The sequence below is a fragment of the Panthera leo genome, chromosome D3 (genome assembly GCF_018350215.1).
Source record: "Panthera leo isolate Ple1 chromosome D3, P.leo_Ple1_pat1.1, whole genome shotgun sequence".
Taxonomy (NCBI): Eukaryota; Metazoa; Chordata; class Mammalia; order Carnivora; family Felidae; genus Panthera; species Panthera leo.
In genome coordinates, this window is record NC_056690.1 from 34,813,786 (window position 1) to 35,090,114 (window position 276,329).

Below are 276,329 nucleotides of genomic sequence, written 5' to 3' on the forward strand. Positions count from 1 at the left end.
CTGGGCCTAACATACTTCATTGTACCACATCAAGTCCCAAAGTCCAATTGCCCTTTCAGAAAGAAGTGCATCTTTTACAAAACTAACACATATTTTCAAGAATCAAGACTCACTTGTGACAGACTGCACTCAGTAGAAAACCCGAATATACTGTCTCTGGTTCCAAAGTTTTCTATGCTAGCACAAGTGAAATTAATGAATACGTAAGACTAAGTGCATGAAAGTATCATACCTTAAAATGCATATTTACACTGAAAATGTGTTTCACATTGACAGGTAGATTTGCAAAGGATAAAGTCATTTTCCACAAAGAAAATTCCCAAGGCTTGCTTCGTAATTCCAAATTTCCGTAACAAAAATTTCCTCTTGATGTCAGATTGGACAGGAAAAACAGCTACTTTTAACTATTATTATGAAATGTCCTAAAATAAAAGTAATTATTAGGCTGGTTAAAAAGCACTTGACGAGAACCACGAAGAATTAGTCTTCCTTGAGAAGACACTAGAAGAAACTGTTAAGAATGGGATAAATCAAATGCAACAGAGCCACAAGGCACATACATATAAACTGACTAAAATTACAGTATTTTTATTCTCATGGGTTTCCTTATTTTATATTATCTTGAAGACAAACTGTAATCTTCCAAAATACCAAAAGTAGCTTGAAATGTTATCAATTCCTTTCCTTAACAGAATGAGGACTTTTAACTACAAATACTGTAATATATGAAAGGGTTTCAATACAAGATAAAATTATGCATCATAAACTTCAAATTACCACACAGTGGACTCCCTGGTATCCCCACCTAATGACACGACACACAAACAAGCTATCGAGCAAGAATCTGTTAACAGTTTTATTTTTTTTTATGTTAAATACCATGGGACAGGATTGTAAGGATGAAAAACTCAGTCAACAACTGCCTCACAAGGGATAAGAAAAATTCTGCCATGATATTAGCAAAGGTAAAGGAGAAAATTTACACTGTAAGAGGCACCATTTCCCCACAGAATACCTCTTGGCATTTCCTGAATGAGTGGGATTAGCAATCTAAATAAATCATATTTCAAGAGGTAACAGCAACAGATAAAATTTAAAGGGATTATTAAAATAACATTTACAAGACTCTGAACAATTCTTGAACTCTTATTAAAACCACAAAGAAAGAACAATTCTTTATTTATGAATTTCATAAAGGACTGAATGTGCAACTGACATCTGCTAGTGATGATCTGGTAATATACAATTTGTCCAGGAGCCGAACAGTTTGTTTTATTGTGTTGTCTAACCGTAAGAGATCATTAAAGGCAAAGCCTATATGACGCTGTATACACAAAAAAAAAAAAAAAAAAAAAAAAAAAAAAAATGGTCACCGTGGGCCATACTACCAGTGAAATGGTAGGTAAACAAATCTTTTTCTGGTCAAGAGAAAAAAAAAGAAATAGCACTCTGCATGCTTCACTCTACAAGATGAACTTCCCTAGAAAGAACCCGATGAAAATGGCTGCAATTACGACAAGAAGGGAAGGAAGAGGACTGGCGACATTATCTCTGAAGGATGCAGCTGAGGTGGATCCAGGTTTATCCGAATGTGCTACCTTTCTGAGCCTTAAGCCTTCATCCTAGAAAAAAACATACGCACAAAAAGAGGTTTTAAAAACAAGTATGCACACGGTAAAACTGCCAAACTAAAAATCTATGGGCAGAAAGCAGATCAGTGTGCACGTGGCTGGGATGGGAACAGGGATTAACCACACTAACCAGCATTAAGAAGACTTTCTAGGGTGATTTTAAAAACTAGAGCTGAAAATTGTACTCCTAACAAACTGAAAAATCAGGTACAGCTATATTTATACAGAAGGAAAACACCCTGCTAAAATGTACTAATACAAGTAAGGAAGAGTTCTGTGCATGCACTGATTTCCGTGGTGGCCCACAGTATTTTTACACTGGATACCAAAGACCACCAGGAACAAAGCTGTGGTGTGACAGGTTTATGGACACACTGCAACCAGGGCATCCACACAGCAGAGGCACAGGGACTATCTGGCCAAAAGAAAAGGCAGGATTTTACAAGATTTGGAGGAAGAGGGAATTTCAGGATAAAACTTAAGTAACAAGTGTTTTTGATAAACTCAAAGCAGGAGGCCCCTGTGTCAGCACTGGGTCTTGACTACAAAGGAGACACCAAATCCTGCTTCCTCGGAAACAACAAACTACAACAGCTACGGAATGTTGTATACAGAACCCACCCCCTCTTTTGACACCGTGCCCCTAGATCTGGAGAGAAAGGCTGCTTCCCTGTGTCAAAGTGACTCAGATCCTCTAGGCAAGAGTGGGTCGCTTGGTTCTTACTGATATGATTTCACACAGCAATGTTTTCTGACAGTATGATTTTAGGGGACAAGGTTTCTCAGTAAGAAAGCAGAAGTCACTCAAAGTAGGAAGTTGTTAGGACCCTTTACCGGCCAGCCACAGTGTGACCTTGGGAAAAATACTGGTATCTGTTACCTAGGCAACTGACTTTATCTGTGTCCATCATCCCAGCCAGATGAATGACAGGGCAGATTTTTACTTCCTTAGTGCAAGCTAATTTTTCTTTTCTCACATTGATTTCTCTAGTATGCTTACTAATACCAAGTAAAAGAGTCCACCTCAGCTCATACTGTTTTACGGGCAATTAGCAGATTCTCTGAGGGTTTGTGGGATTTTTTTTTTTGTCTTATGTTCATTAGTCCTGTGTGAAGAGAACAATGATTCTCAAACCTGGCACGAACTTTAGAGAATCCTCCTAGTGATTCTGATTTCCTAGGTCTGGGGAGGGCCTAGACATACGTATTTTTAAAAAGCGCTAAGAGAGTCAGATGCACAGCCTGGTTAAGAACCATAGGCCTAGAGAGATAAAAAGGAAAAGTGATCAGACATGTTCAAGAAAGTTAATCTGCCAACAAATTATCATGGGCCTTATGTATGAAATGTTAAAGGGCCTGTAACTGATTCTATAAGCCAATGGTCTTCAAGTTCTTTGGTTTCACCTTTTAAACAGCAGAATGCTTTTTCAAATAACATCTCCTACAGAACATCAGCCTATAAAGAGAGACCAGCACCCAAATCTCACTCACCTCTCTCCCCGTCCACTCTTCCTATTTTCCAGCCCTGCCCTACTTATGCTATTCTTACTATTTCCACTTCTCCCCTCCCGCAAAGAGAGGAACAAATGTACTGAGTATGCTAAGGAGCACATCTTTCATCAAAGAAGAGAACTGTGCCACGGAAGTCATGGCAGATAAAATAAAGGTAACGAAAACAGGATCCTTAAAAATCTATGGTGTGTAGATATAGGTGTGAAATGAAGATAATCTTTCCACTATCCAGAGAGGTGCTGGGGGCCCCTGAGGGGTACTGTGAAACAGGAAGATAGACAATTATTTCAGCAAAGATCAATTCAAGATACAGTGCCTCTGATCCAGAGTACATATAGTTCTATATACATCCAACAGATGGAATAATCAAATGTAGATTAAGTCCCTTCGTTTAGCTTATTTATTACTTCTATACATTTTTGTATCATCTACTTTTGATACAAAAAGCTTCAAAGCCTAAAAAGGTAATTTAAAAGTATTCAGGTCTTGAAATAAGTAATTATTTTTCAAAGGTATATTATTAATACACTCCACACATATTCAAATTAGTCCTCATCCACCAGTTCATCCATTTATTCATATATATGAATGACTACTGTATGCATGTTCTATGAATGCAAAGATGAATGAGTACAGTCCTTGCCCCCAAAAGCACTACCACCCACTAGAGGGAGAAAGACCTCCGACAAACAGGAACAGTAACTTGACAGAGTCTTCACGGAAACAAAGGAGACAGCATTCCAAAACCGTGTTTCTTGTCTTCTAAGGGGAAGAAAGTCCTAGAAAAGGTTATACTGAAAAGATGACAAGAACCGAGTACCAAAAGACAAGAGCACGTGTATGAAAATGCTGGTCAGGGCAGAACAGGATTTCAGGGCATTCCAGTCAGAAGGAAAAATTTGAGAAAGCGAAAAAGAGATCATAATCAGAGAGGCTTCTTCAGGATACTCTAGTCCAACGCTGTCCAATACAAACATAACATGAGCTTCAAATGTGAGCCACTTACATACTTTTACATTTTCTAACACCACGTTGAAAAGGTAAAAAGAAAATGGTTAAATGAATTTTAATAATAAAATGCAATCCAACAGAACCAAAATTCAATCCAATATATTCCATTTTACTCAATCCCATATAACCAAAATACTATTTCAATAAATAACAATATAAAAAAGATCTATTTTACTTTTCTGTACTAAGTCGAATAAATCAAGGAGTATTTTACACTCCCAACGTGTGTCAATTCAAACCCCATTTCAAGTGCTGAACAGCCTCCTATGTCCCTACTTTGTGGGGCAGCACCATTTCAGGCGCTTCACATGACTAGGGCATATGTGAAGGAAGTTACTAACAAGAGAGGAAGCTTAATGCCACAGGCCAGATCACAAATAACTAGGACATCTAGTAGGGAAGGAACCTGCAGGCAAAGAGAAGCCATGGTAAAACTGTAAAAGAGGCCAGAGTAGGAAGCAAAGACATAATCAAATTAGAAAAAAGAACTGACCAAGGATAAATTTAAAAACGGACAGATAAAATGGCCTAATAATATTCACATATCCTATGCCTTCATTTAACCCAACTTATTTTCAAAAAGCAACTTACTCTCAGGTGTCGATTTTCTTCTGATAGTTTCATCATTTCTCCCTGAAGTCTTTTACATTCTTCCATGAGTTTCCTTGTTTCAGTATCATTGAGTGAAACACTATGCGGTTTTGGCATGGGTCCATCTTGTTTAGAGGCGTTCAGTGGAACAGTTTTGCTGGGTTCCAGATCATTCTGTATTACAAAGACAGTGGGACTTTTTTAACTAACCAAATCTCCTTAGAGATTTTAAACAAATAAATACAAGTTGAAACTCCACACTTTTCTTTTCCAAAAAAATTATTTAAATGCAAATTTTTGAGGTTGTGATTCCATTAATACAAATTTTTTTTTAATTCCAAACATTACAGTCATCTGTGAACAATTTTTAGAAGGACTAAATCAATAAAGGTCGGCAGTTAGAGAAGTCAAAATAAGCAGCCCACTCCCTCCTCTAGTCCCCAAACCCTCTGCACTTACCTCTACCATAGCACTTATCATATATCATAATAATGTATTTTTGATGTTCTTTCCTACAACACTTCAAAGGCTAGGAGAGCAAGAGTCATTTCTCTTTGCATTTACCCCTAAACCCAGCACTTTGGCCAAGAGTGGTTATTCAATGAAAAGTATGCTGACTGACGCCAACCAAAATCCAAATATGAAGGTCATTTTTAGTGCTCTGATTCTGCAATTCAAATGAGATTGGAGGGGGGGGGGACATTATCGTAATAATTCCAATGAAATTAGGAGACTACCTAAGAAAAACATTTAAAAGAAAACCTAACTTCTATTAATGGGAAAAATAACTGAAGGATATAAACACCAGAGGGGAGATAATGAACACAAACATATCATGGGGAAAAAAAGAGAAGGGGAGTTAAACGTAAATGATTCTTTCAAATCATTTTGAACACTGTTTGCTTTAATTCATGAAACTTAATATGGAATCACCATAGCGCTTAGACAGTTTTAAAACTGTGAGCCCCAAAATTGTCATTCTTACCAGCTTACCCAATATAGGTAAACATCTAGGGCAGTGCCTAATTGAGTAAGCGTTCCTGAGCCTGTGGTCTAACGTGCCTCAATATCCTTTGCCCTTATGTCATTTATACTATCACACACACATCTTAACAGTTATTAGTGCAATGAATCATCTCTTTAACTAAAATTTTACTTGCTAGAAATTTAACATGTTAGATTTTAAAAATTGTTTTATTCAGATAGAAGCTCTAAAAAAACACTTCAACTTTATGGCATTCCACAGTCCTCAGTAAGATTTAATTATAGGTTACACACCTATCACACCATCCCAGGTTCCAAATTTATATTAAATGTAAATAGTTGTTTGTTCAAGGAGTAAAACTAGTATTTCTTATGAAAGGAATGTGATTTGATCACTATCCCTAAATCCATTAAAAATTAATAATGTTATAATGAGGTTCCAATGTGCAACACCACATATCTGACCTGTCAACACTCAAGAGTTTTATATTTTCCTTCAGAAGCTTCTCAGGCTGTGATGGGTTTCTAAGAAGCCTACTTCCAATTTCCTCCTCTGAGTTTTTCTCTTGCTAGCTTTCTTGTTCTTCACCCTATCCTCCCTTGTCCCTCTCTATTATTAAAAATCTGTATCAGATCTATCTTCTCTCCACCAATCTTCTCTTTCCCTTAATAGTAATTAGAATTCATTTCAAAATGACTTTTCAAGTATGCTCCAATTCCAACCTAGAACAAGTCCAAATTCTGAAAATAAGGGCAGTTCACTGCCTTCCTCTATAAAGATGAAACCAACAGTCAATACTACGGCAACTAAAGAATCCTCAGGTTCTAAGAATTTGGAAAAAAATTGACTCATACCAGAATGTTGACTAAAAATTAAGAGGAGATACATGAGGCCAATAAGAGAAAAAAATTAAAATGTAGAATCCTCAAAATCTTCACAACTGGCTTTTTTATTTTTAAATAAATTCTTTAAATTCCAGAAAATTTAGAATTATGAGAGGGAAGGAGAGCAAACTACCAATCTCATCAACTCAGCCCAACTATTATTTAAATAGTATCTTCCAGGGGCGTCTGGGTGGCTCAGTCAGTTGAGGATCCGACTTCGGCTCAGGTCATGACCTCACAGTTCGTGGGTTTGAGCCCCACATCAGGTTCTGTGCTGACAGCTTGCTCAGAGCCTGCAGCCTGCTTCGGATTGTGTCTCCCTCTCTCTCTCTCTCTCTCTCTCTGCCCCTCCCCTGCTTGTGCTCTGTCTCTGTCTCTCAAAAATAAATAAATGTTAAAAAAAAAAAATTCAAATAGTATCTTCCAATATTTTCTCATATGCACATTTTATAAAACCAGCATGCACTGTAACATTTTTATCGTTATCCATTTATATGTATATGTTTTATCATTTTAAATGACATGGTGAAATTAATTATTCTGTGCCTAACTAAAATTACTTAAGATGCCTGGGTGGTTCAGTCAGTTAAGCCTCCAACTCTTGAATTCAGCTCAGGTCACTATCTCAAGGTCGTGAAATGGAGCCCATGGAGCTCCATGCTCAGTGTGGGGCTGGCTTGATATTCTCTCTTTCCCTCTGCCCCTCCCGGGCTTGTGTGTACAGGTGTGCACACTCTCTCAAAAAATAATAAATAAACATCTCACTCTTGTTACACATTTGATGGGTAGCTTCCCTCTCTCCAGCACTTTAAATAACATGTCAACAAATATCTCTCATTGGTAGAATTTGATTTTTCTTTTCACTGAAATTTTTCTTAATGTTATATTGCTTTTATAACAAAAGGAAAATGTCATAACCAATTTGTGGAGCATAAACATATAGAACACAAAGGATACAGTGAAGCTTAAACACATTTTCAACAGTGAATCAAGTAAGACATAAAACAAGTTACTTGGAGTACACTTCCACCAGATACTATTATTTAGGCCCCCTACAAACCAGTCAACATACGTAGCAGATGCAATGAAATCTAATTTATTTGTGTATATTTAAAGTATAAGCATATATAACCTAACTTAATTGGGAGTTTAAAAAAAAAAAAAAAAAGACAGGGAGTTGGGCAGGGGGCTGAGTCATTCATGTAGCAACCATCTGAAGAGCCTGATGGGAACACTAAGGCTGCTGGGACTTTAAGTATATACTTCCGTTCAGGAGCTCCATTAGTGAGGTTTGGCTCCAGGAAAACAGCTCATTCCTTGAGAGTTGCTTCAGAAACTGGTCCAGAAAGAAGAGACTGGTTGCTCTGAGAACCATGAAACAAGCACACTAGAAGGATTCAACATGCTGTGACTCTTAGGAAACTTGATGAATAGTAACAGTATATGAACATTATATTTAACACTGCAAACTAGAATAAATGGGAAGGTCAAGGCCATGGTATCCAGTAAGACAAGAAACTATGCCACATCTTGTACATTTTCCACTATTTTAGATTATTGAGCCTCTCTGCAGTAATCCCTTTCCATCCATGTATTATAGAATTCACTTCCGTATTCCTTTTTAACAACCTTCAGAATTTCAATTCTAATATTTTAAATTATTCCTGTTAGAGGTAATCAGAAAAAGAGAGCAAGGGATTGGAAACAGAAGGGGAAAAGTAAAATAGAAGGCAAAACAGGTGTTTGCAAGTGAAGCCCTGAGGACAAAGGAGCTAAAGAATTTAACTACACGGCTACGTTCTTGCGAGTATTAGCAGTTAAGGGGTATAAATGTACGCAAAGGGAATTAAAAGACTAACACTAACAGCTAACTGTTAGTTAGCTGTTCAAACTATGGGGTTCCTGAAGTTTCTAGCAAGCAAACAACGGTAAAGAGAATCATATAGCAATCATTACACCACCCAAAGTCACCATTTATCTTATTGATGTGCTGTCATCTTACTTGAGTGAATGTTAACTGCACACACACACATACAAACACACACGTTCAACTATGACCTAAGATATTTAGGGTTTAACCACAAATTCTCCTACCATGGGTACTGTAAATAACTAACTATAACAGTTAAAGAGGGGTTACCATTATTTGTGTTTGATAACAAAATATAAAATAGTAATTTTATTTATCTTTTTAAAAAATATATATGACAAAATACTTGCCTGGATAGCAACATTTGCCAGCTCCTGCCTTTACTGCTCATCTATTCAAACAAACTCCTAACTCCTTTTTTAGAGAATGCTCCCCAAATCTCAATGAAAGAAAAAATTATACCAACTTCATAATAATGTTCAACTTCCATTTGTCCTGCTCACTACTGAGATTTTATTAAGTATTCAATTTGCTTTTTTAGAACAGAGAATAGTTTCGGTGCATGATTTTCAAGCAATTTGTGGTTCTATTGTATTTTTAAACATGGCTAAAATGTCAATTCTATCTGCTTCACATAATACACTCAATACCATATACGTGCTAGGTAACTACATTAACGTAACCAGTAACACTAGCAGACTCCTATAGCTGTTAGCTCCCTAAAACAAACCTTCTGCTTCTCCTGTTTGAACACACTGAGTCCCCTGGGGTCATTCTTCGTATTATAACTGGCAGGTGTTGGAACTGTGTTGTTGATGCTGCTCATTGAAGCGACAGCCGGAGCAGTCCCTGGTGGAGTTATACCCTGAGGTAGCATGGGAAACATATTCTCAGATTCACAAACTGACTTCTCCTGCATGGTACTGGGAATGACTAACAGAGAAATCATTAGGCTCTAAAACATTCACATTTTATTCTATAAAAATATATTATGCATTAAGATAAAACGCTAATAATAACTATGTTAAAGCAAAAAGTACAAAAATTTCTGAACTAGCTTTTTATATTATTTCCCAAACAAAATTACCTAAGATCAATTTGCATTATACTAATTAAATGTATAATCCTTATTCAATTTATGCTCGCCTCATGTTGTCCTAAAATGAATACCTTCTAATTTTGCACTCTTAATTTTCATTGCTAATCAATCCTTGTCAATATTTGAAAAACAAGCACTTGATGTTTTCTTACCTTTGGTGACACTCAGCCTGAACAATTTTAAATTAAATGAATTTTTCCCCTTGAGGTTCAAAAAATTTATTTTATAAACCTGTCCTGTACTCAACACCCACACCCACACCCACACACACACCCTTCCCAGGACCAATAAACAAACTTAAGGATGCACATAACATTCCAGTTTACCAGTATCTCCATAGTTTTATTCCTATTTTCTCAAATTCCTTTAATATAGATGAAAATAATATGATACCAAAAGTTGAAACACACTCATAAATAATACTTATTGACATCTAGAGATCACTGTATATGACTATGAGAACTCCATCTCACTTAATAATGCAGTCCCCAATCTGTTCTTTGTCTCAATACAAAACAATGTATATTTAATCATAAAATATCTTTATACAGAAGACCACAGAAAATCCTTGTTCTTGACAATCCATTAGTCTTCATTAAGATAAACTGATATTTTTTCCTAGAAAATATGTCATTAACATATATTAAATGGAGGGCATAAATGAAATGCAATACATTTAGGAAATCTGACAAACATCAAGAATAATTGGAGGCCTCAAAATAAACCAAAAAAATTTTTAATTGAACACAAAGAATTAGGTGATAAAACATCACAAATAACAAGCTAATTAAAACCACATTCAATCATGAAAAAAAACACTTCCACTAAACACTAGATTTCATAATACACAGTTGATAATAACTAAAAAGAGCTAATAATTCCAAGAACCCAACTTTGTAAAATATAAAGTAGTCAACACTTTAGTATCCTCTGCCTCCTCCAGCTGTCAACAACTCAGGGAACATGCTGAATGGCTCCTGTGCTGAACACAACTCAACTCAAAGACTTTCTGCCATTAATTTACTGAAATATATCCAAAGACCTGCATTCCCTAAAACTAGGATGACCACAAATTTTAGCACACTTAAGGACAGTATTAGTTAATGCTTGCTGTCCTGGAATAATTATTAGTAGCACCTTCATTTACGACAAAAAGGTTCCTGAAATCCTAGGTCACTCCATCTATGATGCAGATCAAAGAACTATGTCCCAAAAAGAAGCCCACTCTAATGATGGCTCAAATAAATTAGAACTGTTTTGTCAAGAAATGATTTCTTTAAATTACAAAAATTATAAAACAAGAACCCAAGCACTATACACTTCTAAAGCTGGTACCTTTCTTACCACAGAACTTCAGTCTTTTTTTTTATATATATTCAGTATCAAGGTCCTACAAACCTAAAGAAATCAACAAAATAGTAACACTTCCTTTTCCACTATTCTTAGAACATGTAAATGCCTTAAAACCAACAGCAAACCTAAAAGATCCAGATCCTCAAACAGGTAAGGTTCACTTACATAATGTAATTAAATGCCCATCTACTCCTTTTGGGAGCAAAATGGGTAAGGTGCTGGGAGCACAATGAGAAAGTGGGATGGGGTGGTTAATGTAAGATACACTGACTCAACATCAGAGTTTGAAACCTGCTATCTACAGGATAGCAACTTGGAGAAGACAGCATCAGCAACTCTGACAGCTACTGTGTTATCTGCTTTGTGGATACTAACCAAATTCTTCTGAGTTGACTACTAAAGATCAAAAATGCCAATGATCAACGCTTTAAACGTGTAAGGGACCACTAAGTGGATATACATCTCAACTGCTCTGACCAGTAAATAAGGCTAAATACAAAGTACATATGTCACCCTTAAAGAAAGTATATTAAACCTGAAGTTGTCACCAACAACTTAGTTAACTTAGTTAAAAACTAAACTGAAATTCTGCTTAAATTAACATACTTTTTATAACGTATTAATAAATTAAAAAAAGAACAAAGGGCCAAATGAATTTACAGTGATCTTAACTATAAACTAAAAAATGTATTTGTACTCTACTTTTAAAAATATACATTACCTTTTAATGTTTATTTATTTTTGAGAGACAAAGAAACAGAGTGCAAGCAGGGGAGGGGCAGAGAGAGAGGGAGACACAGAATCTGAAGCAGGCTCCAGGCTCCGAGCTGCCAGCACAGAGCCCGACGTGGGACTCGAACACATGAACTGTGAGATCAAGACATGAGCTGAAGCCAGACGCTCAACTGACTGAGACACCCAGCCGCCCCTCATAACATTTTTTAAATGTATTTTCCTTGAATAAGGGACTGTCATCTTTAATCAATTTGTCAAAGTGAGGATTCAGCTTCATATAGCATTTTATCAATTTATTTGTAGTAAACTAACAAACTTTGTCTAAGTATAACACCACTGAATAATGCCCTAATTTCCAGGGCTCAGACAGTTAAGCATCTGACTCTTGATTTAGCTCAGGTCATGATCTCATGGTCTGGAGGACTGAGCCCCACTGCTTGGGATTCTCTCTTTCTGCCTCTCCTTTGCTCGCACGCACAGGCATATATTCTCTCTCTCTCAAAATAAATAAACATTTAAAATAAGAAGAAGAATGCCCTAATTTCCTAACAGCAAGCTTCATGCTAAACTGAAGGTAAATATACAGAAAAAGGATGTTAAGTAATTTTGTAACTTTATCTATAATGCTAGAAAGAAGCTAGTATGTCAAACATACTAAGGTATTTAAACAGGTTTATAAACTTCATCTGTATACAATACTGACCTGGAAATGACAAGACACAGTTATCAACATGAATAAAGTACTATAAAACAGGGTGTTTTATATGTATTTATATATTATTTATATATATTTATAAATATATATTTACATATATAAGATTTTCTCAATTGTTAAATATTACATATTATAGTTGTTATAATAAACAAAAACTTTATACATAAAGTTATAAATAAACAAAAACTATACACCAGATTTGGTTACTTTGAGGCTTCTTATTTTCTACAAAAGATGAGAAGCAGTATTAAACAGGTGAGTTGACAGAAAGTCACCTAACAACTCTGAAAGAACTTGGGGGTGTGCTTCTCAGGTTGTCCTTCTCAATAATGAAGATTTCTTGTAGCATCTGCAGACTAGTAGCACTACAAGAATGCATTTAAGCAGTAATAATCAGTGCTTCTCCAAAGCGTATTTTGCAGAACATCGATATTTATGAGAATTACGTTACATTAAAAAACAAATTTTGGATTAACATATTTCCTTTATTCAGGACCATTAATATGCATATGTGCAATGTGTTTATTGGGAGACATAGTACTTGTAGTATTTTTCCAAATTCACTGGACCACATAACCCTTTCGACCCAATACACTTTGGGAAATACTGCTTTATAAAACTGTGTTTCAGTCCATCTTTTTAAAACAAGCACATTACTCAATTAAGGCCACCTCTAGATAGTATAGATGCAATTTTTTTATACATTTGAAGTGTATAAATTTGAAATACTGATATATTGAAATATTAAAAGTCTCATTTTATGTGCAAAACTGGAAAGGTGAATTCCGAACACTTAAAAATCCCCATCAGGGGCTCCTGGGTGGCTCAGTCGGTTAAGCATCGACTTTGGCTCAGGTCATGATCTCAGTCTGTGAGTTCAAGCTCCGTGTCGGGCTCTGCACTGACAGCTCAGAGCCTGGAGCCTGCTTCAGATTCTGTGTCTCCCTCTCTCTCTGTCCCTTACTCTACTTGTGCTCAGTCTCTCTCTCTCTCTCTCTCTCAAAAAAGTAAATAAATGTGAAGAAAAAAAAAAAAAAAAAAAAAATACCCATCAAGGAATCATGACAGCAAGGCTAGCAAGCCAACAGAGTCCATACATAACAACTGCAACTTACGTGATTCACTGGATACCTGCTGGGTACCCAGGGTCAGGGTTGGATTTTACACATTTTAAGTTATCCTACATCTCCAAAAACATATCCCAATCATAAGATCCAATCACTACCATAAGAAATAAAAGGAGACACACATCATCCTATGTGCTGCTAACATGATTTTAACATTAAACTTTTACCATCTAAAGAAGTGTCTTCAAATGACAATCAGGTTCCCATTCTAATCTTGGCCAAAAGAATGGTCTTACACAAAGTCTGACAAAACTAAAAATCATTGTTTTACCCCAGTGCCCAGACTGTGGTCTTCATATACCATCTCCCACTGAAAAATTTCAGAGCTTGTGAAAGAAGGGAATGATTCCAGGTCTGGGCCTGGAAATATCTTGCCATACTAGACATCAAGAAAATTCTCTGGGTGATGGGTATTAAGGAGGCACTTTTGTGATGAGCACTGGGTTCTATATGTAAGTAATGAATCACTAAATTCTACACCTAAAACCAGTTTTACCATATATGTTAACTTAGTAAATTTAAATAAAAACTTCCAATTAAAAGAAAAAAAATTCCCAAAGACAACTATAGTAAAAGGACTCAGGAACAAACAAGAGGAGGCTCCTGTATATGAGATCAATACTGATAGTAACTGCAAGGAGTTGAAACACAAACATGTTCAAGTCCATGAGTTTATAATAATGTGGGAAAGAGGGAGGGAAAAAGGGAGGGAAAGAAGGAGGAAGGGAGGCTGACTGATTGTAGTCACATCAGAGGGACGCCTGTGACCAACTCATTTTTTGAAAACCCAGAACTCAAGAGAAAGACAGGAAATTTCCCTTGCCTTTGCAAACTCTATACCACTGAATAAATAACCAAATACTAGATGAGCCAAATTTCTGTCTACAAATGTAACTAATAAAATGAAGAATGACAAAATATCATTATGCAATCTTAAATAAATTAATATACTAAACTATAGTTTCTCAATTTTGATTTTATTGTTGTTTGGGGCCAGATAATTCCTTGTGAGTGCAGTCTTAGGCACCACAGGAGCTAAGCAGCATCCCTGGCCTCTACCAACTAGATGCCTAGTTGAGAAAACCAAAAATGTCTCCAGACTGACAAATGTCCCCTCAAGGGCAATTATCCCTGGCTGAGAACCACTCACCCACACATTGCACACCAGTGGTTAGCGAACTTAACAAAAAACAACCCAACATTATATGCCTCCTTGAGAGAATGTATCACCACCCACAAAGCAGTCTTGCCTCTCCCCAGCCAGCAACAACAAATCAAAATCTGATCAAACCTCTAGATCTGATTTTAGGATATACGAAACAAGAAAAGTTAAACAACACCACAAAAAGATGCAATCAGCAAAATCTAGTCTATGGGTTAAAGTCTGTAAGAAAAAGCCAGCTTCTTCAACAAACAATTTGCAAGAGAAAAACAGAGAGGGAACCTACAGATTAAAGAGATTCAGGACCCATATCATCCAATAGCAGTATGTAGGCTTTATTTGAATCTCAACTGAAACAAACTGCAAAACAAATGGCATCTGAGACAAATTTGAATGCTGCCTGAATAGTTTGATATTAAATGATACCTTAAGCTAATTTTAAAGGCTTGATGAATAGTACAGTCATTAAATTATTTTTCCTTTTTTTAAAGTTACCTTTGAATGATATATACCAAAATAGTTACAGACAAAATTATATTACGTATGGGTTTGTCTTAATACGCGAAATGAAAAGTGGTGAGGGTTAGATAAAAGAAGGTTAACAATAAACTGGTAACTTAAAGCTGGTCAGGGGTTAACAGGCTCACTGTACCTTTGTAACTGGTTGAAGTTTTTTCAAATAAAATGTTTTTAAAAAATCATTATCTTTAACACTTATTCCTTACCATTTAAATAGGTAATAACTACACCACAAGCCCAAGTAGTTCTATTAGCAGAAATACATTCTGCAGCTAGTTCATCCAGGCTCAGAGGCAGATCGTGTCTGGAAGTACTTTGAAATTACTGAACAGACCTTAGGTTACTAATAATACCTGCTCTGAAAAGGTTCCAGGGCCAAACTATTTCTGTTCATGCTCCACGGTATGGGACTCCAGAAATTCCACTCAGTACTTACTCAAGCCCTTTAGCAGATCCAAAACCACTTTCTTGGATTACTAGTCTCCTCTATGGGGTACTTGAAACAGCTAGGCACTACTATCATAGCCATATCACTTCCATCAACTTCTGGTCTGGCTTTTTCCTCTTCATCAACAATATCAAGTACTTGCGTTCCAGCCTTTTTCACAGTTAGCCTCTCAAACTGTCTGCTACACAGAGTATAACAGAAGTCCAGGTAAAAAGCCAGTTCGTACTACGTTTATTAAGGAATTATAAAAGCTGACGTAAAACTCCAAGTGAGGAAATATGCAAGTGTGCTTTTCAAGTAAGTCAATCCTTATTCCATTCAGTTTTACTTTGGGGAACAGATCCAAAGGAAACAAAAACAGTACATCAAAGAGATACTGGCATCCCCATGTTCACTGCAATATTATTTACAACAGTCAAAACATGAAAACAACCTAAATGGCTACTGACTGATGAGTGGAATAGAGCAGTTGTGATATATATGGGGGGAGAGGGAGGGAGAGGAATAAAATGGAATATCATTCAGTCACAAAAAAGGAAATCCTGCCATCTGTGACAGTACGGATGGACCCTGAGGGCACTGTACTAAGTGAAGTCAGTCAGAGAAAGACAAATATTGTCTGATCTCACTTATATGTGGTATCTAAAAAACAAAAACAAAACAAACCTATGGACAAAGAGATCACATTTGTGGTTACCAGAGGCAGGGGGTAGGGAGATGGGGGATCTTGTTGAAGGTGGTCAAAAAGTATGATACTTCCAATTAAGAGACAAATTAAGTCCTGGGGATGTAATGCACAACATGATGACTATACCTAACACAGGTGTATGGTATATTTGAAAGTTAAGACAGTAAATCCTAAGAGATCTCATCACAAGGAAAAAAACATTTTTTTTTCCTTTTTTGTATCTAAATGGCATAATGGATGTTAACTAAACTTATTATGGTAACCATTTCACAATATATGTATGTTAAGTCATTATGTTGTACACGTTGAACTTGTACAATACTATATGTCAACTATATCAATAAAACTGGGAAAAAAATAAAATATTAGTCAACCCAGACAATGTGCTATTTATGTTTTCTCAGTTCCAATACTAAGAGCTATGCAAGCTATGAGCTTTCTAGCAGCATTGGCAAAAGACAGAGTAGACTACAAATGGGAAGCATAAACATGCCACTGAACCCCCACTTTCCAGTAAGAATATATGCATTTACATTTTTTATTTTTGGCAAATACCTCAACATGCCTTTAAAAGGGCATTAAAAAACACAAATAATTTGACTGACACCTAGTTACCATTCAGGGACTCTTTCATTTCAGCTTATCCTAAAAGAGGAACACAATAATTGAGCCCATGTATAAATCTAATCTGGGAATTTACTTTTCAATGGGGCAAATGGCTTCCAGATCAAGGCAACAGTCAGGTCACACTGTAACCTAACTGTACTCAACATTTCTATTTACCCACATTATTTTATATATTAAGTCACCAAAAGAAAAAACTCACTCAACTCAACTTTGTCTAGTCCCTCCTACAAATCACTGAAAAAGACTAAAATCTGAATTTAAGAAGGGGAATAGGGAAACTGACCACAACTCATCCTATACAATCACAGACGACTTTCCAAACTACACACATATATCTCTCAGTCCTCCAAACTGTATCTGCCTCACATCAACCCAAAAGCAACACAGAAATTACTTACTAAGAAATAAAATCATATGGATTTTGACCAAAATCAATAGTAAGTAAAATACCTGGCAATAGCCAAACTTGGGAATAAACTGCTTGTTCATGTAAATTACATCTTTTATCCCCAGATTGCTGGTATACAGTTGTCAAAAAGGAGTTTATGTCTATTATTTAATTATATTTACGCATATATATGTCTCACTCTAACGAACTTGAAGTGGTTTAAAAAGTGGCAAAAATTGGGGAGAATTAACTGATTCTTCTCCATCATGCAGATTGTATCTAAAAGCATTTTTCTTCTTGAATGGACAAAATGTTCTAAAATGAAAAAAGCGTCTCAAGTTTTTTAAAAACTTAAATAAAGCACTGAATCTTATAAAGTAGAAGAGCATCATTACACAACCCAAAAAGGCCAAAAAGAGAAGCAAAATTCATCTCAAAGTAAACGAGAACTTAACAGCCTCCAATCTTCTTACATTTTCCTACTTACCAATTTATCATTTTCATTGGGCATTTCAAATACACATCTCAATTTAGAATCCATTAATTCATCAGGTTTTGCCTCTTTCCACTACAAACAAACAAAACCAAACATGAGACAGAGAAAGCACGACCATGACAAATAGGTTTCCCCTCAGGGACAACCGTAGCTGTCTGAAGCAGGGGTAGTCAGGAGGCACGGCTGCACCCTGATATTGATCACTCTGCCACTGTTATCAAGCAACGCCACAGAACTGTTTACAAAATCCTAAAGAAACCTACTATCGCCAGCATTCTTAGTAGTAGCATTTCTGAAGTGTTTCTAAGAAATAGTATTTCTACTATTTCAAAATTCTTTCATTTTTGAAATTATCTGTATTAAACAGATTTACAAGTTTTTTTTTATTTTAAAAATTAGCTTTCTCAACTGAGAACTATACAAATCCATGGTTTAAAAAACATTCCCCAAAATAAATTCGGTTTCACATCTATACTTACCACAGCTTCCATATCTGAAGTGTTTGGTGGAGCAAAAATTGTTTGTACCATAAACTTGTGTTTACTCTTCTCATTGGGATCATAGTCAAAAGGCTGTAGCATTACTAAATAAGAAAAAAGGACACATTACTTTGTGTATTCTGAATGTGTTTGCTTCTTATCACTCCTATTACCTCATTCACTAATATGCCAATTTAAAGAAAACCAGAAAGAGTTCAAGAAACCTAATACTGGATTATTTACAGTAAGGATCCAGAATCACCTTTATAGCTCCAACTATTTTAACAACCCACAAAATAAATAGCTATTTAAAAAATAAATATAAACCTATGATTGTCCCCTCTAAATTCGGGTTTGGGTAAATTTTCTAAATATTGCCGACATTAACTAGGATAATACCTGTAAACTCAGATTAAAATCTAGTAAATTGTTTATTAAAACTAGGCATAAATATAAGGCTTCATTTTGGTATTTAGTGATAGTATCTTTTAGAATTAGCTAGGATATGCAAAGGAGAAATTAAAAGCTAACTTCAAAACTCCCAACCATTTGTTAGCATTCTCATAAAACTAATTTCTGAGGGGTGCCTGGGTGGCTCAGCTGGTTAAGCGGCTGATTTCAGCTGAGGTCATGATCTCATGATTCACGAGTTCGAGTTCAAGTCCCACATCGGGCTCTGTACTGACAGCTCAGAGCCTGGAACCTGCTTCTCAGATTCTGTGTCACCCTTTCTCTCTGACTCCCCCGATCGCTCAGTCTCTCTCTCAAAAATAAATAAAAACATTAAAAAAAATTTTTAACTAATTTTTGAAAAATAGATTTTAAATAAACACCTACTCAGGAAGTCTAGCAATCTGTTTATATCTGATTCTAAAAAACAAGGTATACGAGGAAAAGGTATATACTCTCATGATTTCAAGAATTTTTCTTGAGTCCTAATTACAAATTCAAATATTTCTAAGCACTTAAGCTTTTCAGTAGCCTTTTAAAGGATTTTTAGAGGTTCCATATGATTATAACTGATGCCAAATTATGTAATATAAACTTAATAAATGGCTATAAGAATGGATCTACAGTTACACAAAATATGTATATGGTATTGTATAAAGTACTCCCCTGTTAACAGGTAAATTACTTCTAAGATATACCTTCTATATATGTGTGTCAACACTTCCAAAAAAAAAAACAAATGCAATTAAACAATGGTGAGAAATACCAATCATATAAGAAAATTTACTCTAAGAAAATTATTTCTAAGGTGTATCTGAGAAGTCCATTAACTCCCATCATGGTTAAAAAAAAATCTTTAAAGGGCCAAATACATAGCAGAAAAAAACCACACAGGATGTCTCAGAATCCAGATAAAGCACAATAAATGTCCATTAATACCCTTCACTGAGCAATCACTGAAGGCTCATCACTAGGAATTGAAAAAACATGGTTGTGACTTAACGACAGTTATAGTCTAAGTTATTGCAGACCATATAGTAAGAGTTACATCATCCTAAAAATATAAATATATACACATATACACACATACATACATGAATACATCAATTGAAAGAAAAAAAAGAAATGAGTGTGTAGCACAGTCAGTCAATCAAGGAACAGTTGCTAGTGGAAGAACAGTTTGAGTGACTCCTTAAGGGAAGGCAACACACTAAAAATTCAAGAGCTAAATTCTCAGTGGACAAGATCTAAAGGCACACCATGGAAACAGTAACTAGTATGTCTAGAGTTTTTAATACAACAAGTGCCCAACACAAGGGGCTACGTGAGAGAAAGTGTTTTGAAAAGTACAGGCTGTTCCCTGAACGACACAGGGACTCAGAATGCCAACCCCCCATATGGCTGAAAATCCACATCCAACTTTTGGCTCCCCAAAAACTTAACTACTAATAGTCTACTGTTGACCAGAAGCCTTGCCAAGAACATAAACCGTGGATTAACGTTTATTTTGTATGCCGTATGTATTATGTATGTATTCTTACAATAAAGTAAGCTAGAGAAAAGAAAATATTATCAAGAAAATCAAAAAGAAGAGAAAATGTATTTATAGTACTATACTGTCTTTACAGGGAAAAACCCACATGTAATTGGGCCTGCGCAACTCAAACTTCTCTTTAGAAACATTAATACAATGAACTGTAGCAATCTAGAACCCTCAAAGAAAAAGTCATTCTGAATAGTTTTATGGATTCCTAAGGATAAAACTGGTAGCACCAAAAAACTATTTTAAACTACATGGAGAGAAATAATTCTGTCTTCCAATTTAGCTAAAAGGCTTAAAGATTTAGAGAGCAACTTCCAGAATGAGTGTAGTCATTGTTTTAGCTTTTTTTCCATCTATCTTTCCCATCAGCTGACAACTTGGACAAACACCAACACATTCCTCCTCGGCTACCACATCATAAGATTCACTAAAAACATCTTTTCTAGAAGGACTTCTAGCTCTGAGTCTTTGAGTCTACATACTGAAAGAGGATTCAGTGTCACAAAGAACTCGGCAGTGTGTCCTTCACTGCCTTTGCAGTCAAGTTCTACTTCTAAGCACTCTCCATGGGCTTGCTATAGGCTGTCACTCTTTGCATAATTTGGTGTTTTTAATCTGCTGTGGACGTAAAAACCAGGCAACTGAGACACAATTATCTTAGGAATACTTATCAAGATCACACAAGCATGTTTTGTTTTTGTTTTTGTTTTTCTTCAAAAAAAACATATACGTGGCTGGGTCATGCCCCCAGAGATTTTGAGGTGAGAGATGGGAGGTCCATGTGTATTCATGTTCCATGTGTTATCGTGACATATAATGGGAAGCGAAATCTACTGCTAGTAAGGAAGAGTAAATGGTCTCCATGTGAAGCCTAAGAAGGTCCCCCATAATTAAGGTCCCCCATTCTCATACTTGTTTCCTATTTCTCAGCTATGTCAGGTAATACTGTTAAGGACAACTATATTGGGAAGTCTGATGGAAGAAAGGAAGTTTATGGAGGGCATTAAGGATGACGCCAGCACAGACTCCACAGCAGAAGTAAGCAATCCATACAGAGAAGGAACCAAGCATACTCCCTGGATTACAAGTAAACACAAAAGGGAGTCATGAAACTAAACTGTTTGGCATTTACAATAAAAGGCAGAAACACTCATCTAATTTGATACAACCAGCAAAAAAGAGCCACTGTACATTTCTAAGATTCTGAATAATACTTGTACAGCTGCATGCAATATGTGACAATAGCTAGAGATCTGAAGAGAAGGATCGATCACAAAAATGATACACTATTTCAAAGATAAAATAGTAAGACCAGAGAATGTGGTAGTAAACTGTAGAAATAAAAGATATAAAATTTTAAACTGAAAATAATTGCTTATAAATTGACCACAGACACCCCCAACCACAAGGTAAGGGTGAGAAATGTTAAATAGCTGGCATATAGTAAGGTAACAGAAGAACATAATTAAAGGCAAGCTAGAATAACTTAAAAACAATTTCTCTCCCTCCAGATGAAACTCTATTAATTAAGACCAAATTAAACATAACCATAAAAATGTCAGAATTTAATACTGTTCAAAATCAGAACATGATTTGCTACCTGAAACAGTCACCGTCAACCCTGGGTCAATAATTCCACTGTTGGGCCTCACACAGTACCGACGAGGTGCTGTAGTCTTCACTTTGAAACACACTTTTCTATCGGATGGATTTCGCAACTTAAGATTTGTAGTGACTACATCTGTGAAGGGGCCTGTAAGGTTTAAAAAACAAAAACAGAAAAAAAATTTAACTGGACTCACACTTATACGAAGCAGAATTCAAAATTCAATGTATACAATCTTAGTTTTATTTAAAGTATATAATGAAATCTGTGTGCCTAACTATATCAAAACACTAAAAGTACTTCTTTCCAGGTACTACACTTACAAGAGTTTTATTTTCTTCTTCTTTCCTTATTATATTTTACAAAATTTCTACACGAACATGTATTATTTCTATCAAATAAAAAGTATTCCAAACATTGTAATTTATGAAGTAAGCCCACAATTTTATTATACGTAGTGTGCTCTTACCACATTACTAAAAAGATCAGGTTTTTCCAGTGGTCTGCAAACCAGTGCCAGTCTTTAAATCCATTTACCAAGAAAACTGCAAAAATGTGTACATCTGAAGATACTACATCCAATGACAATAGTGCTCTTGCTTCACATCTCAATTAGGTTCAATTCATTCACTCATTCATCCATTCACTCACATATTTGTTAAGTATTTATTATGAGCACTGTGTCAAATGCTCTAAATACAAAGTTTTAAGTTTTGGTGATGTACCCAAACGTGAAATTATAAAACAAAGAATCCAGAAAGGTAATCCAGTCCTGCCTAAACTGAGTAAGTCCTAAACTACTAGAACCTCATTTTGTTAAAGGGGGAGGTAAAAGAAAGGTTGTGGCCATTTTTTACCTTGGCAAAAAAAAAAAAAAAAAAAAAAAAAAAAAAACTGTAGGGCATTATGTACATCAATTCAGACAATAAAATGAATACTTTTTCCATTGGGCATAGAAGATAAATTTAAAAAGTATGTCCCAAGAGGAAGCAATAACCACATAACTTATAACTAACACAAAAGCAATTTTAAATCATTTTCAAAGCAATCAGTTTTAAGTTATATTTTTTAATGTTTTTATTTATTTACTTACTTATTTAGAGAAATAGAGACCGAGCAGGGGAGGGGCAGAGAGAGAAGACAGAGAATCCCAAGCAGGCTCTAAGCTGTCAGTGCAGAGCCCAACACAGGACCAGAACTGACGAAACTGTGAGACCATGACCTGAGCCAAAATCAAGAGTGGATGCTCAACCAACTGAGCCATCCAGGCGCCCCATTAAGTTACATATTTTGAAAAGCAAAAAGGCTGAAATCAAAGACTACTATTACAAAGGCTATCTTTATTTAAGGAAACAAGAGTAAGCATGTCTTTTAAAACCTTATCATTCGGAGCCCAGAATGAGAAATTTTCAGCTCTACCAGGTAGTTTCCCATTTAGTTGAATACTGGAAAACCATCTAAGACAAAGGTTTGATGGGGAACGACAAATACAGTCAAATGAAAGGAAGAGTGCAGGAGCAACTAGAGGAAAAGAAACAGACTTCAAAGTCAAGGCCATTAAAAGGTACTTATTTCAAGTACTAAGGAGTGAAATAATCTTATCCTATGCTTGAAGTTTTAAGTTATAAAATATTTTCTAACAAAGACTTAGAATCGGGAAGAGACAGAAATGAGAAAAGGTTAGCAGAAAACATAAAGACAGAGAAACAGTTACAAAAAAAATTAAAGAAAAAGTCATTTAAATCAACAGTTACATGTCTTTTTTAAAAATATATATATATATATGAAGTATGATCTTTTAAACGGCTACCTTTAATTACATGATCAAATAAATCATTTAATTTGTATATTATCTTACTCCCTTTGATTCTTTAATTCTAAATGCTTGCATTTTTCAACAAGCAGCTAGTTAACAACCCCACCATACACTAGCAAAAGAGAGGTACAGGGGAATATTGCAATCTGTCCATTTTGCACTTGAACCCACAATACCATTGGCTAGCAACACAGTTTAAACTACTGATGAAACTAGGGGTCTTAAAGATATAGATTCCATTTCTTAATATTCTCAAAATTCATAAGTTACTACAGATATTTGAGAATACATAAATTTTTAAAGGACTATTTCAAGTAGGACTTTAACATTAGTAGTAAGCATGGCCAAAAAAACAATTTATCAGTAACATGACAAAAGAAACCTTTCACAAAACTTTAACTTTGAACAATCCTATACTTTTATAACATACGTAAGATTTTTTAAATGATCCCAATTTTAGAGGAAAACAACAATTTTCCAAAATAAGGTAAAATAACTTTTTTAATTTTTGAGAGTGTGTGCGCGTGTGCGCGCGCACACACACACACACACACACACACGAGGGGGCGGGGAGAGAGGGAGGGAGAGAGAGGGGGAGAGACAGAAAGAGAGAAAGAATATGAATGAATGAATGAATGAATGAATGAATGACTATGAATCCCAAGCAGGCTCCACACCTCAGCGAGAAGCCTGAGGTGGGCTCAATCCCAGGACTGTGAGATAATGATCTGAGCCAAAATCAAGAGTCAGACGCTTAACCAATGGAGCTACCCAGGTGCCCAAAATAACTGACTTTTAAAACTGATTTAGAAAATGACCATGTATCAATTTTCATCAACATATGAACTCTGAAATAATACTGAAAATTTATATGCAAACTATCTAAAGATGAAGATAACAGCCCACCAAAAAGAAAAAAGCCCACCAATTTAAAACAAAGTTCTTAACTGGATATGTTAACCGTATGAGTAAAATGTGAAATTACGTACTTACAAACGAATAAGCCCACCTACCATATGAATTTGAAATTTTCTGCTCCACTGTGTCCCTATAACCAAGCATCTTAACAGTGCTCTCCCAGTAGAAATAACTCCCTGCAGATAGTTCAGAGTCTGAGCCCATTTTCCCCAGTTAAAATGGAAAATCAGCAGTTACTGATGAATGTTAGCATAAGAATGACCACATTTAACTGTTATAAGAGGTCTTGGAAAGAAACATCAGGTCCACTTTTGTGGGTCACAGAACCCTTTAAGAATGTGATAAAACCTATATACTACCCCAGAAAATAATACCAGAATATACCCCAGAAATACCAGAATAATACCCCAGAAAATAACATGAGTGAAATGTTCACAAAAATTTTACATGGAATTTTTTGGGGGAATATGGGTGAGACAGGAAGATTGGGGGGGGGGGGGGGTGCTGGGGTGTATCATAGATCCCTGAGCCTACTGGTTAGAAAGACCTGATGAAATCCACCTTTACAGACCCTGAAAAATAGAGGAAAAGTTACATAATTTATTGTAAGCACTACAACCAAATCCTAAATCCAAGGGTGATTCTCCTCACGGGTATTTTTGTCTAACATCAGGACTGGGTGGGTGGTGCTACTGGTCGGGGGAGAAGAGGAATGAAGATCTTAGACATTCTGCAATGCCTGGGCAGTCCCATACAATGAAGTATATCATGCCCTCATCCGACCAAATTATCATATATTTCTTCAAATTATCAAATACGCCTTCAAATTCATATTGGAAAAAAAATCTCTTTTCCAGAAATAGATCTATTGTGTAAAAAAGGAAAAATTTGTTCTCCTTCCTCTTGAAAAGGTTACATTTACCATCACAGAAAATTATTCTACCAACAGTAATGCCACTCATGATACTTGAATCACCACAACACACTTGTTATCAGTCAGGAGACATTTGTAGGTGACATACCCGATTCTATCCTTATCCACAAATTTTCTTATTTTGCCCTTATTTCAAAATGTTAAAGAAAACCAGTCAGTCCAATTCAGGTAACTGTTGTATTCTCTTAAATCCAAACTTACTTGTTATTAGGAAGGTTACAAGTACCTGGCTAGTTCACTACGTCTTTTGTTATAGTCATGCCCAAACATTTACACTAAAAGGCATATTTCATTATAAATTTATTTTTTTAACTCTCTTTTAGGGTATAGTTAGGGTATTATATTAAAATTTTAATTTGGGGGCAACTGAATGGCTCAGATGGCTAAGCATCGACTTAAGGTCGGGTCATGACCTCACCGCTTACAGGTTCCAGCCCTCCTCAAGCTTGCTGCTGTCAGCATGGAGCCTGCTTCAGATCCTCTGTCCCCACCTGTCTCTATCCCTCTCCCACTCACACTCACACTCTCTCAAAAAAATAAACATTAAAAAAAAAAAAAAAACTTTAAAACTTTAATTTTTATGCTGGTAGGAAATGTTATATACGAATTTCATTTTGAGATAGTAAAGCAAGTATTAAAGAATATAAAATATACAAATGGGGTACTATGTCCAACAGGGTTAAAAACCACAGCATCACATCAGTAATCTGCTTGACTGACTGAAAACTTATCCTCTGCAATGCTTAAGTGGTTAAACCGGTAAGAAAAATAAGTAGGGGCACCTAGGTGGCTCAGTGGTTGAGCGTCGGACACCAGTTCAGATCATGATCTCAGTTTGTGAGTTCAAGCCCCACTCCAGGCTTGCTGCTGTCAGTGCAGAACCCGCTTCAGATCTTCTGTTCCCCGCCCCTCTGTCCCTCCCCCACCTGTGTTCTCACTCTCAATAGATAAAACATCAAAAGAAAAGAGAAAGAAAAAGGAAAGAAAAGAAAAACAAGTAGAAGCACCTGGGTGGCTCAGTCAATTAAGTGTCCAACTCTTGATTCGGCTCAGGTCATGATCTCACAGCGGTGAGATGGAGCCCTACCTCCGGGCTCCAAGCTAGGCGTGGAGCCTGCTTAAGATTCTTTCTCTCCCTCTCCCTCTCTCTCTCTCCCACCTCCCCTTCCCCCTGCACCTCCCCCGCTTGCATGCACAGTTTGTGTGCTTACTCTCTGAAAGAAAGAAAGAAAGAAAGAAAGAAAGAAAGAAAGAAAGAAAGAAAGAAAGAAAGAGAAAGAAAAAAAGAAAAAGAATTACCTTAAAGTCAGGATAGGGATCAACTTTGCAGGGAAAGAGATAGTAACTGGGATTGGGTACAAGGAAGGTTTTTAGAATAATAGCCAAGTTCTAGTTCTTGTCTTAGGCAGTGATTACATGGGTATTCACTTTTTGACAATTCTACAAACCATACATATTTTTCATTTATGCAAAACAATTTTTTTTAGAAAAGCCGATCCTTGATGTAACCTATAAAAAAAAAAACCTGAAAACAACAGTGAAAAGCAGTTTGGATGAGAAAGTGAACATCTGAAGCAATTTATGTAAAAACCAATATTCATGTTTTGAGGACTACTAAAAATCCCTGTATTGAGGAAAATCCTGTTAGGTGTCTAACGTAAATGCTTAGTTTAACATTTACAAACAATTACTAAAAGCATCCATTTTTTTTATTTTTTATTTTTTAAAATTGACATCCAAATTAGTTAGCGTATGGTACAACAGTGATTTCAGGAGTAGATTCCTTAATGCCCCTTACCCATTTAGCCCATCCCCCCTCCCACAACCCCTCTAGCAATCCTCCATATTTATGAGTCTCTTCTGTTTTGTCCCCCTCCCTATTTTTATATTATTTTTGTGTCCCTTTCCTTATGTTCATCTGTTTTGTCTCTTAAAGTCCTCATATGAATGAAGTCATATGATTTTTGTCTTTCTCTAATTTCACTTAGCATAATACCCTCCAGGTAGATTTCATTCTTTTTGATTGCTGAGTAATACTCCATTGTATATATACCACATTTTCTTTATCCATTCATCCATCGATGGACATTTGGGCTCTTTCCGTACTTTGGCTACTGTTTGTTGCTAGTGCTGCTATAAACATGGGGGTGCATGTGTCCCTTTGAAACAGCACACCTGTATCCCGTGGATAAATGCCTAGTAGTGCAATTGCTGGGTCGTAGGGTAGTTCTATTTTCAGTTTTTTGAGGAACCTCCATACTGTTTTCCAGAGTGCCTGCACCAGCTTCCACTGCCACCAACAATGCAAAAGAGATCCTCTTTCTCCGCATCCTCGCCAACATCTGTTGTTGCCTGAGTTGTTAATGTTAGCCATTCTGACAGGTGTAAGGTGGTATCTCATTGTGGTTTTGATTTTTATTTCCCTGATGATGAGTGATATTGATGAAAGCGTCCATTTTAAGATGACCTCATAGTATACTAGTCACGAATCACAGCTACCATACATACATCCTATGTTAGAGATGAAATTTTACTGTTTATATGTAAATTTCACTATTTATATTCCATATAAAACAAGAAAATTACACAAAATAGTTTACATTTATGTGTACTCATCAACTGGAAAAAAAAAAGCTACAGTCAAAATAACCCTACCTTTTACAATTACATGGGTTGTTTCCTCCTTTAGTCTCACTTTTAAGCAGCCACCACATTTTCTGTCACTAAGTATTCTAATTCCAACTACAATTGTTATTACTTACAATTGTTATTCCAACTACAATTGTTATTTTGTTATAGCCAAAATCCTATACCCAGAAACAAATTCTAAAAATCAGAAATGTAACACACACAAATATTGTCTCTATGTAAAAAAAACTCTGAACATAAATCTGTAAAAACCTGGAAGCTAAAATCTCAAAAATGTAGCGCAAGTTGAAGTCACCTCATCCAGAAGGAGGTCCCAAGTGGGAATGGCCTGCCTCCTTTACCTAAAAATAATTTTCCAGCATGAAATACCCTTTATACTCAGTATACCTAAAATGCTAGCATTCAGAGCAATGATTTCCTTCTAAATAGTGGGACCCTTATTCTCCAAACCCACAATCTTAAAAGGAACCCCAATAAGCTTAAAAAAGTACAACCACTCTGACCAAACAATTTTTTAAAATGTTGTCACCCATCCACATTTTGATACGAACTGCCATTGAAGTTTTCTTGATGAGTTTAGGTGCAAAGAAAAATGAGTTGTGGAAGAGAACAGTTGGCTTTTTCCCCAACACTGTATTGAAAATTTTCATACAAAGAAACTGAAATCATTGTAAACAATCATATACCCATTACCTAGATTCTACAATTAACATTTTGTTGTATTTACTTTTAAGACTTATCTATTTCATCTCTCTGCCCATCCATCTTATTTTTAATGCATTTCAAAATAAGCTGAAGACATCAGTACACTCACTTCTAAACACCTCAATATGCGTATCAATTTGAGTTCACTATTTGCTTACTCTGAAAAGAATCAAATTTTAATTCATGATAAGCAGTAGTACAGAGCATAGAGCATTTTAGAAATAGAAAAGGCCTCTGAGGGGCACCTGGGTGGCTCAGCTGGTTAAGCATCCAACTCAGCTCAGGCCATGATCTTGCAGTTCACGAGTTCAAGCCCCGCATCAGGCTCTGTGCTGACAGCTCAGAGCCTGAAGCCTGCTTCAGATTCTGTTGTCTCCTTCTCTCTATCCCTCCCTGCTCATGCCCTCTCCCTCCCTCCCTCCCTGCCTCTCTCAAAAATAAATAAAAGCATTAAAAGAGAGAGAGAGAGAGAAGAAAAAGGAAAGACATGCCTCTGAGATGAAGCTTAAAATAAGCAGGCAACATACATGAACATTAATTCATGAACTCTGTGACTTCCATTTATTTATTTTTTTTTTCCAATATATGAAATTTATTGTGTGACTTCCACTTAGATGACCTACTCAGAGGCCTATTAGGAGAGGAGTCTCTACTGGCCTCTAGCATTTCTACATGTTTTGCCAATAGGAGGCCTTGGGGCTTTCATCCAGACTATCTTCTCAAGGATGTCTTTAAATAGTGAACAGTCTTGGAAAACAATGTCTCCTTCCTAAGGAGAGAACAGGTTTGCTTACTGGCTAGTAAAATAGGTCTTCCTCTAAGAAAAAAGGTCAGGTAAGTTTCCATGTAGCCCATTAGGAAAGATTCAGGCTCCCTACGCTCAAGGGACAGTCTCACCTATGACACAGAACCACTATGGGAGCAGCATCTGCCTAAACTGAACCCGTGTGTTGCCCTTTGAGGAGGCAAAGGAAATTAACACAAATAAAAAGCTTGTGCTGTATGTAGTGTCATGAAGAATAAAGTCCTTTGTCTCTAAACCCGGGGATCACATATATCTTTTCTACCAATATTCATAAAATTGTAGTACACTCAATTTTTAGACCCTTTAGTTCTTGACAAGATCTTTCTGCATTCTTGGCTATAAGGAACAGACTCAGTTAGCAGCCCCTGTATGATTAAAAACAGACAGTACAATGAACCAAAGCATGAATCTTGGAGGAGAAATATGACTGACCACACAATTCACACAATACATAGTCTATACCTCTCAATGGCACTTCTCACTTACTTTTTTATATACATGTCTTATCCAACAAAACTACAAGCTCCCCTAAAAAGAAACATTCACTTCCTCCTTGAATGAACTGAAGTAATTAACACAGACCTTAAGTCATAGTAGCTGTTCAATATTATTTGTTAAGTAAATACACACTGGAAGTATCGTTGGGACAGTCACATGAATTCTTTTTCATCAACATACAACAATGACAAAAATGTCAGAAATATGTATGTTCTGTTTCAAATGCTACGACTCTAGGTCTTCATAAGTCATTTATGTTGACCATTACATTTTTACTCCTTCATCCTTCCTTTATTGAAACAGAATAGGTAAAAATTCTAATAAGGAAAGCTGGATGCTCAGCTCAAACACATAAATAATTCTGCTGCAGCAAAGCAGGTGATGACTACACTTCATTCAATGTTTCCACAGGTTTTAGCAAATTAATAGCTATATCACTGATTAAACAGTTTTCCAGTTACATGAAGATGACACTGAGTACCTGTCATACTAAATTATGTATGTGAAGTAGATACAGTATAGTATACAGAATATCAATTAAGAATTTGCACAGTAATAGTAGCATGGCAGTAGTAACAGTAAAAATAGTGTTAACAACAAAAAAATTTTTATAACAGCTAGCCTTTATTGAGCCTTCACCCTGTATCAAGAACTCTGCATGAATTATGTCCCTCATAGGCTTTAGCAAGACACTTTATTATCCCCATTTTACAGATAACTTGCCTGCAACAAGTTAAAACACCTGTCATAAACTACAAAGCAGTGGAAGTTGATAGTCAAACCTGGTCTGATTCCAGAGCCTGAACTCTCATAAATTCTATATGTATTTTATGCAAACTACCTACCTACAATTGCTTCCTAATTCATAAGCATTCCAGGCAGATTTCTGCAGCAATAAAGCATGAAACTGCAGTCAAATCATTAATATATGATAATGATTTTTAAATGGATATATTTCCCTTGGTCCCACATACAGGTCAACAACTGAGTATTTCCTGAAATAAGTATCATAAATACTGAGAAAATATCCTATGTTTTTACATCCAAGAAAGCCCTATAACATTTTCTTTAGAATTTTTAAAAATGAAGTCACCTTAATTTATTTCATTTTCTATATTTTTTTTCAAACACATTGAAATCTCAGACTTGAATGTCAGGTCCACAAAGACTGGGTCTTTGTTCTGTTCTCTACCATATTCCAGCAGCTGTAAAAATCCCTGGCATAGAGGGTAGTGAATAAATACTATATTGTACAAATATTTTTGTCCAAATAAACAGAGTACTACTTTCTGGAAAACAAAATGACTCAATGCTATTCAAGAAGGTTTTAAAAACACTAAACATATTTTGTTATAAAGTTTCACTAACATTAATTATAAAAATATGGATCCTGACATTAATAATGTATCATGAATACATGATGAGAGTGCATCACAAAAAAATCTCCAAAATACACTGAATACAGAAGTGTGTAGCCATTCAAAAAAAAAAAAAAATCAATTTTCCCATTCTAGGGTCTTAAAATCATAGTTAAAAGAATTCATCAATAAGCAGGAACCATGTCTTATTTCTCCTCTACCACTTTCAAATAATGTAGTAGTTCTGATCACACAGTTAAATACTCACTCATTACCTTCACATGGAAAAGCACCTAAGTAAAAAGTCAAAACATCTATTTTCTTTGTTCCTTTGGAAGCCTTTTGGAGAGGGAGGGGCTAGTTCCTGTCATCAATGGTGTACTATGACTTTCATAAAAACTGTAACACAGTACACTGGTTTTGAGGCTTAAGAGCTAAAACTATTAACCAGGTGATTGACCCCGACCAAATCACTTAACTTCTCCAGGACAGTCTAACCCCTGCAGTAGACAGGGGTCATTAGTAAACAGAATGACCTTCCAAGGCTCCTCTGGGCTTTAAAATTATGTAACATTACGGGGGCGCCTGGGTGGCTCAGTCGGTTAAGTGTCTGACTTCCGCTCAGAGCATGATCTCATGGTTCATGAGTTCAAGCCCTACATCAGGCTCTGACAGCTCAGAGCCTGGAGCCCGCTTCAGATTCTGTGTCTCCAACTCTCTCTGCCCCTCCCCTGCTCATGCACTCTCTCTCTCTCAAAATTAAAAGTTAAAAAAAAAAAAAAGTGACATTATGATCAACTTCACCTACTGCCTATCTTCTACTCCATGGTAAAATGGCAGATAATTCAATCCTAAATTCTCACAGCCTTATTAACATTTTGCATAAAGTTATTGTAAACATTTTAGAAGTGTTTTTTCAGATCTTTTGATGCATAGGCTCTTCACTCTGACTTTAACAATCCCAGTGTCTTGAAAACAGGAAGGAGAGCATAAACAATAAATTATCTTTTCACAGAAATGAAGTATCCTTCTGATTTGTAACTTTATACAAATTATGTCCTTCCACTGTCCATCTACTAAAGAAAAGATGCACACACACCTAAAAAATTATTTGAAAGAGAACATTTCTGTTCACGGCCAAACATGAAGGATGCACGCTACTTAATTTAACATCTTTATTAAAATAGAAGTGCTCCCTATCTGAAGAGTTTAGAAAAGTTTTTAAAGTCTAGATAAGTAAGATGGTAGGAAATAAAAGGAAAATGCATATTTGGAGAGAAATTAAAATAAATGTTTTTAGCACCATTTACAGATCTAAAATTCTTGAAAATATTTGTACTATGAGAATATAAGTATGCAGAATTATACACACAAAATATATAAAAAGAAATATATCAAATGTTAACAGAGGTTATTTCTAGGTGGTAAGATTGAGTAATTTTTATTTGCTTTACACTTTTCCATCCTTTTTCAATTCTCTACATTAAGCACTTATTTTATAATCAGATGGGACTTTTAAACATGTACACATATTAGTTTCATTTGTTCATAAAATCTTTTATTTGTAACGTGCTGGAGGAAAACTGAAAAGATTCAGAAAAACACATCTGAGGATTTCACTGTTATTGAAGTTTTTGGCAGTGGGAAAAGTACTCAGCAAACAAGACCAAGTGATTCATCTTCCCTGATAAGTTATAAAGGTAATTTTTTTAATAGAGAAAACAACTAAACAGGAAACAAAGATACCCTATACCTTTAAAAGTATGGTAGTCACTCCAATTCATGTCAGATTATCCAAGTACTAAAGTAAATATATATATATATACACATATATATATAAACGGATATATGTATGTACATGGATATATATGGAAGCACAGAGCTACAAAATAAAAGCTGTAAAAATGCAGGCCCATAAGAAACCTAACAAATTGTACTGCAAGCTAAGTATTTTAAAGTCCTCTCATGTTAATTCTTTCTTAGTTAATATCTATTTGTAAAAATGGTAACTGAATTTAATCACACCCTTAAAAAGCTAAAATACACATTAACTACACTAGTTCATTTAAACCTGAATTTTAAAAACAGTACAAAATGTTCACGATTACTCTAGTTATAAGAACATTCCAAATGCCAGTGAAAAGCAGCCAGGCAAACTATATCATATCAATGACAAGTCTTCAAAAACATCTATGTGAATGTTTTTCCCATAAAAATTTAAGACACTGGTTTTAGATTATTTTCATAAAGTGAAGTATGTGGACAATCATGAAGTTGAACATATTTTCACAAATTATGAAGTCCAATCTTGTTTAAGCAATGAATTTATTATGAAGAACAAAAATCACACTTAAGAGTTTATTATAAAGATATAAAGAGTCTCTAGGACACAGGAAATGAAGTATAGCTGGCCTCAAAAGAAGAGGCTGCATTCAAGAGAAACTGGTTCCTGGGACCTCAAGATCTCTGGCCTGCTTTTCTCTCCCTCTTCTCTCTCAACGGAGTTGCTTCTGCTTAAACCTGGCACAAATCAGCCTGCTTTAAAGACCTAAAGCCTATCATCTAAACTAAGTGTGTTTAAAGGGGCGGCATCAAAATTTTGACTAATTGGTCATCAGCATATGTATTGGTTGGCCCTGGGTTAGGTGCTCACCATGAAACAATCAACACTGGCGCAAGAGGGATCCTAAAAATCTATCTGCTGCTTAGAGCCACCTGGCTCTTTAACAGAATCTATAAACAGGAGCCATTCTCAGAGAAGTAAATACCCCCAAACAAACTTATCATACTTCTTACAAGAGACCATCAATTGATGCCAATAGCACGAGCTCAAAGAAACGACACATTTATATACAGTTATGATTTACAAATTAGATTTAGATATATAAATAAGATCTACTTTGAGATAATAATGGTTTTCTATTTGTCTTTATATACCTTGATTTGTGATCTGTTACTCGAAGGTTGCAAACATTAGACTTGTTTTCTATTTACCTTTCTATAACTTGTCTTATTATTAAAAAAAATTAAGACCTCAGACTGTTAACACTTAAAATATTAATTAAAAATTAAACAAAATAATACAGGAAGGACAAATGAAAACCTTCTGATCTCATCTTCCGAAGCTATCTAGTAACAAAACAATTTTAAGTTTTTCTCTCTTATTAAAAAAAGAGTTCACTGTATAAAAAAAGAGTTCACTGTAGAAGTCCTGGAAAACAGAAAAGTAAAAATACAAAAGACACTCACATCCTGAAGTAGAGCCAATGACTTGTTAACATTTTCTTTCCAATCTTTTTTCTTGCACATATTAACATAAACAGGCTCATATTTATGCAACTTTTTAATGCGGAAGTAAGGCTGTTACCACCAATCAACATCACTAAAACTGGGAAAACCAGACACTGTCTATCCCTGATGTGACACAATTCCATCCATGAATTATTTTTACCACCAAATACTGACCTAAATCTAATCAAGCCCTCAAATCTAAATCCAAATTTACAGGAAAGACATCCCACACATACCTAGACTATTTGACAATTCAACCACCTGATCTTCTCAACAAGAGTATGATTTAAAAAAAAAAAAAAAGTGGGGGAAGCAGTGTTTAAAATTAAGACTCGGATACACGACAAACAAATGCAATGCGTAAGCTGAACAAACCAGCTAAAAAACAGACATACAGGGGAGACCGGGTGGCTCAGACACTTAAGCATCAGCTGAGGTCATGATCTCACCATTCCTGAGTTTGAGCCTACCTCAGACTATACATTGACAGTGCAGAGCCTACTTAGGATTCTCTCTCTCTCCCTCTTTCTGTCTGTATCCTGCTTGCTTTCTCTCTCTCAAAATAAATAAACTTTAAAAACTAAAAAATAGAAGTACATACAACTGGGGAAATCTTCAACAGGTTAAATATTAGATGATGTTAAATAATTATTTTTGGTTTTAAGATAATGACATCACAACTATGTAAAGAAAATGTCTCTGTTTATTAGAAAAGCAAACTCAAGTATTTAGGTTTGAAATGTCGTTATCCAGAATCTATACAGCAGCTGGGGCGCCTGGGTGGCTCAGTAGGTTAAGCGTCCAACTTCGGCTCAGGTAATGATCTCACAGTTCGTGAGTTCGAGCCCCACCTAGGGCTCTGTGCTGACACCTCAGAGCCTGGAGCCTGCTTTGGATCCTATGTCTCCCTCTCTCTGTCCCTCTGCCACTCACGATTTGTCTCTCTCCCTCACTCTCGAAAATAAACATTAAAAAAAAAAAAAAACAACAGCAAACAAAAACTAAACAAATATAAAATGCTAATAATCATTAAACTTAAGTATATGAAATTTAAGTATATAAAAGTTCATTATGCTTTTATGAATGTTTGAAAGCTTTCATAAGAAGTTTTAAACTTTTTATCTAGTAATCTGTGTCCCATTTCAGTTATAATAAACAAGGATTTGCATACAATAGCTCCCTTCTTACATTTAATTTTCTTCTAAAACAACTTTTTAAGGTTGAGGATCCATCCTGTATTAACCACTTTCTCCTCTGAAAGGCAGAGAAGACTTCAATGAATCTATCAAGGTTAAGATACAAAAGCACAAGAAAAAGATCAGGAAGTGCCTCTAAAAAAATAAAAGGGTGCTTGCTAACTCTCTTCACAGAACATCTCTGCATGGTAAAGGAAGGACTTACTTAAAGGAAATTAAAAGGTAACTAATACAGGGGCACCTGGGTGGCTCAGTCCATTATGCATGTGACTAGATTTCAGCTCAGGTCATGATCTGAATGTAGTGAGATCAAGCCCCACAGGTTCCACACTGGGCCTCTGTACTGGATGTGGAGCCTGCTTGAAGATTCTCTCTCTCTCTCTCTCTCTCTCCCTTTACCCCTCCCCTGCTCGCTTTCAGTCTAAAATATAAAATTAATAAAAGGTAACTAATGCAGTAAACCAATAAGAAAATTACCAATACTGACAATCAGAAAATATTAAACTCTGAAGTATAAATCAAGTTTTCCCAATTCCTTACACTATAAAACCCTGGAGTGTGGGTAACTTGGTCTGCAAGTGTTCCGCAAGACAAGCAAGCATTTTCAATAAATTTTAACTTGATAAATGAGTGATATATTGCAATACGAGTAGTACATGATGCCAAACATCACATGATCACAACTGAGCCAATGGTTAAATTCGCTTTGATATACAAGAGCTTTGAATTACAGCAGGTTTCCGGAACAAATTATGCTCACAAACCAATGTTTTACTGTATATTATTTTGTCTACGTTACTGAAAAATCGTGTTTTCTTTTTGTTCTCAGATGTCACACATATTCAAAATCCTTAGGGCCAGAACACCCAGGAAATCACCTAATCCTGCCTCTCACTCCACAAATGAAAAAGGTGAAGCACAAAAAAGAAAAAAAAGAAATCTATGGTTAGTCAGCTTTTAACAAAATGCCCTATTATCCCTTTCCCGAAACTAAAAAATTTTAAAACCACAACTACCTGCAAAGGCAGATGAAAAACCTTACAGAAAAAAGATCCAAGACGAAAAACATGGGAATTATAGGAGAAACCACTGGAGTCCTACCAATACATCAATTTTTATTGGGCAATCACCCATGCCAGATCCTGTTACCATGGATGTAAAAATAAAAGAAATGAATATATCCTCAAGTAGTTAACCTAAAGTTTGGGAGAGAAAAAATACGTAAATATAAATACTATGTTATGTGGTATGTAAGTGCTGATTATCACAGATAAGCACAAGCTTCAATAGTGGCCTGAAGAAAGCAGTGACCAACTTGGACTGCAAGAATCCAAGGCTTCACAAAAGGAAGAGATTCTTGGAGACTCCTTGACAGATATGAGGGAGAATAATATTCTGGACAGAGCATGTGCAAAGTCTTGCAACAGCTTAAAGTGTTTGGGAAAATGGTTTCATATAACCTAAAGCTATGTGTAGAAGAGAAATGGGGTGGCAGGCAGTGGATTCTGGACTTTTTCATCTACATAATGGGAAAATATGCCAGGTTCTTTATTAACCAAGGGAGCAAGAATATGAGGTTTGCATTTTACAAAGGGTAGTTCTAGCAGCAGTGTGGCTAGAGAGACACTAGAGAAAAGCAGGCCTGTTTACAGACTAGTAGAGAAAAGACAAGAGATAATCACCTGAAATAAACAATTCCCCAAAGCCCAGACTTCTCCCTGAAAAACACATCCATATAACCAAAACCTACTAGTTACCTTTTCATTAATATCTTGAAGGGTCCTAAACACATCTAACATACCTAATGAGATGAGGATCCTCATCCTACCACTCTCCCACAACCCCAAGTAAAATGCATGTGGTCCTCATTCAAATATCCAGTGTTTCTTTTTGTAAAATTTTTTTTAAATATTTATTTTTGAGAGACAGAGACAGGTCGTGAGCAGGGGAGGGGCAGAGGGAGAGAGAGGGAGACACAGAATCTGAAGCAGGCTCCAGGCTCTGACCTGTTGGCACAGAGCCCAACGTGGGGTTCGAACTCATGGACTGTGAGATCATGACCTGAGCCAAAGTCAGACCCTTAACCGACTGAGCCACCCAGGCGCCCCTCCAGTGTTTCCTTTTTTAGCTCAGCACACAGCACCACCATTCCTCCAGTTACATAAGAGAGGAATCTCAGAGACGGCCAAGATACCTGTACTCTCAGTGAGCGTATCTAATAGACCACCAAGTTTCACTGGCTTGATCCTCCTGAACTTTTCACCATCTCTAATACCAGTCCCTCAAATCAAGTAGTCACCTCTTGCCTGGACTGAGGAAACTAATTCATCTCTATCTCCCTTCTAATACTACTTTATGTTACCAGAATTATGTTTTTTTTAAGTTTATTTATTTATTTATTCAGAGAGAAGCAGAGACCGTGTGAATGGGGGAGGAAAAGAGAGAGAAGACAGAGAATCCCAGCAGGCTCAGCACTGTCAGCATGGAACCCATGAAACTGTGAGATCATGACCTGAGCCTAAACCAAGAGGTGGACATTTAACCAACTGAGCCACCCAGGTGCCCCCAGAATTATGGCTTTTTTTAAATACAAATGTGATTATCACTCCATTCCCTCTATTTCTACCATTCCACCCACTTAAATCTCTCAGTGGGCTAGGATGAAAACAAAACTCTTTAGTCAACCTACAAACCAGCACCACACTCACCTTGGCTGTCTCCACTACTGTTACACTGACTCAGGCTTGTAAATAACATGAGATATTACTTTAACAGGTTAAGTAACAGTAAACGCTTCATGTTCCCTCCTGCCACAGGATCTTTGTAAACACATGCTGCTTCTACTGTATTTTTCTTTCTTTTTCACCTAGGTTAATAGCTTCTACTCATATTAGAAAATCTTAATCCAATTGTGTCTTCCCTGACCAGGAAGATATTTTACTTTTTTTTTAATTTTTTTTTAATGTTTATTCACTTTTGAGAGAGAGACAGCATGCAAGCAGGGGAGAGGCAGAGAGAGATGGAGACACAGAATCCAAAGCAGGCTCCAAGCTCTGAGATGTCAGCATAGAGCCCAATGCAGGGCTCGAACCCATGAATTGAGAGATCATGACCTGAGCCGAAGGCAGACGCTTAACTGGCTGAGCCACCCACGTGCCCCTATTTTTTACATTTTTATAGCACTACACTCCTCTTCATAGTTACATTTCCTTCTTCTAATTAGGCAATTAGTGTCTATCTCTCCCATTAGAACTGCCTCACGAAAACAAAGATTGTATTTTACTCAAACTGTAATTCTAACACTTATTCAACACTTACTACATAGAGCAGAAAGTCAAATCTTTATTGTATAAACAAATTAAAATAAGTGAATTTAAAAGTAAAGTTTCATTAAAGGGTACAGATTCAAGAATTATCTCTGGGATGTAGAAATACAGATTTTAATTAGTAGACATACAGAGTATTTCTGTATGAGTAATCACGATGCCACCGAAATATTAAAAAGAAGGAAAGACGCACAGGCTTGGGTTGTAAAAAACAAAAACAAAAACAAAAAAAAAACACCTGTTTGGGATATGTTGAGTTTGAAGTGTCTGAGTTACAACTCAAATCCAGATAGTCACCAAGTAATTCTAAAACTGACAGCAAAGTCCCAATTAAAATACAAATTTGAGGGACACCTGGGTGGCTCAGTCGGTTAAGCGCCCAACTTCAGGTCAGGTCATGATCTCAGTGTTCATGAGTTCAAGCCCCCTGTCCGGCTTCTGTGCTGACAGCTCAGAGCCTAGAGCCTGGTTTGGATTCTCTGCCTCCTTCTCTCTCTCTGCCATTTTCCTGGCTTGTGCGCTCTCTCTCTCAAAATTAAACAAATAAACATTAAAAAAAAAAAATACAAATTTGAGTGTGTACCAACATGTGCAAAGAGAGCAAGGAAAAGAAAGAGAAGCCATCAAAACAATGAGACTGAACAAGGAAAGTTTACAGAGATAAAACAAAAAACAAATCAGAACCTCAGAAACATTAGCATTTAAAAAGCCCACAAATGAGACAATAAAGGGAGCAAATTAGAAAATTAGAAGTATATGGAAGTGAAAACAATTGTTTAAAAAGTGGAACTGCCAATAATGTCAAGTGCCAAAGAGAGATAAAAATTGGAAATGATCAATGTGGTTGGCAATCAATAAGCAGTAAGGAGAGAATAGTACTACAGTGAACAGGAGGTGAGATACAAGACAGATAGTGAATGAACATGGACTATTTTTCCAAGAAGTTTGACTGCAAAGGAAATGAGGGACAGGGAGGGACATGTACCAGAAGGAGTTGGGAGTCAAAGAAGTATTTTGTTTGCTTCTTTTTAAAATGAAAAAACTAAGTGTATTTATATGTTTAAAAGAAGAACCCAGTGGTTGAAAACATGAGAGGGAAAATATCTGAGGGAACATGGTCTAAGCATGAGTCATGAGGGATTTTACCTTAATCAACAAAAACAGCAGAGCAAACAAGCTTGGATATGAGGAGGGTTTTTCTTTCTCAGGCAAGAAAGTATGGATGTGTGCAGATGAGCAGGTGTTACAAGAGAAGACAGCACAAAATGGAAGGGCTTAAATGCCATACTAAAAAAAAAAAAAAAAAAAAAAAAAAAATCAGACTTTTATCCAGTGGGCAATCAAGAGCTACTTGAAAGCTTTTAAGGAATGGAGTAGTAAGATGTCATCCGTGGCCCAGGAAAGGGGGGAAATCACCTCAGGGATCTGATGCAGCCACTGTGAAATAGGAGCTGATGCAAAACACCTAAAAATGTGCCAAGTATCTGCCAAGAGCAAAAGGACTCTCTATCCTCATTTGTACTTCTTAGTAACGTGCTATTCAAAGATGCTCTGGCTGACACACCACAGGTTCCTGGGGTCCTCAGAAAGCTTAATTTTCTTTATTGGCATGATATTGTGACGGGCCACCTTCAACACAATGGTTTTGCTCTATTTTCCTTTCTCGGATTATTAGTAGGAAGAATATGTTCACAATTTATTTTAGCATTTTCTAAATTTCCTTCTTCCAACTTTTCTCCAAAACTACTAGTAACTAGGAAAAACAAAATGTATACTACAAAGGAAGAAATTTCATAATAATAAAAAATTTAAGGACAAAAAAAATAGCCTCTCATATGTTAACATCAAATTTCAAATCTGAATTCTGTGTCAAATTACTGCCAGGGTTTCAACATAATTTGAAAATACCTACCTCTTTTTCATTAAGCCAATGCAACAGAAGAGCTACTGTAGAATTCGTTACACCATTATAAAAGCACTTTCATATATTGACAATCATATCAAACAAAAAAATTTTTTAATATTGACTTATTTTTGGGAGAATGCAAGCAGAGGAGGGGCAGAGAGAGGGGGACGGAGGATCGGAAGCGGGCTCGCGCTGACAGGCTAACAGCAATCAAGTCTGGATGTGGGGCTTGAACTCACGAACCTCGAGATCATGACCTGAGCCGAAGGCTGGACGCTCAACCGACTGAACCACCCAGGTGCCCCTAAAACAAAATTTTTAAGTAAGATACAAAGGTATTTAAAAAATGCATTAAACTGGTATCTGTTTCTCCATAACTGTGCAAAAATGCTGATAATTCGTACCAAGATGATTGTTAGGCATGTGACAGAAAAATTCACCACCTATTCTCAGAATGATTAAATGAGTCACTTAAGAGAATCCATCCTAGTCACACGTAGAGTTCAAACTAATTCGAATAAACCTACTGAATGATAAAGAATTTTGCAAACTATCTTTAAATAGACTTAAACTAAAATTTACAGGTGATTTAGGGCAAGTCAGAATGAAATGACTTTATAGCCTTATCAAACTAAGCATACATTGTTGATTCTAAATGAGTCTCCTAGTGTTGAACTGTGCAACCGAATACATCAAAGCAAATGATTTACCTCTGACTAGAAGAATAAGATTAAGAAAGAAAGAATCAAATGACACCCAAGGTCACCTCCCAGTTCATCCTATCCCTCCTCCTTCCCAATCCTCTCCTTTATCCCACCCTAGAACAGAAGCACACAGCAAACTGACAGGGTACTTAAGTATAAGCCACATGTTCTCTCCCGTCAGGGGTTGAGTAAACAACCACTCCCTAGCCCAATCCTTCCCCCCAAAATGAAAATAAGCCTCTTCTAAGAAAGCTTCCTAACGGGCCGGGCTTCTTCATTCAAGTTTTGCCTCTTGTTACAGCACCTATCTGCCTTTTACGTCTCCCTCACTAGTCTCAGAGTTCTTCAAGGGCAAAGATAAAACCTAACACAGTTTACTGTTTAACCGTATACTTTTCCCATTAAACTACAAACTGTAAATCCTTTCCCCACCTTGTTTAGCACTCAAGGCCTAAACAGAAACTAGTAACTTGAATTAGTCTTAATCAAATATAGGGATGGCACAAAGCTTTCAGTAAGTGTTCGCTAAGTGGCCCAGCTGAATGTGTTTCTATAAACATTTCAGTGAAACACTTTTTTTAAAGTCAATTTTAAAAAGTGGTTATAGATGTCCAAACTTTTAAAAATGGTCCTCGTGAATTACTTTCATCCTAACACAAGAAGAACCTGTTCTCTAATCATAAGTAATAACTCTTCAATACCTGAAGTAAGTGAACTATATGAATATTACTGTGTAGGGTTTTAGGTGGTTTTTTTTGTTTTTAGCTTGTTCTCCACTATTATTAGTCTCTTACTATGGCAACATTACAACTTCTCTAGGGAGAAAGCTTCAAACTCTGTAGACATTTCCTGGCCTAAAATTGGCTTTTTAAAGATTCTAAGTCCCTGGGGCGCCTGGGTGGCTCAGTCGGTTGAGCATCCGACTTCGGCTCAGGTCATGATCTCGCGGTCCGTGAGTTCGAGCCCCGCGTCGGGTTCTGTGCTGACAGCTCAGAGCCTGGAGCCTGTTTCAGATTCTGTGTCTCCTTCTCTCTGACCCTCCCCCGTTCATGCTCTGTCTCTCTCTGTCTCAAAAATAAATAAACGTTAAGAAAAATTTAAAAAAAAAAAATCAGTTTAAAAGATTCTAAGTCCCTAATGGTAATACATACATGCTCATCTAGTAAAAGAAATTTACTCTGTAAACTCAGCCTGTCAAAAAGTAAAAGCAAAAATTCTTTTAACTTCTCAAAAATATGTTATATACAATTATAGAGATTTACGTTAAATTCCTCCAACCAAAGATAATGTCTACCTAAAATAATTTAATTTCATGATTCCCCAAAGGTGGTTTTTTTTTCTTTCAGCTAAAGCTATGTGACAGCATGCCACACACATGAACTTGTTACAATAAGACGCACTTAGTGCCCCTCAAAATATTTAAGAGTGGTCTTGAAACCCTTACTAGAAAAGGAGCTCACATTTCCACTCAAAGATATTTGGAAATGTACTACAAAGCTTACAAAATAAAGAAGTTACACAATATTACTCTCATAATACCAGAAGACAGTATTTTAAAATCCCTGAAACTATTCAAAACGTTTCCTATGGAAAACAATTGTTTTTCCTTTGGACTCAATCTTGTACAACAGCGAAGGATTTCATTTGTTTTAAGCACTGGAATAGCTGCACATGTCACAAAAATTTTCTCATGGTAACTGCTGAAATTGAAATACAAGATAAGGAATCATCCAAAAGGCGATTCGCAATACACTTAAACGAAGACAGCAAGGAATCTGCTTTTGGATCTCCACACACTTTCAGTATTCCTAAAAAGAAACTAGTTTAACTCTCTTCCCTAAAGTACCCAAATGGGCCTAGGGGCCCCTTAGATTGTTCCTCGGGAATCACCAAAATCGGACTAACAATTTATCACAGGCGTTGCTACAAAATATACAAGGACGCTCCAGAGCTGAGTAACACCTCATCAGCCCCCACATAAACCGCAACGTAAAGGCAAAAGTCACCAATACGGAAGATTCCGCAGCACATAAGCTAAGTTAAGGGGCTAAACAAGAGCAGACAAACACCAGGTCCGCCCCGCACGGAAGGTGAGCTGGAATGTCACACGGGAGGACCAGGAAGACGTCTACTATTAACCTACTACTATCAATTCCCGGGCTGACGCATAGCCTTCCTGCCCGCACGCGCTTGGGTCTCTGCCAACACAACCGGGTAAGTCATAACCAGAGAACTTCACGGGCTTCTCCGCCTCCCTAGCGCTCCAGGTACCTGACAGCGAGTTCTAAACAAGGTAAAAAGGGAGGCAGCAACTCCCTCTGCGAGGGCCGAGGGCCGGCTCCACCCAGGCCCTGCTCGAGGCCGAAGGGTGGTTCTCTCTCGGAACCGAGTCCAGGGCCGCCGCACCGCTGCCTCGCCTCTCGCCTCCCACCGCCGCTGACAGCCGGCGCCGGCGACCGACGCACTTGCGCCACCCCCAGAGCCCCCCTTCCCGCCGCAGACCAGAGCGCACGCTCTAAGGTCACCGCCCACCCACACCCTCCCAGACAACGCCCGACGGCCCTCGGGGGCCAAGGACAAGTGCCAGGCGCGGGCAGCGGCGCGGACAGCACCCGGGAGGCGCCCCCGCGGGACCGCAAGATGGCGGCGGCGGCGGCGGCGCCAGGGCCGGGCCCCTCCGCCTCGCCCCGGCCGGCGCGCGCACCGAGGCGCGAGCGGGCGAGGGAGGGAGCGGGCCGGGCGCGGAGCAGGCGGGCCGAGGGCAGAAGCGGGGCGCAGCCGGAGAATGGAAAGTGCCGGGCCGTGGGGGAGGGGACGCTCACTCGCGGCCAGCCGCCGACCTTCCCTCGACCCCCCCCCACCCACCCTAAATCTCGCCGTCCGCCCGCCCCACCCCGGTCAGCTGCCCTCTCCCTGCCTACCTTTGAATTTGAGGTCTGTGGGCGGGTCGAGGACCAGGATCTGCTCGTGCTTCGCCATGGCCCCGGAGGCGGACGCCATCGGAGAGACAGCGCAGAGCGGGGGCGCGCCCGCGGCGGCGGTTTGCTAGCTGGGGGCGGGGGACGACGGCGGCGCCGGCTCGGCCGAGCTCTATGATGCGGCCAGCTCACCGCTCCCGCACCCCCGACGCCTGCCGCTCTGTGGCCGGGCCACTAGGCCGCCGGCTGGGTCAGCAGCTCCGGGTCTCACAACTGACTCAACCCCACACCAGCCGCCGCGGCCACGCGCACTGCGATCCTCGGCGCCCCACGTGACGGCCCCTGCGTGCCTACGTGCGCGCCCCGGCGGCCGGGAGCCCCTAGCTCTCGTCCCGCCCTCAAGTCCTGCCCAGCGCGGCGCCGGCTGGTGCGCCTGCGCAATCTGGGCCTCTCGGCCGCCGGGAGCTCGAGCTGTCAGGGGAACGGGTGTGGGCAGGGGGCGGAGCTAAGCTCCGTGGCACCGACGCGATGCGCAAGGCAGGGCAGAAGGGCGCAATCTTTGGTCACGTTTAGCTCCGATTACGAAACTGGAGTAACTGCTATAGCAGCACATCACCATCTTCCAAGTGAGAATGCCTAGTGGAAGGAAAGAGTGGTCAGGTTCATTCACTACAACTCCCAGCATACCAGTGGGGCCTGGCCCTTGTGCGGCACTGCGCGATGCTTGCTGGGAATTGTAGTAGTGGCTGTTTGTGGGCGGGAAGGAGACTGAGGTCCGTTGGCGGCGAATGGGGTGGGGCTCGCTGACGCTCATTTTTGGCTCTCAGATTTCGTCTCGTCTGTGCTAAGAAGAAAAAAAAATTTTTTTTTTTTGAAAACTGACCCGAGATCTCCCGCTTAGAAATATAAAATATGCCCTGTGGAAAACAGGCCAGGATTTGTCAATCTGTTCTCTAAATCGACCCATCCCTCTGTTGGTAGGGCTACATTCTCTGTCGTATTCCAAGCCAACGTCTACTGCTTCCTGAATTCAATCCAGTGATGGAAAGCAAATGAGGAAACACCACGTTTAGGAAGCAAACGCGGCGTTGGAGAAATCTGACAAGGCACATTTACCAAGCTAGAAATAGAAGTCAAAATCTACAGCGTTCAGTTGCTGGCGTCTGTTCTTGGGTTTTATTAATGATAGACCAAAACCGAAACAGTTGTTCACGTTCCCGTATTGGAAATGAATTCCATCTGCATCGTTATGATAGCGTGTAGTAAACTGAAGCAAATGAGGAAAATCTCGTGAGCAAAGGTGGTGACAAATCTTTCCCCGATTGCCAGGGTAATCAGGGACAGGAACATCAAATGAAACAAATGAACGTGCCGTAAATAAATCTGTCCAGTACTACTTGAAGTCTCTAGGAAGCACCACAAAAGAAAGGACATATTGATGCTGCCACCCCGAAGGAGGAGCCCAGTTTGTCTTGAAAATAAATGAGCAAATGAACAGTAATCTAAGCTTAGGCACAAAGTCCAAAGTTTTCAAGTGCAAAAAATGTATCAAAGCCCATCTGGGAATAGCTCTCCAGAATAGCTAACCTAGCATCCGCAGAAGATTGCACTACACAAGAAGAATGTATCTTAAGCCGTGAAAAACCTCGGAGGATGGGATGGGAGTGCTTAAATAGTTTGAAAAGTATATTCTAAATTTACCTTTACTTTGATTTCTTTTTATTCACAAAATTTATTTTGAAATTTCAATCATCATTAAAGGGAAATACAATGATTGTATGTTTATCAAAAGAGGGCTTAAGGTTAAAAAAAAAAAAGGTAAGGTTAACAATTATTCCATAGGATGGTGTCTCACACATGTTTAGTTGTGAACCGACAACCCGAAGCTGTCACAACTTCCAGTATCTTTGCTTGCCTCGGAACTGTTATCCATGGGCAAATTAGCCTTGGCTGAACTGGCTTCTCCACGGCTAGACAGACATTTCTCTTACCGGAAAGTATTTGGGAATCCCAGTGTACAAACAGCAATTAGCAAGTATAACATGCTGAGGAAGTTCTCAGTCACTTCCATATGGGACAACGGTTGCCCCTTCACCATGAATTCAATGGGAAGCCTGAATTGGATGTATTCCAGTTTTCCAGTCCATTTAAGTCATCACCTTTGGGATCAACCGTTTTTGTCTTCTCAGTATAGCTTCAAATATCATATAGATATAGGTCTTAAACTCTATAAGAATTTAAATATCTGGTACTCTAAGAATACATGAAACATCTTTGGAATAATTCCCCTATTACTATTTTAGAGCATTAAATTAATAATGACTCAGAGTCCTCCTGAATCGTCTATTCCTCATTAAATAGTGCACTATTTAAGTGGCTTCTGCTTTGGTATTTATGAATACGTTTCTTCCAGCAGTTCAAAGATCCTTACAAACATCATCACACTCTTCTCAGAACAACTGAATATCAGCAAGTTTTACTTTTGTTGTGAAATAGAGAAATGAAAACGCAGGTGAGAACATCTCATGGCAGTAATAGAGCTAAACTATGGGAGAGAAGTTGCCCAATTTTCCATCCTGTGCATTTTTGCCTTTCCCAAAGCCGCAATGAAATGAAAACTGAAAATGATTAAGAGAACAATGTTCATTGTTTGCGCTTGCTCTCTCACTCGTGTGCAATCCCTGTCTCTCTAAGGTTTTATATATGTGTATATATACATATATATATATATATGTATATATACACATATATATACATACACATATATGTGTATGTATATATATTGTATATATATATACATACACATATATGTGTATGTATATATATATACAATATATATACATACACATATATGTGTATGTATATATATATAAAGAGAACTTTATATAAAGTTCTCTTAAGGTATTAGCAAAGAAAGTATATATACATATATGTTGAGTATATGTATACTCAAGTATATTTCTCTAGCTACTAAGAAGTTTTTATGAGTCTCAGAAGTATGATGAAGTCCTTGAATATTACTCCGACGCACTTGAATCACTAATAATATTCACCTTTGGACAGATTATCTCATAGGTTTGGCAAGGATAAAAATAAAAAAAAAGTTACCAGTACCTATGGTAACTAAGTATAACCATCTTCTCCATAGTTAAACACGTTAAACTTTACTTTATAAAGGCGCTCTGTGATTTTGAATTTGTATATGATCAGTTATTCTCAGTGGAATACAATTCAGTAAACATTGAAATGGTCATACCTGCAATAAACATTGAGGCAGTAAAGCGTGTTGAGTAAGAGTACAGACCTTGGGTCTGAACTGCTTGGTTCAAGTCCTGTTTACCACCATATGATCTTAGCAGCTTACATCACCTCCCTGTGCCTGTTCTACATGTGTAAACTGGGGAGGCTAAAAATACCTACATCTGAGGCTTGTTGTGAGAATGAAATGAGTTAACACACACGGAGAGCTTAGGGTAGTGCCTGGATCCAGCATTGTTGCCTTATACATGCTACATGTGAAATTGTTGCTGTGTGCCCGGGACCGTGGTAGGTGCTGGTGGCATAATGGTGAGCCGGTAGACATGGTCTCTGCCCCTGTAGGGCTACATCCAAGCAGGAGAGACAAACATGAAGTAGCTCTCTTGTGGCTAGGATTCTGTTCTTGAAGTAAGTTTGAGTAGTAAAATACACTCCAACGAGATTTGAAAGTTAGACGTGAGAGTAAAGGCCAGCTTTCTGTCCCTTCTGGCTGTTTTCTGCTGAGGCAAGGCGAGGACCCCCAGACACTTGGAGTTTTCTGCACCAACACTCCAGCAGCCATTTACTAGCTTGCTTCTTGGATGTCAAGAGACCGTTGTTACAGGTCAGCAGGAGCAGCGGCCCTTTCTTGGCTCCAGCTTCCTGATCCCTGGGTCAGAGGCAAGAGGTGCAGCCTCAGAGACGGCAGCTGCCCAGGTGGGGCAGGTCAGTCTTGCCCTGGAGTCACTCCTGGAGAGCCTCGTCCAGAGCCTGCTTCTCCACCCCTCCCCCAAATTTTATAAGCACCTGCTTCCCTTCGATGTGTTCTTTCAGCTTAGGATGTTAGAGTATTGCAGAGAAGGAGGCAGCAGGGAAGCCAAGAGTGGATCAAGAAGGAGGTCAACAGGATGGAAATCTGCTGAGTAGCAAGTGACTCCTGACTAACAAGGATGCTGCAGGTAAAACAGGAATGAAGCTGAGTCAGTGCACACAAAAACATAGGTCTAAAACAGAGAGACATCATAGAGACCGACCACTGACCAAAACAGGTATGAGGCCCGGAAGTATCACTGGGATGCAATGTCATGTAAATGTGGGTTAATTGGTGGTGCTTATTGTGGCATATTTGTCAGACATCCGTGAGAAATATAGATTCTCAAAGAAGGCAGATGGGAGTCTCCCCAGATAAAATCGAGGCTGGAAGAAGAGTTAGAAAAAGGACTTATCTTGGGGGTTTTTCTTTTTATAACCATTTAAAACAGTTAAGACTGTGAGATTAATCATCTTTGTTTATGAAAAATCGTTTGAAGACTACGCGTTTTCTCAGTTAATCTTTTCTACTGTAAAAGCAACATGTGTCATTGTAACAAATGACATAATCCACAAGCATATGGACAAAAAGTTTCTTCCTACACCTCCCAATTTCTACTCCACTTAGGGTAACCCGTTTAACTGCCTGAGTTGTGTTATCACTCTCTAACTTTATCCATACTTATACAAACATAGCCAGTTTGCTTTTTGGTGTGTGTGTGGTTTTTTTTTTTTTTTTAACACGAATTCTAACATATTACCATACCATTGCCTTATTCACTTTACAGTATATTGTTGATATCTGGCCAGGCCTTGGCATAGATCTAACTCAGGCTTTTATTTTTTTTTTTTTAATTTTTTAACGTTTATTTATTTTTGAGACAGAGAGAGACAGAGCATGAACGGGGGAGGGGCAGAGAGAGAGGGAGACACAGAATCGGAAACGGGCTCCAGGCTCTGAGCCATCAGCCCAGAGCCCCACGTGGGGCTCGAACTCACAGACCGTGAGATCGTGACCTGAGCTGAAGTCGGACGCTTAACCGACTGAGCCACCCAGGCGCCCCTCTAACTCAGTCTTTTAACGGCTAAATCCATAGAATAGATTACCCTACTGTAGAACTCTTTGCTCCCTTATTGGTAAATATGTAAATTGATCTAGGCTTTTCTCACAACCAACAGCACTGCCATAAGCATCCTTGTATGTGTATCTTTATCATAGAATGCTTTTATTTCCACAGGGAGATTTCCAGTTCTGGGATCACTGGATCAAAGATATTTTCTATTTCAATATATATTGCATACTTTTATCCAAAAGGTTGTAACAACTCACACCTCCATCAGGAACAGAGTGAGGATGTCTGTCTCCCCCATTGTCACCAGGCGCTAGTGTGGCTTTTAATGTGTTTTCTCCCATGAATACAGTTATTCTGGAAGGCAACCCAGCAAGAAGAAATTAAAAGATGCCTATGAACATAAAATCCACATCTGACACCTTGCCTGACTTCTCATAGTCTCTGAACACACAGGCTTCTTTGTATAGCCTTAACAAAACCTAGAGTAGATGTGGGGTGAAAAACATAGATTTGGACATCAGACAGACTGGAATTCAGACTCCATCCCTGTCATACAATTAAATACTATGGCCTTATCTATCACATGGCAACAATACATCCCATTATTCGATATTGGCTGTACATACTAGAAGGTACAACGTGTATAAAGTGCTTAGCATAGTGCTTGGCATTTAACGATTGTGACATGATTGTTCACAAAATTTGATATCTCCTTTGAAATATAAGCCATATATATGTACATTATTGGACATTGAAACCCACAACCAAATGTTATCTTCTTAATGAGAAACTTTATAAACCAGAAATAATTTCCTAGGGTATTCTGAAAATAATGAGGTTTCTTTTTTTTGTTTTCCTTTATTCCCGTTGTTGGTTGACGACTTGTTTTGGGCCAAGTCCTGTGGTATAGGGGAGGGCAGACACAAAGAAGACTAATACTTACTTTCAGTCCTGAAAAAGTTGATGGTCTAAATGGACTTAAGCATAATCCAATGTGTGACGGGCTTTAAGAGAAGGAATTGAAAGGGATTCTGGAAGAATTGTCAGGAGTCATTAAATCCTTGAGAGTTGGGAAATGCGTTGCAGATATCTGGCCATTTCAAGATCGTGCCATTTTTTATACCCAGGTACATATAAACACACAGGCCCGCACTCATACACACACACTCACACTCACTCACCTTTCTGAGATTTTCTACTAGAGCACTTTATTTTCTCTGGAGGGGGTTTTGCAGTTTGTTGTTGTTGTGGGTGGTAGTGGTGGTGTTTTGTTGTTGTTGTTTACCTCTAAGAACAAAAAAATTTGATGTTCCTGGCAGCATTATTCACCATAGCCAAAAGCTGAAAGCAGCCGTGACGTCCATCAACAGATGCGTGGTTAAGCAAAACATGCTAGATACATACAAGACCACATTATTCAGCCTTAAAAAGGAAATTCTGACACATGCTCCTATAGGAATGAAACTTGAAAGACATTATGCTAAGTGAAATAAGCCAGGAAGTGAATTAATTAAGCTAAGTGAAATAAGACAGGAAGTAGAATGGTGGTTTCTGGGGGGCAGGGGGGCGGGGAATGGGAATGGGGAGTTAGATTTTCATGGTTACAGAGTTTCTGTTCAGTTGTGGATGGATGGTGGTAATGGCAGCAAGATAGTGTGAATGCGCTTAATGCTGCTGAACCGTAAACTTAAAAATGGTTAACCTGGTAAATTCTATGTCAGATAACTTTTACCACAATAAAATGAAAGGCTAAAAACATTTGTTTTGTTTAGCACAAATAGGTTGTTCATTTCACTCTGTAACAGTATTATTACTATCTCCTTGCATTTCAGTAGCTTCTCTCGGGCTGTTTGTGTTTTGTTTTGTTTTGTTTTGTTTTAATTTGTAGGGTTGGGTTTGCTTTGGTTTTTGAGATGGGAGGGAGGGACAGACGGAGAGGGGAAGAGAGAGAGAGAATCCCAAGCAGGCTCTGCACTGTCAGTGTGGAGCCAGACATGGGCTGGAACTCACCAACCACAAGATCATGACCTGAACTGAAATCAAGAGTCTGACGTATAGGGGCACCTGAGTGGCTCAGTCAGTTATGCGTCTGACTTTGGCTCAGGTCATGATTTCACAGTTTGTGGGTTCGAGCCCCGCATTGGGCTCTGTGCTGAAAGCTCAGAACCTGGAGCCTGTTTCAGATTCTGTGTCTCTCTCTCTCTCTCTCTCTCTCAAAAATAAAGTAAACATTAAAAAAAATTAAAGAGTCTGACTCTTAACCAACTGAGCCAAACAGGAGACCCTATCCTGGCCATTTTAAACAATAGCTTGGGGATGAGAACTCAGGCTTACTCAAAGCTGGGTTCAATTTCTGACTCTGTCATTTATATGGGGATAATAAAACCATTTACCTCACAAGACTGTTGTGAAAATTAAATGAGACAATACTTGTATATACCTGTACACAATACCTGGCACGTGTAAGGGCTCAATAAATGTTACCATTATTGTTATTTACTTCATAATTGCTCATTCATAGGTAGGCATGAATGTCCATTTTTGACTCCTTTTTAAGAAATTATATAGCTTGGGATACCTCAGACCATACATTCATATGAAGAAAATAAAAATCAAGACATTGAATTGTTCCACTGGAAACTCAGTGGCATACTTTGACAAACACTCACTTTCAAAAAAATTCCCTTTAGGCTTTTCTCATTGAGCTTTGATGCTGGTGCTGTCACATCAGTCTGGATTATATGCTATCGGCATAGTAAGTAAGCTCTTATTCATTACATTAAAAATAGAAATATTAGTCTATTTGGGGATCGCTTATTTTTATTGCAGAGATTAAGTAAAATCCGTGATTTAAGCCAATGGGCCCAATGGAGGATGGGGACCCAGTGATGAAATAGATACCCAACCTGAGACCTAACCAGCTGCCAGTCAGGAAACTGAAAAGTTCAGTATAAATTCACTCTCTGCAACCATTGCTCCCGTGAGGTGGAGAAAGGCTGGCAGGCATGGACTAAACAGGTCAGTCCAGAGGTGTGCCTGGACTCCACTGATTCATTCATTTGGACAGTTTGTGCCATGAAATGTGTAAGTCAAGTAGACAGCGGGATGTAATAGGGGAAGTGTTCTACACTGTAGGCATTCTAGGTACTGCCCTTAGTGCAATGTTCCTTGTACTTTACTTAGTAGCCATTGCCAATTTGTAGCATGTTTGAAAGAAGTTGAAGCCAAGCACGTAGATTTGATTTTATTTAGATACAATTACATGGCCATGGAAACTTGTGGAAGACATTCATTGAGCTGCTTCCTCAGATTGGACATTCTGGTTAGAATTAAAAGGCTCTGAGAAATTTACCATAGCCTCAGTGGTTCACAAGATTTTACTTCCTTACAGATGTGATAAAAATGCTCGGACCCTTGGAAAAACACAGACGTTGCTTTTTTTTTTTTTTTTTTTTTTTTCACATTCTGTTTATCTCCTCTCTGCTCCCTTTATATGACTGATCCACCAGTGCTGGCACACGTGGGCAAAGAATAAATCACCTAAACATCAGAGCTCTGACTCCAGACTTACAGCACCCATCCTCATTTCTGGCCAGTTTCACCTTACGGGGTTTCTTCAATACCCCTGCAATTGCACTCTGTGGTCAGGGACAAGAGTCAGCATCAGAACCGACCCACCAGGCTGCCTCTGGCTCAGTTTCCTCACCCACAGAGGGTGATTTGACACAACTCAAACAAATAAATCCAAGCACAAAGCACCTGGGATATATGATTCCTCCTATTTTTAATCTGGTTGAAAAATCAATAGAATCACAGATTTGGAAGAATTACAAAGCTGAAGAATGGAAATGAAATCGAAATTCAGTTGCGAGCCGTGGATTTAATGTGTATGAATTGTTCTTTACATTTCTATAGTTACACCTAAAGTGCAATCCAGATAATATGTGGTTTATCACACATCAATCTTACCAGCATGGTTCAGTTTCAGAAGAAATACATTACGCTGAAATTAGACTATGCTCACCAAGAAGACTTAGTCCCCATGCAATTTTAGAAAGCGGCATATAAATTCCAAAATTGTTTGGCATTGTGGTAAACAATGCTCGGTCCTTGATTGTACGTTGGCTTTTATGAAACCATTGAGATGGAAGCGGAGTGTCGCCATAAATTATGTAAACCTTGAGTCAGAATAATTCTGTCTGTAAAGATTGTATTCTTGTTGTCTCTATTACAAATGGTCAGTGATAAACGTGAGGTCTAGAATTTAATGTAGCCTCTGTGAGCAGAGACCTCAGTTTGTTCACTGCTGTATCTCCATCATCTGGAACAGGGCCTGGGATACAGAAGGTACTCAATATACATTTATTGTTTTCTCATTTTTCCTTGGAAATAATTTTAGACTTACAGAAAAGCCGCAAAAAGAGTTCATCAAGTTCCACTTAAACCTTGCCCTCCCTCAGCTCCCCCTAACATTAATATCTTACATAACCCTAGAACAATTACCAAAACCAGGAAAACAATATTGCTTCGATATTGTTGACTAGCCCATAGACCTTCTTGGAATTTCTCCAGTTTTCCCATTAATGTCTTCTGACTTGTCCAGGGTACAATTCAGGTCCCCATCTTGCGTTTAGTTGTGATCTCTCCCTCATCTCCTCCAATCTGGGACAATTCCTCAGTCTTTTTTGACTTGCATAACCTTGATACTTTTGAAGGGTATTGGCCAATTATTTTCCAATGCCCCACATTTGGGGTTTGTCTGATTTTTTTTCCTGATTGGGTTGAGGTTCTGCATTTTTAGCAAGGATACTGCAGTAGTGATAGCCGGCCCTTCTCAGTGCATTCAGTCGGATGTCCATAATGCCAGTTTATTCCTGGTTTTCACAACTTTGTTCGTGTGGTTAAGGTGGCGCCTCCCAGGGTCCTCACTGGAAAGTTGCTATTTTTCCCTTTGTGATAAGTATCTTGTAACAAGACACTTTGAGACACTGCAGACGCAGTTTCTAATCAAACTTTCACTCACATATTTTAGTATCCATATGAGTCTTGCCTGGAACCAGCGACTATCTGTTTCCATCATTCCTTCCACATTTGCTCACTGGAATCTACTGGAAGGAACAACTGTCCCTTTCCCATCATTTCTTTACTTATTCATCCACTTATTTATCTAAGTATGGACCCATGGAAATTTATTTTATTATAACCCACTATTATCATCATTTATATTGTTGATCACCTTGTCCCACATTTGGCCAGTGGGGGCTCCTTCAGGATCATCATATATTTTCCCTGCTAAATCCCTGAAGGTCCTGATCTTGGGACCTTGGTTAGAAACCAAGATTGGCCCCTAGATGTGCTCATGCTACTGGAATGTCATTGCCTTCAGGTCCTTTCATGGACAAAGCTAGGAAATCCATATAGTTTCTATCTATCATCTATGTATCTATCTATGTATCTATCTATCTATCACCTATCTGTCTATCTACATCAAAAATGATGATCATACCGATGCCTTCCATCCCAATCTAACATCCCAGAGTTCGTTCTAGACTCCTTCCTCCTTATTTGCAACTTCTTTCATGTAAGATAGTAGGAGACCTAACTCTCATTACCCACAGTAAATGTACTTACTTGCTCAATCCTCGAATGCACGTAGAGGAATCTCAGAATCGCTAACGCATACCTCTGTGAAAAACAGATTTACTGACTAGGGCAGGATATTTCTGTACAGTTCATATTGTCTTTTACTTTACAGCAAAAGTATACTTTATAGTATACAGTCAGCATACATATTTCCAAGGTTACTTACGTAAGTGTTTTTCTTTCTCACTTCCTTCACTATGGTTCTATTATTCACTATGATTGTATTATTCACTTATAATACACTTAAATTCATTTTTACTGTTTGTATTCCATTTTGCCTCTCCTGTTTGCTTCAGTTACTAATTTGGGGGTATGTGAAGCATGGATATGGTTCTTACAGTCAAAAAATATTCTTTTTTTTTTTGTCCTTTGGCATAAGGAGCAGATACATGTGTATTTTCTAATATAACCCTCACTTTTACTTGAAGGGCTAAATATTATATTCTTTTTCATACTTTGCTTTTTTCACATAGTATATACTGGAAATCACTCCATATCAGTTCATAGAGAGCTTCCTTACTCTTTTTTACGGCTGCATAGTACTCCACAGGGCAGATACTATCAACTGCTCTCCTTTGTATGAGTAGCTAGGCTGTTTCTGATATTTTGTGATAAGCAACCAAGGCTTCAGTGAACAACCTTATGTATATGTCTTTTCATATTGTTGGAGGTCTGGAATTTGACCTAAAAACTCAAATGAAATTTTTAGATCAAAGGTAATTCTATGTATAATTTTAGATGTTGAAAAATTCCCTTCCCTTTTGCTTTGTTCCCCCCCCCCGCCCCCCCAAAGCTATGTGTTTCAAAGATTACTTCAAAACAAGCATATTTTTAATTCTCTGATTGATAGCCCCTGCTCCCAAACCTTTTCAAATCAAGTTAAGACTTAGGATGGGTAGATGCACCTGGACTTCTTGGCAACGGTTTTAGACCAACCTTGGACTCCACTGCTAGATCCCTTCATCTCCTTTCCCTGCAGTTTTTCTAATCTGTCCTTGCTGACCCCACAGCCTTGCAGAGGGGAGGCTACAGGACAAAAGCAAGAGAAGTACACCCTGGGATTCTCATCTCCACTGTGTTTTGTTTTTTTTTTTTAATTATCTTCTCTGAAGTGTGGCTGTAATACAACCACCTGTCTATTTTCACCTTGCACCCATATACCGAGCTAACCAATGATGTGTAAACCAAGTTTGAGCTCTTTCCTCTTCTTGAGCTGGTTGCACAGAACCTCCGCATGGCCACGGATGTGAGCTGGTGGTGGGCGCTGGGGCATCTACCACGAGTGGCGTGGAGTTTGGGCTCCCTGTTCAGACAATCTAATGGTACTCTTCTTCCTGCTTGGGCTCAGTCCCAGCGTATCACGCCCATCTCTCGTAATGAACTGCTTCAGGGCCCGTCCAACTTTACAACGTGGTGGATCTGACAGAAATCTTTATGACAGCTCCTAAGGGGCAGTCCCAGGTGTATAGTCACTGGGTGTCCCAGTGACACACTGGGACCTGCTTTTCAAAAAGTGTTGGAATATCTGCCGCAGGTGATATGATCGCGCCCCAGAACACCAGGGCTTGCCATCAGCTGTGTGACTGCCTCTTCTCCCACCACTGACACCTCCAACACCATAGACTCTGCTGGATCCTATGGGCCACGTGGCAAGGCTTGGGGCCCCACTCAGAGCTGGAGGCCTTTCTCCTGTGTCATCTGAGCCAGAGCAGTGTTCTCGATGTGGAGTGCGTTGCATCCAGAAGCCAGACAAACATACCAGGCACTGTGCTTCTGCCTCGTGGTAGGGGATGCAAAAACAAGAATTTATCTTCTAATCCGGAGAACGTATCTCAGCGCCCATCTGATCACTGGACCCCTGAGAACTTTCCTGAATGACCGGTCCCTGAATTTCCAGCATCCTGTCAAGGCCTTCAGGACACTAGCTTTTCCTGCTGTCCTGCTCCATCACACGTCATCAATGTCATGGATCACTGTCATACAGGATGTCCAGGCACTTCCTATTTCTTCATATGGTGTTATAACGGAGGATGGAAAACTTCAAAACACCCTGGAACAGAACAGTCAGTGAATGTTGCTGCCTATTCCACCTGAATGCAGGTTACTGTTGGGTTGTTGTTGTTGTTTTTTTTCCCCAGAATGGAAAAGAACATATTTGCCAAATCACTGGCCATATAATATGTACCCAAAGCCTTATTAATCTGCTTTAGCATCAATACTGCTTCTGTCCGGCAGCCTCAATGGAACTACAGCTTGGTTTAGCTTGTGGTGTTCTACCATGCATTTTCTGCAGGTGCCAGACTGGCTCTTCAAATGAAGATGTGATAGGAGAGACCACTACCCTGTATCCTTTCAGGCTTTAACACAGGCATGAATCTCTGTGATGCAATATTGCCCTGATTTACCGTTATGACCTGGGGAATGGGGGCAGTTTAATAGGTTCATTCCTAGACTTTCCTGGTGCGATGATTCTTACCCCACTGGTCAAGGACCCAAAACTGCCAATTTTCCCCCCATACATTAGTAAACTTTGTTCTGTCTTTTATCAAGGGATAACAAACTCCATTATGGGATTAAATATCTTGTATTTCAAATAGACCTTTTGGGACATGCATTCTATTACCTAATTTACAGTGAGATTGGTAAACATAATCTGGTTACAGTTTCTAAAAATTTCTTAAACAATATGATTTTAAATTTCTGGTGCAGCCCAATGATCTACTTAGAAAAGACATAGTAAGTGTATTGCTAGGGTGGCACTCAAATGCTAAGATCTTGTACATTCTGACCATGTCTCTTGAAGTCGAGGTGACCCAACTCTGCATGTCTGCCCCATTCACCAGTGGTTGTCCCAGGTGATGGCCTCCTCCACTCCACACACCCTCCACATGTCATCTCACCTGAGCCAATCTTGTCTCGATGCCCAGTAACCACATTTTGACTTTTATACCCACGATCACCCCTATGGTTTGGGCAACTTCTATAGTCCCCTCCTGGTTTCTTGGGTCTCATTGTTAGTGCTTCATTTTCAGCTGTATAGGCATCTCTGCTGCCTGAGACGAGAGAGACCTCTACTCTCAGCCCTTGACCTTCAGGAACTCCCTATTCGCTTGCTGGTCAGCTCAAGTCCTATCCCTCCTGGAGAGGAGACATTTGGACATGTTTCACTTGAATTATTGAAAAGGCATTGAATCTCCATCCCAGGGGATAAACTAGAGTTATCAAGAGCGTGTATTTAAGCAAATCAATAAAGAATAGAAGAATCCTAAGAATTAAAAATCAATTTATTGATTTTAATTACAAACACAGGAGTTTTCCATTTCATGAACACCTCTAAGTAGGCTTCCCAGAGGACAGCCTATGGGCTCTGAATATTCCCTGCATTCAGAACAGTTTACCGATTGGCTATGAGTAGAGCTCATTACTGACATGTATACCTATCTTTCTGCCTTCAACATGAACACCAGTGGTAAACATGCATAGTATCTGAACCTCACATGATAAATCTCGGGTGTGTGTGTGTGTGTGTTTTTTAAGAACATATGAAAAAAAATCAGTACACAGATGGGGCCTGTGGAGTATGAATGATGGCAGCTGGTATCCAACCTATACAACTACCAACTTTATTTTAGCATTTTTCTATGGATATGTATACATCTGAAACTTGCGATCCCGAGTGGAGTAGAATTATAATTTGGATTTATAAATACTTTTTTAAAAACCTCAGATGCCAAAACAGAGATTAGTTGAAAGTAAGCATCTTTATCGTAGGAGTACTTTGGGGCTCACAGAAAGAGATCACATTTATTAGGGAAATGAACATAGGGAGATTAAGAAATCTGATTTAAGGGAAATCTTCTTTAAAGCCTTCCCAGGGAGGCAGCTAACCTCATCTGCCATTTCTAAACTAAGAATCATTAGCTAACTGGTGACTTCCTTCTGTATCTTCCTAAAGTCGGTGAAAGATATTGATCTCTGAGTCATTACGCTTGCATTTAGCTTTGCCTTTCAAACACCAAGGCATTGCGGCCTTCCTGGGGCACAGGAGAGAGAAGCAGTCCTTCTTTCCATCTTCCTCAAGCCCCACTAGTGCAGTGGCTCTCCAGAGGCCTGCGACCCATCGGGGCATTTAGGGAAAACAGCAACAAAGACCTGCAGAACCGCTCTGTGCCCTTCTCCGTTCTTCCCCAAGCCAGATCTCCCTCTTCCTTGAAATCACCATCTCAGCCTAAGAGAAGATGACTCTCAACTTGCATGTGTAAAAGTAAGACACTTCCTACCGATGTGTGATAGAACAATCCCGTTTTCTTCCAGTGCTCGCAATTCACGTTTGTTCATTTCGGACACTGCCTGTCTTTACCAACCTTAACGTCGTCGTGTTTATCACTGTCAAATATCAGCCTTTTCGTTTTCAAGTAAGTCATCTTTTTTCCATCCTGGAATTTGCAAATCCTTACTTTCCCAAACCTTGAAGCTATAGGGGCTTTCTCTCGCTCCCTGCTATCTTGATCCCAACCATGGTCATTGTTGCTCCGGGCAACTATTTTCACTGTGGGTGTTAAAGGATCTCCTGGCTAAAGTGCCACTATTCTTCGAAAATCTGAAGATTCCTCCTGTACCTTTTGGTTTATTTTTTTCAGTTAACTTTTATCTCCATTGACTGTGCCATTCCGTGGTTCTCTTATACGAGCTGGGAAACTTCAAAATCTGCCAAAAATCACAAGAGAATTCTCTAGGCAACAGTATGCAAAAAGTTGTAAATATTTATTGAATGTGATTTATTTGAAATAAACATTTCTGCCTCAAAAAGGTACCCAAGTGTTGAGCACCCAAGGAGTATTTTATGTAGACCCTCCACCGTTAAATCGAATTGCTCACACTTAGAGAAAAATAAAGTCCAAAAGCTTCACTTAGAAAAACAGACCCCAACACTGTCTTCTTTGCATCTTTCCGAGCATCTGCTTCGCAAGTGTTTTGTATTCTCTTTTGATTCATATTCCATATGACATCTTGGGCGAAACTCACATGTTATCGTTTGTCATTTGAGCAAGCCACCAAGTTATTACTTAGTTCACAGAGTGGTGTTTAGTTCTTAAGGAAATCAGATTGGATTAAAATGAAGTGAGAAGGCATGTTTAAAAGGAATTTGATATGTGCATTTGATACGCCTTTTCTCATTGGGTTGAGTTTTTCATAGGAATTCATAAGTTGGGATAAGGGTGATTCTAACTGCATTTTTAGGGCAGCTCCCGGTCTAGTTGCAGTGGCACCAAATGTGACCCCATGATGTGGATATGCTTGTCTGGACAGCAAATCTTCCTTCCTCCCACTTGCCATGTAACCGGCTTAGCTCTTGTGGTTTCATGGCACTGTCCCTGTTCCAGGGGTACAGAGCGACCCAGGCCTGATCAGTCAGAGTACCCCATCCCCGCCAAATACACAGAATGGTTCAGGGATTCTCACATGACCCAGCCAATCAGAGAGAGTCTTTCCAGGGACATTTATTTGGAGTCATGAGGAAACAGACTCACTGTTCATCTGTGATTATGAGCCATGGAAGCAATCAATGATAAAACCCAAATGAGCAGCAGAATTGAGAGGTGGAAAACACCAGAGTCCTGATGATGTTGTTTGAACCTCCACATACCCCGGAAGTAGTTTGTCCCCCTTAGAATTTCCAGTTTCAAAATCCAATACACTCTCCATTTTTCCTGGAGCAGGTTTGAGTTGGGTCTCTGTCACTCGCCAGCATAAAATGAAAATATCCCCCACGACTTCCTCAACCACTTAGGCACTTGATCTCCAAACAGAAGAAATTCTCAAGATTTCGTCTCTAAGACTGTAACATAAAGCTGGGAAGGCCCAGGATGCTCAACTAGAACACAAAGCCTCAGGTTAAGTTCTGCATTTGAAGACGCTGCCTGAGTATCCTTGTCCTTGAGCCGCATGCTTACTCCCTCTTATTTCAGTTCTCCCAGATTTTGTTTAAGAAATGTTTTAATGTTTATTTATTTTTGAGAGAGAGAGAGACAGAGACAGAGACAGAGACAGAGACAGAGCATGAGCAGGGGAGGGGCAGAGAGAGCGGGAGACACAGAATCCGAAGCAGGCTCCAGGCTTCTGAGCTGTCAGCACAGAGCCCCACGCAGGGTTGGAACCCACGAACTGGGAGATCATGACCTGAGCTGAAGTCAGGCACTTAATGGACTGAGCCACCCAGGCACCCTAGAGTTAGTCTTAATAATCTTTACTGTTCTTGTTAGGACTATTGCCAGATACTTTATTTTCTGTCACTGTTGTAAAGGAGACCTTTTTCCATAATGATACCCAATCGCTTATCATTGAATCAAAAGGAAGCTTTTTTTTTTTTTTTTTTTTTTGAAGATTACCCTGAATACTGCCACTTTGTTGAATTTTCTTACCAAACCAAACAGGTTTTCCACTGAATCTTGTTAGGGCTCTAGTTAGATTATCATCATTCGCAGCCAATATGATTATCTAGAATCTTCTTTCTCATTAGTAATGCTTCTTATATCTCCTGCATGCTCAGTATTAGAGGTTGTAACAATTGCTTGGCTCATTTTTTTTTTAAAGCGCATGACTCTTAATTAGCAAAACAGAATGACCATACTCAAGCTTTGTGCCAGAGAACATGACTTTGACCTGGTTACTGTTTAACTCTTATCCAAACAATCCAGAGAAATGGTGCTTAGGGTGGGTAGTTTGAAGGACGTGAGTCGATTCTCTGGTAGTTTAGATTTTGTTCCTGGATCAAATTAGATTGTCCGAGAGCCTCACACTTGCTCCGCATTGTGTTGGCCCCTCAGAGTTGTGCTTTGTCTTCCTCCCTTGATTTATATCAGGAATAGTATAAAACCACCTGAAAAATCTACCACGATTATTTTCAAGGGTTTTCTTTAGGTCATTGTCCATGCCATCACGTAGTAACCTAAATATATAGAAAGACGCAGGATAGGGGCGCCTGGCTGGCTCAGTCGGTAGAGTATGAGACTCTTGACCTTGGGGTCGTGACCTTGAGCCCCATGTTGGGTGTACAGACTACTTAAATAAAGAAAACTTTAAAAAAAGTTTTTTTTTTTTAAACAGAGACCTAGGATTAAAAAAAAAAAAAATTCAATACTACAGTCCGAGAAATAGCTGTTGGCGTAACTCACTAATGTTAGATTTGGGAGTCCTTGGTCCTCCAAACTACACGGTCTAAAGGGCTGTGGGGCTAAGTTGTGCAAATGGGGCTCTGGTAGCAGAGGGATTGGGTTAAGTCACAAATGTCTTAGCAGATAAAGTTATATATGGAAAACAGGAACACATCTGAGAGAAATAAGTCAGAGGAAGGTCTCTCTACCAGAGGAAAAGAACAGATACATGGATCATTAGCAGAAGTCCATTTATATGAAAATCAAAAGCTGCATACTTGTACACCCTGAATCCCAAATCCTCTCATTGGAAAGTGGTTTATGATCATAGCTTTGGCTTTTAGGGGAGATCAGTACCAGAAATAACTATATGAGAATTGTTTCCGAATTTATGATACAAAATGTTGTCGAGAACGTCATCCGGAGGTTCCCAGATGAAAGTGTTCATGCAAGAATTTCATTATGGGAAATCTTTGACTCCTTTTTCAAGTTCCAATGTTTTCTCCTTCGGGGTGCTGACATCTGGCTATCCCTGAGTTTCCCTTTCCTCACCCCTCCACGCGGCTAAGAAGCTCAGGACAAAATTTCCCACTCAAACAGAACGAGCCTTCAGATGACATCTTACCCATCTTCCTGGTTTTAATTTCCTTACTAATTTGTTCGCTTTATCATTAAAGCTTTTTGTAGGTCATCCCAAATGTTTTTGGAAAAAAGGCCAGGTATGCATGGCATTTTGTTTCTATTGTTAGGGATTTGTTTTTCAGGGCTCAGAGGAGTCTACTAGATTGAGATACTAAGGGGGAGTGACTGGGGCAGCCCCCTCCTACAGTCAACTTAAGATAGGGATTGCCACCACAACTGCGTAAAGGAAGCCAGCCAGGTTCCTGGCCAGAGGACTGGAGAATGCATGCCCCACCTAGGGGAGGTAATGCCACTCAGCCTCTAAGAGTAGGTTGGTTTCTTGAGGTAATGCAAACCCAGATTGCCAGGTTTTACAATTTTTCAGGAAAAGCTAGAATTCAAGATTTTAAAGGGAATTCTGGTTTTTGAAATGTTGACAACTAGTTCAAATTCTTTAAAACACTTTGGACCCGCAGAAGACAGGATAGGATGGTGGCCGATGAGGAATAAGGGGAAAAAAGAGGAGTTGTTCCTTGGTGGGTAGAAGTTTTGGTTATACAGGATGGATAAGTTCTAGAGATTTTCTGTACAACATCGTGCCTACAGTTAACAACACAGTATCGTGCATTTAAAAATATGTTAAGAGGCTACTGGGGCGCCTCGGTGGCTCAGTCGGTTAAGCGTCAGACTTCAGCTCAGGTCATGATCTCACAGTTCGTGGGTTCGAGCCCCGCGTCTGGCTCTGTGCTGACAGCTCAGAGCCTGGAGCCTGCTTCGGATTCTGTGTCTCCCTCTCTCTCTGACCCTCCCCCGTTCATGCTCTGTCTCAAAAATAAATAAATATTAAAAAAAATTTTTTTTTAATTTGTTAAGAGGTTAGACCTCATATTATGTGCTCTCACCATCACCACCACCACAAAAAAAAGACGACATACAAGGAAACCTCTGGACGCGATGGGTATGTTTATTATCTTGATTGTGGTAATATCATAAGTCCATGCATATGTCCAAACTCATCAAATCGTATACATTAAATATTTGCTAGTATAGGTGTACGTATCCCATACACATTTTTCTTTTGTAAACACAAAACTCTGGACCAAGCCACCATCTGTGACCCAGACCTGGGCCTTTGGGCTCTGAGACATCTGGGAGCAGGTTTTAGAAACCCAGTTACCAGGAGACAAAGTGAGAAATCTGCCACCGGGGAGCTGATGTCATAATGGCACTGAGGATCACCCTGACTTTGACCTGAGTAATAAAGCGCTCGGTCGGAGAAACCAGAAGCTTTGGGCTCTGTCGAGGTTTTTGTGGGCATGATTAGTAGAAAAAGGCCTGCACTTGAGATCTGGGAAGCTGGCTTTGAGCTTGGCTGTGCCAGCCACGAATCCCACGCGGGGTGGGTGAAGCCATGGGATTTCCAGAGTCATCCAGAGCACTCCCTGCACCCAGAGGAGGTTAGGTATGATCTGTGGATCTTTCAAATTCTGTATTTCCCAAAGTATCCTATCAGAAACCCCAAAAGATATGTGAGCATGAGAAAAGAAGTCTCCACTCATCTTTCAATCACGTACTTGTACCAAAGAATTGTCTAAATTTCCACTGTTGCCACAAACACCAAATGAGCTGGATTTCCAAGGGTGAGTTCCCAAACAAATCACAATACAAAAATACGAGACAGGTGGATTCCCAATCTCCACCAAAGGAAATTTGACTATCACCCTTTCCTACCAATGAAAACTTGGTCACAGTAGGCTTCAGTGCTTTACCACTTTTCGAAAAGGTGGAGTTAATACTTAATAATTTATGAGCAGGGGGCCATTCAGACATACACTTTTGTTACGCCTCATCTTTTTTGGCAAATAAAAAAGCAATCACAAACTATCACGAGCCGACTGTCTACAATGCTTTCAGAATCCACAATTACTTTAACTCTGCAATGATCGCTTCGAGTTTTTCTGTAACGGCGCCGCAAAATTCGCCCACCTTTTCTTCTTTCTTATAAAACTGAAAGGTTGGGATGCACATGATCTCGAGGTCCTTCACCAGCTCATCACACTCATCAGCATCCACTTCCAGGAACACCACGTCCTCGTACTTGACAGACAAGGAATGGAAAAGGGGCTTGATGGTCCTGCAAGGCCCACACCACGTGGCTGAGAAGTCCACGGCCACCAGCCTCTCCCCAGCCTCCTTGAGCGCCAACTCGAAGTCCTCCTTGCTTAGGATCATCTTCACCAAGTCCACCTCCAGAAGCTCCATTGACCCTGATGCCTTCAGGACGTCTCCTTCTATGGGCGGGATGGCTTCTTTTGAGGACTTGGGGATAGCACCTTCCTTAGGCTGGATGCTGTCTTCTGAGCAATTGGTGTCACCCTCTCTGGGCTGGATGCTATCTTCTGAGCACTTGGTGTCTCCCTCTCTGGGCAGGATGTTTTCTTCTGAGGACTTGGGGGTGGGGATGTGTTTGGACAGGGTAGATTTCACTAATAGCTTGGGGCTGTTGATCTGTTTAGACAGGAAAGGTTTTGCCGAGAACTTAGGGGTGTTGGCCTGTGTGGGCAGAATGGATTTTGCTAAGAACTTGAGACTCTTGCCCTGCTTAGGCAGGATGGTTTTGGCCGGGGACATGGGGATGTTATCCTGCTTGGGTGGGATGTTTTTTTCTAAGGAAGTAGACATTCCATCCTCCTGCAGCAGCAGGGTGGTTTTTTCTGAGGAACTGGGGGTGTCACCGTGCTTGGGTGCAATAATTTTTTCTGAAGAATTGGAGCTATCAGCCTGCTTGGGTGGGATCCTTTCTTCTGAGGGATTGGGGGTATCACTGTCCTTGGGTAGAATGATTTTTCCTGAAAAATTTGGGGTGTCAGTCTGCTTGGGTGGGATGGTTTTTGCTGGGGACTTGGGGGTATCAGCCTGCTTGGGTGGGATCCTTTCTTCTGAGGGATTGGGGGTATCACTGTCCTTGGGTAGAATGATTTTTCCTGAAAAATTTGGGGTGTCAGTCTCCTTGGGTGGGATGGTTTTTGCTGGGGAATTGGGGGTATCAGCCTGTTTGGGTGGGGTGATTTTGGTTGGGAAATTGAGGGCATTGCCATGCTTGGGCAGGATCATTTTTGCTGAAGAATTGGGGATACTGCCATGCTTGGGTTGGATGATTTTTGCTGAAAACCTGGGGGTGTCCACCTGCTTGGGTGAGATGGATTTTGCTGAGAAACTTGGGATGTTAGCCTGTTTGGGTGGAATGGGTTTTGCTAAGGGATTGGAGATGCCAGCTTGCTTGAGCGGGATAATTTTTTCTGGAGAATTGGGGGTATCAGCCTGCCTGGGCAGGATCATTTTTGCTAAAGAATTGGGGATACTGCCCTGCTCGCGAGGGATGATTTTTGCTGAAAAACTGGGAGTGCCAGCCTGCTTGGGTTGCATGGTCATTGCTGAGAAATTGAAGATGTTACCGCCCTGTGCCGGTGGGAATATGACCTTGAGCTGTGGACCTTTGGATTGCTTTGCAGGCATGTGTTGTATGTTGTCGGCCTCCGAAGCCGAGGCCTTCTCCTGGATGTGTGCTGTGTCCAAGAATTCTGGGACCAGGGGAGTCACGTGGCTGGACAGGCCCTGTAATAATGGACTTTCTGAACAAAAAAGTAAATAAGTAAAAATGCAAAAGAAGAAACAACAACAAAAATTCTTATCACGTACTCCAGGGAAGACCAATGCCATGGTTAGAGCCCACAAATGTAGTTTTGTGAATGACGTATCACTGTGAAAAATCACATTCAACAGAAGGCCAAGCAGCATGTGATTACGCGTATCTTTGGGTAGAGTTGTTTTTTTTAAAACTACAACTTTTCTCTGCTTCAATACTGCTGTCTGCTCCTTGAGCACATGGGTCCCTAAGGTGACCTCCCCCCCCCCCCCCGTCCCCTGCCCCAGCCCCCCCCCCCCAACTTACCATTAGCATCACTTTGATCGGCTTCTTGTTTCTCTGGACTCGTGTTCGGATCTTCCGGGGTTCCAGCTCTATCACTTTCCACTTCCTGTTCCTTGTCCATATCCACTCAGACTTCACACGTGCCTCAGAGTGGAGACGAGGCTGTACCCTCCAACTTTCTCCAGCCTCTCCTGCCTGACATCATAATATGAGTAACGACTTGCATTCGGGTGGTACTCACAGCTGGCTTTCCCTCTTTGTACTCAGAGCAGTAGTATTCGAGAGTCTCGTGACAGCCTTGGTTATGGTGGCCGTGCCGTGTGTTAGGCTGTGCCCGGTGCCTGAAGTGCATTCATAGGCATTATTTCCTATAACACAACAAACCACTGAGGTAAGTACCATTATGATCCCCGCCTTACAAACAAGAATACTGAGCCCTGGAGAAGTTATGTAACTTGCTCAAGGTCACAAAGCCAGGAGACGGGCGGGTTCCAAGCCTGCTCCCTGAATGCTACGCCAAACTGTGCCGTTTGCCAAATCCCTGCCCAGCATGGTAACTCGAAACCACCTTTCCTACAACCTTCCTCTAGGACTCTCCGGCTCCAGCTGTCCCTTTCTGACTCACCCGCTCTAACCATCTAAGTGTTTCCTCCTAATCACGTTACCCTCCTCTGCAAAGTCCTGCCTGACCGGCAGGTGTTCGATTTGACTATTTGGAAGGGAGTAGATTATGACGCAGAGAAATTCCCTGAGAAGAGGTGAAAACGTCACACCTTCCATCCCAATAGATGGGGAGCCAAGAGAACGGGTACATAGATGTGTTCAGAGGAAAGCTGACAGCAGAGGAGTATTTGCCTGGGCTCCATTGGGGAGGCCAGGAAACACCCACATTCACATGGACTCCACATCGACAGGGCAGCGTGGGTCACTGGCAGAGGGTGTGACTGGATTCTTGGGCCTGGCGCAGGCTCCTGGCCCCACAGCCTGCTGTACACATGCCAGGGCTCTGGAAATCCTGCACAGCCAGTGCTGGGGCTGTGAGCGTCCCTCGAAGACCAGCAGACCTATAGGGGCCTCGAGGAAGAATCGAGAAGCCACTATGAAGGGGGATTTGTGATGAGAGGGCAACGACTGGAGTGACAGGTTCAACCAGTGGGTGAGAGCACGGTGCCCCAACCCCTAGATGGGCCCGGTGGTCCTCAGCAGTCCTTAGTCGAGGCAGCAGGCCAGACTAGCCACTTTACACGCGGAATCGGAGCCAGAGGGCCGGGCCACAACTGGGCTGCACGGCCCTGTGCACCCAGATATTGTGGAGAAAGGGGAGGAATTGGAAAGACTGAGCTGCTACCAGAATGACAAAAAGGTTCATCAGGCTGAAAGTCCACAAACAGGCAGATTGAATTCCTGCCCCTCACTCCTCGAATCCCCATCGAGACAAGGCTCGTGGAGGAAGGAGATCCACTGTAGGAAAATTTTAAAGCCATAGTATATTTGCACATCTTCATGAAAGTGAGGAGATCTGTGACCATGGTACATTCATACTTGGGGACCTGAGCTGTGTTTTAGCTTTGGCAGAGTTGTTCGAATTATTTCTCCTCTTCAGTCTGAAATTCAGATGGATTCCAAGCAACCGGAAATATCAACGCCTCTGAATCCTTTTCATTCAACTTGTCATAAAATGTATCTTTTTCCCTTAAAATGTATTTTCTCCTTTAGCACAAGCTGGCCCCCAAATTGCTCCTGAACCCTTATGTCAGTTGTGGTTCTGTGAGGGAAACAATAAATCAGCTATTCTAGGCATAGAAAGATTTATCTAATTATAACATAGCTGGAAAGGCTGCCTCTGGGCTAGAGATCCTGGAATAATTCCTAGAAAAATGAGCAGTGCTGCAGACTTGGCCTGCCAGGGGGTGCGACCTTCATGATATCAGGAAGGCAGGAATCAGAAAGTTGCCGCTAAAATGGTTGACTTCAAGAACTTTCTGTTCCAGCTGCCAACCAAGGGCGAGAGAGCCACCGCTCCAACTCCCTCTCAGCTCAAAACTAGGGCTGAACTAGAAAGCTAGGGCAGAGAGAGGACGAAGTTGCAAGATGATGGCTTCCTTCGCATGCGGGTCCATCTACTGGTGGAATCTGTTTTGCATCCAGAACCCCAGGGGAGGCCAAAAAATGTGGTCTTCAGATTTCCAGCCCCTGCAGTGCAGGGAGCCACACTAGAAGTTGGAATAAACACTGCATGGAAATTCGTTTCTACGCCACGCTCGCAATGACGACACGACAGTCTAGTTTTTACACACTAGGCTGGCACAACTGTTTGGTTTTATAATTACAAAAATAATACATATTCAGGATGCAAACGTGAGGAAGCACACGAAGAAAAAAATAAGAATAAGATTGGCACTCAAAGTGCCAATCTTCAAGGATCACCGTTATCAATACTGTGATGTATATTCTTGTCTTTCTTGGATTTATACTACCGTAATCCTTTTCACGGAAGAATATATTTTGAATCCTCTCTTTTGGGTTTTGAACCTCCAGAACAGTGAGACATACATTTCTGTTGTTTAAGCCACCCAGTCAGTGGTATAACAGCCCTAGCAAACTAATATGGCAGCCATAGACATGGGCGTGGCTGTGTCGTAATAAAACTTTATTTACAAAAACAGGCAGGTGGCCAAAGGACATAGCTGGCCAATCCCCGCCCTATATAATCATTTTTAATGATTGACTAATGTTCTTTTTAAAGGATGAACTACAGTTTACTTAAATCATTTCATATTGACGGATATAAAGGTTGTTTTTATTATTTGCCGGTGTAAGCAATATAACCATAAGGATTTATAGATAAATGTGTTCACATATTCTTAATTAGTTTCTTAGAATACAATTCTAGGGGCGCCTGGGTGGCTCAGTCGGTTGAGCGTCCGACTTCAGCTCAGGTCACGATCTCACAGTCTGTGAGTTCGAGCCCCGCGTCGGGCTCTGGGCTCTGGGCTGATGGCTTGGAGACTGGAGCCTGCTTCCGATTCTGTGTCTCCCTCTCTCTCTGCCCCTCCCCCGTTCATGCTCTGTCTCTCTCTGTCTCAAAAAAAAAAAAAAAAAAAAGTTAAAAAAAATTAAAAAAAAAAAAAAAAGAATACAATTCTAGAGGGGCACCTGGGTGGCTCAGTCAGTTAAACGTCCGACTTCAGCTCAGGTCATGATCTCATCGTTCATGGGTTCGAGTCCCATACTTGGGGTGGGGATTATGCTCCATCTCCTTGAGGGAGGGGTATCTACATAAATTTATTTGGAATTTTTCTGTTTGGGAGGTGTGTGTCTCCCATCCTCCATTTATTTATTCCATTCATTTATTTACGTTAGTGTCGACTCATGGACATTTGTTTTATACCTTGGGTGATAATCCAGTACTATGAACTTTATTTGTTGCTCACATGCTCCCAGCTTTGACCCCTGAGAACTCTTTCGGTTGGCTCCCGTGTCCTTTTGATTTACACACACCTGTAGTTTTGTTTGTTGAGCATGTCCTTGCCTTCTGGCACTACAAGATGCTCCAGACTCATTCTATAGATTCACTGCCATATCCCTAGAATCGTCCATTTCTTGAATGAGCCCTGCTTCCTTTTATTGGAGAATGGTATTTAGAAAACAAAATCTGAGCTGGGTGTGCTTGTTGATACTGGGTGCCATTGCCTTTAGACTCAGTGAGCATAACTAGGAACTGGATACAGATGTAACTAACCTGTGCACACACACACCTTTATTGCTATTTCTCTATCAGTATCTGTATTAAGCGAACTATGAGTTCATATTGATGTCCTTGACTTTAATTCAGTACCACTTGGTTCGTTGTAGCCTTTCCCCCAAGCTTGTCTGTAAACTTCTATTCCAAAAGTGACTTGGTCCCCACTGTCTGCCACTCATTTATTTATTTGTTCAATTCCAGTAGACACAGATAATGGTTTCAGAATGGTTAACCTGTCCCTCCATGGTAAACAGCTTCATCACCTAGAACACAGCGCTTTTGTACGGTTCCTTTTGTCTTTATAGGCTTATCGTTTCTAGTCATTTCCGAAGTTACTTAGGTCGGCCTCTTCCCCCCACCCCCACCCCTTCAATGAAATTATGCCATACATTTGTAGTAGGCATTTTCTTTTGTCACATTCTGCATTTCATTCTGGGATCCCCTACCCTCTGGACTGAATTTTTTTCCAGATTTGCATACATTAAGGTTCACTCTGTGCTGTGGAGTCCTCTATGTTTGACAAATGAGTGTTATTATTATTCATCACTACAGTACCATACAAAATAGTTTCACTGCCCTAAAAAAAAATCTATGCTTCACCTAGTCAACCCTCACCCTCTTGCAAATTCATGGCAGCCACTGATTTGTCTCTGTAGCCTTGCTTTTTCTAGGATGTCACATAAATGGGATCATATAATTTGTAGCCTTCTCAGATTGACTTCTTTCGCTTAGCAGTATGTATTTAAGATCCCCCATGCTGATTTTTGTGTCAATGGTTTGTTTCTTTTGACCACTGAATAGATAATAAAGCATTTTAACTAAACTATAGGAGGTAAATCTAAGGCAAGAATTTGAGTGCAGGTATTTATTTGGGACATGATCTCCTGGGATCCTACCAGGAGACATTGGTAGGGCAGTGGGGAGGGAATCAAGCCAGCTGTCACTGTGCGCACTAGGGGTCACTCCCACTGGGGACTGGGGGAGAGTACAAAGCATACCTCAAGTGATCTTTCCTTCCTTCCTTTTGAGTGCTCTTTCCAGGGGCACCAAGTCTGGCATTTGTGCTTGCCCTGTGCACATGCTCTACCTGTCCCCTGCAGGGGCACCTGAGCCACCTAAGAGAGATGCAGGTGTTTGCAGTAAGTAGTCATTTGAGAATAGGGATGAGAGCTCACAGGCTGTGCATGGAGCAGGGCATCCTGTTCAGCTGGAAGGCGACGCTGCACAAAGCAGCTGTAACTGAGGAGTAGACAGAAGGGAGTAGGGAGAGAAGGTTTCCCTCTTCGGTGGGGTGAACACTGTCTTCTCTGAGCATCTAGAGCTCCAGAAAATGGGCCCAAAATGGCAGGGTCAAGGGCTGGCACTCAGAAAGAATCAGCTGGATGTCATTGCCATGTGCCTTTGGCGGCAACCGTGATACGAGGCAGTCTTGCAATTGCTTCCTGGAGCCACTGCCACCTTGGCAGAGCCCCAAGGGTCTCAGGGGCTTGGGTTCAGATGGCCAGAGGGGGCTAGAGCAGGATGGGGGAGGGAAAGGATGAATAAGCATGTGAAACGGGGAGCACAGTGAAGAGACCCAGAAGCCCCCCATAGAAGAAAGAGCTCCATGGCCAGAGAAATGCTATGGGGACTATTCTGGGGATCCAAGTGCATGCACAGGTGTGTGTGTGTGTGTGTGTGTGTGTGTGTGTGTACCCACCATAGTGAAAACACCAACTAATACCACTTCATAATATTTTATAATACACTGGCAGATATTATTCAGTTCCACATTTGTTGAGTATTTACGTAGGACGCAAATGAGGCTAGCCACCAGGGATAAAGAAACGAGCAGACCCCGGGGGCTACCTCCTTAGGGCATTTGTTGTAATGAGGAAAGCAGACACCACAAAATGGGGTTTCTATTCCAAAACGTAAGCAAGACCGTTTATTCAGATATACATGTATATGCATCTGTATGTATTAATATATGTAAATATATAAAATAAAGAGAAAACTGGCTTTGAAGGCGCTGCCTAACACCCACTATACTAATTGCTTTGAGCAGGTAAAGGGAGAGGAGAAATGGGTTTGAGAAAAAGATCAAAACGGACTTCAGCTTCGTCTATTATATTCAAATTCATTTTGCTTAATTAAATATGTGTGTGCCTGTATATCACAAATGCTTCGAAATCAAATGTTAATATTTGTTAATTCTATATGGTGGGCACTCATACATGGGTTTGTTGCATTAATCTTTGAGATGTTCTGTAAGACTTCACGTAAAAGAGGCGGGACACCAGCTGGGAGTTATTGCATGTCCTGATGCGGGGCAGTAAGGGCCACCATGGGCAGTGAGGATGACATCTTTCATGCAGGTGTCTCATGCTGCAGTCACATGTCAGTTCCTTGAGAACAGGTACCTCTGAAGGGATTTAACTAGAAGGTTCAACTACAGTTTTATGTGGTTCTAATCATATAGTTGTTAACTGATAGAGACTATCACTTCAAAAGAGGCGTGTTCATTCACAGAGAGTCACTCTACATTAAGAATTATTTTGTAATCAGATCAAAAGAGCATGTTTATTGTATGCCTGGTGCTAAAATAGAAGAATGCTTGGGGAACCTGGGTGGTTCAGTAGGTTGAGCGTGTGACTTCGGCTCAGATCATGGTCTCGCAGTTCATGGGTTCGAGCCCCGCATCCAGCTCACTGCCATTAGTGAGCCCGCTTTGGATCCTCTGTCTTCCTCTCTCTCTGCTCCTCCCCCACTCATGCTCTCTCTCTTAAAAATAAGAAAAAATATGTATATATATATATACAAGAATGTTTATTGTCATAAAAGCCTTCATTTCAGTACTCGTTGCTCTAAGCAAAAAGTGATCTACGTCTTACATTTCCATCCTATTTTTTGTCGTCGCTGTGACCGCTCTTTAAGTATTTTTCCCTAAAGAGATCAGAAAGCAATCAATTGGACAAGTCATTACACAGAGCTGGATTCGGTGTCTCTTGAATTTTACCAGGCTCACCCACGATATCCTATTACCTTTAGAACATCCCCCAAATCTGAAAGAAGTTGTTGTGGGCTCATGTAAAATAAATAGAGCCATAAATCCATTTAAACACCTATTAGAAAATTGTTTTTTACCTGGTTTCTCAGTGTCATAATAGCAAACATTGGAAAAACTCCTAAGACATTCTAAGTGTTTGTGTGGATTGGTAAATTGCTTACTATTCCTTCTATTTTTCTAGAGTATCCAAAATGTCAAGAATGGACATTTTTTAATGGGAAGGAACTTAATTTCTTAAAGACCAAGCAAATGCTCTTTTCTTCTACCTCCAAATGACTGGGCATACAGAGGATTTGTCATGAACCATCAGTATTTTACCTAAGGTGTGGATCTTATGCCTTTGTACCTGGCTCTCTGAGTTCAGTACCCCATTCATTCCTCATCAGTTCTAGACACAATGCTATCTATGTTTTGTTCAAGGAAGAATGGATTATTGACTTTACTCAGCCCCTTTGTTCTGGTATTTAACGCTCAACAACTTTTATGGTTGGAGAGACTTTTTGCATAACGTTGAAAGCTCTCCTATGTGAGTATTTACTAAAAAACTCTGGAGATGCTTTGGTAAGATTCAGGTGAGTTGTCAGTTTGATGGTGTTTTAATACCCATAGGCTTCTCAGAGACTTGAAACATGCACATGACCCCAGCTCATCACTCCTAGTGCAGGGGCTTTGCTCTGTTACACATGGTTCCTTGGATCTCACAAGACCCACCTTCTAAAGGAAGCCAGACAAGCAAGCCAGTGGAATGGCACCCTTAGCAGAGCAGAGCAAAACAATGGCTCCCATTGAACATGTCTCAGCACATTCATTGTGGTTTTGGCGCTCAGGGCCCCGGGAAGAGCCCAAGCTCACTCTCACCATAAGTGAGTGTGGTATTCCGTGGGCTCTTACTGAATGGATGGAGAAAGACATGAATGGGTTACAAGATGGATAATAAGAAACCATCAAAGGTTTACATTAAAACCGTTAACTTAAAATACACTTTTGCTCAAATTATCTTTATTAGCATCTGGCAGATCACCATCTCTAGCTTGGCTTCTGAAGAGAGTAACAGGAAAGTGGCCAAGGAAATTATCCCCATAAGACTTTTCCAACCCATCCATACCAGGAACAAAATCAGAACACTGCAAGTAAGTGAAATGAAAAACTGAAATGTCACCCCCTGACGCATCGTCCTGGCCACCCATCCCTTCCTGTCAGCACCACACATTTAGTGAAGTGATGTCACATGGCAGAAATCCATAGATCCCGCCTAATCCAAGTGTAAGCTTCGTAAAGATAAGAGAGATTGCCTTGGCGTCTTCGGTTGGTGGCCTGGTTTGCAATGCACCAGGCACTCAAGAAAAACTTGCCTGTGAGTTTCCCTTCCTTCCCGACCCTCTGAGGTAATACCTGATTAACTTCCTGACCCTCTGCTACAGCACTGAGTGTGGAGAATTAAAATGATAAGTTAATACCAGACTCTATGTTTAGCGCAAAAAGCGAACTACCCCAGGGGCGCCTGGGTGGCTCAGCCGGTTGAGCGTCCGACTTCGGCTCAGGTCATGATCTGGGCTATTACTCCCCTGGGGGAAGAGGTGAGAAATCTCCCTGAAACCAAGTGGTGCACTGCCAGGAGAGAGGAGCAAACAGAGATGGCCTTTTTGGCAGGGAAAGAGGGGCCGTGCCACCATGCGGTGAAGGTGGGCAGGAGAGGGCCCCGGCCCATGCTGGGCAGAGACAGGGGCTGGGCCCAGATGAGAGGGGGTATTTCAGCACGTGTCACAGAGTTGGAATGTTACTGGATCTGCACTAGGGCGTCGCACAAAGGTGTGAGGAAATGCCACGATCTGATCTGTACTTTAGCAGTTTCACAGGCAGCATATGCCACAGACTTGAGGGCCAAGGACAGAATTCAGAGATCTGTTAAGAAGCCATCGCAAGAGCTGAGAGAGAATATATCAAAAGCCGACACTCGGAGAGGGGAAAGAGAGCTAGAAGGTTCAAGAAATTCCAGAAATAGAATTTCGATGGTTTGACAAATGCCTAGGAGAAGCTGACACGGACTCTCACATTTGAGGCCTGAGCCACTGAGAGACTGTGGCGCAGGAAGCGGACAGGGGACCAGGTGGAGGAGGCTGTGCGTGCCCGACGGGGCATCAGGCCACCACGAGGGCGCCCATCGGGCAGCTGGGAATCGAATTCTGCTTGATCTCCGGAAAGAAGCCAGACCAGACTACGATTCGGAAGCCAAACACCTGAACGCAGTAGTTGAAATCCTAAAATTGGATGAAATCATAAAAAAGGGGGACACATTGGGTGGAATCAGGAGGACGAGTTTGCAGAAGGGACCTGCAAGGGAATCTTGGCCAAAGAAGGGGCGAACCGCCGGAGGGGAGGTCAACAGCCTCGAGTTCCTACAGGGATGCAGGGAGAGTGAGGAGACAGAGGTCAGCAGTGCGGCCAGGAGGTAGGTCGTCCCTCCATAACCTTTGAAAGGGTAGAATTCCGAATCCCAAATTCCAAATTCGGGTGAGGAATGAATAAAAGAAGATCGAGATTCTCTTTTTAAGGATTTCATTAATGCAAGGCAAGAGTAGCTGGGGGGGGGGGGGCAAGGAAAATGGATGACAGCTGATCAACCTTAGAGAAGGTTTATGGGTAGATGTAAGTTGACCAGAGGTGGGAAATCGTGCAGGGGGGCTTTAAGACAGCTTTAAGATAGAAGAAGAAAAGAAAAAAAAAAAAAAAAAAAAAAAAAAGGCATGGGACATGCTTTAGAAGTGAGTTGGGATCTTTTTCCAAGGGATGAGGAAAAGAGAGAGAATAGGTACAAATGGAGAGAAAATGCGAGGTGAAGGAGAGCAGAGGAAGCCTGGCCACTCTCAGGTCGCCCAGGCCCCCTTGGGGACACCATTTTGCGCCAGCTTCTCAGGCGCATATTCAGGGCAACATCAGAGTCGCGGGGCCTTGATGCAAAAGTCATTTCAAAAGGCCAGTTAAGAACTTCAGTCAGGGCTGAGCAAATGGTGTCAATATCGAGGTCAGGGATACAGAAAAGATAAATCGAGCTGCCTGAGAGGTGGGGTCAAGGAGAGCCACACCTGCAGTTCAGGATCAGATAATAGTTTCCTGAAACCAGCAAATCTCACTAATGGAGTGTTTCAGCTCTGGTGGCCTGAGCTGGTTAACCCTGAGCTCCCCAGCCTACACTCCCTCCCGAGGTGCAAGGATGAGAGGGTGGGCCTCCGCAGGGATGGATGTCACCCAGCCTACTGACTAGAAAATTGAGAGCCAGGAAGGGCTCCGTGCTCCTTCCATACAGATGAGAATAACTGTGCGTGCTTCTCAGATTTGTAAGTTAATTTATTTATTTTTGAGAAGGGGGGGTCGGGGAGGGAGAGAGGAAGAGCATGCACCAGCAGGGGAGGGGCAGAGAGAGAGAGGGGCGGGGTGGGGGGAGAATCCTAAGCAGGCTCCACACTGTCAGCACAGAGCCCGACGCAGGGCTCGATCACATGAACTGTGAGATCATGACCTGAGCAGAAACCCAGAGTCAGACACTCAACGCGCTGAGCCACCCAGGCGCCCCTCAGATTGGTTTTAAGGCTGAAAGGAGATACAATTTGAAAGTATTTCGTTTAGGAGAAGGATTCAATGAGTGTAGATTTCCTTTCCTTCAATCCTTTTTGTTTTTGTGTTTTAATCTTTTAATGTTTTATTTTTATTTTTGAGAGAGAGAGAGAGAGATTGCAAACAGGGGAGGCACGGAGAGAGACGGAGACACGGAATCTGAAGCAGGCACCTGGCTCTGAGCTGTCAGCACTGAGCCCGACACAGGGCTCGAACCTACAAACCGTGAGATCATGACCTGAGCCAAAGGTCATCATGACCTGATACTTAACTGACTGAGCCACCCAGGCGCCCCTTCTTTCAATCTTTTGTATTTATGGTACTTATAATGACAGCAAAGAAAGGAGAAAACAGAAGGTGGTCAAAAGCTCCAGTTATAAAGAATTAAGTCCTGGGCATATGACATGGTAACCATCGTTTATAATACTGTATCATATATTCGAAAGTTGCTAAGCGAATAGATCTTCAAAGTTCTCATTTTTTCTTGTGAAAAACAATTTGTACCATGTGTGGTGATGGATGTTAAGTACAGTTATTATGGCGGTCATTTCACAATGTATACAAACATTGAATCATTACGTCCTATCCCAGGAACTAATGTCACATGTCAATTATACCTCACAAAGTATTCTTTTTCATTTTTTTTATTAAATTTTTTTTTAATGTTTATTTTTGAGACAGAGAGAGACAGAGCATGAACAGGGGAGGGGCAGAGAGAGAGGGAGACACAGAATCTGAAACGGGCTCCAGGCTCTGAGCTGTCAGCACAGAGCCCGACGCGGTGCTCGAACTCACGGACCGCGAGATCATGACCTGAGCTGAAGTCGGACGCTTAACCTACTGAGCCACCTAGGCGCCCCTTGTTTTTTAAAATTAAAACACGAGAAAAGACGAACTGTAGCTAACGTTTGACTTCTGTCTCTCTTACTGGTCTCTGGTCTTGGGCAATTTAGTTACCCTTCTGTGCCTCAGTTTCCTCATGTGTAGAATGGAGGTGATAACAGAAATGGAAGAACGATAAAGAGAGTTGTAAAAATAAAAAGAGGCAATGGGACATAAAACGCCGAGAACCGTATCTGGCACATAGCAAGTCGCTATATCCATGTTAGCTGTTACTGGTTTTGAGCATTTGGTGCTGGGATGGTAAGAAGTGCTTTCTGTACAATGAAACCCCTGAAGCCCCACTCAGGAGCCGCTGCGAGTGGAGACAGCAGCTGCCTGGAGCTGCCAGATAGGAAGGCCTCTCACACGCGCTCTCACCCAATCCTCGTGACGCACCCAAGAGGCAGGTACGAAGGGCTCTCCGTACCTTACGTGACACCTGTGCCCAGGTGTTGGCCGGATTCAGAATTTTGTTTGGATTTTTTATAAAAATCCTGGGGCGCCTGGGTGGCTCAGTCGGTTGGGCATCCGACTCCGGTTCAGGTCGTGATCTCGCGGTCCGTGAGTTCGAGCCCCGCGTCGGGCTCTGTGCTGACAGCTCAGAGCCTGGAGCCTGTTTCAGATTCTGTGTCTCCCTCTCTCTCTGACCTTCCCCCGTTCATGCTCTGTCTCTCTCTGTCTCAAAAAAAATGAATAAACGTTAAAAAAAAAATTTAAAAATCCAGCGGAGTCAGGGATGGGATCCTATAAGCAACCAGTAGTATTTCTGCAACTAAAGGTACAGATATGCACCCCTGGTTGGATAAATACTCAACGACAAATGGCATCTCATCAGTTCGGATCTAGTTCTACTCCAGATGAGTCCATACCAAACTTAGAAAAAACCTCTCCGCTCGTGAAGCTCTTTGGACTCCAGAATTATGGACAAGCGTGCATAGGAATTATTTTCTGCCTCTTGCGTACGAGGAAGCCGGGGCTCAGCGACATTAATCTGCTAAACATCCCACTGCCAGCACACAGAGCTGGGGTCGGACTCAGGGGACTAGACCTCTTGATCTTAATCTCCACACCACATGGCTCCAGGGAAAGGAACAAACGTAAGAAAATGACAACTTCACAAATCCAGGGCAGAGGTCGAAGCCAATGGCGATAATCATGGCTACCAGGCGTCTGGGCTAAGTGCCTTACACAACAGTTTCACTTAGCGTTGACGCCGAATCCGTGAGGTGGGCACTATCCCCGTTTTTCAGGTGAAAACTGAGGCTCAGAGAAACCAAGTAACTTGTTCAGGATCTTATGATGAGTAAGGGGTGGGCTGATTCCGAGCCCCCGTTCCTACCCCTGTGGTCACCATGCTTTCCCCAGTCAAGCTTCCCTGTCTGCCTTCAGCAGAATGTCTTCTTCTCATTCCTGCCATTCTTGGTTTTCTCGTCCTTTCGCTTATGTCGGTTTCCTCCTTCATAAGCTTGGAAATTGTAGACATCTGAATGGGCTCATTCAGCACCGGCTCATAGCAGCCCTCAACAAATACTTGTTGGATAAATGGATGGATGGGTGGATGGATGGATGGAAGACTTTACCAACACAGCTGTGATGAGGTACTTATCCAGGAACTCCTGAATTTTCTGTCCCACCTCCCCAACACCCACCTTCCACCTTGCTAGAGGCTGGACCAGAATGACCATGTGTCCCAATGTGCCTGAGACTATCCAACTTAATCCTGTTGTACCAGCTTGATATTAACAGCATCCCCTTCACTCTCAATAAAGTCTGCAATAAACCAGAGGATTTTGGAACTCAAAAGGGAAAGGCTTGACAAAGCTAGTGTAAAGTTATGGCCTGCTTCCCCCCACTCCTACACCCCCTGGGCTATGGGAAGGGAGCAGCGGAGAAGCTGAGATAGCTTACATGCAGACACAATCTGGGTGAGGTGGGCCCAGTACCAGCTTCCCACTGGCCTCCCAGAAAGAAGACCGAGAACTGTGCCCCCCCCTAGGCAGTCATCGGGGGCCCCAGCAATAGAGGAGGAATGCTGGCAAAGCCCACCCGACACAGTCCAGGCTGCTGCCCTACCAATCTCTGAGGACCCCAGGGGAGCTCATGCTCTCATCCAAAATCTTCCCAGGACCTTTAAGTGGGGTGCAGAAGCAGACTGGAGGGCGCCAGGTGCACAAGACAAGGGGGACAGAGAAAGACCTCTGTGTTGGCCAGACAGTGAGACCCAGAAACACTACAGCAGCCCTCCAGGAGCTTAGATGCATCCTTACCACCACGTCACCCACCCTTGGGAGCACGTGAGGGTTAAATCATGACAGTGTGCTTAAGCCCACAGTGATGGAAGCCAGAGTTTACTGGGTAAAACTAGCTGGATGATCATATCCAGCGTTCCGCATTAGACAGAACAGGGGCTCAAGGTAGAAATGAAGTTATTACGGAAAAAGCAAGAGTACATTTTCATGCCCCTGACTCTTGTAGCCAGTAATGCTGATTTTTAACACTGTAATTTTTAAGGGTTACAGTATTCTATTTTGTGGTTATAATTTATTCGATTTCCTATCATAGGACATTTGCATCATTCCAAGTTTTCATTAGTAATAAACGATACTGGGACAAACACTAGTGAATAAGTCTGCACTAACCAGCTAGTACATCGTGAGGTCCCTTGAGCAGTGGATGGAGAGGTCCACCCGGTGAGGAAATGGGGCCTCCTGCCTCCCTCCTATTAGGGAATCGGTGAGGGCTTCAGATGCTGCAGCCCCAGCCAACATCTCAAATTCACCTGTTAAAGACCCTGCACCTAGAACCACCCAGCTAAGCTGTTCCCAAATCCTGCCCACGGAAACTGTAAGATAACAAGTGTTTATAGTTGGGGCACCTGGGCGGCTCAGTTAGTTTAGTGTCCGACTCTTGATTTTGGCTCAGGTCACGATCTCACAGTTCGTGAGATCGAGCCCCACGTTGGGCTGCCCACTGACAGCGTGGAGCCTGCTTGGGATTCTCTCTCTCTTGCTCTCTCTCTCTGCCTCTCCCCAGTTTGCACTCTCTCTCAAAATAAATAAATAAACTTAAAAAAATAGGTGTTTATTGTTTTAAGACGCTAAGTTTTGGATGAATATGTTATGCATTAATAGGTAACGTATGTGTGTGTTATATATATAATACATACATATACACATATATATGCATATATATATATATATATATATACACACAAACACAAGTACATATACTGAAATTAATTCCTACAAATAGAAGAACAGGATTAGTGGGTCATAGGATGTAGTCTTTTCAAATGTCTCAGATACACATTGTCAAACCACTTTGTAGAAGACTTATCGATTTATGCTCTGACCAGCATGAGAGTGCCCGTCTCCAGTACACCTGCCCATGCTTGGTATTATCCGTCTAGTGGTGTCTCAGTAAACACTGGAATAGAGGAGAGAAGGTAGCTTCACATACGTACAAGAAGCCAGCAGAACCTCATGTTGCTGCACGGTCTTAAAACTTCAGGGAAGACGCTCCTGGAGACAGATGCTCATTAAGTTAGGATGACTCCCTCCTCTTCTAACCAGCAAGCCTTGCTCTTGGGATGATGCTTGTCTGAGCAGGAAATGTTTAAAGACTACTTACAGTAGCCCCAGGCCGTACTCGGCTAAGGATAGCCCTAGACTTTTTGCCCTAGTTCTCCAGAACCCATAACCAGAGTTGTTCTGTAGAAACGTAAAAGGTGCCTCAGTGCACAACTCCTCAGACCGTGGGCTCTATTAAGTAAACCCCCAAGATGGGACACAGCAAAAGTGAGGGAGCAAAGAGAGAAGGGAATCTCCGTGTAGAATGTTACCGACACAGAAGGCCAAAATTTGGTGGCTAAATCCAGCAATCCATCGGATTGTTCTAAAATGTTTCCCCAAATTGCCATGAATAGGCAACGACTTCCTAGTCGATGCAAAAGAAAAACTCTTCCTCCTGACAAAATTGGAACACCAGGTCTCTTGGTGATGGCGGTTTTTGTTTTGTTTCTTGTTTGATTATATTTTGAAGGCAGCTTTCCAAGCACGCGCCTTGGGGAAACTTGAATGCTGAGAAAGTGGGGCACCACTTTCCTCCCTCTTCACACTCTGTTCCAGGTCCATCCATGAATCGAACAAAGCTTTGCCTAGAAGGCACCGGATGTACAGGTGTGCAAAAAAAAAGTCCGCGTGTCTGGTGGGCAGGCAGGGGTAGCTGAGACAGTGGAAGGGGGGCATACGTAAGCCTCAGAAAACGTCCTGAGAACATTAAGTTGGCAATGACACTTAGGAATTCTTTCCAGCCTATTTACAAAGTCAACCTAATCCTTCTTTGCTTCTTGTCTCCATAGCCTTTCTCTTTGAAAAAAATTAACACGGCAAAATGCACTAATAAAGCACATACCTTGAAATTACCAGACGCTATCATTTTGTCATATTGGCTTCACAGTTTTCTATCATGAAACAGATAAAAATTACTGCTAGTTTATTGCCCTTCGTTCCCTTCCCTGATTGTTTGCTTGCCTGCCTCCCCAGAGGTAAGCATGATAGAGAAATCGGTGTTTTTCCTTCTAATGCCTCCTTTACACACACACACACACACATTCACAAACAACATACATTATTGTTTTTGTGTCAATTTAGATGCTTTTGTACTTTTTCAGCTTGCTTTATTGACTCATTCAGGCCACAGCTCTGTTGCTCAGGCTGTGCACTGCATAGCTCCTGAAGGTCTTTCACACAGGCCACGGTGAGAGTGGTTCCCTTGGGAGTGTGCAGTACGTAGCCCCACACTCCACATCCTGGGTTTTTTTAAATTTTTTTTAATGTTTCTATTTTATTTTTGAGAGACAGACATGTTTGTGAGTGGGGGAAGGGCAGACAGAGAGGGAGACACAGAATCCGAAGCAGGCTGTCAGCATAGAACCCAACATGGGGCTCAAACTCACAACCCGTGAGATCACGACCTGAGCCGAAGTCAGATGCTTAACCGACTGAGCCACCCAGGTGCCCTTCCACAATCCTGCTTTGAGATACATTTTGATGTGTGAGAGATCTTGCATTCATTTTCATTACCCTGTAGTTTTCATCATGTGACTGTGCCACATTTTATTACTGATTTCCTTAGGGGAAGACACTTTGCTGTTGCAAACAGCGCCAGCCAACATCCTTCTACATGTCCTCGTGTGTACAGGTATGCAAATGTCTCTGGGGAATCACCTTTCTCTATTCTGAGGTGACTGTGGTTTAAAGAAAACTACCCTGCTGGGCATTAGAAGACAAAGACAGAGCTGGTAAAACTTACAATATTTATTAGTATGAATCAGTGTTTGTTAAACTCAAAATAACAGATACAGTTGGGCGATGTTGAGGGCAATGGCTTACTATAGAATACAAGGTGGAGAGACCCTAATCGTCTGCCGCAGTGTCTTCTATATGTGAGAACTGGGTCCAGCCCAGACAGAAGCCCTTTATAAAAATACGAGAAAAAGGAACGGTTTACACGGCAGAGCACTGACACTGGATCACTGGGTCTGCTTTCAACAATGGCGGTTGAAAGAGCGCCCTAGACACCAAATGGGTCTGAATACAGCTCAGAGCCCTTTCGTTTACAAGCTGGCTTGTAATTCAGCCCGCTGTGAGCACTGCAGAGCAAGGTGGCGTCCCGCCAGAGGGGCTCAGCTTCAGCCACCGTATGCCACACTCCTTGATCTGAAAGGAAGGATTTCTGTCATCCAAACCTCCCTCAGAAAATGAATTCAGGGCTCATTGGGGGCACAGCCCTTTCGTTGGCTAGAAGTTAGTTTTAGGCCTTCAACCCTCTCTCGTCTGCAAGGTAACGTCCTATTCGGCACCCTGATGTACCATTTCAACTGTAAAATGGCAAGTCAGTTATGTACCTACATAAAACGTTTGCATGACTCCAGCGCCATCGTGGGGGATCCCACGGGGAAATAACCCCCGTGAGAACCCGTGCCTACACGGTACAACACATAGGCACGAGCCAGGCCCAGCCGGTGAAATGGATTACGTGTCGGTGGTAACAAATACGAAATCATATTTACACATATACACGCCCGTGAAAGGAAAGAAAACGGAAGGAGAAAAGCAAAGTTTGGAAAATTATGTGAAGGCTTTCCATCACGTGAAACTTCTTGACGTTTTGGGCCTTTACGTAATATCACGTGGTTATAATTCAACTATCAGAACAGCCAGAACGTGATCGCGAGGCCAAAGAAAGAAAGTCAGAAAGCTTCGTTGTGGACAAAGCGCGAGCGTCTGTCTTCAGGGAAGACTCCGTGTTTGCATGAATGCTTGTGCCCGAGTGCCGTGTACTCTCTTCACCAACTGCTCAGAGTACTGATTATGTATCTATTGCCATCTGACTGGCCTGAATAGTTAAGGCGGTACAGAAAGGTAAAGGAGTGGTTCACACCCTCGATGGGCTTCTGGAAGAAAACCCTGGGCTCATACGTGGGTTGCTCGCTCGCTGCATGTGATTAACATCAGCTACTTTCATGCAAGCTGCAACCGCCGAAGGCCCAGGCCAAGGCTGTGAACCCCACTGGGAGGTGTTAGCACCTTAGCTGGGCCACCGGAACAGCTGTCTAGAGACAGACCCAGGTTCTCAGGGACCGCTGGATGAGGAAAGGCTCCACGACAAGCCCGCGTGCCACCTGGAAAGGGGTCGTTCAATCTGCAGCCCCAGTTGTTTAACTTTCAAAAGGGGCGCGACAGTCACTCGGCTTGCAAGCAGAGTTGACGATGTGGAGAAAACTCTAAAAAGCCCAGCAGGGGCCCTGCTGAGACATCCCAGTGCCACTTGCTAGCAGTTTTTGAGGTGCCTGTCTGGGAGAGCTAAGAGGCCCTCTTGAACCAAAAGTAAGTTTCTCCAGCCTGCACATCCTAAGATGGTCACGCTACTCTTTGCCATCGGGGTGTGACAGTTGACAGTATCTGACTGACAGCATATTCTTGAGTTAAAAACAAAACAGAACACCTCAATCTGCAATTTCCGCCTGTTTTCTTGATTGCAGTCCTCATAAATTAGTGGCAGCTTGGCCGCGGTCTCTCAGAGACTCTCGCTTTTTTTTGGCGGTGATCTCAGCACCTCTAACCTGTCTAGAGCAGGGTGGGCACAGCCATGACAGGACTCGGAAGCAGCAGCTCGCACTGGGTTACTGGGAGTTTGAGGTCTTCTGTCAGCTCACAATCTCTCTCCTGGCTTTTACATTATAGGTTTTCTACTAAAGTTTGCTGGGTCTTGAATGTTCCTAGCAAAAAAGGGAACCAGCCAGCCCTGTTACCAGGCTGCCTGATTACCCCCACGCAAGGCATGGATCCAAACATCCTTTAAGAATTTCCTTCCAATATAAGCCCTAATAGGAAGCCAAGGGCTTCTTGATCCCAGATATTGATGGACGTCAGAATGGTAATAAGATTTGGATTTCCAATGGAAATAGCTTTTCTTCCTTTCCATGCCTTCTCTCCCTTTCCTTCCATCGGATTCAGGCATCTTTAACTAATTGAGCAGACAGGGCATCTAGAAGGGAAGGTTTTATGAAAGCCTACTGTCAGCTAATTAGCATTCCAGGGTTGGACCTCCGGGTAGCCCTAGCGCCCACCTGCCCAAGCCTGGCATCTTCTAGAACGCTTTCTCCAATTTTGTAATGTCGGGGGTCTAGAATCTTAAGGTGCTGGTGCTCCCTCTGGCTGGCTTTCCTGTAACCTATTAGTTGATATTATTAGGAGTGTGCCCTAAGATCTAGACTCGAACATCCCCTGGTTAATTTGCCCCCTAGATATGATGCCATGACATACTGTCTTAGTAAAATCATAGTCTGTGCATTAACCTTCCCTAAGAGGGTAGGCGTTTATTACTGTGGAGACGATCATACCAGACAGTCTCTGGAAAAATATTTATATCCTACATCTGTCACCGCTTACGCGGTAACTACTTAAATGATTCTTTCAAACTAGGCCTCCCACTCCCAAAATTGCATGCGATATCTTAGTCAGATTTGGTGTGTTTATATATGACTGAAGGAAAACGGGCACCAAGTAAAAGAGATGTAGACAACAGTTTCTAATGCATCTTTCTTCACTTTCATCATGGCTCAAGTCTGTAGCTTGAGTGATGGGCCAATTACACTCCATTGAAAGGTAAATTAAATTAAATTAAATTAAATTAAATGAACCTTTCAGTGAAGGCTGGTCAGGTAACAGAGGCAGTGGCACTGAAGAACTTAATGAAATGGGGCTGGGGAGCACAGGAAATCAGAATGGATCACCACTTTGGACTCTCACACATATTAAGCCGATGTGGCTGCTGTACAAATTTAAGAATATTTGAAGGTTTTTAACAACAACAACAAAAAATCAGTTGTACTCGTGACCTAACACCTGTTCCCTCCCATTTGCATTTCATGCACCAAAGGCCATTTTGTGGCAGTGTGGCGGATTTTTCTAGAAGCCTTTCCCAGGGACAGTTCCTGCCCCACCACTGCAGGTCTTCTAGGATGCCAAGCCAGCATCCCACTTCTCCCTATGTGGGGTGCCAAGCTGCCGAGAATGGGAGGTCGGCTCTGGCTTCTTCAAGTACTGTGGACCATGGCCCACGGGTCAGCAGCACCGCCGGCTGGCTTGCGTGGCTGGCTTCACAAGTTTGATGGCTCCATTGTTTCCATTTTCATGGGGGTCCAAGGGTGGGATCTGGCGACCTGGAACAAAGAGGAGGCCAGGGTTGAGTTTCTTCACTCTAGTCGGCACCACATACGCATTGTGACCCTGCTTCAACACCTCCCCTTAATGTTTGGGTTGTACAGGGAGTAGAGGGGTCCAGGCTCTTTTCCCTCCCTCCCTCCTTGTTCTGCTGCATGAAGTTGGACTCCTGTTTAGGAAGTTGAGGAAAAGTAAAAGCAGCCTCCTGGGAATGTGGATTTCCCTGGATCTGGAACCCCGTGCTCCAGAGGAAGGGGCAAAGCTCCCAGCCACCTTCTCCACACCAGCAAGGGCCCACTGCTTCCTCTCCAGCCCTCCCACGGGTCTGTCCTAGCGGAATGAGCTCCTATATGGCAGCAAGGCTTCCACAGTAACTGTGAGGGCTCATCTTTTCTGCTTCTTCAAGTAGAACCCGACTGGGAATTGTAATCTTCCTAATAATATCATCTGTTAACACCTAGCTCCCCATCCTGCATCCTGCCGTGTGCAAATAATCTTATTCTTACTTAATGTAATTTTAAGAAGTGTCCTAGAGTCTCTGCAAAGAAACACAATGTAAAGATTAAAAAGGCGATGGTGGAGGTTGGGGAGGTGGTAGCTAAAGGGTATGTGGTTTCTTTTTGGGATGATAAAGATATTCTCTTTTTTTAATGTTTAATTATTTTTGAGAGAGAGAGTGCGCAAGCTCACACGTGAGTGGAGGAGGGGCGGGGGGGGGGGGCAGGGACAGAGGATCTGAAGTAGGGCTCCACCCTGACAATGGACAGCCCAACGCAGGGCTCGAAATCAAGAACCAAACCGTGAGATCCTGACCTGAGCATAAGTCAGCCGCTTAATGGACTGAGCCACTCAGGCCTCCCGAGATGATAAAGATGTTCCAAAACTGACTGTGTTCTTAGATGAACATCTCTGTGTATATGCTAAAAACTACTGAATTGTACACTTCGAACTGATGAAATGTATAGTATGTGAGTTTTAGGTCAATAAAGCGGCCTTTACAAAAGGCGACGGGATCTGGAAATAATATTTGTTTAGAACCTCGCGGTTTGCAAAGATGTTCGCAGACACTGTCTTCACTTAATCCCGGGAGGTCGGCGTGATGGCTGTTAGTCTCATTGTTTTACCAAGCCTCAGACATCTCAGGTTACATGCTGAAAGGCACATCCACAGTAAGTGGCACGTGTGGCTCTTTAATTATAACCTACATCTTGATTTTCTGATGGGTCCCGAAGCCTGTGTCCTTCTAACTGCCCCGCGTTAGCCCTCTGTGCTACATTCCTATGCCCCATAAAAAGTAAAGGTTGTTCAGATGAGCTCATCAGTATATCAGTTCACTAAATAATCAGGGATTAGAAATGGAAGGGAAATCAGTTCCAAAGACAAAGTCCTTCAGTGCCAGTGGATGTTACCTGCGGACTATAAAGAGTCAAATTGCCTGGAAGAGGCAGAGTCGATGACAAAGATATTGATGTATTGCGCAGATCGGGTGATATGGCCACTCATCAAAGCCCAAGCAGAGAGGTTAAGGTCATTGGCAGTTGGCCCAAATCCGAAATCAATGGTAGAACTCTTCATCTCACTATGAAGCGGATGAGAAGATTCCAATAACTTCTGAAGCTACTACTCCAGTCAGTTCCCGGACAGCCAACCAAACTATGCAGAGCTATTGCACACCGGTCTCCAAACAGCTCAGTCCTGATCCAGAAGCAACTGAGAATGTCAGTATGTACTCTTCTCCTTTGGACATGCTGTGGTGTTTTTTTGTTTTTTTGTTTTTTTAATTAGTCATAATTAAAAGGAAGTAAACAAAATGCTCCTTCTAGTTTGTCAATCTTAAGCGATAGACGGGAAAGTTCCCAACGACTACCCATAGCCTGATTTGTTTAGGTCAGATCTTGCCAATCAAGCGTTACTTCCTCCCCAAGAGGAAGCGCTGTGTTTGGGAGGAATGATGGTGCCCAGTTATATCATTATTTAAATGTGTAAGATTTCAGGTGCCTCCTGGATGTGTTCGGTGCTGCAACAGGGGCTTTTGCTTTTGCATCTGGAACACTTGGGGCCAAGATTATAACTCTGATTGGTGGAAGCCGTTGCCCTAGTTAACTAAGACAAGTACCGTTCACTGATTACTATTTTTGACAATATCAGAATCAACATCCTATGCCAACATCAACTTCATGTTATTCTTCGGTTGTTAACTCTAAAGTCAGCAAAGTAGAATTACCCTACTAGCCCTCTCATCTTTGACTTTTTCCACATGCCTCATGCTGTAACTTTTCGTAAGGTTTTTCCTATGAAATGCACCCCAAATACAAAAGAAGCTTATGCATACAATACACATTGAAGTCACAAAGGTAGAGTGAAAATCTAGAGACAAAAGGCATATGGAAGGCACAATGGGAATGAATGTCCGGGCAACCCATCCCCATCTGCCTTGCTCTGTCCTTCCTTCTCCCTCTTTCCTGCCTCCCACTTCTCTCCTCCACGGGCAGTAACCAAGACAACGTTTAGACCACAAGGTTCAGGAGACCCACATCACGCCTCAAGCAGACTCCTTTGTTTTAAACTGTTAGCAGTGTTTTCGAATCAGTTGTTCAGCCTGGCTTCGTAGAGGCACCGGGTCCCATTTATCTTCAGAATATGCAAAATCTCACTTATTGGAACAAAGTATTTCTCAAAGACAGAGTCAGACTTCGTTTTTCTCCTCTGATAAAAAGAGTGCTGAGATCTGAGAGGTGGTGTCGCAGTTACGTGAACTTGGACAAGCTAGTTAGTGTTTTCAAGACTTCCTTTCCTCGCCTATAAAAAGAATGTGAGACAGTAACTTGACAGCTGCTGTCCATATCCCTCCATGGCCACTACCAATGTGGGAGGAACTAACGGCAATAAACGGGGCCTGGGTGCCCCTCGGGTGGAGTCTGCATGGGGAGCAGAGCTCAGGTACTAGGAGCGGGACCCGTCCTGCTCTTCTACAAAACACAACCTGGGACGGGGCCACCCATCCCCGCTTCAAACAGTGAGAAGAAAGGAAATGCTTCCATTTTAGGGCAGAGGTTGAGGAAAGCTGAGTCATAACGACGAGGCAAGCACCTTAAAAAGAGAAGGAAGCCAACAGTGCTGTGAAAACACAAGAGCTCCGATCTTGTGATCTGAGTTATTTGGAACTTACTGAAAGGTGAAATGCACTTAGACAAAGGAATGGCTCTGGAAAACGGCCAAGGCATTTTGTACCAAGGTGATCACACAACTGAATCGGTATTAATTACATGGGCATAGAATAGGACAAATATATTAGAGACACAAACATCTGAAAAGGCTCTGAGCATCATCCTCTGTGGGTTTCCACTCTTACAAAATGTCCTTTGAGTACACGATCTCCGTAATGGGTCATCCTTGAGCAGAAATCCCAGGCCAGGGTGTTTATTTTAACAAGGTTCAGATTGTGTAAGATTCTGCTTGGGAAAAGTTCAAGGGCCGTTTCTTTGTTTTGTTTTGTTTTTTGTGTTTTTTGTGTTTTTTGTTTTTTTTTGAAATTCAGTTTTCCTGAAAGTTGGCAGCCCAGAGGAAAAACAGGTTTTATAAACGGTTCCTCAGGAATGCGATACGTGAAAAAACAAATTGCAAGCCTATAAATGTGATCATGGCTCTGGACTGGGGACCATAAATGCTTTCACACACAACAAAAATAAAACAGCGTGCTTGGCTACAGCTGTCCTTCCTCCTTGGGTGCAGGACGGGCCATTCCCTGCGTAAGCCTGGAGGCCTCCCCGGTTAATTCTGCTGTTCACATTCTTCTCCCCTTTCATCGCAGTTCAGGATTTACTTGGCTCGGCCATTTTCTGTTGAGTGTTAGAGATGCTGCCATAATTGCTCTCTAACTTCCATTTCCTGATCCTGATTTTCGGAATCATCCTGATTAGTAAACTGACCAATAGGACTTGAAAGTAGTTAGCCTTGATAATGGCCTTCAAGCCTCTCCATTTAGAGAGGGGCGTCTCTATGGAACACTGCCCTTACAATGGGGACAGGGGGGACACTCATGCCACTTGAGTCGTTCAAAACTGCCCTTTAACTTCTGTAAAGAAGATAATCTTGGAATTACTAGATGACCTTGAATGTTAGAGTCTAGACCCAAGAAATGAGCTAACATTCTATATAGGATCAGAATGACTTAGGAGACACAGAGTGAGTTTCGCCAGAACGGCTTGCAGGAAGTCCAGGTCAAAGATAAGGACAGCCTTGACCCTGGTGACATTAAGAGAAGTAGAGGAGCACCTGGCTGGCTTAGTTGGAGGCGTGTGGGACTCTCGATCCCAGGGTTGTGAGTTCAAGCCCTACATTGCGGGTAGAGATTAAAGATTAATAAATAAATATTAGAAAGAGAAGTAGGAAACAAGGATGGATGGGACTGCAGGAAGATACTTGGGAGGATGTGACAATTGACTGGAAGTAGGGTGACGAGAGGGATAGAGAAAAGCAAAGATAGGGGCCCCTGGGTGGTTCAGTAGGTTAAGCTGTGATGACAGCTCAGAGCCTGGAGCCTGCTTTGGATTCTGTGTCTCTCTCTCTCTGTCTCTCTCCCTCTGTCCCTCCTCCGCTCTGTCTCTCTCAAAAAATAAATAAACATTAAAACAAAAAAAAAAAAAAGAGAAAAGCAAAGATAAATGTCTAGGTTGCTGAAGGAATGGTGACATTCACAGAGAGGGAAGAGGGGGAGGTCGCCACTGGCTGTTAGACCAAGATGCCAGATAGCTTCAAAACGGGGAGGCCTAAGTTACTCGAAAATCATTAGACTTCCTTACCATTCAAGGGCATCTTTTCCTTTTATTTTTCTTTTGAAATTAATAGACTCCATTGATTGAATAGTTTTAGGTTTACAGAAAAAGTTGAGCATATCGTACAGAAAGCTCCTAAGACTCCTCCCCTTCATTCTCAACTTTCCCCCTTTTAACGACTTGCACAACTGGGGAACATTTATTATGAGTGACGAACCACCATTGATTATTACGAACTAAAGTCCACAGGATACATTAGGGCTCATTTTATCAACATCCTCTGGGTTTTGATAAATGCATAATGGTAGGCATTCACCGTGACACACAGAATAGTTTCACTGCCCTAAAAATCCTCTGTGCTCCACTATTCATCCCTCCCGCCTTCCCTCCGTGAGCCTGTGGTGACCACTGATCTTTCTACTGTCCCTATAGGTTTGCCCTTTCCAGAATGTCACGTAGTTGGAATCCTATAGTATGTAGCCTTTTCTGATTGGCTTCTTATCACTTAGTAAGACGCATTTATTCATGCACATCTTTCTACGGCCTGATAGCTCATTTCTTATTATTGAAGGATTATTCCATTGAATAGGATACGTCCCCTCAATTTTTTATTTTAACACTTAAAACATGACACAAAAACACAAGCCACAAGGGGTGCCTGGGTGGCCCAGTCAGTTAAACATCCAACTCTTGACTTTGGCTCAGGTTGTGATCCCACAGTTTGTGAGTTTGAGCCCCACATCAGGTTCTGTGCTGACGGGGCAGAGTGTGCTTGGGATTCTCTGTCTCTCTCTCTCTCTCTCTCTCTCTACCCTTCCCCTGTGTGCATGCTCTCTCAATCTCAAAATAAATAAGTAAATAAACTTAAAAAAAAAAAAAAAACCACAAGCCACAAGGGAAAAATCTAACAAATCAGACTTCATCAAAATTAAAAACTTCTGCTCTTCCAAAGACATTGTCAAGAAAATGAAAAGGTAAGCCACAATCTGAGAGACGATATTTGAAAAAACAAATATCTGATAACACGTATCCAAAATATACAAATAATCTTTAAAACTCAACAATAAGAGGGGTGCCTGGGTGGCTCAGTCGGTTGAGTGTCCAACTTCAGCTCAGGTCATGATCTTACGGCTTGTGAGTTCGAGCCCCGCGTCGGGCTCTGTGCTGACAGCTCGGAGCCTGGAGCCTGCTCTGGATTCTGTGTCTCCTTCTCTCTCTGCCCCTCCCCCACTTGTGCTCTGTCTCTCTCTGTCTCTCAAAAATAAGTAAATGTAAAAAAAAAATCTAAAAAAAATTAAAAACAACCCTCAACAATAAGAAAGCAAACAACTCAATACAAAACAGGCAAAATTTAAACCAACACTTCTCCAAAGAAGACACAAGGATTGCAAATAAGCACATAAGAAAGCACTCAACGTTGTTAGTCATTAAGAAGATGGACATTGAAAACACAAGGAGAGGGGTGCCTGGGTGGCTCAGTTGGTTGAGCGTGTGACTTAGGCTCAGGTCATGATCTTGCAGTTTGTGAGTTCAAGCCCCACATCGGGCTCTGTGCTGACAGCTCAGAGCCTGGAGCCGGCTCCGGATTCCGTGTCTCCCTCTTTCTCTCTGCCCCTCCCCGTGTGCGTGCATGCATGCTCTCTCTCGCTCTCAAAAATAAATAAGTCAACTTAAAACAAACAAACAACGACAAAAAGAAATTGCATGATTCCCTCATGGAGAGGCAATCTCTTGCGCAAGAGGCTTAAAATACATAGCAACCGATCACTCTGTGTAAAATTTATTTGCATCCTGATCCAGACAAACTGTAAAATGCAAACAAAGAAACCATTTAGGGCAAACATGAGCCATATTTGGCAATATTAATATGATAACGGTATTATGATTACTAATGTAATAATGAAATTGTTATGTAAAAAAAGTTACATTCTGAAAATATTTACAGGTGAAATTTGGAATTTCCTTCAAAATAATTCAGGTGGAGGAGAGTGAGGGGGAATGTGGGGGTAGAGATGAAATCAGCTTGGTTATGAGTGCATGTTGGTTCACTATGGTGTTTGGTTTGCTGATGTATATTTAACAAATTTTCCAAAATAAAGCCTGATTTAAAAACAATTTTTTTTAACATTTTTATTTATTTTTGAGAGATCGACAGAGCACGAGTAGGGGAGGGGCAGAGAGAGAGGGAGACACAGAATCCGATGCAGGCTCCAGGCTCTGAGCTGTCAGCACAGAGCCCAAGTTCAGGGCTCAAATCCACCAACCATGAGATCATGAGATCACAACTTGAGCCGAAGTCAGACTTACTTAACCAACTGAGCCACCCAGGTGCTCCAAAAGCAAAAGAGAGAGAGAGAGAGAGAGAGGGGAAGAGCACATGAGCAAGGGAGGGGCAGGAAGAGGGGGGGGAAGAGAGAGAGAGAGAGAGAGAGAGAGAGAGAGAGAGAGAACGCAAAGCAGGCTCCACACTGTCAGCACAGAGCTGGAGCCCACAAACTGGGAGATCATGACCTAAGTGGAAACCAAGAGCCAGCCACTTAACCAACTGAGCCACCCAGGCGCCCCAAGTCTGATTTTATTTTTGTTTTTGTTCCTGTTCCCTGGAATCTCACCACCATGAAACAACCACTATTCACATTTTAAGCCTACGTATGTATCCCTCCACCTGTTGCCCAGAATACATTGTTTACTTACTATATACACTACATGGTTCAGACTTTATAAAATCAAGATATTATACAAACCAGTCTGTAACTTCTGTTTCACATTCAGCAATTTATCTTTTCATGTCAGGAATACAGATATACATCATCATCTTAAATCACTAATTTACACTGGTGAATCGTGGTTGGTTGGTTGTTTTTTTTTAAACGATTTCCCACCTTTGGGACGGTTAAGTCATTTCTTGCTTTTCACCATTATGAAGAATGTTATCCTAAACTGCCATAGGCAATGAGCAATGAGGCGGACTAGAAGTTGCAGGCATGGTTCCGGAGGCCCTGTCAGCCTTCTAACACCGGCTGCTTGCTTCGTAGCTCTGTGACCTACAGCAGGTTACAGACCTCTCCAAGCCTTAATGTCCGCGTGTGTAAAACAGGGATGGCAACAGCGCCTGTTCCACAGGACAAATGGTGTACTGATGAGTTAACATACATGTAAGCAATTTCAACAATGGGACAGAATGCGAACTTGCTAGGTGTTAGACATTACTGCTACATTTTGCACCCCTGATCAGTGTCTGCTTCAGAATCATCAGGATAAAAGATAACGCATGTTCAGGGCTTTTGATACCCCCGTGTGTCCATATTCTGAAAACTACATTATTTCACAGACATCCCCTATTATTGCAGTCCCTAAATTAACTTTTTGGATGTAAGAAAGTAGACAGGAGATACAGGTCTTTGTCCTTTCCTGCGACTTAATGGCCAAAGTTACCTTCATTGGACAGCTTGCTACACTACTATGAAATTTGCAAATGCTTTGTTTTGTTTTTAAATTTCTTTCTCCTGCTCCAAACAAAAAGTAACTACTGGAGAATTTCAAAAATCCAGAGCACTTAAAATAGCTAACACTCTGTGCAAAGAATGATCACAGAACAAAACCTGATCACTGCCCACAAGTCTTAACTTCCTGCCTGTCGAATGAACACTCTATTCTGATTTCTCCAAACCAATATGCTTGTACCTCTAATTATATTCACTTGTAAAAATATTTCTCACCTCGTTCTCAATCTGCTAACCAACCAACAAAAAACCTAGTTTGATGTCCACAATGTCTCCAGATGTGATTTTCAGAAGAAAGCCTTGTGTTCTCTTGTCCATTCAAATTAACCAGAACAAAAGCACAGCTGTCTGGCCGAGGTCCCACCCCCAAACAGACTTTTTTCTGGTGAGCCTGCAGCCCCACCTCTTTTTGCCCTCAGGGAGAGTTAAAAACAACACCACCAACAACAAAATGGTATTGGAGTTGAAATGATTAAAATCTACAAACCAAAACTTGTGTTTCTCACACTCCAGAATCCAGTCGGCCAAGCTCGCAACAGATGCAGCCCCAAGAGAACCTGCTCATTGGCTGGCCGTCCTCATTCCAGGATCGGGGACCCAGGGAGCACGGAGCACACGGCTCTCTCCCTCGGCCCCCCAGCCTGGCCTGTTCCCGGTGTTACTGGCTCCACTTCTGAAAGATTTTTGAAATTCACGTCCACGCCCCTCCGGGTCCCAGCCTCCTCTCACCGGCGTGACTGCAGCGGCACCCTAATCGGGGAGCCATTTCCAACCTTCCTCCCCCTGTCCACTCCCCAAGGGTGATCGTTCAGCGTGTACTGGGTATGCCACACCCCCCTTAAAATCCTCTCGAGCCTTCCAGAGTATCACCTCCTTCTTCCCAATGCAACGCCCGAGCAAGGACCTGGCTCCGTCTCCACGCTCCCCACCCGGGGGTGCCGGAGCTCGCCACCTGCCGTCCTGCGGCCTCCTTTCTGCTAAATGCAGCCCACCGCTTCCGGCCTCAGGAACTCAGCTCACGGTGCTCACTCGACTTGAGGCTCCTCCTGAGCTCTTTGCCCAAGTGGACTCTCCCCATTTTCCAGGTCCAGCTTCAAATCATTTCCCTGGGAAGATCTCCCCCACCGAACTCAAGTCCCCACCTGCCACTATTCCTGCAATCCTTGTTCTTTTGCTTCAAAGCATTTATTACAACGTGTCGTCATATACCCATTTGGCTCTCTGCCGACAGGCTGTCTCCCTACTTGACGGCCAGTTTGTTTTGTTGACTGTGGTGTCCCTGGCGTCTGGCAAGGCACCTGACCCACAGAAGAATCCAAGATCTATTTGTCGAATAAATGAATGAAGACATAGCTCGGCCTCTCCAACCGGCCGGTGTCATCCAACCTTAAGTTCCCGTAGAAGACTGACTGTGTTTCACTTGATCTGGTGACCACGCTGAATTACCACCTCCGGGAACATCATGAGGTGGGGAGGAAGATCCAAATTCAAAAAACCGAATTTGGCACCATCCTGTCTACGCGTCTTAGCTTCACGGGGAACACGACACAGCAAGACCTGCTCGCGGAGAACTTGCATGAGGGGCACACCATGTTCTTTTAACGCGCTCACTGAATTTAACCACTTAAAAGTGTTCAAGTGTCAGAACGACGGGGGAAACCGGAGGTAACCTCGGGAGCCACCCACGAGAGTTGGGGCAGGTGAAGACTTTGTGAAGGAAAAAGACATGAACTGGACCTTCGAGGAATTAAGGTTTGCAGGAAGGAGAAGAGAAGCATCGCATTGATGGCCCGAGACAGCTAGTGGATGGAAGAGGGGATCAAGGCAAGGCCCGGAGCTCCGGACCCTGCCTTTCAGGATTACAGAGTCAGGCAGAGAGTAGTTGGCCAGAAGAGTTGGGTTTTCATTTGTAACACCGTAATGAGTAAACGGCAACAAGAATATTCTTTGTGCTTTCACACACCAACCGGAACACTCAAAGGTGCCACAATTTTCTCGGCCAAGAAGAATTATGTCTTAACTCAAAGAGGAAAACTGATGTTCAAATTAAAGGCATGAGACCTCAAGAAAGGAACAGAAACAGCTCTGGGGAGAAATGCATGGAAGGGAACGAGCCATATGCAGTGGGGCAAAGGAGATCCAAAAATGTCATCGAGGAGAGGGTCCCTGGAGGAATGCCAGTCAGAGCACAGTGTGGGGACAGACCGTGTGCCCATCCCGCCCCCCCCCCAAAATAAAACAGGGCAGCACCTTTACAGGGTCCTTTATAGGGTAGCTTTAGCCTTTGAAAACAGATAATGCTTCGTGAAACAATTTCCTGTTAGTAAATACATTAACTCCTGCTCAGAAAACTCAGTGGTCTCCTTTCTGCTTTATGAACACCCTGGGAATACAGAAGAGGAACGTTGGTCTCTTCACCCAAGTCGATACGAATTAATTTTGCTTAAACACACCTTCTTAAAGGGCTTTTACTCTCACCACTTTTACTGTATCCTTTCTCCCAGGCACGTTTGTCTCTGGAACACTGCTTTGAGGAGCATACAAGTCAGCAATACCCCATTCTATTTTGAGCACAGGAGGATCACATGTAACACAAGTAGGAGCAGGAGAGAAAACATAAATGCAAAGTCGGCCGCAGTGTATTTAGTTGTACTTGGTACTGCATTTCAAGTCAACCTGTAATTAGGCTACAACACCCGGTTGTGAAGAAATTCACCCGAAGGAGTGAAGACGCCCCAGCGCTTACAGCACCTACCTACAAGGTCTTGCTGTGAGCCGAGTATCTAGAAGCTTCTTTGCTAAGGCAATTTTTTTTTTCTTTTTTGAGAGAGCGGGCGAGCAGGGGAGGGGCAAACGGGGGAGAGAGAGAGTAAGAGAGAGAGAGAAAGAATCTCAAACAGGTTCCGCAGCCCTCGTAGAGCCCAACGCAGGGCTTGATCTCACGACCCTGGGGTCACAACCCAATCAAGAGTCAAAGGCTTAACTGACTGAGGAACCCAGGTGCTCTGTAAGGCAGTGTTAACCAAAGCATAATGAAACAGAAGCAAGAACTTGTTTCTTTCACCTGGAAGACGAAGTGATACAGCTGTTCTACGGCTTATACAGGAATTAATTATTGGAAGCCATCATTACCCACTGCTTTAAGCAAAACACTTGCTTTTTCTTAAATGAAGCGGACCACCAAGATCTTGGGAATTCCTTACTCAAAGTCCCCATCACCTTGAGCCATAAAGTCCTCCTAGGGGTGAACAGGTGTATACTGGCTGGACCGCCCAAAAAAATATCTTTCAAGTGGAGATGTTAACACTTTCGGCTTAGGCTTATTTTCTTCCTTGCGGTTCTTATTTCGCTCTTCGTTTTTTTTTTTTGTTTTTTTTTTTGTTTTTTAATGTTTTTTTTTTTTTTTTATTTTTGAGACAGAGAGAGACAGAGCATGAGCAGGGGAGGGGCAGAGAGAGAGGGAGACACAGAATCTGAAAAGGGCTCCAGGCTCTGAGCTGTCAGCACAGAGCCCGACGCGGGGCTCGAACTCACAGACCGTGAGATCGTGACCTGAGCCGAAGTCGGACGCTTAACCGACTGAGCCACCCAGGCGCCCCTCGTTTTAATAATGATCTGTGTAAGCCTCAGGAAGTCTCCCAGCTCATGAAGAATCCTTAAGCTGACTCTCAGGTATGCAGAGCACTGTGTTTCCTTCACTGGGCACTGCTGGCCACACCATCTGCCTTCCAGGGCTAAAGCTGGGGGAAGGGCTCTAGAACATATAAGGAGCTGCACAAAGGGAGGGGGTCAATGTCATCAGGAGCTCTCTAGCATCACTAAGCAAAACCTTTAATCCAAACAAAGTGCTGAATGGTCACACAACTTGCCTAACACACCAGAAAAGCCAGACGCTGCCAGAAAAGAATGAGTTTGATCCGAGGGAAAATGAGGTTAATGGAATGAGTTCAAGCCAAACTCTCTTAAGAGGCCGCCCAGCATTCCACAGCTACAGAGGACAGCTGAGCATTCCATCTATGGCCCATTTTCAGGACGGAGCAGGAGTCTGGGGATCCAGGGTTTCCAACATAAAATTACAGCCTACCACCCTCAAGTTCAACCACTAAGGTCAATGCACTTGGATTGACGCTATTTTGTTGAGAGGGTGAAATAACAGCGGGCGAACGAACCCTTCTGAAGGAGGACAGGAGGGAAGGTGACGTGGACCCCCATGAACAAGTGAGGCTGGGCCGTGCAGGCCTTAGCTGTGCGTTCTTGCGCATTTCCGTATCATGTAAGTAACCCCGGTCAGAGTTCCCCATCTCCAGTGAATTCCCCATCAAGCCAAGAGAAACAAACACAATAATCCCTGCTGTGGGTTCTCAGAGCCTAAAGTAAGGAACCAAAACCAGTTAAAAGGAAATCAAATCTGTTCTGGGAAATGAAGGCCCCTCGGACGTTGAGAGCACCGCCAACTATGACCTCAGGCAGAAGAGAGATCAAACCGTCAGTTTCCCCTCTGGAACTCCCTTCTGGAATTGTCTGGGGCCAGATAAGATCTTTGGGAACAACTGCCAACTGTTCAGGGGTTCAACTTTTCATAAGGCGGGGACCCTGGGCCTCTGCACCTCAGTAAACATGGACGCTTCTGCAAAGTCCCCGATTATGCTCTGGAGGCATCTCAGGACAGTTTCTCAAGACAGCTGTCAGCAGGTAGCTCTCTGAGGGGACCCAGCGCAGACATCTTTACCAAAGAAGCTGTGAAGGGGAAATCTGGCCATCGGCTGGGAAACAGCTCTGAAATAAAGCTTACTTATGGGGAACCAGCATAAAGGAAGAGAATTATAATGTGACCCTGAACAGGAGACAAAGAAGAGAGCGGACCCTCCACTAACTGATCAGAAATGAGAGAAACCTTTACAAAATCGACTGTCTGCCCAGTCCCCGATTTCTGGTTTTGAGGGATGGAGACTCAGTTTTTGTTGATGACCCCCAGGCAAAAGAAATTACTAACTTATTTTGGGTTTTTTGTTTTGTTTATTTTGTTTGCTAGAGTCCTTCCGTTTAATGCACGACGTTAGTTTTCTATACCTTATCACTACTTATTTTATTTCTCTTCCCCTCAACATACGAACATAAAATGCTACCACATACACAACCTTTTTTAAGTTTATTTATTTTAAGACAGAGAGAGAGAGAAGAGAGAACCAGCAGGGGAGGGGCAGAGAGACAGGGAGACAGAAGACCTGAAGGGGGCTCTGCACTGACAGAAGAGAGCCTGATGTGGGGCTCGAACCCACGAACCGCGAGATCACGACCTGAACCTAAGCTGGACGGCAACTGACGGAGCCACCCAGGTGCCCCATACTCAACCGTTTAATTAAAATGACTTATTTTGCAACAGAGGTACTTTGTTTTGATTCATAAAACACAGAATCAACAGGGTAAAGCACAGAGCTATAGAAATTCAGAATCGGGAGGCACATATAGGTCCAGACTCACGAGTACAGACTGAGACTTTTATGTCCATGGCATCAGATAAATTCACACCGAGGGAAAGCCTGAGTGCAGCCCTCTGTGATTTTATGCTTTGACTCCCAGAAGCATGCAAATGCAGGCAAAGCTGAAAATGCAATTCAGGTACTTACTGATTCCTTGAAAGAGCTCTTCGATATTAATAGCATTTTTTGCACTTGTTTCAACCACGACAGCACCTATGGATTCGGCATATTCCTTAGCGTCCTTCAAGGGAACTTCCCTGGAAAAGAGGTCACACCCGGACAGAAATGAATGCTCATTTGTAAAATATAAATAACCCAACAGACCAACGAAAAGCTCACGTGGAAACAGCTCCTTTACTGTCCTGCAGGATGACTCGATTGCTCAGCAAGTATTGAAAACCTAGTATGGGGAGAACGTTTTAAAATCTGGTCTCTGGCATCCCTGGAGGTTAAGATGTGCATGTATAAAATGCTGTCCCTGGTCACAGAGGGGAAGAATTCTAGATCATTAGAAAAACTCGTTATGAAGATGGCAGCATATATTCCAGCTTTCAGAGTTAGGGCTGATTTCAATTCTTTTCCCATAAAAATGACTCATTATATATTTTCAAAATTTTGTGCATGCGTGTGCATGGTCCTGCATACACACATTCTTTTGTAGAATTTTTGCATATTGTCTTTCACAAATCAGAGAGAGTATGTGACATGATTTGAAGGTCTGGTAATTGATGTGGTCATAGCTACAATGCAATATGACATAACCGGACTTTCACCTTTAAGAGGCTGTTCCTGCAAAGGACGTGAACTCTGTTTAAATGAATAATCCAGAAAGACATTTATTGATCTATTTTTAACGTGAAGATGCTGTGGCGGATCTGAAGGTTAAAAAGACACCGGTCCTATTCTCTAGAAGTTTAGTCATTTATTCAACAGATATTTATTGAGCGGCTATTATATACCAGTCTCTCTGGTAGGTGCTAGAGAAAACAGTAATCCCCATCTTCTGGAACCTACCTGAGAGCAAAGACAAACATCCATAGTTACTCTTAACCCACAACACGGTAACATCTGCAATATGGGGATAATAAAGATGCAATAAAGCACTTCAGAATCATCGGAAGTGTACAGAAATACAGGAAGTACAGGAGTACAGGAAACGTACAGAAGTACAGGAAGTGATGCATTTCGATCGATGGAATCTGGGAAGATGAGTGGAGTGCGGCCAAGAAGGGCGTAGAACATGAGTAAGAATTTGTGATGCCACCACCTGAAAAAGGCCCCAAGGCAGGGGAGTACCTCATCCCCAGATACTGTTAAAAATCAATTCTGCACCCAGCTCTGCCTTGGATGGATTTGCAAGTGAATGGTCTCAATGGACAGGAGGTCTTGAGATGGAAGGGGGTGGCCAGGAGGAACCACAGCAAATGGGCTAGAAGACACCCCACACCTGTCTCATGCCCAGCTGCCACTGAAGGACAGGAGGGCAACAGAGTCAGCACCACATTCTAGGGGAAAACGGTACACAAAATAGGCTACAGTGGGGAGTGAGGAGAAGAATTTGGAAGCCCCTCTCATGCTGTGGCCGAGAGAAAATACAATGCTGGACTAGATGGATGGCTACAGGAAAGAAGAAACGTGGACAGAAAATCAAAACTGGGAGCAGGGTGACGAGACTGTATCCCTCTCCCACCTCCTTCCCGTTGCTTCACCCCTCCAAATGCCTCCTGAATGGTTTTAACTGGCTTATAAAGTTACTGGGGAAATCGTCCTTGGCATTTAAATTCTTTGCGGACCCCAAATCATATGAGAGGAGGGCTTTTCGGGTGCCAGCTGGAGAAGGGCCCAAGGAGTCAGCCGTGGTAAAGGCAGCTGCCCTTGGATTCCAAACCAGAGAAAAAAAGCCTCTTGAGTCATGTCCTTTGGAATCTGTTCTTCCATAATCTTTCTTACCAAAGACCCACTGGGAAAAACCACGCTCCTGAATCTATACTCTCTATTGTTTTCAACATACAAGCCCCAGGCTACTCACTAAGATTGAAGGGGGAAAAAAAAAGAAACTTGAGTTCTTTGATGGCAATGAATTTTACATTTAAAACATTCCAGAAAAGGGCTCTTCTGCCTTCAAGTTGGCATGTTACCCTAGTTTTCATTTCTTTCTGGCAGTCTTTATCAAACCACAAATAGAAGGGTGGGGCTCATCTCTGCCCAAATGTGGTTTCAGGTAAGACAAGCCATGTCCTGCTAATGTCTACCTGGGGTACGGGTGATTCTGGCCAGCAAGGAAGCTTTGGAGACCCCTTAAGTGAGAGCAGATTACAAATACAGTTAAATGCTTCCTTAGCCCCCCTTTCCTGAGTCCCTTTGTGAGGGAAAGAGGAATAGCATAGTTTTTGCCAGGATTAAGGCAAGTGGCTTTAACACACAATCCAAAATATCCGTCCTGAGCATAAGAGTAAAAGCTCACATGGGCTGATTATCTCACAGTCTACAACACCGGACCTTGAAATGGAGAGATAAGAAAAGTGTGTCCTCACATTCTTCCATGTTTAGAAATGGTCTCATGAAATAAATGATTCTTCCAAAGGGACACAGTGAACCGGGGTGGAGGCAGGGTCTAATCGAAGACCCTCTGGCTCTGACCACTTTGCTCCCATCAGGCCTTGAGCAACATAACCACCCAATGGGCACGCATGTTCCTGAGGCCATTCTTTCGATCATTATAGACAAAGAATATGTGAGGTTCAAAAGATCCTCACGCTGTAATACACTGGAGTCAAGGGTGGAAGCAAGGGAAGGGCATAGCCCATCCTAAAGAAGAGGCTCTTACTCTGAGGCTGGAGGGCCAGTGAAAGTCCTTCTAACAATGAACCGAGACCAGAAGGACCAACCACTCTTGGGTCTGTCAAAATATATTTCCTCTACAGTGATATAAAAAGAAATACGTATGTGCTCCTTCTTCTTGCTTCTCGGCACAGAGTTCCCGAAACCAGGAAGTTTCCTATGTGGCAGGCGTGTCTTCTGTTATTCACAAAGGCCCCCCCTTATGCCACACCTGAGTTTCTTACAGGAAGGGGCCCCTAGGGAGCTTCAGATGGGGGCTGGCTGCCAAAAGATCCAACCCCACGATTAGAGGATTGAAACTCTCAGCCCTGCTCTCCAACCCTGGGGAGGGGAGAACTGGAGACGGATTCAATCCTGACTAAATAATAAAACCTCAGGGGAAAGTCGCGAACACAGTCTCGGAGAGGTTTGAGTTGGTTGGTGAACACGTTGAGGTGCTGGGATGGTGACAACCCATACCCTGTTCTATTCTTCCCTTCCATTTGCCTGGTCCTGAGTTGTATCCTTTATACGAACATTGTGATCCTAAATCTCATGCTCCAGACTGAGAACTCTGTTCTAGTGAGTTATCAAAACCGAGGTGGAGGGGACATGGGAACCTTCAAATTGGTAGTCTGCTGGGCAGAAGTGGGGTTAACTTCTTAACCAAGGTTTGCATCTGGTGTGGGAAGTGGACGGGTGGGGGCAGTCCTGTGGGACTGAGTCCTTCGTTTGCGGGATCTGTGCTAACTCCAGGGGGTTACCGTCAGAAGTGAACTGAATGGCAGGACACCCAGCTGGTGTCGGCAAATGGTGGTTGGAACAAACGGGTATAGCTACGGTCTGAAGAAGAACCTTACAACCGTGACGATTTCCTTCCTCAGAGACTCTTGCAGGTAAAAGAGCGACCAACTGGGAACGCCTCCAGCTGCAGTTCAGCAGAGGCCCAATGCACGACCCTCAAGGCTGGAAGGCTGCCGTCACTGGCCCGTGATAACGATTACAGGAGACTGTGGCATTGAGTGGCTTTTGTTCATTTTTTGCGGCAAATACTTATCAAGTGTCTGTCATATGCTGGGCATCGTGCTAGGCATTGGAACAGGTGAATGGAGACTAATTAATTTGCCCAACCCAAGGTTTCAACAGAGCTCGTCAATTTTGGTGGAAAAGACTGTTTTTCGACTTTCTAGACCAACCCGTGTACAGAATTGTGGGCTCCTAGAAATCACCCACGAGAGTTATTGCACACCAGCCAGGAAGTGTAGACTGGGAGTCCTCCCTGGGTGCCCCTCCCACCGCTGCTCCTTCGCCCTCTTTTAAGAGCTGATGGTTTTCTGCCTACCTTATGTGTCAGCATCACATCACCCAGGGTTTCTTTCTTGATCATCTGTGGTCCTACCCCCACTGGAGAGCAGCCACAGGCAGGCCAAGTAGTCAGGATAGAGGCAGGCCTGCAAAACCAGGCCTGGTTCCCTCTGGAGCCAGTGGGAGACATGCAGGGCAGAGAAAGTGGGAAAGCTGGCGACCATGGGGGAGACTACTGTCCACTTACCAGGAAAACACTAAATTCAAGGCACTGTCAGAAGACACCAGAGTCAGGGTCAGAACCAAGAACTGAGTGATGGGGAGAGACAGCAATACTGGCCAGGCTTAGGGGTAGAAACACACAAAAGGGGAGTCTTTTTCTAACCCATTTTGTATTTGAACACGGTCCACACAGCAACCTGTCACGTGTCTCGGGCCACAGCACTCAGAGGCTCTCCGTGGCGGGGGGGGGGGGGTGGTTAGAAAACAGCATTCTTGTGGGTTCCAGAGTTTCAACGGGCTGTGCTGCCCAACCAGGGTCCTTGTTTTGTTGTTCGTGATGTAACCTGGCAACATGGCAGCTGACTCATTTTCATTTCAGAGGTATTTAATTCTCCATGGTCCTCCTCCTTTGATGGCACAGAGAGAGGAAGGCACGTACCCCCAGGAGTTCCTGCAACCCTAACCGGAGAGGGAGGGGGACCAAACCAGCAGGCTAAAGGCAGAGTAATGCTGTATCCCCACTAGGGGTTCATTGGGAAGGTTCAGTTCCATGGGTTCCCCCTGAAAGTCAATGGATCCAGGCGACTTCCACTGAGCCTCCACGCCTGTGTCTCCCCCACCCCACACACCTGTGCCTCCCCAGCCCCAGGTCTTATGCCTCTCATTTTACCAGATGGGGCGAATGCTCTATAACCATTCTATGTGTTAAGAAATTTGATCTTGGGGCGCCTGGGTGGCTCGGTCGGTTAAGCGTCCAACTTCGGCTCAGGTCATGATCTCACGGCCCGTGAGTTCGAGCCCTGCATCGGGCTCTGGGTTGACCGCTCAGAGCCTGCAGCCTGTTTCAGATTCTGTGTCTCCCTGTCTCTCTGCCCCTCCCCTGTTCATGCTCTGTCTCTCTCTGTCTCAAAAATAAATACACGTTGAAAAAAATGAAAAAAAAAAAAAAAAAGAAATTTGATCTTATAAAGTGCTCAAAACAGTACCTGGCACATAGTAAGTACTGTATCAACATTTCATTAACAAATCGTCACAAAGCTCCATCAGCAAGGATGTTGGCACGGCACCAGTTTCTTAGAGAATGCCACCAAAAGGATCGAGGAAATGATGCAAGTGGAGGAAACAAGTAAACACGAGGCTCTAACTACTTCAGAGCTTGAAGGTCCTTCATGGGTTTATTTGAGTCAACCCCTCTAATTTTATGACACAGGAAGGCCTCCAGGCCAGTCATCACTGTTCCACAGAAGAATGGGTGAATACAGGCTAGATCAGCCAACTCATGAGATACATTAAGTTTGATAAATTACCCCAAGATTAAGTTGTAAACATATTTTGTAAACATAAATTCAACACACTGTAAGCCCTTTCTGCATGAAAAAAACCTGACATTAATTCTAAGGAACCTGTATTCAGAGACAGCGAGCAACTTTTCGTAAGCCATGAGTGTTTCTTGTTCTGTGGCGTTCTTGTACGTGTTTTCTAACCACTTTGGTTTGGATGGTTTGGATTTTTTTATTTATTTATTCATAAGTGCTCTTTGCATATGAAGAAACCTAGCCCTTTGTAATATATTTTCCACATTTCTTCAGCTTATCACTTGTGTTTAGATCTCTGCCACACAGTCGTTTTTATATAGTCAGATTTATTGATCATTTTCCTCTATGGTTTCTGAGTTTTTTATCATGATTAAACAGTTCATTACAATTTCAAGATTATTTTTAACAGTCATCTGCTTTCTCTAACTTTTATGGTTTTGTTATTTTACACTTAAATCCTTGTTCCAGGGGTGCCTGGGTGGCTCAGTCAGTTAAGCGTCTGACTTTGGCCTAGGTCATGATCTCACAGTTTTGTGAGTTCAAGCCCTGCACCAGGCTCTGTGCTGACAGCTCAGAGCCTAGAGCCTGCTTCGGATTCTGTGTCTTCCTCTCTCTCTGCCCCTCCCCTGCTTGTGCTCTCTCTTTCTCTCTCAAAAGTAAATAATTATTTTTTAAAAAACCCTTGTTCCATTTTGAATTTATTTTTTTCTCATTTCCCCTGATGACTAGCTAATTATTCCAAAACCATTAAATGATTTATCTCTTTTTATATTTACTTAAATATCATCTTTGTCACATACTAAATCTATGTATTTCACCCTATTTCTTGATTCTCTACTCTGTTCATTGATTTTCTGTCCAATTCTGTGACAATGTTATATTGTTTTATTACTGAATCATTAAAATAGATAACAACATCTGCTGGGATTAGTCCCTCCAATACTATTTTTATCTGTTTATTTTTTCTAGATGAATTTTAGGATCATTTTGTAAAACTTCTTCTTGAATGTTGTTTTGGTAATTTGAGTGGAATCTCAGTAAATTCATGGTTTAATTTAGAGCAAACTGACATTTTTACAGTATGAGTTTTCCTATCCGAGGAAAAAGTACACATTGTCATTTATTTAAATGTTTTATGTCCAACAAAGATTGTTAAGTTTTATCTATATAGTTCTTGCTCAATTGTTTGCTAAATTCATTCCTAGGATTTAAAATACTTCCAAATTTTAAAAACCACACACACACCAGAAAAGTTTATTTCTAGCTATTTGACATTTGTATTGCTAGTATAAAGAGAGTTTTAATGTCAAATTGATTTTCTAATTGGTTATTATTTGTACATAGGTGAAGAATAATTATGAGGTAGACAATCATGGTTTTCCTAATCCTGCTAGCAATTCAGAAACTTCCTATGAAAACGAGGATCACATGATTCATATATCACATTGGCCAAGCTGTAACAGTTTAATATCTGCAGGGTTAGAGCGGAGAGAGAGAGAGAGAGAGAGACAGAGAGAGAGAAAGTGATGCTCATGCACTGTTGGCAGGCTGGCCATGTGATCTCAAAGAGCTCATGGAAGGTTAAATGCAGAAAAACCATATCCTCTAAGAAGTTTCCAGGTAGCTTAGAGCAGGTGCAGAAAAGTCCTCATTTTCTTGGAAAATTAAACACATTAAAACAACAACAACAATAACAACACCCTTGATGCTACAAGCAAAGAGACAAAATGAGGATAAACACCCAAGTTTCCTATAGTCTGTCATGTGCAATTCGGCCTTCTCTAGATCTCCCCAGAGGACATCTGTGAATCTTTCAGGGCCTTGTTTCTCAGGTGTGTTTTACAGACCGCCCATCTCGGTGATTATTTGGGGATCATTAGAAATGAACACCTCCATGCCTCAGACCTACTGAACCAGAAGGTCTATTAGGCAAGTCCCAGAAATAAGCATTCGAGCAACTTTCCAACAGCTTCTTATGCATTCTATAGCTTGAGAACAACTCTTTTAGGGGGTGGACTATAAAATACTGAGTTTGGTATTTCTGCTGTCTATCCAATTCATAACCTGACACTCTTAAGTTACAAGTTTGGAAATCTGTACTAAGATGACTATACCAGGACATAATCAAATAAAAATGTTCAGACACTATTTTACAGGTGATACAATAAAAGAATAGTGGCCTCGTGAGCTCTTCCCCAAAGAAACTTTCTGGTGGTTCAAGTGGGTTCTAGAGTATATGTTCCATTTCTAAACTATCATAACAGCAATAACCAAGTATTTCATATTCTGCCGAATTCCCGGAATAAAGCCATGAACATTTCACTTAAAAAGGTTTGCCCTAGGGGCGCCTGGGTGGCCCAGTCAGTTGAGCGTCTGACTTCGGCTCAGGTCATGATCTCACAGTCTGTGGGTTCGAGCCCCACGTCGGGCTCTGTGCTGACAGCTCAGAGCCTGGAGCCTGCTTTGGATGCTGTGTCTCTCTCTCTTTCTGCCCCTCCCCCACTCTTTGTCTCACTCTGTCTCTCAAAATTAAAGAAATTAAAAAAAAAAAAAAAGGTTTGCCTTATATTGTTCCTCTCTCCCCCCGCCGCAGCCCCCTTCCAAGGTCAAGCTTAAGAGACCCATGAGTAAGTAGTGGGGCAGCAGTAAGCAGGGCACAGTTGTTCAATGTCTGGTGGAATTCTTTTTTGTCAAAGCCATCCCACGTGTTTTAGGTATTCTCGCCAAAAGCAGCGGGAATCATTCACAACATTCCATCAGAATCCAGCAGAGAAGGGCTGCTGTCTGAGAAGGCTGCTGTGTGCCACGAGATGGTCTCAGCCCTCCCCATGCCCTCAAGCAGCCACTGAAATGAATAAACAGGGCATGTTAGGTCACATTAGCACATATTTTCTCTAAATATGCAAGATATCTGTGTCACACGTAGACGAGGCAACCATTTTAGCAATAATCAACGCGGCAATAATTAAAGCAGTTTAAAACGCCAGTTCTTCTAGACAACCAGCTTGGTTCCCCTGTGAAGTGCAACGAAAACCAAAATGAACTTTCTTTTAAAAAACAAAGAATAATTGCCAGCTTCACAGTAAATACCTGACTGGACAGTAACACTTCATAGTGACCTAAGTGCTTACAGTTAAGCACTTGACATGTGTACCCTGGAAAGAATTTCTGTTCCCATGGGGCCTTGCTTCCTTATTAATGTGTATCCATAACTGCTATTCACCTGGGGCCAAATTCCTGGTGTCAAGTTCAAACAAGCAGTGTCAGGTTCTCGTCACAGACTTAAATGGATTGTTTCTCATGGAAAATGTCAGAGTGAGAAGTGAATGAGAGCTGAGCGGAAAACATGGGTTTCTCTAGGGAGACCCGGCCATTCCTTTGCTTCTTAATATCCCTTTCTCCAGACAGAAATTTAGGCGAGTCCTGGGAAGCCTTCCAAAGAGAACCAGAGAACCACAGGAAAGAGTCTCTAGCTCCAAACCCTCTGAGCAGAATATGATCAGCTGCCATTTTCCCTTGGTAGTTTGCAAATTATTCTCCCTCACGGATTTCTACTTGAGCTTTCTTCAAGAACACTCGTTCTGGAGAGGACTATCAGGTTTAAAGCGGGGCTCTACACCATCTTAGGCTCAGGACCCGAGACAAGCACCTTAACCTTTGTGCCTCAGTTTCCTTATTGACAAGGAGGGAGAAGGAGAGTGACTCTTTCAGTGGATTATGAAGATTAACATGAATTACTTATAATAGTGTGTGTGGCACACAGTAAGAATTCCATTCCTGCTAACAATGATGATGGTGATAATGACCCTGTTTTCAGTCCACTCCCTAAGTAAACAGTACATAAACAGAAGTAAATATCGTGCCATTTGAAAGAAGTCATTGAGATGCTATAATTCTTAATGGAAGTGACATTTTGAAACTCTGAAACTTTGTGCAGCATGCAAAGGAAAAAGAAAAAAAATTATTGTATCTTCTTTTTTAAATTTTTTTAAAAGTTTATTTTATTTTTGAGAGGGAGAGAGAGAGACAGAGAGGGTGAGTGGGGGAGGGGCAGAGAGAGAGGGAGACACAGGATCCAAGCAGGCTCCAGGCTCTGAGCTGTCAGCACACAGCCAGATGAGGGGCTCGAACCCACGAACCGTGAGATCACAACCTGAGCTGAAGTCGGCGCTTAACCAAATGAGCCACCCAGGTGCCCCAGATTACTGTATCTTCTAAGAAAATATCCAGGAACCAAAAGCTTACCTCTCTGTTTAATAATATATCTGTTAATAACTTTAGAAAACATCCTTCCCCTGCTCGCTAAAGAAGGTTAGAATCAGCCATGTGGTCCTGAATTAGGGTTCAGAAGCATCAACAGGAACTTATGTTTATCTTACTATAGATGCAGATGGACAGATACAGAAATAATTAGAGTTGACTTTTGTACAACATGATTGGAAGTACACGGATCCACTTATATGTGGATTTTTGGATAAATACGGTATAGTACTTATGAATGTATTTTCTCTTATGATTTTCTTAATAACATTTTCTCTTCTCTAGCTTGCCTTATTGTAAGCATACAGTATATAATACATAAATAAAATATGTGTTAATCACCTCTTTATTTGGTTGTTAAGGCTTACGGTTAACATCAGGCTATTAGGAGTTGAATCTTTGGAAAGTCAAAGTTATACGCAGGTTTTCAGGTGAATGGGGGGCTGGCGCCCCTGACCCACACATTGTTCAAGGATCAGATATGTGTGTACACTCAAGTTAGTCTGCATGCATGCATTTCCTAGCTCTGCTCACTGAAAGGTCCTAGAACCAGTGACACCCCAGTGGCAACAAGCCAAGGCAGCCCAGATCTTGGTTTGCAAATACCATTCTTCGATAAAAGGAACCAAAGCTCCTTGGAGAAATGGCTAATTCTAGGGCGGAAGCCTAAAATATGCAAGATGCGCCGATAATATCTTGTTGTGTCAGAAAGTAAGGAAGTGCTCAAAAACCAAAAGGATAAGCATATGTTAAAGGGACACAGGAGCCAACAGGAAGAGCTCCCAGTGGCCAAAGCTGGAAGAATTTGAGCCACAGATTAAATAACACAGCACTGCATTATAACCTAAAGCATCAAATAAATACCTATGAGTCCGTGCTGATATAAACAAATGATTGAATAAATCAGTTAAGCGGGTAGAGGTGACAAGTTTCACCTGCAGAAGAATTCCAAGCGATGTACGTGGATATTCCTTTCCCAAGGAGTGGGGCGTAATCCCTACCCCTTGCGTGTGAGCTTAGACTTTCTTCCAAAGAGTATAGTAAGGCAAGTGGATGGGTAACTTTACAGTGCAGAAACCTGACAACCAACACCTCAGCTGGGTGACCAAGGTCAACAACACCAGTAGTAAGTGGTAAGTGGTAAGTAATGAAACTAGCACTTTACCACTGTGGTCTTTCTCCCCCAAGCCCCTAACCCCAGTCTAATCATGAGAACAGCATCAGACAAACCCCAATGGAGAGATAGTCTCTAAAATACCTGACCAGGACTATTCAAAACTACCAAGGTCATCAAAAACAAAGGAAGTCTGAAAACCCGTCACAGCCCAGAGGAGCCCAAAGACACATGACAATTAAATGTATTATGATATTCTGGATGGAATCCCAGAACCAGAAGAAAGAAAAAAAAAAAAGGATATTAGGGAAAAGCTAATGAAATCTGAGTAAAGCATGAACTTTAATTAATAATGAAGTATCAATCACAGTTCCTTAGTTGTGACAAATGCACTGTAGTATAATAATAGGGGCAGCAGGGATGTGGGGCATATGGGAACTCTCTGTACTATCTTTTTAACTTTTCTATAAATACAAAACTATCCCCAAATTAAAAAATTTTTTTAATTAGCCATAAAAACAAACACACACACCCAACACACACCTCACCACATGGAGATTTAGGTCCTACCGCTCCCCTAACTGCCACCAGACTGCCACATATCTCCTTCCAAACCAACCTCATGAGATCCTCTCCGGGGCCAACTATGACTATTGAGTGATTATAGACCATTTATCAAGGCTTATAATAAAGCTGTAAGAATTCAGTCAGCACAGTATTGGCATACAGATGGATAAATAGGCCAACGGAACAGAATAAAAAGCCCCAGAAACAGCCCCATTCAGGCATGACACATGACCTATGAGTGATATGGCATGCACATCAGTGGGAAAAAGTAGGCACTTTACTTACAACGAATACAGCTAACCAACGAATACAGCTTACAACTGGGAAAACTCCGGCAGCATACACAAAAATCAATTCCAAGTGATTTAAAGACAGGTAGGGACATAAAACTAAGGTTTTTGTTTTGTTTTGTTTTGTTTTGTTTTTTTAAAGACCATCAATATAGGAATGTCGTCACGATCTCGGGGGTGGGGAAAGATATCTTAAATAAGACTCTTTCCTCAGGCAAAACACAAAAACAAAACAATAACAAAGGAAAAACACTGATAATTTCTATTACACAGGAATTGAGGCCCTCTGATAATGCAAAGCCAAAATAAAGAGCGGAAAGCTAAAACATAAATTTGAAGAAGCTATTTCAACACATCCCTATGTGAAGGGAATAGCATTGTATATATAATATATACACACATGTATATACGTATATATACATATTGTATATGTGTGTATATGTATATATATATATATATATATATATATATATATATATATATATAAAATCCCTTGAATAAACAAGATTAGGATAAAGAACAGAAAACAGAAAAGTGGCAAAGACTTGAATAGGCTCTTCACGTAAGAGGAAACTTGAATGGCCACTAAACATGTAAAAAGACGCCAACTTCTTTATTGGTAACTGGGGAAATGCATACTGAAATTACTCTCAGATGTCACTCCATGCCTCAACATCTTATGGCACCAAGACCTGGCAAGGACACAGAGCAACAGGAGGGCTCATGCACCACTAGTCTCCACTTTGGAAGACACTGGCATTACCCAGGAAAACTGAGCATGTGCACACCCTGCGACCAGGCACACTCTTACACAGCAGAATCTAGAGAAGTGCTTAAACATGGCACTATGAGATGCAGACGACTATCCAGGGGCTCCTGGGTGGCTCAGTTGGTTAAGTGTCTGACTTTGGCTCAGGTCATGATCTCGTGGTTCACGAATGAGTTTGAGCCCCACATCGGGCTCTGTGCTGACAGCTTGCTCAGAGTCTGGAGCCTGCTTTGGATTCCGTGTCTCCCTCTCTCTCTGCCCCTACCCGGCTCATGCTCTGTCTTTCTCTCTCTCTCTCTCAAAAATGAATAAGCATTAAAAAAAAAAAAAAAAAAAACAACAAAGAATATCCAAGAAGTCGTATTCACAGTAACACCACCACAGAAATAACTCAAATATCCCTCAACCGTAGGATGGATAAATGGTGTCATACTCATAAACTAGAATAGCATACAGTAATGAAAATGTACCAAATCCAGCTAACATTCTTTGGGATGAATCTCCCGGGCATATTAAGAGCAAGACGCAAGTCGTCACACAATACATACGGTGAGATTCCAGTTCAAAAACCAGAAAACCCAAATCTGTTACTACATGAGTGGTAAAGCATAGAGAAAACAAAGAAATGATTATCCCAAAAGTCAGGGTTACTTCTAGAGGGAGAGAAGGATATATGGTTGGGGAGGGAAGCTTACTCATAGTTACATGGCTGTTCATTTTATTCTTTAAAATTCCCATTTTCTTTAAATATACATCAATGTTTTACATATTCTTCATTAAGAATATTACTGAAAAAGAGAAAAATCCCAGATGTTCTCACTCAGCTCTCTGGGGAGCTCAGCCTTCAGTTCCTCCCCTCCTGCTTCCAGACCAGCATCAAATGCAGGCCCAGCCACCTGCACAGCATCAGAAAGAGGTACAAACAAGGAAAGGCTCATCTCGGAGCACAAAACACACATTTAACAGCACAGATTCTGCTCATCTCATGTAAAGAAAACACTGTGTGCATTTTAATGCTGGTCATGCATGATGTTTCCAGACCTTTTGGTGGCTTTTGATGTTCACTGGCTTTTGTGCTTTTAGGATTTGAATAAGTTGGATTTTTATTATTCAGCATCTCAAGTTGTGTTTCTTGGTTAGTATAATTTTAAACAAACTCCTATGCTCATTGTTGACCCACTATCAAGATTGGAACGAGTTTTGGAGTCACATATAAGAAATAAAAGCAATGTATATATTCTTAGCAAAACATATTTATTTCCAAATCTATTTTTATCTGCTAAAGAGCTCAAGTTTATCCAAAAATTTGAAACAACCCATGCCTGGCAATTCCAGAAATGGTTGATGTACTCGTGGGAAAGTCTAAAGGGGTATGAGGCTGCCAAACAGGTTTCATCTCTTTAACTGGTGGTAACCACAGGAAGCATTGTGTTAAGGAGCCCGGGGCCGCAACAGGATCAGGAGAAGACAGTGCCATGACCGACGGGCAACGGTGCCATGGGTATGAGAGATGGGCAAGGAGGAGGCAGAAGCGCCAGCACATCAAGCTCAAACCACTCACTCTGCATACGTTTACACTGTGCATAAACTGTCCCCTCAGTATCCACCTGCTTTCCACCATTCCCCAGGCTAACGATCAGGTAGGTATTCTTCATGATCTCTCCCTCATAACACGTGCCAAACTCCCTCCCACCTCCACGCCTCTGGCCATTGTCTTCCCTTCCTGGAATTTCCTCCTCCTTGACTGATCCTTAACAGTGCAGTGGCATACTTCGTCGGTAAGCCTTTCCAAATCACTCCAGATGACCACAGACTCTCCTTTTCCTGAATTCTTTTGTCTGTTCTGCACCATAACATTTGGAGCTTTATTGAATGCAGTCTTGGGTGCCTGGGTGGCTCAGTCGGTTGAGCGTCCGACTTCGGCTCAGGTCATGATCTCACAGCTCGTGAGTTCGAGCCCCGTGTCGGGCTCTGTGCTGACAGCTCGGAGCCTGGAGCCTGCTTCGGATTCTGTGTCTGCCTCTCTCTCTGCCCCAACCCACTCGTATTCTGTCTCGGTCTCTCTCAAAAATAAACATTAAAAAAATTAAAAAAAAAAAAAATGTAGTCTTGTATTGCTTGTTAGATATTTTCCTCCCATGTGTACTACTCTTGGCTTTCCAAAGAGAAGTTAATAAGGAAAATACTCTCTTCTCCTTTTTTGTACTTCCCATAGAACTTTGCTGCACACAAAAAGCTACCAAAAATTATTTGTTAATCAAATGATTAAAAACTGATAGGACAAATTTCCTTCCTCCTAATACCCCCTAGTTTCACTTCTACTTCAGATGTTCTTTTCTTGGAGCACAACCTCTTCACTTCAGGAAGACTCTTGACTCACTGGGAGTGTCTCCACCAATCTCTCTCGGTGTTGCTCTTACAGATACCAGAGCTCAGAGACTATGGTTCCAAGAAGGGCAAGAGGACACTCAGTCCCTGATTATCTCCTGGGAGGAACTTTGGGTAGAAGAGCCATTCCCAGGTCTTTCAGAGCCACCACCCCTGAGTAGAAGGTCTCTCCCGATCTCCAACCCCTCGTTTCTATCATCACTTCGGTTGGGTAGCTTCCTACTGCTACCATTTGCAAAATAAAATATATTAAGCCTGAGGGGCCTTCTCCTGTCAACACTTCTCCTCCATGATCCTTCCTTCACCCTTTCTGATTTGTTCATAGCCTCAACGTACTGGTGAGGTATGGGATTCCAAGGCAAAGCCAGTGGGAGACCCCTGAGCTTGAAGGATTGGTCAAATTAGAATCCATTAAAAGAAACCAAATGTCTAAATGATCAAGAAAGGAAAGGAGAGTTCTAATATGTGGCAGTCCAAGAGGGTTCACATACAAGGTCATGAGTTCAAAATCAGGACAAGAAGACCAAGCAAAAGAAACAGGCCTGGGATCTACTACAAGGTAGGGGTAGGGTGGAAGTAATTTCTCACAGGAAAGTACTTATTTTCATGGCTACAGGTCAAAGCTTGGTTATAAAGCTGACAGGGAAACGTGAAGGGGGTAATTCTGGCTTAGGGGTCAGGGGTAGAATAAGATAACCTCTTCTTCCTCTGAAGACCTGGAGGATCTCGCCCCCATTGCCAACTAGGAAGATGGTTCCTGAGACACCTGAAGCCCCTCTTGTGAAAGTGCCATAGCCAGGTGACCCTAATCATTTGCCCAAGCTGAAGTCAACCAACTATAGGCTGGATATGAAGAAGACCCACCATCCAGGAGGTGGCTGGGTACAAGGTGCTGACCTAAGCAGGAGCCTGATGTTAATTAGATGGAGACAAACCCAATCATATCTCTTCTTCTGGTGACTCTCAGCGTGAGATGCCAAAGAGAGGGGGCCAGAGAACTGGCCGTGCTTCTAAAGGGATGACAGGGGGCGCCTGGGTGGCGCAGTCGGTTAAGCGTCCGACTTCAGCCAGGTCACGATCTTGCGGTCCGTGAGTTCGAGCCCCGCGTCAGGCTCTGTGCTGACGGCTCGGAGCCTGGAGCCTGTTTCCGATTCTGTGTCTCCCTCTCTCTCTGCCCCTCCCCCGTTCATGCTCTGTCTCTCTCTGTCCCAAAAATAAATAAAAAAACGTTGAAAAAAAAAATTAAAAAAAAAAAAATAAATAAAGGGATGACAGGATGATGGGTCAGGGGTGCTGGATCCTGAAAGGTGAAGAACCACTGTTTCCATTCTCCCTGAGGTCTGGAGAGTAGGAGGGAGGCAGGTGTGGCCTGTACAGGCTGGACATGTGCCCAGCTAGTTCTAGGACCTCCTCATTCCCCCCTGTCATCAACCCTATCACCTAAGGCAATACTTTTCCAAGGATGGCCCTTAGACCACTTGTAAAAGAACCACTTTACAAAATGCATATATCTCCAGCCTTCTGATTATTGGATCAGAATCTCAGGAGCTGGATTCTGGAATCTGAATTTTTAACAGGTGCCCTGCATGATTCTCATGTTTGTGGAACTTTTAAAACTGCTGAAGCAAGGTGACCTCTTTCTCTTTTTCCTTTCAAGACTCGTCTACTCCAATTCTCTGCCAGGCCCAGGACAGGGCCATGCAGTCTCTTGTGGGCTCCCCAGACTTCCTGAGAAGGTTTCTTTTCTAGCTAGACCCCAGGCCAAATCTGCCCTCCTTCGAGCCACCTGGAATTAGCCCCATGCATCACTTGTTCAAAAACCCAGTGACCCACCACTACGTGGCACTCATGTCAGCGTTTCCTGCCACCCATGTGAGGCAAATTGCACAGCTCACTCTCTCTGCTCTGAGCTGCCCCTGTCCTTCTAGTTCGTGGGCCTCTCAGGTCCTGCATAATCAATTCAGCTGAGGTTCTCTTATTTTCTTGCAATTCTGTATTTCCCTAGAGTGTCCCCAACTTTGCAATCCCTACCTCAGCACGACCAGATGGTAGGGCCCAGGGGGTAAGGAGATGGGGCCTTGTTTCTTGGGCCCCATCAGGAACCGTATACTCTCCTGTGATCAGAGCTGTGATGAGAGCTTTTCTCCAAGGCACATGTTCACTGCAGGAAAGAAAAGTGACAACCAGCACTTACTGCATGGACGGTCATACATACAGCATGGCCAATTCCAGTTTGCCTCCTTGCCTCAAAGAGGATGCATATGACTCCAATTTCACAGTAACCTGAGCACAAGGACATTTTGTCTAGAATTCATCAAGATATTCAGGAAAATCTCACAAAGATCAGGAGCCTAATAAAACAAGCTAGAAGGCCTGAATTCACTTGACCAGATGCTTCTGAATGCCTTTCACTCTGGGTAGTGTGGTCAGACCTTTATATCGTCTTCTGGAACACACAAGAATTCAAAACACAGTGACTGGATGGTCGGGTACCTCCTCCGTGAAGCACTTCTGTTCACAAACGTCTCAAGTGGGCTAAGTCAAATTCACAGCGTTAATTCCTTTTAAATTCCGCTACGCTCTCAAAACACGCCAGTGTTACCTCTTCTTCTGGACTTACAAGCTTACACAACCAAAGTCTGTTAGAGGACCCCGGCTCCACCCATATACACGCTTATACACGCATGTCAAATCTACGCACGGTCCCTCTCCAAACCCCCAGTGAAAAATAAAATAGAGCCTTCTGGCAATTACAGAAAGGCAAAGTGTTTCAGGATTAGCATAAAAGAAGGTCAAGCTCTAAATAAGGTCTGGAGTATAGAGAATTGGCTAACTCCCCAGAAAAATCATACCAGCAGGCACAATCTGGAGCAGCCAGACGGGCTGACCAAGAACCTGATTCCACTGCCATGGAAAGTGTCAACAGCAGATGCCCATTAGGCCCTATCACTTACCAGACTAATCCTGTCCAGTGGGAGGCAGTTTATATTCTGAGCAAGGACTCCCTGCTTTCCTAAATGGGAGTTTTAATACAGTTAATCCGTTTTTCTTTTGCACCCTATGTGTGTTGGGGATGGTTGAATTCATCATTTAACCCAATGTGCTTATGAAACTTCAGTCCACCATATATAATATATACGATATGCATATATGTGGTGTGTGTGTATATACGTACACAAATCTACGTATATACCACTGCTCCAATATTTACTTATTATTTCTAACTAAATCAACCTTTTGTTCATTAATTTTTTTGAGATAATTATAGATCCACCCTGCAGTTATAAGAAACAGATTCCTTGTACACTTTGTCCAGGTTCAAACTGTAACATTTTGCAAAACTATAGTATAATAACACAAATAGGATACTGATATTAATACACTCTGTCTTATTCAGATTTTCCCAGTTTTATTGGTACTCATCTGTGTGCGTTAAGTTCTATACAATTTTTTTTAACTTTTTATGTTTATTTCTGAGAGACAGACAGACACACACACAGAGAGAGAGAGCGCATTAGTGAGGGAAGGGCAGAGAGAGAGGGAGACACAGAATCCAAAGCAGGCTCCAGGCTCCAATGCTGTCAGCACAGAATCCGATGCAGGGCTCGAATCTACGAATCGTGAGATCATGACCTGAGCCGAAGTTGGATGCTTAACCGACTGAGCCACCCAGGAGCCCCATAAGCTCTACACAATTTTAACCCCTGTGTAGGTTCACGTGTCCACCACTGCAGAGAAGAGCACCAAATGGTTCCAACATCACAAGGGTCTCCCGTGTTGTCCTTTTATAGCCACGCCCACTTTCCTCCCCATCCTCTGCCCACCACAACCCCTGGCAACCACTAATATGTCGTCTTCTTTTTTTTTTTTTTTAACTGTATTTATTCATTTTGAGAAAGACAGAGACAGTGCAAGTGGGGAAGAGGCAGAGAGAAAGGAAGAGAGAGAATCCCAGCAGGTGCCCCACTGTCAGTGCAGAGCTCCAGGCGCAGCTTGAACTCACAAAACTAACTGCAAGACCATGACCTGAGCTGAAACCAAGAGACAAGACGTTTAACCGACCGAGCCACCCAGGCGCCCCTGCTAATATGTCCTCTATTTCAAAAATGTTCTCATCTCAAAATCTCATATAAATGAAGTAATACACTATAAAACCTCTGAGATCAGCTTTATTCACTCAGCATCATTTCTCTGGAGGTTCATCCAAGTTGCCTGTACCAGTACGTTGTTCCTTTTCACTGCCGCATAGGATCCCATGGCACGGAAGTACCACATTGTGCTGAGTCATTCACCTTTCAAAGAATATCTGGGCTTATTCCAGTGTTGGGCCATCATAAAAAAAAATAAAAATAAAAAAGCTTCAATGAATCCTCACGTGTGGATTTTGTGTGAATGTAAATTTTCATTTGTCTGGAATAAGTGCCCAAAGTATGATTGCTGGGCATATGTAATTGCATATTTAGTCTTCAAGGAAACTGCCAAACTGTTTTTCCAGAACGACTGTACCATTTTACGTGCACCCCAGCAGCACAGGAGTGCTCCAGTGTTTCCGTGTCCTCGCCAGCATTGGGTCTTATCACTTTTATTCTGCCAATTCCGACAGGTCTGCCGATGATGCCGAGCACCTTTTCAGACCCGTGCTGACCACCTTGATATTCTCTCGGGTGAGACGGACTCTCCCCATTTTCAAATTAGGGTTTTTGGGGCGCCTGGGTGGCGCAGTCGGTTAAGCGTCCGACTTCAGCCAGGTCACGATCTCGCGGTCCGTGAGTTCGAGCCCCGCGTCAGGCTCTGGGCTGATGGCTCGGAGCCTGGAGCCTGTTTCCGATTCTGTGTCTCCCTCTCTCTCTGCCCCTCCCCCGTTCATGCTCTGTCTCTCTCTGTCCCAAAAATAAATAAAAAACGTTGAAAAAAAAAATTAAAAAAAAAAAAAACAAATTAGGGTTTTTAACTGTTAAGTTTCAGTGCTAATCCTTTGTCAGATACAGTTTGCAGGTAATTTTTCCCAGTCTGCAGCTTGCTTTTCATCCTCTTCACGGGAGTTTTCGCGGAACAAGTGTTTTTGTTTTTGTTTTTGTTTTTTAATGTTTATTTATTTTTGAGACAGAGAGAGAGACAGAGCACGAGCAGAGACAGGGAGACACAGAATCCAAAGCAGACTCCAGGCTCTGAGCTGTCAGCACAGAGCCCGACGCGGGGCTCGAACTCACAGACCGTGAGATCATGACCTGAGCTGAAGTCGGACGCTCACCCAACTGAGCCACTCAGGCGCCCCTACGGAACAAATGTTTTTATTTTGATGAGGTCCCGTCTACCAACTTTTCCTTACATGGAGGGTACTTTTGCTGTCAAGTCTCACAACTTTTTACCGAGTTCCAGATCCTCAAGATTTTCTCTTGGGAACTTTTCTAAAAGTTTTCTAGTTTTACTTTTTACATGAAACTCTAGGATTCATTTCAGAGTTAATTGTTACATATGGTGTGAGGTTGGCTTGCAGGTTCCCCTCCACTATGGATATCCAATTACTCCAGCACTGTTTATTGAAAAAGCTATCCTTCCTCCATTGAATTACTTTCGCATCTTTGTCAACAATCAGTTGAGCATATTTATTTGCTGGGCTCTCTATTCTGTTTCGTTGATCTGTTTGTACATCCTTCCGCCAACACCACACTGTCTTGTAGCTATACAGTAAGCCTTAATAGAGAAGACAGTGATTTCTTCCACTATATTCTTCTTTGTCAAGGTCATTTTAGCTTTTCTAGTACCTGTGCCTTTCCATATAAATTTTAGGACAAACTTGTTTCTGTTTACAAAACAAAACAAAACAAAACAAAACAAAACAAAAAACCGACCCTTGTTAAAATCTTCATAGGGACTACACTGAACCTATAGGTAGATCAATTTATGGAGAACTGACATCTGTTCTATATTGAGACTTCCAACTCATGAACATGGTATGTCTCTCCATTTATTCAAGTCTTGTTTGCTTTCTTTCGTAAGAATTTTATAATTTTCAGCATACAGATCCCATATATGTTTTGTTAAGTAGATATCTAAGTATTTCATTTTCTTTGTAGCAACTGTCAAGAGTTTGTGTTTTTAACTTCGGTTTCTGCATATTCATTTTTAGATACAGAAATATAATTGATTTTTCTGTGTATATTGCATATCCTGAAACTTTGTTGAACCCAGTTATCAGTTTTTGGAGTTTTTTGGTATATCCCTTCGGAGTTTCCATGTAGACAATCATGTCATGTACATACATTAACTTTTTAAACATTTTGCAATAAAATTTATATCACTACCACAAATGGAACACTAGCATCACTTGTCATAAAAAATGTAATTCTAAAAAATAAGTACAATAAAGACAAAATATAATTAAATTCCAGCTAAATACAGTTGCCTGCAGAGGCCCTCAATGTTAAGCCTGAAAGCTTGCTCTTTCTCTTTCTCTTGCTCTTTCTCTCCCTCTCAAAGGAAGAATAGCAAATATAAAAATACGTGTTGAAAATTTATTAGCCTCAAACTCACATGGGATATTCTCCAGGATCAACCATACACCAGGCCATACAATAATCCTCAATACATTTAAAATAATTAAAATCATACAAAGTATGTTTTCAAATTACAATGGAATTAAATTAGAAACCATCAACAGAAATTTGGGAAACTAGGGCGCCTAGGTGACTCAGTCAGTTAAGCGTCCCACTCTTGATTTTGGCTCAGGTCATGATCTCACGGTTGGTGAGTTTGAGTTCCACATCTGTGCTGTTAGCACAGAGCCTGCTTGGAACTCTCTCTCTCTCTCTCTCTCTCTCTCTCTCTCTCTCTCTCAATCTCTGTACCTCCCCAGCTCACGTACACACACTCTCTCACTCAAAATAAATAAACTTTAAAAAAGAAATTTGGGAAATTCACAAATACATGGAAATTAAACACTACACTACCAAATAAAAAAATGGGTCTGAAAATAAATTAGAAAATACTTTGAATTGTATAAAAACAAAAATACAACATACCAAAACATATGGGATGCAGCTATGGCAGTGCTTAGAGGGCAATTTATGGCTGTAAATGTCAAAATTAGAAAGGAAGATCTCAAATAAATATGCTAACTTCTACTTTGAAAAACTAGAAAAAAAGGGAGCAAAGTAAAGCCAAAGCAAACAGAAGGAAGGGAATAATGAACAGAGGGAAAATAAATGACACAGAAGAACAATGGAAAGAAATCAGTGAAACTAAATGTTGTTCTTTGAAAAGATCAACAAAACTGACAAACGTTTAGCTAACTGAGCAGGAAATAAAAGGCTAAAATTTCTAAAATCAGGAACAGAGGCGTAGACATTACTACTGACCTTACAGAAATGAAAAGGATTATAAGAGAATACTGCACTACACAAACAAATAAGATAACATAAATAAAATGGATAAATTCCTAAAAATATACAAACTACTCTAACCCAAGACATAATAGAAAACCTGAGTATATCTACAGCAAATAAAGAAGTTGGATTGGTAATTAAAATCTTTCCACAAAGAAAAGCCTGGGTCCAGATGGCTTCACTGGTGATTTTATCACTTAAGAATTAACATCAATCTTTCACAAACTCTTCTAGAAAACAGAAAAGAAAAGAACACTTTTCCACTCATTCTACAAACTCTACTGCTTTGATATATCAACATCAAACAAAGACTTCACAAAAAACACAAAAACTACAGACCTATATTCTCATGAATACAGACATAAAAATCCTCAACCAAATATGAGCAAGCTGAACCCAGCAGCGTATAAAAAGGATTACGTGTCAGGGCTAAGTGGAATCTGTCCCAGGAATGCAGGGGGTTTAACATTCGAAAATCAATTAATGTAATACATTATATTAACAGAATAAAGGACAAAAACCACATGATCACCTCAGAAGATTCAGCAAGATCATTTCACAAAAATTCAACATTCATTCATAAGAAAAATAAACTCCACAAACTAGGAATAAAGGGAACTTCCCCCACATCGATAAAGAGGACCTACATAACCCATACCACCAATATCCTACTTACTAAGAACAACTAAATGCTTTGCCCCTACAACCAGGAAGAAGACAATAATGTCCACTCTCACCATCTCTATTCAAATTGTATTGAGGGTCTAAAAAGGGTAATTAGACAAGGAAAAGAAATAAAAGATTTCTTTTATTGGAAAGAAAGAAGTAAGACTGTCTGTATTCACAGACAACATAATCTTGTATACGCTAACGATGAACATACCATAAACAAAATTAACAAAACAGTCCCATTCACAGTAACATCAAGAACAATGAAACACTTAGGGACAAGGCTAACAAGGAAATGCAAAACTTGTACACTGGCAACTATGAGATATGGGTAAAAGAGATTAAAGAAGACTTTAAATAAAATAGAAAGGCATCTTATATTCACGGATCAGAAAACTTAATATTATTGAGATGCCAATAATCCCCACACTGTTCTAAAGATTCAACACATTCTCTATTAAAATCTCATTTGCTTTTTCACAGAAATTGAGAAGAGAATCCTTTTCACATGGAAATGGAAAAGACCCAGAATAGTCAAACAGTCAAACAATCTTGAAAAAGAAAAACTAAATTGGAGGACTTATAAATATTTCGAACTTAGCAATCAAAATCATGCGGCATTAGCATAAGGAAGTATAGATCAACTGACTAGAATCAAGGGCCCAAAATAAGATTTTACATTTATCATCAACTAATCTTTGACAAAAGTGCCCAAAAAAATTCACTGGGAAAAAGTTGTCTTTTTAACAAATAGTGCTGGGAATTAGATATTCACACAAACGATTAATTTGGACCTCCACCTCATAACACACACAATAATCAACTCAAAATAGATGACTGATATAAATGTAAGCTCTAAAATTACAAAATTCTTAAGAGAAAGCATAAGAAAAAAAAGAAGAAAGCGGAAGAGTAAATCTTTGTGATCTTAATTAGTCAATCACTTGACCATAAGAGATAAAAGGGAAAAAAATCACAAATTGGTTGTTAAAGTTTTGTACTTCAAGAGACACAATAAAGATTGCAAAGATAACTCACAAAAAGGAAAAGAAAATATTTGCAAATCCTATATCTGATAAGGGACTTGTATTCATAATACATAAAGAACTACAACTCAATAGTAAAAAGACAAATAACTCAATTAAAAATTGGGCAGAGGATTTGAAGAGACATGTCTCCAAAGAAGATATACAAATGGTCAATAAGCAGATGGGAAGATGTTTAACATCATTAGTCATTAGAAAAATACAAACCCAAGCCACATTGACACAACTTCACACCCATTAGGATGGCAATAATGCAAAAGACAGGTTAAAAACAGTGCTGGCTGAGAACGTGGAGAAATCGGAACCTCATACATTGCCAGTAGGCATATAAAATGGTGCAGCCATTGTGGAAAACAGTTTGGCAGTTCTTCAAATTGTTAAATACAAAGTTTCCGTGACACAGAAATTATACTCCTCGGAGTATACCCAAGAGAAATGAAAACATGTGTCCACACAAAATTTGTCCATGATCATTTACAGCAGCACTTTTTAAAGTAGCCAGTGAGGCACCTGGGTGGCTTAGTCACTTAGTGAATGATTCTTGATTTCCTCTCGGGTCATGATCTCACGGTTCGTGGGACCGAACCCCCTGTGTCCGGTTCTGTGCTGGTCCGGGGCCTGCTTGGGATTCTCCCGGTCTCTCTGCCCCTCCCCTGCTTGTGCCTGCTGTCTCACTCTCTCTCTAAAAATAAATAAAGTAGCCAAAAAGTGAAAACAACTCAAATTTCAAGTTTCATTCAACCAGTGAATGAAAAAGTAAAATATGGTACACCCACACAATGAAATATTATTCGGCCATAAAAATGAATGAAGTGCTAACGCGTGCTACAACACAGATGAATTTCAAAACCATTATGGTAAGTGAAAGAAGCCAGTCACAAAAGACCACATAAGCGCATGATTCAATTTATAATACAAAATGTCCAGAAAAAGCAAATTTATAAAGACAAGAGAGTACATTAGTGGTTGCCAGGGGCTGGAAGGAGCTGGATGTTGGGAGAGACTGTAAATTGACATGTTCTTTGCAGGGTGATGGAAATGTTCTAAAATTAGATGCGATGATGACTGTACAACCCTATAATTATACAAAAATTTATTGACCTGTACACTAAGAGACAGGTGGATTTTATGGTTTCTAAATTAGTTCAATGAAATATATTTATAAAGAAATTAAAATTTTAAATTATATATTAATAAATATTTAAAAATCAAAAATTTATTAGATCCATCTAGTCTTCCTCTGTGACTTAATCCAACGAGTCTTTCTCATTGAGGGTTTGAAAGAGAATTGCAAAGGGAGTCATTTCCTTGCTGCATGATTCCAGTAACAAGTAGCATCCAACATAACTTTGCGTGTAACAAAGGATACAATATACTCCATTACTTTAAACCACAACTGCAAGAGAAGTCACATTCCAACCTCACTGAGGCCAAACTAGAGGCGAAAGGGTACTATCCACAAACCGGAACTAGTGGGACAGCAGGCCCATGATGTCACCACTGGATGTAGTACCTGGACGGTCTCCCACTGGGGATGGAGGGGCTGTGAGTGAATTTACAGTTCAAAGTGAGATGGATGGATTCTGTTAGGTGGGACATTTTGAAAATTTTATATATATATATATATATATATATATATATATATATATATACATACACACACATATATACATATAGAGGCTATATATGTGTATATGTATACATATACATATACATATAGAGGCTATATATGTGTATATGTATATATATACATATATATATGTATACATATACATATACATATATACATATATAGCCTCTATATGTATATATGTGTGTATATATATATATATATAGGCTTATATAGACTGGCCACAAAGCAGAATGCCTTCTAAGGAGAATACTATACCAGTGCATTTTTAAAAGTGAATTCCTTTTAAAAGGAACGTACGGTACGTCTCCAGGTATGAGTAGCCAAGCCAACATGTCACAGACACGTTTTGTCTGACCAGCCTGTACCTTTCTAGGAGCTGCCCCTCTTCAAGACCACCTACCTCCCTATTCTCATGGTTACGGGGGAAAAATCATCTTGTACCTCCCAAATCCCCTCTCTTGGCCACAAATGCCTTGTCATGATATGGGGAGATCCTTCCTTTGGCAATTTAAACTAGAAACAGAGAGAGTGCCAGAGACTAAATATGGAGCATATCAAATGCCAAAGCTAAAGGCAGCCTTGCTTTTTTTTACCGTGGGGATACCAGCACCTTCCAATAAGTTCCCTTCTTCCTGAAAATAATTTCAAGCGGGACTCCGTTTCATGTCACCAAGAATCCTAAATAATCCCAGTCAACTTTAAATAACTGTCTGCTTAACTTCCACTCTATCAGTTCTGCCGCAATACACAAAGCTTGGTACCATTACAGCCATGCTTTTGCTATAACTCAATGGTGTCAGATGATAGAACCTTCCCTAGCAAAACACGGTCTCTAGCCACCCGCCCTCCCCCAACCCCGTGACAAAAGTTAGTGATTCTGTTGCAATTCTAGACAAGCAAGCTGTTTTAGGGTCACAGTAAAGAATGGAGAGATCTGACCCAAGTCTAGGGAGTTTAGACATTTGTCCAGTCCCCAGAAAAACAAATGATTAAGTGGTGTTTATGGCTGTTATTGTAAACCAACCTGATGCAATGTGATACAAAGTGTCTGAAATCCCAAAGAAGCAGAGCGATTTGTCAAAGGCCATGTTAAGAGCTTTTACAAGATCTATTTCCATTGTTTATCAAATGTTGGCCGAATCACCCTTGGATTAGCAAAACCTGAGGCATGATGTCTTTGTCTTCATGAAGATCACCGACTGAATTGCTGAGAGTTGAATTAACCAGGGGAATACAGATAGATGATACAAATTGGCTATTCCTTTTTTTTTTTTTTTTTTTTTTTTTTTTTTTTTTTTTTGTTAGTAGGCTTCACGCCCAGCTTGGAGCCCAATGTGGAGCTGGAACTCACGACCATGAGATGAAGACTTAAACTGGGATTAAGAGTAGGATGCTTGATTGACTGAGCCACCCAGGTGCCACTCACTATTCCTTTTTATAGCATTTTTATTTAGTAAAAATAGCTAGCTTATCAGGCTCCATAGAGCTATCATCAAATCTCTAGTCGCTACAGACTGGGTCCCTGCAAATCTCGTTTCAGGTTAAAAAAGAAAAAAAAAAAAAGGTCAACAATTCAGTATCTCTGAGGGAAACCAAAGTGTTTGATTCGATACATCACCTTAAGATTATACGGAGAACAGCCTTAACAACACAGGTATGACAGCTTTTTACATGTGGACATTCAGAGACGGAGGATGTTAACTATCCAAGAACAGTTTTTAATGTGTCTTACCTAATGTCTGAGAGATCACACTTGTTTCCAGCAATAGCCATTACAATGTTTTCTGGACCGTGCTCCTTCAGCTCTTTCACCCATTTCTTCAGGGTATGAAATGAATCCTAAACCCAAAGTGTAAATCAATCATTGGAAAGACCCACCAACACAGTATTTCAACCAAGTAGAAATGTAAACCCAACCCAATTTAATAGACGAAAATATTTTCAGGAAACTCATGTACATTGACATCCCACCCCTGTCCTGGCACAAAACTTATTAGCTAAGTCACACTTAAATAACCTGTAGAACTTTCCTTTTCTAAAATTGAAACTTGATGAACTGAAGAAAGTCATGTTAGTAATTTTCTTCTATAAATAACATCAATTGAAAATTACAGCCTTGACTCAGCATGAAAAAGACTAAGTCATAGGACTAGACATGTTCGTGCTTATTTCAGGAAAGAAAAAGAATACACACACACGAGAGAGACAGAGAGACAGAGAAATCCTGATTTCCTTTCTGCCCTTACTCCCAACCATCCTCCAGCAAACCAACCAAGGTAGACACCACATCTAGGTAGAAGTGGTCAGGAACTCGTGGACGGTAACAGTGCTGGATCATTAAACCAGCAGTCCTGTGAGCTGAGTCAGCACTCCAGGAATGGAAAAAGAAAGTCAGCAAACCACTGCAGTTACTTGATGGATAGCCTAGATCCCCAACGTGATAACTAAAAATGTGGTATACTATATATATATACAATACATACATAAACATTATCCTTGACATTTTAAGTAGTGCGATGGAAACACTAATAGAAAATAAGGATTCCATAATCACAAAACATGCAGAACTTAACCAAATCATTTTCCTCCACTTAAAAGGCTGACATTCTGGAGAGGGGTACTTGGCAGACATGACCTTGCCTCTACGAGCAGACGGTCAATTTGAAAAATGAATGATCATTGTTGTTTACTTAATTTGGTAGAAAAATTTGAAATGCTTCACTATATACAGGTGAATAAACTCAATAGATGGTGTCGATTACCCCTGGCTACCATGCTATGAAATCTCATTCCAGGCTCCTGGCATGACAAGCAGTCAAGTCTCTGTTTTGGTCTTTTGAAGACAGAGAATCAACACAAATGGGGCCGTTGTGAAGGGGACATTCTTACCTGTTTGGTAATATCATATACTATGACAGCTGCAGCGGATCCACGATAGTACATGGGAGCCAGTGAATGAAACTGTTTAAGAACAATGAATAGTTTTAGGCCAAAGTCAACACATTTCATGCAACTTCAAATTAAAATATAAAAGTTTCATCCTACATTATCCCTATAAGATCCCTGAACTCCCCTTAGAATATTCCCACGGTTCGTATTAGGCAATAAATTCTCCTCCTTGACTACACATGTGCTTGTGGCTTATAGACCATGAAATTCACTTTTGGGAAAAGGCCAAAAATACGTTTTACTTTAAATGTTACTCTTCTATGAATTTTCTTTTCTCCACTGCTCATCACTTATCTGATACGACGGATCCACGGACATCTCATTAGGATGACAGAGTGGTAAGAAAAAGATGCTTGCCAAGGGGAGGACAAGAAGAGACTGGCACAGATCACAAGACCCTCACTGAGCCTTTAATGAGGAACATTGAGCCAGGACACCTCCCCAAGCCACCCTCAGCCTACACGGCTGCCATCCCTCAAATGAACACAGTGACACAGATGAGCTCCATTTCAAAATGTGAGCAAATCAAGTCCCATTGGTCACTAGAATCCTTTATCTCTAAACATGATAGATAATTATGCTGAGGATACATACAGAGTCTACGAATATTTTGAAGGATAGATCTTTGGATACATCTGGATACATCGTGGAAAGGTTTTAAAAGCCAGTAAGAAAAAGATAGCTCAGGCGAAAAATTGTCAAAGGATACACGTAGCTAAATCTCCAAGGAAGAGATATAAATTGCCAGTAAATATTTTGAAACATTCAATTACAGTAAAAGAAATGAAAATAAAAGCAATGAAGAGGCATGTAGTAACTTATTAAATATTAAAAAGATTTACTATATCCACAGTTGGTATGGATTCGGGCAGGGGAGCACTCTCATATGTTACCTGGGAATGAATTTGAAGACCTTCTTATAAAAAGACATTCAATAGCACTAATCCTCAGGGAAACGCAAATCAACATCACAATGAGATATCACACCTGTTACGATGGCTGTTATCAAAAAGAAAGGGGGGGGGGGGTGCTGGGTGGCTCAATCAGTTGAGCGTCCAGCTCCTGGTTTAGGCTCAAGTCATGATCCCAGGGTCGTGGGATTGAGCCCTGTGTCGGGCTCCGTGCTGAGTGCAGAGCTTGCTTAAGATTCTCTCTCTCTTTCCCTCTGTCCCTCCCCGACTCATGTGTGCATGCTCTCTCTCTTTAAAAAAAAAAAAAAAAGATAACAAGCATTGGTGAGGATGTGGAGAAAAGGGAAAAGGGAACCCTGATGCACTGTTGGGAATGTAAACTGGTGCAGCCACTATTGAAAATAGTATGCAGGCAACACAAAAAACACAGAACTATATGATCCAGCAATCCCCCTTTTGGTTATATACCTAAAGGAAATCTCTTCAATACCTCGAAGAGATATCCACACTTCCATGTTCACTGCAGCATTATTTGCAACGGACAAGACATGGAAACAACCTAAGTGTCTATCAAGGAATGAAGAAAGGAAGAAAAGGTGATGTGCACACACACACACACACACACACACACACACACACACAGTGGAATATCACCCAGCCTTAAAAAAGGAGATCCTGCCATTTGCAACAACATGGATGAATCTAAAAGATATTATGCCAAATGAAACAAGCCAGATGCAGAAAGAAAAAAACCTGCATGATCTCACTTATACATGGGATCTAAAAAAGTCAAACACATAGAAGCAGAGAGTAGAAGGGTGGTTACCAGGAACAGGGAAGGGAGGGGTTGGGGAGATGTTGGTGAAAGGTTACAAAGTTGCAGTTACATGGGAGGAATAAGTTGCAGAGATAGAAGGCACAGCCTGATGCCTATGGTTAATTATAGTGTATTGAATCTGGAAATTTGCCAAGAGAGAAAATTTCAGGTGTTATCATCATTTAACAAAGGGAAAAGGTAACTATGTGAGAAGATATATTAATTACTTTGACTGTCGTAACAATTTCACTATGTGTATGTACATCAAATCATGTTGTACACCTTAAATATACAATTTTTATTTAAAAAACAGAGAGATGCTCTCTTTAAAAGCCGCTGTTGGTAATATATACCAAAAGTTGAAATGTGCATATTGTCGGACCCACGAACTCCACTTAAAGGAGCTCATCACACACACAATGCCCCTCATCCCTATGTTACACATGGGAGCAAATATTTGAAAACGACCTAACGGTTCATCATAGAGAATCCATTAATGGTGTCTGTATATAACAGAATATTCTGCAACAATTAAAATGATGGTGAGGGTTTTTATTTTTAGGAAATGATTACATACTGTTAAAGGGGGAAAAAAACAGTCTCGAAGCTGCCTATGAAGCATACTATAACTTAGAATAGAATGTGAGGTGGTCTGTCTATGTCTACGGCTACAACAACGTTTCTCAAAATGTTAACAGTGGGATTTCTAGTGACTTGTACATTCTTCTCATGAGAGTCTGTAGAGCATAAATGTTTACAATAATTTTTTTACATAGGTTTTTAAGTTGAAAAGAAAAAGCAACCATTTTTATTAGAGAGTAGGATAAGGAGCAGGGAGGGAAGGAAGAAGGATAGATCCTGAAGCTTTTCCAACAAAACCATCTCACTCATTCGTGTTGGTTTCCCACATAATACTTATCACTGAATAAAGCCTTGCCAAATTGAAATGATCCTATTTGGAGATTTGAAGTACGTTAGTTCCCGAGGCATCCCTCGTAATGCTCTGTAGAGGGCTGGGGCAGCACTCTCCAGAGTGTGGAAGGAAACAGGCTCTTTCTCAACTCTCCCGCCCTGGTGCAAGCCTCCACCTTGAACAGAAATAGCCATGGGGCCTCTGTGGTTTTTCAGAAAAGGGAATGGGTTGAATGGAGCTCAGGATGAACCCAGGAGTTCCCAGCTGACGGGCCCTGGCCACTTGCCAGGACCCCCTGGAGGACAGCAGGCCATTTACCATGTGTAAATGGTATATTTACATATATATTACATATGTAATATATATTCAGTGCCCAACACTGGGTGTCTGTTGTAATTGTTAGACATCACTAAATCTATTTTTAATCTGTCCTTTAGCAATCCAATCCACATGTAGAGAATAAAGTCAGAATTCCTGCCCAAAGGGAGGATAAAAGGAACGTATTTCTGAAACACTCCTGCTTTGCTAAGGGTTAAGAATGCATATAAAGTGTCCTTTTAGCCCAATTATATAAAACACCCATTTTTTTTTCAATATAGCCTCCATAATAAGAAAGGTCCACGTAAACACACCACGTAGGAACAAAATCTGTATCTCAAAAATCAAGATACTTGTGGACTCAAGCACAAAGAGGAGCAAATCGTGGATATCTTCTTAAGACAGAGTTCATTTTCAGCTACAATACTATGAACTGAATCTAAAATGGTCACTGGTGTGCAGGTCTCATGAATTATTGAATAGATCTTTGTATATAATGCATTACTTGTTCTTTCCTTCCCCCAAATGGAATCATTTTGAAATAAATCTGTTGGTGAAGCCACTTAAATGACTTTATTGCCGGGGACTTGGGAGTTTTAATGAGTTAAAAGTTCAAGTCTCAGTTCTAAAACCCAATAATGCATTGACCAACGGATAATATTTGTGGAGGACAAAACGATAAATCACTTCTAGCCTACAATGTGTATACTCTTTCCCATACAAATATAAAAACAAAAGCACCACAATTAGCTTCAATACTCGACATGACATAACTCAATTTCCGTAGAGCCTGAATTAAGACTGATAAAAACACTTACATAAAAAGGTTCTTCCAGAAACAGTTTCCCGATCACATGAGGTTGATATAATTTTTAAATCTCACCTTGAGAGGTTCTTTGAAAATGAGCATGACAGAAGCCAATTCAAAATCCCTTCTTTCCTAACTATCCAACAAAATATCTAGAATGCCAAATTAAAGTGCTCAGATAACTCTTTAATTATTTAGAAGCAGCACGGGGAATTATGAAAAGCCAATCTGACTCTCAAAAGAAATGGCTGTGTATGTCCTTCGTGTGTGTGACTGTGTGTTTTTTAACTGTTGTATGTCCACAGAATAAGAGGGAGGGGAATGGTCTTCTTCAAGCTGCTCAGACTTAGCTTTTACAGATGTATGCTAACCTTGCCCCCACTTCCAGCAACTGGGAGAAGGATAAAGTGGGCATAATCTTTCTATAAAACAACCAGACAAGGAATATCAAGAGTCTTGAAAATGTTCATACACTGATTCAACAACGGCACTGCTGAAGGGAATGATCAGAGATGGGCACAGAGTAACCAAAATTCACTCCAGAATCATCAGTAATGCTGACAAATTGGAACCGACGTCAACGTCTAACGATCAGGGACCAGAAACGTAAATTTGGCTTAGCCATACAATGGACTTCCAGGCAGCAGTGAAATTTACATTTCTGAAAAAACAGAAGATGACACAAGAGGCAAGATAGAGCAGTCTGGTACTTCCCTAGGGTCTTCTGCAGAACCCTGGGCCCATGAGGTGCTTTTTGGAAAAAAGGTTTCTTGGCCAAGTAAGTTTGACCAACGTTGTACATGATAACGCTTCCTTGGAGATTTACAAAGTATTATTAGTGCGTGAGAAGCTCTGAAAATTAGTATAGTCAAGAAACCTATTTGTTTTGGTTTTAACTCAGAATTCTCAATTTTCTTTCCCTTTTTCCAAGTAGCATTTTTTAACATCTTGAGCCCAGGTATGCTCAGAACCCACCTTAAGGGCAAAGTACGAAAAGATCTAGACTCAAAGGGAATCGAGACATCCATGCCTGGCTGCCTGACTCTGTTCTGGTTTCTTTATTCTGTAAACTGTGGGTAGCTGTGGGGGTTGGGGTGGTGGTGGTGATAACTAAGGTTTTTCCAGCTCTGTGATGACACTCATGGCCAAGGCAGGACAGAGTCTGGATGAAACCTCTTCCCTTTGCCCTGCTCTTGATTCTTCCGAGTGTTTTACCTATAACACAAATGTCCTTTCTTCCCATCCCACACCACCCTGTACATTCACACACTACTCAGCACACAGTGGAAATTATTATTCCAGGAAATATCCAAATCCTCCAGACCACCCAGTCTGCTTCAGGCAAAATTCCTTAAATGCAGGTTTGTGGCATCATAAATTCCACAGCCGCAAAAAATCGTGCATGTCAAGAATGAGCAGTAGTGGAAAATACATCAAGTTTCCAAACAAGGACAAGTTCCAGCAGGGCTCTGCCTCCCCAGATGAGAATTATCGAAGCCAGAGCGCTCTGGCATCAGGTCCAGGAACTTGTAGGGATTGGTTATGTGTTACGATGTTCAGAGAACAGTGTCCTTGGTGAGTCGCTTCAATGCAGCCCGGGAGTCAATGCTGTTCTGCCTCTGGTGCCAGCACAGGATCAGAAATTCTCAGCATCCCACAGAACCCTGAGGCCACGGACAGTCGGACAGTCGAGGGCAGAAGCCAAAACATATCCCGTGGTTCATTAGGATTCAAACAAAGAGGGAAGTGGTAGAGGAAAATTCTTGACATTCCCAACATTCCCAGCTGGCAAAAGCTGAATGGAAAAACCATCACTGAATGTTCTTTATGTGCCATTCAGAAGAATGTTTCTGATTTTTACACAGACCCTCTCTCTCCACAGAAAAGCAGAGGCCTATTTAATATGCCCACTCAGATGTCCTAAAACCCATTAGTAGGTAAAGTTGAAAAGAAAAAGGGCTGGGAAATTACACAGCAGACTATTAACGATATGATTTCTGAATACTGCCATTATAGGCAGCCCGCCACTTGTTTTGATGCGTGCAGATTTTTTTTAATTTTAATAGGTTACATTACTTTTACAATGAGAAGGGATTTTTTTTCCCTCCCCTTCCTTCTTCTTTCTTTCATTTTGCCAATTAAAGTCAAACAGTGTCCTCAGCATTAGGGGATCAAAGTATTGAAGCCAAAGTATCAGAAGGAAGCTGGATTTTAGAGGTAACCTGACCTCCATGTGGCTCCTTTTTGACAAGGTACAGTGCAAACCTTCTCTAGTAGAAAATGATACAACCCAAATCCAAACCTCTTTCCACAAAAAAAAAAAAACGGTGTTGGTGGGGAGGGCATGGATTCGTGTTTTGTAAAAGACAAGGCAATGAACTAGAGTATTCTGATCCTTAGAATAATGTAGGAGACAGAAGTCAAGGTCTTGAAATGATGCAGAAATACATTTTTCCCCACCCATGTAATACCCAACTGCAGAGAACCTCAGCTCTAATTCCTGTCTGTTAGCAAGCCAATGGAATTTCCTCAAAGTCCAGAACTCTGCCCCACCCTGTCCCTAAGTTATCTGTGTTTCTCATCACACACAGTCACCATTCATTTGAAGGAAATGCCACAAAGGTTGGTCATGGCTCTCCCTCTCTCTACTCTGCTCAGGTTGCTTTGGTCTCTCCCACCTGTGTGTAGCCTCCTGTTCACAGAAAACATCCCATCTTCGAGAGGCCTCCCTGCAGAATGGGACAGCAAGCCAACATCACCTGGGATTACACCCAGAGCAGAAGACACTTTGCTCTGTGGGCCCCACAGCAGGGCCTAACCCAGTGCCCCCCAGCAGCGGCACCTGTCCTGAAGCCCTGCCACCACGGTGCCCGCAGGAAAGCCTGCCTTGCTGGGCACCCTTGAGGAGCTTCCCGAGTCTATGACAGCACCTTGCTAGAAAGGGATCAGAATCACACACTTGCAGGCGTGTGGTTTCATTCATCCCCAAAGCACCAGGCACCCAGGACTGTGCTGTGTTCACTGAGTGCAGCCTGAGTGCATCTTCCCTGGACTATCTGGAAGTTTCCATTACGGCATTTAAATACTGCAGTGGCCTCCATGCTGGCCACACAGCACCCAGAGGGATCCTTTTTTTAACTTCTGAGTTGTGTTATTTACACATACCATCGAATCTATTTTTAACTTTTTAATTGTGGAAATTTTCAAACATACGCACCAGAAGAGAGCATGGTACAATGTGCTTCCAGATTCTCATCCCCCAGCCTCAAGATCACCCCGAATACATGGCCACGGGCATGTTTCCACCTCTCTTCCCACCCCGCTGCTAAAACCTTCTGAAGCAAATACCTGACATCATATTATTTTAACTGTAAAGGAACTGACGTTTTTCTTCAAACTGTGTCACTTTTCAAAACCCTTCCAATTTACTAAGCATAAAATCCAAACTGTGTCCTATGGTGTCACTAGGGCACTAGGCTCGTCTCCCCCGCCCTCTCTCTCCAGCCCCTGGCCTCCTCCCTGCTCCCTGAACATGCAGCCACGTGGAGCCCTCAAGCTTATCTCACATGCCTTCCCCAGCCTGGACCACCCTCCACTAGATATCCTCACTCCCTCACTTCATTCACACCTTTTTCAAGGGTCACCTCCTGTGCGACCCTTCCCCGACCCCCTATCTGGGCCATAGCAGGGACTCAACAAATATGTTAACGATGGAACACATGTGATGAGTCCCTAACCCTGTGAAGGCAAGTTCACTGGGTAAGACTGTTCCCATTTTACAGATGAGAAAATAGGCTCAGAATGGTTACATCAACTGCCCACGGACACACAGCTCTTCAATGGTGTGACTAGACCTTGAACACAGTCTTCTGACTCCAAATTCCATGCGTCTTTCCATTTCTCAGTTGCTTCTCTGCAATGAAATGCTGCTTCAGTTGACGTAATGCAGATACGGGCTTACACACGTTTTCACTCATTCAACAAGTATCTACTGAACACGTGGTACATGACAGGTACTAAGCGATGGGGAAACAGGAGTTGGCGGGTGGAATTACAGCCCCCAAAGATGTCCACATCCTAATCCCTGGGACCAGGAAATATGTTATGGCACATGGCCAGGGGGGGTTAAGACTGCTAGCGGAATTAAGGTTGCTGACCAGCTGACCTTGAGATGGAAAGATTATCCTCCATTATACAGTGTCCAGTGTCATCCTAACCGTCCTTACAATTGGCAGAGGGAGGCAAGAGAGTCAGAGCATGGAAGAGCTTCTGCTGCCGGCCTTGAAGATGGAGGGAGGGGCCACAAACCAAGGAATGCGGGCAGCCTCTGAAAAAGGCCAGGAACGGATTCTTCCCCAAAGCCTCCAGAAAGGAACACAGCCCTGCCTATGCCTTGGTTATTAGCCCGGTGACACCCTTCTCAGACTTGTGACTTTCTGAACCGTGAGCAAGTAAACTTGTGCGGTTTCGAGCTACCAAATGCGTGGTAATCTGTTACAGCAGCCATAGGAAACAAACAGAGAAGGGGAAGGACAAGGGTGGAGTCAGGCCCGCCTTCAAAGGGGCTGCTTGGATTTCAATGTCTCCAAACTGGGAGCTCTGTGTTCTAAGCACACTCCAGCTATTCCTGCTTAGACACGTCCTTCTGGCCTTCAGGAGCACCCTCTTTTGTTATTAAATGAAGTCCATGTGCCTCATTTCCTTGTCAAGAATGGCATTCACTGGCTTCATACACCTTTTGGTTTGTATCTTGGCCAGACTTGGGAAATTAGGTGCATGAAGAAGTGAATAGGGAGGGGGAGGGGCGGGAAGGCGAGGGTGAGGAGGGACTGGGGGGGTGGGGGGGAGGAAAGAGGAGAAAAACACAACCAGATACAGTGCTTCTTAGATTCTTAATAAGCGCAACCCCAGCCCCGGGACGCCTGTCTCCGGCACGCTGCCTGCAGTCCTGGCTGGCCCTCTGAGCGTCGGAGAATGGAAACTGGCCTCAACCCAGGAGGCAGAGACAATGCTTCATAATTAGAAGCTGCTTAGGGCGTCCCAGACTAAAACACACTCCAGTAAAATGTCGTTGCCCGATTTGTGAAGCATCTTCATTTAGCGGCGTCACGGTCCCTCCCAGACCCTGTCCCCACGGAGGGGGCAGGGCAGGCGGCCCTGGAGGCCCAGAGAGGAGGGGGAGACACCCACCGGGGAACAAAGAACAACAGTGGGGTCTCTTGTGACAGAGAGGGTGTAGAAGGGGCAAGGGGCAGGGGCTACTTGCAGGCAGGGGCGGCCCAGCCTTGCTTTTTAAGATCAACATAGGCTTGAGGCTCTACTCTCCACGCTTCCTGTCTGTTCACTTCCCGCTTCCGGTCCCTCACTTCCGGCTTTCCCAGGGCACTGGCTGAGGGCAGAAGTGCTTGGAGAGTTTCCCTCTGGGCTTACAACATTTATTTTAATATATGGACATGTCCTTCCTCTTTCCCTCCTGCCAGTGGCATTCTGCACCGAAACTCCTAATTTCCTAAATGACACCAACACCCCCAAATGGGAACCAGATATGCCGTTAAAGGCGGCTCTCTGGCTGCCCACACCTCTGCCGTCCGATGCCCCTCTTCGAATGCCACAGTCACACTTTCCTTGGGCAGTTTCTGTCACCAACTTTTATTTATTTTCTAAAGTTTATTTATTTTGAGAAAGACCAAGAGAGCGAGTGGGGGGGGGGGGGGGCAGAGAGAAGGAGAGAGAGAATCCCAAGCAGGATCCACACTGACAGTGAAGAGCCCCCGCCCCGTGGGGCTTGAACCCACAAACCGTGAGATCATGACCTGAGCAGAAACCAAGAGAGGGATGCTCAACTGACTGGGCCACCCAGGCGCCCCTCTGTCACCAATTTTTAAATACCGCTGGACCTCTTCAACTGTACCGCTTTTAAATACGGTGATTCCTGAGGCTTCTTCTCAAAGCAGATGTGGTGGCACCGCCCTATCAGGAGCTGTTGACTTCATTTTTAACAGCATGTGCCATATTTGCAAGCTTCTGATGTTTCTCCTTGCCACATAATCTTCATCTGGTTTTCCCTTCCGGGGAGTGTTACGGGAGCAAAGGGTGGAGAGAAGGAATATTTCCCTTCTCAGGATCTCAATTTGCACTAATTAAAACACTGTTCTCTTGTGATGGGGAGAGGAAAGCAAAACCGGGCACTGACCCTCTTCCACTGCAGGTGAATTCCTACAAAAATCGTTCTCTAGTGAGTAGGTGCAGGAAAAGGTGCAACAGAGTGAAGCAGTTTCCCTCCGGCAGTGGGTGAGGAGCAGATTCTGTGTGTTGTCGAATCAGATTCTGTGTTCTGTCGGCTCCTAGCCGGCGCCACTTGGAGCTGGGCCTGTATTTCCAGTGGCTGCAGGGCAAGCAGAGGAGAAACAAAGAGCAGCACATTCTGAGCTTCTGAGAGGCCCCATTCTTCAAGGACTTCCAAAGGTCAAAATTTCCTCTGACTTTAGCTACAGTCTGTGAAAAGTGAACCATTTCCTTAACCACAGAGTCCGGGACCAAGGAAAGAATGAAAGATGGCAAAAAGCGTCTTTGGGTGTTTGTCAAGGCTGAACCCGACCTCCTCTATCTGCCGCCTTCATTCTCTTTTTCTGTCTCAGGGACCCACTGAGACCCAGCATTTCGGCCACGGCCCTGCCTGGCTGTGTCTCAGCTGTCTCTGCTCACGTCGTCCAATCACCCAACCTTTCCAATTTGGTAGGTGCCGCAAAGGTCAAGCCAAAGGAGGTGAATAAGCATAATGTCTCAACAGAGCAGCTAAACCGTCAGCTCCTAGAGGGCACCAGCGTCACTTTGTCTTCTTCAGGTACCCAAGCTCCCGGGAAAACTTCGGACAGAAGGAACAAGGGAAGATTAAACAAATCAGGGTGGTGTAAATATATTTATTATATTATTGCCCGGATTGCTTGAACTATCTCAAAATTGGAGGGAAAAAAATGTTTGTACACTCACTAGGAGAGTCACTGTAAGCCTTTGAATCAATGGGTGTCAGCATATCACTTTATCTTGAGTCAGTATGTATTAAGTAATAATGTCTGGTCCTGGGTTAGATAATAGCGCTGATAAAAGCTAAACCAGCTGCAAATAATAATATTTTGAAGACAGATTCCTTCTTTTAAAAAAACAATTTAGTCAAGTAAAATACATTTCGAATATAATGATAAATTTGGTAAGTTGCAAGTGATAACTTCACAAATATAACCTTATGTACAGTTTTATGTGAACTTGTTATGCATTTTAACATTTCAAAGATTTAATATTTTATTCAGAATTTTTTCTTTAGGTACCATTCAGAGGTCAAGGCTGCATTTCCAGTCCACAATTAGAAATGAACAACAGCTTGTAACTTGCTTATCGCTTAGGACTTAAAGGTTTAAGGAGTAGGTAACCCTCAAATTCATCTACAGATTCAACACGATCCCTATCAAAATACAGCTGGGGTTTTTGCAAAAATGTACAAGCCGGTTCCTAAAATTCCTATGGAAATGCAAGGGATGTGGAATAGACAAAATAATCTTGAAAAAGAAGGACTAAGTTGAAGGACTCATACTTCCTAATTTCAAAACTTGCCAAAAAGCTACAGCAATCAGGGAAATGTGGTACTGGCAGAAGGGTAAAAACTAGATCAAAGAAATAGAATTGCATCCAGAATTAAACCCTCACATTTGTGGTCAACTGATTATCAACAAAGGTGCTGAGAAAACCAACTGGGCCAAGAATGGTCTTTTCAACAAATCGTGTTGGGACAGCTGATTTTGTATGATATCAACATACAGAGTGAGGTGGAAAACCCTTCCTTGTAAGATATGCAAAAAGTAACAACAGATGGATCATAGAGCTGAAGGTAAGAGCTAAAACTATAGAACTCTTAGAAGAACATACGGGAGTAAATCCTTGTAGCCTTGAGTTCGGCAAAGACAAGTGGTGGGAATGTGGAGAAACGAGAACCTCATACATTGCTGGTAGGAACAGAAAATGGTGCAGCCACTTTGGAGAATAGTTTGGTAGACCCTCAAAATGCTAAATATAGGGTTACCACATGACCCATCAATTTCACTCCTAGATATGTTCCTAAGATATTTTGTTTTGATTCCTAAACACAACTATCTACACAAAAATTTATTCATGAATGCTTGTAGCAGGCTTATTCATAATAGCCAAAAAGTGAAAATAACCTAAATGTCCATCACTTGATGGAGGGATATACAAAATGTAGTGCATCCATACAGTGGAGTATTAATCAGCCATGAAAAAGAAAGAACCACTGATTCAAGTTACAATGTCGATGGACATCGATAACATTGTCCTAAGTGAAAGAAGCCAGTCACAAAAAAACAAAACAAAACCAAACAAAACAGGCTGTATGATTCCATTTATATGAAATGTCCAGAGTAGGCAAATCTACAGGCAGAAAGCAGCCAAGGGCTGGGGGACTCAGGAAGAAGTGGGAAATGACTGTTAATAGGTTCAGGGTTTCTTTTGCGGACGATGAAAATGTTGTAAAATTAATTGCGGCAACACTTGCACAATCTTAACATACTAGAGCCCACTGAACTGTACACTTTAAAGGCGTGTATTTATGGTCTGTGAATTACATCTCAATAAAACTGTATTTAAAAAAGAGAGGTAAGGGGCAACCTGGGTGGTTCAGTCGGTTAAGTGTCCAACTCTTGATTTCAGCTCAGGTCCTGATCTCACACGGGATCTAGCCTTTCATCAGGCTCTGCACTAACAGCACAGAGCCTGCCTGAGATTCTTTCTCTCCCTCTCTCTCTCTCTGCCCCTCCCCCACTCACACTCTTGCTCTCCAAAATCAACAAAATAAACTAAAAATTTTTTCTCAAAAAAAAAAAAAAACACTAGAGGTAGTACTCTACATGCTGATAATCCACACAGAAACAAATATAGACAAAAACATTTATCAGATGATTTTATTTCTAACCACTAGAACTCCAGGATGGATTATCCAAAAAAAGATGAAAGCATGGCTCAACGGCTTCCGAGGTGAACTGGGCAATGAAAACAAGAAGCTTATGAGACTGAAGCACTGAGCAAGTCTAGAACAGGTGAGGGAGTGAACAGGAAAAGAGTTCCAGAGGAACAGGTAAACAGAGAATTTCACACCACAGCTATCTTCATTGGGCTGTTTTCAGAAACACAGAGAGGGACCATCTCAGGCACCAGGAAGTAATGAATATACAGCTCACCCTTGAACAACACGGGTCTGAACTACACAAGTCCGCTTAAATGCAGATGTTTTTGCAGTACAGAACTATGCACACATTTTCTCCTACGATTTTCTTTTTTTTAGTTTTTTTAATGTTTTTATTTATTTTTGAGACAGAGAGAGACAGCATGAGCAGGGGAGGGGCAGAGAGAGAGGGAGACACAGAATCCAAAGCAGGCTCCAGGCTCTGAGCTATCAGCACAGAGCCGGACGCGGGGCTCGAACTCACGGAGTGTGAGATCATGATCTGAGCTAAAGTCAGACGCTTAACCGACTGGGCCACCCGGGCGCCCCTTCTCCTATGATTTTCTAATACACTTTCTTTTCTCTAGCTTACTTTATTGTAAGAATACAGTATATTACATGTAACATACAAAATACGTGTTCATTGACTGCTTATCAGTAAGGCTTCCAGTCAACAGTAGGCTATTAGTAGTTAAGTTTTAGGGGAGTCCAAAGCTATACATAGATTTTCAACTGCGAGGGGTCAACCCCACTAACCCCCACATTGTTCAAGGATCAACTGTATTTTAAAAGCCACAGGGGGGCAAACATTTCTATAATTTCAGATTTCTTAACAGGAAATTCATTTTGGGTAAAATACCATAGAGTGTGTAAAAGTAAAGTTCAGTGGGAAAAGATGGAGGCAGATGTCTGAAAAGAAGTTCCAGGCTGGGAGAAGTTGAGCCTCCAAGGTACACAAAGCAAGAGAACCAGATGCCTACGGAAGACAAAATTATGACCACCAATTCTTCACTTCTCCGTGAATTCATGCCCTGTTTATGCCAATGTAGTATTTGCACTTCCTCTAAAGGCCATGTTTCTATCTTTTGACTTCGGGCTCTGCCATGTGACTTGCCTTGGTCAATGGGATGTAGGCCATGTGACATGTGCCCATTCTAACCCTAGCATGAAGAGGCCTCACGTCTGCCCTTTGTCCCTCATGCTTCTGTATTGCCTGAGAAGAGCTTCCTCGGGGAGCTGTTGTCTCTCTAACCCCAGAATGAACAGCAAGCAAAGTCCCCCCTGCCAGCGCACAGACCCGCACCTTGAAACAGAGCCACCTCAGACTCAGGTCATGATACCAGGGATTGTGGGACTGAGCCCCTCGTCAGGCTCTATGCTGATCGTGGAGCCTGCTGGAGGTTTCCCTCTCTCTCTCTCTCTCTCTCTCTCTCTCTTTCCTGCTCTCACTCTGCCCCTCTCCCCTGTTCGCTGTCTCCCTAAAATAAATAAATAACCCAAAAAAGACAGTAGTAATAAATTATATAATTTCCTACACAAATCTTTGCATCATGTCATTTTTACTGTTAAGTTCAAAGCTCCATAATTCCTGGTACATGGGGGGGGGGGGCTCTTTTTTAGTCTGTATGTGTTCTCCAATTTCATCTTAAAAAATATATAACGATGAGCTTGATTTCAGAAGTCAATCTATTTAACTTAAGATGTGTTAAGTAGAGTAAGGGGAGAGTTTTCATTCTGACAAAAGAACTACCAATTCACCTTTGTGGAATTTGACCGTGGGGCATTTGAAACCCAAATTTTATAAATGCAACCATTACGACTGAGGCACTAGGGTGGACAGACAGCCAACCCCAGTGAAACAAGAGAATAAGATGATGTTAATATCTGTTCAAGTTAGGTTCTTAGAGTAATATTGCTCTGATGGATCAGATCAAGAAAATGAAGCCTGAAATTATTCCAAGACACCAACATTTTAAGGGAGTTATCTTATGGATTGTGATAGTGTTTTAAAGCAAAAACAGAATGACTTGGAAGCAAACAACTAGAACATGAAGGTTGCATTTCCTACTGATGAGGCATTTTTAATAACAACGAGGATATTCCAGTTTATGTGGAAAAACAAAGAAGGGAGTCAAAAGGAAACCCAACAGGAAAGATATCCGGATGTGCTGCCACATTGGGACAGAATCCCAAACCCAGACTAGTGGGAGACAGGAGGACGAAGCTGGGCAGATAAATTCCTTTCTCTCCCCTGGGACCACTTCCGCTCCTGTGTGCATCCTTCCAGAGGCATCTGCTAACCTACTGTTGAGTCCTTGTCACAGCTTGGCACAAAGCAGAAGCCAGAACCACTCATTCCAGGAAGAAAGGTGAAAACCCCCAAAAGCCCGCACTGATACTGCAACACGGGCACGGCAGTGGCACTCTCTCCCCCTGGACACCCCTCTTGGTTGCAACAAACTGGAAGCACAAATCTTCCAAACGTTACGTTTCTAACAAATTGGACTCAGCAATCATCTGGTTAATTGAAAATGATTAAATTTTCAAACACTTTCTTACAGAGGCAGTCTATGGATTAGCATTTGCCATTGAAAGAATCCTAAGATGGCCGTCATATATGGTTGAATGAAAAGCATTATCAGGAATGAACACTCCCTTCTACGAAGAGAAAGAGGAGGAGAGTGATCCTTTTACATTTCCAGTGCTCTGACGGAAAAGTAATTTTTCAAGAGTATGAATTTGTGCCAAAATATAGTCCAGAGTTAATATTGTGTATGCTAGGCAGAACTTGGTTGAATCGTCCCACAAGTAAACAAATACTGATGCAAAGCACCGCCCTGAGCATTATCCCCCTTTGAGGACACAGAAGTCTATGTCTTTATATTATGAAACCATAAATCCAAAGAGATTTGGTTTGTTTAAAGTTACACAGACTTAGTAGAACAGCAGCAGATTTCTACACAGATAAGGAGGGATAATAAAGTGCACTGGACTCCAACAATTAATGAGACAGAACAAATAGCATGAGGCACAAGCAGCAGCAGGGAATGTATTTTTAGCTCCAACATTAGGTAACGTCATTACAAGCACGATTAAATCCAGCAACAAGCTGCCAAAATGATTGAAAAATTGCCATCACTGGAGAGATGCGAGACTGCACAGAGGGACACCAGACAAGGACAGTCTGAGGATAACTAAATCAGGCCTTTGAGGGTTAGAGGGATCGATGACCACAAAGGCTGAACAGACATTTTTCACCCGCTCTCCACAAATCTAGATTCTAAAAAGCGTCCACCTGAAGTTATCATCCAAAACTCAGTCCCTCTTCCCTGAAGCACTACTATGGAATCAAACCTTGCACCTATAATAGTAACCGTTATAATAATAGATAATACTCCGAATACATATAGCACTAACACAATAATACTACATATAATATATAACATGTATAATATAATAATCTATACAATACTATGCTTTTAAAATTACAGACAGCAATATAGTCACAGATGCCTATAACCTCTAACAGTCAAATTTTAGGAAAAGCAATTAGAATAATTAGAAATATGGTCATACGAAAAATTTTCTATTGCTATTTTGCTTTGAGATGGTCAGTGAGTCAAGCTACAAACTACAGTCGTCACTTTAGAGTATCAGATTTCATCAAAAGCAGTCGAACACTTGAATATTATATTAAAATAGGTAAGGAGGGGCGCCTGGGTGGCTCAGTCAGTTAAGCATCTGACTTTGGTTCAGGTCATGATCTCACAGCTTGTGGGTTCGAGCCCCACGTCAGGCTCTGTGCTGACAGCTCAGAGCCTGGAGCCTGCTTTGGATTCTGTGTCTCCTCTCTCTCTCTGCCCCTCCCCCGTTCACACTCTGTGTGTGTCTCTCTCTCTCTCAAAAAATAAATAAACATTAAAAATTTTTTAAAAAAAAGAATAGGTAAGGAAATGTCAAATACTCTGTTTAGATCATACAGAAATCTCTCTTCAGGAATACCGTTATTATCAAGTGAAAACAGCAGGTTATAAAGAACCATGACCCCTTTAATATGAAGTTATCAACACATATAGTGAGACATCTGAAGAATGATCATCTAATGTCAATAGTGGAAATTAGACTTCTTGTAGGGATCATTTCATAATGTATACAAATATCAAATTGCTACGATGTACACCTGAAATGAACAGAATATTGTACATCAAGTATACCTCAACTAAAAAAATAAATTTAAAAAACGGTGCAAATATCTGGGTGGTGGGATTTTGGCCAACTTCACTTTCAGCCCCATGGCTTTTGGGTGATTTTTCTAGTGGAACAGAGCTGCAAAGCTTGGGACCCAGACTGCCGGATTCCTATTTCGGCTTTACGCCTAATTGGCTGTGTGATCTTGAACGAGTTACTTAACTTCTCCGCCCCTCAGTGACTTCACCTATAAATAGGGATGAAAGTAGTCCCCACGTCAGAGTGCCGTGAGAGGGCTAAGTGCGTTATTAGTACACGGAAAACATTCGGAACAGGGCACGAAACATAGCAAGCCCTTAGGAATGACCCACCAATCGTAGAAACAGTAATACTTCTAATACGAAGCCAGCTATTTGTAAAACTGAGTTATTATGCACATTAAAAGCAACTATTTCATGGCCAAAAGTACAAATGGGAGCAAGAAAGCCTCTGCTTCAGTTTAAATAACAACCAAAAAACCAAACCCCTCCCCCCGCCCAAACCAAAAACCTAGCAGATCTAGGTACTACAAGTACGCATACATAGTATGTAAAGAGGAAGATACGTAAAGAAGAGATCCCTGAGCAGACATTTCTTCCTCGCATTCGTCACCTCATTTCGGGAGTCAGCATGCACAGCTGACCCACAGAGTTAAAGAGGTGCTCATGGCAGCAGCTTCGTGTGTGCAAGTTGGTGCTCTCAATTTAGCAGCAAAATAGAAGATGTTCTAATGAGGTTAGCATTTGTAGGCCACGAGATTCGTCCTAATTAAGAAGAAAGAAATCTTGAACACCTGAGTAGCCTTAATCGACAAATGCTGGGACGGGGATTTATAGGAAGTGAAAATTATAGAAACGCACACTTGATTTGTTAGGAGCAGATAATGAAAATGCTGCATTATCCCGAAACCCGGATTCTCTTCCTTTGAGAGAGAGACAATCAACAGAATCAGTAAGTGAATTAAATAGCATATTAGCAGGTGGTAAGGGCTGCGGAGAAAAATGGAGTGGAGCAGGGAGGGAAAAGGGGGAAGTGATATTATCTAAACAGGGTAGACAGAGAAAGTGCCACGTGAGCTTGGACCATTTTACTATTTTACTCTGTGATCATTAGCTCCGATGAAAGTTTTGAGCAGCCTGAAAGCTCCCAGTGAAGGCAGGCTATTGGTAATCCCTGTGTGTCACTTACCCTGACCACCCTTTTCGACTTTGATAATATACACCCTAGTTATTATATGAATATCCTATTATAGACAGTCTGTGCTGGTATTATCTCACTTTTTAAAATCTAAAAACACAAGGGGCACCTAGGTGGCTCAGCGGGTTAAGTGTCCGACTTGGGCTCAGGTCTTGATCTCGAGGTTCATGAGCCCAAATAGGGCTCTGTGTGAACAGCTCAGAGCCTGGAGCCTGCTTCAGATTCTGTCTCTCTCTCTCTCTCTCTCTCTCTGCCCCCCAGCCCCTGCTCATTCTCTCTCTCTCTCTCTCAAAAATAAACATTAAAATCTAAAAACATAAGCTTTTTAAATAATCTTCCCCATAAATATTTTCAGCACATAAAAGGAATTAAGAATAAGAGAGCAATAGCACTGCTAGGAATTTACCCAAGAGATACAGGAGTGCTGATGCATAGGGGCACTTGTCCCCCAATGTTTATAGCAGCATTTTCAACAATTGCCAAATTATGGAAAGAGCCTAAATGTCCATCAACTGACGAATGGATAAAGAAACTGTGGTTTATATATACAATGGAATACTACTTGGCGATGAGAAAGAAAGAAATCTGGCCATTTGCAGCAACGTGGATGGAACTGGAGAGTGTGATGCTAAGTGAAATAAGTCATACAAAGAAAGACAGATACCATATGTTTTCACTCTTACGTGGATCCTGAGAAACTTAACAGAAGACCATGGGGGAGGGGAAGGGGGGAAAAAAAGTTACAGAGAGGGAAGGAGGCAAACCATAAGAGACTCTTAAAAACTGAGAATAAACTGAGGGTTGATGGGGGGGTAGGGGGGAGGGGAAAGGGGGTGATGGGCATTGAGGAGGGCACCTGTTGGGATGAGCACTGGGTGTTGTATGGAAACCAATTTGACAATAAATTTCATATTAAAAAAAGAATAAGAAACAAGTCATTGGCTGTTTCTGGTAAACCGATGTCCATTGGCCTGTTTTACAGTAAAAGAACCCAGATTTTCCTTGGGTAACTAAGCCTACTAGACTTCCAACCAGTGTGGCTCAGGTGGGGCTGATGGCAGCCCTACCTCTAGGGGTAAGTGTATTACCTGGCTCTACAAATAGGAGCGCCAAATATCCCTTGAATGCTGCTACACAGCGTCAAGTTCAAGAGTGGAACACGTGACCCAAACCCGGCCCGTGAGAACCCACAGGCACTGAAACATGGGGCGCAACTCGCGGAAAAGAGGTACTGTCCTTTGTGGGACTGCTCAGGTGGCAGAATACCGGTGTGGAGTCACCGACGGAGCCATCCTGGCCACCCTTGGGGAAGGGAAGGAGGTGAGTCTGCCTCAAAATGAAGCCAGTCTAGAGGTAAGCAAGCAAAGAAATATGAATGGAGTTGGGTGCCTCTGACAATACATTTGGAGGACTTGAACTCAGCCCTACCTCAAGAGAGCCACCCCCATACATCTTTTTCACAGTGGAAAAGCACATTTCCTTTTTTGATCAAATCACAGAAGCTGGGTTCCTGGTCGCTTGCAACCAAGAATCTTGCCAAATACAACTAAACCTTCAGGAACCAGGCTCAGTATTTTCCCTAGAAAGCCAACAACCACGTACACTTACCCGTTCCTGCCCAGCAGTGTCCCAGATGAGGAACTTATGAAGCTCATTTCCACAAGGCACAGTTTTGGTCATAAAAGATGCCCTGAAAAAGAGAATCAACATCTCCACGTTACCAGGTGCCCTTACAATCTTCACAAAGGCTCCCGGTTCAGACAAGTTAATCTTGCCTCAGCAAGACCCCGTAAGCTCCCTCCTGGGGCCACCAAGAGGAAAGAAGGGCTGTTAGAGTCTTATCACCCACCCCCGGCCCCAAATTCTACATTTTCTGTTAGTCCAGCTGAAGGTTTAGGTTAGGGAAGGAAAACTTCTTTAAAAAAGCAAAGAATGCATTCAAATCACTGTGTTCCCAAAAACACTGTCCTAAGATAATATGTCCAATTGTTCTAAGATAATATGCCCCAAATCTCAGGAAAAAAAATAAAACCTCAGATTTTAAAAACTTATTATCACAACAATGAAGAGTGACAAGGGCAGCTAATATTTGGGCAAGTCACACTTTGGGCCTTGCAATGGCGCAAACAGAAAATCGCCTTATATATTCACCTATGCTATGCATCCAACACTAGCTACAACTAATAAAATACGATATCTCATTCCCACCCTGCTTCTATACATGCAGGGATAAAGGCTGGTGGCTTACCAAATATATATGTTTTCTCCATTAAAAGAAAGAAAAAGGAAGGATTTGAAACTCTCAGCAGAAAATGAAACACTTGATACTTTCTTTTGTATACTTCTCGTTAATAAGCTTTTCCTTCATGTTCATGAAAGATGTAAAGATACAATACGTGGAAAGTTTACGCCCTTGACCTTTTTTCTGTGAGATAAAGTTCCCCCTTCATCAAAAACTAACGAGTATCCCCAACAGTGGGGCAACCAGACGTGATAACCTCCTGACGTGATGAACACATCACCTGTGCAGCATTCTGGCCAAAATTTAACCCAAATTTAATCAGGAAGAAACAAATCAGGTAAATCCAGAATGCGGAACACTGTACAAGAATTCTACAAGCATTCTACAACCGGCCTGAATGCTTCAATAAGTCATGAAAAGCAAACAGAACAAAAGGCAGGGAGATTGTTCTACCATCTAGATTCAGGGAACACAAAGAGATAAAGCAACCAAATGCCTCTTGGCTGGATCTGGAATTAGGAGGGAAATAGCTTTGAAAGACATTTTTAGGACAATTGGAAACATTTATACTTAGACTATCTGTCATATGTTACCATTAAATCAAAATTAATTGATTTATCACACCAGGTGTGATAACGGTGTCCTCATTATGTTCTTATTCCCAGGAGAGACACAGTAGAGTTTTTAGGGTTAAGGTGTTTGGCTGTCTTCTCTTGCGTCCCATGGCCCAGCCAACCACCGTATCCAGTACGAAGTTCAGCCCTGCACCACTCAGCCCCCCCCCCCAGTCAGGTTTCCTCAGCTTCTCCTACTTTTCCCCAGGACTACGAGGCAAACTACACGTGTCCCAGGCAGAAAAGCATATGTCCCTGCAATTCCCACACGACCCCCACAATATACACACACACACACACGCCAGAAGTTAACAGTTCTATTTATCAACCTACGATCGCACTAAATGGAAATTCTAAGTATTCTTCTAAGTGATGTGACCCAATCTTACCAAAACCACGACTGTCCTATGAGGTCTTCTCTTATAAAGTGCTTAAAATATGCAAGGACTACTGATAGGAGTAAACATGTTTAAAAAAAGGAAATACCTTTGTTACTTTTCCCATTATAAAAGCAGTATATGTACATCACAAAAAAGAAACTCAAAAAATGAAAGCAAAGGAGGAAACAGAAATCAACTGCCATGTCAGCACCTAGCCACAATCACTGCTAGTAAGTGGGTACACATCCTTCCAAATTATTTTTATACAAAGCTTACCCCATAATTGATCAAACTCTGTATACATTTTATCTCCCCTCCACTCTATGTACCATGGACCCCTTTCCATTTCTGTGAATATGGATCAACATCATTATCTAAAATGACAAAATATTCTTTTTTTTTCTTAAATATTTATTTTTGAGACAGCGAACAGGAGAGGTGCAGAGAGGGAGGGGACCGAGGATCCAAAGCAGTCTCTGAGATGACAGCGGAGAGCCCGGTTGTGGGGCTCAACCTCACAAACTGTGAGATCATGACCTGAGTTCAAGTCGAAGGCTCAACCAAATTGAGCCACCCAGGCACCCCTAAAATGACTAAATATTTTACACCACGTTATGGCTTTATCCACTACCCCCACTGAAGGTAATTTTCGTCACCTATTTTCCACGATATGACAATGATTAAATAAATACCTTTACTTACATCTTTGTGTCCTTATACAACTCTTTCCTTAGATTTAATCTCAGAAACAGACATGACACCCTGTGGGTGAGACCAGCCTACACACCCATAACCATGTAGAAGATGACCTTCTCCCCAGCCAATCCTCATCTTTCAAGTCTTTCCCGGCATGATTGGGAGAAAATGATACATCGTTCCCATTTTTATTATGCTTATTATAAGTTTGAACGTCATTTTAGTGTTTATTGCTCATTTGTATTTTTCTTTTGTAAATATTTAGTTCGTGACCTTTCCCCACTTCTCAGTTGGGATGTTCACCCTTTTCTTATTCACTTTTTGAGTACTTTATGCTTACTTCTTATAATAGTATATTTTAAATAATATTTTTTTCTGTTTAACCTTCACCCTTTAACTTTGTTTAGAAATTCTTTCCATAAACACCCTTGGTTTTGTTTTAGCTCTGATGTAAGCCAGATTTTCATTCATTCCTCAATATATTCTAGGCACGAGGATAAATAATACATCAACCCTGCCCTTAAAAAGTTTTCAGGCTTAGAAAACTAAGTTCATGCCTTTAAAATCTTAGAAACGGGCACCTGGGTGGCGTGCAGCTCAGTCGGTTAAGCGTCTGACTTGGGCTCAGGTCATGATCTCACCGTTTGTGGGTTCAAGCCCCGTGTCAGGCTCTGTGCTGACAGCTCAGAGCCTGGAGCCTGGATTCTGTCTCCCTTTCTCTCTGCCCCTCCCCCACTCACACTCTGTCTCTCTCAAAAATAAATATTTAAAAAAAATTTTTTTAATAAATAAAATAAAATAAAATAAAATAAAATAAAATAAAATAAAATCTTAGAAACAGAGGAGCACCCAGGGGGCTCAGTCTGTTGAGTGTCCAACTTCGGCTCAGGTCACAATCTTGCACTTGTGGGTTTGGGCCCTGTGTTGGGCTCTGTGCTGATAGCTCAGAGCCTGGAGCCTGCTTTGGATTCTGTGTCTCCCTTTCTCTCTGCCCTCCTCCTGTTCAAGCTCTCTGTAAAATGGATAAATGTTACTAAAAAAAAATTTTTTTAATAAAATCTTAGAGACTTTTAGAAATGGAAAAAACATGAAATATCCAGGCTGACCCTTTCATTCTACAGATAAGAGGGGGGGTGGAATCTGAGCCCCAAAAGACTGCCTTGTCCATGGTCAAGAGTCTATCAGCACAGTCAGGAACAGAATGCAGAGGACTGTCCTCACTGCCAGCGAGGTGGAATGAGCACTTAGAAAGCCCCTCAGTTTCCTCATCTGAGAAACAGACCCAATATCTACTTTGCATGATCTAGAAGGCTGTTGTAGGATCAAATGTGGGAATGACATCTGTGAAATTCCCCCTTGATGTTCAGTAACTCTGTGCAGAACAGCTTTAGTAGAGTCATAATGCCTACCACATATATACATACATTAACACACACACATACACACAAATGCACAGGTATACACCCCTCTCTGTTCCTCATTTCCTGCCACAAGAACAGTCTTCCAATATTTGAAATTACAGCTCACAATCCTTGCTCCTTGGGTTATTCAGGGTTTTTCTTAACAGCTTCTTTGCTAGCATTCAATCTTACAAACCCCAAGCATCTTTTCGTCTCTATAGATTATCTTTCAGAGTGGTCGAGGGGGAGCATTGGCTATGCTGAACTGACTTCGTTATCTGTGGGAACCAAAATCTGGCAGAGAATTCACACAATTACCTTGTAAAAGTCGAAACAGAAAGGGAGATACACACACACACACACACACACACACACACACGCATATATGTTCAAGATGTCAACACAATCTGCTTGAATAGCAAAGCCAAGATTTTTCATTGTGAGTCACAAGAGACCATAAGAATGAGTGCTTTCCATTGCTGACACAATGGCATTTTGTAGCCTTTCCCCAGTGGCAGTTTGACCACAGCGGGAAGAACAAGGGTGGACTTTGAAAGTGGACTCACTGGGTCTGAGTCCTATGTCCGCTATTCACTGGCTGTACGTGCCCAAACAAGTCACTGCGTTGCTCTGATTCTTAGGGCCAGCGACATTACCGTGAAAAATCAGGCCCTGGGCCGGGCATGAACTGAAGCGTCTACGGGACCAGGGAGCAACCCTATAAATGAGGCACGCGGGCCAGGTGGTAACGTAATACTGATAAAAATAATAGTGACGATAAACAGCGGCAGCGACACGGAAAGGAGAGAGCCCGCCCACTCACACGGAGCGCCTGCGGCTTGGGTCCAGCTGGCTCCTGCCGCGTGAGCATGTCTACGCCAAGTCTACAGATTTTTTTAAGAGAAGCCAGAAATGCAAGTTTATTATGTAAAAATCTCCCAATTCTTCGTTATTAGCTTAAAAATTTTAAAGCACTGTGCAGCTAAACAAAACGCATCTAAAAGCCAGGTTCTCAGCACACCAAACCCACCAGCTGCAGGCTAAGCACCGCGGCCTATATAGAACATCTTCCGAGAAATGTGTATGTTCTTTGCTAACTTTATTTGTCTGGAGCTGGAGTTTGGGAACATTTTCTCAAAATCCCCGAGGAGAGGATACATTTTGAGTGGGTTTTTAAACTGGGGACTTGAACGGCATCAGGTAAGGACAACAGATTAATACTGGAAGAGCCCATCTCAATCTTGACTCCAGAGGAAAAGTGAAGGATGAAGTAGAAAGAAAGCAGATCAGCACATAATTGAATGCTACAAGCACTTACCACTACATTTATGGAGAAATTTTAAGGTATGAGAAAATGCGTAAGCTTTAAGTTTAGAGGAAAATAATGGAATTCAAGATATCATCCTGAATTCCATTATTTTCCTCTAAACTTAAAGCTTACGCATTTTCTCATACCTTAAAATTTCTCCATAAATGTAGTGGTAAGTGCTTGTAGATCTATATAGATAGATAGAGATATCTATATGTAGATAGATATAGATATCTCTAGAGATAGAGATAGAGATAGCTATCTTTTAGGTAAGACCTAAATCTGGTAAGTATACAGAAAAATAAGGACAACCTTTCTGAAAAACAATTTGGCAATATCCATCAGGAGCCTTCAATATGTTCTTATTCTTTGACTAAATTATTCCACTGCTATGAATGTAACCTAATGAAATAATCAGAGGTGCATGCAAGTATTTATGCCCCAGGACGTACATCATACATTATCTAAAAGGTAAAACAAAATTATAAATAACCTAAATGGCTTTAATGGAAAATACAGCCATTATAAATCCTTGCTTTGTTATACAATGATGTATGTCAATTCTATATTCCTAACACCGAGGCAGGGGAAATCCTTGTTTTTAAAGACCATTTAATAACATGGAATTCACAATATAATGTTGAATTAAAAAAAAGATTTTATATACACATATCAAAAAGACTGGAAGAAAATATACCAGCTGATTATGGGTGGTTTTTAAATTTTTTTAATATTTATTTATTTTTGAGAGAGACAGAGTACGAGCAGAGAGAGAGGGAGACACAGAATCCGAAACAGGCTCCAGGCTCTGTGCTGACAGAGGGGCTTGAACCCACGAACCGTGAGATCATGATCTGAGCCGAAGTTGGACGCTTAATCGACTGAGCCACCCAGGTGCCCCTCTGGGTGGTTTTTATATTTTCTTCACAGTTTTCATTTTCTGTTTTTTAGGACGAGTATATGATACTTTTATAATCAGAGAAAACAGTATTTACATATTTCTGAAGATTATTTGGTATTATAAGAAAATGTTCAAAATATATTAAGTAGAAAACTGGATTAAAACCATATGTATACTATGATTCCAATTTTTATAAATTCTGGGGGTTTTCTTAGAATGCACATAAACTTTTATAAATTGAAAAATTAGGCTTTAATCTTGACTTTGTCAAGGAAATGCACAGACAGCATGCAAAGTGTTCCATTTATGGTCTTTCAAGAAACCTGTGTTCATGAAAGAAAAATAAGGCAGACTTAGAGGATAAAAAAATGTATCCTGTGGTGTGTCAGGTAGAATGCGTTGACATTTTTGGTTTTAGAAATTATGTATTTGTATACCTGCATATACACAGAAAATACAGGACGTATGTCTAACATGCACTTTGGACTCTAATGATAATGTTAATGAAGAAAATGGGATCAGAGAGCTAGTAAAATCCTCTAGTTTCACTTTCTGTTTTCCATATTTATGGATGGTCTGAATTTTTCATAATGAGCATTATAATTTGAGGAATGAAGGCATGATTTTTTAGTTAATGGACTATTTTTTTAGAAAAGTATTAGGTTTACAGAAAAAAAATGACCATTAAGTACAGAATTTCCACACAATACATACTTTTTTAAAAACCCCAAACCACCACAATATATTTATTAGACAAAGCAGAGTTAACAGGGTTTGACTGGTTATCTCCACAACGGCTACCAATGATCCATACCGCTCTCCCTCTGAATGCCGCCCCTCCCACCAGGCGGTGGAATTTATTTCTTGTCCCTTGAATCTGGGCTGGCGTTATGACTTGCTTTGACCAAGATGCTATGACCAAAATGATATGCCTACTAGAGGCACAAGGATGCTTACACCTATGTGTAAAAGTCATGCTGAACACTTATGCATTTACCATAATTTATGGTAAGAACATGCATTGCCTTTTTATTTAGAAAAATCATTACAAAAGGAATACAGATTGGTTATTAAAAATGACTTTTTTTAAGTTTAAAAACTAAAAGGTGAGAGTCTCCTCCATCTTCCAAAACCACACTCAGAGTCAATCACTCTCCGGGGTTTGGCTTTTATTAAACACACAAAACTGGAAAATTAAGAAGAATAAAAGTATATCACAGGGCACCTGGGTGGCTCAGTCGGTTAACTGTCCGACTTCAGCTCAGGTCATGATCTTGTGGTTCGTGAGTTCGGAGCCCCACGTCAAGTTCTATGCTGACAGCTCAGAGCCTGAAGCCTGCTTCAGACTCTGTGTCTCCCTGTCTCTCTGCCCCTCCCCTGCTCTCTCAAAAATAAATAAACATTAAAAAAAATTTTTTTTTAAAGTACATCACAGAGAAGAATAAAAAGAATTTCCTCTATAAAACTGTCCCCGATCTATGGAAGTGCCTATGTCGGGAGACAACTCCCACAATCTCTACCGTTGTCCACATTGTGCAAGCAGAGGCACAGTCTTTTTTCCAGACTGTGTTTTCAAGGATGTTTGTATAGCAAATAGCCTTGGAGGGGAGAAACAAGGTCTCCCTCTGGAGCGAAGCACAGACATGCTTACCGCCTATTATGAAAGATCCTATTATGGATCTGTACACTTGGGGGTCCTCTCTTGTGACTCAACCTACTGCATGTAGGGCGTCATCTGACCCTCTTCGCGTTACACTACAGGACTAGTGCTCGGAGAACCAACAAATTGATAATATTCCAACAACTGCTACTTTCCCCGTGTCTGATCCGGGAGTCGTGTGTCCTCTATCAGCATCCATAAACCAGGCACAGCTAACTTCTTAGCTTGCCGTCACAGTTCTTGACGCATATATTTGTGAACGTGTTTCTTTAAGCCATTTTTAAATTGCAAAAGGCAGTGGATTTTCTCACCTACCCCACTCCAACCACTGGCCTATCAACCAACCGCTGGAGCTTCTCCACTTACAAGTGATAGAGACAATCGCTCCTGTCCTCGTCAATCCTTGCTAAAATATAGAAACACACATTTCCCTGGAAGAGAAAATAAAACCTTTGCTCTCCACAAAGAGCATGATATGTTCAGGGAGAAAAATCAGCGAGGCCAAGTTCTAAGAGAATGAAAAACCAAGCACCTGCAAAACGGCCCAGCCAAGCACATCTGGCAAAAGCGTCTGTAGGGAAGGGGAAAATGGAATAGGAAAATGCTCCCATAGTCCAAGGTTGGGGTCTCAGAAGTGAATAATCCACCTCCCCTCCCCAAGCATAAGAATTACATTTGATTAATCCAGAAAAGAAAATCAATCTGCCCCACGGACGGCATGGACAGCTGTACTGTGTGAGCAGACAGTGTTTCCAGGTTTATTGGCAGGGTACCTAGAGCAGGACCTCTGGGGATTTGTCCTGTGTCTCCTCTTCCATCTCAAAATAAAGCTGGCATGATTTGCAGAGTAATGCTCTTGGAGATGAAGTAGATGGTTTTAGGCTGCAGCCTAAGAGGACGGTTGGCTAGGAAAAAAGAATTACTGACAGGGACAGCGAGGCAGGACACATTGCCTAAAAGTCCCTGCATTTCCTTCAAAGTCTTTACAGTTGGGATTGATTCTCACTGGCTGGGATGCAAACTGCTTTCAGATTCTGCAGATCTGGATACTCGGAAACTCCCTGCCCCGGCTAAAAGCCATGTTGCACCAGCTTGCAGGCTCAGGCACAAAGTGACCTCTCCAAGTGCTTTTGAAGGGAAGAAATGTGAAAGAGAAGAACAGACGGGAACTTACCCAATGGTCGGGCTGATGTTGTGGTCAAAGTGATCCTGTACAAATCGACACACAATGCTTGATTTCCCAACCCCGGTGTCCTGGAAAAGAATGAGGACAGAGCCATGAAGACCAAGGGTATCAGTTCTAACCTAGTATAATACACATAGAACCAGAGGGCAGGAAAGGCTATTTCTGGTTGGTGGGAGTAGGGGAGGAGGATACTCTCCTCTGTTTCTTACCAGTATTTTCCATAATGAAACTGTATTGCTTTCATAGAAAGAAAAGAAGTATGGTAAAAATAAGCTTTAGAAACACGTCCCCTAGGTTAATAATTAACCTAGAATTGGCATGGTTACAATATATGTATTTCCAGAAATTTGAACATGTTTGAAAGGGCCTGGAGAAGTATGGTAAACACAACGCATTGTTTTGGTCGAGATAGAACTAATTTTGTTCGAAACCTTAACACTCGAAAACTATGTAATCTATTTTTCTGGATATCACCCTGTAAGACCTATGAATGCTAATTTCTGCATTTCTAGCACTTTTTCTTCAGAATCTGATGGCTGCATAGTAACCTCCAATTTTGCTTAATTATATAAAGGTCTCATCTCAGTGCTTTCCCTGTTAAATAATTCTTTAAAGCTGATTAGGATAGAGGTCTATTATATACTGGAAATGGAACACATGCATTTATATCCACTCCCTCCAAAACCCTTGTCAAATGGTTTAAGGAATAAAAGGTACAAATTCACAAGGTCAAACAAATCTGGAGACGAGACAACACCAGACAAGTGACGTCAACCAAAAGCACGTGGCCAAGTGGTCACTGCGAAAGAAGCAGCTGGAGCCCTCAGGGCCACCAGGGAGGAGAGCCACTGAGAAGCAAGACAATTCATGCCACAGAATCCCTGAAGGAATCAGGAACTGGAGGACAAGGCTGACAACAGCATCAGCTGGAAGACTGCACAAAAACATACCCTTGGTGCCCCTGGCCACAAAACCAGAGGCCAGACCCTCCTGAACTCCAGGAGGAGGTGGGAGCTGGGTCTCCAGGAAATCTGTATCAGACAGGGCTGGGCTTGGGAGCTTGCGACCCCCGTTGCCCTTTGTGAGCCGAGACAGAAGAGGTGAGGAGTCCCCTCCGGGTAAGAGGAACATCCTACAGATCCTGATACTTGGAGCCACCCAACTAAAAGCCATGTTGCACCAGTCTACAAACCCCAGTGCAAACAGACCTTTCAGCGCACATTTTAATCTTTTAAAAATAAACGCTCAGCTAAGAAAGACCAGATGTTTACACCCACACAAAAAAAGAGCAGGATACTATTTCAGAAGATTATTCAGAGAGTAAGACTGACCTTAGAGATTAACAATACAACGGTAGAAGTGGAAATTTCAAAGGAAGAGGTATAAGGTAAAATCCGAGATTGCCCAGAAAGTAGAACATACTAGAACAAAGCAACTGGCCTCAGCTGCAGGTCACTGCTCTTCTGAGAGGGGTGGCAAGGCACAAAGACGCCAGATTCACAGACTATTGACACAGAGAAGGCCTCCTCAACACGTTGCTTATCTGAAAGATCATGGGGACATTTTGAGATCTATAAGTGAACGGGAAACAAGGCATAGCCCAAGAAGAACAAATAGCGGTATGGTTCTCCTCTATTAAAGGTGTAGATTTGAAAGCCTAAAGATCCAGGAGGAAATGCTGAAACTTGGGAAAACGTGCTTTTCCTTACACTGTGATGTGAAGTGAGACCTGAAATACCAGCTGGAAAGCTGAGTTATTTTTATTCCTCACCCCCCGTGCTTAGGGGACAATTCCAGCCAACATAGAGCAAGAGGGGCCCCAGCTCGTGACACTCATCAGAAGATCACTGTCCCAAAGGTGTCCTATCCCAGTGAGAGTGGCCTTCACTGGTTATGAGCCATACTGAAAAAAAGCCCCAAAGCCGCTTATCTGCAGCACGCACAGCGATGCGCAGAGTTCAGAGAGGTGGCGACAGAATTAAAACATCAGCTCCTCGGATTCCAGATCAATATGCCGCTGCTATTTCTGAGCTGAGCCTTCCGCATGGATTCCGGCTAACATGCCTCACAGTTCCCCAAAACCCACAACTCCACTCAGTTGTTTTCATCTCCGTTGCTTTTAACCACCCTCTGCCCCACCCCCCTGCCCCGTGGAGGAGGGGATCTTGCAGTCCCTTCGGCCCATGCAACCCCAGAGAAACTGAAAAGCCAGGGGCGGTGCTGCCCTGCCCTTGAAGAGAAGGAAAACGTGCGCTCTCACGCTCTCACGAGGCGAACGAACTGCTCTCTGCAAACAGCCGGGTAGACGGCTACCGCTGACCACGCTGATCTGTATTTTTACATATTTTATGTCCCCAAGCTCACGGTCGGAACTCCTCCACCCCCCAGAGACAGGTCTCGGGTTTATTATCTTACAAGGAATGCCAAAGGATTCATCTCTGCCGTCTGTGCACCCCACCCATGGTGGGGAGGCAGATTGACGCGAGCGCCTGTCCCCTCCCTCTCTAGCATCTCTCGATCACAGTGCAGGAATCCTCTTTCTCCGGCTCTTCGCTGGTCCTCCCACAGCCGGGAGAGGTGCCTGGCGGAGGGGGTACCCGCACACACAGGTGCGCAGGACTGCTCTGCCCCGGGCTCAGGAGACAAATCCGCCCCTCCCGAGTTTTGCCCCGATTAGGCCTTCTCTGGTGTCCTTTTAGCTTACACCCAAGCTCACCCTGCTTCCAAGCTGAGAAAAACCACCCCTCTGGAATACCTCCAGTTTTCGCCGGCCCCCAGAGGCCCTACCCCCTGTAACCACCGTGGCACTTACTCTCTGTGACTGGCCCTCGGCCTAGAGGGCTTTGGCGAGACTGTGCATGTCACAGTGAGGCCTCTGCTCTAGAAAGCCCGTTTTGGGTGTCGACCCTTTCACTTTACCCAAGGGCCCTGCTCAAAACAACCAGCTCCAGATCCCCAACAGCCCACATGATCCTGCAAGGCGAACCCTCAAAATGCCCTTGAGGATGAAAAAACTCAAAAGCCATCTGGAAATGATTCCTTTCAACTCATCCTCTTCTACTGATAACTCGGGCTTAAAATACCAGCTTTTCTGAAGAGTTAAAGCAGCAAGCCTGCTCAAATTCAGACTGAATAGTTCATTTTCCAGCCAGACACACTCAGTGTTTCTTTTCTTTTTACAAACTCACTCTCAAAATTTCCCTCGACAGGAAAAGAAATAAAAGGACAAAAGGATAGGCAAGGTTTTACTCGGTCTCAGAAAAGGCGGTGTTCTTACAAAGAACTGCTTCAAGTAATCTTCTGTGGCCAGTGGCTTTGTGACGCTCCAGAAGTGGCCAGCTATTCCCCAGCTGGCCACCAGGGGAAGGCCCTGCTCCAGGTTTGCTGAGGGAGCCTGCCGGCTGGGAGACAGGGCCGTGTCATGAATCACTGGGCTTTGGGAGTTCCTTTTCCTGCAGGAACCTCGCTGGCACGGTGACACACAACCGCAAGAGGAAAACGCCAGTGAGTCACGACTGTCGCATGGGATAACATAAAGGTTTAAAGCAGGAAAAGCGGAAAGCATACCAGGGGAAGAAGGGCATCTGAAGAGAGAGAGGATGAGAGAGGGGGACCACGGCTGCCCACCATTGTCCAAAGCCTACTTTATTTTTAGTGGACTTACACGGACGGAAGGAAACTCATCTCTGCCGATATTTTTCCATTTCGTAAGACTATGAGACTAGCATAGTCCATCTTGTCCAGTCTCTTAGGTTTGCAAAAGAGGAAGCTGTGTGACTTCCTCAGAGTCACACAGCTGGCTGGTCGAGTCAGAGCCTAATTTTCTGAGCGCCAGTGAAATCCCCCTGAGGCTCTTACCAGGTTCAAATCAACCTCCCTGACAAATGTAAGTTTCTTCCCCACAAAGTCCATTTTCTAGAACTCGCAAGGAGGACTTGTATTACTGCCTTTCACGGTAGCATCGGGTGTCCCCCAAATAAACCACCTGGGGCCTTTACCTGTAATAAAAGGCGGACATACCACCAGCTACTGAAGAAGCACTAGAATAAAACCAGTCCTGATTCCACAAACCAGGAATAAGGTTTAGTAGAATCCTCCCTTGGGGGTAATCAGTGTTTTGTTGTGCTCTCATTTGTGTGGTTGATATCAGACACAGGCTGAGGCCTAGCGATGGGTTCCATCTTCTTAAAAGGGAAATGCATCCCTTAAAAGATATTTTCTGGGGCTAATAATGCAATCCCCTGAGAACCACCACTTACTCTAATATGACAGTCTCTGCTGTTCGAACTGTCACATTTATTAATCACACGTAAATCTGTAGTTATGAAATCACCAACCACAAACTTGCAGCTGCTATCATGTAAAACACGAGGCATCCATTTGCTTCACTCCCGGACTATTGCAACAGGCTTCAAGGAAGCATTCCTACGTCTCCAGAAAAAGAAGGGAAAGTCCGAGGCAACGTTAGCACCACTGTTAATCCTGCTCTAATGGAAGACATCACTAATCAGTTGAGGACATGTTATTTTATTGAACCTGAAAAAGGCCTCCAAATCTCTTCAGCCCAGCTCTGCAGGCAGTCCGTAGGACTCAAACAAGGTGTGTTTCCAGAACAAATGGCCATCCCCTACCATTGCCCTTCTCTTCCCAACAGTCAACATGCTCCTACATTCTCCTCCTCTCCAAACTCACTAAGCACTGTCCTGTGGGTGTTTTAGATGTCTTTACAAGTTGGAAGGGTTTTTTTTTTTTTTGGAAATTAAGAAGGAACACACACTGGTGACAGCATTATAAGCCAACATGCCTTCTGTGGAAAGGAAATGAGACAATACCAAGAATCACAGACCCAGGAATTCCATTCCTAAGAAGACAGTTAAAAGAAGAAAAAAATAAATAAACACAAAAATTTCACTGAAGTATTATTTATAAAAATCAGAAATGGCCCAAAAAACACACTGTAAGTTAAATAACTTGTGGTATAGACAGTAATCTCTTAAGCTTTAATTTCACACCTACCAAAATGTCAAAGGGGCAGAATACGATTTACCCATAATGTGAACTCTGGAAATGATCCTTTCAGCACCTGTCTCTAGGGTTTAGAGAGAACCCACATGGCAAGGGTTTTTTTGCATTTATTTATTTGTTTTATTCAGTCACCCATTTATTTAAGTGTTCGGCCTTTGAGCCTTGCACACTTCTAAAAAATCCTGAGTGTCTTACACGTTGATAGGGAGCTAAGTTAGGATTTTAGGAGGACCGTGGAGGCCAGCCAGATTTGATGCATGGAGAGAAACAAAATGAAGAGAGAGGCACAGGGAGAACCGTGGGATGGTAAATGGCTTGACCTTTTGACCCCAAAGGTAAGCGAGGTCAAAAGCATCGTAGAGACCGACCCAGGGGAGCAAAGGTCTCTTCAGGGACACTGGACACACCTCCCTGAGCGCCTGAGATGGCCTTGTGGAGACAAACCACAGGCAGAGGCAGAGAGTAGCCACTTGTGATCTGGGGTAGCGTTACGTGCTTATTACTTCCACTTTGGGGCAGATGGGGGAGGAAGCGTGTGTTGCCGACACTGAAGAGAGGAGGTCATGGAGGAGAGAACGTCCATTTCCTGCGACTGTAGGGCGCCCGGCCCACGGCCTCACCAGCACGCCCCGTGTCAGCCGGTCAGGTCCCCACTATCCCGGCCAGGGCTCCCCGATGGCACCACCTGTCCTTCCCATGGCCCAAAACCCCAGATCCACCCAGAACAGAGAACAGGAGCTGACACAAAGGAATACACCCCTGTCAAGCATATCCCAACCCGCGCAACTCCACAGTCTGCACCTAATTCCAAAGAAACCCCACGGAAAGGCCATACAAATTCCATACGAACCCACCAAGTTTGGTTTTTTTTTTAAAGCTTTGGCTAAGGCGGAAAGGATACACACCCCCATTCCACTCCTCTGCGTGTCAGAAGTTTATGTCAGAGCAACCTGCAGAAGACCCAATCACACACACCCCTTACAACAGAGGTCACTGCTTCTGTGGAACCTGAATTGGCCAGCCTAAGGACTCAAGCCCAAAACACTGCACATCACCCCCGGAGCATCCTGTAAGCTCCCTGGAGATCTCCCGTGCATCCCTTCAGTTCTGTCCCTACGACGCCAGTTCTGTCCCTACAACACTCTTTCCACGACGCCAGTTCTGTCCCTACAACACTCTTTCCACGGGAGAACTGAAGTACTTTGTTCCTGGATGACATTTAAAGCTTTATCGGGATTACAGATTTAATGGGCCTGTTTGCCCCGGAGCCCTAAATCTCTTTGGCACCGAAAAGAAAAGGGTTCAATATTTGTAAATCACAGTAATCACTACCAAAAAAAAAAAAAAAAAGTGCCATAAAAGCAAAAACAAACAAATAAATAAAATAAAAATCATTAGACTCAAGTCTATAATATGCTTGTTTTATTACCACACATCCTACAAGATGTCCTTTGGTGATGTGAGACCTCTGTCCAAGCAGAGTAAATCTCAGCCTTTACGCTACGTTCTAGGAAACAAGTGAATTAGCAATGCAAGAAAATTCAACTACAGGCATTCCACCGTATTTAGGAAAGAATACCATACAATTATTTGATGAAAATACAATACAAATTAAAAGCCCCTAAGCATTCCCACAAATAACTTTGCCGTACCTTCGGTCACAGTTATTTTGAAACATGTCAGTGATTTGTGTTACAACAAACATCTCGAAATCCATTTACAAAGAAAACCTAATTACATGTATGACAAAAGGAAATCTTTCATATTGAAAGAGGTCGGTTCTGTCCTGAGTCTGAGAGTCACTAAACTATCTTCTCTACCTACCTCATGGGGACAAAAATGCTTATGGACATGTTAAGCATGTAAATAGCGCTAAGTGAATTTATGCATTTAGATCAATGCCCCGTGGGCACTAATGAACCTAGCTTGGAAATGTCCACAGTTTTCTAGATGTATACGAGAATAATGGAAAGTATACATACAGAGAATAAGATGTCATGGCTTGGGATACAAAAAGTGACCAGAAGAGATGTTAAAAATATCCTCTTAGATAACAGAAAGAAATAAGCAGGAATGAGGAGCATGAAACCCACAAGAAGGAGATAATGAGATGGTTCAATAGGGAACAGAGACACGCATATTCACTTACTCTATCTCCCCGGGTCCTCACAACAGCCCTTTGTAAAGCAGAGGACAGATGGCATTGTCCACACTTCTCATGTAAGGAAACCATGGTCTAAAAGGTTAGGGGTGGGGCACCTGGGTGTTAAGTGTCCGACTCCTGGTTTTGGTTCAGGTCATGATCTCACAGTTTGTGAGCTCCAGCCCCAAGTCGGGCTCTGCGCCGACAGTGTGGAGTCTGCTTGGGATTCTCTCTCTTTCCCTCTGTCCCTCCCCCTCCCCTGCTCGTGCTGTCTTATCTCTCAAAATAAATAAATAAATTTTTAAAAAATAGAATACTAGGGGCGCCTGGGTGGCTCAGTCGGTTGAGCATCTGACTTCAGCTCAGGTCACGATCTCGCGGTCCGTGAGTTCGAGCCCCGCGTCAGGCTCTGGGCTGATGGCTCAGAGCCTGGAGCCTGCTTCCGATTCTGTGTCTCCCTCTCTCTCTGCCCCTCCCCCGTTCATGCTCTGTTTCTCTCTGTCTCAAAAATAAATAAACGTTAAAAAAAAATTAAAAAAAAAATAGAATACTAAAAGGTTAGGGGAATTGCCTGCGGTCCTACGACTAGTAAAAGCATCATCAAGGTTCAGACACCCCTTCCCCACTTCCAGGGCTGTATTCGCTGACCAAACCATGTCTCTCCAGAAGCCGTGAGTCCATCAGTCTATTCACTGCCTGTGTGGTCAGCAATATGCCAGGATGGGAGATGGAAAGATCAAGCCCAACTCCTACAGCCAGGACACTCACATTCAGGCTTAAACTTTACAACGGAATCAAAGACAGGAGGTTAGAGTGACCAGACCAAGGTCATTGTCCAGGCCACCCCCAATACATGACTGATGACTGATGGCTACGTTCCAAGACTGTATTTGCTGGCTAATCATTTGGAAGTCAGACAGCATTCTTCCGTGGAAGTCATGCTGCAAATAAATAAAGATTACTTCCCAAACTTGCCGCTGAACTCTACACGGCGGAAGAAACCGTTGTCTGTTTATATCTATAGGATAACTTATTGTTTCCACAGGAAAACTTACTCTAATTTCAAACTGGGGATTTCAGACAGTGGCAAGTAGACACCCAGGCCTTCAGTGCAAGCAGAATGCCCTGGGAGACTAAGGAGATCTTGTTGAACAAATGGCCTAGTGGATTTGGACGCCAGCAATACTCCCTAGAGCACAAATCTTTCATAGGAGCAGGAGTGAGCAAAATAGTAATATGGGCAATAAGAAAAGCTGACATTTACTGAGCACATAGAGAGTTCCAGGCACCAAGCTAGGCATTTCATATGGAAGGTATCAGCTCAAGTATTGCTTCCACTCTACTATATCTCTGCTATCCTTCTGGGATTCCAGTTGTGCCTATACTAAACTTTTTCACCTTATCATACATATCTCTTACATTATTTTCTTTTCTTTCCCATCTTTTTGTCGGAGTTTCAGTTTGGAGATCTTCTGATGTAATTTCTAGTTCTTTCTACAGATGCAGCTAACATGGTGGTGATCCCATTAATCGCTTTCCCAATATCGATTACTGTATTTTTTTTTTTAAGTAGTCTTCACACCCAGGAGCCCAGCATGAGGCTTGAACTCATGACCCTGAGCTCAAGACCCGAGCTGAGGTCAAGAGTCAGACACTTAACCGACTGAGCCACCAAGGAGCCCCAGTTATATTTTTTTCTTTCGTAAAATTTTCCTTTTTATAAAGTTTTCAATTCCTTGCTCGAAATCATGACTTTAATTTCCTTGAACATATTAAACATATTTATATTTTACATATTTTAAAGTCCATGTCTGACAATTCTATAATCTACATCCTCTGTGGTTGGTTTCTACCATCTGTGGAAAGGTTAAACTGCCTTGTCCCTTCATATCTCTGGTCATGTTTGATTAAGTCTTAGCATCCTCATTTCAGAGGAGGAAATCACAGCAATTTGTCCAAGGACATGGGTGTCGAGGCTAAGACTCCATCCCAGATCTTCTGTGACTCTTAGATAAGTGTCTAAATAGAAGAGATGGCCATGTTTCTGGGACATCATACACTCCAAAGAAACAATGCTAGTGTGAAACTATTTATAATATTTAAAAATATTGTCCTCTTTCCACTTTTTTTTAAAGTTTATTTATTTACTTAGAAAGAGAGAGAGAGAATGGGGGAGGGGCAGAGAGAGAAAGAGAGAGAGAGAGAGAGAGAGAGAGAGAGAGAGAGAGAGAGAATCCCAAGCAGGCTCCATGCTATCAGCACAGAACCCAACTCTGGGCTCAGTCTCACCACTGTGAAATCATGACCCAAGCCAAAAATCAAGCATCAGACACTTAACCAACTGAGCCAACCAAATGATTTGAGAGGTGGCAGATCCGGTGGGCTCTGAAGTTTAGAAATCGGTCAGGCATGGGTGCTCCGGCCCCAACAGTAGAGTATCTTCTTGGCCCTGCTGGTGTAAGAGGAATGTTCTAGAAGTTCCAGGGAAGCCAGAGTCAGTGACGCACTGGGAGTGAGGAAAGATGAGCACCAGAGGCTCCATCCCTCTCCTCCCCCGGCTCTTAAAGAAATCCTCTCAGGGGCGCCTGGGTGGCTCAGTCGGTTGGGCATCCGACTTCGGCTCAGGTCACGATCTCGCGGTCCGTGAGTTCGAGCCCCGCGTCGGGCTCTGGGCTGATGGCTCAGAGCCTGGAGCCTGCTTCCGATTCTGTGTCTCCCTCTCTCTCTGCCCCTCCCCCGTTCATGCTCTGTCTCTCTCTGTCCCAAAAATAAATAAACATTAAAAAAAAAATTTTTTTTAAGTAAAAAAAATTAAAAAAAAGAAATCCTCTCAGATCACCACCTCTCCTCTCGCCTTACTTTACAGATAAGTGAATGAGGGAAAAGAAGAAGGAAGACAATTTTTAAAAGGGGAAGGGCAAGTTCCATAGCTCCTTCACTTCCGTTATTCTTACAACAGCCCCCGCTGCTTCTTGGCATTTTTGAGAGAGCAGTTTGTCCCAATGTACAAACTCTGTGCAGCTAAGCAGAAATTTCAGTTTATCTAATGAGTCTTAGAAGGTGTGATCTTAACTGTTTAAAAAAAAAAATTAACACTTTTTTTTTTTTTTTACTTATATCATACTTCCTGCCAAAGGAACTAACTGTCCTCTGGCCACCTTTCCTTCCTCACAAGCAACATATGTGTGGGCTCTCAGTTGGGCAAGATGGGTCACTCAACAAATGACAGAGACATAGGCTTCCCTCCTCCCAGGGAGAAAATCCACTCATTTCATAAAATATCTAGCCTTGCATCCCGCCAGAAACCAGCGAGGGAGCCCGGAGGACCTGTAGAACTGTGCCCAGATCCCTGACCCACAAAACCGTGAGACAATTAAGTGCATGTTGTCTTAAGCTGTCAGATTCTGGTGCAACTTGTTACACAGCAATGGATAACTAATAGAGATGTAGCAGACAATGTGTATTAAGCACTGACTCTGAAAAAATTTTATTTAACCGTTCATGCAGCAACCCTAATGAAGTAGAGTTAGGCCTACTTTGCAGAGCAGGAAATGAAAGTTAAGGGCAGATCAGGAGTATGAGAAGTTGGCCCCCAAGGGATGATGATGGCAGAGCTGTGTGGGACTCACGAGGCTCTGCCCCAAGAGCAATGATTCTGAGTACTCCTCCAGGAACCTGCTCTCAGGGCCACGAGAAAGGAAAAATATTACATTACTTAAACTGACAAAACCTGTTTTAGAGTGATTTAAGCACTGAGGATAACCCCAAAGTCAGCCAATGAAGTTATGGTGGACACAGGGCTACAATGTAAAGCAATAATTCAATCTCAAGGGTAAACCTCTGGGGGAAAGATCACAGCATGCAAGATCAGAGAGCAGAGAACTGGGGGCTTCAGAATTTGCTTTTAAGATCTCATTAGAGACATTTCACAGTTGTTTTGAGTAACCACTCACACAGCTCCCTGTGAAGGGTTGCCTCATTCTATTAAGCGTCTTTTCATCTCATTAGAAACCTTCTCCTTCATTTGGTATCACTTCCACCTAGTGAGTCAACAGGGAATCCAACACCAGTGGGAGGAGGCAGAGACTGTTTCAGTTCCTCTCCTCCTCCTCCTCCATCCACACACCCTTACTTGGTCCTTAGGAGCCATGACAAGACATTGCGGGGGAAGGCATAGGAATGTTCTCCCACCCAGCAGATGGACCATGGCCTGGATGGTTCATGCTCTGTGGGAAGCCCGAGGGAGGAAGGACACATCCGGGAGCTCATTTCCTCACCTCTGTGCTTTAGATAATCCGCACCTTAGGTTGATGCTTCCCCTTTCTAACCACCGCCTCCCCCTTCTAGCCAGGGGGCCTCAGACACAGACACAATCCTAATAACAGACACGTCAACACATCAAAGCCACAACACCCAAAGACCATCATCTCCACTCCTGTCACCCTTCTATAGAATGATTCATGGGTGTCAGCCACCTGGCATCCTCAAAATCACACGTTACCTTTGTGGGTAGGTAAGGTTCTCTGGTGAGAAGGTCCCTCATCAGATTCTCACTGTCACTTATGACCTAAATATTTGTAAGATCTGTTGAATCCATACGCCCTCTGACTCCCTTCCCTTCTGAATACTGAGCAACAGGCTAGCCACACCCCGCCCCCCCAATCTCTGAACGTCTGTGTTTAAGGCAACACTGAGGCCAACCCCTAGAAAGGACAAAGTTACCACTGCCGGTTTATCTCTAATCCGCACACTGCTTGACCTCAAAGATTATGAGTTCTGCTTAATCTTCTCCTGCCCCACTTCCTGTCCCCATCTACCAAGGCTATCTGGCAAACTCTGAAGATGTTAGAAGTTACACGACCTGAGGTCCTGCCCTCTGTACTGCACTTTCAGAGTGAGGGCCTAGTAGCAGGGGGTCATCTGGCCACACCCACAGGGGGACGGGTGAATCATCAATACCCACACATGCTCGCATGCATAATGCTTGCACGCACAGCTCAGAACTTGGAATCGGGAAGGCCAGCCACTTATCCCCATATGACACTGGGAAGGGAAGAAATGGTGACTGCTGATCAGTCCCAGCAAGGTCATATGTCCCAACCCCCACGGAACTTCTGTACCAGTGAAGAACAGACAAATAAACTGGACAGTGTCATATACCGTGATAAGTGCCATGACGGGGAAACAAAAGGACATCGAACCCACATTTGAGAGATCAGGGAAGGCTTTGTGGAGGCAGGGACATTAAATCTGAAACCAAAAGGAGGCATTAGCCAGGCAAGGTAGGGAATAGGACCGGAAAACAGAGGAAGGGAGGTGGGGGAGCTGGATTCTAGCAACAGGAACAGAGCATGGGGAGAAAACAGTCTGTCCAAGAATTCAATTTAGTGGACGTTTGAGGTTTTTTCTTCTGGGAGACAAAGATCCAACAGCCCCCCAAGAATATACAGATGGAGGGCCCGGGGACTGGCAGATGCCCTTTCTGCCCCTCCTCTGGCCTCTCCTGTTGATCCACTGGCTTAAAGAAGCTCTCCAATCCAGGGGCTCTATCTCCCTACTTCTGCTATTCTCACACATTTCCCTGTAGCGGATGCGAAGCACCTGTGTGCCTGTGACACGCGCACCATACACCCGCAGGTGTGCATACGTGCACATGCATACAGATGCACGACACACACGCACAGCTGCCTACATGCACACCCATGCACGCGTGTGTACACACCCCCGCAGGCTCGGCGACCCTGGCTTGCCGTGCACCATCCTGGATTACCCTAATGTCAACCTGGCTTAAAGCAGGGACGACATCTCCCAGGATCCCTTTCTCCCTAAGGTTCTGGGTTAGAAATGAGCAAAAAGGGAATCTGCAGGAAGTCAAGATTGCTGTTATACACTCCCGAAGGTTTCAGCACACAGGTAGAAAGAGGTTCCCGGCAGAGCCCCCTTCTGTACCCGCCTTTGTCCCAACCACAGCCTCAGCAGCTGTCCACAGACAGCTGCCACCCCACCCCGCTGCGGGCCACTTGCTGTTGGCTATGTCGGCTTCTCAGAGCTTCCGCGAGAGCCCCCATGCAACCACCACGCTGGCGATTCTCTGGCTCGAGGGGTTTCCTCTGACTTTCAAGCTCCTTCTTCCAGACCTCCCCTCACCGCACTGCCCACATTCATATCAAGGGCAACAAAGTGCAATAAATCCTGTCCCGTAGTAGCTCCCCTTTCCTGAAGGAATGCTGATACACTCACCAGGAAGAAGCACCTGCAAACAAAGGAGCAGGAGAATGCAAAGGGATGTTCTGAAGGCTAGAGAGAGAGGTAAGCCCGGCAGGAGTCAGGTCAGGATGATTTAACAACCAGAGCATCATTCACTCTAGACAGAGCCCAGAACATCCACAGGCCAAGGGCGCGGTCTTACCCCTGTTAAGGAGTCTGGAAGTTGGCCGAGGAAAGTGGGAACCAATGAAATCCACCCTGTTGTGGCACTTTAAGAGGATCAGAAGGAAACCAAAGGAAGAAAGAAAGGCCATTTAGGAGGCTGCTCTTTCACTGGCTGCATTTTTACTGAGCACCTACCGTGTGCCAGTATTATCCACAAGTGACGGTGGCCAAAGTCGATCATGTCAGTGCTAAGACTCTCCAGGAGCTCAGCCTGTACTCTCTGCTCGATTCTGCAGGGCAGACAAAAGGAACAGTTCCTACATCCCGACTGTAATAAATGTGAAAAGTTAGCATCCTCAGACAACTCACTCACGTGAACTAACACTCAAGGCCTCGCAGGTCACCAAGCCGAAACCCGGGGTAATATAACTACCCGTAGCGAGCCCTTAATCAAGATACTCGCTGACAGCGACTGTGATTTCGTCAAACAGGGCACAGGCACACTTGCAGGCTGCAGAAAGAGCAAGCCGGGGACGCGACAGTCTGCTCACAACTTCCCCATCCTCCTCACCCTAGCACGGTTCCAATTAAATGACGGTGTTGACCTATGATGTATTAGGAATCTTCCCACACTTAGGAAGGCCAGCTAGATCAAGGGCTAGACTCATGATCACAAGAGCATCAGGAAAGGCATTTGCAAGAAAGGAAGGGAATGTGTCCGAGGAAGGGGAGTTGGCCTCCAGAATGTGAACAGAAACATCCCCCCCGTCACCATCATGCTAGCCTGACTTCCTCATGGTTTAGGATTCCGGCTTAGTGTCCACCGGTGCTTCCACAAGTGATTAAAAGACTACAAAATACAAATAAAAGCAATGAATTACTACCACCCTCACTTTCAATCTATGCACCTTGGAAATAAATGCTAAAATATTATACTTATTAGCTTAACAATGAGTCCAGGAGGGGCGCTGGGGTGGCTCGGTCGGTTAAACATCCGGTTCTCGATTTCGGCCGAGGTCATGATTTCAGGGTTCGTGAGATCGAACCCCGTGTCAGGCTCTGCACTGATAGCATGAAGCCTGCTTGGGATTCTCTCTCTCCTCTCTCTCTCGGCCCCTCCCCTGCTCACACTCTGTCTCTCTAAATAAATTTAAAAAAAAAAAAAAAAAAAAAATATATATATATATATATATATATATATATATATATATATAAAAACATTTTTTAAAAATGTGACCAGGAAACACAAAATTGCCTACATCACAGCTCCCTGAAGAATCCTGTCCACACTGCAGCCTCCAGGCAGAGGTCAGCAGAAACCCCCACCCCACCACCGCTGCCGAAAATTCCAAGATCAAAGATGAGACACTTTTGCTCTTTCATCCTCCAAAGGAGAGAAAACAAATGTGTCTGCAGATAAAAACAGACTCAGATGTGAACAAATTTCCCAGGAACAACCTGAACAGGTGTTGTGTTGACAGTAAACAGTAATGCCATGGAAATATACTCTCTGAATGAAACATGCTCTCCTATATAGCATCCTCAACTGCTCCTCACTCAAAGACCAGCTGAAGGTCAAGAAGAAAGCAAGTGACTGCAGATCTGCTCTTCACTGCCATGCTGGACATTAACTTGTGGAGTCAACCTCACGCCCTCAATGCTCTGGTGCAACCCTCGTCTGAACAAACACCTGTGACCCCTCCAGCACGGCAAACTTATCTAAAACCTTGCAGAGAATAAGTTCCCACAGATAGAGGTCAAGATCAAGGGCACTGCAGTGAACCTGCCCTAAAAAGCAACTGCACGTGTCCAGGTAAGTTGAAACTGCAACACAAAGGATGACCAAGGGAAAACTGAATGGAAGACAGTTAAAGACATCAAGGCGAAAACGGAGCTTCTGAGCGTCCAAGTTCCAAATCACAACACTGATGAGCTTTTAATCATACTAATCATGTTATTCATCACGACGGTGATGACAGTTGACATTTTGTCAAGCTAGACTCTGTGTTGTTACCTTGCATCAGCTCATTTAATCTTCAACCCAGATCTATGAGAGACTATTATCATGCTTCACAGTTGGGAAAACAGACTTAGGGAGGTTCAGCAATTGAATGGGTCTGTGCTCAGAGGCTCGAGCTCTTGGTCTCCATCCCATACCCTACTACCCGGTGATGAACACCGTCTGGGCTCCCAATTCTGTGACAAGTCCTGGAGATGCAAACAAGTCTGATGATGCACTTCTCTCCCACCTGCTAAGCACACCCTGCGTGTCTAAGCCATAAGTGCCACTGTGTTAGGCACTGGAGATTCAATAGAATATCTCTTGTCCCAGAAGTACACGGGTTACAAACCTGGGAACAAGGAACGGAGCCGGACTTCAAGGCCTTAACGGCCCAGAGAGGTGGACTTTTGTCTTGAATTCACCCTCATGACACAGACAGGCAAGTAGCCATGCACCATACTCACGAACAATCTCTCGCCCACCCTGGGGTGTGACTGCTCAGATCCAGTGGTGAGTTCCTTGGCACCCCACAAGTCCCCTCAAGCATGTTGTGTGAGAATATGCCCTTCCTGAAAAGTCCATGAGAAACTAACACAATGGTCCGTCTTTACCTTAACCTATGTTCTAAAAGCTCTGTGGCTTACAGAGCAGACTCACATTATTGTGTCTGACCTTCATAGTGACTCTGAGGTATCATTATTCCCATTTTATGGATGGAGAACTTGAGGCCCAGTGCAATTCACAGTCACACGGGAATGGGGTAAGGCCAATCCCAGGCCTCCATCTCCTGGTTCTTTCTTTCCCCATCACTAAACCATCTTCAGGCCACATCTGAGTCCTAAGACCTTATAGAATCTCAGTATGTGGGACCTTCAAACACTGGGGAGGAAAATGTCCAGAGCTACGAAATCTCAAAGTGAAGTAACAGGCAGTTTGTAACTTGTAAATGAACACCTTTGGTTAACTTTGGTATTAAAAAAATAATTGAATGCAAATAAGAACAGACAACTTGGTAATCCCACACGCTGGCCAACTTTCCACTCAACGAAGATGTACAGGTATCAGTGCACATTTGAACTTCATGTACCGACACTGAAATTCCACTTGTGGGTGCCTCGAGATCTGTGGAGATAGATCTCTTTAAGAAGTCCGTTTTTGAGAGGAAAGAAAATGTGTAGTTTATACTTCTCAAGATAGAAACGGTCCCTTGTAAGAATCACTGAATATTCCCAGAGATATGGTGGGGGAAAAAACCCAATATGTAGTATCCCCATTCCATAAAGTAAGAGTCTCCAGACTGCTTTGATTGCACATCCCTAGCCACAAAAGACGACTGCGTACATCCTCTAATATGTGTATATTTACTTACAGCCTGTATACATGTGCTACTGTACTAAGATAGTATACAACATATAAAACATATGCAGAAACTGCAGTTTTAAAAGAACGGCGTGTCAGTCAGTTCTCAAAACCCAGAAATCTACTGGATGCTCAAGCTGGTGAGCTGCCCCCTCCACATCACCAGATTCCACATTTCTGTTCATCAAAAAAGGCTCGCTGGTGCTGCAGAGACTTCTACTACAAGCAAGCACTTGGGAAGGGACCCTCAGTGTGTCCTTCCACACACAGACGAAGCTCTCAGGAGCTAGACCTGTGTCACGTGAGCTGGAAGCTGAGGGCAGCCATCTTTACACTCCCTCTGACGGAAGAAGGAAGGAAGCAGCCCAAAGACACAAGCCCCAGGGCTGCTAGTGACCCCAGGACGTTCCCTATCATCTTGAGGCCCCGCTGCATTCCTGCCTTTAGGTTCCATGAGACACCCTGTATCTTTTTTAAGTTGGACCTTCGTATAAACTGTCCCATGTGAAGCTTGACATGCCCCCCCCCCACCCCCTAAAGGAAACATCTCTAAGGACTTTCTAGATAAGCCCTGGTCACATTACACCATCACCACTCTCCTCTCCATTCGACCCCTTCACTGCCCTGTCACAGCATCACACAATTGCTTTTTTATACGCATTAGTGAAGTCAGTTTCTGACATAAGTATTATTTCATCACGTCCAAACCATAGCTTAATAATGTGCTGCTCTACCACTGTGGTTGGAGAACAATACATCAGAATAGCAAGTTCTCCCACCTAGAAAAAGTCGACGTGCAGCGCCTGGAAAAGATCTCCACAGCCTGATGTCCAGGCCTTGCCAACAGCAAAGTCCGTCTGCCTCTGGCCAAAGCATCAGGAGCCCTCACTTGGCCACATGTTACACTCAAGCATATTTCATCCACGTTGCGGGCCACAGGCATGACTGCTACGCATGCACGAAGAATCTAAGTTACAGAAAGCTATGCGCATCCTCTAATTTGCCAGCGAATGTTCGCTTCTGTATTCTAGCTTTACAACAATACAACTGATTGACTTTATTTTGACAAGGAAAGGAAAGGGAAGGGAAGGGAAGGGAAGGGAAGGGAAGGGAAGGGAAGGGAAGGGAAGGGAAGGGAAGGGAAGGGAAGGGAAGGAAAGGAAAGGAAAGGAAAGGAAAGGAAAGGAAAGGAAAGGAAAGGAAAGGAAAGCAAAGGAAAGGAAAGCAAAGGAAAGGAAAGGAAAGGAAAGGAAAGGAAAGGAAAGGAAAGGAAAGGAAAGCAAAGGAAAGGAAAGGAAAGCAAAGGAAAGGAAAGGAAAGGAAAGGATGCCTAGCTGGCTCAGTTGGAAGACTGTGTGACTCTTGATTTCAGGGTCGTGACTTCAAGCCCCACAATGGGTGCAGAGATTACTTAAATAATTAAAAAAGAGAAAAGAAACTTGAAAGAAAAGTAAATGTGCAAGGAAAGACAATGAGGTAGGAAAGACAGGAGTATAATCATTATTCTGGTGTCAACTTGGACCCTTTGTCTGTTCATGTTTTGAGTCTGGGGACCAACGATACTCTGTCCCCACTTCCCGCACCGGATTCTATCTCAACCAGGCAGGAAGATTACAGCTCGACTGAAGCAACCAGACCAAAAGTTTACAGATAGTAATTTGGTCAGATGAGCCAAAGGAAGTATGTTTCTGCACTTAGTGGTTTGGACCACTTTGGAGATCGAGAAAGATATTACAGACCTTCTCTGAACTCTGAGCACAAACTTCTGCTCCTCCACGACTTAACCATATGATCACAGCAGCTAATTTCAAACTCTGGCTTCCTACCCATAAATCTGGTGCCTTGCCCACAGTGGCACAAAACAGACTCTCCCAAGTGTCTGATGCATATGAAAACATGCTGGCAAATCTGCTTAGAGTCCCTATTTCATGTGCCTGCCCTCTCCAAGAAAAGACCAGTACATTGCAGAACGAGTCCCCAGAGCCCTGGCGTATGCCAAGCCTGCATTTTCACCACACGACAGGATCCCTTCCTGTTAAATGGATCGAAACGGCAAACTGTATCTGCAGCGGCCAGGAACACAGGGTCAGCCGGGACACACGGACGGCAGGAGCATCCTGCCATTTTGCTGACCGAAGGAAAAACGTTTAGGAGCCTTGAGTTTTCTGTTACCTTCTTTCTTGATTCTTGACACGCACTGGCTGGCTGCTTGGGGTCCTGCAACGCTGTACCAACAGGCTGGCGGACATCACCACGCTATCTGTTTTATTCTTTCTCCACGAAAGCCAAAACCTAAATCCCCAGTACACAATTGCTCTTGCCGACGCGTATCTCCGAAATAGCCCTCATCTGTTAATATGCCGCAAATTCACAAAGCATCCCAACCCCCACCCTCTGACCTGTTCCAAGTCACGCCTGTTTGTTAGCTGAGCCGGAGCTCGGTTTGGGGAGACGCAATGGCCTCATATAAAGGAAAAAGAAGAAAGAAGCGGCCAACAGCCCACTAACCCAAGGGTCAAAGGACCCAGTCAAGGTGCTGCAGGTGAGGCAGAGACCAAATACAGTGTGTTTCATACGGCATTCCACAAGAACAACTAGGCCCCTACAGGTGAGAATAATGGTCGCCAAAGATTTCTTTTCGGGGGCACCTGAGCGGCTCAGTCAGTTGAGCATCCGACTTCGGCTCAGGTCATGATCTCATGGTTCATAGGTTCGAGCCCCGCATTGGGCTCTGCGCTGACAGCTCAGAGCCTGGAAGCTGCTTTGGAGTCTGTATGTCTCTCTCTCTCTCTACCCCTCCCCTCCTCGCTCTCTCTCTCTCTCTCTCTCTCTCTCAAAAATAAATAAACATTAAAAAAAATTTTCAAAGATTTCTTTTTGTATGCACACCAAGCTATAAAAATTAGAGACACTCTCTTTTCTGGGCCAAGAAATCAAGGGCTGGTAGCCATTCTGGGGAAAAAGTTTGCAAATCTTAATGATAATTGTTTTACTCTTCTTGGTTATTCGCTAGATCTCTTAAGAGGAGAAAAACAACAATAAAACACAGACCCCAAGAGGTCACAGGCTGGAGCGTGAAATGCACTGTACACGTTTTAGGGAACAAACACTTTGGCAAAATGAAAACAGAAAACAACAATCAAGGAGAAGAATGTATGGATGCTGTAAATAATGGTAAACCCCAGCTCCCCCATGCGCTGTGAAGGGAAGCCGACTGTTGTCATGGTCAGAGCAGAAGTTTGGGATCAGACATGAGGAATTTAAATTTCTTGCTGAGTCTCTCCAGGCTTCAGCTCCCCCGTCTGTAAAATCAGTAGTAAGGCCTCTCTCTCAGAGGATTTTTGTGAAGATTAAATGAGGTAATATATCTACAGCACTTAGAACAGTGCTGGCACATTGCAAATGTTCAATAAATGCTAATCATTATCATGATGATTAGGCAGCCATTTAGAAGAATGACGTATATCAGTAGTGCTTGTATGTATGAAAAGAGCTCCAAGATACGCTGTTTGAAAAAAAAAAAAAAGCCGGAACAGATTGTTGGCTGGATCGAAGGTGGGGAAAGTAAGGGAAGGTGGTCAAAAGGTAGAAAATTCCTGTTATAAAATAAATAAATCCTGGAGATGTAATGCACAGCATGGTGACTAAAGTTACCAATACTTTACTGTATATTTGTAAATTGTGAATAGAGTGGATCTTAGAAGTTCAAACCACAAGAAAAAAAATTGTAACTATGTACGGCGATGGATGTTAACTACCCTTACTGTGGTGGTCATTTTGCAATATATACATATATCGAATCATTATGTTATACTCCTAAAATTAATACATTGTTAGATATGAATTATATCTCAGAAAAATAGAAAAAAAGTCATGTGAGTCTGTAATGACTTCTTTCTTTCCTTCTTGAGAGAGAGAGAGAGCATGAGCAGGGTAGGGGCACAGGGAGGGAGAGAGAGAAAGAGAGAGAGAGAGAGAGAGAGAGAGAGATTGAGAGAGAGAGAGAGAATCTCAAGCAGGCGTCACACTCAGCACGGAGCCCAATGCAGAGCTCGATCCCAAGTCCCTGGTATCATGACCTGAGCCGAAATCAAGAGTCGGGTCACTCAACTGACAGAGCCACCCAGGCACCCTTTTCTTTATTTCTATTTAAATCCATGTGTGTAAGCACAAACACACAAGCATGAAACATTGCTTTAAAAAAAAAAAATCACAAGAACATATTAACAGTGATTGTCCAAGGTAGAGAAGACTTCCCTTTTCATTCTGTAACTTCCTGTATCACTTGAATTTTGTAATCCTACAGAAAGTATTCCTTGTATTTCTTTCACACAGGAACAGATGTGACCTGGGTGGAGGGATTTGGGTATATAGTTTGTATTCTTCCTTAAATCTCTCTAAACAAATATAACATTTTACACTAACATTTCTCCCGACACTTGTGGTTCCCTTCCCGCCACCTTCCCATGATCAAAAGTTTAAATGAATCATCACCTAAATCACAGATCCTTAACTCTGTGAGATATGTCATGAGTAATGTGTAACAAAGCTGGGAGGTGGAATTATAGGAAACTCACTGCAAATTGCACATAACCCTGGGAACCCCTGGGAGTGTGCTTCCTGTATCAATGCCATTGGCCATAGGTGTTCTATGTGGTTTTGGTGGGAAAACACTAAAACTGCTGATCTAAACTTAAACCCTCTTCCTCCTAGGTAATGCCTCGCATTTAAATGATATCAAATGTGTAAATCATCTAAACTTGGGTTTTTTTGTGGTAGTTGTTGTTGTTGAGATGCAACCTGCATAACACATAATTAGCTATTTTAAAGTCAACAATTCAGGGGCGCCTGGGTGGCTCAGCTGGTTGAGCATCTGACTTCGACTCAGGTCATGATCTCGCAGTTCGTGGGTTCGAGTGCAGAGCTGTGTGCTGACAGCTCAGAGCCTGGAGCCTGCTTCGGATTCTGTGTCTCCCTCTCTCTCTCTGCCCCTCCCCCTCTCCCACTCTATCTCTCTCTCTCTCTCTCTCTCAAAAATAAATAAACATAAAAAAATAAAATAAAATAAAATAAAGTCAACAACTCAGAGGCGCTTAGGACATTCGTAATGTTGTGCAATCACCTCTATCCAGTTCCAAAACATTTTCTTCATCCCCAAATAACTCCATGCTCATTAAGCAATTTACTCTCCATTCTCCCCTCCCCCACAGCTCCTGGCAATCACAAATCTACACTGTCTCCGGGTTTCTCTCTTCTGGATATTTCATACACAGCTAAATGCAATCATACAATATGTGACCTTTTGTGACTGGCTTCTTCCAGTTAGCATAGTGTTTTCAAGGTTCATCTACATGGTATTAGTACTTGATTCCTTTTCAAGGCTAGTATTTCACCCTTGTGTATATATATTGCATATATATTGTTTATCCATTCATCCATCCAGACAACCTGGGTCGTTTCCACCTTTGGCTACTATGAATAGTGTTGCTAGGAACATTCGTGTACAAGCATTTGTTTGAGTACCTGTTTTTCAACTGTTTGTGTAGATAGATACCTCAGGGTGAAATTGCTGGGTCATATGGTAATTCTAGGTTTAATGTTGAATTACTATACTGTACTATACACCTGAAAGTAATATAACACTGTGTGTTGACTAATGCAATTTTTTTTAACTTAAAAGAAAAAATACAAAATTCTGAGTAAAGGTCAAAATTATGAAAATTTGATTTTAAAATTTTATACCTTATTAGATGGATTTTTAGAGATTTAGTTAAAAGTGCAGCTGACTTGGGACACCTGGATGGCTCAGTTGGTTGAGTGTCCCACTCTTGATTTCAGCTTAGGTCATGATCTCAGAGTTGTGGGATCAAGCCCCACACTGGGTTCCACGCCAGGCACGGAGCCTGCCTGAGATACTCTTTCTCCTTCTCCTTGTGCCCCAACCCCCTTCTCAAAAAAAAAAAAAAAAAAAAAGCATTTACTTTATTAAACTTTTCTCTTTATGAAATAAATAAATAAAAATTAAAACACATATACCTTAAAAAATAATAAGTCTCAAGACACCTGGTGGCTCAGTCAGTTAAGTGTCCGACTTCAGCTCAAGTCACGATCTCATGGTTTGTGAGTTTGAGCCCCGTGTCCAGTTCTGTGCTGACAGCTCAGAGCCTGGAGCCCGCTTCGGATTCTGTGTTTCTCTCTTTGTCCCTCCTCTGCTCGCACTCTCTCTCTCTCTCTCTCTCTCAAAAATAAGTAAACATTAAAAAATGATAATAATAGTAAGTCTTCCAGTCGATACACATGATATATATTTCCATTTACTTAGGTCTTTGATTTCTTTCAGCAATGTTTTTAGTTCTCAGTGTACAAGTCTTTCACCTCTTTGTTTCAATTTATTTCTATGGATTTCATTCTTTTGGATCCTACTATAAATGAAAGCATTTTGTTAGTTTCCTCTTCAGATTGTTCATTGCTGGTATACAGAAACACTACTGATTTTTGTGTTTATTTTGAACCCTGTGAATTCCTGTGAATTGAACTTTCCTGAATTCATGTTTTTAGCGCTAGTAGTCATTGGATATGTGTGCATGTGTATGCATTCTTTCACATTTTTTATATCTATGATCATGTTGTCTGCAAAAAGAGATAGTTTTACTTCTTCCTTTCCAATTTGGATGCCTTTTTCTTGCCTAATTGCTCTGACTAGAACTTCCAGCACAGGAGCAAAAGTGCTTCTTCACCTTATTCCTTGTCCTAGAAGGAAAGCTTTCAGTCTTTCACCACTGACAATGGTGGGTTTTTCATAAACACCTTTTATCATGTGGAGGTAGTTCCCTTCTGTTTCTTGCTTTTTTCATGTTTTATTATGAAAAGGTGTTGGAATTTGTCAAATGCTTTTTCTGATTGAGATGATTATGTGGGTTTTACTCCTTCATTCTATTAACAAGGTGTATTACATTGATTGAACTCATGTTGAACCACTCTTGCACTCCTGGGATAAATCCCTCTTGGTCTTGGTATACAATCCTTTTAATATGCTGCTGAATTCCATTTGCTAATACTTTGCTGAGTATTTTTGCATCAATATCGTAAGGAATCTTGGTCTGTAGTTTTCATATCTTCACCTTGGTATCAGGGCAATGCTAGCCCCATAAGATAGGAAGTGTTCCTTTCTCTTCTATTTTCTGGAAGAGTTTGAGAGAGATTGAAGTTATTCTTTGAATGTTTGGTAGAATTCACCAACATATGGTCCTAAACCATTCGTTGTTGGGAGGTTTTTAATAACTGATTCAATCTCTTGTTATAGGTCTCTTCAGATTTCCTATTTCTTTTTGGGACAGTTTTGGCAGTGGGTTGTTTCCAGGAATCTATCCATTTAATCTAGATTATCTAATTTCTTGGCATACGACCGTTCATGGCATTCTCCCATAATTCTTTTCATTTCTGCAAAGTCAGCAGTGATATCCTCACTGTCATTTTTTTTTAATTTAGTCATTTGCTTCTTTTTTCTTAGCAATCTAGCTAAAAGTTCATCGATTTTGTTGATCTTCAAAGAACCAAATTTTGGGTTCAGTAATTCTCCCTATGGTTTTTCTATTTCCTGTTTCATTAAAGTTAAGTTATTGATTTAAAACCTTTTTAAAGGGGGGCTGGGTGGCTCAGTTAAGTGTCCGACTCTTGGTTTCAACTCAGGTCATGATCTCACAATTCTGTGGGTTTGAGTCCCGCATCGGGCTCTGTGCTGGCAGTGTGGAGCTGTCCATCCCCTACCCGTGCGTCTCTGTCTCTCTCAAAATAAATAAATAAACTCTTTAAAAATATCTTTTTCATAGGCACCTACAGCTATAAATTTCCCACTGAGCACTGCTTTTATAACATCCCATAAGTTTGAGGATGTTGTGTTTTCATTTTTTTTAAGTACTTTTTTTCTAGTTTATTTATTTATTTTTGAGGGGGAGAGGCAGAGAGAGAGAATCCCAAGCAGGCTCTGCATTTTCAGTGCAGAGCCCAACCTGGGGCTCAAACCCACGAACTGTGACATCATGACCTGAGCTGAAATCAAGTCAGAAGCTCAACCAACTAAGCCGCCCAGGTTACCACCCCTGCTGTGTTTTCATTTGAATTCATCTCAAATTATTTCCTAAATTCCCTTGTAATTTCGTCTGTAACAACATTGGTTGTTTTTGAGTCTATACTGATTTTTACAATTATTAAGAGAAAACCTGCCAATGTCCTGAACCCCTTAGGATTAGTTAGTTCTTCTGCTTTTTGGATCCAAGTTCCTCTTACGAGGGTCCATTCCTGTCACTGGTTAAAAGCACAGCACCTTTGTTATTTTTAATCGGGACCATAAAACGTTACGTTAAAGAATAATTACCAAAGGTAGAACCATGACCCTCCTAAGATATAAAATACACATATTAAAGACTTTATTGACCTCATTATTAATGAGGGTGTTAGTAAGATGTTACAACAGTTCAAAAGAGAAGTTAGAGAAGCACGAATTTCCGAGGATTAAAGGAATGATCGAATTAAAGGTTGAAACACATTTACAGATAGACAAGAAACTGGATGTTTTTTCATAACGGGGGGGCGGAGCATAATCATTTTAATCACACAAAGAGCTTTTCTCCATGTCTATGGACAGTAACTGTTTTGCCTTGCTACCAGTTACCTACGACTTAAAGAGCTGTAAAACATACCAAAGGCAAGAAAAAGGCTAGAGTCGGATACTCTTGAAGGGTGCGCTCTCTCTATACAAAGGACAGTTTTCCACTGGAGGAAACACCCAGGAGTCTCCTGCTTATTCCAAATCTCTTCACAATATGACATAGAAAAGAAAAAGAAAACTGAAAGGTGTGGATGAGGAAAGGAACCAGCAGAGGCAACTCTGCCATGAAACAAAAATGAGAACTGAAATGAAAAAAGATTAGCAGGCCCAGGTGCACCATGACGCCCCACACCCGCGGCGTAGCTGGGCCCTGGGGCGGGGGGGGGGGGGGGGGGGGAGGTGGGGGGAGCCCTGGGCGCTGAAAGGGAAGTGAGTCTGCCGCCCCGAAGGCACCGATCACCCCAGGCCACGCGAGTCCTAGGTGGAGGAATCTGTGGGCCAACATCCAGATCTCTCTGCACCCTAAGACCCAGGCCTCAAAGGCAGGGGCCCCCAAGGCACTGGGCACAGGACACAAAACACAATTTGTACTGCAAGATGGCAAAACGTGATGCTGGTTGTCGCCAGCGAGACCCCAAGACTTGCCCTTTACTGCCCGCCTGCTTGTACTCGCCAACTTTTGTCTCACAGCTTTGCCTTAAGCTCCTCTTTCCGGCTTACCTCTTAGCTCAGCAAATGGAAACCAAAACCACCCCTCAAGTGATAGTGACCGCCCTGAAGAGAACTCCAGCAGGCCCAGACCACCCAGACTGCTTGGGCTAAACCCCAGATTCGCGCCTGGGCAGATGGACCATGGAGTGACCCCTGGGACAACCGGCAATTGCTTTTACCTCGTTATACTACTAAAATCTCGGCCCAAGGAGGTGCGCCAGCCTCATTTACATAACCTACCACGGGTGTGTGGGCATGTTTCCTTAGGGCGCATGCGTGGCCTTACGCCCGCCTCTACATACAACAACAAGGTTTCCCTATCTAAACATTCATCCTGACCCTAAATAAAAGACACCCATCTCCCCATTCCCCGTGATCTCCTTATTTGCTGCAAATAAGTTTTCTTTGTGCGACAGCTCAACCTGGTACAGTTTCTGGCTCGCACTCTGGTTACACAGTGGCTGTCACTAAAGTCTCATCACTGCTTCCGGGGGGGGGGGGGGGCGGGGAGGGGTTGTGGGGACTCAGAGTATGTCAGGGATGACTAACAGAACTGGTTTTGCACGTGGGCTGGGAAGGGAGGTTCCCTGGAGCCCAGAGGCAGGACGCACACGTGGGCAGTGAAGTCCCTGCCAGTTTCCCACCCAGAGCCCAACTCAACATCCATCTGGGAGTTGGGATAAAGATCAGATGGGCTTCAGTCTTCAAACCAATCAGACCCGGCGTGAACCAGCCCTGCTAGAAATCAAGAAAATAATAATTAACTTTCAAATACTTTTCAGACAGGCAAGGTATAAACATTCAGGTTTTATTATGTGACTGAAGGCGACACACTTCATTTTCAAGTCATTGTGATATATACTTCAGATATTATGTATATCCTGCTTATTTTCATGAATGAACACCGGTTTATAACTTTCAAGCACATTTTCAAACATATAGGCTATCTGTACATCTGTCAGTCGTTCTCCTCATATGCCAGTAATGCCTGTATAGGGAAAGTTACCACACAGAACTGAAAAAAAAAAAAAAAAAAATCACGAAATTCAAGGAAAACAAATGATTTCAGACAAAACTGTATCAAAAGTAGGTCTAGGGGCTACCGTCACAGGTCCTCATTGCACTGGTAAGCATGTCAGGGCCTGTTTGCAGCTGCTTTATAAATGGTCATGTGCCCCATCTACATTTATGAATAAAAACATATCTTTTATTAGAAGACAAAAGCCATGAAAAAAAAAACACTGAGAGTGAATGTCCTCACCACTACCCTTGCCCCCCTCCAGGCTACTTCAACAGGACTTGGCTGTTGCTCTGTCACATTAGCATTTCTTTACCCTTCCTGCCTGGACGAATGGGATGATTGTTCCGACAGGAACTTCCCAGAAGGCCCAGGGACTCTTCAATGGGATGCATCAACAGACAGTTCGCACCCTAGGATTCTTTGAACCCCTCAAAAACTTCATCTTGCCGTGTCCTCTTTCGGGAAAGACCGCCTTAAATCGCACTTGTCATTCCCAACAGTCAGCCCGGGCCTCCTGGCAGGGAGAAGCTATCAAGGCTTGGATTTCGCTGGGTGCTCAGCAGTGATGAGGTCAACTCTATGTGACCAACAGGCTGTCGGTGAGATCCAAGGTCAGCTCTGGACAGGAGAGAGGGCAGTGACCCGGAGCCCCCCATGACACCACAGGCCCGGAAGCCGCCTTGAGAGGCTGCTGACTCACTTTCCCTGCCTGCCCCAGGGACCCCTGTAGCATCAGGAGGCCTGTGTGCCCTGAGTGAGGGATAGGCTCAGTTCATAAGAGATGAAGGAGCCATGTGGAAAAACCAGGTGAGAGTTTCCAAATGAAATCCCCCCCGAAAAATGGCAATCTCGGGGTTCATATGAAAAGTCACCACACCCGAGGGAGCTACCAGGCTCCTGCCACTTCCCAAGGCTGGAGCAGCAGCAGGGGCTGCCAATGGGCCATAAGGCAGAAGGGGAAGCTATGCGCGGCAGGTGCAGGACACTCTGGTCAGGGCGCCATGACGCCCACTGCCCCTCACAGCCAGCTGGAAGCCAGCAAAGCCACTGGAGAACTGGCTGTGTGCACAGGCGTGCCCCCTGCTTGGGGAGCGGGGAGGGCACGCACACCGGACAGCAGTGAAGAGGAAGACTGTGGCTTCCCTGTGGCCTGCCCAAGGGGGTATGAATCCCTGCGGGGCCACAGGGCATGGAAAAGAAGACCCTCTGGACAAAATGGCAGGCCATTCTCAGCGCTAAAAACAAACAACCCAACTGAGTACATTTTAATACATTTTAAAGATCTTCCTGGCTTTATTCAACCACTCCTGAACGGGACAGCATCCCATCGAGCAGATAGAAAGGAGTTCCAAAGAGACGTACAAAATACGAGGATTTTATGGGCAGAAGAGGGCAGGAAAAGGAAGTTTCTAGCATAGAGTGGGTTGTTTCAGACAAGGTCACCTACGTATTCGGGACGAAAGGGATCTCTCGGGTGGATTACCTCACCAGTGCTGGCAGGTAACTCCAGATTGTCCTGGTGAAGGTTACATACAGTCCTGGCAGAGACTGAAATGAAACTGTAATTAGGGAAGCTACGAGGTCTTAGTTGGCTGACCCAGGCCTAACACAGGTGACTCCATTGTGGGCCTGTTGTCTCTTTTCTAACCCGAGGAAAGCCTCATAAGTTCCACAGCTTCAGTTCTCATAATGGTCTTTGTCCCTTAGTGCTGGGCACCTGATTCTGGAGCCACCTCCCTAGGGACCTCGTTTGCCACATCCCATGGGTGCCATTAACCACCTCTCACGCGTCACAGCACACAGCGCTCCAGCAGAGTGTCATCTCCTCAAAACAGCACCTGCCAGGGGCCCACCTGGGACCACAGGCTGCAGGCCGCAAAGAACACATGCGCCCTTTGGTGTGGGCTGCACCTCATGATGGCCTGGAAGCTTCCACGTGCCGCCCCTCGGATCCCTGTGAGGCAGTGTCACACATCATTTCCCAGAGAAACCTGCTTTTCTATTTCCCTCTCTCAGGCTATATATTTATCCACGTACAGCATTGGTATGACAGAGCCTAAAGATGTGTCACGACACTATGAGTTGCCTCTGGGTGAGCATTACTAGCCCATCAACAGGATTTTAAAATTTGCATTTGGAAAAGCAAAAATATCTTTACTGTAAAGTTATGCAATCCTTGCGCACTAATGCAAATTAAGTCAAGTTTGTGAGCAAATCAACTTGTGAGGTAGACACTGTCGGCAAAATTTTACAAGTGACGGATCTGAGTCTCAGAGAGGCTCGACAGCACAACCGAAGGCCACACAAATAGCAAGTGACACAGTCAGGACTCGATCAGGTGGGTCTCACTAGAGTCATCTGCTCTTCCACGACCCCATCTTGCTTCTCTCCCCTTCGAGTCCAGAATCTGAGAGAAGAACCAAGTCAAAGTTCCAGTCAAGGCATAAACTCATATTCTTTGAACTCATATCCTGGCAGTGACCTGGTGGGAACATAAAAGGTGCTGATGGAGGAAACTGTCGGGGGTCCGTGATACCCACTCTCTCCTCATCTGTTAGAAACAGAACCCTGAGGTTTAGCTGGGCACTCAGTCACTCTTGCTGGTACAAGCGACCACGGGACTAAGCTCCGGCAAACAGGACAGAAGCAGAGACGATGCGTTGACCCCATAAGCCACCAAACCCACTCTGAACCAGCTACCAGGACTAACAGAGAAGAAAGAAATGATTGCCATCCTGCTTAAGTCACTACACTTTGGAGTCTCTTGCTTCAGCAACATGCCCAGATCCTAATCACTGCTGCTCATCCAAGAAACTTAAAAACCTGTATATTCCTTTAAATAGGCGAAGAATTATCCTCACAGCTTGTTGAACCTATTCACTTGCCTAGTGCCCCACTTCTTCCGAAGGGGTGCAAGGTAAATGCGTCCTGTGGCCTGTGTCTGAATTCTCACAAATTCCAAATCCGAATTTATGAGGTTGCATTGTATACTATGACACTATACCAGTATCACAATCCAATTCTTTAAACCCATATTCTTCCCAATGTCCTTATTTGGAAAATGCCACCCACCCATAGTTAGCTACCGGGCAGGTGGCCACCACGGTTTCCCCAGGCAGGCATGACATCGTTCGAACCAGGGCCTTGCTCACTGCCCTGCCGGGCCACACTTCCTCAGCAGCCGCATCTATTGCACACGAGGAAGGCCCAGGGAGGTTGCCATGGCAGCAAGCATCATTGAAATGCTGGCAAACTGCCAGGACCAAGTTGTTGGTAATCCTGTCTTGTTGGTTAAGCATTCGGACAGACAAGACTCTTTTTATGACCATTCAGTAATAAGAGCTTTTAAAGGAAGCAGAAGGGGGTGGGGTAGCTGTTGGAACCCTCTGACCTATTTAGAGACCCCGGCCTGGATGCCTTGTGCAATGTGGTATTTCAGCCCCTCCGAGCAGAACCGACCGTCATTACTTGAGATTATATAATAGGTATGGGTCCATTTGTTCTAGCCTGCCATTTTCTGCCTTCGTGATCACCTATTACCAATCCGAGATTGATTTGCTGTGACACCTGCTACTATCCCATGACTGGAATAATAAACACAAGCAATGCACGTTGGCCATTACATTTTTGGTGAAGAGCTACAGTAGAGAATGACATATGTCTGCTCATTACGTGGAAGGAACACGTAATTAACAGCATTATTTATCCACCCAACACCAAGCAGTATACAGAAAACAAGTTGTTTCACAGAAGGAAAGCAGAGCGTCCTCCATATATGGGGTTACAGACACTCTGCCCTACCAGCCACTCAGCCTTTCCTACAACCTAAAAAAATATACTTTTATATCTATATTGCATACAAAACCTACTTACATTATATGTGCTATGTATTCGTAGTATATTATTATATAAGGAATTCTGTTGCATTAGGTGTTATCACCTACTGCAGAAGCATGACCGAGCGAGGCCAGTCTCCAATTGAAACAGGACTCAGCAGCTATGCTGCCATAAAAACTACTACGGAATTAAGCTGACATACGGAACTGTGCTTTCTATGGCATTTGATTGGGATTTTTACGTGCTTGACCTTGTCACAGTAGCAGAATCCATCATCTACGGAAAGTCATAAAACCGAGGGTGTCACCTTGGCACACCATTCAAAACCAATTAACAGAACCTCTGTTAGACACATAAATCCATTGATCCGTTCTTACAACTGGCACAGAAAACATTTAAAAGGCAAATAAGGTAGTAAATTTCGACAGATATTTGAAAGAGCAAGCCAGAGATAGCACAGATTTAAAAACAAAAATAATGAGCCCTTGCCCCATCTCATCCAACAATAATTCAAAACACTGCCACCAAAGCCTTCCTAGCACAAGGCTAAAACTTGGAAATTCACACACAAAAAAAGAGTGCTGTGCTTTCAAAATAAATTATTGTGTTCTAACACAGATTATACACAGTTTGAAAGCAAATTAATTATCACCATGGTCTGAAGGCTTTTTAGAAACTGAAAGCATAACCCACTTGGGACTCCCCTTGCCTTTGGCAAATCTGATTATTAACAAACATCTACCGAATTGGCTTTGGATACGTGCTATCATTTTAACACAAACTACAAATATTTACAAAAAAAATTCCCAGGACGAATGCCACTCTTCTGACGTTTTGAGCCATCAAGGAATTTATAAATAAATACGAGCTCACGAACAGGGGGAAATGTCAGCTCTACTGGCCAGCAGATGAACAGGAGGAAAGCAGAAGAGTAGGATGCCCAAGAAGGCCCCTCCACACAGCCTCCAGTGTCACTGAGGGCCACCTACAAGGACGCCCTGGGCCAGCTCTGGTCCTGTACCATCCCCCCGGGAGAAAGGACCCGTGTTAAACGATCAGTAACAGCAGTGGATGGCATGCTTCTAGAGCATAAGTTCTAGGTTGAACATCTAGATACTAGAATAAAAATTAAATGTTTTAATAATGACAATGAAGATATTACTTTCTACATCAAGAGGGTCAAGAATGAGACAAAAAGGGATGCCTGGGTGGCTCAGTCGGTTGGGAGGCCAGCTACAGCTCAGGTCATGATCTCGCGGTCCGTGAGTTCCAGCCCCGCATCGGGCTCTGTGCTGACAGCTCAGAGCCTGGAGCCTGCTTCGGATTCTGTACCTCCCTCTCTCTCTCTCTGCCCCTTCCCTGCTTGCTCTCTGTCTCTCTCTCTCTCTCAAAAATAATAAACATTAAAAAAAATTTTTTTTAATTAAAAAAAAGAATGAGACAAAAAACACTCTTTTTTAAAAGAAGACATCGATTTTGGGAGAATAAAATCACACACAACACATCTGGCACACGCTGCTGAGGCAAAAGAGACAGGCTTGTGATCACTTGGTGAGTCCTTCCCTGCAACGAGGCCCATGGTCATGGTGGTTTGGTCCTAGAGCAAATGGTGGCCACCCCTGGAAGCTTTCATGGCCAAAGCCAAGGACTGCCTCCCAGCGCCCCTTCTGACTTAAGACTCTGTCATCCCCTGGCTGTGTTCACTGTTTCTTCTGCATCAGTCACTGAAACCAGCTCTTCAGAGGCCGTGCAGCCTCTAGGCCCTGAGCCGTGTACGTCTTACCTTGCCAGGCCCTTATCCCTACGTGGGCTGGTCGGGACACTGGGGGCTGACTAGAGGCCAAAAGCAGGCTGAAGGGCCATGTGGTCAGGACATGCACAAATGCTTCTTCCATGGGGATGATTCTCTGGACCTCCTGGGTAACTCTTACCCTCTCTCCATCCCCGCCCCACCTCTCCTTTCCTAGCCCCGCTCAGGACAGTCGCTGAATTTGACTTATCCCTCCACACTCGCACAGCTGCCGACCTGGGTTGCTGGTTACACTTCTTTAAGCCCGTGCTCACACTTCCCACCCGGCCCCACAACCTCACCACCCTCCGAAGTTAGGGTTGGAGGCTGAAGTGGTGTCTTTAAGCAGGGAGGAAATTCACCCCAAAAATACTGGCACAGAAACAAAAAGACACAATGAACACACTGGGCTGGTCAGAGCCGGGTAGAGGGACTGGAGTGAAGAAATAACAAATTAATTAGAGCTAAAAAAAAAATAATAAAGGCTGTACGGGGACCTAGGCTAATAACTACGGCATGAACGGCGGAGTATGGTTCATTGAACCCTCCACATGCGAAGGACACGAACATGGGGTGGGGTTAGGGCTGTGACTCTGGTTAACTCACGGGGTTTTCAGGAAAGTGGAGAGCGCAGCTGGAGAAACCGCTTTTGGTGCCAGCCAAAACCACACCACGATGTCAGCCCGGCAAGGTTAAGTCTGCCAGACACAGTTCCCCATGGCCTGCCTGCAAGGGTCACTGCCATTCCCAGACAATGCATCCTCCTCCATCCCAGCTCCTCTGCGCCTGGTTCCCGGGCAGATTCCAGGACACGTGCCTCCAACTGGTCGTGCCCATAACTGAGCTGCCGAAGAGGTATCTGGCCTCCCTAGCCTCTATTCAGAAGGCAGGATCTGCTTCCCTCAACACTAAAAGGAATTTCCTAAAGTAAAAGGCCAACGTCTAGCACATTCCTTTCGTCTAATTTTGTGGTTTGTAAAACTCAGACCTGGTCCGGCACTCACCTCCAGAAAACACTCAGTTTAGTTCAAAGGGACAAGCAGCAGGACACCTGGGTGGCTCAGTGGGTTGAGCATCCGACTTCAGCTCTGGTCATGATCTCACACACAGCTTGTGAGTTCCAGTCACATATGGGGTGAGCATGAGCCCTGCTTCTCTTTCTCTCTCTCTCTCTCTCTGCCCCTTGCCTACTTGCACCCTCTCTCTCTCAAAAAAAAAAAACAAAAACAAAAAAAAAACCAAAAAACCCAAAAAACAACAACAAAAAAAAACACTGGGGGTTGGGGGAGAAGCAGCTCTTTGCTTGGACACCTTTCAGGCTGAGAAGCATTCTCTACGTGTGATCTGGAAACTGATCCAACCAAGTCTTCCATCCCATGCTATTTGAGGATTACAGGCGACCAAAGCATGAACATTGCAGCTAAGATAAGGCCTCTCAGTGCAGACAGCAGTGAGCACGTGTCCTATGTGTGAGATGTCACCATTCACGTGCAGGAATTTCATGTGTGAATGGGAAATTGAATGGGAAAGTGGTGGGTTCCACCTTAGAGCGAAGTAATACACGTCTGAGCTCACAGTGACTCCATTTCCCCACCATTTCACAGAAGAGAGTTCCACGGCAAAAAATAACGGTACTAACTCGGTAGATCTTGAGTAGCCAGAGCCGAAAGAAGAGACCCCGACGCCAATCCGTAACCGCAGCAGGCGCGAGCCTGAGGAATCGCCGTAAAAGAGTGTTTAGGTCAGACCCTTACTGATAAGTCTTTCCACTCTCACACACTTACACTGAAATTGGCTCTCATAAAAGATCCGGCTATTTTGGACTATTCTTCTCAACAAACTTGAACAAGTTTTAAAAAGAATGTTGCAAAAGACCCTCAACGTCTCATTTCAAAACCCAGCGTCTTAATCCCTCTAGGAGGCCAGCATGGGAAAGGCAGAGCAACGACTTCCTGTTAACACCCAAAGGCTGCATGAGGGCCAGGGCCGCTACTAGAAGGTTCCCGGCAGACATCTCCCAGCCCAGAACCATGGTCTTCCTTCTCCTTCCACGAGTGACCAGAAATCTGCCTGTGCAAAATGCTACCCTGAGCTTAAGAAAATAGCTAGTGGGCGTGCCCACGCTCCCCCAGCGTGGTCACCCAGCTCTGTTTCAACATCTCCCGTAACAAAGAATTCCAAGGTCTTCTTCAAAATCCCTTCAGCCATTCTTCAAATGTCACCACTGAAGTCACCTTCATCCAGATAGTCTCCATCCTGCATGGTACGTTAGCCTTGGGAGCAGACACGACAGGCATACGGGCTTCCCCCTCCCTCACTGAGGACGAGTACGCCAATAACCAAACCTGGCAGGGAATCAACCCTGGTCGTTACCATTTTTGAGGCTTCTCCTGAGCTTACACACAACTTACGTACAAAACCCTGACCACACTCCCTGAGGAGATGGGTCACCTCATCCTGCCCCTTTACAGGAGGCGGTCGGCATGGTGGCTTAACAGCAGTCATTGGAGTCCCCGGGCCTGGAGGTAAACATCAGTCCTGCCGTTAACTGACCACAGGGCCCTAAGCAAGTTTTTAACGTCTACGGGCTTCCATTTCAACTGCACGACCACGATGATAAGAGTTGCACCTTACTCGTTTGGGGTAAGATGAACCAGCAGAGTATGCCCAGTGCCCAGCATGGGCAGTTTGATAGATACGATTACAGCTGACCCTTGAACAATGCCAAGCCCCTGCACACAACTTCTGACTCCCCCCAAATCTTAACTAACAGCTTGCTATTGACTAGAAGCCTTACTGATAACATACAGCATGGATTAACCCACATTTTGTATGTTCTGTGTATGACATGCTGTATTTTTACAATACAGTAAAAGAGAAAAGAAAATGTTAAGAAAACATACGGAAAATACAGCTACAGTACTGTACTGTATTTACTGAAAAAAAATCCACACATAAGTGAATGCGTGCAGTCTAAACCCGTGTTGTTCAAGGGTCAGCTGTATTTACTTTCTACAATGGGTTTGAGAGGCCCGAGGTCTTCACCTTGTCTTATCTCTCCCCCCTTCCTCCCCTCCTTCAGTCCCATTAACAGGTGCAGGTACCCTGCTACATAGCAATCCTCTCCTATAAAACAGAACACATTCCTTCCCCTCTTCATTTTTATGTACTCCTCTCTTCTCAGTTAGGGAGAATTAGACACATATCAGCAACATCCACCTATTTTTTGTGTGTGCATAAGTATAAGAAACAGAAATTTGTTTTTAAGTAATTTATATATTTTTAAATTTTTCTTAATGTTTATTTTTGAGAGAGAGAGAGAGAGAGAGAGAGAGAGACAGAGCATGAGTGGGGGAGGGGCAGAGAGCGAGGGAGACAGAATCTGAAGCAGGCTCCAGGCTCTGAGCTGTCAGATGCCCAACTGACTGAGCCACCCGGGTGCCCCAGTAATTCATATATTTTTAAAAATAATACCTTCACTTTACCAGCCACTCTTCCCCACCCCCACTCCTAAAAAAAAAAAAAAAATGCTTCTCTAGTTGCTTCTTTCTGATTGCTACCACCTCCAACCTCAGAGGCCTAGTTACTTAGCGGAACACCAGGAGACTGTGTTCTGAGGCTCTCTCAGTCTAGGAGGGAGGGTGGGCCAGAGTCTAAAGACTAATGGAGAGGCCAGCTGTGGAAGGTGCCAGAAGGCACATGGATCTGACCAATTGAGCAGCAAACAGAGGCAGGGAGTTGGGAGGCCCACCAGGGTGCACGGTCCCAGGAGTTCTGGCCGCACCCACTTTGGGCTGACTCCTGGAGGTAATGACAGCCCAGGAAGATGGGATGGGACTTGGGGTTCAGTTGGAACTCCAGGCAGAGAGTGGGAGTCAGAATTCTAGGCTAACGAAGTAATCAGAATAAAGGGGTGCCTCTAGAATGGCTATTGATACTGAAGAGTGGGGCAGCTCCGGGCACAGAAAGTGCCATCTTCCTGGAAGCAGCCTATCCCTGGTGTGACTGGCAACAAGCAGTGTGGGACCCGATGGAGTGTGGGGCCATCGTTTCATTCACCAGAGCACGCGCCCTACAGTCCGTACACAAGTCCGACAAGCCTCGGAAACCTGGTGCCAAGATGACCGCAGCACTGCTCACTATCTGGGGGACATAAAGAAGCTAGGATCTTGTACCGTCTTAAATGGACCGTGTGACACGTGAAGCTCAATTTATCCCTAACTCTTAGACTCACAATTCCCACTGACACAGCAATTTCTGGACTAGCTCCAATGGAAGCGATCCTGCTCACACTGAAGTGGAAAAAAATAAAGATTTACAGCATGGAAAATACCCAAGTGCTGTAGATGGTGGAAAGTGCACATCATCACTCCACTTGCCTATTTTTCTACCACCGATCCAAACACTCGAGCCACCACACTTCAGAGCCAGGTCCCACCCCAGCTAAGACTCCGCTCCCAACACCACTCTTTCCATTTAGCTACCCTAAAATTTTCACTCATTGAAGTGTCTTCCAGTAACCACCAAATTAATTCAGTATATGCAGTGTTCCAGGTTATTATTCTCAATGAGATGAGCATTGTCATAGATAATCAAAACTCACCATCCACTCAGCACCTAGCAAAACTCTTGCATGTTAATAGTAGCTAATAGTGTTAAGAGTGGCTCCATAAATATTTGTTGAATGAGCAAATCAATTAAAGAGTTCCCGTTTGCAGCCCTGGGTGTTTAAGCCGCCCTATGCTGTTCAGGACCACGAACTGATTCCTTTACACAATTTGTAAGTTTGCCTGAATATGATTGATTCAAAAATCAATGGATTTTTTAATAGAACAATACAGAATGCAGAAATAGACGCATTTACACATGGCGGTTTCATTTACGACACAAATAGCATATTAGATCAGTAAATAAAGATGAATTACTCAATAAACTCAGACACTTGAAATTAAAAAAAAAACTTAAATCTCAACCTGTCTCTTTGTGCCAAAATAAATTCCGTTTGATCAAAAATTTTTTAATTAAAGCAAAAACGCACTATTAAAGAAGCAGAACAAAATAAAAATATAGGTAACAAATTTTATAATATGAGAGTGTGGAAGGACTTTCTAAGGAAGACATAAAATACCAAAACCACAAAGGAAAAGCCTAACATATTTGACTAAATATTTTTAAATATCTGGTATGGTTTTTATTTATTTATTTATTTTTTTAATTTTTTTTTTTTTTTTTTTTTTTTTTTTTTATTCTTGGGACAGAGAGAGACAGAGCATGAACGGGGGAGGGGCAGAAAGAGAGGGAGACACTGAATCGGAAACAGGCTACAGGCTCCAAGCCCTCAGCCCAGAGCCTGACGTGGGGCTCGAACTCACGGACCGCGAGATCGTGACCTGGCTGAAGTCGGACGCTTAACCGACTGCGCCACCCAGGCGCCCCTCTGGTATGGTTTTTAAAATACAGTAAACAGGGGCGCCTGGGTGGCTCAGTCAGTTAAGAGTCCGACTTCAGCTCAGGTCATGGTCTCACAGTTGGTGAGTTCAAGCCCCTTATCGGGCTCCGAGCCTGGGGCCTGCTTTGGATTCTGTGTCTCCCTCTCTCTCTGCCCACCCCCCCAACTCATGCTCTGTCTCTCTCTGTCTCGCAAAAATAAATAAACATTAAAAAAACTAAAAATAAAACAAAATACAGTAAACAAAGTAAAATATAAACCAACAAACTGAGGAAAATAAGTGTAATACAAATGTCAAAGGGTTTGGTTTCTTTTTTTTTTAATTAAAAAAAAATTTTTTAATGCTTATTTATTCTAGAGAGAGAGGGAGAAAAAGCGTGCGCATGAGTGCGGGAGGGGCAGAGAGAGAGGGGAAACAATCTGAAGCAGGCTCCAGGCTCTGAGCTGTCAGCACAGAGCCCCGAACTCACAAGCCTTGAGATCATGATAGAGTAAAAGCCCAACCGACTGAGCCACCCAGGAGCCCCAGGTTTGGTTTCTTAATTTGCAAAGAGTTATCACAAATCAATAAGAAAAACAATCCAAATAAAAATGGGTAAATGATGTGAATAGGAAAAAAAACCAGTCAATAAACTTATGAAAAGATATGCATTATTAAGTAGAAATCAGAACAGGTTATTATTTTTAACTTATAATATTAGCAAAGATAAAAAAAACCTTGATGATATTCAGTGTTAAAAAGGTGTGAAAAGTCATATTCTAAACACTAAAGGGAATGTAAATTGGTACAATATTTTGGAGGTTACTTTTACAGTATCTTTTTAAAGCTATAAACTTCATATATCTCTGACTCAACATTCCATTTCAGGTAATTATCCTACAAATACATTTCACACATGTATATTAAAATTTTGATACAAAGACTTTACTGCAAAATATTTGTAAAAACCAAAATGAAACTATCCAAACATCTGTCATTAGGGCATGAATTAAGTAAATCATGATATACTGTTGGAGAGAATTCTATGTAACCCTTAAAATAAATGAGGTAGATCAATACATACCGACAGAAAAGATGGTCAACGTTTATCTCTAGGTGAAAAAGGCAGGAAAATAACATTTGCATATGCATAGACCATATCTAGAAAACTACATAAGAAACATAAGACATTTCCGGAGAAATGTAGTCTTTTCACTTTTCCTTTTGTATCTTTCTGTACCATTTTTATTCTTTACAAGTATGTATTAAGGTTAGTCATTAAAAAGAACTTTAACGAAGAAGGGTCTTAAAAAAGTTTTCTTCATAGGAAGGTTTTCTTCATTAAAAACAGGAACGATATTTTGAAAATTTGCCAGAACTGCTTTCAAACACCCTTGAGCACCTTATTTATCTACAACTAACAATGCTTCCTATTTAATTAATTGATTAAAATGGGCCTCCGTGGGGGCGCCTGGGTGGCTCAATCCGTTAAGCGTCTGACTTCGGCCCAGGTCATCATCTCGCAGTTCGTGAGTTCAAGCCTCGAGTTGGGCTCTGTGCTGACAGCTCAGAGTCTGGAGCCTGCTTCGGATTCTGTGTCTCCCTCTCTGCCTCATCCTCGCTCACTCTCTCCCTCAAAAATGAATAAACATTAAAAAAAATTTTTTTTAAATAGGCTTCCAACCTCTTTCATATCCCAGCAAACCCAGAAGATGATATTAGTTGTCTAGCATTGGACAAATGGGCACAGGTGGCTGCAGCCTGCCCAGCCCCACCTGCCAAGGCCAGCCTCCGAGTCCCTGCACCCCTGTGACCCGATGGCAGTCCCTGCCCACCAACTGGGAGACCCCTGTCCTAGGAGCATAGGAAGTTTTATTAAATACCACTTTAGGATAATTACTTTAAAATAATGCAGATCATTCAGTTAGTATGTTATGATAAAAACAAGCAAAAATACAGTTGACCTTTGAACAATACAGGTTTGAACTGTGCAGGTCCATTCACACACAGATTCTCTTCAGTAAATACACTACAGTACTGTAAATGCATTTTCTCTTCTTTATAATTTTCTTAATAACATTTTCTTTTGTCTAAAGCTAGAGAAACTTTAGTACTATTATTGTAACAATTCAGTATATAATACACACAGAATGTGTTCATCGACTATGTTCTTGGTAAGGCTTTTGGTCAACAGTGGGCTATTGGTAATTCAGTTTCGAGAGAGTCAAAAATTATGCACAAATTTTTGACTGCAGGGGGTCGGCACCCCTAACCTCCACATCGTTCTCGAGCCAACTGTAACATCATGGTGTTAGAAGTCAGGCGAACAGGTTAGTTTTCTTTCTTTCTTTTTTGCTTTTCTTTTTTCTTTTCTTCTTTCTTGTCTCTTTGACGGCTAATGCCAGGAAGGAGGAACAGGATGGGGTTCTGGAGGACTGGCCCACACTCTGTTTCTGGATCTGCGTGTCTGTATGGGTCTATTCAATTTGTGAGAATCCATTCGTTCACCACATGGAAGATCTGTGCACCTTTTTTGTATGAATATTATACTTCGATATAAAAATTTAAAGAGTATATTATAAACTTGGTCAAGTTAGTAAAAATAATGCAATATTTTTCTACAATATCATATACTAAGTCAAAAGCTATTACTCAGCACTTATGCCTTGCAGATCGCGTAACAGAGAAGATTAAAGAAAACTTCCAAATTGGAATCCTCTCACGGAAACAATTTAAACTCCCCTAAGCCTTGAGGTTATCAGGATGTCAAATGGTTCACTGTGGAAGAGGTAAAAGAATTTTCTGAATCTGATATGCCAGGCGGGACTGATTCCCTGTCAGAAGGGTTACGTATGCAAGGCGTCAGCATTTTCCAGCGGAGGAAACTGAGCCCCGGAAGTTACGTGATTTGCTACCATCATCGAGTTAGTTAAGTGGCAAAGCCAGGGAAGGTACTCCCGTCTGCCTACCCAGAGGCTTATGCACGCTCAGCAGTGCCGCCTGGCAGGAGGCCGGCACAGCTGTGATGACAGTTGTACTGGCAGACCTAGAAACTTCTAACATCTAACAGGCCCCACCAATCTAGCAGGTTGGCCTTCCTGATCGACTGATCTCTGCAAACTGACATTCCTGACAGAGCGCTTACTATGCATCCAAAGGGAGAGTTAAAGGAATAAAAGGAGCAAAGTAAAACGCTGCTTCCTGGACAGGTGAGCTGGGAAACGCAGAAAAGGTCAGAAAGCCTGGGCTCAGGGCTGCTCCCCACACACAGCCAGCCTCTGGACCCTGAGCAAAGCATTCAACACCCTACGCCTCAGTCTCTCACACCTGCAAATCAGGGACAGGAGGCATACTGCATTCGCAGACCACACACTACAACCACACCAGGTGCTGTTGCGGTGCTGTCGATGTCGCTGTGCGTTAGAGCTGCTGGGGACGCATTAGGACCTCCCTGCCGTCATCAAGATCCTGACACTGCACTTCGCCTTTTCGTGTTAATACATTCCCGGAAGTGAGAATCAGTCCTCCCAAAACACCTGGCCAGGACCTTGACATGGCGGTCTGCCTCCTTTTCTTCCACGGAAGTACTTCAAACCTGGTTCAATTATTATTAGTGTTTAAACACAATACTTTTAAAAGATATTTTCTAAAGTTTATTTATTTTGAGAGAGAAGAGAGAGAGCATGCACAAGTGGAGAAGGGGCAGAGAGAGAGAGAGAGGGAGAAAGAGAGAATCCAAGTAGGCTCCACACTGTCAGGACAGAACTGGACGCAGGGCTCAGTCCCATGAGTCATGAGATCATGACCTGAGCTGAGATCAAGAGTCGGTTGCTTAACAGACTGGGCCACCCAGGCGCCCCCAAAACACCTTGTATTTTCTAATAATTCCATTCTATCGAACCAGTGGTGCTCTGCTGTAAAGAAGTAATTTGTGACTAATAACAGCTAAGGTTTGTGGCACAGCAAAGTAGTTAAGCGCACCGAGTTCTGGGGTCACACAAAGCTAGTTCTAATCCATGGAGCCTCACTTATTAGCAGAGAGTGTTTGTTCATGTTACTAACCCCTGAGCTTTCGTCTCCTCATCAGCAAGGTGGGGATAGTAATGCAACTCACCCTTACAAGTCCCAAAATACCATAATGTATATAGAGCACTTACTCAGTGGGGGAGACTAAAGATGGCCACAGATTCTTGCCATTACTCCCATTAAGAGGTAGAGTGCAAATCTCCTCCCTTTGCTTCTAGGCAGGCCTTAGTGACTTGCTCCATCAATTACATATGGCAGAAATGACATTCTGGGATCGGTGAGGCTAGGTCACAAGAAGCTTCTGCCCAAAGCTCATGAACACTCCCTCTGGACACAGCCAGCCCCCATGTGACACGGCTGCCTACCCTGAGACTCTAGGTTATGAAGAAGCCCAAGGTAACTGCATGGAGAGGCCACATGGAAGGAGACACTTAGTTAGCCCCAGCTAGCCCAGCCATCCCAGCCCAGGCACCAGACACGTGACTGACCCAGCAGATGGCTCCAGCCCCGGCCAGCATCCGACTGAAACAGCAAGGAAACCCCAGGCAAGAGCTGCCCTCTGAGCCCAGTCAAACCACAGAACTGTGAAAAAATAACGCACTGTTCTTTTAAGCTACAAAGTGTGGGGTAGTTTGTTATACGGCAACGGATAACTGAGACACTCAGATGGTGTGTGGCACATGAGTTACGCTCAGTACGTGGCAGCTGTTGGGATTACGGAGATACTCATACACCAGACTCAGGCTCAACCGTATAGCAACATCCTTCTTAATCGAAGGCATTCTGAAGTACTTTCTTGATTGGGAACGAATGGACTGTGTTTTGGTTTCAGCTCCAGGACTGTGTACCAATCTTGCTCAACTATTACTGACCCTGCAGGGATTAGAGCAGGGGCAATTATAAATTCTTGTAGTGCCTGTAAGGAGGAAGCCAAGCACGTACGAAGACGCAGGCAGAGTGTAGCTACCCTGCTCAAAAGCGAGGACGAGGATGTGCACATGTGGTTAGCTGTGACACAACAGTGGTGATTCACAAGCCACAAGTGCAGGGCTGACGGAAGTGAAATGTCCAATAACGCAATTCACATTACCAGCAGCAACATACTCAAATCAGTAAATCATACAATCAAAAGGTTAGCAACCATATTTTAAAAATATGTCTATTTTTATTGCACATTAGGTTACATTACTAAGATTAAGTCATGAGGTGGCAATCTACAAATAATACAATTCATCTTTTTAAATAAGTATCTTTCTTCTGAAAACGTATAGACTGTATTTATTACTAGTTCCTTTTAAACCGAATTATTCTGGAAGGTCTTTATTTTATTTTATCTTATCTTTAATTTTTTTATTAACATTCATTTAGTTTTTGAGAGTCGGAGAGAGACAGAGCACAGGCAGGGGAGGTGCAGAGAGAGGGAGACACAGAATCGGAAGCAGGCTCCAGGCTCTGAGCTGTCAGCACAGAGCCCGATGCAGGACTCGAACCCATGAACCGTGAGATCATGACCCGAGCTGAGGCCGGTCGCTGAACGAGCTGAGGCCGGTCGCTGAACTGACTGAGCCACCCAGGCACCCCTATTTTTTTTGGGAAGATCTTTAAATGACTGAGTTCATGACTCCCATGTCTATATAAATAATGCTTTTATGAGAAGAACGTTCTTTAAAAAGCCTAATGCATTCTTTGCTTTATTTAGCCACATACCCTCTGAGGCTTCAACAGAATCCAGGTATCCCTGGGAAGGTCTAGGATTATCAAGGCTGTCCGTGGCCTGCGTCACATCAAAAAAAGGAACAAGACAGTTGAGGCCTTACTCCCCTAGGAATAGTACCCTAGGCCAGCACTGGGCACAGCTCAACACACACACCTCCACATCGCAACAGGCATGCCCAGGGACCCTGATTTCTGGAAATACAGCCTCCTTTTCCACAGTCCTGCCAACATACTTCATGAAGGACAACAGCTTCCATTAGCCCACAGCCAACCTCAGCGGTCAGAGTAGTTTTTCTCAGGCCCTTTGAAGACTCCATAGGCTTTTTTAAGGGGAAAAGCAATCCCATGGATCCTAAGGTAAACATTAACGACGGAGTAAATACATGCAAATAATAAACGTACACACAAACTGCTTATGCTATTCTGAAACCACAAAATAAAGGTAAACATATTAATTAAATACAAATTAAACTCCAAAGCCAACAACATGCAGATGAGTATCCATCTCCTGCGATGGATAATGCTGCTCTGTTTAACGGAAACAGCTCAGGGCTGGGGAGCACCCTGAGGTCAGCGTGCTGTGATGGCGTAATTCTCTCCTACTCCACACATAATCTGTCAGCAAAGGGTTCGCTTCTACCTTCAAACAGCCCACGCGGGACCCCGTGCACCGCTGAGGCTGCCATGCCCTGGTAGAAATCACCACGATCTGGTCTTCTGCCAGTTCCCTGCCTGCGGACCACCCTCCACGCAGCAGCTGCGACCATCCACATAAAAGGGAGGTCAGACCTTGGTTACTGCTCTGCCCAAGACCTTCAACAGCACCCCCTGCCCACCAGAGGCCCAGGAAATGCCACAGTTCCCAACCTGCCCACCAGACATCATGGGCTCAGGCCCCAAACCGGCTTCTGCTTCCTTCCCAGTGATCACTGTGCTGCGGCCCCACTGGGCCACCCGCCGGCACACAAACTCACTAGGCGTGCCCCTCCCACCCCAGCCCGGGGGTCCCCTCTGCCAGCTCAGGAATACTGCCTCTGTGTCTTTACTCAAGGGCCTTCCTCAAGCCCCTACTCAGCCACCCCCAACCAACACTCCCAGTGCGCCCACCTGGCTTCTCTCCATAGCACCTATCACCATCTGCCGTACTAGGTATTTACAAGCAGTAGCCACTCCTGCTGGATGTCCGCTCCACAAGGTCAGGACCGTGGGTCTGATTTGTTACCTGCTGTATGCCCAAGCCCTTGAACAGTGCCTGGAAAATATCTGTCACCTGTGCTGTAGGGTCACTTGGTCTTCACATGGCCTCACGCATTATCTCTGTACTCTGCCTCCGTTCTTATCTCATTAGCCAGCTTTTATGGGCACCGAAGCTGTGACACAGTTTTGTCACACGGTGATCACCCTGAAGATCCACGATGTACTTTTATCTATTTTTTTAAAGAACAGCATTGAAATGAACGGGCACAGAAAACTACAGACCCCACGGGACAGAATGACAGACCCGCTACTTTCCGAAACCCCATCTTGAGAAACCCTAGATTCGGGAACGGTGGGGAAGGCAGAGTTGTTGCGGCTGAAGTGGTCACCATGAGGCCAAATAATGACGCACACAGATAAGAGCACAGCGTGACCTGAGAAGCCACTCGAGTGTCTGTCCTGTTGATGACAGAGCTGGCATGCCACAGCTTACAGGCACAACCTTCACGTTTCAAGGACCTCTCACAGTCTGACCCACATTACTTTCTGGTTTTATTATCAATTTGTCAGTTATTTCCAGTAACAACCAAAAGGATCTCTACCCGTCAAACATCTCCTTGGCCTTGCAAGAAGTTTTTATAGGTTTTAAATTAATTACACAAGCAATGCGTGCTCATTAAATAAACCAATGAAGAGAAAGAAGTTATTTATAAGTGCAAATTAGTCCCTGCCCCACGGGGATAACCACTTGACAAATGAGTCTCTTTAGAACCTTTTCCTGTCAGTGGATGTGTATCGTAAGCATCGCCTCTCCCACTCACTCCCCAACACTTCCCTCCTCTGCGCTGGGCCAACGTGGCTCAGCAGCGGGCACCCACATGCCCTCCCTGGCCTCTCCCAAACTCCTTGGCCCTTCCTTGGAAACATCAGGCAACGAAGCATCATGTGACATCCCGCAGGGTCGCCTGGGGTTGTTTCCCATGTGCGCCCTATCACACCAAGTACATTGCTGGAGCGTAAACCTCAAGGACATCGTCCCCTCCTCTCTGGGAAACCGTGCTATGTGCCTACAGCCTCCCAGCCATGCAGCAAGCTCCATTCATCTCTCAAGGCACACGGCTCTCAGTTAAACCCTCATTTACTATGAAAAATAAGCCCACTGCCCCAAACAAAGGAGGGTCGTGGAGACTCAGAGCACAGTGAAGGGAGGCTTTAATCAACATTCTTGGAAGAGCGGGTGTCTGATGGACAGGCACACTCGGGGCAGTTACAGCAGGCAATTTACCTCCTAGTGTGCAAGTCCCTCCCCTGATTCCTCACTGGCTGAGTACTACAGACATTACAGCCTTACCCGGAAGTCGCCTATGCCCACGTAAGGCAAAAAGCAGTCTGATGGGAACAACTGTACATTCCTTGAGGTGCCACAGGCTTCAGTTCTTTGGGGCATGCTCATTGCGAAACACATGAAAAACAAGCCCACGGAATGGAGAAGGGAAGAAGAACCAGGAAGTGAAGGATCTAAGGGTTTGGGACTCCACTGGGCGGAGGTGGGGGGAGTCGTACCTATTTCCAATAGGTTTTAAACCTATTGTTAACTAGACAGCACAGCTTTTATTTGGTATTTCTGAAAATGAATCATCTCACTTCTCACATTTACTTTGTACAGATCCCTGTTTGCCAGCATTACTCTCCAAAGGGTAAAGCTGGCCGGGTTTTCTGGTCTACCCTGGCAGCAGAAGGGAAGGTCACCGGGATCGGCTCAGCACACACTCCCCACTCAGCAGTGGGGGAGCAAGTGAAGAGCAGGCTAGAAACATTCCCTCTGTGAGCTAAGCCCTAGATGCCTCTTTCAAGAAGGACAGTCTGATGATTCATTGATGAGAAGTGGGAGAATAAGAAAACAAATTAAAACGATGGGAGAAAATGATCCTGCAGGGCAGGAAAGAACAGAGACAACGGAAAAACACAGAGCAGGACGGTGAACTTGATGTCGACCATAAAATTATAAGTGGTCATCTGAACATAACACCAGAGACAAGGAAAGAACAGGAGTTGCAAGATGGGGAACAGGAGGTGAAGGAGGGCAGGTAGGACGATTTCCTCATACCCACAGGATTTCCAGCTAATGACAGGAAACAAGACTGTGGCAAGTTTGTACAAGTATATGTCATTATAAAGAAATGAAGCTCAAGGCGTCATCCTGGATCCCTCATCTTTGTGATCACAAATGAAAATTTATCACTTCACTAATCAATCACTGTCCCACCTCATAATTAGATTCAAAATTTAATTAAGATGAGCATGTGTTACTTTATAATGAAGAAAACAGCTCTTCAGAAGATTATTATGGAAAAGGTTAGAAAATTTTTCGCTTCTGCAATGAGAGGTAAGGCCATGAAATATGTAGGATTGATGCTATGCTTTTTTTTTCTTAAAGAAAAAAGACTTTTTAAAAATCATTATTAGAGACAGAGAAAGCACGAGCAGGAGAGAGAGGGGGGGAAAGGAGGAAAGAGTCTCAGGCAGCCTCCATGCTCAGCATGGAGCCCAATGCAGGGCTTGATCCCAGGACCCTGGGATCATGACCTGAGCTGAAATCAAGAACCGGGCGCTCAACGGACTGAGGCATCCAGGCACCCCCCCAAAAAGACTTTCTTAATTAAGCTTGCCATAAATCTAAATACCCTGGCTAATAGTCTGACCAGAAAAAAACAAAAACAAAAAACAAAACTTGCCCTTTGCCATCAGAGGGCAAGTGGGCAAGTTCTAAGTGATACTCTTCATGCACAGGTGTGTGCGTGGGTGTCTCTCTCCCCCGCCCATCTCCCCCCACCTTCCCTACTCTTGTCTTTCTTTCTCTGTCCCTGAACCAGCTCTCCCTCTCTCTCCCTCCCTTTCAGGGAAATCTTTGATAGAGGCACCTTTTAGGACTAGGCATTCTATCTGCAGATCCCAGTTAGAATACTGACTCCATGAGAGAAGAAAGGAAGTGATACTGGATAATGCAGGTATCTTTTGCTTCTAGAAAAGCAGATACTGTTGATAAAAAGGGATCCAGCTCTCTGCTACCCTGTTCAAAGCAGAGAAAATAGGAGGGAACCGATTTCCCCTGTATTCTGTTGGCTCTCCAACAGGGCTCATTCAAATTCTGGTAATCCAGTTCTTCCAGGAGCCTCCCAGGGAACTGAAAGCCGCCTAGGCTACCTTCTGGGCTAAATCCTGAGCGAGCAGAAGGTTCATGACCTCCAGAGAAGTCAGAGCAGGTCTGAGGTATTCGAAGCAAGGAAATAGATCAGAAAAAGATTCGTCGAAACAGAAGATTCCACAGTGAGAAACCCATTCAGTGACCCCGATGTTCAGACCCTCTTTTCATTTCCTTATTTCAGCTGACAAAGAGTTAGACATCAAGAGAGACAACTCTGGTTCCTCAGGACCTACTCAACTCTCAGCAGCTCAGTGGTCACACCATGCGACTCAAGTCACAAAACCGAAGTCAAACCCCAGGTAAAGCAGGAGCCCCATCTGGTCTCTGACAGAGACAGAGCGTCCACCACCCTACCGACCTGCCCCTCCCCTCCTGGAGCTCCTGTGCCCCTCCCCCAGCTCTGGGCCACATCTGCTTTTCCATATAACACTTACCGCCTTCTAACCAGCCAGAGAATCTGTCTTCCCACCTTTCTGCTAAAACGTAAGCTCCATAAGGTCAAAGCCCTTTGTTTTGCTCAGACATACCACTGCCTGGCACTTGTAGAAGCTAAGAGATAATTTGTTGAATGAGTGCCATAAAGGTAACTGGGAAAGAAAACTGTAATATACACGGGCACATAAAAAATAAGACCATTTGGGGCGCCTGGGTGGCGCAGTCGGTTAAGCGTCCGACTTCAGCCAGGTCACGATCTCGCGGTCCGTGAGTTCGAGCCCCGCGTCAGGCTCTGGGCTGATGGCTCGGAGCCTGGAGCCTGTTTCCGATTCTGTGTCTCCCTCTCTTTCTGCCCCTCCCCCGTTCATGCTCTGTCTCTCTCTGTCCCAAAAATAAATAAAAAATGTTGAAAAAAAAAATTTAAAAAAAAAAAAAAAAAATAAGACCATTCAACATCAAGTATGTTGTCTGCTCACCAACACGCATAACCCAGAAGAAGCAACGAGGTGGCAACTAGAAAAATTGAGACCTTGGGACTTTCTACAAGATAAGTGGCCTGGATTCGTGGCAGAAAAAAAGGAGGGGAACTGTTTTAGATGAGGGACATGACAAGCAAATGTAGTACATGGTCTCCGTGGATTTCTTAAACAGCTATCAAGGTCATTTGGGGACAACTGGAAACTCTGAGTATGAACTACATACACGATACCATTATATCTGTGTTCAGTTCTGGGCATTACAGTTGTGAAGGAGAACGTCCTTTCTTCTAAAAGATACATAATTTTATAGGAGTCAAGTGCCATAATGTCTGCAATTTACTTTCAGAGGGTCCAGGGAAAAAATACATTAGAGAGAGAAAGAGATAAAAAGCAAGAGATTGGCAAGATGTTATTCCCACTGAATCTAGGGGAGAGACTTACAGGCATTCGTTGCTCTGCTCTTTCAAATGTTTTGTGAGTGTGAGACGTTTCAAAATAAAAGATGGGAAAGAGGGAGTTAAAAATAAAAGACCCCATTCTAGGGAGGTAGTGGGGTCAACAGAACGGTGGTCAGCCCAGGAGTGGAAGGGCTGTGCTCCCTGCCTCCCTCACTTTCCAGTCACCTCAGCCCTCCAGAAAATACCATGAGAACCAGAGTCCCACCTGCTCTCCCCAAGGCCTGAAGTCCACACCCACTTTCCATTCTTGTCAAAGCCCTGTGTGTTCTCTGAGGCACTCTTCAAATCCTTCCTTCTTGAAGATACCTTCCCTGATTCCTCCTTTCCCAGCCCCCCTGTATTCAATTTAACTTCCTTGTCTCCCGCCGTACCACGTGACAGGATCCCACTCATCGCCATGGCCACGAATGTTAGTTCCTGTGCACGTGCCTGTCTTCCCTGCCCGACCAGGAACCTCTCCATCACCAGCAGGGACCAGAACCCCGTCTTCCCTGTCTTCTGTCTCCAGCAGAGTTAGCCCAGCAGGCAGTCAAAACAGACGTGGTGCAAAAACTTTCTACCCCTCACCTGTCCTCACGTCTAATAAGATGGATGGCGGTCAGTATGTATCATAATCTTACTCTATTCCTTCTGCTGTGCTTGGCTCTGTGGTAAGTGCCGTCACAGGAATACAAGTGATGTCATTTAGGTCACTGCTTTTGGGTCCACATCCCAGGAAAGGTAGAGGGCTTCAAAGACAAGGCTCATGGCTGTCCTACCTACCTGCAGACACCCACAGCAGCTCCTGGCATGAAAGAATCACTGGATAGATGGTGAGCGGTTGAACGAATGAATGCCTATTCCATTTTCAAGCACGTATTGGAAATTGTAAAAATAAAGATAAATCAAAGTGTAGTATCTGCAGAGACAGGCAAGCCCTAAAAGTAATCTAACTTGTTGGACACAATTAAATGTGAAGACCTTTTGTAACTCACGAGCTCAAAATCTTTTTGTGCCCTAACATCTTAGAAAGTAAAGTTTTATATTTTCCAATGGCAATGGCCTTGGAGCAGTCCCGAGGGATACGACAGACACATTCATGAGAACAGTGACACTGGGCCAGGGGAAAGGGTGGGGGCCACATGCCTCACAAGGGATGGGGAGGGACCACAAGAAGTTTGAAAGTGCCTGCAAGTGACTCTGACGCATATCCCAGGGAGCACTGAGCTCAGAAAGCTGAGAGAGAGATGTAGCCATTGTTGACCCTGAAGAAAAAAGGAACAAAGAGACCCTGGCAGAATACATCGATCCTGGCGGGTGCTCGGTGTTATCATACGTTGGGCGCTCCCAGAAGACATCCCACTATGTCATTCATATTTATTTTCAACCCAGTACCACGCTTTCCACAAAGGGTTCAATTTAATACAGGAATCAGGTTTGGTAAGAAACAGATTAGATTTCTAGCCTCTCTACATCCTCCCCCACCAACCCCCCACACCCCAAGAAATGGGGTTTCTGGGAAAAAATGAAAATGAGTTATGTTAGAATCTCTTGGAAAGCAATTCGGACGAGTGCCTGGCCCAATCCTCCCCGTCCTACGCATTCCATCCTTCCACGAAGACCCAACCAGATGCACCTAGTCTTATGAATGCTTTCGGTGACGGAGTGCTCACTATCACTCAAAGTAGCCCATTTGAGGGTCCACAGCTCTGACTGATCTGCTTATCTGTCCCACCCTTGGGTCCTAGAGCCTCTGGGAATCACACAGTCCCCTCACGGGAAGGCCCTGCACACAGCTGAGGTCTCTGCTGCCCAGACGCCACACCAATCCCAGGTGTTTGCTCTGTGATGAACCATCACCCAGATCCTAGCAGAAAGATGAGCACCAAGCTCCTTACCAGAAGCAGGGACACCCTCAGCTGTGTTTTAACCATGCCACTCAAGCTGTTGAGGAAGTGGCAGAAACCTCTAAACTGTCGTCAAGACAACCAAAGCCCAAATATAAATCTCTTTGGGATTCCATCCGGAAGCAGTTTTTAAGCATACACACCCAGAGGAAATAATTGAAGAAAAGGAAGATCCTCTCCACCCCCTCCTCCTCCTCCTCTTCTCCCTTCTCTCCCTCTCTCTCCCCCTCCCCTTGCTTTCTGCCACGTGGTGATGTGTGTTAAAAATGCACACTGGGAAGCTTTCCACCTTTGGGGTTGGAACAGCTGCTGCTTCGATATTGTTTTTGTTAGTTTTTTTTTTTTTTTTAACATACTTCGCTCTTTTTAAGGGCATTGTTTTCAAGCTACATGTTTCATAATACTAATTCAGATTACAAAGTGGGATGATTGGCACTTTATTGACAAGAACGGGACCCACGGGTCCTGGGTGTCTAATAAGGACCCCTTTTCACCATGTGCCCCTGGCAAGCACCCCGTCCTGCGTGGCTAGCTTCCACGGCACCCTGGTTTATCCCAGGAAAGGGCATTCACAAAGGCTTAGGATAAACACGAGAAAAGCCACCCATGACAGCAACGAGAGCCAAGAATTTATAACAGGTAGCCTAAATAAACCCAATGCTCTTGAGTCCTTGGTTTGAATGCACAAAGCATTCAGGGAATGCTCCCCAGACTGCTGTTGACTCCATTTGGGAGCACTGACCAAAAGAAGCAAGACAGACATGCTGAACTTCATGGTCGTGAAAGGCACAGGTACAGGCAGAGAAGACCTGTCATCTGGCTTATTCCACCTGTTGCGAATGACCCTCCCGCTGGGAAACTCTGACCCCGAAGAGGCTGCAGACCACAGCTAAGAGGGATAAAAGTCTGCACTGCCCACACTTTGTACCTTAAATGGGAAGTGCATCCTCAAATAGCCACGGAACACTCAAGGCCGATGGCCGGGCACAAAAAGACTAGCCCCTCAGCCTCCCCAGTGAGACAGCCAGACTTCAGTTAGGAGCTCTGCATTCTCCATCACCTTCTCAAGGGGGCACAAAAGAAAGTGACATGACAGAGGGCACGGCTTCTAAAGTCTCAGTCCGACTGAGACTTCAGGAAGATGTCGTGGCTGAAAAACAGGAAGCTGAGTGCTAGCCATGTGTAAGACTGCCTCTAGAAAAGAGACCTCCCGACAAAGAGAACCCAAAAGAGCCCAAGGCTCCTGCTAAAATTTTGAGGACTTTTGGACTTGTTCTTGATTCCTTCTTTTAGTCACCAACCTGCAAGGTTCTCTCTCAAATTAAGAGAGTGAACCCAAGGTGGTTAAAATGGCTTTGAACTCACCCAAATGCTATCTCACCCAGAGAACCCCCCTATAGGAATGAGCAGCTAAGAATACAGCCTATCACATACATCTTAGCCAGGACAGGCCCAGGCAAACCACAGGACCTAACAGATTTCACTCAGTGTGGGGGATAATGTCACTGGCCCTCTGACCTAAACAAGACTAAAACCTAGAGCCACTCTCACAAAAAAGAAGGCCGCCGGGGTGCCTGGGTGGCTTAGTCGGTTAAGCGTCCAACTTGGGCTCAGGTCATGATCTCACAGTTCTCGTGGGTTGGAGCCCCGCATCAGGCTCTGTGCTGACAGCCTGGAGCCTGCTTCCGATTCTGGTCTCCCTCTCTCTCTGCCCCTCCCCCACTTGTGCTCTGTCTGTCTCTGTCTCTCAAAAATAAATGTAAAAATATAAATTAATTAATTAATTAATTAAAGAAGGCCGCTGACATGGTGCTACGGGAATGATGCTTCAAAGCTTCCATCCGCCCAGAAAAACCTTCTTACTCTGCTCTGGCAGGGCTGTGTCCTCCCAAGCCAAACTCTACCAACAGAGCCACTGCAAAGAACCAGGGTGAGGCACTGTCTCCAGGAAGCCAACTAAAAGGATATGTTTCATTCACAGAGATAAAAGAAAAGAAGTAAAGGGACTTCCTCCAGCTCTCTCACACACCAGGCTTACTAATTGTCACCCTGGAATCACAGGTTAGCAGGACATGGTACCCTGTATCTTAGCAGATCATCTGGTATAGTCCTCTGCCTTAAAAGGGAAGATGTTATGACGTCCATTTTATAGATGAGGCGACTGAAGTACTTGCCCAGAATTGCACGGCCAGTGATCCATTTCCTTGTAGAAGGATACGGAGACTCATCCCTGAACAGTGAAAATAATTCCTGTGATGAGTAGCACTTGTGCCTCCTAAGTAGATGACAAAGGAGAAAGCGTGGGGCGGGGGGACTTGGGGGGAGCCAAAACATCTCCTACTTCATTTACTCCCGAGGCCAATCCTGGCACACACAATACACATCAAAGTTGCTCTTGATTCCTTGGGACACATGAGGCTGGAATGACCCCTCGCAAGGCAAACACGAGATTCCCGGAATTTATGTCGAAACCATGTTGGAGAGCCCCGCAGAGGGTAAAACCCACACTGCAACACAAATAAAGGTCAGCGGAGGAAGACCGGGGCAGGATCCTTTTCCAGATCCCAGCTGTGGCTGAGCAAGGCAGGAGGGCAGGAACACTGGGTAGTTTGTGCCCAGGGTGACAGAGAAGGGAGGGCCTTTGCCAGGTCCCCTGGAATCCTAGGCGAACCGGACAATCTGGTGTAAATGACAGTGATGGAAGACAGTCGAGAACGTTGTCCAGCCAGAAGTGCCAAAGGAGCCTAGATGGAGCCTAGACACCTGGCTGATCTGGTACAATTCAGTCCTAACCTGGGACCATTTCCTCAGTATAGGCTTCCCGTACATCCAGGACATCCGTCTCCCATCTCAACAGACCAGTGAGCATTTCTTCTAAATAACGACGGGTCTACCCCTCTGCTGTTCTTTTTGTAGGAAATGGTTTTCTTGGGAGACCAGACTTGCCAGGGGCAGTACCCCAGGCATCGATGCGGAAGGCTGCTGAAAACACGGCTTAAAACCACCTCTTTCAAAAGAAGAAATTCTGGAATTTGGTGTGGGCACCCGAAAGGAAATGACCCTGACTGTTATCTGAGCTCTCTGCCGCGGGTCTTCCAGGGCCTGCCCTGTGTCACCCGGCAGGTCTGCCCAGAGCAAAGGGCTTGGGTATTTCTGTCTTTGTTTCTGGCTTCTTCCACATTTCCTCAGACTCCTCAGAAAGACCCACTCGGGGAGGGGAAGCGGTGATAGGGGAGAACTTTCTCATCCTGCACAGAAGTTTTCGGGCTCAGTGCTCTCCAGCACTTTTCACCTTCCAGCCGGGGCATCCCCTCGCATTTTCTCGCGTCTGGCTGGGCTTTCTCTCCCAACCGCCCCCCCCCGCCCTCCCCCTCCCCCTCCCGCTCCCCCCAAAAAGTGAATAAACCAATTGCCCCCGAGACGCAAAAAGGATCTGGAGCCTTGGCTGAGTAACTTAAAGTTTCCGCCGGAAGGAAATTATCAAAGGCGAAGGAGAAAGCCCTCGGAGGCCGGAGGGACCGCGGCGGCGGCGAGGAGCGGCGGCCGCTCTGCGTGTCCCAGCGGAGGGTCCCGCGGCGCGGCGCGGCCCGGCCTGGCCCGAGCACGGCGGGACCCCAGAGGCTCCCGGGCGACCGGCCGGCCGCGGTGAACGAGCGCGAAGCTCCGGGGCAGACTCGGACCCGACCCCCGCCGGGCTGGGAAAAGAGGGCGCAGTGGACTGGGGGCGCAGGGGCCGGGGGAGGGGGGGGGGCGCACGGACGTGGGTGTCCCCGGCGGAGGGCGGCGCAGGACTCACCCCGAGAAGACACACTTTGAGCTCCCGTATCGCCATCATGTGCTCGGGGCCGGACCGGGCAGGGGCTCAGCATCCTCCGGGGCCGGGGCCGCGCCGCGCCCGCGCCCAGCCTGCGTCCTCCAGTCTCCGCCTTTCGCTCGCGGCAGCCCGCGGGCGGGACCGCCGCCGCTGCTATTTCTGGGCCGCCGGCCCCGCCGCGGTCGGTCACGTGGCCGCCGGCCGGCTCCTCCCGGGACTTCGGGTCTAACCTCGGCGGCCCCCAGCTCCCAGGAACGCCCCCAGACGGCGTCAGCCACCAGGGGGCCGCCCCCGGGACCTGCGGAGTCCTGGGCGGAGTGCCTCCCCGGTCAGACCTGCTCAGCAGCCGGACCCCGCTCTGCACAGCCCCTCCGCCGTCTGCCCCTCCAGCCTCGCCCGGCTGCAGTGCCCCGTGGGGTGGAAGGAGGACGGGGTCCGCCGTGGGGAGACCCCACGGCTGGCTGCGTCCCTGAGGATTTCATTCCTCATCTCGAAGTGGATGCTGCCAGCCGACTTCCTTTATATGGGAACACTTCGAAATCGGCCTGCAGTCCCGTCGTTAACTGACACTCTAGGATCCCAGCAGAAATGAAGCCCCAGAACAGTTAACTTTGCAACCCACCTGCTCCTGCAGTTCTTCATGCCGGGGCTTCAACGTACTCCCATGCACTTCTTAACTGTCAGCCCTGAGTTCATTTTTCTATATGTAGTTGAAAATGGTTCCCGAAGCAATGATCTCTTCCTCCCTCCAAAACAGATGTGTCCCTGTCTGAAAAAGGAAACATGCATTGCAGAGAGGAAGCTGCCTTGCTCAGTATAGAAAATGCCTGGGCAGACACCCAAGCCTCAAAAGTATAGCTAGAAATATGTAGCTCCTGGCGGATCTTCTGCAACTTTCCTTAACCAGCAAATAAAAAGAGGCTCTGGCTTGAGACAGTTAAGGAAATCTTGTGGAAACTGTCCTCTTTTCTCCATCCATAGCCCAGAGAACCACATCCACTCAGACAGCTTCACTTCTTGCTACTATATACATGTCAGCTTTTTGGACATATCCATCTGAATAATGCATTGGTATTTCATATTGGAAACAACATTTCTTACACTTCATCCCCTGTCCCAAACTCTCAAGCCTCTCTCCTGACTTGCTAATTTTTTTTTTTTTTTTTTTAAGAGAGAGAGAGAGAGAGCACAAGCAGGGGAGGGGCAGAGAGAGAGGAGAACAGAGGATCTGAAGCAGGCTCCTTGCTGACAGCAGTGAGCCCATGTGGAGCTCAAGCTCATGAACCATGAGATCATGACCTAAGCCGAAGTCGGGCAGTCAACTGACTGAGCCACCCAGGCACCCCTGACTTGCTAATTTTGATCAGTGACCCTTTCATTCCCCCAGCAGACCACCCACTTTCATTTATCTGGTTTTGTTCCTCCTGCAGCCATGTTGAAGCAACCTAGAACCCACATGGCCCCCTACAGTGGGGGCTTCTGAATCGATACCTCCAGAGAAAAAAAATCCTACATCTCTAGAGTCAAAACAGGCCCACAAGCTGACAATTGGCAATTAAATTCCCCAGCGCAGCAGGGTCTTTCCTGGCCAAGTGCAGGCTTGTGGGGGGTTATTCACACAAATCTGGACTACGTGGTTCAAAAAGTAGCCGTGGACAAGATACGCGTCTTATTTAACATGAAGATTGTTATATCAGCCTCTGTCCTTGGTTTGGTATCCAAAGTAAGGGTAGTCTTTCATGTGGGCAGCAGGAAAAGAGGTCCACCCAGTATTACCCAGCCCTGGTCATAATACCTCACTGTCTTCAGATTTGCTGAGCAGAGACAATGGCAACACAGTTGCAGAGAAACATCCTGGTAAAGCAGTTCCATGGCGAAGGTCCGCAGCAACCCTTCCCTAACGCCGGCGCTGTCCCTGACAGTATGGCTTGAGTCTCCATGTTACAGTCACTTGCCTTTGGCCTTTCTTCTCACTTCCCGAAAGCTGACTGGACCAGAATGCAAGCCTTTCCATAAGTGGGAATTCATACACTTCAATAGGTCACAGAGGGCAGGACCATTCCCAGACAAAAATGAGCTGACAAAATTTCCCTTCGATTCCCTTACCTTCTTTCATGATCCCTCTCCTTCTATGCCACTCTCCACTAGCCTAGGCATCTGGGATGCCCGTGTGGTGTCTAGGCTCTCCCAAAACAATCCCTTATCCAGGCCTCCTCTCCTGCACCCCCAGAATTACTCCCGTCTGTTTATCTTTCTCCCCACTCCCAGCTCCATTAAAAATCACCTTGTGTGTGTCACGTTCTGTGCTCTGCCTTACAAAGTGGCAGTCCTCATCTGTCAACCGGACTGCCTTCATGGGTATATCCCCCTTCTCAGCCAGGTCACCCCGAGGAGCTTACAATTGGCCTCATGGGACACCTGGGTGGCTCAGTCGGTTGGTGGCCGACTTCAGCTAAGCTCATGATCTCACTGCTCATGAGTTGGAGCTCTGCATCGGGCCCTGTGCTGACAGCTCAGAGCCTGGAGCCTGCTTCAGATTCTGTGTTTCCTTGTCTCTCTGCCCTTCCCCAGCTCACACTCTGTCTCTCTCTGTCTCTCAAAAATAAATAAATATATTTTTTAAAAATTGGCCTCATGAAAAACCTGCTCCCCACAATCACCCCAAGGTGATGCATAAGGCTCTCACCCAGAAGGGAGGACGATGGCCACTACAACGCATATTTTGGGAGTGACAAGGTCCTGGATAGCTCTCAACTTTTTAAAGATATAATGTTCTCTATGAATGCTATTATTATACTCTTTGATTACTGTGCTAAGGGCCTGTCCTAATTCCTCTGGTATTTTCCGCATATGAAGTGGTTCTGATATAACCTAAGCAGGGGTAAAAATTCAGTGATACATAACTGAGAATTTATTAAATAAAATAAAATAGGACGTGAAGGTTTTCTTGAGACCTTTGTAAAATAAAAGGTCACTGGACTAATTCAGAGTTCCGCCCTTCTGCTGCGTTAAAGTCTTCAGTAGCACCAAACAAGATGAAATCCAAGCTTTTCAGTACATCTTGCCCAAACCAGCCTCTCTTCTCTGCCCACCTGGTGAAACCCTGTCATCCTTCAGAGAGCTGCTCAAATTTCACCTCCTCAGTGAAGTCTGCCCTGAGCTTGTACACACTTGTTCACGCGTCTCGTAGCGTTTACTCAACATAAATAAAGGAATTAACAGCTAAATCCCTTTTATAAGAAGTCAGGGTCTAAATGGATACACAGGTGGAATTACCCATCTATATGAAAGGTACCCCTATATTATGCCAAGGATCCTTTCTGTTTTACCAGGGTTAAAAAAATAACTAGTAATGCTCTAAAAAGAAAAGTGACTAGCAATGATTTTTTTTTTTTTAATGTCCTTCTCCAGCAGGATCTTTGACCTCTTACACTATGCAAACTGTTTTGAATACTGTTTTGTGAATGTCCGGCTCATGCACGATATGGCCCTAGGACCCAGGGGCTTTGCATAATGGATGGTTGAGCCTGAAATGCTCATCCTTGGACTTCATCTCAGATGGTTCTGCATGGGGATTTTTTTTTTTTTTTTTTTTTTTTTTTTTTTAAGAGTAATTCACAGAGATGCCTGGGTGGCTCAGTCGGTTAAGCGTCCAACTCTTAATTTCAGCTCAGGTCGTGATTTGTGAGTTCGAGCTCCACGTCTGGCTCTGTACTGACAGTGCAGAACCTGCTTGGGATTCTCTCTCTCTCTCTCTCTCTCTCTCTCTCCCCCACTCAATCTCTGCCCCTCCCCCCACCCCGGAAATAAGTAAACTTAAAAAAAAAAAGGAGCAATTCACCAACGAGTATTTTGCAAAAGTCTACCAGATGACTAGAAAATGCCTGGGGAAACCACCGCGTCCTTTCCTTAAAGATTAGGAAAAGCCAATAAGGGCCAGAAGCTTGGTCATGTTTTTTGAACCAACAAATCCCTTTTTGGACCATAACATAGAAATAAGCACAAAAAGGGAACCAACACAAAGCCTGCCTGTTTGTACCCAAACAGGCACACGAAGAAACAAAGACATACGCGAAAGGAACAAAAAATCATCTCGGCTGAGATAAAGGGAGGACAGCTGTACTCACTGCAACATTGAATGGATGAAACAACTGAAATCCCTTCACGCTTGGGGAATGATCAAGCATTGAAAATTACGGCGCTTCGCTAGGGTATGTTTAATGGTGCACATCTCGCTTAGGTAGTAGATAAAATGTGTATACCGATGCGGGGAAACAAAGGCAAAAGAAAAAATTAAATTTCCTTACAACTTACAGCCCATTGACAAGCCCTCAAGACAGGCAAAGTGACATTCCTCTAGGAGCTCAGCTGCCTAAGGGCAAAAGGCAATCTTAGCCCAACCACCTCCCCACCCTCCAGAATCCTGTAAATCTACTTTAACATACAAAAATTCCTTCAGAAACTTCCTTTACCTCTACCCCCCAAATATATGTTAGCAATCATCCTCCAAGCATATGGCCCACTGATAACGTATGTGAAGGGTCTCAAGCCTGAGGTTATACTAGACAGTAGTAAATGACCTTTTCCTAACAATAGCTAGCCCCCTCAGGATCCTGGAAACATTGCTTCCAAAATTCTTTGGAGACTTACACTATCCCCAACCCCTTCCCAACTTGAAAGCGTGTAATCAGTCACCCATCACAAGCCCAGTGCAGCTTTTTCTATCCACGGGTCCTGTCCCCATGCTTTGATAAAACCACCCTTTTTGCATCAAAGATGCCTCAAGAATTCTTTCTTGGCCGTGGGCTCTGAGCCCTAATATTCTCTACATCATATGCTGTGTAGACTTCTAGGGAAGTTTGTAGCAAATAAGTTTCTGTGGGAATAACATGACACAAAATTGGAGCTGCATGTGAAAAAGGATAAGCCATTCAAATGTGTTGCAGCTCATCAGACCGCAAGCTGATCTCACAAGGCCAGTGGTGAGTCATCTGGCCAGCTCAGGGGCCAATTAAGGAAAAATTTAAGTGTTTATGAACCTTGTTTTTAATAATTGCATCTTTCTTTTAACGGAACTTCAGTGTCTGCAGTGTCCATTAAGTAGATCTCATTTTCTTAACCCTTCCTGCCTGCCTTCTTCTCGTCCATAAGTTTTAGATATTTTCAAGTAGCACATGCTCCTCTCTCTTATTTGTAATTCAGACCCCTTAAAGACATTTTGAGGAGCTAACCTCCTGGACGTACCAGCTAAGCCATGGATGTCAGGGATTTTAGGAAAGCAGAAATGAAAGGGGCTCACAGTTCACCCACAGACTTGGAGAAGGAGAAAGCAGCCTAAAAGCGATTCTGAGTTTCGGGGAATGCCTGAAAACAGAAGGAGCCTCCATGTGTAGGGAGGAGAACGGTCAGTCCCCAGGCACCGGGAATGGGCCAGCTTGGTAGGTAAGAGGATACACTTCCTCTCTGAGTGACTGTTCTCTCTTCGCAACTCTTGTTGTCTTCATCTTGGTGGGGAAAGATGGCAGCATCTCTTAGAAGTTCAGGAGCAGCAGCTGGAGAAGTCAGTGAGTTGTCAGCTCTTCAGACAAATGGATGAAGGAGGGTCAAGACCCGCTTTCTACGTTTTCTCCTTTACCAACAGAATGGGAGTACTCCAGAGTGCTCAAGAACAAGCAGATCACCCTAACTTAAAAAAGGGAGGCCTCTGTTGGGCTCTCCCAAAGGATTGGTGTTGAGTGGTACTTTTTAGATTTTCCAGATACACCTTCCTGGTTATATCAACACTGAGCACCTCCTCCCCTAACCAGCCACTTCACAGACACTCCTGCCTATTGGCCTCTAAAGTCTTTCCAATCCCTGAATGAGCTGAAAGGGTTGGGTTAAAAGAAGATACAAGATATATATTAACGCCGTCAACAAAAATAAATGAGCGGATTCAATGGGGAGACCACCTCCCAAAAGCCATAAATAGTATATAACCCAATCAGTCCTGTTCACTCTCATTGCTTACTTGTAAAACTGGGAAATAATTACAGTGATGCAGACCACAGTCAAACCAACCCAGTTGCATTTCTTTTTTTTTTTTTAAGTTTATTTCTTTATTTTGAGAGAGACAGAGATGGCGTGAGTGAGGGAGAGGAAGAGAGAGAAGGAGACAGAATCCGAAACAAGCTCCAGGCTCTGAGCTGTCGGCACAGAAAGAGCCTGATGCGGGGCTCGACTCATGAACCTGTGAGCTCATGACCTGAGCTGAACACTCAACCGACTGAGCCACCCAGGCACCCAACCCAGTTTCATTTCTTAGGCCATCAGTGGATCGTTTTTTTCCCATCATTCGCGTAAGTTTTGCTGCAGTTGCTGAGATTAATACCGTAGAGTTTAGGATATACTTTTTCTTAAAAGAGACTGTGTTCGACCTTTTTTTTTGTAGGGGTGGGGGGAGTCTTTAACATTATTTGTTATCAAACTAGAAAACTGATTTTAGATGTTGGAAACAACTCTTATATCTTCAGGAATTTCTATCTTTAATTGCTTACATACCCATTCAGCAAATGGTAGATGCTGGTTATGTGCTAGACATTGGGCGTGGAACCAAATAAGGTAGAGAACGTCCACGGGCATAGAGCCCACCATGGAAATGGGCAAACAAATAAGCAGGCTGTTTATAGTACGCTGTTAAATGCCTGAAGTTCCGTACATCTGTTTTATTTTTCTTGCTCTTCTGATTAAGAAAATGAGTGTAATTTCCAGAGTCGGCAAACCTGGAACACAATGAAACCTAGTCCCCAAGTAAGGGGGAAGGTGATCAAGATGGCTAGAGTTTGAACCTAGTCAACCAGGAGGGGGGTGTGTGTGTGAGAGAGACAGACAGACAGACAGACATAGACACAGAGATCTTTGTTCTGTCTGAATTCCCAACACTGGCTTGGACTAGGAAGAGCCTAATGCCAACAATCCCCTAACTCCAAGTGCCTCTCAGAAGATCTGAGTACCTAGTCTAACGGTTAACCGAGCTGCCTTAAGGGTCCAATCACATTGGAACTCTTGCAAATTGTGTTTCTATTATTGTGGTTATTGTTGTTGAACTCATTGTTATTCACTGATTTCCTTGATTTGCCCATGTGACAGAACCCGTCATAAACCAACCGTAATCAGTCCTTAGCACGGCACATATTCGGCACTCTGAAGATGTTTAAATGAGTAGATGAGAGAGTGAGTGGTAGCGTAGGAAGGGCACTGGAGCAGACAGAACAAGGTTTAAATGGAGGTTCCTTCATCCCCTGCTTGGGTGAATTTAAGGAAGTTCCTGAATCTCCTAGACCTGCAGTTTCATACTCTGTCAAATGTGGTTATAAAAAAGGCTGTTGCATTATTTGGGGGGAAGGTTACATTAGATGTGGGAGGGGAGGGGAGTTCCTAGCAGATCTGGGCAACTAACCGTCCCAGCTTGTGTGGGAGCGTCCAAGTTTTAATCCTGAAAGCCTCGCATCCTGGGAAACCCTCAGTCCCAGGTAAAATGTGCAGGTTGGCCACCCTAGTCCCTTCCCCAAGCCTGTGAAACTGTTTCTGGGTTGCTGTTATCCTTAAAAAGGAAGTGTTAACTTCCAACCAGCCTCACTTCCTTCCTCCGTTTTTCAGCTCTGAATATAGAAAGGACCCTAGGTTAAAAAGCAGCACCAACACCTTACACAGAGCCATAAACACCTAAATTACCTATAAGCTCTCACCAATTTGCACTCTGCTTACATGGAAGACTTAAATATGCAAATTATAACTTCAGCTAAAGAACAGCAAAATGAACGACGTACTAGGTTTTTAAAAACAGAAAATGGGAAAAGACTGCTTTGTTTCCAGCCCCCTAGTAAGGCCCCTTTCCCCCTTTTGGTGGTTTATAATTTACTCTTGTCTCTCATTTCTGATGCCCACCCCATACCTTCCCGCACACGTGTCTCAAATGTTGTTTTCTTCTACTGAACTAAAACTTTCCTTCAGAACCAACCCATCGTAGCTCTGCTGGAAGGGATTTTTGAGGCAAAAAAGGCCTTTCTCAGGTAAACATTCTGGGAAGTGGACCAAACAATTATTCCCTTTGCCCACATGTGGCCACCTGAATTTCGGGCTATGGCACCTCTCTTGGTTCTGCCATCAGCAGTTGTTCAAAAACAGTGTGTCAACATTATCTGATGGTATGCTGTGGAGAGGCTGAGGTGGGAGGGTTCTGGCTCTATTTCTCCTAAATGGAGAGAGGAAAATGCAGATTTACTTTCAGAAGTCACCAGAAGAAAAGCTGATAGATTTGAACACATAAAAGTTAACTCCTTCTGGGGCACCTGGGTCCCTCAGTCGGTTGAGCATCTGACTCTTAATTTCGGCTCAGGTCATGGGATCAATCCCCATGTCAGGCTCCACACTCAGTGTGGAACCTGCCTAGGGTTCTCTCTCACTCTCTCTCTCTCTCCCTTTGCACTTCTCCCTTACTTTCGCTCACTCACTCTCTCTTTCTCTCTCTCAAAATAAAAATTTTTATTGTTTTTTAAAAAGTTAACTCCTTCTTTATGCAAGAAATATTATAAATATAATTTGTAACTGCAATTGGAAGGGTGTCTGGGTGGCTCAGGGGCTTAAGCATCCGACTTGGCTCAGATCATGATCTCACAGTGTGTAGGTTCAGGCCCCACATCACGCTCTCTGCTGTCAGTGCAGAGCCTGCTTTAGATCCTCTGTCTCCCTCTCTCTCATCCCCTCCCCCTGCTTGCCTCTCTCTCTCTCTTGAAAATAAATAAACATTTAAAAAAGAAATTAAAAAATAAACTTCAGGGGCACCAGGGTGGCTCAGTTGGTTAAGTGTCCAACTGCAGCTCAGGTCATGATCTCACGGTGCGTGGGTTCAAGCCCTGCATCGGGCTCGGTGCTGACAGCTCAGAGCCTGGAGCCTGCTTCGGATTCTATGTCTTCCTCTCTCTCTGTCCTTCCCCCCCACAGGCTTTGTCTCTCTGTCTCTGTCTCAAAAATAAACATTAAAAAATTTTTTTTAAACTGCAATTTAAAGTTGTTTTTTTTTTTTTTAAACATTTTATTTATTTTTGAGACAGGGAGAGACAGAGCATGAACAGGGGAGGGTCAGAGAGAGGGAGACACAGAATCCGAAACAGGCTCCAGGCTCTGAGCTGTCAGCACAGAGCCCGACGCGGGGCTCAAACTCACGGACCGCGAGATCATGACCTGAGCCGAAGTCGGCCGCTTAACCGACTGAGCCACCCAGGCGCCCCTTAAACTGCAATTTAAAAGAATATTTGGCACATATATGATTCAGTTAATGATCTTAATATGAAAAGAATTAGTATATTAAAAAGAAAGAAAGAAACTAAGACCCCATTAGAAAAAATGAACAGACACAAAGATTAGGTATGAAGCAAAGATACTCCCTCTCACCACTCCTTTTCAATACCAAACTGGAAGGTCTTGCTAATGCAATAAAAGAAGAAAAGGAAATTAAAATATACAGATTGGAAACACAGACATAAAACAATTTTTCCTGTCAGATGACATTATTGTTTATGTAGAAAATCTGGAAGAATTGACCCAATAAATAAATAAATAAATAAATAAAATCAAACCTGAAACTAATAAGCAATTATACCAAGGTTGCGGGATACAAGGCTGATATACAAAAGTCAGTCACATTCTTTTATGCTAGCAGTGAACAAGTGGAATTTGAAATTAATAACACAATATCATTGGGACACCTGGGTGGCTCAGCTGGTTAAGCATCTGACTCTTGATCTCAGCTCAGGTCTTGATTTCAAGGTTGTGAGTTAGAGCCCTGCATTGGGCTCCACTCCAGGCATGGAGCTTGCTAAAAAACAAACAAACAAACAAACAAACAAACAAACATAACAAACAAAAAAACACAATGCCATTTATATTATTACCTCAAAAGATGAAATACTTACATATAAACCTAGCAAAATAGGCATAAGATCTATATGAAACTATAAAGCTCTGTTGAATAAATAAAAAAAAAATTAAATAAATGGAGAGATATTCCATGTTCATAGATAGGAACACTCAATCTTGTCAAGATGTCAGTTCTTCCCAAATTGATCTATAGATTCAACACAATGGATGTGACAAACATTCTAAAGTTTATATGGAGAGGCAAAAGACCCAGAATAGCCAACATGATATTAAAGGAAAAGAATTTTAAAAAAATTTTTTTTAATAAATAATTAAATAAATAAATAAGAGGCACCTGGATGGCTCAGTTGGTTGAGTGTCTGACTTCGACTCAGGTTGTGATCTCACAGCCCGTGAGTTCGAGCCCCGCGTCAGGCTCTATGCTGATAACTCAGAGCCTGGAGCCTGCTTTGGATTCTGTGTCTCCCTCTCTCTGACCCTAACCCACTCGCATTCTGTCTCTGTCTCTCTCAAAAATAAATAAATACTAAAAAAAATTTTTTTTAATAAATAAATAAAGGAGAAGAATTAATTTGGAGGACTGACACTACTCAACTTTAAGGCTTATTGTAAAGCTATAGTAATCAAAACAGTATGGTATTGATGAAACAGTAGACAAATAGATCAATGGAACAGAATAAAGAACCCAGAAATAAACCCCCATAAATCTAGTCAACTGATCTTTGTTTGACAAAGGAGCACAGGTAATAAAATGAAGCGAAGATAGTCTTTTCAACAGATAGTGCTAGAACAACAAATTAATGGATTGTATGGTACTACTACTCTACCTATGAAAATTACAAAAATCCAGAACACCGACAACACCAAATGCTCTTGAAGATGTGGGGGCGACAGGAACTCTCAGTCATTGCTGGCGGGAATTCAAAATGGTACAACCACTTTGGAAGACAGTTTGGCAGTTTCCTATAACACTAAACATATTCTCACCATACAACCCAAAATCATGCAGCTTTATTCATAATTGCCAAAAGTTGGAAGCAATCAAGATGTCCTTCAGTAGGTGAGTGGATAAACTGCGGTACATCCAGACAACGGGATGATATTCACTGCTAAACAGAAATGGACTATCAAGGCATAAAAGACACGGTGGAACATTACATGCGTATTACTAGGTGAAAGAAGTCAGTCTGAAAAGGCTACACACTGCATGATTCCAACTATATGACATCCTGGAAATGCAAAACTATGGAGGGTATAAAAAGATCAGTGGTTCCTAAGGGTTAGGGGTTGGGAGAAGAGACGACTGAATGGAGCGCAGGGATTTGTAAGAGTGAAAATACTTTGTATGATAATGTAATGAGAGATACATGTCATTATACATTTGTCCAAACCCATAGAATATACAACAGTAAGAGTGAACCCTAATGTAAACTATGGTCTCCGGGTGATTATGATGGTTATCTAGGTTATTAATTTTAACAATCGTACTCTCTGGTGAGAGATTTTTATCATAGGAGAAGCTATGCCTGTGTAGGTATATGGGAAATCTCTGAACAGCAGTCCCCCCCCACCCTTACTCGTGGTTTTGTTCTCTGAGGTTCCAGTTACCTATGATCAACTGTGGTCCAGAAGCAGATGATCCTCCTTCTGATGTATCATCCAAAGATCAGTAGTGGCCTGAAGCTATGTCACAATGACTAAGTCATTCACCTCGCTCCATCTCATCACTTAGGCATTTTATCATCTCACATCATGAAGGGGAAGTACAGTGCAATAAGATGTTGAGAGAGAGAGAGACCATATTCACACTTTTATTACAGTATATTATCATAATTGTTCTATTTCATTATTAGTCATTGTTAATCTCTTACTCTGCCTAATTTATAAATCAAACTCTACAATAGGTATGTATATGTAGGAGAAAACATAATAAAGACAGGATTCAGCTCTATCTGTGGTTTCAGGCATCCACTGGGGGTCTTGGAATGTATCCCCCATGGGTAAGGAGATGCTACTGTACCTTTCGCACAACTTGGCTGTGAACCTAAAACTGGTCTAGAAAACTCTTCTTAAAAAAAAAATGAGCAGACACAAGTAGGAAGCAAATAGACAAACCAAATGTTCAATTTCACAAGTAAACACTAACCATTGAGAAACTATTTTCTACTTATCAAATTAGCATAGTCATAAAACCTAAAACTCCATGCTGCTGTGAGTGGGGTAGAAAGCCAAATGGTCATTCGGGGTTTTCAGACTGTAAGCTGGCTTGACCTTTTTGGAATCATGCATTTTTTCTTCCTTTTTTATTTTTAATTGAGGTATAGTTGATAAACAATATTACATTCGTTTCAGGTGTGCAATGTAGTGATTCGACATTTATATCCTCCTGGCCATTCTGTCATGTGGGTGCCTTCGCACATCCTTTCTCTGGTGCAGTATCTGTGTATTTTCTCCTCTACTCTCCATGAGCAGATTTATACTTGTATGAAGCTTACTTTTAGGTTCTGGTGAGAAGGGGGATCCAGACTCTGAACGTTCTCTGCTCTTTGTCAAATATACGACACTGGCAGATAGAAGATAAGGAGTGATGGAAAGGACCTAGGAGGTTTAGGTCAGAATAACTGGGAATTCTCTCCTCTTTTGAATATGACAACCTCGAAGGGAAGATGACTCTTAACAACAAGAGCGAACACTAATCAAGTGTTCATTGCTAGCTAGGTGCCAGGTACCACCCTGCCAAGTATCTTTTATCAATTATGTCACTGTCCCCTTGCCTAGAGGAAGGTGCAGTTGTTCTGGAAACTGAGGCAAAGAGGTCTCTGTAAAGGTCTGCCTTTATGGCCACATCCAGGATTCAAGCCCAGACATCATTACTATTTAGGGAGCCCTTTACTTGGTTTCTAGTTTGAGGCATTGACAGAGATATGCAGGTAAAAATGATGAGCGGAATAGAAAGCAAAATATCTAAGCTAGATACAGAGAATCCAGAGTTTGCTGTAAAGATGAGAGAGTCAGTGCTGGCTGGCATTTTCACACACACACACACACACACACACACACACACACACACACTGCTGTCTGAACAGATCTCATTCCTCCCTGTTGTCTGGAAGCTCCTAGAGGTCCAGGATAGTGTTCTGAACATTTTGGTAATCTCTTCAGGGCTAAGGAGTCTCTCCCAGAGAGTAAAAATAATAAATATTTGTTGAACACATGAGATCCTATCTACAAAACACAGCATTTTCCACTCACAGTATTATTCTTGACACCTTAGAGTTCTTACCTAAAGAGCAAACAATAAACCCAACAATATTTATAATGGTGAACTTCACGTGTTAACTTGGCTAGCTCGTAGTACCCAGATATTTGGTCAAACATTATTCTAGATGTTTCTGTGGAAGTATTTTTCTATGAGATTAACATTTAAATGAGTGGACTTTGAGTAAGGCAGATTACCCTCCATAATGTGGGTAGGACTCATCCAATCAGTTGAAGGCCGTTACAGAAAAAGACCAACCTCCCCAGAGGACAAGGGAATTCTGCTAACAGATAGCCTTCAGACTTGAACTGTTTTGACTGTTCCCTGAGTCTTCAGCCAGCTGGCCTACCCTACAGATTTTGGACTCACCAGCCCCCAGAATCACATGAGTCAATTCCTTAAAATAAATCTCTTTATATATATGTGTATGTGTGTGTGTGTGTGTGTGTGTGTGTGTGTGTGTGTGTGTAATACATATCCTATCAGTTTGGTTTTGTTTCTCTAGTGAACCCTAATACCCTAATACTATACTTAACTGATTTTTTTCTACATGCTGGTCCTGATTATGTTCCCCCAAATATTAACTAGCACCCACTGTGTGGCCAGGAGCTAGAGTTGCAAAAGGTCAATGAGGAGACATCAAGAACCCCACAGTCTGAACTTGCCTCTGACCATGACCCTTTGAAGAAATAGACTACTTCTCAAACCTCTATGGCTGTGGCCACAGCGTGGGAATTTGTGAACATAAATGTAAGTTTGGCCCACACCAATGCTGTGAGGAGAGGGCCATGATAATTTAAAACTAAAAATAAAAGGGACGCATGGGTGGCTCAGTCAGTTAAGCATCCGACTGTTGGTTTCAGCTCAGGTCATGATCTCACAATTTGTGAGTTCAAGCCCTGCGTCAGGCTCTGTACTGTTAGTGCTTGGGATTCTGTCTCCCTCTCTCTCTGCCCCTCCCTTCCTCTCTCTCCCTCTCTCTCTCTCTCTCAAGAATAAATAAAATAAACATTTAAAAAATAAAAATAAATTAAAATTAAAAGCGGAGATAATAGATCCAGGTCTAACACAGAAAAGGTATGGCCTTTAAGGCTATAAGGTTTAAACTAGTGACCAAGAAGTGGCAAAAGTAGAGAGAAGCTGGTGGAGAAGCAGAGATGAGTCAGAGCTAAATATGCTAGCTCAGAATAAAGTAGCAGGGCTCTTCCGTGGGAGTGTTGGACTCAAGGAGGAGAAGGCACCACTTGGGGAAGATTTTACTGACCATGCCATCAGGATGTCCAGAACCTCGTCTGGATTGCAATAGCCAGCCTGAGTCAAGGGCACGATCTGAGAAGTGGAACAGAAAAGGCATTACTTCCTCACTATCCAGGGGAATTGAGAGAGAGGGTTGCACCCAGGAGCAGGAATAGAAAACAGTTTGGTTTAGAAAATGAAAGAGAAAAGCAATATAAACTCTGCAGTGTTAAAGAAGACCCCACTGACCAGTATAACAAGACAGTGCTTGCAAAAAAAAAGGACTGAGTGCTCACAACTTAACTACTTGGATAATGTATTAGAGGCACACAGTAGATGCTTAACAAACGTTTGTTGAGAAAAATGAATGAATGAACAGGAATGGATGAGACATGCTGACAGCTGAACGAAGGAAGAAAACCAAAGAGAAGTAGGAGAAAAGACTGAATGCCAAGGAGGAGGCCTCTACAGAAACCTCAATGCTCTCTGGTGCGTGGTGGACAGTTACCACTTCTGCCTGGGACGGCTTATTTCTTCATTCCGGTGCCCTCCCAGCGTCTGGGACACACATCTGTCCCAAAGCTCACGCTCAATCGTGCCTTTGCAGATAACGCTCAGATATTCTTAGCGAAGTTATCCTAGAGCTGGTACCTTCCTTTTCCTCCCCTTCTAAAACATTTTTCTAATTAGATAAGTAATATCTGGTTATTTATTGAAAATTAAGAAATGCTCTGACAAGGGAGAAATCACACATTATTTTCACCATCCAAAACACACACACATACACCCAGTTAATGGTGAGTTATTTCTGATCTTTTTTCTATAGGTAATGTTGCATCTTGAAATGGTTGCAACCATTCTACATACACAGTTTTGTGCTGTTTTACCTATTAGCATTACATCTGTAATAGTTTTGTAAGAAATATGACGCTGGGGGTTTTTTTATTATAAAGTGAAATACACAGAACATAAAATTTACCATCAGTGACATTTAGTGCCTTCACAGTGTTGTGCAACTATCACCACTATCCAGTTCCAGAACATTTTCATCACCTCAGAAAGAAACCTTATACCCATCAAGCAGCCATGGTCCACAGCCCCCTCTCCACAGCCCCTGGCACCCGCTGATCTATGTTCTGTCTCTATGGATGTGCCGACTCTGGATATTTCACATAAATGGTATCATACAATACATGGTCCTTTGTGACCAGCTTCCTTCACTTAGCATAAAGTCTTCAAGGTCCATCCGTGTTGGACCGTGTGTCAGCACTTCATTCCTGTTTATGTGATTCTGTTTTAAATTTGACACTTTGGGGGCGCCTGGGTGGCCCAGTCGATTGAGCATCCAACTCTTGGTTTCAGCTCAGGTCATGATCTCGTGGGTCATGATTCAAGCCTCATATCAGGCCCCACGCTGGCAGTGCAGAGCCTGCTTGGGATTCTCTCTCTCTCTCCCTCTCTCTCTCTCTCTCTGCCTCTCTCTCAAAGTAAATAAATACACTTTATTTTTATAAATAAATAAATAAATAAATAAATAAGACTCTTTGGCTCAAAACTCTGGTATGGCTCCCCATTGCCTAACCAAATAAAATCCGAGCTTCTTCACATGGCATTCACTTTTCTACAAAATCCTGTCTGCCCATCTTACCTGCACCAGCCCACACCACTTATTGGCCTCTGTGCCTCTCCCTAAGCCCCAGTCTCTGTATCTCTGAATCCACGGTTCTCAAAGCATGGTCCCTGGAGCAGGGCATTACCCGGGAAACTTTCATAGTAACTCATAGCCCCAATTCTGTGTTTCAACAAGCCCTCCAGGTGATTCAGATGCAGCTAAAATTTAAGAACCATTGGTCTACATCACACCTGTCCTCAAGTCTAGTTCATATGCTGTGGCCTTGAAATTTTAGCTTTCTCTCTTCTCTTACTTCCCATTGGACCTTATCATACCTCCTTGAGAGGACTTCTCACTTTTTATACTATGTTGTAGTCATCCCTCCATTACCAGACCTCGCTGTGCCATTTATTTTATGGAAACACTGAGAAGGAGGTTGGAGAAGATGATTTTGAAGGTTGTCTCTGGCTGAGATTCCAGGCATGAGCTCCCAAGGACAGGCCTGGCAATTTCCTATACTTTCCATTGTACATTGTAGCTGGAAGGGTGGGTCCCAAGTTATATATGACAGACTTCCACCAATCTGCAGCAGAATGAAAGCCCTAAGATTTGTCTTTAAAAAAATCCTACTCCATGGTCCATATCAGCAGAGACTGGCACATTATACCACAGCAGACATTAGGCAAGCAGGAGAAAAGTTCAAGATAAACAGGACGAGACGGGGCAGATCTCATTCTCCCAACCATGACCGGCGACAGAATAATAGATTATTTACACTATTCATGTTTGAGTTAACTGATGGCAAACTCAACACAGCTGGTTCAGAAAGGAGTTTAGTTTTCCTCGCTCATTCCTACTGCTATGTTTACAAAAAATCTTAACTAAATTAAAGGAGCCCACAGCAGATGCTTTTTTAGAAATTCCACCCAGTTTAGAAAGACACTTTCCTCTGAGGAATGTTCCTTCCACCAGAAATCAGTGGGGAATTGGGAGGATGGGAGGGCCAGGCAGCTATGGTTTTACTACCCACCCAACTTCTGGCCACTGATCTGACCCCAGGTGGGCACAGGTAGATATCTGATTGAAATCAGGCCCATGAAATTCTTCTCACCGGAAGTTGGAATTGATGCCCTGAGGTTCTATTCAGTGTCTGCGTGCAACTGGAATAAAGGTGATATAAACCCAGGTGCGATAACACGAGCCACATGCATGAAGCTGAAGACGGCGTGAGGCCAATTTGTAGAGAGACAAATGGGCTTTGACCATGTTTCAAGGGGGAGAGAGAATCTACGAAAAAGCTGTTCCACTCAGCCCTCCAGGTTGGGCTTGAATGAGGTTATCCACATTCACTGCCTTGGATTTCTGAAATACCCATGAAACCTAATATATTCCCCTTCCTCACTCAAGTGAGTGGGAAATGAGGTTCCGTTTCTTATACCCCAAAGAAATTCAGTTAAGACAGATCCTTCCAGGCAAACCCAATGCTGAATGACAATCCCAGTCAAGACTCTGGTGTCCCAGGAGGGCAACCCAGGCGCCCATTACCAGTCTGGGAAGGAGACTCGCAGGACCCCAGACACACGGGCACGACACCAGTCCTACCAACCAGTGGAAGCTCAAGAAATAGTGAAATATCAAGTAACCAACCTATTGCTTAAGAAGGATATCTGAAAGACTGGTGTGTTACAACTAGAGATGAATTAAGACAAGACAGCCACCTCCAAATATCACAAGCATATTCAAAAAGAGGGGGACAGATGGGTGCCCAGTTTATTTCTTTTGGGATTTATACCTTACCGCATTTGAGGGCAAAAACTGAGCTGGCTAAATCCTGACATCCTCCAGATGGCAAAGTAGCAGTCAAAGAGTAGAAACCACAGAGTGACCCATTTCAGTTGGTCCATAGGAGAGACAACTCTCAGAGAGGTGTCTGAGTATGTTCTGAGCAAGGATTTGACAGTCTTCTCGTCTCTCTCAGAGGCTCCAAGCAAAGCCAGCTGGCAGGTGCGACTCCCTCCTGGGAGGGTGGTGGGACTCCATGATGGTCCCCAGTGACTACCTAGCAACTTACAACAAGCATCTTTGCTTGTCCACTGTGAACAAGAACATTGTGTGCGCTCACACGGCCAAACGCAGCCGGTTTTTAAAAAATTTTCACCCTGAACTAATAGACCGCCTTTTTCCTTGAGGTCATTATTTCACTAAAATGGCATGTATAATGACACAAGTGTGATAACAGATGGAATAATGGATGAGTTTTTAATTTTTTATGTCACTCTTTATAGACAAAATATGGAGCTAGTGACATTACATCAGTTCCCCCATTTTTTTGTTTTGTTCTTCTGTGTGTGTGTGTGTGTGTGTATTTGTTTGTTTATATTTCTTCATGGAATCTAAGAGCCTGAAACTACTCTGTCTTCTTTCTCACCTCCGCCATGACTTATTCATATATGAACTGTATGACCTTAAGCCCCCTTCCAACCACGGATTCTAGACTCTAGGGTTACACTTTATTTCCAATTAACCTTGCAATCTGTCTTAACACCTAGTGTAGGCAAGCAGAGGATAGCATCAGGGTCTCCCTCTAGAACCTCTCTTGCCTTGCCTGAGTGTTCTAGCCAAGCAGCTGCTGCCAAATGGAGAAATTTATAGTGTTACACTGAAAGAGGCATTGGAGCTTTGCCTCAAACTTTCCATTTTGAAAATTTTCAGACCTACCAAAATGTTAAAAGAGTTGAACAAATTACCCTTCACTTAGTTTCACAAACTGATAACATTTGCCACATTTACTTGCTCTCTCTCTCTCTCTCTCTCTTTTATTGTATTATATAAAAAAACTTTTTTTTTTTCTGGCTGACTATTCGTAAGTAAATTAGGGTAATCATGACATTTCACCTCTAAGCACTTTAGCATGTATCTCCCAAGAACAAAAACATTCTCATATAAAACTACAATAACATTATCATTCTCAAGATATTTAACTTCGATAAGCGATTTATTAATATATTGTTGGGCGCCTGGGTGGCTCAGTCGATTAAGCGTCTGACTTCAGCTCAGGTCATGATCTCACAGTTGGTGAGTTCGAGCCCCGCATTGGGCTCTGTGCTGACAGTGCGGAGCCTGCTTCAGATTCTGTCTCCTCTCTCTCTCTCTCTCTCTCTGCCCCTCTCCCACTCACACTCTCTCTCTCAAAAATAAGTAAACATAAAAAAATTTAATAAAAATAATACTGTTACACTAATAAATTGTTATAATAATTTGTCGCTGTAATTAACTAATATAGAATATACAAACCACAGTTTCACGCCATGTTCTACCTTTCGAGATTTTTGACATCTTTGAAAAGCGAGTTGTCTTGTAAAATGTCTTCTACGTTGTGGACTTATCTGATTGTTTTCCCTTAATTAGATGCGGGTTAAACATTTTGGCGAGAATACTACACAGAAGGTGCGGCATTCTTCCCATTGCCTCAGAGCAGGGGGCTCAGTTGTAAATGCGTCCCATTACTAAGGATCTTAATTCAGTTAAGATGGTATCCACCGCTTTCTCCATTGTAAATGTAGCTTTTCCCTCTGTATTTAATAAGTAATCTGACACCCTGAGGGTTTCAGATTCACCTTTCGCTTTTCCTGCCCCAGCCCCGCAGTCGGCTATTTCTCTAATGATCCCCGATCTTTTAAACACCAAGATTTTGGTGCTAAATGTTTAAGTGATATTGAAAAGAGCATATAGGCTCTTTCAATGAATTAGGTTAAACGAACAAACAAACCTGAGTTCATACTAATACAACTACAGCCCTTCTTTCTCACCCCTCCCCCATGACTTAGTGTTTCCTCTTCCCTTCAGTGAGAACCCTGGCTCCCAATAATACAAAACATGTCTATCCTACAATGTAGAGAAAATAGTTCCAGCATCGCTAAACCAATACCACTTCCTACAACAGACCTACTAAGCCTATTCGTGTTTTCTCTGCAGATCTTTTTGTCCTCAAATCCACTAAGATTATACAGCGCACATAGTTGAAGTTAATGGCATCCATTGCTTTCTCTGTGTGGGTGTGTAATTTGATGTACAGTTAGGTTTGGTTGTTTCTGTTTATATTCAGTTTGGGGTTAATTTTGTTTTGTGCTATGGACTGAATTTTGTCCAACCCCCCCCCCTCCAAATTTGTGTGTTGAAGCCCTACCCCCAGTGAGACTGTATTCAGAGATAGCGCTGATAGAAAGGAAAATGATGATTAAATAAAGTCATAAAGGTAGGGCCCTGATCTGATAGGATGATTGTCTTTCCAAGAAGAGACATCAGAGAGCATGCTCACACTCTCTCTCTCTGTCTGTCTCTCTCTGTCTCTCTGCCAGAATGCTCTGAAGGAAGGATATGGGAGGATGCAGCAGGCAGGGGGTTGTCTGCAAACCAGGATGAGAGCCCTCACCAGAAATTGAATTGGCCAAACGCTGGTATCATTTCCAGCCTCCAGGACTGTGAAAAAAATAAATTTCTGTTGTTTGAACCAGGACCTAGTCTGTGATATTTTGTGGTGGCAGCCTGTGCTTTGTTCTTTTACATATTGTTGGTTTCTTTTTTTTTTTTTTTTCAACGTTTTTTATTTATTTTTGGGACAGAGAGAGACAGAGCATGAACGGGGGAGGGGCAGAGAGAGAGGGAGACACAGAATCGGAAACAGGCTCCAGGCTCCGAGCCGTCCATCAGCCCAGAGCCTGACGCGGGGCTCGAACTCACGGACCGCGAGATCGTGACCTGGCTGAAGTCGGACGCTTAACCGACTGCGCCACCCAGGCGCCCCATATTGTTGGTTTCTTATGGGAGTTTGGGACATCTGTTTCTTTGGAAGAGTAAGGTTGTGGCCAGAATGAACATATAAATAAGAAACAAAAATAATTAGCAAGCATATACTCATCAGATGTCTGTATGTAAATTGTGCGTTAATAATACCCGATAGCACTGTTGGAGCGAATCAGACAGTATATGAGATAATTCTTTAGGGAAACCAAACCTAAATGAGAGGTTAACCTGAAATATCAGCTGGTCAGTGATGAAACCAGGACTGAAGTCACATTTTCCCTAGACTCAAAGCTTGCTTTTGAATATCATGATATATTACAAGGAAAAATAGGGGTTAGTAAAGATAAACAAGAGTTTCAGGGATTTTGATGAGCCCATGGAAAAAGTATTCTATATGCGTTTATAAATAATAGGCAAATATATACACATGTATATATATATTTTTCCCGTATGCATAAAGAAAAATGAACAGGTTGACTTGTGTTTATCTGCAGAAGGGTGAGAACATGACTAAAAGCCTTGGGATGGATGGCCAATCTCCAATACCAAGTGTACCCCTTATCTTAGTCTCTCAGCAATGCATCTTTTGAAAAAGAACTCACTGTTAGGTGACAAAGAATTGCTAAATCCAGGTCAGTCCAAGAAAGCTCAAGGTTGTTTCAATTTCTCTCATTTCAGAGAGCTCGGAAAGAGCTGTGATGGCCATGCCAACACCTGCAGTGGAAGAAAAGAGAGGTGGCACAAGGTCACAAATTTTACTTTTGCAAAGCATGGTCAGGGGGCCATGAAAATTCTCAAAGGAGACAGCATGTATAATTAAGATTTTAAGCCAGGATTGGGTCCCTTTCTTGGTATCTGTTTTAGAAGTATTAGAAGTGCCAATATTGATCCAAGAGACAGAGGGACTTAAAGTGCCTAAGTCCAAGGTTGCAGTCATCCCCAAGACCAGATCACCTCTGCTTTGACTGACCTCGGCACCAAGAGCCAATAAATCCTCTCTGGTTTGGGTGAGGTGTGGTTGAGTTTCACTTGCAAACAAAGACCCCTGATTAGTACATACATCAACATTAACCCTCACAGTAGCTGGTGAGAAAACTAGTAACAATTTGCTGTTTTGTGATGAGAAAACTAAGTTTCAGATACTGTAAGTAACTTACTTAAGGTGATATTTAAGGTGATATTTAGCAAATGGCAGGCAAGATTTGAACCAAGATCCTGTGAGGCTGAAGCACTTTTCATCAGATTACATAATGGAATACATTATATATTCAACAGCTCTGTTAACACAAAGTTTGTTTTCTGAAAAAAATACAACTATAACATGCGTTTTTTCCTCACTTCTCAGTTATCATGAAAGAAACAAGGATGCCATTGAGTTGAGCACCCATCACATGCTAAATGCTTTCGAATATGAGGTCATTATCCCTCCTAGCAAGCCAATGAATCGACCCCGTGGATAGTTGAGAACACTGAGCTGTAGAAAGTATAATTAGTAATTATCCATAGTCACTCAGTAAGTAGCAAGACTAAAGTACAATGTCTTCTGAACAGCATTCTGGTGTTCTCTTAACGCTACCAAACTCCTTCTTCCTGGTGTAGGGTTTGATTGTTTTACCCCAATTCCACAATTCCAGGTGCTGACAATCACTGAGTGACCTCTATCCAGGGCGTAAGTGAGGGCTTATGAGAAACGAACAAACTCTATGGACAACTTTCCATGTTCAACTCTGTTTCAGTGGTAGAAACCATCACAGCATTTCTGAGCAATTACCACGAGCTCAGCTGAGAGCAACTCATGACTTCAATATGCATCAACAACAAGAAATTTATAAAAACCAGAGTTAAGTGTCCCGGAAAATAAATTATTTCATTTATGCGTTATTGTCCTGGCTGACAAAATTTACGTTGATGAGAACCAACAGTAGGACACGGTTTGGAGGCCCAAGTGTTTTCACTCATGACCCGTTAAATATCCTAGACCATTTCTGAAATATTTTTATCATTCCATGACCATCAATTAAGTTTTCTCCTCACAACAGTATTATGTTCCAAGTTAAAACATCAACATTTTAAATCTCTGACAAGTTTTTTATTAGTAGTTTCCTTTGCTCTTATAATGCCTCAGAGACTCACACTCTTTGGGGCACTGAAGAGATGGAAAAAGAGCTTTACTACTTCCTTTTGGAAGACTCCAAACAGATTTATCTTTTTCTTTCTAAATACATTATTTAATTTATTAGGGCAAAAACATGCATACAGAAAAAGCTCACAATCTATGAAGTGAACACTTTTATGAATCACCACACGTTGAGCACATTCATATAACCAACACCCTGTTCAGGAAATACCAGAACCTTAGAATCATCTCCACTTTGATCCCCCTCCAAATAACTACCTCTCTCCAAAGGTAATGACTTACTGGCTTTTAATGCAATAGGTTCTTTTTGCCTGTTTTTGAATTTTATATAAACAGAATCATAAAGTCCAACGTATCAGCCTGTTGGATGCACACCAAACAATGTTTCGAAATGCTAGGTCATAAAATATGAATACATTCAACTTTGGTTGGTGTCACCAGTTTCCCAAGTTGATTGTATGAATTCACATTCCCCCAAGTGGAGTAAGAGCATTCTTGTTGTCCAAGTTGGTTGTTTGAATTTACAGTTGCCCTAGAAGCATGCCAGTTGCTCTACGTCCCTACCAATACTTGATATTTCTAGCCCTTTCAAGATTTTTAACCATGATGATGAATATGTGGTAGTATTTCATGGTGGTTTTAATCTGCATTTCTCCAATAACTAATGATGTTGAGCCCCTTTCCTTATGATCTATGGTCATTTGATTAGTCTCTTCTATCCAGACATTAAATTAGTGAAATCCTCAAAATCTTGGTCCTAGATAGTCTCTTCTCATTTCATTCTTATACTGTCTATTTCAATAACTAATCTCTATTCACAACTTGAATTACCTGTCATTTGGCTTCTACTTCTTCATTCAGTTAATGTATGTTTACTCAACTATTACTAAGTATAATCCTAGGCACTGGGTATACAATGGTGAGCAAAATAGAACAAAAAAGAACACATAACACTCAACAGAAAATGAACAACCTAATTTATAAATGGGTAAAAGACCTGAACAGAATCCTTACCAAAGAAGATATACAGAGGGCAAAGAGGCATATGAAAGGATTCTCAACATCGTACATTATCAGGTATTGCAAATTAAATCAACAATTAGATACCACTAAAAATACCAGCTAAAATTTGAAATACTGTCAACACCAAATGTGGGCAAGCATGTGGAGCAACAGGAACTCTCATTCATTGCTGGTGAAAATTCAAAATGGTACAGCCACTTTGGAAGACAGTTCGGTGGTTTCTTATAAAACGAAGCATACTCTTACCATATGATCCAACAATTGTGCTCCTTAGTATTTGCCCAAAGGAGTTGAAAACACGCCCACACAAAAATCTGCACATGGGTATTATAGCAGCCTTATTCATAATTGCCAAAATTTGGAAGCAACCAAGATGTCCTCCAGTAGGTGAATAGGTAAATAAACTTTGGTACATCCAGGCTATGGAATATTATTCAGCACTAAAAAGAAATGATCTCTCGGGGCGCCTGGGTGGCGCAGTCGGTTAAGCGTCCGACTTCAGCCAGGTCACGATCTCGCGGTCCGTGAGTTCGAGCCCCGCATCAGGCTCTGGGCTGATGGCTCGGAGCCTGGAGCCTGTTTCCGATTCTGTGTCTCCCTCTCTCTCTGCCCCTCCCCCGTTCATGCTCTGTCTCTCTCTCTCTCTCTGTCCCAAAAATAAATAAAAAAAGTTGAAAAAAAAAAATTAAAAAAAAAAAAAAAAAAAAGAAATGATCTCTCAAGCCATAAAGAGACATGGAGGAATCTTAAATGCATGTTGCTAAAAGTGAAAGAAGCCAATCTGAAGAGGCTACACACACTATATGCTTCCAACTATATGACATTCTGCTAACGCTAAAACTGTGAAGACATAAAAAATACCAGTGGTTGCCAGGAGTTGGGTAGAGGGAAGGATGAATAGGTCAGGTAGAGCACACAGGGTTTTTAGGGCAGTGAAACTACTCTGTATGATACTGTGATGGTGGATACATGCCATTAGACATTTGTCAAAGCCCCCAAAATATACAATGCCAAGAGTGAATCCTAATACAAAGTATATACTTGGGTGATAATGATGTATCTGTTGATTCAGTGGTTATAACAAGGGTACCACTCAAATTCAGGAAGTTGATAGTGGGAAGGCTGTGTGTGTTGAGGGGGTAAGGTATGTACAGGAAGTCTCTGTCCTTTCTGTTCAATTTTTTTCATGAACCTAAAGCTGCTCTAAGTAACAAATAATGTCTAATAAAAAAGAAAGAAAGAAAAGACTCAGTCTTGTTTTTACATTCTAGTGACAGAAACCATGTAGACCAAAGAATGGAGTATGCACAGATGATTTCAAAATCATCTTCAGTGTTAACCTTTCTTCTGAGCTCTAGACTCTTATATCTAACCAGCTACCTGACATTTTCACCTTGCTTGTCTCTTGGACCCCTAAACTCTACATGATCCTCTCTCAGAGGCTGGTCTCCTTTATGCTCATCTTGGTGCAACGTTTGGAAGCTTCCCCTAATCCCCTCTACAAAGATCTGTCTCTTACCTACCTGACATATCTCTGCATTTCGATTGCCACTCCTGGGATGTGTGACCCCGTGGTCTCCTGTTGGGATTCCTGCACTAGCATCCTGTGTGGTCTCCCCAAAGACACCTTTTTGCCATCTTCAGGGCACTTTCCACACTATAATCGGAATGACTTCTCAAAACCGGAATCTGATTACATCATGTCCCTTGCTTAAAATCCAGCAATGATTTCTCATTGCTCTTAGGATAAAAGCAAAAAAATGTAACCTGGTCTAACACAACATGTATGATCTGGCCCTTGCCCACCCCTCTGTCCCACACTGCACCACCCTCACCACCCCACACTTCAGGCCTGGAGGTGTTCTCTCAGTCCCCAGAATGTGCCAGGCTCCTGCAGCCTTTGCACCTGTACTCTTTTCTCCTGGGATGGTTCCCTCTCCTTGTGGTCTGTAGGCACCTATACGCCTTTCATATCTCAGCCCAAACGTCTTTGCCCCAAGGAAGGTTTCCCCAACTCCAGCCTGGATCAAGTCAAAGGACCTGCTGTCATCACTCTGACTTCCTTTCCTCCATAACATTTATGTCTGCATGATTCTGACAAGTGCTTCTCTCCCTCAAGAGACAGTAAGGTCCATCAACCTGGAAAAGGTTGCCGGTTTTATAACTTCAGGTCTTAGCATAGTCGTAGATAATAGAAATGCAATTGATAATTTTCCAGCCAATAATGAGTACTCTTCTGTCTATCCAGAAGTTTTGGAAGGCTCCTCTCATTAGAGAGCCCACCTTATGAAGGAGTAGAGGTATCTTCCTTTGCACTATGGTATCATAAGAAGATTACCCTTGGGCCCCACTTCCCTTGAAACAGTGTCTATCAGTTCGCTATGACATTTTAGATTCTCACTGTTAAAGTCATTCCTGTTTGGGAAAGCCACCAGAACCATCCAATAGCCACTAACGACGTGTGGCTGTTGTGCATGTGAAATACAGCTGGTCCAAACTGAGATGTGCTGTATGAGTGAAATACCCAAAAAAAACCTTTTTAAATATCAAATTTATCATCAAATTGGTTACCATACAACACCCAGTGCTCATCCCAACAGGTGCCCTCCTCAATGCCCATCACCCACCCTCCCCTCCCTCCCACTCCCCATCAACCCTCAGTTTATTCTCAGTTTTTAAGAGTCTCTTATGATCTGGCTCTCTCCCTCTCTAACTTTTTTTCCCCTTCCCCTCCCCCATGGTCTTCTGTTAAGTTTCTCAGGATCCACATAACAGTGAAAACATATGGTATCTGTCTTTCTCTGTATGATTTATTTCACTTAGCATAACACTCTCCAGTTCCATCCACGTTGCTACAAAAGGCCATATTTCATTCTTTCTCATTGCCAAGTAGAAATACCCAAAATTTTGAAGAGTTTGTATGAAAAAAGGAATTCGAAATATCTCATTAACTTTTTTTATTGATTGCATATTGAAATGATAATATCTTGGATATAGTGGGTTACATAAAATATATTATAATATTAATTTAACCCTGTTTCTTTTTACTTTTTGAAATTTAGCTACTAGATAACTTAAAATTACATATATGGTTCACATTATATAGCTATTGGACAACACTTCTCTAGCATATAACTTTCAAAATATAAAAATTAATACATAAAAAACCAAAAATAAACAAAAATTTAGAAATAAAAATTACTGCATCATTCACATCCCCCCAGGAATTAACATAATTTATTTTTTAATAATCCATTGAAGTGAAACATTTCTGGGAGCAATTTTGTGTCATGTAATAGGAACCAGTTTGGGAGCTCACTTAGGCTTGAAAAGACCAGTAATTAGAGGGAGATACTGATTGAACAGCTTCAAGGATAGCTCATGGAAAACACACGTAAGACGCAGTAAGGCACTGAGCTTGGAAGAACGAAGTCATCTGGACCTTCCTTTTTGCTTCTGTCAGCATTCTGATTTCTTCTTCTTTCAGTCTACAGCCTGCTGGGCGTCTCTGCCTGTCCCATCCACGTGGCAGGTCCTGACCTGAGCTCCACCCACGAAAGTGATAGCCACACACAAACCAAGAGGCTGGACCTCAACCTCCCTTGCACCGCAGGCTGGCTGTGCTGGAACAAGGCATCAGCCTCCAGACTGGGGCACTTACAGCAGAGAGCACCCAGAACTGGGAACAATGGGAGAAGAGTCCCAAAACACAACACAGAGGGAACAGTTTGTCCACTTAATAGCCTCTGTCTCAGCTTGAATTGGGTCATCATGGAAAGAACCTAGGAGACCCAATTTTTTTCTGGACATAGTTGGGAAGGGATTAGGAGCCAGAGGAAGGCCTCCAGAAAATCAGGCAGACCAATGAGAACCTAGACGTACAACCAGAGCAGAGGTGGGAAGAGAACTGACATTGTGACTTTTGTGACCTCTGAAGAAGAAGAGAAACAGACTGAGAACAAATGAACAAAGACATGAAGTAGTTAAATGTGACTCCTAAGCCCTTCTTTTCCAGGAACTGACCTAAATTCTGTTTGTCTGCCTACATGGAGTTGTGGTTAGGAACACATTTCTGAGGGATTGGTGTGGTTTCAATGTTTTCCAGTGTCTGGTGAAAACAGAACTATGAAAGTTGAATGTTCAGAGACTTTTGTTTGGGTTTTGAAACAGGAACATTTTGAAATACTGAATATGTTATTCTTTCGTATTATTGTTTTACTTAAAGAAGTGCTCTTTATGTAAAGCCAAATTTTCAGCTACTAACATAAACACTTTAACTAGTTCCCCTTTTTGCTCTAAAGCCAGTTCCAGATATTACAATTTTGGTGGGAGGGAAAGGGGGATGAAAGGATAGAGAGGAGGAGAGAGACAGAGAACACAAGTGAAAAGATAATTTGTGACAGTTATGTGAGTTCTTCCTGAATGTTCTAGCTGATCACTATATCCCTTTCTTCCTTTGGCTGTGCAGGTCTTTCCCTGGAGTGCAACCTACTAGGAGAGGTTAGAATTTATCTGGAGCAGCTCTTTGCACTTGATTTTTAATGTCTTTAAATAACATGTGTGACCACATGCTTTTCCCACTTATACATAAAGGAACCTCACTATGTATGCTTTCTTATTTTCTTATTGGAATGTAGATCTAACATTGCTTCATTTACTATATTCAGAAAGAAATATAGAAATTTTAAAAGGGGTTCTAGACTTCTGTTTCTTGCCAAAATGGAATAACAGGAACCTGATTTATGTTCCTGCCTGTAATAACCTCTTCCCCATCCCCACCCCCTCAAGAAAACTAGATCAAAAAAAGTTTCAAGACCCTGGATTTAGGCAACAAATGATACCAGCTAGGCAAGAAGTTTCTAAAATGCAGTTTCCTGGGCTCCAATCCAAAGATTTTGTCTCTATAGTTCCGTAGTGTAACTTGAACATGTGTGTTTTATTTTCATAATTTTGTTTATGTTTTAATGTATAACATACACATGTATGTTATGTTTTAATGTATAACATACACATGCTAGAAAACATAAATGGTAGCAAAATGTTAGTAGTCATTGAAACTGGGTAGTAGATACATGGAGGTTCACTATACTGTTCTCTCTATTTTTGTATACTCTTGAATTTTTCATAACAATTTTTTTTAATTTTAGAGAAAGAAAGCATGAGTGAGGGAGAGGGGCAGAGGGAAAGAGAGAGAGAAAGAGAGAGATTCTCAAGCCCTGATGCAGGGCTTGACCCCACGGCCCTGGGATCATGACCTGAGCCAAAATCAAGAGTTGGCAAAACCAAGAGTTGGACACTCAATTGACTGAGCCACCCAGGTGCCTCCATAATAAAAAATTTTAAGGTAAAAAAAAAAAAAAAAACTGATGCCAGGTAGAAATTTGGATCTACACAAGGGAATGAAGAACACCAGATATGGTTTCTTATATGAGTAAATATGTAGCATATTCTTACTATTTAAATATATTTTAAAGATAATTGGCTACACAAAAATGAGACTGATGTAGTACAGAGAATATAACATATATAAAAGCAAAATGTATGACAATAGCAAAAAGGTTGAGAGGGGAGAAATAGAAGTACACGACTGTAATACTATACATGCAGTGATATAATATCACTTGAAGGTAGATTGTGATAAGGTAAAGATGTATCCTATAAACCCTAAGGCAATTACCTCAATAATACAAGAGTTATAGATAATAAGTCAACAAGGGTATAAAATGGAATCATAAAATATACTCAGTTAATCCAAAAGAAAACAGAAGAGAAAGTGGAAAAGCAACAAAGAAAATGAGTCAAATAGAAAACAAATAGCAAGACAACATATCTAACCAAATCATTTCAAAAATCACATTAAATGTGAATGGTTTAAACACTCTAATTCAAAGGCAGAGATTTTCAGGCTTGATTTAAAAAAACAAGATTCAACTGTATCATGACTATAACAAATACACTTTAAATATAAAAACAAGGGGTTAAAAGTAAAATAATGGAAAAAGATATGCCATGCTAGCCCAAGGAAAAATGGAGTAGCTGTATCAATATCAAAGTAGATTTTAGAGCAATGAATATTACTGGGGAAAAAGAAGGTCATTTCATGGTAACGGACCAATTCATAAAAAAGACAGAATAATGGGGCGCCTGGGTGGCTCAGTCGGTTAAGCGGCCGACTTCAGCTTAGGTCATGATCTCGCGGTCCGTGAGTTCAAGCCCCGCGTCAGGCTCTGTGCTGACAGCTCAGAGCCTGGAGCCTGTTTCAGATTCTGTGTCTCCCTCTCTCTGACCCTCCCCCATTCATGCTCTGTCTCTCTCTGTCTCAAAAATAAATAAACGTAAAAAAAAAATTTTAAAAAAAAGACAGAATAATCATAAATGTTTGGGCTCATAATAACTGAGCTGAAAGATACATGAAATAAAAACTGAAAGAATTGCAAGGAGAAATAGACAAATCTGCAATTATGGTCAGAGATTCCAACAACCTTCAATAATTGGTAGAACAAGTAAACAGAAAATCAGTAAGGATACGGAAAACCTGAAAAACACAGTCTACTAACTTGACATATTTATCTCATCACAGTTCACATTCAAGTAATAATATATCATATTTCTTCCTAATAAAAATTCTTGGTTAACTACTAATAGAAGGAAATGTTTTCAACCTACAAAACATCTACAGCTACAAAAACCTACAGCTAACATCATACTTGATGGTGGAAGACTGAAGTTTTTCTTCCCTAAGATTAGGGACAAAACAAGGATTTATGCTTTTACAACTTTTATTCAACAAGTGTATTGAGCTTCAAGACAATGTGATAAAAGCAAAATATAAAATAAAAATAAGCAGCGGTGCCTGGGTGACTCAGTTTAGTGTCTGAATCTTGATTTTTGGCTCAGGACATGATCTCATGGTTCATGAGTTTGAGCCCCACATCGGGCTCTGCAGTGTTAATGCAGAGACTGCTTGAGATTCTCTTTCTCCCTCTCTCTCTGTCCCTCCCCTGCTTGTACGCTATCTCTCTCTCAAAATAAACTTTTTAAAAAATCTAATAAATAAATAAATAAATAAATAAATAAATAAATAAAATAGATTGGAAAGGAACAAGTACAATGCTTTCTTTATTGATCATCTGTGTAGAAATTAAAAGAAATCTGCTAGAACTAATAAATAAGTTTAGCAGGTTGCAAGATACAAGATCAATATTAGGAAATCAATTGCATTTCTCTGTAATAACAACAATAAGAAAGTGAAATTTTTAAATGCCATTCACAATAAGATAAAAAATTATGAAACTCTTAAGGATAAATCTAACAAGGGGGTGCCTGGGTGGCTCAGTAGGTTGAGTGTCCGACCCTTAATTTCGGCTCAAGTCATGATCTCACGTTTTGTGAGTTTGAGTCCCATGTTGGGCTATGTGCTGACAGCGTGGAGCCTGCTTGGGATTCTCTCTCCCTCTCTTTTCTCACCCCCTCTCTCTCTCTCTCTCAAAATAAATACACATTTAAAAAAGGGATAAATCTGACAAAAAAAATGTGCAAGACCTATACACAAAACTATAAAACATTGCTGAGGGAAATTAAATAAGACCTAAATAAATGGAGAGGTATACTTTGTTCATTAATTTAAAGACTTGATATTGTCAAGATGTCAATCCTCCGCAAATTGCTTTATAGATTTAACATAATCCCAATCAAAATCTCAGTAGACCTTTTTGTAGAAACTGAGGAAAGGATTCTAAAATTCATATGGAAATACAGAGAACCCATATAGACAAAACAACTTTGAAAAAGAAAAAGAAAGTTGGACGCCTAATACTACTTGACTTGAAGACTTCTTTTATAACTACAGCAATCAAAACAGCACAGTATTGGCATATAGACAAATAGCTCAGTAGAACAAAATAGAAAGTCCGGAAAGACCCACACATATATGAACACATGGTTTTTGACAAAGATACCAAGGCAATTCATAGAAGAAAAAAATCTTTTCAACAAATGGTATTGAAACAGTTGGACGTTCACGTGTAGAAAAGAAAGAACTTTGTTTCATACTTCACACTACATATAAAACTTTACCCAAAATAGGTCATAGACCTAAATGTAAAAGCTAAAATCATTGAACATCTAGGAACAAACAGAAGAAAACGTTTGTGACTTTGGGTTATTTCAAGGTTTTTTGATCCCACACCAGAAGCATCATCTACTTAAAGAAAAACTGATAAATTATATTTTTTTCAAAATTAAAAGCTTCTGCTCTTCAAAAGACACTATTAAGCTAATCAATAAAGACAAGCTACAGAATAGGAGAAAATATGCAAATTGTGTATCTGATAAACAACTTGTATGTAGCATACATAAAGAACTCTGAAAACCCAATAATAAGAAAGCAAACAATTTTAGGGACACCTGGGTGGCTCAGGTGGTTAAGTGTCCAACTCTGGATTTCGGCTCAGGCCACGATCTCACGGTTTGTGGGATCGAGCCCACGTGGGGCTCTGTGCTGATCGTGGAGGCTGCTTGCGGTTCTCTCTCTCCTTCACTTTTCCTTTGTCCCTTCCCTGCTTGTGCTCTCTTCTCCCTCTCTATCTCTCTCTCTCAAAATAAATAAATAAACTTTAACAACAACAAAAAAAGAAGAAAACAAAAACAATTTTAGAATGGGCCAACGATTTGAATAAACATTCACCGGAGATTTGAATAGCAAATTTAAAAAGCACATTAAAAGATATTCGACATCATTACGCATCAGGGAAACACAAATTAAAACTCACCTATTAAAATGACCAAAATTAAAACAAGATTATTTCAAGGGGTGGTGTAGAGGTGGAATAATTGGAACCCTCATACGCTACTGGTGAGAATGCAAAATGTTACAGCTCTTTTGGAAAACGGTTCTGCCATTTCTTAAAAACTTAACTATTTATCTATCATGTGAAACAGAAATTTTACTCTTAAACACCAAAAGGAATGAAAACATATGTTTATAGCACTTTATTTATAATTGCCCCAAACTGGAAATAGCCCAAAGTCCATCAACAGGTGAATGGATAAACAAAAGTTTTGTTGTGATGTGTGATATATAACAAGAAATATATACTTGATCTTTGTCCCCATTCCTGGCACAGAGCTTTTAAAACTCTTCAAATTTCCTAAATAAGAGCTGTAGGGGCAACTGGGTGGCTCAGTCAGTTAAGCCTCCAACTCTTGATTTTGGCTCAGGTCCTGATCTCACAGTTTCTTTCATGAGTTCAAACCCTGCATCAGGCTCTGCGCTGACCATGAAGAGCCTTCTTGGGATTCTCTCTCCCCTTCTCTCTCTGCCTCTCCCCTGACTCTCACTCTCTGTTTCTCTCAAAATAAATAACTAAACTTAAAAAAAAAAAAAAAAGTTGTGAAGGTTAAGTCTTCTGTTGGACCTTTCCGGTTGACCCTTTCAACCACATTTGGGCTTACATTAGTGAGGCGAATTTTGGAAAGCCCTTAGATCAACCACAGGATGGGGCTAGTTGTCAAGGTAACCAACCATGGGATTAGTGAGGGTGGAACTTTCAGGAGCTAGAGGTTGTCTTAGTCACTAACGGTCAATGATTTAATCAAGCTTGTCTCTGTAATGAAACCTCCATAAAACCCCCAAAGGCCAGGGTTCCTCAGAGTTTCTGGGCTGAGGTCATGTGCCTGAAAAGGGCATGAAAGTTCTGGGCCTCTTCCCCCATACAGTGCCCTCCACATTTGTTCCATCTCGATGTTCATGTGTATCCTTTGAGTTATTCTTCGTAATAAATCGGCGATAGTAAAATGTTTCCGGGAGTTTTGTGAGCCTTTCTAGCACATGATCGAACCCAAGGAGGTGGTCATAGGAACCTCTGACGTACAGCTGCAGGTCAGAAGCACAGGTAAAAATCTGGACTTAGGATTGGCATCTGAAGTGGCATCTGAAGTCTTGTAGGACTGAGCCCGTCTTCTGTGGGATCTGATATTACCTCCAGAAAGATGGTGTCAGGATTGAGTTAAATTGTAGGACACCCAGGTGGTGTTAGAGAATTCCCTGGTGTGAGAACCGCCCCCCCCCCCCCCCCCCCCCCCCCCGCGCATTTCATGACCGGAAGTGTCCAAAATGAAGAAGCACCGAGAGCGCAGAAGCATTCTGAGACGAGAATGTCAAGGACACACGGTAGAGCTCTTCCCGGTCGGTGGTACGGTAGCCAAATCCACTGCCACTGCCCCTTCCTCCTGCCAAGGATACAAGCAATCAAGATGGATTCTCCATCCGATGTAAACAGGAGGCACAGGCAAGTGTCCAGTTGGGCCATAAATGAGTTGCAGACTCTTTTGGAGTTTCATCCCTGTGGAAGAAGATACTCAAACAGTATCGGGTAAGCATGCTGGGTAACAAGTTTTGAGGAGAAGTGGGTAGTTGAAGGCAATTTCAAGTCCCCCTGGGCCAGTCTCCCACTTCTTATCATTTCCCGATAGGACTTGTATCCCTTTCCGGTATCTAAAATTCCCTTTTTCAGCTGGAATTTATTTTTCCCCACATATTTTCTTTTTTTTTTTTTAATTTTTTTTTTTAACGTTTATTGATTTTTGAGACAGAGAGAGACAGAGCATGAACGGGGGAGGGTCAGAGAGAGGGAGACACAGAATCTGAAACAGGCCCCAGGCTCTGAGCTGTCAGCACAGAGCCCGACGCGGGGCTCGAACTCACGGACTGCGAGATCATGACCTGAGCCGAAGTCGGACGCTTAACCCACCGAGCCACCCAGGCGCCCCACCCCCACATATTTTCAATAGACCTTGGCCTTATCTATTATTTTTGAAGAGGAGTACTCCCAGGGGCCAAAAAATTCCACTGACCCTTGATCCAGTCAGGGCTTTCTTTTTTTTAACGTTTATTTATTTTTGAGACAGAGAGAGACACAGCATGAACAGGGGAGGGGCAGAGAGAGAGGGAGACACAGAATCGGAAGCAGGCTCCAGGCTCTGAGCTGTCAGCCCAGAGTCCGATGCGAGGCTCGAACTCACGGACCGCGAGATCGTGACCTGAGCTGAAGTCGGGCGCTTAACCGACTGAGCCACCCAGGCGCCCCCAGTCAGGGCTTTCAAATGCTGTCTGTCCAGTGAATACCAAACGGTCAGCAGTAGATGCCCCAAGGTAAAAACCCTGTCACCTAGGTATTGAAATTCTCTTGGTGACCTAATGCTGGAGCATGCGGAGGAACATAGGAAATAAAAATAATGGACCAGGACTTCGGTTAAAAATAAGTTTGCTGCTTTGAACTGTTTCCAGAGAAATTACGAAGATGATGTTCAGTGGTGGAAGCAAACGGTTGCACAGGGAGGGCATTAAGTCCCCTAGAATCTTCCTAGCATCTCCCTGCAGACAGCCCACAAAATGATATTTCTTGGATGGAAAATTGACCTTTGTTTCCATGTTATTTGAAGTGAGTAAAATCTTTGCCATCGTGAACGATGTGCAAGTAGATATGATATGTAAGTAAAAAGTGGGGGGTTACAATGAAATATTGCTCTAATTTCACCCGGATTGCTAACTGCTAAACATTTCTCCGGTGGCAATGCCAGCCCATTAGTGTCATGAGATAAGTTAAAAGTACCTAAAGTTCCGGGGCGCCTGTGTGGCTCAGTTGGTTAAGCGGCCGACTTCGGCTCAGGTCATGATCTCAGGGTCCGTGAGTTCAAGCCTCGCGTCGGGCTCTGTGCTGACAGCTCGGAGCCTGGAGCCCGTTTCAGATTCTGTGTCTCCCTCTCTCTCTGACCCTCCCCTGCTCATGCTCTGTCTCTCTCTGTCTCAAAAATAAATAAACGTTGAAACAAAAATTAAAAAAAAAAAAAGTACCTAAAGTTCTGCAATCCAAGACTGTTCTATTTTCTTTACCATCTAATTCTAGGAACCCGGGGACACCATGACCGTTGAAGCATCGCAGATCCCAGGTATTCAGGTGTCTGTGAAAGTTGTAAAAATTTAAGCCTGCACTTATTGAATGTGATACCCCTGTCACTGCACTCAGTACTTTATATGTGGCACCCTGTTTATTACAATAATAGTATCACCCAATGCTATGATTGCCCTGCTTTTACAGAGGAGGATATGACACCTTCTGAGAAGGCTCTGAGAAGAGCAGAGCCTGGGAGATTCAGAATTGGAACCACCCTCTTCCTCAAACTCCCCAAGTCCCTGGGCAGTTCAGGGGGGTTAGACCCACCTCTGTGTGGTTTCTAACCTCTAACATTAGATGGCAGTGACTCTAAGCTAACAGACCCATGCAGGTTCACTATTCTCCTATTAAGCAATAAGAAGGAAACATCTGCGTCACAGAAACTCCGAGATGAAAGGAATATCTTTTACTGCCTTATGAACGGCTCCAGTAGGAAAGTTTATTTCTGGTTGACATCCATTTACTACACATATGAGAAATTATTAAATTGCTTGAGGAAATATGTACGAAGACAGCATGGCACTTACACAGAGGCAAGTGAGTACCATTTGGATGAGATGTTTGTATTTGTTGGTATCTAACTACCTTTCGCTGGTAGCCAGAGAACCATATGACTTATGATTACCCTCTCTCCTCACAAGGGTATGGTTCAGAGGTGATGCAGGTCTGGAGACACCAGTGTGAGAGAGCCATGACTAAGGCATCTCAGAACAATCCCTGTGAATTATTAACTCCAGCTCTAAGAACTCTGTTATTCCATTAAAGACAGGGAGGTCATAACTAGGGAAGCCATCCAGGTGATTATGAACAGAGCCAGAGAGAAGGCAGGGCCTGCCAATTCAGGTGTAGAATTTCCAGAAAAGCATTCTTGTGAATCTGATAGTATTTCTATGCTGGACTATTTCTATGTCATTATAAAAAAAGGATATTTTAATTTCCCTCTTGTCTAGCATCTAATTCAAGACGTTAAATATGATTCAGTGAATGAGTGAAAAAAAACACTTCTTTAAATTGCAAACATATATTTCTCATGCACAAGCACTTTTTCTTCTATTCCTTTGTCTCTAAGGAGAACAAAGGAAAGGAATTATGCAGTCAAAAGCAAAGATGAATAAACTAGAAAACATAAAGCTATATATTTGATAGACAAATATAAGAACTCTGAAAAAAACAATTTGTGGACAGATGTAAACGAGAAAACAAGTGACACCATTTCAAGACAGAGTAAGGGAATATAACCAGAGTTAATATGTGAGATTTCTTTTTTTTTTTAAGTTTACTTATTTATCTGAGGGACAGAGCACTCATGTGGAGGAAAGGCAGAGAGAGAAGAGAGAGAATCCCAAGCAGTCTCCACGCTATTTGCACAGACACGGGACTCGATCCCATGAACCATGAGATCATGACCTGAGCCAAAAATCAACAGTCAGACACTTAACTGACTGAGCTACCTAGAGGCCCCAATATGTGAGACTTCAGTGAAAAGAAATTATGTGTATGGAATAATTTTCTAAAAATATATAAATCATCAAAATTTATATAAGCAATAAAAATAGTAATAGGATTGCTTAAAAGTAAACTATTCTTTTCTAAATTTCACAGGAAAGGCAAACAAATGATAATGCCCAGGAAAAATCTGAAAAATTAAAAAAGAAAATATTGACAGGAGGGTGTTCCTATTAGATATCACAATATATTAAAAAGCTACAGCGAGCAAAATTGTGTGATACTGACACTTGAATAAAGAGATCAACGGACTGGAGCATCATGAGGTCCAGACTAGATTCAAACAAATATGAAACTTTTGTATAGGAAACTAGCAGCACTTTAAATCATGGAGGAAAGATGTTCTATTGAATACATAATGTTGGAGACAAAAAGAATCATAAAGAAATCTTAAAATGGATATCAATAGCAATAATGTTAGCATTGTTTTTAAATTATTTCACACACATAGTAGGATATATACACATGCATGTTTATATGTGTATATACACATATGCATGTACATATACATATATGTATAGCTATATATGTACAATGTGTGTATGTATGCGCCATCAGGAATCAATCACAAAAGCAGAACCGCTAGAAATGATGTAGCATAAAGAATTCATGTATAAGAATTGGGCCTTACACAAGTGTGGGATCTGGTTAACCAATCTCAATTCAGCTTTTTATTCTGAACCTGGTATTAAGCCTGATGTCACGGGGCTGTGGTCAGGCAAGAAAGACGCACGCGAAATGGGGGAGAACAAGGACTTACCTCCGACCCTCTTCCCCTCACACCTGGCACCCAGACGGATCCCCTAGGTGCTGGAGGACCCTGCCCATGACAGGTGAGCTGGCAGATTCACATAAATGTGCTTGAGCTCCAACAGGGCCTAGTCTACACGGACTGCCTGAGACTAAGCATGGCAACTTCAAAATGTCTTGCAAATTTCTCCTGTGTCCAACTCTGAGCAGAGATCTACTGGAAAGGGAATTCTGGAAAATGAAGTTCTGTTTAGCCAAGTTGGCATATTATTAAGCCAACACTACACACACACACACACACACACACACACACACACACACATACACACGTACCACACACACACACATATGTATGCCTGCATAGTATGTATTTATATATATATATCTAAGTATATATAAAGTAATTATATTAGTTCAGAACCAAGCTATTTAATATAAGGATACAAACATAAAAATCAAGAAGTGAAGCCCATGAGGTATTTAATTTGAGTTGAAAGATAAGTATGAGCTCATGACACATTTCTCTTTTTGAAAACAATTAACATGCATTTCCTAGCTCTAAAGTGAAAAGGCCTTGAAGCAATGACAACAGTAGCAATGAGTTACCCGGCATCCGTTCTCTGGTCTCCAAAGACCATTTCTCACTGAAAAGAACCAGGGTTTCTTGAAGAAACAGCTGTTAACAGGCCCCGGGGCAGGAGAAGTATGAGATGAGCCTCAAACGTCTTATATCAGAAAACAAGGAAACTGCAAGAGACTGCGAGGTTAATGTCAAAGACACAGGAACCAACTTGAAGGGAAGATCGAAACACATTGGATATATACAAATTCATTAGCTCATCATGATACTGACAGAAAAAAGAAAAACACACAAGCACACACTCAACAACTTGTTGGATACCCCTGGGAAAAAATAAACGAGTTTCTGGAGAACTATCTCCAAAATAGGTACTTTCATCCCAAGTTGGAAAAGAGGGGAAACGTCACAGTTCATTTTAACGTATCGTAAACCTAATATGAAAACCTGACAAGGCAGCACAGAAAAGTCAACTATCATCAAACATCCTTTATGATAGAAGCAAAGCATTAATAAAACATTAACAAATGCAATGCAGTCACATCAAAAGGCTAGTAGAAATCTATCATTCTTAGAAAATCCTGCCATGTTTTTGATGTTACAAAAGAATCCTCCCATGGTTTCTTCCAGTGCTTTTCGGTTTCAGTTCTTACAGTTAAGATTTATTTATTCCCAGGTAGGATGTGAGGTATGTTGCCCAGTTTCCCCAAAATAATTTTTAATGTCAAAATACAAAACATGCAAAAGCTGTCTCCACGTGCAGAACAGAACGACTTCCTGTCATCCAGCTTTAACAATCATAACTGTTTGACAATTTCTGTTTTAGCTACACCCCTCTCACCTATCTCCTCTGACTCAGCTATTTTATAGCCACGATGTCTGGACTTTGTGATATTTCAGTCCACTGATCTCTCTATTCGGGTGCTAGTATCATGTAATTTTAACCATCGTCGCTTTTCAATACATTTTAATGTTGTGTAAAAAAACATAACAGTCCCTCTGAAATACCTTGGGATGTACTCTAAGAGATGAACATTCTTTTTTTTTTTTTCAAACATAACCACAACATATTTATTATCTTCTCAAAAAATTGCTTTAATATTATCAAACACAGAGTCCATGTTAAAAGTTTCCCAACTGTCTTACAAATGTCTTTCCACAGTCAGGGTGTTCAAAACAGGGTTCAGACTAGGTCCAGACAATACATTTGATAGGTCTCAAAGCTCCTTGAGACTTTAATAATTTAACCTCTCCTCTCCATTTTATTCCTACCACGTATTTGTTAAAGACGTTGGGACACTTTTCCCGTAGAATTTCTCACAATCTGATTTTGGTTGATCGAATCCTTGTTGGCCATTTAACATTTAATGTGCCCCACATTTCCTGTAAGCTGTTGGTTAGATCCAAAAATTTGTTAACATTCAGATTCAATTTGGTCAAGGCAAAAATACGTCAAAGGCGGGGCTGTATGTTTCCTACCACATCTCATGAGGAAGCGCCCTCAGTTCTGGTTATCTTACTGTTAGTCACACCAAGACTGGTCAGTGATTCGGGTATGCTGAGCCTGACCATCCAGTAGAACATTCCCCATCAACTGTTTACCAACTGGCTTTAGAGACCATTCTTCAGTGCCTACATCTATATTTCATTAGAGGAGACATGCAGTGATTTTCCCACTCTCTCTCCCTGCAATCATTAATGTTGATCCTTCTACAAAGAAGAACTTGTCCCATCATCTATTGTCTACTGTGAAACAACCCATCAGGGAGGCAGGATAAATGCTTGACCTTTTCCCTCAATGTCCCAAATTTTTGAAATAGCACATCAGTGTCATATCCAACTTAGGTCTGTCTCACTTTTTGTTCTTCTGTCCTGTCCCATCTTCACCTAAGTCAGCTTTTATCTATCCTTTAGAGGCATTCCTTGGGGGCGTCTGGGGTCAAACCCCCCACCATATGCTTTTGTAACACTCCCTACCTCTTCTAGAGCAGTTAAGAATTCTTTTGGTTACAAATAACAGAGCCCAATTTGGAAAAGCTTAAGAAAAAACATGTAATATATTGGAAAGATACTAGCTATTGCAGAACCATAGAAAGAATGAGCCCAGAAGGAAAAAGGGTCAGCTCTGAGCATCTCAGCAGCAGGCATTTGTGGACCTTGTCCTCAGAGAGTCACCACTTACATGATTCAGCAACATGGACTCCCAGAACCTGTGGGCAGGAATTTACTCTGCAACCTAGTTAGAGAGAACAGTTCTCACAAGAGAATGTCTTTCCTTCTGACATCAATTATAAGCTGGAGACATTCCCAAAACCACCTTCAGTTTTTATAATACTAATAGTCCTAGTAAATTACAGGGGAAAAAAAACCAGATTGGAGTGCCGGGTGGCTCAGTCACTTAAGCGCCCGACTTTGGCTCAGGTCATGATCTCGCGGTTCGTGTGTTCTAGACCTGTGTCATGCTCTGTGCTGACAGCTCCGAGCCTGCAGTCTGCTTCAGATTCTGTGTCTCCCTCTCTCTCTCTCTCTCTCTCTCTCTCTGCCCCTCCCCCATTCATGCTGTCTCTGTCTCTGTCTCTGTCTCTCTTTCTCTCTCTCTCAAAAATAAACAAACATTTTTTAAAAATTTAAAAAGAAAAACATTAAAATCAGCCAGAGGCCGGGACACATGGGGCAGAGTCCAGGAGGGTCCAGACACAGAGTTTCTGTATGGACATCTTCTCCAGATTTGCTACGGATCGTGTTAACTCCTCCCAGCCATGATATGACAATGTACCTGGACTACTGCCAACCAGGAAAACTGACCAGAGCCTTTGGTGTCCAAGGTTTTTATTGGGGCTCCATCACCTACTGCCTACATGCCTGGCCTCTAGTCTCCAGCCCCTGTAGGTCTGTTTGATACCCTTCATTGCCAGTTCCTTCCAGGGGCAGGGCTGATACCACATAGCCCAAAGTCCCCATCATAAATCACATTGTAAGACTGTACAGTGGCCCAATCTCTTAGGCAAACAAAGACACTCCCATCAGGCAGAACATTCCAGGGCCAGGAGATCACCTCCCAGTAGCTGAGGGCAAAGGCCAGACTTCCTTTGGGGTTAGGTTAATTCTTCACCGCACATTGGGTCTCTCCATTGCAAATTTAAAATTACACAAGAAACAGAAACCTATTAGTCTAGTTTATGCAAAATCACCTAGTTCAGACATGGCCACTGGAAAAAGACCTTGAGAGGCAGCCTTCTCTATTTTCTGTATACACTGCTTCCTTTGTCCGGTTAGAGATGGCCCTGTCTAATACAACTGAGCTAATCTCCTATGCACCCCTCTCTCCCCAAGAGGACATAACCCAAGTTAAATTCAGCAGCTGCCTGCAAAAGTCATTTCATGGAGCCACATTCCCCAAGGCCAGGATCGCAGGCCAGGCCCATGCTTCTCTAGTTCTGCTGAGATTCTGTTTCAGTGTTCTGTACCTTAAAGTCATTGGCTCATTCAAGCAACAATATCACATTCACCATGACTTAGAAGACAGAGGGGAAAAAAACAAGTTATAATAACTTCTTTTAAAAAGGGAAAAGGGGGGCACCTGGGTGGCTCCGTCGGTTAAGCGTCCGACTTCGGCTCAGGTCACGATCTCACGGTCCGTGAGTTCGAGCCCCGCGTCGGGCTCTGTGCTGACTGCTCAGAGCCTGGAGCCTGTTTCAGACTGTGTCTCCCTCTCTCTCTGACCCTCCCCCGTTCATGCTCTGTCTCTCTCTGTCTCAAAAATAAATAAACGTTAAAAAAAAAATTTTTTTTAAAAATGCTTCCCAAATACGAAGTCATGTAATACAACCCCATGAGGTGGGTACACTTCTTATAAAAAAAAAAAAAAAAAAGGGAAAAGGGTAGTAATTAGTTCACTGGCAATAAGCAATAAAATACAGATGGAAGCACTTTATTTTTCTGAAGCTGGTTATGAGATTGGGCTGGTCTCATGAGTTGAATTGTGTCCCCTCAAAAAGATATATTGAAGTCCTAGGCCCTGGTACCTCAAAATGTGACTGGATTTGGAAATAGGGTCTTTACAAAGGTAATCAAGTTAAAATGGGGTCATTAGGGTGGGCTCTAATCTAATAGGGCTGGTGTCCTACTAAAAATGGGAAATTTGGGCACAGAGATAGCCCCTTACAGAGGGAAGATCATGTGAAGGGACACAGAAAAAAGACAGTCATCTTACAAGCCAAGGAAATAGACCTGGGACAGATCCTTCCCCAGCACCCACAGAGAAAGCATGACTTGGGGGACATCTTGATTTCAGACTCTGGCCTCCAGAACTGCAAGACAATAAATTTCCGCTGTTCTAAGCCATCCAGTTATAGTAACCCTAGTGAACTAACCCAGTTGGTATTTATGACTTCCCTCTGTCTATCCCATGTAGATTGACTATCTGTCTATCCCACAGTTGTGACCCACCCTTCCCGACTGGGTTGCTTTCTGGGCAAGAAGGCCCAAATCTTACTTAGGATCTAGCTCTTCAGCCCAAACCATGATAACCTGGGGCAGAAAGAGCCTGAAAAAGCCCTGTGGCCATTTCATCTTCTAATTCAAAGGACCCATCATCGTTCCTTGCTGCAAATTCCACTTTGACTCTTTGGATGCATTACAATTAAGAACTTACTGCCTAACTTCTGAACTAACCGAATTCCAGAGCAGTTTTCTTTGAAAGTTGGAACCTCATTCACAGCCTGGACTTCAGATTTCAGAGCATATGTTCAGAATAACCTGTCTTTGATGTTCCTGGTCTCTTGAGACCCAGAGGGGGAAAAAGGGGAAAGAAAGCCCATGAGCGGAGTTTAGAGTCACAATATCTCTCCCTTTAGGCAGGTTCATTCCAATAGCTGAAGGTCCCCAAGTCCGTGCCATATGTCCGTGACTGGCTCTGAGCAGGTGTAATAAAAGCAGCCCCAGGTGAGTCATTTGCTGTCACCTCAGGCTTTCCTAAAGAGAGGGCCTTGTGGGGGACTCCTCTTTACAGATTGGTTGAGTCTAGCTATGACTCTTCTCAGGAGGGGGCAAGAGTTCAGAAGCCTGGATTGATCAGGACAAAAATCTCACATACATTTGTTTTAAATATATTTTAAACATAGGGTCAAAGCCCAATATTATACTACAATTAGGCTATGCCAGCCAGTTTTACATCTAACACCTTCAGGAGTCTTGTCTTCAGAGAACAGTCTAGGGACCAAAGAAAGAAAGATGAGGTGAGCATCTGAGCAGGCTTCTACAAACACACAAACTTTCTGGAGAGATGCATGATTGAGTGCTAAACAGGAGGTACTGTGATGAATGCCAACAATAAAGAGGAGCAGAAGACTTTGGCTTTTTTATTTTATGCTTTTCTCAACTGTTTGCATTTCTAAACATAAACATGTATTAGTTTTACAATATTACAAAATGGTTTCTCCATTGGTGGATGAATGAATGAATGAATGAATGAATGAACCAGATGTGGTCTACACATAGAGTGGAATATTTTTCAGCTTTAAAAAGAAGGGATATTCTGACACATGCCACAACATGGATGAACTTTGAGGATGAGCGAAATAAGCCAGTCGAAAGAAATGCCATATGACTCCACTTACATGAGGGAAAAAGAGCAGTCAAATTCATAGAGACAGAAAGGAGAATCGTGGCTTCCAGGGGCTGGAGGGAGTCAGTTATTGCTTAATAGATGCAGAGTTTCAGTTTTACAAGATGAAAAGTGTTCTGGAGATGGACCGTGGTCATGGTTGCACAGCAATGTGGATGTACTTGATGTCATTGAACTGTATACTTAGATATGGTTGAAATGGGGACATGTCCGTAGCTCAGTTGGTTAAGCATCTAACTCTGGATTTTGGTTCAGGTCATGAGCTCAAGATTCGTGGGATCAAGCCCTATGTCAGGCTTTGTGCTAACCGGTGGAGCCTGCTTGGCATTCTCTGTCTCCCTCTGTCTCTGCCCCTTTCCTGCTTGCAGTCTCTGTCTCTCTCTCTCTCTCTCTCTCTCTCTCTTAAAATAAATAAATAAACATTTTTTAAAAAATGGGGGCACCTGGGTAGCTCAGTCGGTTAAGTGTCCGACTTCAGCTCAGGTCATGATCTTGCAGTTTGTGAATTTGAGCCCTGCATAAGGCTCTGTGCTGACAGCTCGGAGCCTGGAGCCTGTTTCTGATTCTGTGTCTCCCTCTCTCTCTGCCCCTCCCTCACTCACACTCTGTCTCTCAAAAAGGAATAAATGTTTAAAAATGTTTAAATATAAAAAAAGAAATGGTTAAAATGGTAAACTTTATATTATATAGCTTATGTATTATATGTTCTATGACAATTTACAAAATTAGTTTCTTCTTGTATTCTATTATGAATTATCTCTTGTCTTTTACCATTAGTTCATTTATTTGCATGAACTCTTTATACATTAGAAGATATTAACCTTGTTTCTTTTGTATTCACTTAAAGTCTATCTCAAAATTTGTCATTTATTTCTTTTTCTATTTGGAAAATGGGATTTAAAAATTTTTTTTATGTTTATTTTATATTTGAGAGAAAGAGAGAGAGGGAGAGAGAGAGCATGAGCAGGGGAGGGGCAGAGAAGCTGAGACAGAATCTGAAGCCGTCTCCAGGCTCTGAGCTGTCAGCACAGAGCCCAACACAAGGCTTGAACCCTCAAGCCATGAGATCAGGATCTGACCTGATCGCTTAACCGACTGAACCACCCAGGCACCCCAAAATGGGATTTTTTTCTTAACTTAGAAGTCTATTGTAATTATTTAGTCATTTAAAAATCTCTTCCTTTGGGATTTCTCTTACAACTTTAAGCTTCTGAAGTGCCCCACCCCTCTCAGTACTTTGATATTTTTTCAGCTTTTTCTTTTTTTACATTTAATTCTTTAATTCATTAGTTATTGTGGGACGCCTGGGTGGCTCAGTTGGTTGAACATCCGACTTCGGCTCATGTCATGATCTCATGGTTCATGGGTTCGAGCCCCGCGATGGGCTCTGTGCTGACAGCTCAGAGGCTGAAGCCTGCTTCAGATTCTCTGTCTCCCTCTGTCTCTGCCCCTCCCCTGCTCGCACTCTCTCTCTCAAAAATAAATAAACATTTAAAAAAAAAAAAGTCATCGATTATTGCAAAATAAGTAATTGAATAATTTTTCATTCCCACTGAGTTTAGATGATTATTTAATCATATATTAACATTTAAATAGAACAGGGGCGCCTGGGTGGCTCAGTCGGTTAAGTGTCTGACTTCAGCTCAGGTCACGATCTCGCAGTTCGTGGGTTCGAGCCCCACGTCGGGCTCTGGGCTGATGGCTCGGAGCTTGGAGCCTGCTTCCGATTCTGTGTCTCCCTCTCTCTCTGCCCCTCCCCGTTCGTGCTCTGTCTCTCTCTGTCCCAAAAATAAATAAATGTAAAAAAAAAAATTTTTTTAATAAAAAAAATTTTAAATAGAACAAATCCAGTAGTTTGACTTTCTGTTTTGTGCCATCGATGAGCATGTTTTATTTTACATTGCTATAAACCTATTGAACTATTGCAGTTTTGTGTGGCAGATTGCATTTTGCAAAAAAATGGCTGAAATAATACTTCCCATCTCACATGGTCTTCTAGCACCTTCACGTTCCTCCGTTCGGAGGTGTAAGCTCTGTGACCTCTTCTTGAAACTGGGTGGACCCTTGTAACTGCCTCAAGGAATATTATGCGATGAAAATGGCCCTGGGTGACACTGGCTTTGGGAGTCCTTAGCCATATCCAAGAAGTGTTGCCACTGCAAACCCACCATGTTGAAAAGGGCACGTGGAAGAGAGAGATGACCAGGAGCCCCATCGTTCCAGCCTCGGCAGTTTGAGTTTTCCCAGCCCAAGTACCTACCAGGTCTGGCTGTGAGCAATTCTTTAGACATTGCATCCCCCGCCACCATCTGACTATAACGCCATGTGGATTCCCAAGTAAGAACCACCTAGCTGAGCCCGGTCAAGGCCCAGGTTCGTGAGAGATGATAATAAAATGATTATTGTTCTTCAAGCTACTGAGTCTGGGGTGGTTTGTTATATAGCAATAAATCACTAGAACACTTCATAAATGTTTTAGAGTAGTGCTGCCAATTTTTCAAAATTGCCATTGCTATTTACATCTATTTATTCTTCCCTTGAATTTTAACATTCTTTGGTTACTTTCCTACTTCCTCCTAGTTTCTTTTTTTAGAATCTGTTATAGTTGCGGGGCACCTGGGTGGCTCAGTCGATTAAGCATCTGACTCTTGATTTCGAATCGGGTCATGATCTCACAATCCTGAAAAGCCTGCCTGAGTTTCTCTCTCTCTCCCTCTCCCTCTACCCCTCCCCTGCTCATGCACACACGCACGCACTTTCTATCTCTCGGGGAAAAAAAAAAACAAAAAAAGTCCATTATAGTTGTAACCATGTCTATAGAGAATTCCACTATCTGTTAAAATAACGTGTTTAAAGCCTTTTCTCTATAGCTACATAGCTTCATAATGATATTTACTTAAAATTTTTTCTCTGTCATTGAACGTTTAAGTTATATATTTTTTTCCACATTTATAGGTAATGCTGTAACAAATATCTTCATGTGTATAGTCTTTTCAAATAATGAAAAAACTTTTCTCTCTAGGGTAATTTTTTTTGAGGTGGAAATTGTTGAGTCAAAGAAGTAGGGGCATTTTTAGAGATTGATATAGAATGTCAAACTGCTTTCCAAAAGGGGTGTAACAATTTATCCTCCACATCAGTAATGTACGCGGATAAGACTGCAGTTCCTCTGGAACTGGCTATTGTATTTTGTATATTTTAATTGGCAAAAATTACATTTTATTATTTTTGACTTGTGTTTCTTTGATTACTAGTGATGTTGGACATTTTCCCATTCATGAATTGTGGATTGTCTAGTCATGTCCTTTGTTAATTTATGTATTGGAATCATTGTTTCTCCTATTATCGCTGTGAGTTTTTACAGTGTTTGGCTCTTTATAGTGAATGTGATGGGTGTGTTAACCTTAAAAATAAAACTGCCAGTCATTTTGCCAGCCAAAAATGGGTTTATGCAAGAATAGCAGAGAACTGCAGCTCAGAACTCGTAAGGCACAGTGAGACCACAGGCAAGTCCAGAGAACGAAGGAAAGGAATGCTCTTTTATAGAGGAAAGAGAGGCAACGGGAGCGGTTGTTAAAAGCAAAAGTCCATTGGACTAAACTAGGAATTCAAAGTGTAGTAGATTTTCCAAGGCTGACCTGTGACCGTCTCTCATTGGCTGGGCTGTTGTGAGGAGGAGGGGAAAACCCTTCTCCCGGCAGCTGGGGTAGTAAAGCAGTATTGACCTGCAAGGTACATCACTTCCGGTTTGGGTCTGCAATTGACAAGGAGTGGTAGGGCATGAGAGCTCCCCCTTCTGGCCTCCAGATTCCATTTTAAATGAGTTTTCCTTTTATTTAACTTTCACAGTTGCCGCTTAGAAACCCTTAGAAGGTGGGGGCTCCCATTGCCCCATTGCCAGGCAGTCTAGCTGTGGACATTTCAAAACTGCTTCGCTCCCTGGTAATTGTCTTCGGGGAAGGGAACGCCTTTGCTGAAGGTTAAGCCCCCTTCTCTGGGGTCACCCATAGAGGAGTCCAGTGGAGACCAGCCCCCTTGACTCAATCTGAGACAATTCTGGAGGGTCATCTGAAGCCTTAGCTGCTGCTACATCACTGCTCAGCTTCTCCCTCCCTCCGCCCAGCCCTGCTGCCCTCCCTCCCTCAAGGGCATTCTTTCTGGAACCCTCTCCAATAAACCTTTTGTTCTTTCAGCTTTACTGAAGTATAATTGACTAATAAAATTGTAAGATATTTAAAGTATGAATGTGATGATCTGATATATGTATACATTGTGAAAAGATTCTCCCTTTTTTTTTTTTTTTTTTTTGGTAAGAACATTTAAGTTCTATTCTGTCAGCAAATTTCAATCATATGGTACAGTGTTATCAGCTATAGTCACCAAGTCATATAGTAGATTTTCAGATCTCATTCTGCTTATATCTGAAAGTTTGTAACCTTTTACCAGCCTCTCCCTATTTCTCCCACCCCCAGCCCCTGGCTGTCACCATTCTGCTGTCTGTTTCTATGAGTTTGACATTTTTTTAAAGATTCACATGTAAGTGATACAATGCAATACCTGTGTTTCTCTGTCTGGTTTATTTTACTTTGCATAATGCCCTCCGGGTTCATCCACGTTGTCACGAATGACAGGACTTTCTTCATTTTTAAGGCTGAGTAATAAACATTCTGCTGTATAAATCTATCACATTTTCTTGATCTATTCATCCATTGACAGACATGTAGAGCCAAGAATACTTGTAGACCAAAGCTTTATCTGAGCCAGTTGCCAGGAAACCTGATCTAAGGCAACAATTAATCACTTGTTTCTCATTGACCTGTGATATTTTCCAATCTTTTCTTTTTTCACCTTTTTTATTATTTGCAGATATTGAATTTCAAAATATGCACACATATCTATCTTTTTTGCTGTGTGATTTCTTCTAAACTTAAAGGACTTCCTCATATCCACACACCTGAAATTTGATTAGTATTCAGTTATATTTTCTTCCAGTTTTCCTACGGTTGCATTTTATTATTAGCTGCTTCTTCTAATGAAATTAATGTTAGTAAAGGATTTGAAGCAAACAAGTGAATGCCATTTGTTGACTATGCCTCTCTCCCTTCATTTGTGATGCCCCTGTTATATCTTAGATGGAGGCTGTATTCTTGCCATATTTTTCGGCTGTGAGAATAATGCTAATAAAATGCTGTTTGGAAATGATTGGCGATGCTATCAACAATTTCCTCCCTGTACATGGATTTTTCAAGGGTTCTTGTCCTGTTGATGAAGCGTCCTGGCCAATTCCCCCTCTCTGCCTCGCTTCAGCACGGCCAAGCACGTTACCATGTTTAAGAAAAAGGTTGGATCCCGGGGTACCTGGGTGCCTCAACTGAGCATCTGACTCTTGATTTCACCTCAGATCTAATCCCAGGGTCATAGGGTAGAGCCCCATGTCGAGCGTTGGGCTCCACGCTGAGTGTAGAGCCTGCTTAGGATTCTCTCTTTCTCTCTCTCTCTCTGCCCCTCTCCGGGCCCTGCGCTCTCTCTAAATTTTTTTTTTAAAGGAAAAAAGCAACAACAACAAAAAAAACAAGTAAAAGGTTGTATCCCAACACTGACCCTCTTTTACTTTCCAAGAAACTTACCCATACATGAGGGAACTGGTAACTTTGCCCCCAAACACCAAATGGAATTTTACGTTCGATACAAATGTTTACTGCCAAATTGCCACGAAAACATTCACAATTTCGCTTCTTAATTAAACCAAATACTGCAAATGAGGGGAAAAAAGATTACGGTCAGAATTTTATTGTCCCGTAAACACACTTTTTGTGTGTATTGCCAAGTGAGGATAATATGCTCTTTTCATACAGTCAGCACATTCACGTTTTGCCAAGCAGGCATGAGGCTTCTTTCAAAAGATCCTAGTGTCTCTTGTGCCAACCAAGAAGTTTTTATTCAGAGCTGTCGGCAGAGCCCCAGCCAATGGGGTGTTTTCACTTGTGTGTTTTTTTCCTCATAAGTGTTCATGAGAAACCTACTTATAATGTTTCCCAAACTAGAACTTTGGAATAAACCTGAATGAAATTCACACGTTCAAAACTTAGGTACAGTCTAAACAACCCCTGTAACCAAACGAGGGGCCGTGATGTTCGGAGAGCTGGATTTTCCACAAAGCCCCCTTGATGAACTGTGCACACCTGTGCAACCCACAGACGTGTCCTGAGTGCTCCTGGGCTGTGGGGAGTAGGGGGATGGGGGGGAAGAAGGTGGATGTCTGGGGCATTCGCATACATCACAAAGGACTCAAGCAACTCAGGGTCTCCAGCATTAATACCCACATGGTACAGAGTTTGGGGGCTTTAGGGAGAGGATGATAAAGACAGCAATTCAGACTTTCTATTCTTACTAACACATCCCTTTGTGTCATACTAGAGAGCCCCGACTCACTGCCCAAACTTCCCTTCATAGAAGAAATTCTTTGGGTAAACACACTTTCTTCCCAATGCTGTTTGCCTTTTTAGTTTCTTTTCTTCCCCCCAAATCCCTACCCCCCCCCCTTCTTGGTGGCACCATATTCCTCCTCCTTTGCCCCCAGATGTCAGTAGATCCCAAACCTTCTGTAGCATTGTAGAGATTTTCCCAGCCCCTTCCTTGAGTTGTAAATCAAAACTAGTCTAATCTCTGCCTATGTCTGCTAAATAGAGGGGAGGTTGGGGCGCCTGGGTGGCTCAGTCGGTTAAGCGTCGGACTTCAGCTCAGGTCACGATCTCGCGGTCCGCGAGTTCGAGCCCCGCGTAGGGCTCTGGGCTGATGGCTCAGAGCCTGGAGCCTGCTTCCGATTCTGTGTCTCCCTCTCTCTCTCTGCCCCTCCCCCGTTCATGCTGTGTCTCTCTCTGTCTCAAAAATAAATAAACGTTAAAAAAAATAATAAAATAAATAAATAAATAGAGGGGAGGTACAAACACAGGAGCCCAAGACTGCACCCAGTGGGGAGGAGGGGGTTCGGGGTGAGTCTCCACTTCCCAGATGTAGTTTGGCTTTTTGCTTTTCTTTGGTTGTTTCCAAGTAGATATGTTTTAAATTACATCTGGTTCACACCGCAAGATTTAATCTCTTTATCGTTGCCCTCTTTGGGTTTTCTTGTGGACTCAAAGCTCCGTCCCAACCCCCGCTGGCGTGTGTGAGTTTACTATGAAAAAAGAGCATTGGGTTCAATGCTGGCCTTCAATTACATGGCAAAGCCTCTTCCATCAACTTGGCATTGGTAGAATCCAGGCCAACATACACTTCCCGAAGTCCTGAGCCAGGCAACCGCGTAGTTTTGCTGCCGTCTGTGCATTTCCACTCACAGACGTGTTCTCACTTCTTCCCACCTCATCACTTGCCCTCCTCCGTAACTGCCATTTAAGTGCACGGCGCAGGGAATCGGGACAGCTGACTCTGAGGCCCGCAGATGTCTTTTTGGGTAGCCCCTGTACCCCATCTGAGAAGCAGGTAACCACATTCATGGATGACCCAAGAGGGTTTGGTCAGGACACTGTGACAACTTCCTGGAAAGGTTTCAACACATTTTTGAAACGCTGTTGAAGAGCGAAGGGTCACGCACGGTATTTCACAAAGGCATGACTTAGGCCATCGTGGACCAACCCTGTCAGCAATTCTTCCCCAAGACCTGAATAAAACTGTCCTACTCACCCTGGGGTCATGCAGGTACTTACTGACACATCTCAAATGTCTTGTCTTATGTAGAGAGAATCCCGTGGATTTAGTCAATCTACACATTTGCCTGAGGGGCCAATTCAGCATGAGAGCCTGAAACCGGTGCCCGACTTCCCTGGGAGACACTGCCCCAGGCCCTGGGAATACTTTGCTGAAAGTCAGGACAGGGTAAGTAGGTGATTCAACAGTTCCTCGCCCTAGGTGGAGGTTCATTTATGCCGCTGTGAAAATCTACCCCACCAAAAAATCACCTGGATAGTCAATAGCATCTTGCGGTGGAGACTGCTAGTAATCCATCACCCTGTCCTCTGTATTAATAGAGTGTAGCCTGAACACAGGGCTGCCCGGCTAGAGACTACATTTCCCAGATGCGCCGGGAGGCTAGGTGTGGCCAAGTGACTAAGTTAGTAAGTGACTAAGGAAGGAGCAACTTCCTCGTTGCCTGAAAGGAAATTGCTCATCCTGAACTTCTGCTTTCTGTCCTTCCCTAGAGTTGGAAAACCAAAGTGCCCAGTTTGGACCAGGCATTTGACCAGGTCATAGTTGGACCATGACTGTGACCTAATACAGGGTTCTTAGGACCTTTTGTGCAATGCACACCTTAGAGTCTGGTGACACCTAGGGATGCCTCCTCAGAAAATTAAGTGCCTAAAATAAAATACACCACAAAACACCCACGGGAGTGGCTGAAGTTTAAAAGACAGAAAACCCCTTATATCTGTGAGAATGTGGGGCAACTGGAACTCTTATACATTGCTTGCTAGGAGGAGTATAATTTCATTCAACCACTTTGAAAAATAGTTTGGCAGTATCCACTAAAGCTAAACATAGGTTTATCCATGACCCAGCAACCCCACCCGTACGTGTATATCCAAGAGAAATGAGCACACATGTATACTAAAGACATAGATGTTCATGGCGGCCTTATTTATGTCAAAAACAGGAAGTGACTCATGTCCATCAACAGAAGAATATGTAAATCGATTGTTTCTATTCATAAAATGAAATACCACACAAAATAAAGAGAATGGATTAACAATATGCACAAAAACTGGGATGAATCTCAAGACATTAGGTTGAATGAAAGAAGCCAACACAAAAGTGTACATACATTTGCTAGACTTTGTGGTTATCATTTTGCATTATATACAAGTATGAAATCACGATGTTGTATACCCTGAAATTAATGTAATGTTATATGCCAATTATATCGCAATACGAAAGTGCTCTGGGGTCACAGGGGAAGACGAAGAGGCATAGCATAGATTTTGAGAGCAGTGAAAATATTTTGCATGCTATTATAATGATAGATCTACATCATTAAGCATTTGTCCAAATCTATAGACTGCACAACACCAAAAGTGAACAATGAAGTAAACTATGGACTTTGAGTGATTATGATGTGTCAACATAGGTTCCTTCTTGGCAAAAAATGTACCATTCTGGAGAGCCGTTAATGGGGGAGACCATGCATGTGTGGGAACAGGGTAGCTATGGGAAATCTCTGTACCTCTGTCTTAATTTTGTTGTAAACCTAAAACTGCTCCAAAAAAAAAAAAACAAAACGATTAAGTCTTTTAAAAAAGTATACATACCACATGGTTTCACTTATATGAATGTAAAGAACAGATAACACTAATTAATGATACAGGGGTCCGAATAATTTGCAAGAGGGGTGCCACAAAAGGGCACAGGACATACCTGAAATAATGAAAAATGTCTATATTTTGATACCATTAAAACATATAATTTCACTTACTTATATACTTAAGATCTGTGTTTATTTTATTCACCTTAGTATATATATATAACGCAGTGAAAAGGTAGAATATAAAATAAATAAATAGAATATATCATTCTTGGGGCACCTGGCTGGCTCAGTTGGTGAAGCGTGCAACTGTTAATCTTGGGGTTGTGAGTTCAAGTCCCATGTTGGGGGTAGAGATTACCCCCCAAAAATTCTTGAAAATTATAAAGAAATTATATTGGAATGCACTATTAAAATATCATAAATGTTTTAAAAAACTGTTTCTTGGGGCGCCTGGGTGGCTCAGTTGGTTAAGTGGCTGACTTTGGCTCAAGGTTATGATCTCGCAGTTCGTGGGTTCAAGTCCCACGTCAGACTCTGTGCTGACGGTTCAGAACCTGGAGCCTGCTTTGGATTCTGTGTCTCCCTCTCTCTCTGCCCCTCCCCCACTCGTGCTCTGTCTCTCTTTCTCTGTGAAAATTAAATACGCAATAAAAAAAATTTTTTTAAATACCATACGTTTCTTTAGTGACGTATCAACTAAGTAGCAACAGGTCTAATAATTACCATAATTTCAAAACGATCATGAATACAAGTGATACTTCAAGATGATTGAAACTGATATGAAATATCTACTATTTGTATTGGTGATAAATTCATAATCATGAATTCATTATAAATTCATAATCATAGTACTATTAGCAGAATAGTACTGCTAATAGTACTATGGTTCGTTGCCTATACTTGGAATTGAAGAAAATGCTACATATAAAGCAGAGATGTAATTTTTTTCTTATTCCAACTTACGGAGCTTCTGAACTCTATCCATGGACTCTCTGGAGGTCCAAGAACCCCAGTGTAAGTAGCCTTGAGGGGTGGTAGAGCAACAGCATTTGGGTACCTGGGTCACACAGTGGTCATGTGGGACAGAGGCTCTTGGGTCAATCTGGCCCATTTTCCATAGGGCTCTTAAGTGAAAGTCAAATAAAGCCCTATTTTTGATGAGCCACCCTATTTGGGGGCTCTTTGTCATAGCAGCTTAGCCTTTACCCTCACTGATACAGACCACTCTTCGTTGAATGCACCAACTTATGACCCTCTTTTCACCAAATCCAGATGGAGAACTACTTCTCAGACCCTGGTTATTTGGGAATCCGCTGCCTATTGTCCTTAAGGGGATATCCGTTATGATTACCCTCTCCTAGAAGGCACATTTACCAGGTGAGAGTCCTAGCATCCGGCCCCTCCTCCCATCTCAATCCCCAGGCCTTCAGATGGAAGAGCTCTGACTTAAAATGACAGTATCACTTCCATATGTCTTAAACTATTTAAAAAAAAAAAAAGAAAAGATAAATATATATATAATTTTGAAAAAGTATAACCCCACATACTCACTACCCTGTGGTGCCTACATCCGGTGGCTGGGACACACAGCCCCATTGGTGGAGGCCATGGGCTCCAAGTCTCCATGTTACCACCGTGGCAGTGGTGACCACTGGCCCCACGAGGGCTGTCGCCCAGGATCTCTAGAAAAAAAAAAACAAAAACTCTAAACCCTAATATATATATATAGTGACTAAAATGCATCTTCAGCAGATCCCATCCGCTGCTGTTGCTTCCCCAATCTCGGACTGACAAGCAAGGAGGACATTTTCTCCCCGAGAGGAGTTAGAATTGTCTAGAAATGTTTAAGAAAATCAAGTCTAATAGAGGCATTTTTGTGTTGTGGAATTTGTGAATTCGAATTTTATATGCTTGCAAAGTGTTCTTGTTTGCTTTGTTTATTTGCATTTAGTTCATGTTTTTCGTTACCCCACATACAATTACGTGTCTTCCGGTTTGTTGAAGCATTGGTCAGACAACGTTTGCCACAATAACGTCTGTCAAAGTGGCCAGCCATAAAAACTCCAGCACCACGTTCATCTGAAGGGCGCTCCCAACAACGACGACCAATTTGGCCATACTTATCCAACCTTATAGTATTTCAGGACAGCCAGCTTAGCCTTCTTTCTCTCATGCTTATTCTTCTCGGGAGTGGTATAAGACTTCTTCCTTTTCTTAGCACCACCACGAAGTCTCAACACGAGATGAAGAATGGACTCCTTTTGAATGTTGTAGTCAGTCAAAGGATGTCCATCTTCAATTGCCTGCCAGCAAGGATCAGTCTCTGCTGAACAGGAGGAATTTCTTCCTTATCCTGAATCTTGGCCTTTAACATTTCCTATTGTATCCGAGGGTTCCACCTCGAGAGTGATGGTCTTCACCCTAAGAGTTTCCACGGAAATCTACATCTTGGTGGCAGGTCCACCGCAGACGGTGGATCAGAAAGGAAGTCTACTTGCCAAGTGTTTAATGATCGGGTTGTCAGAGTCAGAGAAGTTAGCACAGTGATTCAAATTTAAAATGTGTAACTATTTGATCTGCGACGATCTTGGTGAAATCTCGCGGTGCTTTTGTACTGTTAGAATACTGAAGACAATCGAAGTTCAAATTTCAAGTTAAATTTAAGAATTTGAGAAAGTTTGAAAGTTTGAGGTCCTTAAAAAAATCAAGTAGCTTATAATTAAACAAATAGTTGGAAATATCTAAGGGAATTTAAATTGTAAAAATCCCTCTGAAAGTAATGGCTAGGGGCACCTGGGTGGCTCAGTCGGTCAAGCATCTGATTCTTGATTTTGGCTCAGTTCATGATCTCACAGTTTGGGAGATCAGGCCAGACATTGGGCTCTGCGCTGACAGTGCAGAACCTACTTGGGATTCTCTCTGCCTCTCTCTCTCTCTCTCTCTCTCTGCCCCTCCCCTGCCCATACTCACTCTCTCTCTCTCTCAAAATAAATAAATAAATGAACATTTTTTTTAAAGTGATGGTTAAAATGTGTCCAATTACTAAATAGAGTAAGATAAGTGAATTGAGTATAAATACTTAGGAAAGAACTACCTTTTTACAAATTGTAATCTATTGTGATTCATTTTCAACATGAAGATACATCTCTAGGGTCGCCTGGGTGGCTCAGTCGGTTGAGCATCAGATTCTCGATTTCAGCCCAGGTCATGATCCCAGGGTTGTAGGGTAGAGCCCCGTGTTGGACTCCGTGCTATATGGAGCCTGCTTGAGATTCTCTCTCTCTCTCTCTCTCTCTCTCTCTCTGTGCCCCTCTCCCTGGCTCACACCCTCTCTCTCTCTCTCAAATAGAAAATTAATAAAAATTAATGAAATAATAAAAATAAAAGAGCAGGAAAAACTCTTATTGAACCAAAAACAAACTGAGACACCATTTCTGATGACTACCTACCCAGACCCTTGTTTGCAAGATTCTCACATTGGCCTGGCTCTTAGCAGCGCCTGAGAAGCTTGTGTAAAACATGAATTGCTTAGCCTCTACTCCAAACTCAATCAGGAACTTGGGGGGGCGGGGGGGGGGGGGGAGTCCAGGAGCCATGGGTTTCCCCTTCCTGTACCAGAGATGAGGGCACTTCTAGGGCATTGAAGTTCATTTGATCCGAAGGTCATGCTTCCAGTGAGAAACTTAAAATGCTTTCGCATCATATCCGATCCACGCGAATACCTGAATGTGTGGTATTCATAACTCCAGGCAGAGTGGACTTAAAACTGTTTCCATGGTAACAGTTCGCGCTCTGGTCTCCATGGTGAGGCTTATAAGGATCCTCCAATTTACTTTATTTAAAATTCTAGATTTATTTGCTGTTGATCAGATGCACATAAAGAGCTGTGCTTTTAAAAATAACTCTAGCCCTATTTCAGGAGTACTATAAAGAAGGAAATAGAAAGAAAAGTAATAGCAATAAATTGGTCTCTCTCATGAAAGCTCATTTCACGTGACAATGAATCAGAATATCAAGGTCAAATGATGTGAAACTGAATTAAGTAGCCCACGTATTTTTTTAATCTGACGCCTATTTGTCAGAAATCGTTGTGTATTATTTAATACCTAAAAGGATTCATTGTTCAACTAGATGTCATTTTTCTGCATTAAAAACGTATAAATCATCTCAATAGCCTTCATGCAGGAAATACATTTCTCTTTCTAAAACACAGCTTACACAGATGTCTGGGCATGGGAGAGCCCCCTGACCAACTACTCTTGAATCAAACTGCCAGTCCCTGATAGGGAGAACACCCCACAATTAAATCTACCATATAACACAAATTGTCCCTTCAAAACTGTCACCGAGAGTACCGTGTTTTCTGTCTTTGTTCAGGTCTGGGTTCATTTAAAAAGTGGAAGTGTCGGGGCGCCTGGGTGGCTCAGTCTGCTTAAGGGTCCGACTTCAGCTCAGGTCACGATCTCGCGGTCCGTGAGTTCGAGCCTCGCATCGGACTCTGGGCTGACAGCTCAGAGCCTGGAGCCTGTTTCCGATTCTGTGTCTCCCTCTCTCTCTGCCCCTCCCCCGTTCATGCTCTGTCTCTCTCTGTCTCTCTCTGTCTCAAAAATAAATAAACGTTAAAAAAAATTTTTTTTTTAAATGGAAGTGTCAAATAAGGAAGCACTCTGCACCCCCTGACCTCAGGGCCCCAGTGAGCAATGAACATATATTTACTGATTGCTGGCCTGAGGATAGAATCTACTCACTGGAAGGGCTGAAATGGACAGATTACGAGAGATCCATTGAGTTATGACAATGCTTTCCGGGGGAGGGGGAAAGAGTGCCAAGCAGCAGACACACAGACTTTACTCTTCAGAAAAGAGAGCCGCCTCTGAGCTGATCTATAGGATGCAGCCCCTCTCAGGGCACCCGCCTGAGTGCCTTTTTTCTGGACTCACCCTGTGGAGGTCCTTCTGCACACTCAAACATTTCTAGCTGCGGTACTTCTCAGAGTGTGCTCGCCTCAGTTGGATGAAAGTTTCATACCGCCACAACTCAATGGGACAGGAGGCTCCGTGAAGTCAACGCCCGCAGGCGTGTTCATGACCTCATTGTCTCCGGTCGCCCCTGCTCGGACTCTCAGCGCAGGTGCTTATTACAGACTTGTGGCCTGAGAATGAATGGGTGGATGCATGATTGACTACAGAAGGCCTGAGCAAGGGCTGGGGAGAAGTCCGTAGTCTGGGTGGCACTGTTACCTTGGGCCAGCAGGCTGAGCTCACTCGGTGCGGGGGTGCAGCTGGTCTCATGAATCCCCCGCCTCGCGGTGGGATCGGGGCAGTGACACGCGTCCCTCTCTGGCCCCACTTCGCAGCTTCTTCTGAATACAGGCTTCACCGTTATCTTCACTGTGTTACTTTTCCTTCACTTCATTTCACCGCGTCTTATGTCCTTTATACTTTTGGAACAAAGGCGTTTCGTTCTGTTATCATGAGACTCTAGTCTTGGAACATTACGTGACATCGAGCTTCTCGTTAAAAGCAAGCTTTCTTCCATGTTCTAATTTTTTTAATGTTTATTTTTGAGAGAGAGAGAGAGAGAGAGAGAGAGAGAATGCAAGCAGGGAAGGAGCAGACAGAGATAGGGAGACACAGAATTCGAAGCAGGCTCCAGGCTCTAAGCTGTCAGCACAGAGCCTGACATGGGGCTTGAACTCATGAACCGTGCGATCATGACCTGACCCGAAGTCAGATGCTTAACCGACTGAGCCACCCAGGTGCCCCAAAAGCAAGTTTTCTTCTAACAGAATTATAGATGTCACCTGTGGTGATTTGCAGGAGGTTCTGTTTGGCCCCTCAAAGGTCTGCTTCCAGCTCTGGTCTCTGCCACTACCAAATGTCTTTTTAAAGTCACTTAGAGTCCTGGGGCCTCGTTTTCTCCATCCATAAGATAAGCTGGAAGGGAAAAAAAAACCAGACAATTTCTAGGTTCCCTTCTAGGTCAGGATTCTCTACTCTGCCTGTGGATCTCCTGTACCTGTGACAGGGCCAGGCATGTTGGACACTGAGGTCATGTCCCTGGAACACACACCCTCATCTCATGCAGCACGGCTGATGCCCTGGGGCTGAGCAAAGAACAAGTCCAGGGTTGTCCCGGGCCAAGAACAGTAAATGACACACGAATGCCATTCATTCTGTTATCCTAAAGTCAGCGTCGTAGGATCAGAAGTGCACTCAAAATCACCAAGTGCCCTCTTTGGAACTCTGGAGCCTATGGGAAAGCTGAATTAGAAACCAATGGTGTTGGGAGCATGAGTTAGCAGTTTGGGAGCAATTAGCAGTTTGTTTAGATAAACTTAACAGTATCTTGGTCATCTGGTGTGGTTTTTGTTAAACTAACCACTTCATTCTTGGGATAACTTTTGCCCTGGATTTCCTTAAAGTGACATTCAATCTCTAATATGGCATGGGGGTAGGCAGAATAATGCTCCCCCCCATAGATGTCCACACTCTAAAGCCTGGAACCTTTAGGGGCGCCTGGGTGGCTCAGTCGGTTAAGCCTCCGACTTCAGCTCAGGTCACGATCTCACGGTCCGTGAGTTCGAGCCCCGCGTCGGGCTCTGGGCTGATGGCTCAGAGCCTGGAGCCTGCTTCCCATTCTGTGTCTCCCTCTCTCTCTGCCCCTCCCCCGATCATGCTCTGTCTCTCTCTGTCTCAAAAATAAATAAATGTTAAAAAAAAAATGTTAAAGCCTGGAACCTTTGTATGTGTTTAGGTTCCATGGCAAGGGGGAATTAAGATTACAGATGGAATTAAGATGGCTAGTTAGCGGGTTTTAAAGAGACTCTTCTGGATCATCCAGGTGGACCCACTATAATCACAAATTTTTTTAAGTTTATTTATTAATTTTGATAGAGAGAGAGTGAGAGAGGAGCAGAGAGAGAGGGAGGAGAGAATCCCAAGTAGGATTCGCACTGTCGGTGCTGAGCCCAATGTGGGTCTCAATCCCACAAACCGAACTGCGAGACCGTGACCTGAGTCAAAATAAAGAGTCTCATGTTTAACCGACTGAGCCACCCAGGCACCCCTAATCACAAGTGTTTTATTTTTTATTTATTTATTTTTTTTAACGTTTATTTATTTTTCAGACAGAGAGAGACACAGCATGAACGGGGGAGGGGCAGAGAGAGAGGGAAACACAGACTCTGAAGCAGGCTCCAGGCTCTGAGCCATCAGCCCAGAGCCCGACGCGGGGCTCGAACCCGTGGACCGCGAGATCGTGACCTGAGCCGAAGTCGGACGCTTAACCGACTGAGCCACCCAGGCGCCCCAACAAGTGTTTTAAAGTAGAAGAGGAAGGCAGGAGGGGTCAGAGTCAAGGAGGGATACTTGAGGATGCCACACTGTTGGCTTCGAAGATGGAGAAGGAAGATGAGAACCAATAAATGCAGGCAGCCGCCAGAAGCTAGAAAATGCAAGGAAACAGGTTCTCCCCTGAGCCTCCGGACGAACACCTTGGTTTTAACTCAGACCCATTTCAGACTTCTGACCTCCAGAAGTTTAAGAGAATAAGTATTGTCTCAAGTCACTAATTATGTGGACATTTGAACCATCAGCAGGAGGAAACTGGTAGATGGTATGTATTACAATAATTCAGAAATTTACTATAATGATTTCATTAAGATAGCTGAAAATCGATCAATTTAAAGCAAAAGAAACAGTCAATTAAAAATTCCAGACTGGGGGCACCTAGGTGGCTCAGTCAGTTAAGCATCTGACTCTTGATTTCGGCTCAGGTCATGATCTCGTGGTTGGTGACACCGAGCCCCACGTCGGGCCCTGTGCTGACAGCTCAGAGCCTGAAGCCTGCTTCGGATTCTGTGTCTTTCTCTCTCTGCCCCTGCCCTGTTCACACTCTGTCTCAAAAATAAATGAATGTTAAAAAAAATTTTTTTTTTTAATTAAAAAAGAGAAGGAATCATGACAGGAGCACCTGGGTGGCTCGGTTGGTTAAGTATCTGACTCTTAATTTTGGCCCAGGTCATGATCTCACGGTTCATGGGGCCGAGCCCAGCATCGGGCTGTGCGCTGACAGTGTGGAGCCTGCTTGGGGTTCTCTCTCTGCCCCTTCTGTGTGCACGCATGCTCTCTCTCAAACTAAATAAATACATTTAAAAGCAAACAAACAAAAAAAGGAATCATGACCTTTATTTTTTGTCTGCTCCTCAGTAATGAGCCCTGGGGCTTACACGGAGTAGGAGCTTAGTAAATATTGCTCAGCTGAATGATAAACCTTCAGACAGAGGTACTTTAGAGCATGTAGAATGACACCAATGAAACATAAATAGGTCCTGATGTAGCAAGCATTCATTCACTCTCCAGAGACACGAGCTACCAAGGACCTGAATCAATCAGCAAAACCGACAGTATCTGTTCTATTTCAACGCCTCCTCTGCTACCAGCTCTGGAACAAAGTTGCCCTGCGACTCCTTGAACTGCGGCGAATAAGAGAGTAACTTCTTTAACTTTCAAAATGAAATTGAAAGGGAAAAAAAGGAAATAAAATCCGATATCGAAAAACTAAAATTAAAAAAAAAAAAAAAAGCCCTTATTTTCCCTAACACACTTATC

The 276,329-nt window shown here is 42.6% G+C and overlaps 3 protein-coding genes, 1 long non-coding RNA gene and 1 pseudogene across 8 annotated transcripts; 1 reads left to right on the forward strand and 4 right to left on the reverse strand.

The window, feature by feature from the left end:
- Nucleotides 1–842: 842 nt before the first annotated feature.
- VAPA (VAMP associated protein A) lies at nt 843–45,423 on the reverse strand. Of its 2 annotated transcripts, XM_042911101.1 has the most exons (7): nt 44,947–45,423; nt 21,914–22,066; nt 18,321–18,424; nt 17,833–17,913; nt 9,215–9,349; nt 4,746–4,919; nt 843–1,622 (listed from the first exon to the last, which is right to left on the reverse strand). In XM_042911101.1, the coding sequence occupies exons 1-7, from the start codon at nt 45,023–45,025 to the stop codon at nt 1,464–1,466; spliced, it is 885 nt and encodes a 294-aa protein (XP_042767035.1). In that variant the 5' UTR covers nt 45,026–45,423; the 3' UTR covers nt 843–1,463. The 2 variants fall into 2 exon arrangements, with proteins under 2 accessions (XP_042767035.1, XP_042767036.1); XM_042911102.1 differs by lacking the exon at nt 9,215–9,349 and having other exon boundaries at nt 44,947–45,407.
- Nucleotides 45,417–47,313, forward strand: LOC122203913. The gene is made up of 2 exons (XR_006195398.1): nt 45,417–45,569; nt 45,925–47,313. It is a non-coding gene; the product is annotated as an uncharacterized LOC122203913 (long non-coding RNA).
- Nucleotides 47,314–64,414: 17,101 nt separating this feature from the next.
- On the reverse strand, nt 64,415–67,959 carry TXNDC2 (thioredoxin domain containing 2). 4 transcript variants are annotated; one of them, XM_042911100.1, is made up of 3 exons: nt 67,434–67,959; nt 66,398–67,113; nt 64,415–66,262 (listed from the first exon to the last, which is right to left on the reverse strand). In XM_042911100.1, exons 1-3 carry the CDS (start codon nt 67,531–67,533, stop codon nt 65,405–65,407), a joined length of 1,674 nt encoding a protein of 557 aa, XP_042767034.1. In that variant the 5' UTR covers nt 67,534–67,959; the 3' UTR covers nt 64,415–65,404. The 4 variants fall into 4 exon arrangements, with proteins under 4 accessions (XP_042767034.1, XP_042767033.1, XP_042767031.1 ...); XM_042911099.1 differs by having other exon boundaries at nt 64,415–66,397; nt 66,533–67,113; nt 67,434–67,957; XM_042911097.1 differs by having other exon boundaries at nt 64,415–67,113; nt 67,434–67,956.
- Nucleotides 67,960–84,003: 16,044 nt separating this feature from the next.
- Nucleotides 84,004–214,181, reverse strand: RAB31 (RAB31, member RAS oncogene family). The gene is made up of 7 exons (XM_042910638.1): nt 214,004–214,181; nt 158,498–158,577; nt 149,730–149,811; nt 129,861–129,932; nt 128,704–128,810; nt 101,335–101,444; nt 84,004–87,428 (listed from the first exon to the last, which is right to left on the reverse strand). The coding sequence occupies exons 1-7, from the start codon at nt 214,040–214,042 to the stop codon at nt 87,331–87,333; spliced, it is 588 nt and encodes a 195-aa protein (XP_042766572.1). The 5' UTR covers nt 214,043–214,181; the 3' UTR covers nt 84,004–87,330.
- Nucleotides 214,182–269,638: 55,457 nt separating this feature from the next.
- LOC122203755 lies at nt 269,639–270,164 on the reverse strand (annotated as a pseudogene).
- Nucleotides 270,165–276,329: the final 6,165 nt, after the last annotated feature.

Bases quoted from the DNA above. Each gene is read 5' to 3' on its own strand.
- RAB31 (XM_042910638.1), bottom strand. From the start codon at position 214,042: ATGATGGCGATACGGGAGCTCAAAGTGTGTCTTCTCGGG. The intron at 158,578-214,003 runs GTGAGTCCTGCG...ATTCTTTTCCAG, and splicing joins TCAAAGTGTGTCTTCTCGGG to GACACCGGGGTTGGGAAATC. The intron at 128,811-129,860 runs GTAAGAATGTCC...CTTTGGGTTTAG, and splicing joins TATATGATATTACCAAACAG to GATTCATTTCATACCCTGAA.
- TXNDC2 (XM_042911097.1), bottom strand. From the start codon at position 67,533: ATGGACAAGGAACAGGAAGTGGAAAGTGATAGAGCTGGAACCCCGGAA. The intron at 67,114-67,433 runs GTAAGTTGGGGG...TTTTTTGTTCAG, and splicing joins CGATCAAAGTGATGCTAATG to AAAGTCCATTATTACAGGGC.
- VAPA (XM_042911101.1), bottom strand. From the start codon at position 45,025: ATGGCGTCCGCCTCCGGGGCCATGGCGAAGCACGAGCAGATCCTGGTC. The intron at 22,067-44,946 runs GTAGGCAGGGAG...TAAACCTTACAG, and splicing joins CACAGACCTCAAATTCAAAG to GCCCCTTCACAGATGTAGTC. The intron at 9,350-17,832 runs GTAAGTAGGAAA...ATGCTACCTCAG, and splicing joins CCAATGAAAATGATAAATTG to GGTATAACTCCACCAGGGAC.